The sequence below is a fragment of the Lepidochelys olivacea genome (assembly GCF_965140295.1).
Source record: "Lepidochelys olivacea isolate rLepOli2 genome assembly, chromosome: 6".
NCBI classification, from domain to species: domain Eukaryota; kingdom Metazoa; phylum Chordata; order Testudines; family Cheloniidae; genus Lepidochelys; species Lepidochelys olivacea.
In genome coordinates this window covers 93,848,209-94,136,566 of record NC_140416.1, presented here as the reverse complement: position 1 = coordinate 94,136,566, position 288,358 = coordinate 93,848,209, and the positions used below count along the sequence as shown (strand labels likewise).

The window sequence follows — 288,358 nt, the reverse complement described above, 5'->3', positions numbered from 1 at the left end:
AAGTGAATGGAAAATGCCAAATTCTAAAACCTTAAGGTTTGGTACAGCTTTCACATATGCAAAAGTCAAGCAGTATAGAAACAGGAGGGAGAAAACAAATCTCAAATATTTATGAAAGGATGTGTGACACAGTACAATCTTATACAGTATCTGAGCGCCTTCCACTAGTGCATTAAGCAACCTCACTGACGTCTGTCACATATGGCTCATTCTTTCTTCCTCTCTGACAGGGGAGAATTGTGTGTACAGTTTTGTTTTGATATGCTTTAATTTGGGGGGTTTTCAAATGTCCACGCTGCCCTGTGTTTATTTGTGAGAGGAAGGTGGAAGAAGTATGCTTTGCACTTGCAGTGTAAGGTGGAGATGTTTGTAATGGTACTTCATTCCTCTTGGAGTTTGTTCCACTGTCTGGGATGGTCCATGAGGAGCTATACCCTTACTGTAAAGAGTTCTGTTTTGTATCTGTTCAGCATAACATTCATCCCAGAATGTTAAGTAGTCTTTTAGATATATTGGGCTCAGGTCACTGAGTGCCTTGAAGATAGGGACTGAGACCCTGCACTGGATTAGATATTCTGTGGGAGGCCAGTGTAGAAAGAGGAGGACAGGTTTGATGTGCTCACCATAAGGTTGCTGAGGAGCAGTTCTGCAGTATTCTATACTAGTTGGAAGTTCCTAAGGGCTGATGGCTTCACACTTATACTGGACTAGTAGAATTGCCTTCTTACCTGGAGTCTTCCAGTGCAGGAACAGTCTAGATTTCTTAATAACATGGGAGGAGGCAGTGGAAAGAGATTTCCTCTAATCTGTTGAAAGAATAAGTATATTTTGCAGCTACAGGACAAAGGGGAAAAATGTCACAATATTATGGAGGATTCTTTAACTATAAATGTTCAAGGGATGACAATTCAACTTACAATCAGATGATAGAGATGATAACTGGCATGGGCCTAAAACCCAGTTCAGCAGTTCCAGGGATGATTGAGGTCTTATGAATTCAAGGGACCTGAGGAAACTACTATCAACATTAGCAGAAGGGTCACCAAGATAAGGAGAGAAGGTAAAGAGAAAAGGGGATGTTGGGTGAGGAGAAGGATACAACCAGCAATGACTGGCCTGAAGAGGGTAAGGAGAGAGTTGTATGGGTTAGGAGAGATATTCTGAGTTATTAGCAAAAGGGTGGGGACTGGAAAGGGGATAAATGGAAGTTGTGTAGTAGAGCTCTCACTCTGAATTTGTGCTGGGAGGTCTATCTGACCTTACCAATTGTTCAGTAATGAGTAAGAGGGGTTAATCCTCTAAGGTGCTGAGCATCCATACCTCAGCACCTGAGTGCTGGCATGATGTTTAGCTCAACACAGAAGTGGTCTCACAAAGCCTTATTCTGCCCTCAATTATACACTACAAACCCCTATTGAATGTGAAAGGCTAATAAATAATTAATAAGAAGGATTAATGAAGTATTTTGGTAGCATACACAATGTGTTAGGTGTAGCCCATGCTCACACTCAGGACATGTGGGCATCATGTGAGTGTAGACAAAGCCCCAAAGATATTACACTTGGTGTATTGTGTTATGCTGTGACGCTGCCAGACTTCACACAGCGAAATAGGGTTGAGTTAGGATATGATAAAAAAACAACCTTCCACACAAACTTCCTCGTGGCTGGACTTTACAAAAACTAGACAAGCCATTTACAACACACACTTTGCTTCTCTACAAAAGAAAAAGGACACTAAACAATCTAAAATACTGCATGCCACAAGAGGCCACAGCAATGGTTCACTTAACCCACCCAGCAATATTGTTAATCTATCCAACTATACTCTTAGCCCAGCAGAAGAATCTGTCCTATCTCGGAGCCTCTCTTTCTACCTCTCCACCCCCACGAACATGATACAGTTCTGTGGTGACCTAGAATCCTATTTTCGACGTCTCCGACTCAAGGAATATTTCCAACACACCTCTGAACAACATACTAATCCACAGAGACCTTCCTACCAACACTACAAAAAGAAGGATTCTAGGTGGACTCCTCCTGAAGGTCGAAACAACAGACTGGACTTCTACATAGAGTGCTTCCGCCGATGTGCACGGGCTGAAATTGTGGAAAAGCAGCATCACTTTCCCCATAACCTCAGCCATGCAGAACGCAATGCCATCCACAGCCTCAGAAACAACTCTGACATCACAATCAAAAAGGCTGACAAAGGAGGTGCTGTTGTCATCATGAATAGGTCGGAATATGAACAAGAGGCTGCTTGGCAGCTCTCCAACACCACTTTCTACAAGCCATTACCCTCTGATCCCATTGAGGGTTACCAAAAGAAACTACAGCATTTGCTCAAGAAACTCCCTGAAAAAGCACAAGAACAAATCCACACAGACACACCCCTGGAACCCCGACTTGGGGTATTCTATCTGCTATCCAAAATCCATAAACCTGGAAATCCTGGGTGCCCCATCATCTCAAGCATTGGCACCCTGACAGCAGGACTGTCTGGCTATGTAGACTCCGTCCTCAGGCCCTACGCTACCAGCACGCCCAGCTATCTTTGAGACACCACTGACTTCCTGAGGAAACTATAATCCATCGGTGTTCTTCCATAAAAAAAAACATCCTGGCCACTATGGATGTAGAAGCCCTATACACCAACATTCCACAAAAAGATGGACTATAAGCCGTCAGGAACACTATCCTCGATAATGTCACGGCAAACCTGGTGGCTGAACTTTGTGACTCTGTCCTCACCCATAACTATTTCACATTTGGAGACAATGCATACCTTCAAATCAGCGGCACTGCTATGGGTACCCACATGGCCCCACAGTATGCCAACATTTTTATGGCTGACTTAGAACAACGCTTCCTCAGCTCTCGTCCCCTAACGCCCCTACTCTACTTGCGCTATATTGATGACATCTTCATCATCTGGACCCATGGAAAAGAAGCCCTTGAGGAATTCCACCATGATTTCAACAATTTCCATCCCACCATCAACCTCAGCCTGGACCAGTCCACACAAGAGATCCACTTCCTGGACACTACGGTGCTAATAAGCGATGGTCACATAAACACCACCCTATACCGGAAACCTACTGACCGCTATTCCTACCTACATGCCTCCAGCTTTCATCCAGACCACACCACACGATCCATTGTCTACAGCCAAGCTCTGTGATACAACCGCATTTGCTCCAACCCCTCAGACAGAGACAAACGCCTACAAGATCTCTATCAAGCATTCTTACAACTACAATACCCACCTGCTGAAGTGAAGAAACAGATTGACAGAGCCAGAAGAGTACCCAGAAGTCACCTACTACAGGACAGGCCCAACAAAGAAAATAACAGAACGCCACTAGCCATCACCTTCAACCCGCAACTAAAACCTCTCCAACGCATCATCAAGGATCTACAACCTATCCTGAAGGATGACCCATCGTTCTCACAAATCTTGGGAGACAGGCCAGTCCTTGCCTACAGTCAGCCCCTCAACCTGAAGCAAATACTCACGGGCAACCACACACCACACAACAGAACCACTAACCCAGGAACCTATCCTTGAAACAAAGCCTGTTGCCAACTGTGTCCACATATCTATTCAGGGGACACCATCATAGGACCTAATCACATCAGCCACACTATCAGAGGCTTGTTCACCTGCACATCTACCAATGTGATATATGCCATCATGTGCCAGCAATGCCTCTCTGCCATGTACATTGGTCAAACTGGATAGTCTCTACGTAAAAGAATAAATGGACAGAAATCAGATGTCAAGAATTATAACATTCATAAACCAGTCAGAGAACACTTCAATCACTCTGGTCACTCAATTTCTGACCTAAAAGTGGCTATTGTTCAACAAAAATACTTCAAAAACGTGATCGTCCCCCTCTATTCGACATTGGTGAGGCCTCATCTGGAGTACTGTGTCCAGTTTTGGGCCCCATACTACAAGAAGGATGTGGATAAATTGGAAAGAGTCCAGCGAAGGGCAACAAAAATGATTAGGGGTCTGGAACACATGACTTATGAGGAGAGACTGAGGGAACTGGGGTTGTTTAGTCTGCAGAAGAGAAGAATGAGGGGGGATTTGATAGCTGCTTTCAACTACCTGAGAGGTGGCTCCAGAGAGGATGGTTCTAGACTATTCTCAGTGGTGGAAGAGGACAGGACAAGGAGTAATGGTCTCAAGTTGCAGTGGGGGAGGTTTAGGTTGGATATTAGGAAAAACTTTTTCACTAGGAGGGTGGTGAAACACTGGAATGTGTTGCCTAGGGAGGTGGTGGAATCTCCTTCCTTAGAAGTTTTTAAGGTCAGGCTTGACAAAGCCCTGGCTGGGATGATTTAATTGGGGATGGGTCCTGCTTTTGAGCAGGGGGTTGGACTAGATGACCTCCTGAGGTCCCTTCCAACCCTGATATTCTATGATTCTATGATTCTATTACTCCAACGAGAGACTGCTGAATTGGAATTAATTTGGAAATTGGATACAATTAACTTAGGTTTGAATAGAGACTGGGAGTGCTTGAGTCATTACACAAAGTAAAACTATTTCCCCTTGTTTATTTCGTCCCCTCTCTCCCACTGTTCCTTAGACGTTCTTGTCAACTGCTGGAAATGGTCCACCTTGATTATCACTACAAAAGGTTTTCTTCCCCGCCCCCACTCTCCTGCTGGTAATAGCTCATCTTAAGTGATCATTCTCCTTACAGTGTGCATGATAAACACCCATTTTTCATGTTCCGTGTGTATATAAATCTCCTCACTGTATTTTCCACTGAATCCATCAGATGAAGTGAGCTGTAGCTCACGAAAGCTTATGCTCAAATAAATTGGTTAGTCTCTAAGGTGCCACAAGTCCTCCTTTCCTTTTTGCGATGTGCCTGGGAAGCACCTAAGGAGCAGGGAAGATTTCCAGAAAGTGGCGTTGGTGTCACAGGTGCTGTCACTCTTCCCAACAGAGACACAAAGTTGATGTAAGAGTGTGATGCATATTCAATCTGAGGCGCTTGTATAAGAAACTTTCATCATGTAGAGTTAATTAATCTTGTATGTGAATAATTCATGTTTTCATCTGAGAAGCAGATAAGAAACAGTATGAATGAGAAGTAGGACAAACTGCTGTATCTTCAGTTTATGACTGGAACATGGGACATGCAACCAATCACATCCAAGCGAGAGAAAATAGCAGTCACAAGTAATCATACATTCAGTGCCCCTCACACAGGAAATGTGTAGCTATGAGAGAATGTCAATAAACTAATTGAGCTTGAACAAAAATAGAATGAAATTTTCAATATAAAATGCAGCCAGAACAAGAGAGATTCCAGTGAATGAGATATTAAATGGGAGAGTGAATCTGATCGAATACAATATAACAAATATAAAACATATGAAGTATCAAATAAAACAATCCTCTGAAATTACTCACTGATTGAGAGTCTAGAGGTCAACCAAGGAGAGACTAAGTAAAAAGATCAAGACAATGTAAATTGGAAAGGAAAGAATAAATGGAACATAGAAATCCCCAGATTGGACCAGATCCAAGATCCATCTAGTCCAATATCCTTTCTACGATAATGGACAGTACCAAGTGTTTCAGAATAAACTTTAAAAACCCCACAGTAGGCAAAGGGAAGCTAAACTGCCCCACACATAGGTGTCATCCTGATCTCTGTGAGTTCAAAACTGTTTTAAACCATGAAGTATAACATTTAATATCCTTTCCAATATTTTTGTTATAGTTAGAATAACTCTGTGTATTCTTATTATCCATAAAAATAGCCAATCCCTTTTTGAATCTTGTTAAATTCTTGGCCTCAACAATTTTCTGTGGTAGTCAGTTCTAGAGCTTAACCACACATTGTGTGATAAAGCAGTTCCTTTTCTGAGTTTTGGTTTCCCACCATTTAATTTCATTGAGTGTCCCCTTGTTCTTGTGTTATGGGACAGGGAAAAGGGGAATTCCTTATCAGACTTCTAGAGACCATTCATTAATTTACTGCATATACTTTTATTTGTCTCCTTGCTAAAATAAACAATCTGAATCTTTTCCATCGCTCTTCAAGTATGAGAGTTTTCCATGTCCTTGATCATTTTGTTATTCATCTCTAAACCCCTCCAGTTCTGCAATATCCTTCTTGAGGTGAGGTGACCAGAACTTCACCCAGTATTCCAGGTGCAGGCTGCATCATTGATTTTACAAAAAGGTGTTGTATTATTATTCACCAGACTATCCCTTATGCATCCTAATATCTTGTTAATATCCTATACATCCTAACATCTGGATATATGTCAGCTCTTAGTAAAGTGGTCTTGATAGGGAAAAAGGCTAATGAATCCTCCAGTTTACCTGGTAGAATCATTTTGGAACTGCCAATGAATTTTGAAAGCATTTATAGATTTAGAACAGGTTGATCCCTAAGGATACAGTTGTGCTTGCCAAATATTGTACGATATGTTCCAGAATCACATGAAGCACCACTCAACTACACCCAGTTCTGAGATGCAATATGGAAACTATTTAACAGTGCATAGCAGCACCACATGCTATGGCAGAAATTGGGCAAAGATTGCATGCCTAGATCTTGACCCAGAGAGGAGCCTCCGTACCTAGATGTCCTGCTTAGGCACAGAATGGGGGGAATAACCCCTCTGTCACTCCATCTGCTGCAGCCAACAGAAGCCTCTCTGTGGGGTTCAAAGCTGTAATAGCAGAAGAGGCATGGCATGGGGAAATGAGCAGGCCACTAGTGTGGCTGGCTCAACAAAACCTCTTCTGAGCCCATGGAGTGGAATGGAATGGAATGGAAACCAAGTGGAAGGAGCCTTGCTTCTCCTCACAGAACAACCAGTGGATCCTCCCTGGTTTTCCTTTCCTTAATCTCCTTCCTGCTGCAGATGTTTAGGTGTCTGGTGGGGGTATTTCGGTTACCTCTGAATCTGCCAGTATGTTCATGGACTAAACAGACTTTTGGGAGAGATTTTTTGGTCCTTTCCCATACTCATACTCTAGATCACATAAAGAATGGGCACCTAGTTACTTTCAGTTCTACTCTGTACAAGAAGTTGAAAACTTTAAACAAAATTTGTAATACTTCATGGATTTCATTGCTCCATGACTTATTATTCTGGGATGTGTTAAGCAGCCATGCCACCTTTTGCTGTCATTTTGTCAGATCTCATAAAGTAGTCAGAGTGGGTTTGGGTCTGGGTAGTTGGGTGTGAGACCCCAGGTGGGCAAAAATCTGGTACTCTAGGTAGTTCAGAAAACTCTTGGAGTCAGTATTGAACCAATACTCCAGCATGGTGTTACTGTCTTTACTGTGTTACTCCTATGCTGTCTTTCATATGTGGCATACAGTGAACATCAGAACCCCTTGTAAAATTATTTCCAGGAGCAGGAATTCTTTGTAAGGATAGAGTTTAGCCATAATATCAAGACTAAAGGGTTTATTCCTTGTGTTTTGGCCAAATTCCTAACTGTCATTACAGTCCTTTTATATAAATCCCCCCTGTTGTTGTAACTGGAAAGAGATATTGTTCACATCCTGCCCTAAAATAATTTGGAGTCACTGTTTGCCATTATACAGTTGCTGTGTTTCACTGATGGATGAAGTAATTCCTGTTTATCAATTTGGTAAGCAGTTTGGGAGGAAAGGTAAAGAATAAATATACTATTGTTATCATTATTTTGAAAGGCAGAGTAAAGCAACATCATTGAATCATAGAAATTAGAGATGAATACCTATTAGGTCATCTTCTCCAGGCTAGTTACAAATGACTCAAATGAGTTTTACATTATTTCTATTTTGTCCTTTGGGACATTATTCCGCAGTCTTGTAGATCTCACTTGTAGAGATAATTTCCTGATGGTGAACAAAATTTTCCTTTACTCAGATTCAACTTATTACTCTTAGTTATGTCCCGGGAGCCCCCCTAAATAATGTATCCCATTCTTTGATAAATAAACCCTTCAGTATTATTATTATTATTTATTATTTCGTCCCTGAAGGACCCATGCAGGTTCAGGACTCCATTGTGAGGGGTGCCAGACACATAAAGGAAGACATAGTCCTTATCCCAATAAGCTCACAATCTAATTGAAATGACCCAATAAGTGAGTGTGACACAAGAGGCAGCAGAAAGGTAAACAAACTAAAATCATGCAGTTACAAGTTAGTTATTGCTTGCTTCTGGTGATTTCAAATAATCTGAAAGTCATTTATATATATATTTTAATCAGCTCTACCTGACTGCCCTTCAGCCCAGGTATCACTGGTTCACTGATTTTGGGTAGGCAAAAGTGGACCATGGAGAAGGATTTGAAGGATGATGGAGAAACTCCTGAGTCAACATTTGGCCAGACTTCACATACTCATTTTCATCTTTCCTGCATCTATCTATCAATTGATTGATCTATCTCACCAGTCACCATAGTATCTAAACGCTATTCCAGACATATTTCTGCAATGGAGATCCCAAGAGACCATAGTTGTGGTCTCACCAGTGTTATAGAGAGGATCATCATCTGTGAACCTGTATTATGAGATATGTTGCCTCTATATACAGTCCCAAAAGACCTTTCCCTCTTTTGCCATTGGATAGCATTGCAAGTTAATTTCCATTTTGCAGTCCCCCACTTATCCCCCCTTGATCTCTTTTGACTTTACTGCTTGCAAGTTTTCTCTCTTTCATTGAATATGTGTGTTATGAATTTCCCCCCAAAATGTATTAGCTTACATTTTTCCAGTTTTTCAATTTTTGAATTGTATGCCTGATTCTGCAGCCTTTACTTGCCTTGAGAAGGGCTTACAGGTGTGTAGTGCCTTTGAGGTCAATGGGACTACAAGTATTACTAAGTATTAGCAGCCAAATGTTCAAAAGAGCTCAGTTCCCTTTTAGGCATCTATGTGAAGTGTCCAGATTTCCAAAAATGTTCAGCACCCAGCAGTTCCCAATAATGCTCTCAATGGGATCTGGGCTCTTTCGAAAATCTGGTGCTAAATGGTCACACAGTTTGACGAATAACGTTTTTTATATCCTGCCCATTTTTCCCTCTAGATTCTATGGCATGATTGCTCTGTCCTCAGTGGTGTTTGAAACACCTCAAATGAGTCTTGAATTGTGTGTTACTGTGTTGTTTTGCTTACCCCCCTTTTCCAAACAGTCAATGAAGACATTAAATAAAACTCAACCCAGCACTGATGCCTGCAGCACCTTTAATATCTCTCTCTAACTTGACACATTGCCATTTATTAATAGTGCTGAAGCCTGTTTTTAGTCCATGGCCAGAGCTGCTATCCAAGCCAATTTGGCTGCAAGCCCTTTTTAACTTAAGCCCTTCTGATGCCAACGGCTACCGTAGTTTCCTAAATATCCTAGTCACTGATCAATGCCCAACACGTCTTAAATTAGTAATTATACCAGTTCCTGAAATGGAAGTACTGAGAGCTATTAAAGAGACAGAATCCATCCCAGCTGCGCCTGCCTCTTAATGATATTATTTCATATCAAATAAAGGAATTTGATAAGATAGATCCAGACACAGTCAAATCTCATTTGGTACACATGGTTTCTTACAAAATAATTAAAAGAAGAAATAATGGCCAAATATTGTTCAGAGGAGTACATTAGATTATTTTCTGAGTTTAAAGAAACAGTGCGCTTGGAGGGATGTTAAATGTTAGTGACCATTCACTGTGAGCTTTGTGCTGTGCTAGCATACAAGACATACAAGAAGCAACACAGCTCCTTAATCCAAGGCACAGAGGCTTTATATAATGAGTGCTGTGCAAGAAAAAAATAAATGCTATAACAGTATGGCTCATCAGATAGTCTAGTTCTGCATCTAGTTCTGCCCAGCCTATGCCAAATGTTGTCAGCTTGATTCAGCAGAGCGGCACCATACTTTCTGCTGCTGTGGTGTTTGCACTGCAGTCCTGGGACACTGTCGTGTAACTTCATGAAACAAATATCATGACATAGCCATGGTGAAGGTCAGCTGCCTTCCTGAGGCTAGAAGCAAAAGTACCCTGTGCTCCTGGAGCTCATACCTAGAGCTAAAGGAATTGGAGACCATGTTCTGGCAGCTCATCATTGGAGCACTGGGGATAAAAGAGGGCGGGATATACTGGCCAGAGTAATTCTGTATTGTTGGAATTCAGCCCAGGTGCTGCAAAGTCACTAAATTTGGGGGTGAGTGGATCTGTATCATTCACCCACCCCTTAGAAAGCAACATGTATTCAATAATTCAAATAATTATAATTGTCCTCTGAATAGTGTAGCAATTTGCATCTTCAAAGAGGTGCAATAACTATCAGTCCCATTAATCCCCTCTGAGCTAGGTAACTATGTAATATTATCCATGTTGTCCAGATGAGGAAATTGAAGTGGTGATGGGGACTGGAGTTCAGTGGTTTGCTTAACGTATCACAATGAGTCTGTGAGTTTGAGTTTAGGGGTGCCTGGCTCCCGGGCCCATACTCAGTTCGCTAGATCTTGATGTCTCTAAATCAACATATAATATTTTGTCTGCCAATTGCAGGTTCTCCCCAAATTGCTACACATAAAACCAAATGAGATCACAAAATCAGAATGCCATGGTGTATAGAGCAGGCAAAAAGCAGTTAAATTCAGTTTGTGACATCACTTGATGACAACATTCAGTGACTCAATGGGGAAGGCTTCAGGCTCATAGCACTACTCTTTGGCTGGTATTTATCAGTCTTGTAACCCAATGAGCACTTAAAGAGTTAACCAAGAAAATGAGGTGCCAATCCTTTATTTTGAGGCTAAATAGTCCCGCAGACAAGGATCATGTATGTATCAACATATAATCATGCACTTTTAGAGTGAAATCATTTATTTTACTTTCTAACAGAAGCAATTTCATTTTGACAGGGCAGCCAAGAATCTGAAGAAGAATCGGTGTTGAGGGTAGCCAGCGGAGGCAGTGCCACTTAATTATTCGCCCTCCTCATCTTACTCACGCTGCTTTTCCAATGCAAGATTAGTCTGTGTCGTTTAGCAGGGCTCAGAGCCTTGCACATTTTGCGTGGTGACTTTGAACACAAGGACCCTCTAGTGGTTACATTTTCAACATAGAATTCGCATACTTTTGCTTCTCAGAATGGAGTATTTAAGAGCTAAAAAGATGAAGGAAGCATTTGCTTTCTTCCTTTACCTCTCCATCAGCAAAGGGAAATAACCTTGGCTTTCTCTGATCTATGACAAGTTAATTGCATTCCTTCTCTTACCATTCAAGTAGAACACTGGGAGGCTTTCTAGCCTCTTGGACCCCTTCTGGGCAGATGTGACAAAATTCAACCTTCTGAAATAGATGTGTGGTCGCCTTTTGACCTGCTTTCTACAAATCATTTTTCCCCCTGCATTTCCCTAGATGTCAATAAGGAGTGGATGGGATATAAATTATTGCAGAGACAGTGATGTCTAGCGGTTTAGGCAGAGAACTGCCTCTTAGGACACTGAATTCTGTTCCCAGCTCTATCATTGAATTGTTGTGTAACTTTTGATAAGTCACTTAAGTGTTCCATGCCGCAGTTTGAAATGGATATAAGAAATGCTTACCTCCCTCGTAGGCGTATTGTGAGCCTCAGTTAGACCTTCACGGTCTGTTATGCACAGGCCTGAGTAGGGAGAAGCACCCCACCACCGCACCAGTCTACAGAGACGTAGCACGATGGAGGGCATGGGGCCATTGGCCCACATCCCTTCTGATCCTTTTCAGACTATCTCCATTCTTGGGACTGTGAGAGGGCCTAATTCATCTTTGTGAAAATGCATAGACTAAAGCAAGGAAAGGTGACTTGGCCTCCCCTACCATGGGGCTGCCAGGTGCCTCCCTTAGCATCCAGCAGTGATTAAGGCAGAAACAAAGCTCTTTGTTAAAGATTCAGCAACCCCCCTATCTGCAATGAAGTACACACACACACACTACTCTGGGGGCTCTAGGACCTAGGTGGTGCCTCTCCCTGACTCCTCCCAAACAATAGGGCCCTTAGGGAGAACTGCAGAGAGGAGGAGCCAGCCAGAGATTCTGGTGGCAGGAGCAGAAGCAGCCAAAGCAGGGATATCTTCATGTTCCAACTGTAGAATGTCCTCAGACTTTCTCTATCCTGTGCTGATTGGCTGTTTGCTCCAACCTTCCCCATCCTTCTCCCCTTGCTCCTTCTCAGTGTCTTCACCTCAGCTTCACTCCACACTTGCTCCTCTTAGCCTCTTCTACTCTATCCTGTCCCCCCTTACCTCTTCTTTTGTGTAAACAGAGTCAGGATGAGCTCCACCCTGACATCTGGTGGTGAGATGTGGCAAGTTGTGGAAAAGAACTTCAGGGGCTGATCTCATTTGCATAGGCACACCCACCCCGCCTAGAATGAGGCCATAGCTGCCCAAATGGTCACTTTGGCTGCTGTGGGATCCCCAGTGTCTCTGTTATTAGGGCAGGAAGAATAAATTGTTATTACCCTGATTATGGGAATCAAGGACAGTGGAACTGCACTTGGCCTTTTGTTATGATGGAGGGACTCACCATCAACTAAGTAGCACTCGCTAGGCAAGGGACATGGGTTCCAAAACTCTATGAACTGAGAGAGGCATGGGTCCCCTGGTGAGGGCTTTACATGCTAATTGCACTTCCTCCTCTCTCCACTGTGGAGTATCAGAGCTAATTTTGACTCTATTAGGAGTTTAGTTACAGGCTGCTGAGCTGAATTCACTTTGGGCTAATGGTGCACCAGCACTGAGGCTCCCCTACTACAAGCTGAAATCACAAAAGAGCTAAACTTACTAAGAGCTGAAATCACTGAGTGTTGTGTTAAGTAGTGGGGGAGCCTGAAGATATATGGTGGAGCAGTTTGCGGGACGGCGAGCAGAGCAGCTGGTGGAGCAGAGCAGAGCAGTTTGTCAGATGCCTAGAGCAGCTCATGGGGCGGCTGGCAGAGCAGAGCCCCATGGAGAGGTGGGGCCATCAGCTTTGGACCACGTAAAGGTGCCCCTTAACCACCCCCCCCCCAATCTCCACCCAGGTTGGGAGGTAAAACTCCGCAGATAAACTTTCGAACTCTGGGGCTGCCCTGACCACGGACAGAGACTTTGGGATCGTTGTACTTTTGGGACTTTGGGTGATTTTGGGTTGCTGGACTCAAGAACCAAAGGGAAAGGACACGCTCCAATTTGCTTGGGGTGGGTTTTTTGCTCATGGGTTGTGTTAGGAATCCTGTTGGTGGTGTTTCCCCAACATAGCGTCACATTGTTTCTCTCTGTTATTAAAAGGCTTTTTGCTACACTCAGACTCTGCGCTTGCGAGAGGGGAAATATTGCCTCTTGGAGGCGCCCAGCGGGGGTGGTATACATTTGTCCCAGGTCACTGGGTGGGAGCTCGAGCCGGTTTTGCATTGTGTTATTGGAATGGAACCCTGAGATACTGAACCCAGCCCTTGTTGCTGCCAACTCTGACAGGCAGAAGGGTTACATTTGCTAACCCCCTCCTCTGTAAACCACATTCTAATCCACATCCCTGGGTGGTCCAGGGAAAACCCTCTGGGAAAGAGAGGCGACTTGATATTCCTGATATTTATAAAAGGGGGTAAAAAACAGATGTTGATGATTTTTGGGGGATGGGGAAGTGGCAACTTTCAGGCCTTGCTCTTCATGGGAGCAATATAAATAATATGTAAATTAAGAGCACAAACCCAGTTATTTTTTATCTTTTCAGGTCACTTTTAGCAAAAAGAATAAGGCAAAGAGATCTTGTGGTTAAAGGAAAGGCCTGGGAGTCAGGATTTCTGAGTTCTAATTCAGGCCCTATCATTTATGTATTTGTTTGATCCTGATCATGAGGCAGCCGCTTTGTGCCTCAGTTTACCATTCAGTGAAATAGATATATCATTTCATGGCAGGGATAATTTAAATGCAAGGTATTGCTTCCCTGGAGTGAGTAAGTCCACTTAAAAAATTGTTCTATCACTATAATTAGCTTACTGCATAGACACAAGAATTCAGAAACAAAGTAGGACACTTGATGTGTTTATTCCATAGTGTATCCTAGTGTACCCACAATGCTTCTGCCGGTAATATGTATTTCACACAGGACTGTGCTCAGGATATAAGCATGCAAGGTTTGCACTGGAACTGTACAGGGAAAGGTGTACTAACTGTACTGAGTTCTTCCTACACGCTCTGCAAATTTGAACTGTAGAAGGTAAAGTCACTCTACAATAATATGACAATTACTCTATTTATGACTAGCTTCACCTCTACCTTCATTTCTATTAGTTCAGATTACTGATGAACATTAATAGGGTGAAAGCTGTGTCTACAGTAGCAGACCTGCCCTGGGGAAGCTACTCCACTTTAAAAGATCCTTCGATTCAGGAATTGTGCAAGACAATTTTTTTAAGGTTTATATCAGTGAGAAACTGGACATCTGAAATTTTGTACAACCTCATAGATAGTCTGACTTTTTTGTGTACTTTTGGGTCCATCCTAGGTCATTCCTTGGCCTCTGTTCTGAAACTGTTGACCATGGCAGCAAATCTGATAGAGACATCTGCCCACTAAGTACAAGGTCTAGGAGACCATCCAGTTCATTTCACACAAACCACTATGCAACCATCAGATAATAATTAGTTGAACTGCAGTCACTGCAACCCAAGGACAAGATGCAAAAGTGTGACTTTACAGATGAAAGGCTCCTTAGCTCATTACCTATTCCCAGCCACTTAATCATCCACCAATTCTTTAATGTATTCTGACCTAAACTCTGACATTATTCTCTGCTACATTTCCCCATTTCCTTTTTCTTTTTTAATAGAAGAGCAATACATTTTATTTTACATTGTAGTCATTCAAAACTTTTGACAAAATTGTCCTTTGCAAAAAGTTAATATGTTCTTATACTAAGCCTTTTAAACATGATTCATTTAACAATTGCTGTATTAAGGCTTTGATCAGGTAGTTCAGCGTTGCCGTTGCATGGGAAACATGCTCACTCATTTTACTACCAAGACGTGCCTAGAAAAGAAAACTTTATAAAAATGTAATTAATTACACACTTTAAAGGTCGCCATTAATAAAAATGAATGTGTAGATTATTAAGCCCGTAGAGAAAATCATTAGTGATACATTCAGGTGTTGTTAAAGCGAAATATTCTAAAATGCAAGTATAATGCATTATGTTTGAAGGGTACAGCAGATTCCTTGTCCCTTGTCATATAGGAAAGACCTTCATAACTTATTGTGGCTACATCACTATTTGAGTTATGAGGTCTTTGACAAAAGTTTCTCCATAAATTTTAGTCTTCATAGTTGCTCATAATGTATCCTTCAGTGCTTCATCAGGATAATCCATTTTATCCAGGGTTATTGTGATGCTACTTTTCTTTCTAGATAGAATTATGGGGTTTGGAAAATTCTTCAGTTCTTGCCATTCCTCTTTTTCCTACTAATCACCATAAAGGTGTCATTTGAAGACATTAATATAGCAAGTAATAGTAAAGACATTATTAATAACCCAACTTGTCCATTAGGAAGGAATTCAGAATCACTGATTATTCACAATTAAAAAACTTTGTTCAAAAGGATCCAGGCAGTTTCCCACTGCCAAGACAACTTTAGCAGATCAGAAAAGGAGTACTTGTGGCACCTTAGAGACTAACCAATTTATCTGAGCATAAGCTTTTGTGAGCTACAGCTCACTTCATCGGATGCATACTGTGGAAACTGCAGAAGACATTATATACACAGAGACCATGAAACAATACCTTCCCCCATCCCACTCTCCTGCTGGTAATAGCTTATCTAAAGTGATCACTCTCCTTACAATGTGTATGATAATCAAGTTGGGCCATTTCCAGCACAAATCCAGGTTTTCTCACCCCCACCTCCCCAAACACACACACAAACCCACTATCCTGCTGGTAATAGCTTATCTAAAGTGACCACTCTCCCTACAATGTGCATGATAATCAAGGTGGGCCATTTCCAGCACAAATCCAGATTTTCTCACACACACCCCATGCACACACACAAACTCATGCACGTTGTAGGGAGAGTGGTCCCTTTGGATGAGCTATTACCAGCGGGAGAGTGAGTTTGTGTGTGTATGGGGATAGGGAGGTGAGAAAACCTGGATTTGTGCTGGAAATGGCCCACCTTGATTATCATGCACATTGTAGGGAGAGTGGTCACTTTGGATAAGCTATTACCAGCAGGAGAGTGAGTTTGTGTGTGTGGGTTTTGGAGGTGGGGGGTGAGAAAACCTGGATTTGTGCTGGAAATGGCCCACCTTGATTATTATACACATTGTAAAGAGAGTGGTCACTTTGGATGGGCTATTACCAGCAGGAGAGTGAGTTTGTGTGTGGGGGACGGAGGGTGAGAAAACCTGGATTTGTTCTGGAAATGGCCCAACTTGATTATCATACACATTGTAAGGCGAGTGATCACTTTAGATAAGCTATTACCAGCAGGGGAGTGGGATGGGAGGAGGTATTGTTTCATGGTCTCTGTGTGTATAATGTCTTCTGCAGTTTCCACAGTATGCATCTGATGAAGTGAGCTGTAGCTCACGAAAACTTATGCTCAAATAAATTGGTTAGTCTCTAAGGTGCCACAAGTACTCCTTTTCTTTTTGCGAATACAGACTAACACGGCTGTTACTTTGAAACCTGTCATTTAGCAGATCACTCCACCCAGTTTAGACCACCCATCCAATCTTGACTTTCTTCCCTTATTTGATTCTTTTCTGGAAATAATTTGTTGGATGTCTATTGTTGTTTTCATTTTGGCTGATTCAGGGTCAGATTCTGACATGTTTACCCATATTGGCTGGTTCCTTACTCCATGAGCAGTCCCAGAGAAGTCAAAACGTGAGGCCCGGCATGTGCAGTAAAGATTTCCAAACAAATATAAAATACAGAATTCAGCTATAATAGGTCTGGTTCTCATTTACATAACTCTGGCAGCATACAGGGCCCTAAAATTGGGCAAAAAAATACATTTATATGTGGTCATTAGGGTCCCTTCCCACTGCCAGAGTTGTGTAAAGGGGCCTTTATGTAAGTAAGAATCAACCCCAAAGTATTTTGGGATTATATTTTTTTTTAATCTTTCAACTGTTGCTTTGTACAGATGTAAAAAGAACACTTTGTATCTTCATATTTCTTACACTCATCATTCCAAAAATACTGAGACACTCACAAAGGCCAACAAAATAAATCTGGAGTTTGCAGGCCGAGCCAAAAAAGGAGCCAAAATGAAAACAAAAGTTAGGGTTTTTTAAAAACAAAAAGTCAAAGATAGGGACTTGAAACACCGTTCCTTTCTTATTTTATATCCAGAACTCCAAGAAATTAAGATAGGGAATGTTAAATACCAGGGGAACAGGTTTCACTCAGGGGTGATTTGTAAGTTTACAGACTTGGTGAAAACCCAGCTTGTAATGGGAATGTGTCATCAGTTTTAACTATAGAGTGGCTATGGCCCTGTAATACGAAATAAAAATTATTAAATGAATTTCACAAGTGCAATCCCATGTGATTTATAGAAGTATCTATGTATGAGGACATCTGGTCACCTGTTTTGGATAGGATGTTCTGTGAAGGCAAAATTTTTAAATGCCTTTTTGATTTAGATCTCCTCTAATAGGTCAGGGTTGGAGCTGTGAGACAAGCAGATATGGAGAACCAAACACAATATGGAGTCGCTCTGTTGTGCCTGAAAGGAGAAAATAGCAGAGAAACCATGAAATCTTTACTTGATTAAGGCCCAAAGCCTGGGCAGCAGCACCCAGCCTGAGTTTCACTCTGTGCAGTTTGCTACACTGAGAGAAGGAAATAATTCGCCAAACTTCCTCTTACCAGAAGGTCCTCTGGCCCCATCCTTGTCTCCACATCTTTCTTACATGCCTGTGTGCCAAGGTTCTGAAGGACTCCTGCCCACCCAAAATCATGCTGTTCCTTCTGCCAAATAAGCCTGCAATCATAGAGGTTGGGGCAGGATTTACCCCATAAGGAGAAGTTTCTTTTCTGAATCACGGCTAACTTTGTGACTTTGTCTTTACCCATAACTATTTTACATTTGGGGACAATGTATACCTTCAAATCAGCGGCACTGCTATGGGTACCCGCATGACCCCACAGTATGCCAACATTTTTATGGCTGACTTAGAACAACGCTTCCTCAGCTCTCGTCCCCTAACGCCCCTACTCTACTTGCGCTATATTGATGACATCCTCATCATCTGGACCCATGGAAAAGAAGCCCTTGAGGAATTCCACCATGATTTCAACAATTTCCATCCCACCATCAACCTCAGCCTGGACCAGTCCACACAAGAGATCCACTTCCTGGACACTACAGTGCTAATAAACGATGGTCACATAAACACCACCCTATACCGGAAACCTACTGACCGCTATTCCTACCTACATGCCTCCAGCTTTCATCCAGACCACAACACATGATCCATTGTCTACAGCCAAGCTCTGTGATACAACCGCATTTGCTCCAACCCCTCAGACAGAGACAAACACCTACAAGATCTCTATCAAGCATTCTTACAACTACAATAGCCACCTGCAGAAGTGAAGAAACAGATTGATAGGGCCAGAAGAGTTCCCAGAAGTCACCTACTATGGGACAGGCCTAACAAAGAAAATAAGAGAACGCCACTAGCCGTCACCTTCAGCCCCCAACCAAAACCCCTCCAATGCATTATTAAGGATCTACAACCTATCCTGAAGGATGACCCAACACTCTCACAAATCTTAGGAGACAGGTCAGTCCTTGCCTACAGACAGCCCCCCAACCTGAAGCGAATACTCACCAACAACCACATACCACACAACAGAACCACTAACCCAGGAACCTATCCTTGCAACAAAGCCCGTTACCAACTGTGCCCACATATCTATTCAGGGGATACCATCACAGGGCCTAATAATATCAGCCACACTATCAGAGGCTCGTTCACCTGCACATCTACCAATGTGATATATGCCATCATGTTCCAGCAATGCCCCTCTGCCATGTACATTGGTCAAACTGGACAGTCTCTACGTAAAAGAATAAATGGACACAAATCAGATGTCAAGAATTATAACATTCATAAACCAGTCGGAGAACACTTCAATCTCTCTGGTCATGCGATTACAGACATGAAAGTTGTGATATTATAACAGAAAAACTTCTAAACCAGACTCCAGGGAGAGACTGTTGAATTGGAATTCATTTGCAAATTGGATACAATTAACTTAGGCTTGAATAGAGACTGGGAGTGGCTAAGTCATTATGCAAGGTAACCTATTTCCCCTTGTTTTTTCCTACCCCTTTCCCGTTCCTTAGACGTTCTTGTTAAACCCTGGATTTGTGCTGTAAATGGCCCACCTTGATTATCATACACATTGTAAGGAGAGTGATCACTTTAGATAAGCTGTTACCAGCAGGAGAGTGGGGTGGGGGGAGAGAAAACCTTTTGTAGTAGTAAACACCCATTTTTTCATGGTTTGTATGTATAAAAGCATCTTCTGTATTTTCCACAGTATGCATCCGATGAAGTGAGCTGTAGCTCACAAAAGCTTATGCTCAATTAAATTGGTTAGTCTCTAAGGTGCCACAAGTACTCCTTTTCTTCTCTTTATGAAGTTAGAGTTCAGGTCTGTGATGTGTCCAAACTCTTCCACTCCTGCTGAATAGCTGAAGCCAGTCAGCATCTCACAGGATTGGGTGCTTACTCCATGCTTCCATGTGACCAGACTTGTCTCTTTTTCGGTGCGGGCAGAGATGCATTGGAAACAAAGATGCACTCTTACTTGCTGCCTCAGTTGCAGTGGCAACTGTGGACTGCTGCCAGGGTGAAAAATTGCTGTGGTGCAGCTCTGCACTGACCAGGCTCCCTTTCTCCCTCATATACCACTTTAGCCCCATCCTTGGCTTATATTAAAATGCTCCATCCCCCGGACCCAGTGCTCCTGCAAAGCTGGTACAGAGCTGATGGAGATGGCTCTGCATCAAGCAAAAAGAGTCCTTGTGCCCTCCCCTTGTGGGAGGTTTACATCTGCTTTCCAGCCCCTTTGCACCAGCCTAGGTTGAATGATATACAGAGCCCATGTTTTCCATTCAGACACTGAAGTAGACTACATAGTTCCCTGGACTTAAGTCATTATAATGGAAGTGAGTAGCTGGGTTGGTTAGCATGATGGTGTTTTGTGTTTGTGTGTGTGATCAGCAAAGCTGAAGGCAAAACTTTGATTCTTATTCCCACTATACAGTGCAAAATTCCTTCTGACATTTTTTATAAGGGTTTTGAGGAAATGGATTTGCTCTAAAGGTCTCACAGCAGCGAATGAAAAATAGACGCTGCCTCCCACCATGAAAAGAGCATGGAAGTTTGTCTCTTAATACAGATGATTTTGATCCTCATGGACAGATACTCAAGGGGGGAAAAAAAGTTGAAATGTCTTGGAGGAAATCCAAATGGCAGTCTGGTATTGAGGAGAATGACAAATACGCACACCTAGAACAAAATATTCAGACATAGTTATAAAAACCTGATAGCTTTATGTGTGCATGCAAATCAAGAACATCCAAATGGCAGAAGAGACTTATAGTATTGCATGGAGACTTTACTATCCTTTTTTTCATAGGGCCTATTTCTATTTTTCTCTCTCTTTGTTCTTTTACCCATATGATTTTTGTTTTGTTTGCCCAATTCTTATTGTGATTACATTTTAAGTGCTGGGGTTTGAATAGCAAATGGAATGTCATTAATGCTTATTGCCAGTTTTTAACCTCTGAGACCAGCATGTACACTCTTTCTGGGATAAAGTTCATTATCCACTATGGACCTGATCCTGTACTACTGAAGTGAAGGGAACATTACTATTCACCTCAATGGCAGTAGGATCAAGCTCTATTTGAACAGTTACACATAAAAGATGTTCACTTCCCAAACAGAGTGACAAGTCATTGATTTTTTCTGTATTTAAGACTGTCTCTCTTGTAAAGGATGCATATAAAACATTTATCAGTTAAGTATAAAATGCTACAAATACTCAAATCAAGTTTTAGTTGTGGACTACAGGGATCAGGTATATTTATGATGTGATCAAATCCCATCACATTTTAATCAGAAGTCCAAATCAAGTCCACACTGAAAATTATTACCATCTGGCAGATGTTGGGTGTCCTACATTAAATAAATGAATGGGTCTCAGCCCCATACCTACTAGACAAGTGTCCATAACCCCAAAGTAACCATTAAAATGCACAACCTTATTGGGAGCGTCTGACTAGAGGCCAAGTACTGAATAGGCTAAGGAGACTTGAACCCTATGGCACCATGAGGTGGTTCTAAAGGCTCAGCACCATTAAGATATAGGCGTATTCGAGGGGAAGCCTGTACTGCTGTTGGACTATTTCTGCCCCTGGGACTTCAATTCTCTGGATGGCCAATTCAACAGATTTCTCAAGAACCAATATAATTTATATATATATATAGCCATTTCACAAATAACTTGGTAAAAGATTTATCTAGCTTATCAAACAAATCTGTAAGGCAGGGATCAGCAACCTTTGCGGCACGCCAGGGTAAGGCCCTTGGTGGGCTGGGTCAGTTTGTTTACCTGACGCGTCTGCAGGTTCGGACAACCGCAGCTCCCACTGGCCGTGGAACCTCAGACCGTGGCCAGTGGGAGCTGCGATCAGCTGAACCTGCAGACGTGGCAGGTAAACAAACCGGCCCAGCCTGCCAGGGGGCTTACCCTGGCAGGCCGCAGGCCAAAGGTTGCCAATCCCTGATGTAAGGTCTGCACATAGGGATGCTGTTTAATGTCAATAGCAGATTTTCCATTGATTTCAATCAGTCCAGAATTCGTCTCCCAATAGCACCGAGCTCTTATACTATCAATAGATCTCAAAGTGCTTTATGAAGGAGGAAAGTATCATTATCCTCATTTCACACATGGGAGAATGGTGACACAGAGAGGTTGAAGTGACTTGCCCAGAAACTTCCCCAAAATAGCAGCAGAGATGGAAATAGGACTTCCTCCACCTTCTTAGATTCCAATCTAGTGTTTTATCCATTAGGTAACACTGTCTCTTTTACTACTGTAACTGTAGAAGGGAAGCAGAGACCATTCTAGCATATTGCCAGGCTTGGATCATAACCCCGACAGGGCGGGGGCAACACTGGGAAGAAGGGTCCTACCACTTAGAGTCTGAGAGCATGTGGCCACCACCAGAGCAAGTGTCCAACTCACAGCATCCCTGTAGCACAGCTAGGGCTGGAGAAGAATGCCTGGGACTTACAAGGAACAGACTGTGAACTGCCCTGACATTCCGAGACAGTATTTGTGATGATCCCTGCCATAGGGCAGCCTGATGTGTTTCCTTTAACCTTTCTCATTTTCCCTTATTCTTTTTAAATTTAATTGTTGATTAAATAACTTGCATTTGCTTTAACTTGTGTGTAATGGTCAGTGGGTCAGAGAAGTGCCCAGTGCTGACAGAGTACCCTGGAGTGGGGACACCCTGGCCCCTGCCCTAGGTGACCACAGCAGGGTTGGGGGTTGAGTCCCCCAGGAATTCTGGGCCCAGCCTTGTTGGGGTTATAAGGACTCTGCCAGACAGGAGAGTGGAAGGGGAGTCCTCAAGGGCAGGGGGGCCACTGGGTAAAGGAAGTGGGAGCGAGGACTCAGATCCTTTTGTTAGCCCACTTCACCGGGGTAGTGCAGAAGCCCGGAAAGTTCCCCACAATAGCGAGACTATTCCCCCGCTTACATAAGGATCTTATCCAAGGCACACTAAAGTTGATAGGCCCATTTTGACTTCAGTGGTTTCTGAGCTAGCCTCCAAGATAGCAACTGTAGCAGATTCATATATATCCTCCCTGGGTCAAGCACAGAGAGGGATGCTCAGCACACAATGAACAAAGGTTATGTTTGCACTGTGGAACCCCTATCCTTGGAGTTCATGTGGCAGGAGAAGCACTAGTTGCATAGATAGGTGAGCAGCCACTAGAAAAAAAAACAAAAACACTTGTTTGGGATTCTATGCTTTGTACATGAGGAGGGGGAGAGACTGTTAAGTGAAGGGCCACAATGCTAATCTTTGAACTCAGTCCTCCAAAGTAATGAGTACCTTTTGGTGGCTAGTGAGCACTGTCAATGTTCCGTTTGAAATGGAAGGACTATTAACCCATCTCAGAAGGGTTCATGCAGGACCCAGACCTTTTGTGATCATGAATAGAACTCCAGTATCCCTACTTCTCCTCTGTTTCCTAATATGTTTATCAATTTCCTAAAAGGCCTACTTCCCCTTGTAAAGAGCACATCCCATGCTCCCTGATGAATCACTTCATGTATCCTTGTAAATGTCCCTCTGTCACTGTCTTCCAGGTGTAAGTGTTCACTTGAGTCAATATATCTGACAACATTAATTGAAACAAATCTACAAACATGGAACAGCTGCAGGTTTTTGAAAAATGCTTTATGGACACAGACCCATCATCGCCCCTCTTGCAGTCAAATTTTCACCTGCACACACAAACACACTCATCAAACACAACTCTGTAGCCATTCTCTGCAGCATTTATTCTATGTTAAACCGCCTGTCAAAACAGCCATCTAATTAGTTTAAGCTGTCTGGCTTCGTGAAACCGTTTTACTGTTCTCTGTTGTCTTTGCAACAAAATTAATAGTTTGACTAACTTCTAAGGGAGATGGATTTTTGCACGTCTGAAAGTCAAATTAAAGCCAAACAGGATAAAAAAAAAAGAATTCTCCATGTCTGAAATGTTGAAAGCAGCACTTCATTTATTATAATATATATATATATATATATATATATATATATATATATATATATATATATATATATATATATATATATATATATATATATATATATATATATTTTAGTGCCAAGGTACAAATTATGTAAAGGAGTAAAACTGCAGCTTTGGGGAAGCCAGGATTTTAATGTGTTGCACATACAACCCCTGCATCTGGTAGAACAGGTGAAAGATAATGAGCTGATCAGAAGGCTTGAACTGCCTACTGCACAGCCTAGTTACTAACCAAGGCTCTGAAAGCTCATAGAATCATAGAAATGTAAGACTGCAAGGGACCATGAGAAATCATCTAGTCTATCCACCTGTGCTGAGGCAAAACCAAATACACCTAGACCATCCCTGACAGGTATTTGTCTAACTTGTTCTTAAAAACCTCCAGTGATGGAGATTCCACAACCTCCCTTCATAACATATTCCAGCACTTAACTATTCTAATTGTTAAAAAAAAAAAATCTTAACATCTAACCTAAATCCCCCTTTCTGCAGATTAAACTGATTACTTCTTGTCCTAACTTCTGTAGACATGGAGAACAATTGATCATAATCCTCTTTATAACAGCCGTTAAAATATTTGAAGACTGTTATCAGGTCCCCCTGTCAGTCTTTTTTCCTCAAGACTAAACATGCCTAGTAGTTTTTAAACTTTTCCTCACAGATCATTTTCCTAAACTTTTTGTTGCTCTCCTCTGAACTCTTTCCAATTCATCTATGTCACTTAAAAATGAAGCATCCCAAACTGGACACAATACTCCAGCTCTGAGCAGAGCAGAACAATTACCTCCCATGTCTTACACATGACATTCCTGTTAATATACCCAAGAATGATATTAGCTCTGTTTTGCAACTGAATAACATTGTTGGGTCATATTCAATTTGTGATCCATTAAAAGCTCCAGAACCTTTTCTGCAGAACTACTTCCTAGCCATTTATTCCCCATTTTTTGTTTTTGGATGCGATTTTTCTTTCCCATGTGTAGTACTTGCACCTGTCTTAATTGCATTTTGTTTTGCTGATTTCAGACCAATTATCCAATATATCAAGATCATTTCAAATTCTATTCCTGTCCTCCAAAGCTCTTGTAACCTCTCCCAGCTTGGTGTCATCCATAATTTTTATAAGCATACTCTCCACTCTATTATCCAAGTCATTAATGAAATTATTGAATAGAACCAGACCTAGGAGAGACCTCTGAGGGACCCCACTAGATACATCCTCCTAGTTTAACAGTGAATACCAACTACTCTTTGAATACCATCAGTCTTATAAACTATGCAACCATCTTATAGTAATGTCCTCTAGACCACAAGATGTAGAGTTTTGGCACCTCATTATGATCCCACTTACACCAGGGTAAATCAGAGGTCCAAATCTTGATGCCCTCAAGGTAATTTTGCATTCATCTTTTGGCTTAATATTCCCTTCAGCCAGCTTATCCTGTGACAAAGAATTCTTTGATGGAGTAAGACCACCACAGTGACCTCTCTGCCAACCCTGCAGCCTCCATCATAATGGGGATGTCTGGAGAAAAGGGATCAAGGTCAGAATCGGGCTACATTCTGGCAATTCCTGAGGAACATGTGCAAAGCACTTTGCTAGATAAGCTAATTTTGGTAGCAGTAGAAATTGTAGGGTTCCAAAGATTATTGACTTTATTCTGGTCTGCCTGAAACCTGCACTATGCCAATGAGTTTCTGAACTAGAGTCAGATGAGGGAAGGAAGTTTTCAGTGATTATTATGATGCTTAATATTGATGTTATTATATAACAGTTTTATTACAATAGTGCCTGAGGATTCAGTCAAGATCTAGGCTCCATTGTGCCAGGCTCTATAAAAATATAAACAATGACTTGGTCCTGCTCTGAGCAGCTTTCATCTAACAAGACAAGTGTGTGAATGTGAGGGAGAGAGATTTTATTGATTTATTGTTGTTTTGTAGTAACATACAAATAAGTATTGATTATCCCCAACTGCCGCTCAGGAAGGTCATTAAACATTGACTAATTTGTTTTAAGTGTAATACTACCCTTCTTGCATAATGGTCCATGGGATCTTTAGTGATCATAGGTGGTCAGAAACTTGATTTTGTGTTTCATCTGAATGATGGCACCTCCAATAACAGAGAGGTGGGGCACTGGTTTAGTCCTTCCTCAGGAGAATGGTGCTACCTATTAAATCACCCACCTCATTATTAATAATCACCTTATTATTCCAGCATTACACTGAGTTTTCCTTGATGACACTTTGATGGGTTTGGTCACAGAGACCCCCTTGGGCCTATCACCTGACATGCTGGAATTAAATCAAATCCCGTTTTCCACTGCCAGCTTGGGACTCCAGAAACCTGCCTTGTTGAGCCAGACACGCTTGCCTACTGCAACACAGACTCGGGTCTGGTCCATGCCCCCAAAGCTGAAGACTTTAACCAAAAACTGCTCAGCAAGTCACTTATTTCCAGCACCCAGACATCCAGTTCCCAATGGGATCCAAACCCCAAATAAATCAGTTTTACTCTGTATAAAGTTTATACAGGATAAACTCATAAATTGTTCACCCTCTATAACGCGGATACAGAGATATGCACAGCTGTTTGCTGCCCCAGATATTAATCACTTACTCTGGGTTAATTAAGAAACAAAAGTGATTTTATTAGGTGTAAAAAGTAGGATTTACGTGGTTTCAAGTAATAACAGCAGAACAAAGTAAGTTACCAAGCAAAATAAAAAAAAAACCACGCAAGTCTAAGCGTAATACATTTAAGAAGCTGAATACAGGTAACCCTCGCCCGCAGAGATGTTCCAATTCTCTTCTTTCACAGACTAGACTCCTTCTTAGACTGGGCCCAATCCTTTCCCCGGTACTGTTCTTATTAGTTCCAACAAGCATCTTAGGTGAAAAGCAGGGGATTTCACATGACTGGGCCCCCCTTTGTTCTGTTCCACCCCCTTTTATATCTTTGGCATAAGGCGGGAATCTTTTGTCTCTCTGGGTCCCCACTCTCTGGGTGCTAAATGGAAAAGCACCAGATTTAAGATGAATTTCAATACCATGTAACCTGGTCACATGTCCTGTGAGACCTCATTCTTCATTACCCATTACAGAGGAAGGCTTGAAGGTAAACAGAGCCATTTACAGCCAATTGTCCTAGTCAATGGGTGCCATCAAGATTCTAAACCACCATCAATGTCCCACACCTTGCATAATTACAATAGGATCTCAGAGTTAACTTCATATTTCTCGTTTTAGATACAAGAATGATACATACATAGAAATAGGATGAACACATTCAGTAGATTATAAGCTTTGTAATGATACCTTACAGAGACCTTTTGTATAAAGCATATTCCAGTTACATTATATTCACATTCCAAGCATATATTCATAAAGCATATGGAGTGCAATGTCACAGAGATCTCCTCTTCGCTAGGCTTCATCCTGCTTAATTTATGAGAGTTGGTGTGATCCTAGCCCGAGATGGAGTTGCAGACTGTCATTTGATTTCCCCTGCATAGATATGAGTTTTAGAATGCTGTATGCCCTCTCCTGTTGTCCCAAGCAGACACCGGTACGGGCCTTAACCTTACCCCACAGTCAACAAAAAAATCCTACATAAGATGAGATGATGACTCAAGATCTTCTTCTGACTGTTTTCTTACATTTGATGCTGCTAACGTTTTAATTTTCCACTGACTTGTGGTGTGATTTTTCATGCATTTTCATCATCAGAAGTTGAATAGATGTGCTCTGAAACCTGTCAAAAATCCCAAAGATTTAAAAGGAGTTAATTGGATGCAGGGGCTTCTCTCCACTTGTACCCACTTGGCTACAAATCCAGAGATCTCTCTCTCTCTCTCCTTCTCTCACACACATGCACATGCGTGCACACACACAGAGTCTTCCCACTCAAAATACCAAATAATTATATAACACACAAAGCACTCTGACAGATATGATATTAAATGAGCTATTATTATTGCCATGCAGAAGTTTTGACAACAAAATGTATGTTAAACATCTGTACAGTACTTAATTCATTTGCTAATCATCCTTTTTTAAAACATTGCAAGAGAGAAAGAGAGAGGGATAGAGGTTTCAGACATTTATCTGATAATAAACTCTTTGATTCTAAGAGCACATGACATATAGTTCTGTAATTTAGCAAGTGCAACACAGAAAAAACCCCACATCTCTGTGTGTGTGTGTGTATGAGTCTGTGTGTGTGTGTGTGAGAGAAAGTAAGAGAGAGACAGAGTGCTTATGAATTGGTTGGTTGATCTGCAAATCCTTTTCTCTGACTGTCTATCACATTTCATCAATCTCATTTTCACTTTATAGCTTCACAGGAAAAGAATGTTCAGTTCTTGAAAATCACTTGGCACAATGCTGTATTGATGCTGGTAACTGCTGGTAGATGAAAGGTTTGCCTGAGCATTGAGTCCATAAGAAACTTTTGTGAGTGAACATCCTGAGTTGCTCTACTTTAAAATTACTGATGACAAAGGGCCAAATGCTGACATCCCGGCCTTAGAATCATAGAATAACAGGATTGGAAGGGACCTGAGGAGGTCATCTAGTCCAACTCCCTGCTCAAAACAGAACCAATCCCCAGATAAATCATCCCAGTCAGGGCTTTGTCAAGCCTGACCTTAAAAACCTCAAAGGAAGGAGATTCCACCACCTCCCTAGGTAATCCATTCCAGTGCTTCACCACTCTCCTAGAGAAAAAGTTTTTCCTAATATCCGACCTAAACCTTCCCCACTACAACTTGAAACCATTGCTTCTTGTTTTGTCATCTGCCACCACTGAGAACAGTCTAGATCCATCCTCTTTGGAACCCCCTTTCAGGTAGTTGAAAGCAGCTACCAAATCCCCCCTCATTCTTCTCTTCTGCAGACTAAACAATCCCAGTTCCCTCAGCCTCTCCTCATAAGTCATGTGTTCCAGTCCCCTAATCATGTTTGTTGCCCTCCGCTGGACGCTTTCCAATTTTTCCACATCCTTCTTATAGTGTGAGGCCCAAACTGGACACAATACTCCAGATGAGGCCTCACCAATGTCAAATAAAGGGGAACAATCACGTCCCTCTATCTGCTGGCAATGCCCCTACTTATACAGCCCAAAATGTCGTTAGCCTTCTTGGCAACAAGGGCACACTGTTGACTCATATCCAGCTTCTCATCCACTGTAACCCCTATGTCCTTTTCTGCAGAACTGCTGCCTTGCCATTCAGTCTCTAGTCTGTAGCGGTGCATGGGATTCTTCCGTCCTAAGTGCAGGATTTCATCCGTGCAAACTTCTACTGGTGATGTGCTACTAAGGCTTGGCTATGCTAGCAGATTAAGCTGCTCTGAATGTAAACCCTGCTTTCTGCCAATACATTATGTTCTCATTAGGGATTTGAACCACTGTAACCACATCAACATTGTTACACTGATGCAAATTTCCTTAATTATATAAGGCCTGAAAGTTTAACACATTTAGTCTAGGGGTAAAAGTGACTGGTGTTCTATCCATAAAATAATTTAAAGTATTTTGGAAAGGGAGATAAAAGCATGGCACCTATAAATTGTATAGACCTTGGGCTTGGGTAAGTCACTTGAAACCTTCTGGAGGAAACAAATAATAAAATATATGGGGGAAGCCATTCTCATTTTATTACATATAATTTGCAATTTATGTTAGTAGGAGTTAGTATGTGCATGAATGGAGATGTATAGACCATAATAGCAATAAATAGCACTTATATAGCTTCTCACAGCCAATGCTCTCCAAGCGCTTTACAAATACTTACTAGCTAAAATTTGCAATCCCAATGGGATGCCAGTGCAGTATTGCCTACCTATTTTACAGGAAATGGAGGTGCAAAAAAGTTAGTGACTTGTTCAAGAAAACAGTGGGAGAATGAGGAGTCTGGTCTCTTAGGTCCAGATCCTTAAAGGTACTTAGATGTTGCTCTGCTAAGCATTGGAATGCCTAGCTCCTAAGTGACCTGCCACTTAGTGGTGTCCTCAGCCCCCAAGCTAGGTACCTAAGCTCCCCATACACAGCATAGGGTGACTTAGGCACCTAAGAAAGGGATCCTCACAAGCCAGCAGGCTGAGCAGGAACCTAAGGTACCACATAAACTAGCCAGGAGTGTAATGCAGAGGAGAGGGTCCAGGAGAGGAATGGGGCTTTGTTGCCTAAATGACTAACCAGGTACACCTGACTGACAAGCCAAAGTTAGGAGCCTCCCTCTTTGGGGATCCTCAGCCACAAACCTCCTGCTGGAGTTAGGCACCTGAGTCCAGTCAGCTCCTTAGGGAGCCCATGTGTTGGCATCTGAAACTATCATTCTGTGTGTGTGTGTGTCTCCTGCTCACACTTGATACCTCTATCGTGCTCTCGTTGAATGTCTTTTGTGTGAATACTGTTCTGCCCCCTACCAACAGGTGGCCTGGCTCCAGCCATCCTGCTCTAACTGGGTGTAAATGGTATCAGGTCTTAGGCATGCTCAAAGAATGCTAACAGGATTTGGCCTAGGCAGGCCATTTGTCCAAGTTTAAGACCATCTTGCTTTTCTAAGGTTTTCCCCCGTCCAGTACTGAGACCAAACTGGATTTGGTTTTGTCTAGTATTGAACGGGAGATGCCATTTTGTATTGTGCACTAACTTACCCCCACTGGCATGATCTCACACAGTGCATGCAAGGTCATGTTGGCTGGGAGGGCCCACGCATTTCAAGAAGTATTGAAAGGTCTGGTATTCTGGGGATTCATGAGTGGCCTCCCTAATCGGGTCCCCAGATGAGATAGGCATTCCCCTCCCTGGTTTGAGAATCCTGCTTTGGGGCCTCTGGGTATTCAGCTTGAGCAAGGGCTCTAAGCTGCTCATTAGCGATGGGGCAGTGTCCGGGCTTAGGTGGCTTTGAGGATGCTGATCAGCAGGATGTGCTTATTGGTTTAGGTAGCAGCAGAGTGGTGGTTTTGAAAATGTCACTGAAGCATAAATGCTGGACTTAGTGCCTAAAGAGGTAGATAGGTGCCTAAATACCTTTGAGGATGTCGGCCTCAGTTCCCTGCTGGCAATAAGGCATGCCACAATATGTTTTGAAGAACAAGGAATGTTTCTGCAATCTCAGTGTTGTATATGTTCCTTACACAAGCTGCAGAAGCAGGAGATGATTCCTGCCATCTTCCTCCCACGCTGCATACCCATGCAAGGAATAGATACAAGCTGGATCCAAGTAAATACAGTGTTTGGAGTAATAGACATAGAAGGTCTGACCGCACACTCAAAAGAATAACAATTGTTATATTAAGAAGCTTAGTTCAACTACAAAAAGAAATGTCCTCGCTTATTCCAGAGCTGCACCAACCCAACATTGCCAGTAGGAAACCCTCATCTAAGTAGAGATATACATGATGGAGGTGTTACATTATCTAAAAACTTCTCATAGGTTGAACATACACTGTAGGCATGACACTGCTTCCTCAATCACATGTGAGTGCTGCTCTGTATCTTTTGGGGAGGTGGAGTGGCTGCTCAGTATTTTTGGGGTGGTATAGATGCCACAGTAAAGAAACTTAAGGATACTCTAATAACATATCTTTCCTGTGTAACTGAAAGAACAAATATTATCTCCCACTATTTGTGTAGTAATGACACCAAGGTAGAGCATTGTTTATTGAATAATCAATACCTTGTCCTGAAATATGCTGGGTTTTCCTTGAGGGTCTTTGATTCAAATACCATTGAGGTCTCCCCTGCTTAATTGGGGAGATCTGACAAAATGACAGTCTAAGGTGGCACAGCTAGAAGCCAAAATTAGTTAGTTTTTTTGGGGGTGGGGTTAAGATTATATATTTTGGGGACTGAATTCTTGAGTGATTTTAGTTTTCAAATACTATCTGATTAACCTATAGACTCCCAATGCCCACTTTCAGTTATCCGTGAGGTGTTGTTAACTAGGATTGTTTACAGAGTTCAGGTCACTGTGAAGCTTGCATTAAGTACCACCCCATCACGCCGATGTTCTCAGCCACACCAGGATGGACCGAATGGGCATACCACTCCATTGACACAGGTAATGCTCGCCCAATTAGAGCCCAAACTTACCGGGTGTCTCCTCAAACCAAAACTGCTATAGAACGGAAGATCCAGGATATGCTACAGATGGTGTATGGGCATCTCCAGTGGTTCTAGTTCCCAAACCAGATAGGGGAAATACACTTTTGTATGGACTACCGTAAGCTAAATGCTGTGACTCCCCCAGCCAACTATCCAATGCCACGCACAGATGAGCTATTGGAGAAACTGGGACGTGCCCAGTTCATCTCTACTTAGACTTAACCAAGGGGTACTGGCAAGTACTGCTGGATGAATCCGCCAAGGAAAGGTCAGCCTTCACCACACGTCGGGCTGTATGAATTTAATGTGCTCCCTTTCAGGCTGCGAAATGCACCTGTCATCTTCCAAAAACTTGTAGATGGTCTCCTAGTGGGATTGGGAGAATCTGCAGTCAGCTACCTTGATGTTGTGGCCATCTTTTCTGATTCATGGGCAGAACACCTGGAGCATCTACAAAAAGTCTTTGAGTGCATAAGGGAGGCAGGAGTAACTGTTAAGACTAAAAAGTGTCAAACAGGCCTAAACAGAGTGACTTATCTTGGACACCGGCTGCATCAAGGAACTATCAACCCCCTACAGGCCAAAGTGGATGCTATCCAAAAGTGACCTGTCCCAAAGTCAAAAAAACAGGTCCAATCCTTCTTAGGGTTGGCCAGGTATTACAGGTGATTTGTACCACAATACAGCCAAATCGCCGCCCCACTGACAGAACTAACCAAACAGAAACAGCCAAATGCAGTTCAGTGGACTGAAGAGTGTCAGAAGGCCTTTAACCAGCTTAAAGCGACACTCATGTCTGACCCTGTGCTAAGGGCCCCAGACTTTGACAATCCATTCCTAGTAACGACAGATGCATCCGAGCATGGTGTGGGAGCAGTTTTAATGCAAGAAGGACTGGATCAAGAATTCCATCCTGTTGTGTTTCTCAGCAAGAAACTGTATGAGAGAGAAAACCACTGGTCAACACTGGCTGACACCTGACCAAAAGGACCAATAAGGGGACAAGATACTTTCAAATCTGGAGCGGGGCGAGAGAGGGAAGGTTTTGGTCTGTCTGTTCTGTGTGTTTGCTAGACACAGATCAAGGAAGCAAGCAATCCAACTCCATTAGAAGGGAGAATTTGTGGCTTGGATTAGGTAACACCGCCACCACCAAGTGATTTAGACAAACTCAGGGAAAGGACCACTTGGAGTTCCTACTCCCCACTAATATCCCCCCAAGCTCCCACACCCCCTTTCTTGGGGAGGCTTGAGAATAAACAAGATGAGCACAGACCAACCTTGGGTTTTTTTAGGACACACACAAAAAACCCCAATCAGATTCTAAAAGAAACAGAACTTTATTAGAAAGAAAAAACGTAAAAGAAGCACCTCTGTAAAATTAAAAGGGAAGATAATCTTACAGGGCAATCAGATTCAAAAACACAGAGGATTTCCTTCTGTGCCAAACTTTAAAGTTACAAAAAAGAAAACCAGGAATACACCTTCCTCTCAGCACAGAGTAAAATCACAAGCCAAAACAAAAATAAGCTAACACATTCCCTTGCTAGTACTTACTAATTTTAATGGAGTTGGATTGATTGCTTCCTTGATCTGTGTCCAGCAAACACACAGGACAGACAGACCAAAACCTTCCCCACCTCCCCCCCCACAGATTTGAAAGTATCTTGTCCCCTTATTGGTCCTTTTGGTCATGTGCCAGCCAGCTTACCTGAGCGTCTTAACCCTTTACAGGTAAAAGGATTTTGTGCCTCTGGCCAGGAGGGATTTTATAGTACTGTATACAGGAAGGTTATAACCCTTCCCTTTATATTTATGACAGCTGTATTTTGTAAAAGTCAGAGTTTATGTGAGGTAGATCTTCAGGAAAGGGGGTCTGTAAAATTTGTCAGCATTGTCACTATGTGTGCACACAGGCACTGATTTTGTAAGTCAGCAGTTCTCAAACTGTGGGTCGGGACCCCAAAGTAGGTCACGACCCCCTTTTAAAGGGGTCAGCAGGGCTAGCTTAGACTTGCTGGGGCTTGGGGCTGAAGCCTGAGCCCCACTTCCTGGGGCCAAAGCCGAAGCCCGAGGGATTCAGTCCTGTGTGACGGGGCTCAGGATACAGGACCCCTGACTGTGGCTGAAGCCCTTGGGCTCCGGCTTTGACCCCTACATTGCCCAGGGCAGTGGGGCTCAGGCTTTGGCTCCCCCACCCAAGGCTGTGGAAATCAGGCAGACTCAGGCTTTGGTCCCCCCACTCCTGTGGTCATGTAGTAATTTTTGTTGTCAGAAGGGGGTCACGGTGCAATGAAGTGTGAGAACCCAGGCTGTAAGTCCTTGTGAGGTGCTCAGCAGGGAGCACAAGGCTATTGCGCTCTGACACAAGTGTGAGTAGGAGCTATGTGTGAGTACAAGTAAGGCTAAGCACTAGGTTTGATCCTCCACAAAGCAGTGGTATGTCTCAAGCCCCCTGTGAACACATTTTCAAGAGACCAGGAGAAAAATGGGGCAGAGTGAATGGTGACTGTGTGTATCTGAAGAGACATGGGCTATAGTCATACTAATAAGGTGCTTTGCTCCTTAAGATGTATTCCTGTTACTGGACAGGAGTAACCTGGCATCAACACAGCAGTGCTTTCACTAATGCATGAGCAGCTTCTGTTTCACTTTGCACCCTGTTCACTACTTTTGACTGCATTTATACAGGTAACACTCTGCACCAGTGCTGGGCAGGACCATTCTCAGAGTGTTCAAATGACCTTGTAGTCCTAGAATGCTGCAGCTGGTGACCCAATAATGTTCCTCACCTGGAATAAAATGTGAGCATCTCACTTTGTGTCTATGTGAGCCCTACTTCCTGCAACCAATTGAAGAGCCCTTGCAAGCCAGGGATAATAACATGGTGTGACATTTCAGGAAACTTTGCTGTGCTGGCTTGTACCCTGAGTGGTCCGAGACCAGACTTTCTGTCATTTGTGCATTCTGAGTCACTTTTGTCTGCCTTTGAAACCAGTGTCCATAAAATGAAAGATTAATGAGATCATCTGTAGCCATCCTTCATGCGAATAACATTCATCCCCTCATCACTCTGCCTCTGCAGCCATGACATTTAGCCTGCTTCACACAATGCTGTCAGATATTACAAATCGTGCAGGGTCATTTCCTCTAGCATCCCGCTTCTAAAACAAAAAAATAAGAAGAGTGAGATTTTGCATCAACAGGGATTTCTGAAAATTCATTCCCCTGAACAAGGTGCTCAGCCCAAATGCTCACAGGGATGAGTTTTGAAAGACAGACCAATCACTCTGCTATGGCTCTGCCTCTTTGAAAGAGTTATTTTTTCCTTGCCTGGTAACATACCTTTTTAAACTACCTTTGACTAGCCACCTCACTATGACAAAGTAATCAGTTTAAGCAGACTAGTTCTGCAGGATTATTTACTGATTCTTTCTACTCCCCACTCTGTTTTTGCTGGAAATTGATACTCGACATAACTTCTAAAGCTGGCATTAAGCAAGGTTTTGTAGCAAGAAGGAAAGAAAGAAAGAAGAGGAATTGGCTACTGTAAATAAGTGCATACATAGTGCATTCTTTAATGTACAGTAACTGCTGACTCCTACCACCCCATCAAACTCCTGTGCAAAGTGATTTATACCAAAGGTAGAGTTGCATTTGGCTCTGTGTCCACATAGGCCATTTACTTTGGATAAGGAAGAAACTACAGATCAGCAGCTCAACTCCTTTTTTTTTTTTTTTTTTTGAATTAGCCATTTAACTAAAGACTTGCTGGCTATTGACCATTTTTCAGTTGCTTATTGAAAATCCATTAGTATTTTGATCTTCAAAGGACCCCCCAAAAAAGGAGAAATTAATTAAGTGGTGCAAGGAGGCCACAGTGCAGACAAAAGTCCTCCTTTGGGGAATCTGATGCCAGAGGCTCTGTGTGGTGACTGCAGAGCTGGTTTAATTCCCCTCCCCCCAATTTCGTTGTGGGAAGCCCCAGGCTAAGGAACATTTGAAGATGTGGCATAGGTGTTCAGCAGGTGAATTAGAGAATGCAACTGAGGTGTTCTTAGACCCTGGTGATTCTGTGCTCCTACAAATCCCGTAAGGATCCACTGCAACAGAAGCACAATTTAGGGTCACCCTTAGGGCTGCTCTAATCTACACTAGGGCTGAGCTGCCCAAAACAACTCCAGAATAGAGGTGGCACAAGCTGCCTCACCTCAGTCCCTTGATATAGCCCTCATCAATATAGCATCAATTTTCCACCCAGTCCTGCATCAGAGTAACTCATAATTAATGTATTTTGTCCTAACAACAGCCCACTGAGTCTGGGAAATACAACCCCCATTTTACAGATGAGGCACAGAGTAGACTAAATGATTTTCCCAAGATCTCACAAGATGTCTGTTGCTGAGGTGGAAATTAAATGCAGGTGTTTTGAATCTAAGTCCAGTGCCCTAACCACTAGCCTGCCCTTCCTTCTTTACATGAAGATTTTCTAACAGGAAAAAAAGAACTAGACAGTGGAGCATTTGCCCATATTCTTTGCAGAACACAGGGACTAAATATTCAGCCAATTTGGCAGTTCTGTAGCTCGGCCTCTGTTTTCGTTCTTTCTCATTTATGTTCCTTTGCTCCATATTGCTCATTGTGCATTTGTAACAGCATCCGATATAAAACCCTTAAGAGTCTCATTTGAAGGAAGCAGTTTGACATGCTAAATTAAATGAAGCACTGTAGACAGCCATTCTGGGCACAAGAGATAAATAAGCGAAGCAACAAAACAACCCGCCCAAAAACAAACAAAAACCCTAAAGCCAAGTGTATCGGATTTGAAATCTTATTTCTCCCTCTCTGTGTATGTATTTAACGGACAATAAAGCAAATGTAAAGGAGTCACATGGGGAGCAGTGAAAAAATAAGCTGCAAATTTGAAAGTCAGAGGCTGAATGTTGGAGTAGGTGGAATGCAATGATAAATCAATGGGTGGGGACTGTGTCATCATTAGAGATTCTCATATTTCTTTCATTTCAATCCCAGTTATAAAGTCCAGTGAAATGGATCTTGGTAATTGCAACGGTGATTGCTGAGTGGAGTTGGGGAAAATGAATATTGTTATTACTGCTGTGTGAACTGTCGCTTGCTCTCTTTCTTTCTTGCTCACCCATTGAATCCACTGATAGGAGGCAGGGAAAGCTTTTCTCAGCTAGCATGTGATTTATTTATTTATTTTAACTAGCACTGGCATTTCCCTGGCCTTTGAGCACAGGGCATTTTCTCCTTAAAGTGATACCATCCGCGGATGACAAAACTGGAACTGCAAAACTGGCTCCCTGAACAAAACAAAACAAAACAAACACCCTAACCACAAACTTAGAGTGGGAAAGGAAATGTCTTGAGAGGAAAGCGGTAAGACTAGGTGGCTTGGGGAACTGTATATTGGATTGTGTAGGATATGGCTAATATCCCTTTAAATAGCTTGTGAGCTCTTTCGTGGTCCTCACTGCCTTCTATGTTTCAGAAGCCATCAGAATCCCACTAGCACATTGGTGTATTATATGTGCTTATGCCTTAAAAGTTATGAAAGTTATGAAAATAGTTATTTGGACCCCACTGTGCCCATGGAGGGGTTTTTTTTTCATAGTGTTTGTGTGAAGAGCAACAGACATAGCAACAATGCAATACAGAATCTGTTATCTGTAAGTCACTAGTTCAAACCCAGCCCAGGTTGCTAGGAATGGAAAGTCATTTCCATTTGATGTCTCTGTTAGTTTTTGGTTGTTTCAGTATGCTTAATAGACAGGTAATCACACTGGAAACCACCGCACATTTGACACCCTTATTGGCAGGGTCAGAAGAAAGGCCAAATATTAAGGGTTGATTGTGCCACCGTTATTCATGCTATGCAGCATATTACTTGTCGAGTAGTCTATGGTACTATATGTACAGTAAGGTATACACTGGAAAAGTAGAAAGATAGAAGTTTGTCCTGCTGCTTCCCATGCTAGAATAATTGTGCTTCCAAAACAATGTATAGCCATTAACAGATTTCGTTTCACAGCCCTTGTAAAGTAGGCATCATCACCCTCATTTTACAGATCAGGAAACTGAAGCAGAGACTGTGGTACAAGTCACTGTAGATCTATCACATAACAGGGGGTCAGTATCCACTAACGCCAGACCTTACTGTTACAGAGAAAGATTAAGGACACCTAGAAAGTCTATAACATAATCAGGACATTATCCCAGTGCTCCTGACTCTGGGACCTGTGTCTTCCCCACAAGTCCTCCCCAAGGTAATGGAAAAATGTAAGACTTAATTCTCAAGGGCTGTCAATATGTCATCTTTATTTTGTTCAACATCTTCATTAATGATCTGGATGATGGGATGGATTGCACCCTCAGCAAGTTTGCAGATGACAATAAACTGGGGGAAGAGGTAGATATGCTGGAGGGTAGGGATGGGGTCCAGAGTGACCTAGATAAATTGGAGGTTTGGGCCAAAATATATCTGATGAGCCTCAACAAGGACAAGTGCAGAGTCCTGCACTTAGAATGGAAGAATCCCATGCAGTGCTATAGGCTGGGAACCGACTTGCTAAGCACTTCTGCAGAAAAGGGCACTGGGGATTACAGTGGACAAGAAGCTGGATATGAGTCAACAGTGTGCCCTTGTTACCAAGAAGGCTAACGGCATATTGGGCTGCATTAGTAGGAGCATTGCCAGCAGATCTAGGGAAGTGATTATTCCCCTCTATTCGGCACTGGTGAGGCCACATCTGGAGTATTGCGTCCAGTTTTGGTCCCCCCACTACAGAAAGGATGTGGACAAATTGGAGAGAGTCCAGAGGAGGGCAACAAAAATTATTAGGGGACTGGAGCACATGACTTATGAGGAAAGGCTGAGGAAACTGGGCTTATTTAGTCTGCAGAAGAGAAGAGTGAGGGGGGATTTGACAGCACCTTCAACTACCTGAAGGGGGTTTCTAAAGAGGATGGAGCTAGTCTATTCTCAGTGGTGGCAGATGACAGAACAAGAAGCAATGGTTTCAAGTTGTAGTGGGGGAGGTCTAGGTTGGATATTAGGAAAAAACTTTTTTCACTAGGAGAGTGGTGAAGCACTGGAATGGGTTATCTAGGGAGGTGGTCGAATCTCCAACCTTAGATCTTTTTAAGGCCTGGCTTGACAAAGCCCTGGCTGGGATGATTTAGTTGGGGTTGGTCCTGCTTTGAGCAGGGGATTGACTAGATGACCTCCTGAGGTTGCTTCCAACCCTAATCTTTTATGATTCTGTGATCTTTCACCAACACTGATAGCTTTTAAAAATGGGCAGAGTTTAGTGGGTGAGCACAGGTTTAGATTAGAAAACAATTAGGAAAACCTATGAGAATTAGCTTTTCTGACATTTGTGAACTGGAGTAATTTCTGAACCCAGCAGTATTTATGGAATTAGAAATAACATCTGCTGAAAAACAAACAAACAAACAAAACCAACACTCAACATTCTTCCCAACCATTAAAAAGAGCTTCCAAGCTGTCAGCTGTTGAACTAGACTGGATAGTTTTTAGCCTTGGGGGATGTTAGTTTTGACCTTTCCAACCCTTTGATTTAATAATTTTGCGGTGTAATTGAATTCTGATATTCAGGTACCTAGGGAGGGTAGACTGATTCTGGGTTGGTATTTCTTAGGCTGAGCAGATGGTGAATACTGTGCCTGGGATGAAGTGGTTGATATTTTATGTTAGTTATGTTTTTACTGTGTGTTGCAATTAAATAAATGGAGGAAAAATGCATGCCCTATTTTTTTAAAGAAGAACATTCTTCACCTGTTTGTGAGAGATAAGCTATAATGTATTTTTAATGTATACTTTTTGTCTCTGCTCAGCAATAAAGTTGGTTTACAAATGATATCTCAGCCATAAGGTAAGCAAAGATAATAGATCTGATTTGTAGGTAGACTATGGACCCATGGATTGAATCTATTTCCTTCTTCCTTCTTTTATTTGCCTAAAGCTTCTGTTCTGTGTGTTTGGGGTTTATTCCAGAAATGAGTCTTAAAGACTCCTCTTCATATTGTGCATTTCTCTTATTATTAACAAGGTGTAATTCAGACATCTGTTAAAAAGTCCCTTAATATAGTCTTAACAAGGACAAATCTAATACAGCTCTAGCCAATTATTGCCTTAATTTTACAAGCTGGAATTTGAGCCACCTGTCTTAAATAGAAACATGTTATTAATGGAAATATCAAGCAGTTTAAAACCAGCTCCTGAAATTCAGCCAAGGACCAAGAGAGGAGCACATTTTTGTATATAAATAAATGTCAAGTGTCTCTTTTATATCATCCTTCTTGCATCACTTGCATGGAGAGAAATAGCTCTGTTTCTGTTCAGGTTTCTTTCTAAAGACAGGAGAATAAAATTAAACTGGTGAACATAAAGTCTGATTTGTCTGAACCTAAAATGCCAGGCCTTCCATGATTTTCTTGTTGAAATTCTGGCTCCACTGAAGTCCATAGCAAAACTTTTATTGACTTCAGTTGGTCCAGAATATGACCCCATGTTTCTACAATATCAAACTTTATTACAAGAATACAGAGTTTAGGTTACTTTTATCCCCTCTGTCTTTAATGCAAAATAAAACTGCTCACTCTCTCTACTTCTTGGGCTTGAAATTCTGCCAGCAGTTTATACTGAGGGCACAAGCTATGATTTGTGTTCCTTACCCACATATAAACCAAGGATCCCAAAGGCTGGGATTTATTTTCAGAGCATCAGATCTCGAATGCTGAAATACAAACTACCCCTTTCTCCCAGACCACTATCAGAATCATCAGGCAGTCTTTCTTAATCACATGCAGGAGGGATGGGATCTGGTTTTTATGCCTTGCCCTATAGAAGAAGGTTTAAACTTGCATTTTTATGTTCCAGATGATTGAGTGAAATAAACACCAGAGTTGGTCTCTAAAGGAAACATCATCCATGCTCACAGGCTTTGAAATTTCACTGATTCTGCTGTTGGAAAAGCCGTAACTAAACCACCGGTCTTCACCTTGCATGTCCACTGGTAATGATGCTACGGTGAAGCCAGGTTATGCTAACTCATTAGAGTTAACCCAAAAGGTTTTGGGGGAGATTGTCAAAGGCACAAAGGGTAATTAGGCATCCAATTCTCATTTGTGCCCTTGAAAAACTCTGTCTTAATTCACAATTATACTGACCCTAGTGTAGCTTTTCTGTGGATTTTCTCACAGAAAATGATGCTGAAGAAACTTTGTTGATGACTCAGCAGGTGGTGCTTTCTGGGTCACTTGTAATTAAAACTCCATTATTTGTTAAGGGGCTGTGTGTTGTTAGAAGTCCTATCTTTAGTATGACACATAAAACTGTAGTTCTGGTACTTATGGTAATTACTTATGGTAATTTAAGATTCCATGATGATTTTGTTGTTGCTGTTTGTGATTTTTTGCAAATGTCTAGAGTTTCCTGGCAAAATTTCCATGTTATGAAATTCCATTTTGCTCAGCTAAATTCCCTTTGCAGCTCAGTTCAGCTTTCCTGAAAAGCCCGGTGCTGATTTCATATATACTGATGTTATAATGGTGTGACTAGACCTGGCTGAAAATTTTCTGATGGAGTAGTTTTTCACTGGAAAATGTCAGTTCAGCAAAACCAAAATGTTTTACAGGGGTGTATTGATTCGGTCAAAATTGTCAACAGGAAATTTGGAACATTTTGTTTGGAAAAGGATGGAAAGTTTCATTTTTGACTTTGTCATTTCAATGTTCTATTTTAGTCAAATTAAAACTTTCCCACCATACTGAAACATTTCAATAAGGTCTGATGACATTTTTCAGAATATTTTGTTTCATGAAAAATTCCAAGATTCCTATGTTTTGTTCTGATTCAGAACAAAATAACATTTTGAAATCTCATAATTTCCTGCAGGATGAGAATTTCAGTTTTTGACCAGCTCTAGATGTTACCCTCTTGATTTCAGTGGAGTTATTCCTGATTTATAGTATGCCAGAGAAATCAGTATAAGATCCTGCTCTGGAAGAATGCTGGGATTTCAATGTAGCCAAAATTTATGATTTTATCATGAATCTCATGACACTTGGTATTTTTGTTAAAGCGTCAGCTCTTGGATCAAACAATTGTGTGAGAATCTCAACTTTCATTTAAATGATTTCAGAGAAAAGCACAACATTATGACCTGAGTGTACATAAAATGTTCAAAAACCAAAGGCAAATAAAAAAATACAACATATATATAAAAAAATCTCATGATTTTAATTGATTTAATTGTTATAGGAAGCCTGATCCATGTTTTTTTGAACATCTGGACTGTTGTTTTATTGCAATCTGTTTGCCCAACCACACATCAGGACCTGGCTGTCTCCTGGTCCTCCTCAGAGCTATGCCAAAGAGCAATTATGCTTCCCTGGGGCTTCGGTGCAGTTTTAAAAAATGCTTTGTAATCATTTGCCTGTGAGAGTTTTACTCTAAGTTTCAGGTTTAAATTACCTCAAAGGTTCATAGGAAAACTGAGTTTGAACTATTGAAAATTGCATGAATTTGGGTCAGAAAAAAATGCAAAATTGTTAAGGTTTTTATGGTTTTTCATTTGAATTCTCCAGTTGTGAGTCCCCTCAAACTATGGGCTAGTTTGGATCCACATTTAAATCTGAATTAGTTTGTGCCCATTTCTTTTGTCTAATTTGTCAAGCATAAACTAGACTGTTTCTTTTAAAAAAAACTTAGTGACATTCACTGCTGTGCATAGGGCTAACACAAGAGCTATATGTCACTTAAATCCCACTTAACCCCCTTAAAACAAGAATGAGTTGAGACTTGAGTGCTGCACAGGCTTTTGCACTGAATGAATTTCACCCTCAGTTACTACTTTCCTGATTTTTTCTTTAATAATCTGTAACAATTCCTGAGTGAACACTTTGACTTGAGAAGTATAAGCACGATCAGTGATAAAGACAACTGGATTAAACTGGCAGGTTTTCCCATTATGCTTAGAAAATTTGGCAAATTGGAGAATTGCTCTGAAATCACCAAGATGAAATTCAGTAAAGACAAGTGAAAAGTACTACACTTAGGAATTAAAAATCAGCTCCAAAATGGAGAATAACTTGTTAGGCAGTAGTATTGCTGAAAATGGGGGGAGAGGTTATAATGGAGCACAAACTGAATATGAGGCAGCCGTGCAATATATTTGTGGAAAAAGGTCAATATCATCCTGGGGTGTATTAACAAGAGTGTAATAATTAAGATATGGGAGGTAACTGGCACTGGTGAGGCCTCAGCTGGAGTACTGTGTCCAGTTCTGGACAGCACACTTTAGAGAAAGATGTCGACAATTTGGAGCGAGTCTGTTGGACCGCAACAAAAATAATCAAAGGTCTAGAAAACCTGACCTGTGAGGAAAGGTTAAAAAAAACTAGGCATGTTTTGTCTTGAGAAAAGAAGACTGTGGTGTGCGTGGTGGGGGGGGAGGACCTGATCAGAGTCTTTAGATATATTAGGGTCTGTTATAAAGAGGACAATGATCTACTGTTGTCTGTGTCCATTGAAGGTAGGACAAGAAGTCACAGGCTTAATCTGTAGAAAGGGAGATTTAGGTTAGATACTGGGAAAAACTTCTAACAATAAGGATAGTTAAGAACTGGAATACGCTGTCAAGGGAGATTGTGGAATTCCCATCACTGGAGGTTTTGAAGAACAGGCAGAGGTGAAAGTAAGCTGGTCCGGTCCAGTGTACCAGCAAGAGCCAGTACGCCGTGCCAGACCGGACCGGCTTCCCCGGGCTGGTGCTTTAAAGGGCCGCCCGAGCTCAGCTGCCGGAGCCCCTGGGGTAGTGGCGGCAAGGCTCCAGCAGCGCTTTAAACGGCCCAGGGCTCCGCTGCAGTAGCGGCTGCTGGAGTCCGGAGCCCTTTAAATCGCCCCTGAGCCCCGGGGCTCCCAACCGCCTCTGCAGCTGGTAGTTTTGGGGGTGATTTAAAGGCACCAGGGCTCCTAGCCACAGCCAGAGCCCTGGGGCCTTAAATCTTGATTTAAAGGACCCAGCCTCGCCTCTTCTGGTTGAGGCCACACACCCCTGCTCAGGACTCTGGAGTACTGGTAAGTCCTTTAAGTTATTTTCACCCCTGAGAACAGATTAGACAAACACCTGTCAGGGATGGTCTAGGTATATCTGTCTCTGTACAGATGGCTGGACCAGATGTCCTTTTGAGGTTCCTTCCAGATACAAAAATTATGATTCTCTGATTATTTTTTCCTCCTCTGTTTTTTCTCCATCCTTCTGAATTTACCATTTTTTGTTGTTGGAATGGATAGCTGGGAGCTTGCACACTTCAGGGTTTCATCATGCCATGGTGTATTCTGGGATGGAATTCTGGTACTTGGTCAACAAAAGACGTTAAGAAATGTGAAGTCCTTTAGAAGAAAACAGATGATCTAATATGGTAAATGAAGCTGTGTAGTGTATTATTATTGTAACTAGACTGCATTCTTCTGCTAGATAAAAACAGAATATTCCAAGTTTTTAAAAAAAATATTTTTTGGTATCATAAAGTCACATTCAAGGATAAAAGGGGGGAAAAAAGCATAAGGAGGCCACCCAGCTGATCAGTGATCAGAAGCAAAACCCAGAGCATATTAATGAGTTTGTTTTTGCTCTGCTAAATTCTGTTTGGTAAACAAGTTCAAATAATTTCACTTAATGATATAATGAAGGAGAGAAACAGCCACTCTTATAGAAAAAGCCCACAAAATTTGACAGACAATCCTTTTAAAATTCAGCTTGTGGAATTTTATAGCAGAGATATAATTATGTAGCACATTCTATCAGTTGGTTTGGAAATTCTACAGGAAGGATCTCATTCTTTATTAAATTCTATAGGCTGCGTAGAGTGATTTCTATAGACGCCTATTTGTTTCATCATTATTAACTTCATTAGGATTTTTTTTTCATTAGGGCAGAAAATCTTTAGTTTTTAATGAGGTTAATAATAGACTTGAGGTTCCTTTATTTTGAATCTGTGGGTTTTTCATCCTTGCACATTACTTTAATATGTGAAATGTGTATTCTTTGTTGTTCATCACCTGATAATACTTAATTAGATCAAAACAAAAGACCTTTAACCTACTGTGAATTTACAAATACACTGTGTGTCTATGAGATAGAAAAAACAAAAGAACAGTTCATTATGATATGCCTATGAAAACTGAAAAAGAGAGAGAGATTTCAAAGCCTCAAACTTACAGTCTTTGAGAATGTCCTTGATTTAAAGACTGGGAACTAGACCTGTTTTATCAAAGAAACTAAGAATTTTGTTTAATTAATAAAATTGGTCAGTGCATCCTATAAAGCTTTTGTGAGAAAGTGAAGATGCACTGATGACCTTATATAAACATAATATAACTTCCTATTATATATATACTTCTTACTGCATTCAGCCTGCAACTGGCCAGATAGTTCCTATGCCTTTGTGAAGGAGTGGGGAGTTGGCATATAAAATGTAACAGTAGGAGGCAACATCTCTGTTAAAATCAGAAAAAGTAAAGAAGGCAGTGGCCTAGAGAGTCTATCTATGTATCTATTCTCTTAGGAATAAGCAATGATTTACCACACTTTTGTTACTTACAGGTGACTATCTCAATATTAATCTTAATCTAAAATACCTACAACCTCAGAATAGCAATGATTTAGTTATTTATTTTTAATTAAGCGAAGAAAATTCCAGCCAAAATGTGCCTGGGAATAACACATCGGCAAAATCTTATGAGAAATTTTTCCTTGATGGAGCAGAAAAGTATCATAGAGCAGAAGACACCACTTCTAAAAGGGAAATTCAACAACTTGTAGCAGCTCAGTGAGAAAAGAGGAGACTAATGGGAAAAAGCTGTTTCCTGCCCCGCCTGAGATAGCAGAATCTCTAACGCCAAGCTTTAATAGTCTGGGATCTAATGACACTAGTACAACAAAGGCTTAGGTCCGCTAGGAACTTTTCTTTTAAAAGGGTTTATATGGAGTTCCTCAATCACATATCTTCACTTGGAGCTAGATACCAGTGCAAAATAGAAATAATCCATTTGACCATTTCTAAAATTGGTAGAAAAGTTTCTTTCACCCTGTTTAGGCCACTTTGTATGTGTTCAACTGTGGTATCATTTGGGGGTTTTTAAGCAGGCCGTCGTTTGTTTGTTTGATTTCTAACAGCAAAATTATTACAGTTGAACTGTATTTGGTGAGCATGCCCAGTGACTTTTTCTTTTGCATAAAATTTTTAATACACATACATGATCTTTACTGATATTGTGACATCATAACTCCATTCCATGAGAGGGAACACTAGGGGTATCATGGCTGAGGTCCTTTTGGAGCCTATCTGTTGGATCAAAGAAATTTACTTTGTTAAATCAGTAGCCAAGTCTTAATTACACCAGCATGTATCTGGGTGAATCCCATGGATTTCAGTTGAGTTCATCTACGTTTATGCTGGTGTAGTAATAATAATAATAATAATGCCTAGTTCTTATATGCCACTTACATATCAGCTCAAAAGTACTTTATACAGGGAAGTCAATACTGTTATCTCCATTTTACAGAGGGGGAAACTGAGGCACAAGAAGGGGAGGTGATTTGCCCTGGTCACTCAGCAGGCTGGTGACATAACCAGGAGCAGAACCCTGGTCTCTTGAGTCCCAGTCCAGTGCTATATTCACTAGGAAACACTGCTCATCAGAACCTACTCCAGCCCCTAAATATGGATTTACAGAAGAGCTCATAACTGATCTAACTGTATAAGTACTGCATCCTTCAAATTACAAGAAAAACATCCAGAGGATCAGAATGTCTCCAAAATGGTGTTGTAATCAGGTGATCAAGATAAGCTTTTGTCTAAAGTTGAATTTCTCAGTTAGGGCTCAATCCGAACCCCATTGAAGTAAATACAAAAACTGCCATTGACCCCAATGTTTTTGGAGCAGGCCCTTACACAATATTCCTTTTGCTCTTTTAAACTCTCATGTGAATTATGTATTTGATGGTACTATTAAAAAATGAAATCTCAAACACCACAGATACATTCCAATAATCTTGAAGGATCTCGATTTGCCTTAAAAAAAAAAAAAGCAAGAATAGTCAAAGCAAGGTTCAAATCCTCTTGTTTGCTTTAAATGCTGTTGCTTTCGTGAATTTAAGTTAGGCCCTTAACAGAATTTGAACAACACAATTTGTGGTTAATGAATAAAAAGTGGAATATATGGAGCCAGATTCCCAAACCAGTTTATAGAGTTCCCTGTGCACCATTCAGATTGTGCAAACGGGACAACATTTCACTGCAAAGACCCAGCAGAAGATGCTCAAACTGTAGGAGAACTGCCTGCTGGTGCATCAGTGCCATCTCCAAGACTGGGTGTAGGAAGCAGGAAGAAGGGTATCAAATGGGGTGTGTTAGGGCATGTCTGTGGTGGGGAGAGCGTTTGACACAGCTCCACTTCACTACTCTAATCCTCCACAGAACCCTATATCTGTGGTGTAATGTAGGCAAGTTGTGTCGAGCCTGGGAAAGCCCTTAGATTCAGGCAACCAGAACTGGCTTTCACATTCCCCCCGCACCCTTCCTGTCTTGAGCGGAGCTCCGGCATATGGCAAAAAGGGTCCAATACAGTCTTCCTATATGAGCTGCTTCCACAACAAGAGCAAAACTGAAATAATAATAATAACCCAGCAAGATTAAAGAAAGTTTGGACAAGGACAAAGAGAAAATCAGCATGTTTGATACATTTTACTGAAGTGTATGAATGATAGAACCAAGTATATTGCGCTACTTAAATAATTAGCGTATATATCCCATGAATAAAATTGCAAGGGTCACTATAGTCGTTAGATAATGTAATTGGCTAGCAAAGTAGCAAATTCTGACATAAAGGAAATTCAGTTATTTCTGCTATATAAACCAAATGTAAGAGCAAAGCAATATTATAATGTATATTGCTCATAACTTTTTTATCTCTTATGGTCATTTCAATCACATTCTTGCAGCATTTGTCAAAAGTCAGATCCATCCGTGTGCACTTAAGGACAATGCAGTTAAGGACCACATCTGACAATACATTTCTGTGCAATTTCAAATTAAGTTAGGCCTTTGAAACCCACAGATCCATTGCATCCCCCGATCAAACTCCTTTTTGTGGATTATTGGAGCATGCAACAATTTTTCTCCGAAAGACAAATATCCATCGTAAAGGAAGAACAATTCCTGCTATATGGATTATCTATGTAATTGTTTGTTTATTTTTACCTGCATGAGCCTAGTTTTCCAAATTTGCTATAAACGGATTCAAAATATTACCAGGAAGAGGACACTTATATTGTCTGAAGAAAATGAAAAATGTACTTTCAATGAAGACAAATAAAAACTAGACACTTGTCAAATATAAGTATTAAGTATTAGACCATTTCTTTGATTCCATACAGATACCACAGCAATGGGTTTGATGGAAACATCTAGATAGGGACAGAGGTGGTTATTTGTATTATTTCATTAGTGAACAAGTATATTGCTCTAGTATCTGGAAAACAAGGACAAAGGAGCTCACTAAAGATTTCTGAGGTTAATATGCATGTTGTGTGCTGGAGAGTTTATACTTCTTCAATTAATACATATGGTATATCCAGCAGCATATACACATTACTACATACAGAAAACCTGCATTAAAAAAAACCAGTACTTAGGTTGCAAAGTTAATCACTCAAAAGGGATGAAATGAAATGAAATTTACTCTTGCCTTGCAACTTTAATTATTCCCTGTTGTTCCTCCAACCTGAGCACTGAATGAGGCAAGGCTCCTGTGGAAAAAAAATAGTAGATGATCATGTAATTAATGGAAGTTTCAGAATGCCTATGCACAAGGGGGATGAACTGAGGTTTCTTGGCAAATAATAAATCCTAACTTTCAAATGCTTGATTTTACAATTTTCATGTTCTTTTAATGCATTTCCTAGTTTTATTTTTAAGGGGAAAATAATTTATATTACATGCAACTGTACCAATCTCTCCATAATGCATCAACAGCAAAATCTGCAGCCTGAACTTTTATCATGGCAACAGACATTATTTTACCCCTTCAACTACAAGGCTAATCTCATTAACTGGCAGCAGGAGAAAGCTGTTCTGCCAGAGGGAGGATGGATTACAGGTCCAAGAGGGTGGTTGGCAGTGCGGGCACAGATTGGCTCTCTTCTTCCCCACCAGGAGTTGGGAGAGCTCCAGCACCATGTGGTACCCAAAGAGGGAAGGGATGGGTTGCTGGAAGGATTTGAAGGGGATGTGTCTAACCTATTTCTTGCCCCAGGCAGTGCCCCCAGAGTGGTGCATAAGTCACTGAAGGTATGTGCTGAGTCAATGAAGCCTGGCTATCACCCTACCCCACTATGACCCTAGTATACCTGTTCTGGCAGCTCCTGTCCCCAGTATAGTGTGTGCTGCTACTTTGGCATCAACATGGGCTTGGCCTTAGATTGTTTGTGTTCAGTTATTATTTTGGCATGCGGACAACATATTCCTGCTGAACAAATGTAAGTGAAGGGAGATGGGCGCATCTAACAGCTTATATATCAGCAAAAGGTGAAGGGAATTTCATGGGACAAAGAAAAGCCACTTCTGTAACCTGAGGCTTATCCCCTTGTGGCACATCAGAGCAGTACTGCAAACAAGGGAGAAGTGAAGATGTCTGAAATAAAAGGTTGGGAAAATTCTTCATAAATGGAAATTGTTAGGCAACTTTAAGACATGATCACTACCTGTTCCCCATAGAATAATGCACAGTATGTTTATCCATGTTACTCTATCTCTGTTCAATGTTATTTCAACCATTATGCAAATAAATTGAGGAGGAGATGGGATTCATGAACAGAAGAGGGACTTATTTGGACCAACTGAACTACAGTAGGTAAGTGAGCTGAAGAGCTGGAGCATGAGTGAGAGGTGACTTAATTCAGGTATCACAGTACCATTAATTAACAAGAAGCTCTTTGTAAGCAGTAACATAAGGAGAAGAAAGAGCTGGAAGAAAAGAGAAGGATAAGAGAAAAAATGTGTGAAAAGGAAGGAGGGAAGAGTTATGTGGGAAGGGGAAAATGGGGTTTAAGAGCTACCTTTGATGTCACAATTATCCTCTGAATTTCCCCAGTACAAGCTTTGTGTTTATGGTTGACAGGTTGTGCATTACCACTGCTGAAAACAAACATCTTTCCAAACTTGAAAAAAAAAAGAGTAATTTTTAGAAAACACTGTTATAATGTGCTAAATCTAAATGGTGCATAAATCATGAGCATAGATTCTGTAGAGGGGTAAATCTCACCCTATAGGTATATGTAGTGTGAACTAGCACATATATTTAATATGTGGGCAAAAGACCAATGATGGAGTGGAGGCCATATAGCAAATTACTACTACAGTACAGCCAAACATTTAGTCTGTCAGAACCCAGCTTTCTTTCTTTCTTTCTTTCTTTCTTTCTTTCTTTCTTTCTTTCTTTCTTTCTTTCTTTCTTTCTTTCTTTCTTTCTTTCTTTCTTTCTTTCTTTCTTTCTTTCTTTCTTTCTTTTTCAATAAATTTGTCTCTTAATAGCTAAATCAATTAGAGATCTGTTTTCTAAGCCTATCATACTGAAGGAGCTTGATAATGAGTGAGAATGCAACTGTCATGCATCCTACTTCACCAATGTCTAACTTATAAAAAGGTTAAATTTACAACATCCATGTGGTATAATAGAAGTAATAAGACTGCAAGAGAAAATAGTGAGATGATCAGTGTCATAGTTTGGATATTAAAAATGCCTTGACTTCACCTCTGAACTGAGGTCACAGTAGCAGACCATTACTCTGTGACAATTGTTTGATTTCATTGAGAGTGTCTAGTTTAGCTTAAGTATCAGAGGAGTAGCCGTGTTAGTCTGTATCCACAAAAACAACGAGGAATCCAGTGGCACCTTAAAGACTAACAGATTTATTTGGGCCTAAGCTTTCGTGGGTAAAAAAACCACAAAAGCTTATGCCCAAATTGTTTTTTTACCCACGAAAGCTTATATTCAAATAAATCTGTTAGTCTTTAAGGTGCCACCAGACTTCTCATTGTTTTTTTTTAGTTTAACTTAGCTGATGCTGGCTCTGGGTGTTGGGCTTTACTTGCTTCCAGGGTGCTTATTCCTTGCCTTGTGACTGTAATGGGTATTAAACGTTTATTTAATAATGTTGCCAAAAACAGCTTTAAAATCAAACCACAGAGCGGTGGAGACAAGAAATCTTAGCAGGTATATATTTAGGGCCTGATCCAAAGCCCATTGAAGTCAATGGGAGTCTTTCTATTACTTCAAGAGGCCTTACAGCAGACCTCTGATTTGTAACATTGTATATGGTATCTACTGTGATTTGCAACTACTTAATTAGATATGGAGAGAGAGAAGGTGGGGGAGGTAATATCGTTTATTGGACTAAATTATGTTGGTGAGAGAGACAAGCTTTCAACCTATACAGAGCTCTTTCTCGGATCTGGGAAAGGAACTCATGTTGTTACAGCTAAATACAAGGTTGAACAGATAGTTTAGCATAAGTAGTTAGCACATATTATAAGGAACCATTCAGGGTGTTATGGCTTATTAACACCTCTGATTACTAAGATTTTATCAATAAAAGTAGACTGGGACACTAAAAATTTCACCTGAATTCTATCAGATTAACAAATCTATTCTTTTCTGCTACCATTTTCCAGGCCTGATTCTAATCTCAGTTACAGTGGTGTAAATCAGGAATAACTGCAGTTAAGTCAATGCAGTTTTATCCCTGAAATCTACTGTAAAATCAGACTGACACCTCCACTCCCTTTGGTATTTTCCTTTTTGTTGCACTGAAATTGTCTTCATTTTTCATGTATTTTCCTTTGTCAAATATTTATTTAAAGGAATATTGTCAAGGCAGAAAATGAATACATGCCCCCCCTTTACTAATGACAGCTGAAATTATTCCAGCTAGAAGAATTGTGCAATCTGGAAGACTTTTCACCATTTATAATGTCCATTTATTATGGCACTTCACTCTTTTTGAATAATTCAGCTTGATTTACAGACACAATTTTTTGTTCTTGAGCAACAATGCAGCATGGCTGTGTCTGGAATTTTTTCACTCCAGGAAAATATTTGAATATTCAAGACACTCCCCTCCACCAAAAAAACCCAACAAAAAACAAAATGAAACAAACAAACCTTTGCCCCACCCCTCCTTGCCCTGCTTCTATAAGGCCGGATTGTCTTTTTGACACATCTCTTGTAAACAGAAGGATTTAGGCATACCACCCCAGTGAGGAGCAGCGGGAAGCATTGTGCCTCAGAGACTGCCAACACAGAGTTCCCATTTTTCACTGAGATGGTAATTTCCTACATCCTTTTACTGTGTGCAGTTTGTTGCTCCTCCCTCCCCCGCCACATACACATCTACGAGCCCCATTGGTTGGCAAATAGGGGCTGGAGATATGGCTCCACCTATTCTCCCTCTCTTTGACACCCCATTTGTTTGAGGGAATGTATGGTGCAGTTGTTGTTCTCCAGTGCTGGAAGCCATGATGTAGGCCATCCTAATACTCCTCAGTAAAGGGAAAGGAATCATTTATCCCCCTCGTTTCCTTGTGCACTTGTGCTAGAACTATTAACATCCTCACCCATAGAAGTACAGGCCATGACTCTGCAAGCCCTCAGTCACCCACAGCAATGATTTACTGTAAACATTTGTACTCTTATGAAGTGTTAACAAATGTAGAACTGAAATTGGGTAGAAAAGGGCTTTCTTGCCATTGTGGTCGTCTTGAATAAATCTTTAATTGGGGAATTCATAGGAAATATATTTCTGACCATTCCTATTTCCTTAACAGGTGCTGGTTTAAATTGGCTCTCCTGACTCCATTTTCTTTATATTGTTTTCAATGCTAATTGATAAAGGATACAGACATAACAAAACAAAAAATAAGAATGAAGTACCAGAAATACAAATCTGTCAAGGAGGCGAGTAGACAAATTATAAAATAACTTCTCCTTCAGAGGGCTCCTGGATGGTCATGTAAAAATGCATGCAGAGTAACTTCCAGATGCACATCATTACCCACCTGGCAGATGATAAGGTACCATGGGTCTGATGCTATCCTCTTTGCTCAGGCATAAATACCATTGCCTTCAGGACTGGGCCTACATATGAAAGGAGGTGAACAGACCCCCCCACACACACACACACACAAGTGTGCCTAGATGCAATACTTATAAAATGAAAGTAGTTGGAATGCGTGTTCAGTCACATTCTTTCAATATCCAATGCTTCAGTGCTTCTGTGGGATTTCTTTAAATGCCCAAAGTACTCAGTAGATACTATTAGATTCACTCAGTGTGTCCTCCAGATTTCCATTTCTTTTCTCTTTTCTTGCCAGTCCAGATAAGTGTAAATTGAATATGCATTGTACATCCTACTCCTATGAGTACCTATGGTGGGAATGGTGAGCTCCTATGAATGGGATAGGTAGGTAATATCTTCTAATGTTTTTAGAGAAGTAATATAAACCTGTCATGAGGAACAGTACAATACAGTCCTATTTACAGTCAAGTGTAATATCAGGTGTGATACTTGTCAGAAAAGTAGCTGTTTTAAAATGGCACATAGTTACTCTATATGGACTTGCTCCTGAAATCCTTACTCTACACAAGCCACTCTTAAATCTAACTAAAATACATGGGACTGCCTATATTAACATATGTTGCAGTATTGGACACTATGTCACCTCATGTTTGTTTTTTCCAATTCTTAACCGCAGTGGCAGTCAAAAACCCTAACCAAATGATAGGAACAATTAGGAAAGGGATAGATAATAAGACAGATAATATATAATGACACTATATAAATCCATGGTACGCCCAACCCTTGAATACTGAGTGCAGTTCTAGACTCCATCTCAAAAAAATATATTAGAATTGGAAAAACTACAGAAAATGGCAAGAAAAATGATCACGGGTATGGAATAGGTTCTGTATGAGGAGAGATTAAGAAGATCAGGACATTTCATCTTGGAAAAGAGAAGACTAAGAGGGGATAAGACAGAGGTCTATAAAATCATGAATTGTGTGGTGAAAGTGAATAAGGAATAAGAAAAGGAGTACTTGTGGCACCTTAGAGACTAACAAATTTAATCTGATGAAGTGAGCAGTAGCTTACAAAAGTTTATGCTCAAATAAATTTGTTAGTCTCTAAGGTGCCACAAGTACTCCTTTTCTTTTTGCAGATACAGACTAACACGGCTGCTATTCTGAAACCTGAATAAGGAATGTTATTTACTCCTTCACATAACACAAGAACCAGGGGTGACCCAATGAAATAAATGGACAGCAGGTTTAAAACAAATGAAAGGAAGTACTTTTTCACACAATGCACAGTCAATCTGTGGAACTCATAGCCAGGGGACGATGTAAAGGCCAAAACTGTAACCAGATTCAAAAAAAGAACTATATAAATTCATGGAGGATACGTCCAGCCATGGCTATTAGCCAAGATGGGCAGGGATGCAACCCCTTGTTCTGAGTGTCTCTAGCCTCTGATCACCAGAAGCTGGGAGTGGATGATAGGGAATGGACCACTCAATGATTGCCTGTTCACTCTGAAGCACCTGTGATTGATCACAGTTGGAAGACAGGATACTGGGCTGGATGGACCATTAATCTGATCCAGTATGTCCATTCTTATGTAACTTTATTTTAATGGAGAAAAAATTCCTCTCGTCAGTATCGCAAAGCAGAGAGAACTGTATGCTATATCATTCCTTGCATCACAAAACATTTGCCAGGTGATTCCAGAGTTTTTATTGTTAACAAATGAAACTGTGGATATATGAATCAGTTTATGATGATGAGACAAGGTCGAGCTTATAGCACTGCCACTGAGAATGGAATCCTGGTTTGACTTAAAAGCAATTTAGATATGTTGAAGGAGCAATAGAAAGAATAATATTGGAATGAAGAGGTTTCATTTTACTGTCTCTTTTTTAACCACACACTTTTTTTTTCTTAATTTTTTTCAAGTGTTTGAGAAAGTACTTTGCATTTTCGGAGACTATTTTATCATTTCATTTCCATGGTTGTAGTCAAGCAAATAATCACTTATATCTTATAGGAACGCAATTCATTTTAATTGTCCCTATGAAAACTTCATGAACCAGAGTTCACAGTTTGGAATGTCCTATATGTACCATAAGTGGATCTGATCTGAACACCGCAGAAACTGGGATGGGGGTGGGGAGGAGGGAGATTTGAATCAAACCAGACCTATCTCTAATATATATATACATTTCCACAGTACGTATCTGTATATTTCATCCATGTGGCATGATTTGTATATTCATTCAATAAAAATGCACTATGAACTCTGCCCATGATAACTGTATTTCATCTTCATAGGAAAATATAACTGTCATTTTTCACTGAGATCTCATCATTCACAGCACACAAATCATAACACTGTTTCTTTGGAGACATTCACCTGGTCCCATTTCACAGTGACACCTCATGTGACCATTGGCTCATTATCTAGTGATGTGGACTTACTTACATTGTACAAGAAATATGCCTTTTTGAGGGAATCATTGTGGCAAATGTCCCCTACCAACCAGATTTGTATCTAATTTAGCACCCGGGCTGGTATCTATCATTGAGAAGTCTAACACAAGCACCGAGATTGTCAGCGTTGTAGACGCATAAGACACTTGGGTTGAAACTTCATCTAGATTCTGTACTGTGTTCATTCTTCAAGACACTCCACACTTATGGAATAGAAAACAGGGTGTTGAGCCCGATTTTTGTTTTCACTGGTTATAGCAAACATTTCAATCACAATGTTCACAACAACTTGTGAAAATAAAATGAGTATATCAGTTCTTTAGTGTATGAATTCTTTCTCTACAGAGTGAGAAAAATAATTTATACCTTGATGCACATTGTCAAATCCTATACTCCTTCTTCAGGGTGAGAAGCCCTAAAGTAATATATAAGACTTGTATAAGTCAAACAGCATGTGGCCTGTATGATATGCACATCAAACGTCTAACATTTATCTGAGTTGTGTTCAGAAAACATGGGTGGATCCGTGCAACTAGGGAATACTTGGGCAAGTTATGAAGATACAAGCATACACTGTGTGCTTGTGTGTGTTCATAAAACTGCATCTTCTGTGCACTCATTGACTGTTTCCACTCACACATGCCCCCATTTTATGTGTGCAGCTTTAAATTTGAAAACGTGGATCAAGCTATTTGTTTTTTTCTGTACAAATTTTTAGTGTTGCATTTAATTCTTCCTGAAACCCAAGGAAGATAACCAAAATTACAAGGCGGCATATTGACAAAGTGTTCTGTCTAGCTCAAAAGCTTGTCTCTTTCACCGACAGATGTTGGTCCAATTAAAAGATATTACATCACCCACATTGTCTCTTTATAATGCAGTATATGGTCATATTGCCTTATTTAGTAATCTTATTTATTTTCATATGGGAATTCACTGGCCTGTGTTATGCAGGTCGTCAGACTAGGTTATTTTAATAATCCCTTCAGACCTCAAAATCTATGAGTGAGATCAATGGGGCCAGGATTATACCTTATGAGTATATATATATATTTCACTAATGGAAACTTTTTTAATGTGTGTGTGTGTGCGAGAGAGAGAGAGAGACTATATATATATATGCGTGTGTACGGTGTATAATGGAGCCATCAACAGTGACTCCATATTTAAGATCTTATTGAGAGTTGCACATCCATCCATGTTTCATACCTGGTTGAACACAGACTCCAAATCTCACAGAATAATTCTTCCTAGGACAACTGAACTTTTATATACTTTTTAAAGGAACACATTCACTAATTTTTGCTGAGGAAACATTGAGAAGTGTTCCCTGTATTAAAATTTGCTCTGTTTTCTTGTTTCTTTGGGTTCCTCTTGTTAGGCAACCACAGTTGTCATAAACTAGAAACACTACACACAGGCAAATATACATATCACATTCTGATAACATGTCAGATACCAGCCACTTTTGAAATATTCAAACTGAACATTTAAAGGATTGTTTCCCTTATTCAGATTAACAGTTTTTGGCTACACAAAGATTAGCTCATGAAAGTAACAGTGCCCATCCATCAACTACTTCCATTCTGACAGACAACAAAAATAAACTTTGAAAATGTTTCTATTTTATTTCTGGGTTTTTTTTCATAAACCTCTATCCTGCTGTCTATCCCATCTCTCTGTATTCTCATCTACCCCTGGTGAGACAGGTTGCTTAGAAAAGAGAATAGGAGTTGCTTCTGTAGGAGACAGACTGGGGAATCCTGGTGGGTGAGCAGCAATGTGTGTGTTAAGTCACACACATCCTTATACCGTGACTTGAACTTTGCAGGGCTTACAGAGAAAAAAAGAACTCATCAGTGAAGTGCAAAACTCTTGAAAAGAAACTTTTTTCTCAACATAAAAAATGACACAATTATAGGTTTGATATCGCAGGCCCTTCCAGGGCCAGAAGTGAGTGCTGTGTATATCATTGGAAGTTGGGAATCTTCTCAAATGTATAAATTTCCTTTCTGCAGTGTAGTTGTAGCTGTGTCAGTCCTAGGACATTAAAGAGACAAGGTGCGAGAAGTAATATATTTTACTGGACCACCTTCGGTTGTGAAAGAGACAAGCTTCTGAGCCACACAGAGCTCTTTTTCAGGTCTGGGAAAGGTAATCCCAGCATGACATGCTAAACAATCTGTTTCACCTTGCATTTTGTTAAGTAGTTAGCACATATTGTAAAGGACCATTCTAAACTCAGGCAGAAAAATGATAAAAAGACAAAAACACCCTATCACCTCTGGGTGAACACTTTTCACAAAGCAATCACTCTACATGTGACAATCTCAGTCCATATCCTCGAAGGAAAGGTATATAACACTTTCAAAAGACGAGGCTGGGCTTCAAAAAACGAGCTTAAATACTTTACTTTGCTAGACATTAAAAATCATGAACTTAACAGAGACACTGGATTTATGGCTTATTACAACAATCTGTAACCCACTAACCCCCTCTTTTTGTCCTATGATTGCACAGGTGTTAATGGGTCACTCCACCTTAAATGGTCCCTTACAATATGTGCTAACCACTCATCCTAAACAAACTATTCCACCTTGCATTTTGCTGTGACACTGGGAGTACATTTCCCAAACCTGAAGAAGAGCTCTGTGTGGCTCGAAAGTTTGTCTCCCTCAACAACAGAAGTTGGTCCAATAAAAGGCATTACCTCACCCACCTTGCCTCTCTAAACCTCCTGTATACACATATACTAGGTACTAGGTGTAGAAAAGCTGCCAACTATCCTATAGCTGAATCCTGTTCTTCTTGGGTCTCAACCAGAACTGAATTTTCTGGGAGAAACTGGAGGAGGAGGAATATTTCATTCCTGGAAAATAGATTAATGGGTAAAAGGGCAGGTTAGGCATTTCTCCTGTGGCTCTACAATTTCTCACATGGATTGGATATTACCTCTGCATACATACTTAGCATTTATGTATATACACATACTCTCTCTCACACACACACTATATGCAAACATTGTTACATTCTTGTCTTCTTGAACAGTGATTTCGTAAATACATATCAAGATGAGAATGTGTCTATAGCTAAAATAATCTTTCAGAAAATGACGCAAACAAGTAGTTCTCATTATAGGGGCAAAACTGCTTTGAATACAAAGAGATAAAACAAACAAGTCAGTTGGTTAGAATTTAAAGAGAGAGCAGAGTACAGCAAAACACTTTTTAAAAAATAAGCAAAAATGAAAATTTGGAATCCTGACCATATTTTTTTTACTTCATTCCCTTTTGGATGAAGTTTTGGACAAGATGAGATGTCTGAATTTTAATGCAGGTACTCATATAAACACAGCAGGGTTTTGTGGTGGTTTTTCTTTCCAATAAGTCTTTACCGATTAAGCCAACAAGATACTATATAATGTAGAATGGAGTTTTGACATGGCAGGTCTCAAAGATGGATAATGCAGGCTTCAAACCACTTGTACTCTCTTGTTATAGATAAAATATACCAAACACAAAGAACGAAATTTGCATATGTCTCAATTAATAACAATGTTTTATGATTATTTTTCAATTAATATCTGGGACTCAGTATTCATGACAATTTGTTCCATGCCTTGTGTGTATTCAAGAGGATCAGAATTTAACTCTAATGGGTTGTGTTTCTTCAGAGTCCCCAATATAGTCAATGTTTGCTGCATCCCGTTTGTGCTAGACTGCTGGGTGTGCTACTAGAAAGAACTGTCTTATTGAAGAAAAAATACAGTACCATGCTTGTGCAAAAACTTCACAAATAAATCTTTTACAAGCATCCCCTAGTGTCTTCTGTGGTCCAAACTGACCTCTCCTGTAGATCTTAGGGAAGGATGTCAGCTTCAGCTTCCTAGAATTATCCTTTGTGTAAAAAGGAGAGCATCAGACAGGATTTGATGAAGTTTAGAGCTAGCTACTTTTGGTTTTGGCACTAATTTCTGTTTTGTTTTTTCATGCAGCTGGAAAGATAAGTCATGAGTAAAACCATTATTCTTATATTCTAAAGTAAAACTTTAATGTCCCTGTTATAAGTTAGAGCAAAGAAATGCTATAAACTAAGGACTCAATGAAAATTAACCACTTCACTGTCAAAAGCTGAGACTGAAACTGCTATTTAGTGTCACTAAAAAAGTGTCTTACTTAGTTCCCTGAAGACTACACCAATTATACATTAAGAATTGGATTTCTTTGCTTGCAATTTTAGGCAGGATTCTTTCCTCAGACGGAGGATTTTTCTCACTCTGATAAAGATATAAAATGATTGAAAAAAAAAAAAGAAAAGAAAAAGTGAGCTGGTCCAGTAGCAAATGGAACTGTAGCATTAGCTACTTCATTGTCATATTTGATATCAGGTTCATTTTATGTATTTATTGTCCCATGAAGAAAACTCCTAATGTATTTTCAGCCAGGGGAAGCGAGGAATACAGAACATAAATATTCTTACAAAGGAGTCCATGGACAGCCTCTTCAATGCAAACCATACAGTTTAAAGATGTGTGACCTCCAGCTGTTTGTTTCTGCTTTTAAGCTACATGCTGTGAATGTTTGTCACATTGACAGAGTATATGAAAATTGAGACTAGTCTGTAAAGAAAAAAGTCTTTGGAAAACCAATGCAGTGACTACAAATAACAGCTGTTGTGATGTTTTCATGATATTTAATTTACATCATTTCATTTCAACCCTTTTTTATTCCCCACAGTGATCTGTTCTATATATTCACATGAGGTGAATGGGTCTATTATAAAAAAATGGATCAGATTTTCATTCATGCGCAAGTCCAACTCCTGAGCACATAGACCCTAATAAATGTGTACAACCCAGATCTATGGAAATCAGGATTAGCAAATGCACATTTCAGAGGTTCTGCTTGGGTTTTGTGTGTACACATTTGAAACTTTTCTCCATGGTGTATGCTAGCTAATGTAAGTATGCAGATCTTACGCTAATTGAGGCAGATCCCATAATCTGCAGCATTAATGAAGCCTGTTTGGAATATACTGTGTACAAGATGAAAGCTTGTGATATTATTTTAATATTAAATGTCCAATCACAAAAAATATCTTTGTCAACATTTATTTTTAGCTGAGAGGTTCCCAATCTTTTCAGGCATTTTACCAGACTCAGACTTCAGCTAGTGCCTATCACCTGCTTAGAATCATAGAATCGAAGGGAACACAAGGGTCATCTAGTCTAACCCCCTGCCAAGATGCAGGATTTGTGGTGTCTAAACCATCCAAGACAGATGGTGATCCAGCCTCTTTTGAAAACCTCCACCAAATGAAGCTTTGTCAACTATGTACTAAAATGGAGTTTGAGCTGTTTGTATAACTGTGGAACCGAATTGGAAACAATCCAAACTTTGTTGTGTGTTGGAGAGTGCTCAAATGGAGGAGAGGTGGGTAACAGTTAGAGGTAACAAAAATACTTCCAAAACATATATCTAAACATTTGTTTAGCTAGTACTCCCAGTTCTTTCAATTTGTTTTTCAGGGAAATCTGGTACAGATTTTTTTTTTTCAACATAACGTTCATGTAAAATGAGTCCAATGAACACTCCATGCCAATATGTTTGCACAAGGGTTCACTACCCGAAGCCCAAACTCTGTCATTTTTAAAATTTCTTGGATTTCCCTCCTGCTGTTTATAAAAGTTCCCATCATCAGACAGGGAGCAGAATTAATGACATGTGATTTAGCAGGCCCAGTCACGCACCATGAATAATCCAAGAGGTAGTCAAACTGAACAGTTTGTGAACAACCCCTAGTCTGGATCACATTCACATGAGTATTCATCAAACAATTTTTAAATAGCAAGCACAATCATATCAATCAATCTGTGCATAGATAATTCACAATGGGAAATAAAGGGCTAAACTCACTGAAGAAGTAATTTGGTGTGAATAATTCACCTAGCTCTAGTAACTATGATATACTAAGCTGTATGATATACTACAGTACAGCTGATTATAATTACAGAAGAGAAAAGTATTTACGGCATCAGACATCGAAGCATGAAGTACCAGTACTGGTATACATACCAATGATTGGGAACCATTATTAAATATGTGAGATGGCTTTTTCAAACCAAACATATAACTAGCTAGTTCAGTGAAATTAAAAACTACATCCATGCCCAGAATGAATTCACTAACTCTACTTAATCTAAAATAAACGTTCATGTATACCGCATGCCACAGGTGTGTGCACATGCACATGTCCTACTGCTCGTCGTGTGGGGCCTTGGCAGCTAAAACATATTAAACAAAACAAACAAAAAAATACAGCCTGCTCTCAGTTATCTTGAGTAAATAGGTCACATACTAGGAAAAAACACTTTGCATAGACTTTTCTAGCTAAAATTACACAATTTGAGATCATATGGCAGCCTTTTATTCAGCAAAATTTCAGTGACTTTACTATTACAGTAGCCACACAGGTTGCCTAAAATACCGGTTATAGCCTGACAAAATAGCAAATATACAGAATATAGAATGGAATTCCAAAATGGGATTATAAAAGGTGTCGGCGGGGAGGGCGTAGTTCCTCAGATAATGATTGTACTCTGCCATCTACAACTAAAGATCAGATTAATCTCTTCAGTGCAGAAGAGAAATGTTTTTATGGCATTTTAGAAGTTGCACGCTTAAAGACTGCTGGGATTCAGGGATGGGCATGGTGAAATTCATGGAGGAAGGGACCACAGCTCTCTCTCCCAACATAAGAAGCCACCAATGATCATATAATCCTAAATTTTTCAGAGTGATTTTGTTAAATCTCTAATTAATGAGCCATTTTTAGTGGAATACCAACTTTTGCTGGACCTTTCTGTGCTCTCTGTGGCAAGCATGCATGCATGCATTCCCTTCTCCCTTGGAAAACATTTAGAAAACAAGCCCTGTGAGCTTTTTGTATGAGGGGCTTACTGATATTTGTGTGGCCTTCTTCCTCTTTGTTGTGAACGTGTGTGTGTTCCCTACGCTCAGGAGACAGAGTGAGCCAAAGTGTTAAAAAATAGAATTAAAAAAAAATCAAATCCATCACTGAGCTGGCAAGAGAACCAGAGCTTTTGGCAAGCACAGGAGTCAGGAGTTGCTGGAACGTTATGTAACTTTCAGAGAAACATCATGATTTTAGTAGAAGCACGATGTTCCATATAGCATGTGTCAAGCTCAGGGATGCAGAATTGATTCCAACTGAAGAGCTGAGGGCAAAAGTGAGCAAAATCTAGGCCCAAATGCTACTTTTAAAGCACAGATCATTGTTGAAAAAGTGGCCAACAGACTAAGGATTGAAGAAGGGAGAGTAAAAGGGGTAGCGTGGACTAGTATCCATGCAAATCCCTCAACTCACCAAATGTTTAGTTAGTGCCTATCTTCATTCACTTAAAGCAACAGGACTTTGATGTGATTATTTCACTGAAGTTAATTCAGTTCATAGTAGGTCTGAGAGCCTTTCAAAAAACAAACACACAAACAAACAAACAAAAGCTTTCTCGCTTGCCAGGTGGTTTCTTCCTAGTTCTCTGTACTGAACTTTATTCAAGCCACTAAATCACTCAGGGCCTAATCCAAAATCCACAGAAGCCAGTGGAAGACTTTCTATGGATCTCCTTGGATTTTTGCATGAGGTTTTCAGTGATTTGGAAGGGTATATTGCCACTAAGTCATGGCAAATACCATAGGATTTGGACTTTTCATGTCAATAGGAGTTGACGGCACTTAGCAAGTCATAGGTGCAGGCCTTATCTGAACATGCTAGTTCTGCGAAAGTTGCTCTCTCAGAAGGTGATGTGATATGATGAGAGCCACCTGATAGCTGGTGAGCACCCTCATTTCCCATTGAAATTGGTTAGAAAATGTGTAAAACTTCTTAATTTTAATGAAAAATTGGGAAAAAAATTCTCATGAAAATGTATCTGATATTTTGGGACCATTTTCTGACTAGCTCTTATGAATAGAAATACAGGGAACTCTGAATCTTGCAGAAAGTGTTTGATACTTTGTTTCCATCCATATTAAAAAAAAAAATACACCACTGAAACAGCCTCTCTGGTAGCACTTCAGAACTCCCACTTCTAGGTGGAACCAGGAAATACAGAGGCAGGTGAAAGTGACAGATAAGGAACAGAGTTACTCCAACTTGTTTGAACCCCAGAAGAAGTTCATTATGAGTTTGGGTGAGAGGGTTGTACTCATTTTATTAGAACTGGCTTTGCCCATCCCTAGTGACCCTGTTTTAATGAACACTTATGTCCTGTACCAGGGGACTACCTAGGGACCTACATCCTTCAGACAGCTTCGACAGCAAAGTGGTTAATGTTTGAAGAATGAGTTTTTCTATCCTTTGCCATGGCATTGGGTTCTTATTGTACAACCCTGTACAGTACTTCAGCAATATTTTTTAAAGATTTAAAAAGCAAAGAGTTACAAAACTATTTGCAATTAACTTGAAATAGAAAAGATAGCACTTTTTTTTTAAATCCCATTATATAGTACACCGTATAAATTACAGAGTATTCAAATGCACAAATGCATCTGTGTAACATTTATCAAATGTAATTTGTTGTGTGTGGATTTTTTTTTCTCCAGAGTTTTTGCTCATAGTTCTATGCATCTCGCTTTCCCCTCACTATCACGTATGACAGTGGTCCAGATCTGAGACACTGCTGTTGCAGTACCGCATGCTGTTGGGGATGTGGCAGTCTGTGTAGTTAATTCCCCCGTTTGGGGTATAAATGGGCTGCAGTCTGAAATCTCCTTTAAGGAGCTGATCGTTATTTAAGGAGACAATCTGGAAGCTGGTTTCCGTCATCTCCAGGATGGAGTTGTCCTTCTTGGTCCCCGCCTCGCAATAGTCATCTTTCCGCCGGCCCCGGTTGTATTTCCACTTCTGGGAGGTGTAGCGCCCCTTTTTATGCATGTGCCAGCAAAAGATGCTGAGCAGGACCACGAGCACAAATATCACTGCACCCCCAATCAAGCCTGCCAGCAAAAAGGGGGAGCCCATATTCTGAGAAGTCGTCTGCTCATGGCTGGAGGCTGTGTTGCTGCCATTGTTTAAGTGGGAAGCCTTGGTTGTGGCTTCTGAACAGACAGTGTCTTCTCCAGCTCGGTAATTATTAAAAGCATCCAGTGGAACCAAACAAATCCGATAAGTGGATTTGGGTTCGAGATTCACCAAGCTTACATGTTGTTTCTCACCACTTACTATCCGTTCTTGAACAATGCCCCCTACCAGGCTGTGGCCCATTTTAACCCATGTGAGTTTGTACGCCATCACAGTAAAAAGGGACAGCCAGTTGACCTGGATGCAAGTGTCATTCACAAAATGGATGGAGAGTTGGATCCGTTCGGAAATGGGAGGGGTCACCATTTCTCCACCCTCCCTGTCAGGCACAGTGGGGAGTGTGGATGTGGTGGGCGGGAGAGGACTGTATTTATCACTTGGAGTTGGAACTGATGAAGTGGGAACCAGTGTAGTTGGCAAGGTGGCAGCAGGGGCTGGGGTGATAAGTGGCAGACCAGGAGTGGTGGTGGGGCATGACAACATATTCATGTTGAGCTCCCTGACAGCCATACCTCGGACCTGTTCTGGTCCCTGACACATAAAACCCCGGACATTGATGGATGAGGGAATAAATTTGAGCCATTCAGTGACCCATTTAATACTGCAGTCACATAACCAGGGATTATTCCGCGCAGTGAGCTGCTTCAGGTTGTGGAGGTTATCAAAGACCCCTTTCACCAGCATCCGGAGCTGATTGTTGGAAATATCAAGCCGCTCCAGCTTGTGGAGGTTTGAAAAGGCTGAAAGTGGTATGTGGGTTATCTGGTTGTCCTGCAGATAGAGCCTCAGCAGATGTGTACCTGGAAGATCAGGGGGAGGATAGGATAGTGAATTCCGTACTATTGAGAATTCCTTGAGCTTGGTCAGATGGCTGAAGGTACCCTCAGCTATACCTTTATTTGTAAGGAGATTGCCATCCACAATAAGACGTTCCAAGCTCGTGAGATTCTGGAAGGCCATGTCTGAAATTATGGCAATTCGGTTTTCATCAACTCGTAATTCTTGTAAGTCCACTGGAAGGCCAACAGGTACACTGCTCAAGTGATTCTTAGACAAGAACAGAAGCTTGAGGCTGACAGCTTCCCGAAATGCTCCATCCTCAACCCCTACAGTAGAGATGGAGTTGTCATCTAGGTGCAGCTCTTCCAGCTTCAGTAGCTGGGCCAGGGCAGCCCGAGAAATGGTTTGAATGTTGTTTTCCTGCAGGTGGAGAACCCTGACATTCTTGGGCAGGTTCATGGGAAACTCATCCAATTGGTTACCATACAGGTAGACCGTGTGCACAGACTGGACATTGTGCAGCTCTGCAGGGAAGCCAGCATTATTAATTTGGTTATTGTGGAGGTAGAGTACGGTTACACCCTCCGGTATCCCAAGAGGCACTGAGGTCAAGCTTCGCTCATTACAGTAGACAAAGTTTCGGTCACAGCGGCACACATTTGGACAGGCCAAAGTTTTGGAGACCTGCATGCAGAGCCCCAGGAAAATTATTAGCCAGGATTTCAGGAAAGCAGCCCAATCTTTGGACCACATTCTCGTCCACGGGCCCATTTTGAACTTAAAGAAATGGAATACCAAAGAAAAAGAAATTAAAACAATGATAAAGAACAGGTAGTGAAAACTCAGGTTACTGGAATTGCCTTGTATTTGTGTCCAGTGATCAGGTCAGAGGTAAAGTCTTGGAGGCTAACTGTGAAATAATCCTTTTATGATTGGCCTGCCTTCTGCTCTTCATAGGAAAGCCACAGTCTTATTAGCCAGGGTTACACACTTTGCTGCCTTCCTCCATGTGTACTGAAAGAAGCAGTAGCTGTGTCTTTCAAGGTAGGCAACCGTCAATTTAAAGCTACCAAAAGTCGTCAGGAGAAAGGTTGACTGGACCGTAGTTCCTTTCTCTGAAGCAAGGTAGTGGTGCACTCAGCTTTCTTCAGCCTCCAAGGTCTTCATTTCAGCTTGATGATGGATATGAAAAGCCTGTTAAAGAAAAGCAAGAGAGGAAATTAAATAACATGATATGTTTAGTAGAGAAGAACATCAATGGAAGAATATTCTGTTCACACAACATATAACTCTTTGGAGTTTTGGAAATAGCTATGCTATTAAACAGTGAGTTAATATTACTTCAGAAATATTCTAATAATATATTAGATCCAAACTCCTTTGCAGTGATGGAAGCTCAATGAAAATTAACCACTTCACTGTCAAAAGCTGAGATTGAAAGTGCTAGTTAGCGTCACTAATAAAGCACATTATTCAGTCCCCTGAAGGCTACACGAAAAACACATTAAGAATTGGATTTCTTTGCTTGCAATATTAGGAGCGATTCTTTCCCCAGATGAATGAATTTTCTCACTCTGATAAAGACATAAAATGATTGGGGGGAAAAGTGAGCTGATCCAGTAGCAAATGGAACTGTGGCATTAGCTACTTTCTTATCATATTTGATATCGGATTTGTTTTATCCATTTATTGTCCCACAAGGAAAACTCCTAATCTATTTTCAGCCAGGGGGAACAGGGGAGTACAGAACATAAATATTCTTACAAAGGAGTCCATGGATGGCCTTCTAAATACAAGCCATACAGCTTAAAGATGTGCAACCACCAGGTGTTCGTTTTAAGCTACATGCTGCGAATGTTTGTTACGTTGACAGAGTATATGAAAATTGGGACTAGTTTGTAAAGAAAAAAGTCTTTGGAAAACCAATGCAGTGAGTACAAATCATAGATGTTGTGATTTTTCATATTTAATTTACATCATTTCATTTCAACCCTTTTTATTCCCCGCAGTGATCTGTTCTATATATTCACATGAGGTGAATGGGTTTATTGTAAAAAATGGTTCAGACATTCATTTGTGCACAAGTCCAACTCCTGAGCGCACAGACCCTAATGAATATGTACAATCCATGATTTCAGTGAGGTTTGGATCAGTTCCTTATGTTTGCATATAACATTCTCATATTAAAACTCATACATTTTAATTTAAAAAGGCTTAAGTATTTTCTCGTTTTGAAAAAAAAGAAAAAGAAATTGACTCTGCCCCTGTGAGTCAATAAGAGTTATGTCATTGACATCAATGGGAAGAGGATCAAGCCCTAATTAATGAATCACACTGTATACTTTTTCTTTTCATTTAATCTCCTTTTCTGATCTGTTCTGTTCAGATCTCTCCATGTTCCCATGTATTTCCTTCTCTGCCCCAGTACACTCTAAGGGCTTGGCTACACTTGCAAGTTAGAGTGCATTAAATCAGCCCCAGGTGCCCTAACTCTTGAGGTGTCCACACTGGTAAGGCTGGTAGAGAGTTTGAACTCTGCAGCTGGAGCGCTCCTGTTAATCCACCTCCATGAGAAGCATAAAGATTGCTGCACCCCGGCTGAAGCACCTGGGTGTCAGTGTGGATGACATGTTGCATTACTGCGCTGTGATTGGCCTCTGGAAATGTCCCATAATCCCCTGAAGTCAAGTGGCTACTCTTCTCATTGTTTTGAACTCGGTTGCAGGCATGCACATATCCCCCTTCAAAGCTCCATTTCTGACAGCCGGCATGTTTATCTGCTCCAGGACAAAGCAAACCATTACTGTGGAATGCTGCTGCGGTGAGTGTGTTTGAGAGAGAGAGAGGCAGGGGAGCGGAGGGGGGTCTGCTGCTGTCTGAACTTACAAGACAGCATGCTGATACACTCTCTGTCCCCCAAAACACACTGTCTCTCCCCCCACATGCACACAATACGCTCCCTGTCACACTCCCTCCTGCATTTGAACAGCACGCTGCAGCCACTTGTACACTGGGATAGCTACCGCAATGCACTGCTGTTTGTGGCATGTTGCAAGAGCTGCTAACGTGGCCACACCAGTGCACTTGCAGCTGACAGTGTAAACACACGGCAGCGTTTTCCCTGCTGAGGTCTCTGAAGGCTGGTTTAACTCCCAGCGCTCTACATCTGCAAGTGTAGCCAAGCCCTAAGTATCTACCACTTCACCTTAATGGATTATCAGCAGATCATCTGAGTATTTTTACTAAACCTATCAGCAGCGAAATAGTTAATAATGCTGGCACTCACACTGACATCATTAGACTTAAGAACTAATATTCCATTGAGAGGAACAAGGTAGTTTACACATGTCAAAGTTATTATTTTATGATATCAGCACAGATTCAGAAATGAAACACTGTAGCAGTTCATATTTGGAGGGTTTTCTTTGCAACCATGAAAGTTAGACACTTATTTTATTTAAAATGAAGCTTAGATTCTGCTACATAGGTCTATGATAGTGGGTGGATTCTGCAGAAAATTCCTTTGCACTAGAATACATGAGATTTTGAACATATGTTTTTCTCCCTGGCTTGTGCCTCTTAATTTCTCTCTCCTTATGGTATTATTTATTGTTCAACTTTATAACTGAATTTTTTAACTCTGTAAAGCAATTTGAGCAGGGGATTGGACTAGATGACCTCCTGAGGTCTTTTCCAACCCTAATATCTATGATTCTATGATTTGGAATACAGTAGCTATGACAGATACTTCATGAGTAGGGTCCTTCATTTTCAGTTTTTATTTTATTTAATTTTTCCTGGGAATTTATCAGTGTTTATTACGACAAAAACAGGTGAAAATCAGTGCAAAAAACTATTAATAATTGTTCTGGGTAAATATCAGGGTTTATTTTGGTGGATGGAAAGACGGGAAAAAGTATTTAGTAGATTAACACTTTGAATTCCGATGATCAATGTAATTTGCTGCAGAACAAAAACAGAACTCAAAACACTAGGCCACCTCTGAGTTTAAGAAAACAATATAGCTCTAATCCCCAAATAAAACTTTTCATTTGAATAAACAGTTTATTGTTGTCGACTTAGAACTATTAGCCTATAAATATTTAATAATTGGTCCACACCATTAGCAGCACATTCACTCAACTTCAGCCTTTTCTCCTGTTTTTGTCTTTTTAAAACTTTCATGTACTTCCTTGTGTTCTGAATCGTATTCTGATACAGACTTTTGTTTTCTTCCCATTTTAGTGTGTCAGATCTTTAAACTGTTATCTGTTAACAGCTTGAAATGTGTATGTGATGGGAGTGAGATTCATCAGTACATTCAGATGCTCACACACTTCGAAGCTTGTGTGCGTGCCTGTTTGTTTATTGTGTGCATCTTCTAAACTAACACATAGCCTTACTTCAACAGGCAGCTTTGCATATACACACAGACTAATGTATTATTGTAATACATATATCTCATGCAAAATGTATTGTATTTTCCTAATAAAACAAGTACATTTTATATATTTGAATTATACAAAAGTAGGGTGAAAATCAGATAAAAATGAATAATACTTTTTGTAAAACCCAGTAATTTTTCAGTAAAAATCTGTGTAAACTGAAAACAAAGGAGCTTATACATAAGGTAGTGTTGCCTTGTTAAAGCTACCCTGTCCCTAATACTTAAGCCTCAGTACAGATGTCTTAAATAATTGCATTACCCTACCACACCTTGCTTAATGCAATCTGAAATTCATGAGCCAAATACTGAGGTGATGATCATCCATTGATCTCAGCTGAAATTGCGGGTACTCAGTTCTTTTCAGGATTTGGACCAAAAGACAACTGTTGAAAGAATAGGAGTACTTGTGGCACCTTAGAGACTAAGGGCTATCACCAGCAGGAGAGTGAATTTGTGGGGTGGGGTGGAGGGTGAGAAAACCTGGATTTATGCTGGAAATGGCCCAATCTGATGATCACTTTAGATAAGCTATTACCAGCAGGACAGTGGGGTGGGAGGAGGTATTGTTTCATATTCTCTGTGTGTATATAAAGTCTGCTGCAGTTTCCACGGTATGCATCCGATGAAGTGAGCTGTAGCTCACGAAAGCTTATGCTCTAATAAATTGGTTAGTCTCTAAGGTGCCACAAGTACTCCTTTTCTTTTTGCGAATACAGACTAACACGGCTGTTACTCTGAAACCTGTTGAAAGAATGTCTCTTCAAAAAGAAATATGAGTAATTACAACAGGCACTCAGTATGGTATTGAGGGGGACAGGAAAACCTAGCTGAATAAGGATATCCTCTTTAAAAACTCTTGTCTCTTTTCAAATAGCATAGTGGCATTCATCTCTAAATGTAGTGCAAGAACTTTAATTCAGGAGCAAACAGCATCTTAAAGCTTATACCTGTACTACTGCCATAGAACGCACAGTGTGTCTCAAATGCTGCCCTTGGGAACGCTACGGTTTGGGAGTTTAGTAACTGTGTTTCGGAGCCGAGATATTATAGCCTTACAACAGGAAACTTTGTACTTGAAGATTATTGTGGTTATTTGGAAGGCTCATCAGGTGTCAGCCCCTAGGCTAAAACAGTTAGAGCTAAAAAGCAAGCACCAGAATAGTCTCCTAGCTTCTTATTATGCATCCAAATGATAAATTTACCACATACCTTTACTGTATGCCATGCTCCTATAGAAACAGAAAGATTAGCTAACCTGCTGCTCAAGGCTTTGCTTTCTTGCAGGCCTATTTCCATCAAGAGCGGTTGCTTTTCAATTATGTAAGATGACGTGATGCTGTAGAGAAACTCTAACAGGATTACATTCTAACATGAGTCTGAGTGTGACAGTTTATCCTCCTTTAATATGGCCAGGCTCCCATCTAGATCATGCTGTCCTAATCAGTCAGGACAATTTCTACATAAAATGATGAAGGGCTCACAGAGTCTTTTTCGAGATGCTTGGGACCACACAGCGTGACAGTGGCTCCCACAAGCCTATTCTGTGATTGGAAGTAGCCTGTGTGTGTCAGCAGAGTCTAAAGGAGAAATCACAGGGTACTGTGGTTTTTCCTCCACTTGCTAAAGAAATTGGGTTTAATTCAGCCCTGGAATATGTTGGAGAACCCACCTGTAGAGGGATTGACAGTCAATCGTACTGTCTGCCTTCACAAGAAGCCCACAGGGGGTCACAGTCACACTGAAAGTAAGTGTAACTGGTATATAGGCCTTGTATTGGCCCCAAGCAATGGGATGAATTTCACCCTCACAGAGGAAGCACACGAAAAAAGATATTATAATTCCTACCTATTAAAGAAAAGCAACACACGCAATGCTGCTCATTAGGTAATACACTTAGAAGACCTTTGATTGACCAGTCATTTAAGAATACCAGCACTGGCTGTGCTCACAAGAAGCTGGTGCTTTGGGGTTTATCTCTTGTTGTGGTTATACAGGTTTTGCCTTCATAAATCTTTGAAAAGTTTCCTGCAACATGTTTTCTCCCCTTTTAACTGCTGTGGAAATGACTCTGTTTTATTAAATCCAGGATACTAAACTCCAGCCAGTGGTGGTTAATAAACTGAGACTATAAAACTCATAGTACAGAAAATAGGCATTGTCACTCAGTCAGTAACCACGGCTGATTGTATTAAGCAACAGCACAAGGACAAATCTAATCAGACATTTATGACTTCAGTGTTGACTGTGGTGTGACAGACGAAAAGAATAGGAGAAAAGGTGCAAATGAAAGTGTTTAATGGAATTCTAAGGGAAATAGTTTATCCCATTATCATGCTGCAATTGTTATTATTAGTGTTAGATATGTATTTTACAGTAGAACTCAGAGGCCTCAATCCAAATGGAAGCTCCTTTATGGTAGGAACTGTACTATAGGTCTCTACCCCAAATTGCTGAAAATGTAAGTTGAGGCTTTCAGGTTAAAGAATAGGCAGTCTGCTTGGTTAAACAAAATAACACTGCAGGGGTTACAGTCATAGTTCAATCCAGGCCTAAGCAAACTCCAAGGAATTGGAAAAGCTGAAGCAGTTGATCTGTGGCTAATTTTCAACACTGAAGGCAGGTAGAATACTAACAAATACTCACACGTTCTCCCATTGCTGTGCTGTACTCAGGAAGGCAACTATTGTTTCCTCATTCAGATCTGTCCATCCCAAAGACCTTCTTTCATGAGGTGTACAAGAAACTAGCTTACCATCTGCTAGTAAACTTCTCATTTGTGGAGGTCAAATGTTGGGAGGGAGGAAAATCGAGGCACTCTGCATGGCCAAAGCTCAGCACTTTATTTTAGCCAGTTTCATTATTTGGGGGCAAATGATTCATGAATTACAAATGCTTGTGGTTGGAAAAACTCAGACACTGGATCTGAAGCTGAGATTTGCTGCTGGAGGGAACTGTGGAGAAAGGGTAGGGAGAGGGGATCTAGGGTGTTTAGGTTAAAATAGAACCATCAATAACTAAATAAATACATATGCCTGTCATCATCCTAATCACTGCTGTATACCTCCACAACCTTTATCTTTCACGGCAGGGACTGTTTCTTCTACTCTGGAAAGGGTCCAGCACGTTTCAGACCCTAGTGCAGTAGAAATAATAAACACTCAGAAGATACAAAGGGTCAAATAATAGGGATGAATGAACTGGTTTGGAATAAATAAGAACACACATACACACACTTTATGCACCCATGTTTGAAAATTGCAGCATAAGGGCCTGATCCTGCAACCACTGAAGTCAATAGCAAAGCTGCCATTCGCTTCTTGGGGGGAGCGCACCTTAAACATCCTCAAAGCTACCTTATTGTCCTCCTTCATTTCCAGACAAGATGGCTACAGGTTAATAGTTAGGCACCTTTTGTGCAGAGATCAAAGCTTGTCATCCTGCCCAATATTATCTTATTGTTTCCTTCTGCTCCCCCATCTATCTGCATCCACCTGTTATCTTATACTTCGCTTGTCTTATACTTCACTTGTAAGCTCTTTGCGGCAAGGACTGTTTCTTTGTTCTGCATTTATACAGTGCCTAGCACAATAGGGTCCAGGTCCATGACTAGGGCTCCTAGGTGCCATCACAGTACTATAACTGCTACTACTCTTTCAGTGGTACAGAATCAGGCCCCCAAATGACTTATCCACTCCCCCCAAAAATCTATATGAGAACTTAGAAATCCTGACTCCTTGTCCAATATTCCAATCACCCAGCACCAATTTGCCTGGAGATGCTTACATTTTTCTAAACCTATCCTGACTGTCTCTGTACCTTGCACATTATAGGTGACAATGCCAGCAGCAACCAAAAAGTTCAATGATAAATCCACCCTCGTTTAGAATTATTACAAGTGAATCAATCCTATTCAGCATAAATCTATTCTGAATACATCTATTGTATCCTAGAGTAGAATAAGGTCATAATCAAGTCATGATCTCACCTCAAACCTTTATCATGTACAGTATGTTCAGACTATTATGTACAGAACTGAATAACAGCAAGAAGAAAAAAACCTAATTACATTCCTTTGGAGCCTAGAATAGTCTCTGTTACAGTAACTTGGACCTGTTTTTATACCATCTGATAACAAAAGATAATTATGGAATAATACATGCTACAGCCCTCTGTCTATATAAATCCTGTATATGCTCATTCTCAATGCACATCTACAAATGAATGGACATTATGTTCTCCTAAATTGATTAAGAGCCTAAGAAGACGATTTATTGCACGTCTTTCCATATGAGTTATTTGGTTTTGAAACTGGAATTGGAAAATTCATGGCATAAGATCTATGCATCAAAGGAGTTGATTAGAATATAAATGGACACATTATCAAAGAACCAGCGTGCCTTTGTAATAAGCCTTATCACATGTATCCATGGATAGTCTCTCTCTCTCTCTCTCTCTCTCTCTCTCTCTAAATGTAGAGGAGAGGAGGAGAAAGGCAGGAGTGGAAAGATGTTCCATCCTTGATCTCCCCTTATCCTAAAGGAGACAACCCTTGTCATGACCATCTTCTGGGGAAAGGAAAACATAAGGTATCTCCTTGCAGCTGCTGTAGAGCAGACACAGTGAAGTCAATGGAGGCAGATTTTCTGTAAGCAAGGTATCAGTCCCATAGCAATACTGAGGCTGTTATCAAAATGACTCAGCAGAGATAAGTAGATATTTCTACCCCCAAATCTCCGTCTTTTCACACCTGTTTAATTGCTGAGGACATTTCTTATTCAACTTATTCATAAATGATCTGGAGAAAGGGATAAACAGTGAGGTGACAAAGTTTGAAGATGATACTAAACTGCTCAAGATAGTTAAGACCAAAGCAGATTGTGAAGAACTTCAAAAAGATCTCACAAAACTAACTGATGGGCAACAAAATGGCAAATGAAATTTAATGTGGATAAATGTAAAGTAATGCACATTGAAAAAAATATACATTTTTTTCTGTACAACTATACATACAAGATGATGGGGGCTAATTTAGCTACAACTTATCAGGAGAAAGATCTTGGAGTCATCGTGGATAGTTCTCTGAAGACGTCCACACAGTGTGCAGCAGCAATCAAAAAAGCAAACAGGATGTTAGGAATCATTAAAAAAGGGATAGAGAATAAGATGAAGAATATCTTATTGCCGTTATATAAATCCATGGTACACCCACATCTTGAATACTGCATACAGATATGGTCCCCTCATCTCAAAAAAGATATACTGGCATTAGAAAAAGATCAGAAAAGGGCAACTAAAATGATTAGGGATTTGGAACGGGTCCCATATGAGGAGAGATTAAAGAGGCTAGGACTTTTCAGCTTGGAAAAGAGGAGACTAAGGGGGGATATGATAGAGGTATATAAAATCATGAGTGGTGTGGAGAAAGTGAATAAGGAAAAGTTATTTACTTGCTCCCATAATAAAACGACTAGGGGCCACGAAATGAAATTAATGAGTAGCAGGTTTAAAACAAATAAAAGGAAGTTCTTCTTCACTCACCGCACAGTCAACCTGTGGAACTCCTTGCCTGAGGAGGTTGTGAAGGCTAGGACTATAACAGGGTTTAAAAGAGAACTGGATAAATTCATGGAGGTTAAGTCCATTAATGGCTATTAGCCAAGATGGGTAAGGAATGGTGTCCCTAGCCTCTGTTTGTCAGAGGGTAGAGATGGATGGCAGGAGAGAGATCACTTTGTCATTACCTGTTAGGTTCACTCCCTCTGGGGCACCTGGCATCGGCCACTGTCGGTAGACAGGATACTGGGCTGGATGGACCCTTGGTCTGACCCAGTATGGCCATTCTTATGTTCTTATGTTTATGTTCTGCTTTTGCTTGCCAACCAGCACTGGCAATTTTTCTCATAAACACTGATGCAGCACCTGGCTGGAGGAAATTTAAATGGATTTGGGCTGGCATTGTTGTGGAAACGTCAGCATATTCTTGGAGACAATTTAAGAAATGGTGCTAATGATAAAATATATTTAAGGAGACTTCAGACAGAGCATCTTTCTACTCCTTTTATCTCTATCAAACTATAGCCATACAATTTTTTTTAAAAGAGAAATTTCTTATAAAGACACAAGCTTCAGGAAATCCCTTCATTAAAAACAAAACAAAGCATGATGTTATCATTGACAAAAGCTTTATCTTTTGAAATTCAGGCCATGTTCAGATTCCCTAAAATTGCCAAACGACAGCAACCCACTATCTTTGTAGCTGCCACTAGGGGGACCTATTACAGCAGCAAACTTTTTTTTACTCCACCAAAACAAAATAAAACAAAACACATCCTAAAATACTTTGGGAAAAGGGGAGGCTATACAGGAAGGATGGGCTCCACCTAAACCAAAATTGAATCAGTTTGCTGGCTCTTAAAATTAAAAAGGTCATAGAACAGTTTTCAAACTAAGGGCTGGGGGAAGCCAACAGGTGCGGAGGAGCAGGTAGAGACATCCCTTATGGGAGGATCTATTAATGGAGATTCTCTATGTTCTAGTAAGGCGGAGAGGAATCATTAAGAAAGAGATAGATAATAAGACAGAAAATATCATGTTGCTGCTATATAAATCCATGGCACGCCCACATCTTTAATAAGGCATGCAGATATGGTCACCCCATCTCAAAAAGTTATATTAGAATTGGAAAAGGTTCAGAAAGGGGCAACAAAAATGATTAGGGATCTGGAAAGGCTTTCCTATGAGGAGAGATTAATAAAACTGCATCTTTTCAGCTTGGAAAAGAGACGATTAAGGGGGGATATGATAGAAGTCTATAAAATCATGACTGGTGTGGAGAAAGTAAATAAGGAATTGTTATTTACTCCTTCTCATAACTCAAAAACTAGGGGTCACTAAATGAAATTAATAGGCAGCAGGTTTAAAACAAACAAAAGTAAGTATTTCTTCACACAATGCACAGTCAACCTGTGGAACTCCTTGCCAGAGGATGTTGGGAAGGCCAAGATTATAACAGGGTTCAAAAAAGAACTAGATAAATTCATGGATGATAAGTCCATCCATGGCTATTAGCCAGGATGGGCAGGGATGGTGTCCCTAGCCTCCGTGTGCCAGAAGTGGGAATGGGCAACAAGGGGTGGATCACTTGATGATTACCTATTCTGTTCATTCCCTCTGGAACATCTGGCATTGGCCACTGTCGGAAGACAGGATACTGGGCTAGATGGACCTTTGGTCTGACCCAGTATGGCCGTTCTTATGCACATCTATGGATATTTTACTTCCCCCTCTCTCTTGTTTCTCCCCTCCAACCGCCTACTTACTGATTGATCGCAAAAAATATCTTGGAATGTTAGCTTTGAGAAATTGCTCTCAACCAAGTTATCTGGTGTAAGCTACATGATGGACTATTAGAGCTACTCAGAAAAAAAATGTTGAAACAGTTTTCCATTGGAAAAAGCTGTTTCAATAAAACCTTTCTTCATAAAATGGTATTGATTTCAATGAACATTAGTTTTGAAAAAAAAACAAAAAATGGAAAACAAGTGCCCAAAATGTCAAAATATCTTGTTTTAATTTTTCATTTTGAAATAACTTTATTTTGAAATGTATTTTATTTGATTTTTTTTTAAAAATAAAGAGATTGCAATTGAAGAATTGTAAGGGGAAAGGGGGCTTGATTTATTTTTTTTACTTCTATTTAGCAAAAAGTTTTGATTGAGGGAGTATTTTTTCTTTGAAATCTCAAAAATTTTCATGAGATAGAAAATCCATTTTCTGACCAGCTCTATAGACAACCCATTTAATCAATAAAAATGAATCTTTCTACTGTTATTATATAATAAATATATTTTGCTTTTATTTATTTATGCTGTCCCATCCTCCATGTCAATGAGGGCATTTTCTGCATAAAAAAAAATTATATTTCCACTGTGTAGTTTGTGTGTCTGTCTCTCTGTGTGTTTGGGGTTGTGTGTATGGGGGAGAGGGGGAAGTAGGAAGATGCTGGATTTGGGGGCCTTGTGCAAGTGGTTTGCATTCCTAATGGAGCCCAGATACATCAGGATTTTCATTTCCCTGGTAGAAAATGATGGCAAGCCAACAGAGAGGAGACCAGTGAATCCATAGCTATGTGGTTCCATTGGTCATTACACCTCACAGAGCAGGATGAAGCAGAAGCAGGAGCAGAAGCTGTGCTATAAAGGGTTAAGATAAAACAGGAAGTTCAAAGTTGACAAAAATACTGTAGACTCTATGCAGTGCCACTCTTTCTATTGACTCTCTCTCTCTCACACACAAACACAAACACACAAACACACACTTTGAATTTCAAAAATAGGAGTCCACTGCACAAGCCTCTGAACACCTTTACATAGTAAAAAAAATCATTAAATATCAAAGACACAACATATGGCCTACCATAAGCACCATTAATGGACATTGACCTATTGTCCATCCCAATTTATCTTTTAAATCTCCTTCAGATCTTACCCACTCTCAGATAAATGACTGGATACACAAACAAACCTTACACCATGCTTTAAAGATTTACAGTTTGAGGCCCTAGAAGAGCCAGAAGGGGAGTGAGTTCTAAATCTGAAAATACTGTACCCAGAAGTTCCTGCCTGTAGTATCCAGAGTTCAAATCTAGGGACCGTCAACAGGAGCTACCTCAGCTGATCTCAATTGTCAGAGCAGAGAGAGATCCAGTGAGGCCACAGATAATAATATATCACGTTTTAAATTAAAACCACTTATAAGCACATATGAAGTCAATGTAGCATACCAAGCACAGGCAGACCAAATAGGCTGCCACGTTTTGCACTAGCAGAAATTTCTGCATGGTATTCAGTGACAGCCCCAAGTCTGTGATGACCCAAGCACCATTGTATAAGGAAATATCTATATTTTCACTATAAAACTGCTGAGTGCTGCGCCCTTTGCCAGTCTTACTCCAGATGGTCACTTCCATGCTATTTTCACTCCAGCATGCAGAGAGGAACTCCATGACTGATATTAAATGGAGATCCACATCTCATAGGATAATGCTACTCAACAGACCAGTTGGTGTCTCTATTAACCTTTCCCCAAGGCCAAGTTTGTCAGACTCTTCATCACTTTAACCCTTTACAGCTTCAAACTTTGTAAATGTGTGTGTGTTGAGCAGATTAAGTTGGTGATTTATTATACAAATCTTTCACTCAGAAGATTTGATTTCTTATCTGGATTCCAAAATAGATTAAATGGGTTTGATAGGTCTCACCTTAGCTTCTTGCCTGATACTTTCCACCCAGTTGAAACTGAAAATTAGACTATCAAGAGGGTATGATGATGGATCTCTGGAATGAGAGTGTGTGGAAGTGGGAGTTGGAGAAAAAATGAAGCTGTCGTGCAGAACTGGTTGAATATTTTCAGTGAAATGTATGTTCATTGAAATATGCTGTTACATCAAACTGAAATGTTTCACAAAGACATATCTACTTTATCAAAATTTTGAGTGGAAAGTTTTCTCAGATCCAAGACTCCCTGGTCACTTCTGACCAGAAAGAGAGAGAAATCAAAAAACCTGTCCTTTTTTATTTGAAAATGGGTATTTTGACACAATTCCATTTCATGGAAACATTCAAAAGGTTTTGTTTACATTCCAATGTGGAACAACAACAATTTAGAAACTCAAAAGTTGTTGCAAAATGTAGTTGTCATCTTCTAGCCAGCTCTATTTGCATGGCAAGAGAGTAAAAGTGAGTCCTTTTGTTTGCTTTCTTGATCCTTCTCCAGAGAGCTTAGATCTTTCTATGACAAAAACTTGGCATGTCTGTTTGGTAAAACGAATAACACCAAATTAATTAAAAGAATCCCCCTCTCTGAACACAAACACTCTGTACTGAATTTAGCATAATGAATTTTGTACTGAGAAAAAAGAAGACAACCTGCTGTTTCTTTGCAAGCAAATTGGTCTCTACCTATAAATTATTCTACACAGTGAAGCAAACAATTTGCTTTTATCTAGAGATATGTGGGAAGCCTGGCAAAAAAAAAATCTGTGGATAATTTGAAAAAGCTACTTTTAGTGACCTAAACGACGAAACATTGCTTCTGTGGAGGCAACATCTTGACACATTTTAAAAGTGTTGCATGGTGTGTTACATCATTGATGAGATTCTGCACTGTATCACATTAACCTAGGTGAGGGTATCGTTCAGTCAGGGTCTGTGGAAAATATACCAGAAACCTACTGACCGCTATACTTATCTACGTGCCTCCAGGTTCCATCCAGGACACACCACATGATCCATTGTCTACAGCCAAGCTCTAAGATACAACCTCATTTGCTCCAATCCCTCAGAGACAAACACCTACAAGATTTCTATCAAGCATTCTTAAAACTACGATACCCACCTGCTGAAGTGAGCTAAAAGAGTACCCAGAAGTCACCTACTACAGGACAGGCCCCAAAAAGAAAATAACAGAACGCCACTAGCTGTCACCTTCAGCCCCCAACTAAAACCTCTCCAGTGCATCATCAAAGATCTACAACCTATCCTAAAAAATGATCCCTAACTCTCACAGATCTTGGGAGACAGACCTGTCCTCACTTACAGACAGCCCCCCAACCTGAAGCAAATACTCTCCAGCAACCACACACCACTAAACAAAAACCCTAACCCAGGAACCTATCCTTGCAACAAAGCCCAATGCCAACTCTGTCCACATATCTATTCAAGGGTCACCATCATAGGACCGGTTTCAGAGTAGCAGCCGTGTTAGTCTGTATTCACAAAAAGAAAAGGAGTACTTGTGGCACCTTAGAGACTAACAAATTTATTTGAGCATAAGCTTTTGTGAGCTACAGCTTACTTCATCGGATCCACTGAATGTATCCGATGAAGTGAGCTATAGCTCACGAAAGCTTATGCTCAAATAAATTGGTTAGTCTCTAAGGTGCCACAAATACTCCTTTTCTTTTTGCATCATAGGACCTAATCACATCAGCCACATCATCAGGGGCTCGTTCACCTGCACATCACCAATGTGATATATGCCATCATGTGCCAGCAATGCCCCTCTGTCATGTACATTGGCCAAACCGGACAGTCTCTACGCAAAAGAATAAATGGACACAAATTTGACATCAGGAATCATAACGTTCAAAAACCGGTAGGAGAACACTTCAACCTCTCTGGCCACTCAGTAAAAGACTTAAGGGTGGCAATTTTGCAACAGAAAAGCTTCAGAAACAGACTCCAACGAGAAACTGCTGAGCTTGAATTAAGATGCAAACTAGTTACCATTAACTTGGGTTTGAATAGAGACTGGGAGTGACCGGGTCATTACACATATTGAATCTATTTTCCTATGTTAAGTATCCTCACACCTTCTTGTCAACTGTCTAAATGGGCCATCTTGATTATCACTACAAAAGTTTTTTTTTCTCCTGATGCTAATAGCTCATCTTAATTAATTAGCCTCTTACAGTTTGTATGGCAACTTTCACCTTCTCTGTATGTATATATATATATCTTCTTACCATATGTTCCATTCTATGCATCCAATCAAGTGGGCTGTAACCCATGAAAGCTTATGCTCTAACAAATTTGGTAGTCTCTAAGGTGCCACAAGTCCTCCTGTTCTTTTTGTGGAAAATGAGTGTGGCTGCCTCTTTCTTATCTTCCTTATGACATGGGGCAAAGGGTGTACTCCAACCACACTCCAACCTGTGGGACAGTGTTTCTCCACTGCCATTATCTGAATTCTCCCTGACACAGTTTAGGAAGGCAGCAAGCCGGTCCCTGGTATCAGAAAGGTTGAGAAACACTGGACTAGGACACCTTGATATAAATAAGCTCCACAGCTACACATATCTCATACCATCCCAGTCAAATGGAGCCCATCACTTCCCCCTTCCATGTTGCTTGGCACACAGCTCCTTCCCAGCTTTCAGCACCACTCCATAAGCACTGCTGAGGAATTATTAAGAAAAAATAATATTTCCTGCACCCTAACGGAGAGGAGCCCATCACTGATGCTCTAAACATTTATGGGCCTACTGAAGAGAAGGTGTTCCCCAGGTAAAGCCTGAATCCTCCTGTACATTACACTGCCTCTGGAACAGGCAAAGGTGACGTTCTTGAAAGAAAGAAATTGAGGGTTTTTTTTAAAATGATTATAATTAGATAATCTGTTTAGCAGAAAAGGGAAAGTATTAAAAAGGTGGATGAAGAATGTACAAAAAGTCTTTGCAACCCCAGCTAGCCTCTGAGTAACTGAATTATTCATGAGCTGTACAGTAGCTCTGCACCAACTGTGGCTAGAAATGGTTTGGTTTTGTAATGTTTTCCTAGAGACTCTACAAAAATTCTTCACACCCACATGGTGAAAAGTGCAATTCTTCCACTGTCCCAATACCAAGCACAATGGAGTCCTGCTCCATGACTGCGGCTTCTAGGTGCTATCACAACACAAGTCAGAAATAACAAACCTCGTTTCCAAGCCCATTTTACAGACTGACTGTTACCTCACACATTCGGTGGCATTCTCATAAAACCTTCTGTTTGTGGACTCTCCTACCAGCGATGACATTCTCTAGAATATTTGTGGTAAGGAAACACCAAAGAGACAGCTGAAGTGAATCACTTTAGAAATTTCGATGAATAGTCACCATTTTAAAGAGGATTCTTGTAGCTCTACTGATAACTTTTTATGTGTTTTTTTTTAAATGATACAGTTAATTTTGTTGGTATAGTAATTTCCCTCCTTGTTTTTTATCTGTGCTTAAAACACTTGTTGGGTATTCAGATAAGGATCTTTACAAATCTGGCCCCGTTTGACTTGCCCAACATCACAAAGAAAATCTCTGGCAGGACTAGGAACTGAACCAAGTTCTCCTAACTGCCATTGATTTGTATGGATGTTAGGTGCCTAATACCTTCACAGATCTGGTCTTTAATCTTACTGTGCCTCAGTTCTCCATTGGTCAAATTACACTTCATTTCCCCCAACGTTTGCTCTGCATTGTCTATTTTACTGGTAAGGTCTTTGGGCAGAAACTGTCTCGCTTTCTGTGTGCACATACAGTGCTTAGCACCATGGGGCCCTGATCTCAGCTACAAGTACAATTAATAGCAGTACACATAATAAAGTTGAAGAAGAAGAAAGTACAAGAAGGCCAGTACAAGTTTATTCTCTACAGTACATTCTTCATTGCTTTGCCAAATCTAGTTTCTAATTTTGTAAACAGTACAGTAAAATGAGTTTCTGGCCATGAGTAGAGAAGAGAGGATATAGTAACAGCAACAGGTAAATATCTAGCCTGTGGGTATGTCTATGCTGCCATTGGGGTTGTGATTGCAGCACATGTAGACATCCCCAAGCTAGCTCTAATTTAGCTCGCTCAGGTACCATTAGCATTGAAGCTGTGGCAGTAGAGTTTTCAGCATGGGCTAGCTGCCTGAGTACACATCCAGGGTTCTGGGCAGCTGTGTACAGCTGCAGTAGCTTTAGTGCTATTGGTACTCAAGCTATCTAGATTAAATCTAGTGCAGTGTCTGCACATGCTGCGATCCCCACCACACGCCCCAATTGCAGTGTAGACATATTCTGTAAGGCTGCCGGCTGCATTCAGCGATAGAAAGGTCTCTGCTGTCCATGCATGTTTACACATACGCATCTAGCACCAAAATTAGCCCTTGCTATTCAATTCTAGACTTTTAAACTATCCTTATGTTTGCCCAATAACAATTCTGAAACTGCTTGCTAAAAAGCCTTGCTAGGCTCATCTCAACTCACGGTCTTCTCACTGAATGAAGCCTGACAGAGACAGAAGGAAGCAGAAAGGAATTCAGCTTTGTTTTTCAGCTTCTCTCCCCACCCTAGGAAGCTGTGTTTGGTTGCATTAGTGAGATCCAAATTGCCGATGGTCCCACAAATGGCACCGTACAGCAGCAGAGTGGGACTGCTCTGCAGCTAGTCCTGAACAATGGAGGCCTGTATACCATTTACACTCTCTTAGTGGCTTTTATGTGAGAGTTAAATGGTGCCTAGGGCTTATGTTGGCCTTCTGCTCAAGAGTCAATTGCAGTCTGAATATGCCAAAGCATTCCAGGCAAATGGACTGGTTGCAAAAGTTCTGCCCTATGTTATTTAAAATAATGGTGATTATTTTAGGGCATCATAATAATAATTAATATTTTGTGCAGCACTGGACATCCATGGAGCTCCAAGCACTTAATAAAGCTGGGTAGACACCACACCATAAAACCTGATCACGTCAAGTAGGGAGACATTTGTACCGTATAGAAGAAAATGGGAGGTGGTGAGTTTAAAGAGATCCCTCTGGCCTCAGAATAGTATTTGCTGTGAATATCATACATGTCTTCCTGCCTGTCTGCAAAACACCCAGCATCCTGCGGCCATTATATTAATCATTAATAAAAAGGTCACAAGTTCTGGTTGCTCCTGTGGACCTCTTGGATCTGTCAAATGGGGATGGCAATCTCATGAGAAGAAGCTTTAGTGAGAGATTTCTTACACTTCCTTCTTGTGGTTGGACCGGAAAAGAGATATAGTCCCTAGCACTGGGAACCCCACGTTGTTGAAAGTTTGGATCTGGATCCAGTTCTACATCCAAATGGTGTAGCTTACAGTCAGTCATAGGACTTGATTCTGAACTTACACTGGTGTAAATCAGGAACAACTCCACGGTAGCTAGTGGAAGTATCCTGATGTAAAACCAATAGACCAGACTCAGGTCCATGATATTTTACCACTTCTACTTCTGACCCTGCCCAGTTCTGGTCTCTGCCCAGTCTCTATACCCCACTCCAGCAGCATATAGAGGCTTTAAACAAGCCATAGGGGGCGAAGGCAGAATTTCCCCAGCACAGGAACAGCATAGGGCTAATGTAAGCAATCCTATGCTGACCCTCCCCTTGCAAGCCCTGGGGTAGATGCATGATAAATTGTGCATGGGAGGGAGCGTGCACACTGGAGGTGGAAGGGAGTGGAGATTCTTGGCTGCATTACAATCCATAGGCAGCCTGGGAAAGGCAGCTGTAAGTTAGAACTGCCATTCATGCTGCTGTAGATTATACCAGGGACTGTTTTGTTCCCAACAGCAGCCTGGAATCCCTGCAAAGCTAATGTGGTATAAAGCCACTTTTACTCCTCCCCTCTCTCTGGGCTACTCCTCCTTTGCTGTGTCTCTTAGATCAATGGTTCTCAAAGCCGGTCTGCTGGTTGTTCAGGGAAAACCCCTGGCGGGCCGGACGGGTTTGTTTACCTGCCGCGTCCGCACGTTCGGCTGATTGCGGCTCCCACTGGCTGCAGTTCGCTGCTCCAGGCCAATGGGGGTTACAGGAAGCGACGCGGGCCAAGGGACGTGCTGGCTGCCCTTCCTGCAGCCCCCATTGGCCTGGAGTGGCGAACCACAGCCCGTGGGAGCCGCGATCAGCCAAAGGTCGTGGCAGGTAAACAAACCCGTCAGGCCCGCCAGGGGTCGGCAGTCCGGCTTTGAGAACCACTGTCTTAGATGACACAGCCTGGAGGGTGACCTTATCTGGAATATTGTGTGCAGTTCTGGTATCCATGTTTAAAAAAGATGAATTCAAACTGGAACAGGTGCAGAGAAGGGCTACTAGGCTGATTGGAGAATCTACCTTATGTGTGGAGACTTAGGGAGCTTGGCTGGGTTAGCCTAACAAAACAAAGGCTGAGGGGAGGTATGATTGCTCTCTATAAATACATCAGAGGGATAAAATATTTTAAACACCAGGGAGGGGAAGGAGTTATTTAAGTTAAGAGCCAACGTTGGCACAGGAACACATGGATATACACGGGTCATCAATAAGTTTAGGTATGAAATTAGACAAAGCTTTCTAGCCATCAGGGAAGGGAAATTTTGGAACAGCCTGTCAAGGGGAGTAGTGGGGTAAAAAACCTAACTTGTTTCAAGACCAAGCTTGAAAAATTCATGGAGGGGAGATTGAGATTGCCTGCACTGGCACCCATCCGTGATGGCTATTAGCAAATATCTCCAATGACTAGAGATGGGACACTAGATGGGGAGGGCTCTTAGTTACTACAGGGAATTCCTTCCGAGGTGTCTCACTGGTGGGTCTCGACACATGCTTAGGGTTTAACTGATTGCCGTGTTTTGGGTTGGGAGGGAATTTCCCCCCAGATCAGATTGACAGAGACTCTGGGAAGGTTTTGCCTTCCTCTGCTGGTGTGGGGCCTGGGTCATGTGCAGGTTTGAACTAAACTAAATGGTGGAGTCTCTGTAGCTTGAAGTCTTTAAATCAAAATTTGAGGACTTCAGTAACTCAGCCAGAGGTTTAGGGTCTATTACTGTAGTGGGAGGGTGAGGTTCTGTGGCCTGTGATGTGCAAGAGATCAGACTAGATGATCATGATTGTCCCTTCTAACCTTAAACCTACGAGTACAGAAACGAAAAATACAAGGCGAAAAGTTATCTGAATGTACATTCTCTCTCTCTCTCTCTCTCTCTCTCTCTCTCTCTCTCCCACCTCTCCCCCCCCCCACACTTACTTCAGTTTGGATTTGGTACAAATATGAGTCAGAAGTTCCATTTCCGTTTTATCTGGACTCATTTGTATCTGCATTCAGCTCAGAGGGTAGTAGTAAAATAACAAAGGACAAAAAGTAAATCATTGCAAGCATTCAACACAGTAATAAATTCCCTGGCTCCAAAGAATTTGAATCAGTGCTATCCGGTGCAATTGGGTTTGTTTACTGTATAGTATTATCATAAAAATCCTTTCCTTGCTTGCTGAATCAAAATGAACTGTATTTCCTAATTCTATGCTTCCTGAGAGATACTGCTCTATCCAAACACAAGCTAAAACTAACCCACCCTTGCAGCAATTATCTTCAAGGTTTTCAAGCCTCTGGGGAGATGTTGCCCTCCTATTTGCCATTGAAGCAGAAAAACACCTTGTATCCAAGAGGAAAAAACTCTGTCTTCATATTCAATGCAAATATTTTAAACATTTTTTAAAACAATCCATTTTACTCAAATCCTCTACTGAGAGATTATAGTAGGGAGGAATCAAACAGTTTTTTTCCATAGATGTAGGTGCATACAGAAAAATATTTTCAGTGAATAATCACCGTATTTTAATGAATTCCTTTGGCTGTGCTAATCCCCTTTTTAGAATCCCTTTCCATGAACATTGGAGTGATAGAGTTATGCTGCTATGAGAAAGCTAATTTTAGAGTGGCTTGTGCATGTATCCATAGAAAGTGAATTCTAAATTTGCAAGGCACAAATTTTCTCATGAGATGTTCATGTGTAATGCTGCTATTTTGACTAACACCAAAGACTGAACATGGGGCCCTCCAGAGCTAATATGGTTAAGTTCTATCACTTGAGTTAACGAAGCAGGCTGTGTAGTTAGGGGCTGTAATAGACACACCTCCTCTGTGGATTGGGCACCGTGGTGGAAACATAACACCCATTGACCAGAAGGTTACACTTCTTCCAGTGAAGGACAAGATACAACAGCATGTGGCTTATCTGATGAATCACAGCTAACTGGCACAGCTTGAATTCTGAATATAGAAGGTCTCAGGTAACTGCTAATGAACATAGACACAAAATTAACCCAAACATTATTCAAATGAAGAATAAATCTGAGGTGCGGGTGGGAGGTTACCTTTAGGGGAGAGTTTATTGCTTCTGAGGCCATGTGTTTCTGAAGAAAAAAATAAATAAAATAAAATGGTGAAGCAAAGATCTTACAGATGCTTACTAGTGCTACTTTGAGTTCTGATTCCATAAATAGCTACTTCTCAGTTTAGCTCTGGTGGATTAGAAACCTTGTAGAATGAAGCATTGACCACAGGAGGAACTGAAACTTTATCATCATGGTCTGGAGTCATGTCTTCAATGACCCTTTTAGTATGGGATCTGAACTCTCTTGAAGTTAAGAAGGCTTTCAATTTGGGGGTTGGGTTTGAACACATGTATAATTTTCAGTCTCTCAAATCTTTGCTAAAGCAGTATTAAACTCTTCCTCCACCCCCCAATTCAGTTTCCGATATGGAAGGGAGCCCTTTTCTTTCAGTTTCCTTCTCAAACTTTGGAGAGAGGAATCACTGGCTCCGTCACCAAATGCAGTTTCTGCCTCTGAATGGGTTAACTTATGTGTTTCATTTTTCAACTGGGCTAAAGTTCTTAAAGGATGGAACCTTTTGTAAGAACAACTACTTGCTCATTTTCCCTAAGCTTAGGTTTCTTAAAGAAGCCTCATTTCTTACTAAAGTGTGGAGTCTGCAACTGTTTTCCTGGCACATGGCTTGTTGTGCAGAGAAAGGCTAGAGAAAAGGTTAATTCTCTCTAACTTTGATTATTTTGCCAGACCAACATTCAGAGGAATTGGAATGAGGAGGAACGCCCCCCCCCCCCCAAAAAAAGAAAAAAACAGACCGGAAGCGGTCCTGCTCCCACTGATCCAATATTCAATTACATGTAATTACGTCTAGTCATACCCTGTGGACCACTCTAATAATTCTTCTCCTTCCTGGGTGACTAAACCCTTCAAATATGAATACACCTCTGTCATTTTTTTATCCAAGCTATACCTACTTCATTCTTTTAAATCTCTCCTCCCAGCTCAATCTCACCACCCCCTTAAATCATTTTTGTTGCTCTTTTTTGAATTACTTCCAATTAATCACTATATTTCTGCTATTGAGGTCTCCAGAATGAATATAGTATTCTAGACATGGTCTCTTGACACCTCTGGCTCTGCCAATCAATAAATGGAGAGCAAAAAGGCTTGTGAGCGACCTCCCTACACACACACACACACACACACACACAAAGTCTGGGCTCAGAAATGTGAATTTCCCTCTCTTCTACTTCAAATTCCTTTCAGTAAGAACAAACCCAGCCTTTGCTTCAATGACTGCAACACACTTCAAAGATGATCTCATTGATAATGGTAACCAAACCACAGTGCCTTATAAACTGCCTTATCACTAAAGAATAAGTGCATTTGGGGACATGATGGTCAAGGGTAATTGGGAATAGGTCATTGTCTTTCCCCTGTAGATCTCCTTTTAAAATCTAGTCTGGGTCAGTAGTGTCCAACCAGAATTCATTAGAAATGGTGATTTGAGGCTAGTGGTTTCAGTGCATTTATTAGTAAAAGTACAGCATGGAGGTAGGATGGTCTAGTGGGTAGGGCACTGGCCTGAAAAAAAAATGGGTTCCATTTTTGCTATTGCCTTGTTGGGTAACCATGGGTGAGTCTCTGTGCCTCAGTTTCCCCACTTGCAAAATAGGGCTAATAATATTGATCTTTCTAAAGACTGCTGAGATCTATTGATGAGGAGCACTATATAAAGGGTAGTGTTGTTATTCACAAGGAGACTGAGAGTCAGAAGATCAGACTTCTCTTGCTGAATCTACCACAGACTGTGTGATACTGAGCAAGTAACTTTGGGGCAGATTGTGGTTGTCCCCCTGTGCAGATACACAAAGGGGGTAGGGAAGGCAGGAGGAGCTCTTCCCCTTAACACTCCTCAGAGATAAAACACAATTTCAGCCTCCACATTCTAATGATTGCAATTATGGCTTTCCTCTTACAGCTCCTGGGATAGAAGTCACCATCTACTGGGCTTAAACAGTGGAAGGAGGTGACTGGATTCAAAGAAAAGCAAATCCTGCTAAGAGGCGGTGCAAGGAGCACATTACCCCTGAACATCAGGGAGCTCCAAGTGGCATTTTGTTAAGTATTCATTTCACTTTCTGAGGGACAGTTAAGTGGATAGAGACCTGAGTTCTGTTTATATTGTAACTGGCTCTTCAGGCAGGGCAGTAAGACAGTCTCTTCCTGTGTTATGCACAGTGTGGTCCAGTCTTAGCTGGAGCCTCTAGCTATTGGGGGAGGAGAGAGAGCTCAGGGGTTTGAGCATTGGCCTGCTAAACCCAGGGTTATGAGTTCAATCCTTGAGGGGGCCATTTAGGGATCTGGGGCAAAAAATGGGGATTGGTCCTGCTTTGAGCAGGGGGTTAGACTAGATGACCTCCTGAGGTCCCTTCCAACCCTGATATTCTATGATTGTAATACAAATAGTAAATAATAGGGTTCACATTTTAAAGCTTTTGTTTGCAACCATATGGGCTAGAAAGTTATATTTTAGTTAAAAACATAGAAAGCTGAAATTCTCCCTGTATCGCATGATTCCAGGAACTGGAGCTTTAATAAAAGTGCCAAATATTACAAGATTCACAATAAAATCATGAAGATTGGCAACACTGCAAGGAAGAAATTGTAATCAGCCATAAAACCAGTGACGTTTCTTAAGCTCAATGTGAACATTAAGTAAATGTGACTGATCAATCCAATTATCCCACTTGGCTCCTCACTGGAATATTTATGAAAACTCTATCCCCCCGAGCATAATAGAAGGTAAAATGAAGCCAAGCACCTAAAAACATCCCCTATTAAACTACATGGGCAGCCTGTCCCAGATATTTCACTACAAGGGTGACGAAAACAAACAAGATAAAGTATCCTTTGCTGGCTAGTGTTCAACAAGGCAAAGCCTGCATTGAAAAGGACCATGCTTATGTTAGTATCACCATCCAAATGGAGCTCATGTGTTTTCGGGTGAATTTCTTCATGTTTCTCTCTCTTCTTGGGATTGAATTATAAAAACTGGGAGCCTAAGTTGAACCCTCCCAAAACTGGCATATGCACCCCACTGCACAGGCATTCACAGGAAATGGTTTGAGATTTAACATAAAGTTGTCAGTTTTACTTAAGTAAATGCCCAGCTGTATGTACAAATTCAGGATTCATGGGCTCAGTATTTGGAGCTGCAACACTGAGATACTTCTACTGGGTTTATAACTAGATGGCTGTCACCAGAGGACTGACTAATTCCTTTAGTGGTTGGGAGCCATTAAAGGGTGCTACATTAGTTCGTAGATGATGGGTGATAAATTTTTCCTGCAGTGAATGCCAACTGGCCCTTCCATTCTTCTGCTGGGGACAAAGCCCCGGGCTTCAGTGGGATTTTTGTCCTAAGACTTAACTGTTCCTCACAAAACCATGGTGTGATGTTATTAACTTCATTTTGCAGCCAGAGAAGCCGATTGCATGGTTGTAGACAGGGAGTGTGATTGTGGGTCCCACTACAACCGCCACACCTTGCTGTGGCAACATATAGGGGCTGTAAAAACCCCCAGAGCCTACCATGGAGAACAGTCAGACAGTCTTGGCTACACTACAAGCCCTTCTTCTGTAAACCCCGGGATATAGGCTGTACTGCTTGTGGGGCCACGGGTTATAGGGGGTGAGGCAGCAGTGACACATCCTACAGCTGTTCTGAGTAGGGTTGCCCGTAGGCTGCTTAAATTGGACTGTCTCCGGGTCTCTTTCACTCCTGGAGCGGCCCATAATCAGGAGGGCTCAAAAAGTGGCTTAAAGCCACCTTTCCCCACATAAGGTTTGTGCTGTGCTTCTCAGAGGCACAGCCCAAAATCGACCTGAGATTATTAAAGGGGCTTGCTCAAGGTCACAGAATGAGTCACTGGCAGAACTGGCGGGGGCTGAGGGGGGGAGGATGGCTGGACTAGAGGAGAACTAGGATTAAAAGTCACAAGTTCCCATCTTCTAGCCCCATGTTAAATCAACTAAACCACATTTCCTCTCTACTTAGTCATTACCCTTTGAAAACTTGGTTCTTAATGGACTGAGCTGTGAATGCTCCAGCTTTGCTGCTTTTCTTCCTTCAGTCTCTAGTTCCAACCTCAGACAGAGCCATTTAATGCAAGTGTAGGGCAGAGGCTTGGAGTTGCAGTGGGGAATTCAACTTAATGAAAGCACTTGCAGAAATTCTTCTGGTTATAGAAAGCACAAAAATGGACAGTATGACTTACAAGGTTAGAGTGAAACGAGTGCACAACTTCCTCTGAGTTGTGGTTAAGATAGCCTGGAAATTACTGTATGGTGTGATGGAACAATGCATGCACACACACCTCCGAGAGTCAGTGTCTAACTACTTCTTTGTTTTAAGTACCTGTTTTTGGAGTTATCACAATGCTTTCACCTTGTTCTATCTGACAGTGTGAGCCAAAAACACGCTGAAATGTTGAAAATTTGCACCTGTCACTTCTCTGACATACAGGAAGAACCTGTATTTGTGGGATTTTGAATGGAATTGTGAAACCAAAGCCAAACAGAGAACTTCCTCATACTATGGTAAAATGGGCAGAGGTTGGAAAGCTTAGCTCTTGGATATTGAGGTCACATGGATTATATCAGAGGTCTAGATGCTCAAAGATATTTATGCACTTCATGCCCATTGAAACCAATGGGAGTTAGGGACCTAAATGTTTGAGGTTCTGAGGCAAAGTTCCTAATCTTCCTACTGCAGTCAGACTTCAGTGCAGCCAGAAACTGAAGATGCTATAACATGTAGCAGTTGATTCAACATGCAGACATTGTATTATAGTAACAACATGCCTTGTGCGCAGAGTAAGTAATGCCAGGATATCAGAACATGAGTTTAGTTCAGATGTCCAGGTAACTTTCCAAATCTTGCTCCAATCTCTTGAAAAAAAAATGGCTGGAAACATTGTGTCAAGAACAAATGTTGTTTTAAGATCTCTAGAAATTCCTGATTCTAGTATGGCCAGAAATATCAAAACAAAAGTCTTCCTTACCATCAGATGTGAACAAATAAACTGTAACAGCTTACTGACAAATTGCCCTTCTTTTTCTGTTCATGGAATGCTCATGATTCAACATATGATCTTCTGAAAAGTATTAATCATTTAAAGTTATTCCATTACATCTTCCGTGAATTACTTATTACTAAACATCTGATTGTGCTAAATGGTGTTGCTTAGTTGTGATTGGTCATAGTAGTCATGTGGAAGAGTTCTGTTCACACTCCAACAGCTTTTGCAAAACTCAGTCACACAAATATACGTAGAGATCAAGAAGAAAAGAGGTGTGAGTACATCCAAAGTGACTTTGTGAGAAAATTCAAACAAATATTCATAGCAATTTCTTGGCAGTTTACATACACTTATGGCCACAGGGCCAAATACCCAGTTGGCATAGGTGGTACAATTAATTGTGCACTGATTAACACAAGCCTAGAACTTGACCCACAATGTTTTGGGATTTTCATTTATAATTGTGTCCAGACTCAGGAAATAAAGAGGTAGATCAAAATGGAGAACAGACATCCCTATACTTTTTAGAACCTTCCAAAAAGTTCATTTCAGGCTCAATTCTAAAACCGTCTAACATGCATGGTGAAGGATTTGTTATTCTTTCTGAAGCTATTGGCACAATTCTGGTTGTGAGGTATGAGGCTGAAAACTAAGTAACAAATTCTTATCTCAGTTACAGTGGTATATGGTAACTTTTGAGTAATTTAGATTAGAATCTAGTCCTAAATCCTTCCAGAATCTAAGTGTTGTTATTAGAGCATAAAGCAAATGCCTATTGATTTGTTGTTCATCATAGGTATTTAATTGTTTAGCTTTCAAAAGATATTAGGTTTTCTTACATTATTTATTTCATGTTGTTTTTACTTGTACTGGGCTTTGAAGAAATTTCGGCCACATCCCAAGTGCCTCAGAAGATGAGTGGAGTGGGTTGGAAGAGGAGCTTTACAAATAAAAGTATTATTGTGTGCCGATATAAGTCAGCAGTCATGGATTCCTTCCCCTGTGGCCAGGTTTGAAGCTCCCATAGCTTTGGGTCCTATGCTGCTCCCACTGAATCAATGGAAAAAAATCCAATCAATTTCAGTTGGAGCTGAGTGCCCCCTGTTTTATTTTTGAAATACCTTGTTGAGTGTTTCCCTTACAAATCGGCCTCTGTGTATTGCACAGGCTATCACCTAAGGCCTGTTCTTGAAAGAATCTTTATGCACATAAGTAGACCCACTGAAGACACTGAGACTATTTGTATCAGTAAGGATTGCTCACGTTAGTCAGGACTGCAGCATTGGATCCCAGGTTCCCACTCATCTTGTTACATTCCGTTAACTGCATGGGAGGCCAGTCACATCACTTGATTTCCCCAGTCCACTTTATAATTCAAAGTATATAACCCAGCAGCCTATGCAATAAATATATTGTGAACAGTGGCAGTTCTTGAAAACACAGTTAATAAGTTGTGTCACCCCCATAAAATGACAAGGAAATACAACTATAACAGAGCACTTTTGATACATTAGAAAGCAAACAAAAAGGCAATTTCCTCCAACTTTCTGGGACTGATCTGAATTATGTTAGGCATAATAGGTTTAAGAACAATATTTTGAAGAAAACATCTAAAACTTTGGTTCCATAAAGTCAGTTGATTCTGGCAGGCAATTACTGCTGCATCAAGGGATTCTTAAAGACTTGAATAATAAAACAAAGTAATGGGCTCCGTCAGTTACTCAGAATACTTAAGTGTTTAATTCACTGTTCGAAATGAAAATTTACCCTGAAGTTTCAGCGAGTGATGCAGTACACCATCACACACTGTATAAAATCTAACAGCCATGGTTTGATGTAGTTTGAAGTGAGGATAAAACAGGGCTGCATGTTAAAGTGACTTTCTCAGTGTTCGTGAGCCCAAATTTTAACCTGCTGGTGGCTTTTTATTCTTTCTTTTTTTTTGTCCTTGAATCTTTTTTCAAAGTCAATGTCTTTTTTTTTTTAATGTGCAGTCAGTTCCATTTTCTAAACAAAGAACTTGAATGTTCTTTTCCTCTCTGAAAAATAAATCAATAATAGCAAAGCAGCCAGGAAGACCCCAATCGTCACAGAAATAAATGATTATCTGAATAATCCCTTGTCCCCAACCCATGATCCTGTGTCCCCTAAATGAAGAGGAGCAGTTTTTTCCATGTTCCCATCTGTTCCTTTCCTCACTGTTCTCATCCCCTTTTCCCTCTTCTCTTCCTCAACAAAAAATCCAAATACAGTCCATATAAATACTCTCACTTATTTCAGTGGGAGCTGGTCATTGCTCTCTCCCTCCCTGTGACTGGTACAAATCAAAGTGGTACCCTGTTTCTCAGAGAGAAATAATCACTTTGTGTGGCTGGCAATGAAATATTTCTTTGATGCACAATGTTTCAAAACAGCACTTGTACATCTTTTCCTTCTTTTGAACATTAAAGAGACTGAGAGACTCTATTAGCTTTAACTAAGCTCCACTTAGTCTTGTGAACTGTTTTCTTTAGCATATAGATATTTCTCCAAGATGGCAGGATAAAGGCATAGAAAATATCCCCCATCTCCCTAAAACTGATCCTCTGTACTAAATAAATGGCTGTAAGGACAACCTGACTCTCCCCCTCTCAGATAATAACAATACTTAGCACTTACAGTAATTGTACAGGGCTTTCTGTCTTTCAAGCACTTTATAACTAATGAAGCTATAGTCCAATAGGAAAACAAGAAAGAGAGAATTAAGACAACAATAAAAATTAGAAAACCTATCCAAACCCAGATGTGCAGGTAAGCCAGTTCATTCAATTCAGACTAACTTCAAACTACTCTGAACCATAATATCCAACAGACACCCACCTGCTGGGAGCTGAATGTGCGTGGAATCTCTTGACCTTCTACTGATTTTAATCAAATGCTTGTTTAAAATGTTACTTTTTAAATGTTCTAATGTCTGTTTCTCAGCATCCCAGACAGTAGAGTAAAATAAGTGGAAGATAGTGATGTTGAGATTTAGGCAACATCAGTCATTGATAATATGTTGGTAAAAGGGTATAAGAGGAGAGTCGTGGAGCTAAGGAATGAAAGATCCTCACAAGACTCAAAACAAAAGGAAAAAATATACTATTAAAACAGCCCATATAGTAAAAGATTAAATGCATTCAAATAGACTTCCCTTCATGACAAAGATTAATAGACCACCACAGAAATATAAAAACCAGAGAAAAGGAAATGTACTTAGAAAAAGAAATGTATCATAGAAAGGAAGAGAGAAGACAAGTGTAGGAAGGCTTCATGGAAGACATGAGTTTCAAAGATGATAGATCAGATTCAGTGCTTAGGCCTGGTCTACATTGGTGGGGAGGGGGGGTGATCGATTTAAGTTACTCAACTTCAGCTACGTGAATAACTTACTGTGATGTCTTCACTGTGGTTAGTCAATGGCTGATGCTCTCCCGTCCACTCCGCCTGTGCCTCTTGCCCTGGTGGAGTATCGGAGTTGACAGGAGAGTGCTCAGCGGTCGATTTATCGCATCCAGACTAGACATGATAAATCGACCCCCGCTGGATTGATCGCTGCCCGTCGATGGAGCAGGTAATGTAGACAAGCCCTTAGTCTCCACTGGGAGTACTAGGAGTGCACAAAGGAGTTGGATGCAGCTTCCTGATTCTCAGGATGGCACTATGGATGCCCCAACACCTTTTCTTTAAGGCAGCAATAGGTCAAGCATAGTTTAGAGGAACCTCAGGGCTGCTGTAAACTCAGCCAGCTGGTAACAGCCTTCAAGTGACCATCTACCATCTGAGACTAGTTGGAACACTCTGGCCCAGCTGCCCTCAGTGATCCTCAGCATGCCCCACTATTCGGTGGTGGTAGAGAAATTAGTAGTTGGGAAGATCCAACCCTTTTAAACTCATTTGTGCCACCAGAGTAAGGCTGGATTGTAAAAGAGGACCTGACCTTATACCTATATTATACCTAGTATATTACATACTAAAAGCTATGTTAAAATAACTTTATTTAGGTTGTAATGTCAAGCACTCAAAAGTTGGGAAATGAACAATTTATGGTTGGTTGCTCATTCAATCTTGTGTGTCAAACCTGTGCACTGAACAAGGATGGTCAGGAGGATCCCTGACATGGCTTTTTCTCTTCCTCACCCCAGATGGTGGTGAGCTTATGCCCCATGTGGAGCTCCCAGATGGGAGGATGGGCTGCTGGGACCCTGGACTTTATGTGGGGAGCCTAGCTCAGCTCTCTGTCCCCAACTTTGGAGTTGGGAGAGCTCTTGCCCCATTTGGTGTCCCCAGGGAAAAGGAAGGGAAGGATGGGAAGTTGGGGCCATATGCTAGGTCTGGGGAGGGGAAGTTGTGAGCAAGGGAGCCCAACTTGTTTCTTTCTCTTCCCCTTCCCTCAAAGTCAGAGTTCATGCTCCATCTGGTACCTGCTGGGTAGGAGAGGACACTGGGGGTACATGCCACATCTGGAGGAAGGAGGAGGCGAGCTTGTGGGTGCAGGAAGCCTGGCTCTCCCAACTCCTCTTAAAACTGTTGCTCTGGAAGCTCACAGCTGTTCTCAGTGCAGTATCTGCTGCTGCTGCCACCTTGGCTTTGGTGGCACCATTAGCCTGGCCTTGGCCCTGGAGTGTTCACTGATTTGGGTACTCTGTCAATTTTTCCCCTTGGGAACACAAGCGAGAGAAGGGAAATGATCATTTTGAACACTTTATAACTCAACTACACGTGAAAGGAATTTCATGGGACACAGAAAAGGCACTTGGCTACCCCCCTGCAAAATACCAAGTCTTTCTGAAAAAAAATGAAGAGAGAGCTTCCGAAAGAAAAGATCACAAGAATTGTTTATAATGGAAATTGTTCGGCAACTTATATATAGGGCTTAGGACAACCAGCTCCCCATGTAATCACTGTATTGTTACCAAGAGCAGAATTCTGGAGATGGAAAAGCAAATCCTTAGTTCTGTTTAACAATAGAGGCAAGTAATATTGTGCATGTGTCCCAGAGGAAAGTGTCTGAAGATTTTAATAAAGTTCCTAGTTTTCAGTCGTATAATTATAACAATGCTAATGCTTTAGCACTTTCTAAATGCCAAATCATTATTTCTGCCATTTAGAAGTTGTGGCTGTGTTAGGAAAATAAGACGTTTCTGATCTCCAGAATGAAAGTCAAAATTAATGAAAGTTAGAGCTACAGGAATCAGACCTTGAGTGAGGTCATAAGGTTTTTCAGGCTCTGAGCTGTTCAACAAAATATATATTATAACAATACTTAGATTATGTAGCATGTTATATCACAAAGCATGTTATTGTTAACTAGGCATCACAGCATCTGTAAGATGGGTAAGTGTTATCATTGCCTTTTGGAGATAATTAGGCAAATTGAGACAGAAATTTTCAGAGGTGCTGAGCACTCATAGCTTCCAGTAACTTCTGCTGGAATTCTGGGTGCTTAGTACTACAGCTGGTCAGAAATTTGCCCATTGGAAAATGCTGGTTTGACAAAACTGAAATGTTTGGGGGGAATGTATTGATTTTGTCAGAAAATATAGGAAATTATCATAATGTAGTAATAGCAATAATTGTTTTCCTCTTGATTCATTCTTAGATTCCTTTTATAAATGTCTAGAATGGAGCTTTTGATCTGATAAGAACATAGGATGCAGCTGTGGTATTAGAATAATAAAATTGTGAGGGATTAGCTGACTAAAGGTCTTGAAAATGGTCCCTTTAACATTTGTTTTATTAGTTCCAATCCAGTTCAGATTAATACTAACCATCCTAATGTCATTACAATCTGATGGCAATTCATTGCCCTGTATGAAATGAGTAGGTGAATCTCAGGACAGCTCTTTTTGGATAGGTGCGCAAAGCACAAAATCAGAGTCCCCATTTGCAATAACTGGTTCCTTGTGAGGCCAAAAATTTAATAGGCATGAAGACTGAATTACCCACTCATTCCTAAAAATGGTTGCTCTGGGTCAAGGTTGAGGCACATGGTGGATGTGGATGTGATGGGTTTACACCTCTTCTATGGATAAATAGAGGTTTTCAATTTTTCTGGGCAGTCATTCTGGCTCCTTTTACTAGCACTGGAATCACTAAACATTGCAAAGGAGTAAATAAAATATATCTTTCTTTTTCAGGAAAGGGGGTAAATACAAACTACAGTGCAAGCACTTCAATAAACTTTCTTCTTCTGTACTAAAATGTGAATCTATTTACTAGTCTTTATTTTTTTTCTTAATAAGGTTTCCAAAAAATCTGTGTCATGATTCTTCATGAGAAAACCATAAAATCATGGGGTAAGATTTCTTTATGTTGCACAGGGATTTAGCTTCTATTAGCAATAATGGAAGCCATGTGGCTAAAACCTTACTCCCTATATAATTTAGGTAAGAACTGTGAAGATGGTGCCAACCAGTAACAACACACCAGAAGCAATATAGTTACCAGAATTGTGATCAAGAGAGTGCCAGTGAAAATCCACTGGAGCAGTTTGCTGTTTGCAAAGGAAGAACATTCTTCTGAGACTCCAAAGCACATGATTTCCCCCTGCCTCCCACCGATACACACACACACACACACACACAAAAAGCAAAGCTTGTATAAAAGAGGGATTCTAGTAGTGACACATACTGGGACCTTAGCAGCTGCAGAAGGCTGGCAGCCTGGCAAGCCCCTCCTCCCCTCCCCACAAAGTAGTTGCAGAGCCCTTCTGTGATAGTCTTCAATGAAAGACCTTCTGGTATTTTCCTGGGCTGAACTGAGGTGATAACCTTACATCTGCACCCTGTGTTACATCAATGCATAACTGCCTAGCTGGAATGCAATGTATCTGTCCCTGTTTGAGCAAATGAAATATTAAATACACACACACACACACACAATTACTCTTGTATCAGGAATCAGGGTTTTTTTCTGGCAAACAACATGAAAAAATATGGTGAAACAGACAAGATCTAATTACTGCTGACTGTACATCAAATACTGTTCTACTCTGCAATAGCCATTTGATATTTTTACATTTCCTTTATTCCTGTTATCACCAGATGAATTCCTTTCTCCACAGTAAATGGGCTTTGAAAGAAAATGAGATAAATTCAGGGAAGTATTTAAGTGAGTCTTAGGTAGTCTAAGCTGATATATTTTACATCAACTTTTACCTCCCCATCTTCAGTCCAATATCTTGAAGGTATGTCAACTTAGACTCCCTACATACCATAAGAATTTTAGGGAGACTAAACCAGGGATCAATTCAGTGGTGCAAGTAGGGTGGTCTGCTCTGGGACATGACAGCAGTAAGCTATTTATAGCTGGTACTGCATACCGGAGAGCCACAGAGGAGCAGACCGTGGGGCTGCTGGGCGCCCCACACTGGCAGCTCCTCCAGGGCGGCTGTATGCCCCCCCCCCCGACTTTCCACGCAGCTGCATGCCTGCGTCTCCTGTCCGGGGTCTGTACAGCAGCCACGCCAGAGGACAGGGCAGGGGGCAGGACAGCCAAGCCAGAGGAGCTGCTGGCATGGGGCTGCCCAGCAGCCCCACATTCTGCTCCTTTTGCCGCTGTAGTTCCGGAGAGCCCTGCGGTTGAGAAGTCTTCGGCGCAGTGGGAGGAGGACAGAGGCTCCCCGCCAGGTAATGTGGGATGTATCATGGGGGCGGGAATGGGAGAGTGCAGGGCCCAGGCTGGGGTGGGGTGGGGTCATGTGAGGGGTCACGTGAGGAAGTCTGTTAGCTCCCTCCCTGTTAGCTGCTGCAGCGTGCCGGTAAGAAATGAATTATACTTGCATCACTGGATCAATTTGGCCCAAACTGAGTACAATGGAAATCTATATGGGAAAGGTGGGGTGGATAATCTAATTTATATCAGTTTACACGTAATCACCTTTGAATTTAGCTAAAGCCAAACTAAATCTAAAGGAGTCTAAGATGGCATAATTTACAGGAATACAAGAGGTATAACAGGAAAAACAACTGTGTGGAGGGTATAGGTAGGTGTAGGTTAAAGCAGTCCAACTACACACTTTGTGATGCAGTATTCCCAACCTTTTATATACCTGTGACAGAATGTAAGGGTCCTGCCATGTCCCTGGCAAATGAGGCATGAATAGAACTCAGGTTCAAACAGGTGCTCCAAGGAAGGGGCATCAAAGCAGCTTGTACAGGAGAAGGAAGGGGGAGCCTGTTTGGGAGAATGGTATTCTCTGAGCCTAGAGCTGTGAGCCTATGCTGAAAAATCCAGAGATGGGGAATACTTTTGTGCTGCATTTTGAGATTTGTTATCTGATTTTCTGTGACCAATAGATGAGTTGTCACTGGAAAACAGAGGCCCTGAGTGGCTTATCCTGTTTTGTTTTCTTTTTCTTCTTCTTTTTTTCTTACTTCACTAGCTGGTAGTACCATTCTATATTTATTCAAACTCATCTTCCACTCGTCATTGAGCCATAAGTTTACCCCAACTTCTGTAATCAGGCTCAGTTACCTCCAGCTGGCTCTTCTCATAAACCATCATTCTGGCTCCACTCTAACCCTCTTCACACATATGTACAGGTAGCTATTTTATTTTATGACTCAAGCGTCGGTAGAGTTGTTTGAGCCTGGGTGGTGGTGGATGACATTATAAGAACATTAGATAGGTAGAAAAAACTGGGGTCTGAGGACACCATTGAAAAGAGCATTGCAGTAGTCAAGGTGGGAGAGGTTTGCCCTGGAACAGTTGAACAGTACATTAACTGGTACTCCCTACTCTGTATCAGTTGGTGCTTGTAAGTTCAGCTGTTTTTGAAGGCAACACTGATCTTCAGCTGTGTAACTGGCAGGTAGTGAAGAAGGAACTGATTTTTAAATACATGGTGTCTGATTCTCCTTTCACTTACCTCAGCGTAGATAAAGCATAATTACACTAATATGCTCAGTGTGAGCGGACAATCAGACAATCTCAGGCATTTCACTGTAGTATTGAAATCTATGCATTTATTCTATTGTTGATTTGGACCAGTCCGCTCCTCCCCTCTTAAAGTCTTTTGCACTCACCTTTAACATAGACACAAACTTAGCCAGGGCTCCAACACAAAATGGGTTAAGGACATAATGCTTATACTACAGCACATCCATCAGCAATCTATGAAGGTATGGTGGGTTTTAGTGCCAGAAGCTATGGTACAGGAGAGGCTGTTGTTACAACAGCATGATTCTGTATGAAAGCCTGTTCTTGAGCCTTTGCTAATGCACAAACACAATGTGCCCAGACAGAAAAGGAGTGCTTTTCAACTGTTATGTGGTGGCTATTAATGTAGATACTGTACTATCATACAATAAATATGCTGCTACTGTTAACCATCACCCTTAATTTCAGTGGAAATAAGAATATTTTGTGATACTATTGTTTCTATGAGGCTAAATCCCGCAATCCTTCCTCAGGCAAAACCCTCCTTGAACTAAATCATTAGGAGTTTCCCTGAGAAAAAGAATAGCAAGCCCTTGTGAATACCCTGGGGCAAAATCTATGTACCTCACCTATGTATACCTCACACAGTATCATTAGGCTCAGGGAGGTAGCATGGGGTGTGATTTAACACAGACCATTGCTCACTTTTGTGTGATTGTGCTCTCAGACTAGTTTTATGTTCTTGTAACTCCTTTGACATCACTGAAGTTACTACTGATTTACATCATTGTAAGGGAGAGCAGAATCCAGCACACATGTTCGGTAGTGGAAAGATGAAGATGAGCACTTTTACTAGTGGGTTTATCATCACCACTGACAACATAGAGTGGGTGGACATAGGATTTGGCATTTCTCTAGCCCACCACCCCCAGCACTCTCTTCTCTTCCTCCCACCTAGGTCTGCAATCCACGCATCAGTGTCAATTCTTCGCCCCAAAAGTTCTCTCTATTTCTGCCCAGTTGTTTGCAAATGTGAGAAAGTATCAGGTGAAAAGAAGCTCTTCAAGTGATGAAGAGGGATTTGAGACTGGCTTTTACCAGGTGTGGGCCCTTCTGCACATAGTGCTATTATGTTTGGTGACCTCCGACATAGTCTTTACCAAAGGAATTTCCAGGTTACTCTTGTGCATAAGTCAGTGATACTGAACTTGTTGCTCTACTAAAAGAAACTCCTTAGGGCCCTGTGGATAGCTTTATTATTATTTGAAGTAGTTGAAGTAGGAGTACAATAGCATGCACAATGTTCTGGGGGCTGTCTATACCTTAAGGGAGAGACAGTCTCCAGTCATAAGAGTTTACAATCTAGGTCTCGTGAAACCCAATGCTTTCAGTAGGGCTCCCTTTGTTTTGCCTAAAACACATGAACCAGCTCTGAGTACATGTGATGAACAGGATCATTATCCTCTTTATTCCATACCTTAAAACCAAAAAGGAAGGGTCATGAGAGGAAGAGAGGAAAAACCAACATCGCCTCCCTGCCTGTGTCAGAGCTGGAACCAAGAACTGAGGAAAGAGTAGATAGTGTTGAATGGATTCTCAGCAGAAAATAACCAACTAATCATAGAGACATGTCTTGCTGTGTAGTCATCAGTGTCATCAGTGCATGAATTTTAATCCTGGGTCTGACACTGAATTATTCAGCCTGGAAATAAGGTGCAATTTTTAACAGTGAGCGTAATTAACCATTGGAACATTTTATCGAGGATTGTGATGGATTCTCCATCACTGGTGATTTTAAAATCAAGATTGAAAGTTTGTCTAAAAAGGTGTTTTTCTAGTTCAAACAGGAATTAATCCAGGGAAATCCTCTGGCCTGTGTTATACAGAAGGCCAGATTAGATTATAACAATGGTTCCTTCTGGCCTTTTAATCTATGAATCTATGCATCTATGAAGTGACTTGGCAGGAGGTCACACAAACCTTTCTGTTCTTTAGTTTCCCCATAGGTAAATCAGGAATAGTGGTAATTACCCACTCACAATGGTATTGTGAGTTTCAATGTGTTCGTGTTTGTCAAGTTTTGAGTATGAAAAACATTAAGAACAGTATCACCTTATAAGTGATGTAGCAGCATCATAATCCTAACATAATCCCACTCTGAGACTGTGTCTGTCAGAGACTCAGTAGGATGTAATGCCTGTCACTTATTTAAATATTTACTAGTTATAAGAATAGCTGGTAACACTACAGTGCCTTTTTGCTACTGCATACCACTATAAAATATCCTGATGTTACCTGTGAACCAGTGACTAATGCCATAGTGTTAAAAATGACTATCATTTTGCTACTATTGATTCATAATTGATTAAAACAGGTGAAAAGGAAGGACCGCTATAATATTGGCTCAAGTTTGGTCAAAATCCAAACATGAAGGAACTAGTTTGTATAGCATTATAGATGTATAAACATCTCTGCAAGAGATAACTGCATGTAATACAAAGCAGCAGCTCAAATAAAGGAGCTTTAATCAATGCTAAACCTGATAAGTAGGCACTGGAAAAGGCTACATGGTATTAGACTGAATGAGAGGATTAGTGCTAAAAATATATGAAAAAGAAGCTAATATAAAGTTTTAAATAATGCAGTTGCCAAGTTTCAGCACCTGGATACAAAAATCTATTCTTTAATATCAGAGATATATGGAGTAATGCTGGAATATAGGAACAAAAATTGTAGCATGTTGGTTCAGAAAAGAGGTCTATCTAGTTCAGTATCCTGTCACTGCATTGTGGAAGGTGCAAGAAACCTCTAATGGAATACCACGTATATAAGCTATCCGTAGGGGAAATTTCATCTTAATTCCTGAGCAGTTAGTTATTCATAAGGCTATATATATACACATACTAAACATATATGTCTTTGTAGTACTGTTTGTTTACCTTAATGAGTTTGGGAGAAATACCTTTGCATTTTTTATCTTACCTACGTAACTGTGGAAAATCTCATTATCCACATAAATGCCTTGTCCTTTTTTTTAATCATAAGCTCTTGGCTTCAATACTATCTTGTGCCAGTAAGCGCCATAGTTTAATTCCCCATTGTGTAAAAGGTATTTTAGGTATTTTCAAAATGTGCTGCCTTTTGGTTTCATTTGATTGTTTTTTGTTCTTGTATAATGAAAAAGGTAAATTGAAATATTCAGTTTATACTCTCTGGACCATTCATTATATTATATATTTCTGTTATATCTCCTCTCTTTAAACTCCTTTCTAAAACTAAATAGGCCTAACCTTTTAAATTTCTCCTCATATCTAAACTCAATGTGGATGCTTGAAATATAAACCAAGCCTTATTTGATCCATAGGTTTCCTTATAAAAATGAGATTAATAGAAACTTTATCTTTTTGCTACTGAGTTAAATTTTGTGTGAACTTGTAGAAATGTATATCTATAAATGACAATTGATAATACACTTACAGCATCTTTAATACAAGGATCTCAAAGCTTCTTACAAACATGAATCAATTAGGCCCCACAATGCCACTCTGTTGTAGGCTGGTGTTATTAACCATAATTCACAGAAGGGTAAAGAGAGATAGCAAAAGGTTAAATGTCTTGTCCAAGTAAACTCAATGAGTCAGTGCCACAGGGAGGAATAAAAACCAAGGGTGAAATCCTGGCCACTGAAAGTAAATGGCAAAACTCCCATTGACTTCAGCGGAGCCAGGATTTCACCTGAGTAATCCCAATCCTGTCCCTGGTGTAATCACGAGAGCACAATCTGTTTAAGTGAATATAAGTTTAAATGTCTATCCCTTCCACCCTCCCCCATTGTATTTTCAATATGATTTCACAGAAGTGCTCATCACACACTATTACAACTATATGAACTTTAGGCTAGTAGCTTGGTCAAAATATGCCAGCACTATAATCCATTAAATAATTCCATTGTAATATCAGTTTACTAAAGGGAATGAAAATGACAGTATAGAAACAAAATAAAACCAAGTAAACTATAAATAAAATCTGAGGAGAAAGCCAGACCTCATTACAGCTATTTGAACCAAAGAGCATGATGATAGTGTACACAATTGCTGTACCTCACTAAGCAGTGTTTTGACAGGTTTTGTTTGCGTTGTAAAAGATTTAAACTAATATAATCTGTCCTATATTCTGGCAAATTTTAAAATAAACAAACAAACAAATATGGTGTGAAGGTATTTCATTTCTGTTCCATCACCAGAAACTCAAATCTACCAGGAGATCTATATCTTCCTTCTTCAAGTAGCAACAAAGTTATCTAGGTTCTCCTTTATCATAACTTTTTCACTTGAGTTTTTCTTCTTTTTTTAAAAACTTACTCATTTTAGAACAAATACCATTCACAAGCTCCAAACGTCTCAGCCCTCCCCCCCCCCCCAATGTTTTAGAACATATATAAATCACTGACTGCTCCACCTGGATGCTGGCTCCTTGATGCCCTTAAGACTTTTATGATAGTACTAATGATATTCTTCTAATCATATGCCTTTGCTTTTATAGCATTTCCACTGAGTTGCTTTTCTTTCCTCCAAATACCCTACAAGTATTTCAAACAACAATAGCGATTTTTTTTATTTAACACATATATTTTTAAACCAAAAATGCAAGAGTTGGTAACACTGACAGGTATATTTCCGCGGTACATTTTTGATACTGCCACTGACATTAAATCTAACTAAGGTGCTTACATTACTAAGATAATGTTATTGCTATTAATAGTCTTGAAGAACTGCTGCATTTGGAGCCACTGCATAAAGTCATGGATGGCTGTAGAACATTAAAAAGAACAGGAAACTCCACACATGACTTTGTACTACTGTACATTTACCTTCAAAGGGCCAGAAATGAATTTGACAGGAAGAGTACTTGTGAGAAATATAATACTATATAAATGACACTACGGAGCAAGCTAAGTTTATGACTATATAAATATTGATGTTATTAATGCCATCTAGAGTATGCAAGTACAAAATATACCACCACATATTGTATGTAGTGTAGCAGTTTATGTCAGTGAGGCATTACTTCTGTTGCAATAAGATCTGTTTTAAAATGATTTATTGCATTTAAACTCCATGAGAGAAAAAGAGAGGGAGAGAGGTGTATATGGGGGTATGTGTGCAGAACTTGATAACAAAAAAGACCATCACATTTCCCCTTAAGTTTATTGCTACACAATTCTGCATGGCAATCTAATAATGGTGGATTTGGCATATCTACAACAGAAGCACAATCATCTCTTTACTTACATATACCTGGCCTCATTAAAGTGAATGGGAGCTTGGGTGCTCATAAATGGTGGGTTGTTTGGACCCCATGGATATTGGATCTGGAATATATACATAACAGATCATATCAGCTGGAGTTTGGAGAAGAACTCTGTCAAAGGACAATGATCTCCTTGGCTCCATTATTCTCTCAATTACTCATACATAGCTCTCATTGGAGACAAAGACACTGAAGGTCGGGCATGGCTTTTTGAAGCAGGAGATCTGAATCCTGTGAAAACCATCTATCCTACAGACTTCATTACCGCTACGCCAAATGACCAACATAGATTTAATCATTTTTATCATAAAATCATAGAAATTAGACTTTGTATGCCAACTACATCAACCTCTGCCATTCCAGGCTTGTTTCCAACACTGTTTGCCAGTGCTTTGCCATGTCTAAATCTAATTGTGTCCAGCAATAGGGCTTTCACAAGTTCCCTTTAGAGACTGTTCCACAGATCTCACCATTAAGAAAATTATCCTGATATTCAGCTTAGTTGAAAACAGTTACAAAGGAAGGAAATCAGAGATACTGTAGTGAAAAAAAGTCCAGATTTTCAAAGCTGCTGAATACTCAGCAGCTCCCTTTCATTTCAATGTGATCTTCTGGAGACCTAACGCTTTTGAAAATTAGGTTATATAGGGTCCCAATTATTTCAAGGGGATGACTTACATGCTTAATCAGGGCTTATCTATGGTGAAACATGTGCTTAGGAGCCTACTTTTAGGCACCCATTTGTGAAACTCTTGGCCAACATCTGTTAAGTTCCAAATTATTGTTACTTATGGTATGTTGATGGTTGCTGAGAAAAACCCGGCATTGACACTCTGAAAAATGTACAATAACGTTGTACACCAGTCAAGATTACATCTACCTTTTATACCTTTTTTTCATTCTGACTTTGGGGTATCTTCTCGTCTCAGCATGTATATATGTGCCATTAATGTAATGGTTATCAAGGAGTGAATAACGTATACCTTGTTAGACGGCTGGTGGAACTTTGCAGTGGACTTACAATCTTACTGATACAAAGCAGCCAGATGAATACTCTTTTGCATATGAGAAAAAAAATGTAAAGAACTCAATGTCTTAACCTTTATAATAAATTACTAATAAAAGAAAGAGTTCAAATATTTCTGCTGCTTGGATTTTATACTTTTAGTGCATTTCATGAATGATGTGGAAGGTGACAAGGTTACAATTAAAACTGGGAGAATAATATAGTAATAGGGGTTTTACAATTTTCACAGTGGAGAAGCCAAAGTAAAAGTGCCTCTCATTTTATAATTCCCTATAGAAGTCATAGTCAGCCATCCCACACACAGGATAAGAACTCAAGGTGTGAAATCCTGGCCCCATTGCACCATTGAAGTCCATGTGAGTTGGTCCATTGACCTTATTGGATATGTTTACACAGCCCACAGCAGTGAGCCTCCCAATCAGAGCCAATAAATTCGGGCTTTGCAGGGCTCACTCTAGCACACTAAAAATAGTTGTGTAGATAGTCCTTTGAAGTAGCAGCTTGGGCTAGAGCTGGGCTCTGAAGCCTAGGAAGGGAAATTGGTTTCAGAGCCTGAGCTGGAACTTAAAGCACTGTCTACACTACTTTTAGAATATTATCATGAGCCCTGCTAGCTCAAGCCTGTTGACCTGGGCTAGAAGGCATACTTTTGTGGGCTGTGTAGACATACCCATTGGGGCCATTATTTCACTCAGGGCCTTTGACTCCAGAAACACAGATTATTGTCACTTGTGTTAAATAATGAATTTAAAGTTCACACTTAGATATTATAGTTCTGGTGGTCAGATATGTGCCCAGACAGACAGACACTAATTATTGAAAAAGACTGAATGTTATATATGATTATAATGCATAATTAGTGCGGTGCAGGAACTGGAAATTCCATTTCACAGAAAATTCCCCAATTTCAGAAAAAAAATTCATTCCAAATCAGAAGAAAAATAAATAATTTTGAAATCAAAATATTTCAATTGTCTTTTGACTTAAAAAGAAAAAGGAAAGAAATATTAAATGAAAAGTAATTTCACAATGAAAAATCAAAATGTTCCATTCTGAAATTGTCCTTATTGAAGCACTTTTAAAAAAAATTGTTTCAAAATAAAATTTCAACAAAAGTGATACATTCCTATGGGAAGTTTTGATTTTGACAAAATGGCATTTTCCCACAGAAAAATGTTCTTTCACAAAATTTTCAGCCAGCTGTACTCATTATGCTAAAACCATAGGTCAAATTGATGACCTTATGGTAAATCTAAAGGTTTGTCTACACTGGCACGCTAAATCAGTGCCACTGCAATCGGTCGTATCAGTGTTGATTTAGCGAGTGTGGTGAAGACACAATAAGTCAATGGCAGAGCACTCTCCTGTCAACTTCAGTACTCCACCTTTCCAAGAGGCGGAAGCTAAATCAGCAGGAGAGTATTTCCTTAAGCAGCAGCGTAGACCAGGCCTAAAAGAATTACCTAACTAGTGTTATATGCTTTTTTCTTCTACCCCGAATAATCTAGGAGGATTTTGCAGCTGACTAGTCATACATTCATAGTGCCAGATTCTGCACTGGTGTGAATCAACATAGCTCCAGAAAGCCAACAGACGTATGCCAATATACACCAGCTAAGAATCTGACTTAACATGTGTAAATTACACAGTCCATATGCTAATATCAGATTAGTTGGAAATGGGTATTGGAACATCCACTTCTCCTGAGTGTACTCAGGCATACTCTAATTATTTGATTTACCAAGAGATAAATCAGTAGCTGGCTGCTATATTTTTATGCCACTCATGAAATTACTGACTCAGTAAGGCAATGGCAGATACTGCAGTGCAATCTCTCAGGTCTTACTTTTAGAGATAGAATATCCAGCACTGATATAACTACTCAACAGGATGCACCAGGGCATTGGGTCTGAGGTGCATCAGCTGGCAAAAGCCCTCAGAGAAATACTTCAATATTCATTTGGGAAATTATCTGTGGCCCTTCTCTTGTCCGGTGACCTGGTTTCATGCTGAAAGCTTTAGGCTAGGGAAAGAGTAACAATGTAATTTTGCTTCAAACGAACAAAAAACAAAGCTCTTGTAGGAACATAGAAAGGCTTATCCTTTGAAAATATATTGCAATGCCTCCCATGTTTCTGGAAGGAAAACATTTTGGTAGTCTATATTTTACCACTGTTTCATTTAATAATGCAGATCAACATTCATCCAGGGAGATCTTTCTGTGCTTTAATTCACATTGTATGTCTGCCAACTTACTTTCTCTTCTTATGACTCCTATTGTTTGCCAGTTATTTTGTGGACCATGCCAGTAATGCCACTACAATTAAAGAGCGAACTGGCATTTTCATGAGAAACCTGGATTTTTAGCAGGGGGGATGAAGTGGTTTCTCCCCATTTCAAACAGGCTTAGATTTAAAATTTAGCATATCTGAATGAATGCTTTTCAGTGAGATCTATCTCAGAGAGAACCTGGCATCATTATGTGTAATGTTACCTTTTGTACATGATAAAGACAATTGCAAATAATGTGCGGTGGCTGCAATTTAAAATACATCAAAAAGGCCAGATCCTGTGAGCTGCTTAACATGTTCAAAACCGATTGACTTTAACTGGAGTTAAAGGTGCTCAGCATCCTGCATGACTGGGGCTCAGTTGTGGACAAAGGATTGTTTCTTCTGGTGGCTCTGAAAAATGAGTGTAGGTGCACCATTCTCAAGGCTTATGGGAAATAAATTCAGTCTCTGGTGTAAGCAAAATCAGCTCAGGCTTATGGACAATAAATTCAGTCCCTGGCATAAGCAAACTAAGTTTGGATTAAATTCTCACATACAGTATTCTACGTACACTGCAATCAATGGAATTACTCTAATATAACTGCGAACAGAATCTGGCCTTGAGAAAACAGCAGTGACAACTTTAGGTACACTGAAACTCATTCTAGCTCCACTAATTATTTTATGCTGATAAAGTGCTCTCACAATGCAAAATGCTACGTAAGTGTTAAGGTTTATTATTATTATTCCTCTTTTAAGGTCTCCCCAGGTCTTTGCTGTGGCTGCTGGTCCGTTACACAAAGTCCTGCTCCCATATGCCACCAGCCCTCTTTTTGCTTGTGCACTGCAAACTCCAGGGCAGTGAAGCAGCAGTTTCCCAGACATAGACCCTTCCCGAGGAAGAGTAATTCTGTTAAGTTACCAGCTGTGAATGGTGCCTGGAAGACATCTATGTATAACACTTCCCTGGATTTCAATGAGAATTCTGTACAGAGAGGGCATGCAGTATCTGCTTTCATTGTATAATAGGAACGACACCCATTCATATTTTCTGAGTCTTTACAATTTTCATCCTCTATCTCAAACCACAGAGGGCCCATAGTCTATGTGCTGAGATATTTAGGTCCTGTACACAGTTTAATGTGTTTGTGAAGGCCTTTCTTGGCCTCGTTTGTGTCTCAGCTTTAGCATGATTTTAAATTAGTTTTGTTGAACTGAATATTCTGGGCTAGATCGTTTCTTTAAGGCGCAGCCTTGTGCTCGCTACTGGTGATGCTGAACGACTTTGCCCCAAGGGAAGCTCCTGAAAGTATTATGTGACAGGGCAGAACTGAGCACCCTGGTTAACTCAGGTTTGTTCATCTTGCTCCTTTGTTTTCCTGGCCTGCTCTGTGACCCACTGCAGCAGAGGGGAAGGGGATGGGACACAGGGATATATCCTTGCTTCCTCTCAGCCCCCATTGCAGTGCATGGAGGGAGCAGTTCATCTTTTCTTCCCAGAGCACAGAGACTCCTGTTGCTCAGGCAAGGGATGGACCCATGTGCACCCATGTAAGATCCCAATTATAATATTGTCCATTGTTAGCAAATGTGCCTTTGGCTACACCCCTTCATTTTAAAATACTGGTCACTCTGCCACTGAATTTTAAAAGTTACCACTGAATAAGCAAATAGAAAGAAAATTATGTGTAGGTCCTATATATAAATAAAGCTTGCAAATGACTGATGCATTGCATGATCACACGGCATCTGCAAGCCCATTGATTAGTTTAATATATGGAGCATATAAGCATCTCTCCTGTCACCTCTCTTTATGCCCCACAGTATTTCCATTGGCACCTGCTATTCCAGTTCAGGGCTTTCCCATAGCTCTGCTACTGCACTGCAGTCCTAGTCTCCAGTAGTGCTGAATCTTTCCTGGAGTCAGACTGCTAATTTTTCTGTATTATACAATATTTTTCTGATATAGATACATATCCACCATCAACACGGATGAGATCCCTAAGCTCCTTTTTATCTATTCTTTAAGCAAAGATTTGAAACTAGGGGCCAGAGTCTTCCCTCAATTATAGCTGTGTAAATTTTGAAGTAATTGCACAGGCTTTGATGAAGTTAATCTAGATTTGCATCATTGTAAATAAGAGAAGATTTTAAGTATTGTTAGCAAAACTCTGGTTTTCACTCCTCTACCTTCATGTCTGCACTTATTGGCCTTTTGCCTTTATCAGGACCTGAAGTCTCATAGGATTTAAATTATATTGAGAGAATAATTTTCAGCTGTGTCAGGTAAGTATTACGAGATAATGAGAAAAGTGATTAATACGCACCATTGCATTCTCTGTGTTGCAGCAAATATAAATATAAAAAAAAAATTTAAAAAATGCACTTGTACACACATACTCGCAAAAACTCACACTCTGAGGCAAAGCATGTTGGTGGAAATAGCCTGCAAAGCAAGGAATTAACTGCATGCAAAACAATTAATTAGATTTTTAGAGATAAGAAAAAAAGATTTTCCTCTTGCCAGATCAACCCAGAGCTTTTCTTAACAGCGTACATTAAGCCAGTTTTGTCCATATATCTATAAGTGATCCTGGATATTCTTTCCTGGTTCAGTTCTCACACATGAGAAATGGTGGGATAGACAAAATCACAAGTCCATGTAAGCAGATCTCTTGTATGTTGTCAAGAAGACCAGTATATTTATGGCTATGAATGCAATGATTTTGATAGTCAGGAGGTGCTGTGAATTTGGGAGGGTGGGGGAAGATAAAAATACTGTTCATTCTAGTTTTAAAAGATTAACAGTAGGAATTTGGAGCACTAATAATTACAGCTGTAATTTGATGTCTAACTAATCAGTCTATTATTAGGTCACTAGGTGTCTGAATATTATCCATTGCTCCCACAAATAATTGTCGGCAATAAAAATACTAATAGATTTATTTCGGCACAAGGTTTCATGGGTAAAAAGCCCGCACTTCCTCAGATGCCACAAAAGCTTATGCCCCAATAAATCTGTTAGTCTTTAAGGTGCCACTGGACTCCTCGTTATTTTTGTGGATACAGACTAACACGGCTACCCGTCTTATACTTGTCAGTACTAACTTGCAAGTGCAGGGAAGGGATTCTTGACCTTAAAACTCTGCCTATGTCCATAGGTTTCCCATTGCATATATAGATGACACTCGGGATGAAAAAAATATTCTTTCAGCACATAAAAAATACTCCAGTATTCTACTCTTTTGGTCCATGCACTTCAATTTTACAAAGTGGCATCAGGATACTACAGTAATGAGTATGATATAAGAAGCTAATAGAATAGAATAGAATAGAATAGAATAGAGCAGGATTTGCCTAATTTAGCTACAATGATTTTAGCCCTGACTAAGAAAATAGTAGTTTTTATACAATCAATATTGAATCAAAATGTCCTAATCTTCACTCTCCTACGTTATCTACACCTTGGATATCATTTGAGTCTGTGATGGCAATGGCCAACCAGTTTTTACCTACTAAGCCCTCTCCCCAGTTACCAGTTAGCAAACCACCCATGCTTTGCTTCCCACTGCTGTTTCACAGCTATGATACAAAGTCTTGCCCTAAATTCTAAAGTTAAACATTCTCTCACAAAGTAGCAGAGTTGCTTTTGTGTGTTATTGACAGATGGATTATCTTTAGCATCATAACAGCAAGTTGCTCACATGATTAATATCTCACTTAGACAACTCTATATCAGAATACAGACACTTCCAGTTTTAATTGAACTAAAAGGAAGTAGCAAATGAGTAGAGGACATCTGCTATCTTCCTCTCCCCGCCACTCCCAATAGTGTTCCTATGGCAAGACAAAGTATTTAATTCACTAAAACCGATCAGTTACAATTTAATACAAGTGCCAAATGTCTAGAGCTGCATCGATAAAATCATTATGTCTGCAGTCTTCTGACACAAGGAGATGAAGGTTAGGCCAGTAAATTTTTCAAAGGCTTATTATATGCCCATGCTGATCAAACGCACATGAGAAGCAAGACTCAATAGATGTAGCAACTAAAGGAGAGCCTAAAAATGTCACAGAAAATCCATGAATTGCAAAGGATCTAGCAATTGTTATACAACTGATATAAGAAACATGAATTAAAAGATACAAAGATTCCTCAGTAAATTAAATTACTAAATTTCTACATTTCTTTCTGAAGTCTGCAAGCTACCCAGAGAAAACTATTAGGACAATGTTAAAATTGATCTTAAATGATCTCCAGGTGAAAAGTCCCAGCATCTACTTGAGTCCATGGCCTTTAAAAGAGGAAAAGGGTTTGTCTTCACAAAACAGACAAATAACCACTGTGTTTAGAGTGAAAGAATGATGCTATATTCACAGCCCTGAAGCCTAAAGTCCTCTGTTTATTTAAAGGACAAAAAGGGCAGAAATACTTGCAGTGGAAGCTTCCAGAATACATCTCCTCTCCAATGCAAATACACCTCACTAAGGACGAAGGAAGGATGGTCTTGTGGATGAAACATTGGAACTGAACACAAAGTTCAGTTATGATACTTTTCTTGAACTAAAGAAAAACATACTGACAGAAAATATATAGAAAATTTATATTGTTCTATTTTTTATTCATGCCTGGTTTTATGGAACACAGAAGAGAAGACTTCTGAAAATCTGCCAGAATGCAGGTTTCTTACAAACACATGAAAATATTTTAAAAAAAAAACTATTCTAGGTGCATTTTAGTGTTTTGAAAATGGGAGACACATAATAATGAATCAGGCATAGTATGGCCAGGTACACAAGTTTCCTGAGGCACTGCCAATGCAGCTCAGTCACACACCTGTCTTGAAACCGTTCAATGGTTCTAATTTGTGAAGTGCTTTTCCCATGTAGGAAAATATCCACTACAGGCTTAGCTGAGATGAGCCAAACTCTTTTCATTTGTAATTTAAATCATCCTGGAACATGGATCTCATAGTATGAAGGGCTAGTGTATTAACCCACACAGTGACACCTTTCCATTGGCCTTTTCCCCCTACCTCTTTTAGGGCTGTAGTAACTGGATCCTGGTCACACTCTACAAGATTGCCTGGCACCAAGTACACATGCATATTGTCCCAGATACTACTGACAGTCCCTGGAGAACACACAAATCGTATAAGTGACAAAGCCTCATACGCACAACAGGTACATCCATCAATAGGATATCCTTACTCCTGAAGGGTCGGTTCCCTTCTCCTTATGAACCCATAACTGGCATTGACATAAGAGGGAATTTGTACTGCATAAAGAAAGAGATCCCTACACACAATGTAGATTTAATCCATTGTATGCACTACTTTTCATCACTTCACTGTGTTCAGAATGCAATGTCAGGTTCTACCTCACCTTCAACTGAGAGGGCGGAAAGAGAGATCTCATAACATCCTTATAGATTTTGATCAACATTTGACCTACCAGGGGTTTAATCAACAGGACAGCACGAAACAGGAAATAACATGACAATGCTATATGTTTAAGTGCATGATGATAACTTCTTTTAGCAATTTACTTATAAAGAAGAAGCAGTAACTACAAATTTTAGCATTGTTTTCATCCTTTGCGGCCCCAGTGTATTATCTCCAGCTTTCTTCTGATTTAAATGGAATTCTTTTCAATGTCAAATGAGAGGCTTAATGACACTAGAAATCTACCTGGCTCCAGGAAAGTAGGTGACATATATCAAAATCATCAAAAGTCTGAAATCAATTGACAAGAAATGTTGTTAGGTTATAAATTATGTATTTTAAATAACATATTTATTTAATTAGTATGAGTCATATCATGCCCCTTTGATCCACATATGTGGGGTGGACTTTCTGTACACAGATCTCCCATGTTTTCAAGAAAAGGTAGGGATCAGCTATATCTCTGCCATTATCCCCCCTACGTCCCAGATACTACAGAGACCTTTCAAGGAAGTATGCCTAGGAAGGGAGAATGAGGAGGTAGAATAGGGTTAGGGATGGGGACACAGAATAACCCACCAACCTGGTAAGGAGTCACATCTGAAGTTAATAGAACCTGATACTATGTGCTCATTCCTCAAGAGAATGATTTGGGGGAATCTCACAGACTTTTCCTCCTCTCTTGACTCCAACCTTTTTTCTTTTACTTTTTTTGGGGGGAGGGGTGGGGCGAATGGATTATTAGTAACAGCTTACATTATTAAAACTGTGGACATTATGAAACTCAGATGTACTTGTTGCTTTGAACGCTGATTGTTTACCTCTTCATTTCACTGGGCTTGGCCAGTCATTACAGATTACTCACTTTCATCCTGTTTTCCCTGGTCATTTTCTAGCCACTTTCCCCTGCTGGCTCTCATCCTATACAGGTACAATGCTGCAGTGTTTGAGTTACAAACACAACATGGGCAATATTTAAATCCAAATAAAAAGATTGTTTAATTGGAATTTAAAATAAAAAATGAAATATTTATTTTTATCTTAGCTTTTGTAAAAAACTTGGCTTTACAAAACCTAATTGAGGGTTCTAATTTGCCTAAAGAACTGGCAGCTTTATTCACCAGATCCTTTCTGGCTGGATGTCTATACACAACTAACTAAATACTTCCAAAGTCCTGTCTCAGACTGTGTTGTGTAGAATAAGAGAGAGTCATACTATCTAAATATGAACATGCAACAATAAATTAACCCCAGTTAGTGCAAAGGAACATAAATTCCACCCCTTTAATGGTAAGGGCTGCTAAGCCTATCATTTGTTTCCTTCCATGGCACAATAGCTCTTCTTTCTGCCTGCCATGAGATGGGTTCACAAAGGTAATCTCTTGCCAATCATGGTCATCATTCAACCCAAACCAATACATAGATTATACTTACACAACTCCTTAAAATCCCTGACTGTTTTCTCACCAGATATAACACAAAGCAGCCTATGAACTCAGACCGATATTTTTGAAATTCGGTTATGTTTGTTTTCTTACTAATATTCAGGGAGTAGGTTAGGGTGTGGGACATCTTCTCTTGGTCGGTACATGTATAACCAAATCATCATCCTGCAACTTGTAAAATATGATTGCATAGGAGATATTGGTAGTCTGCCCTAAGGGAAGTTCTGGATAATAGAGACTCATAATTAGAATTCCCATGTATTTGATTTAATACAGTTTCCATCAGTGTCACAGAAATATGAGTGGCTGTGAAATTCAGAGTCATCATTGCCCCTAGAAACTTATTTATACACTTCCAACTTTGAAAAGGGCAAAGAACTCATACCAAAAAATTCCAATCCGACTACTCCTTATCCTTAGGGTGGCTGCTGAAACTTATAGTAGTTCAAGATCTAGAGGTTTCAGCTGGTAGCGCATGATCTACTTATGCTGATGCCCAATCCATCTACTTTTAATCAAACAGCCCCTTTATCTGTAAATCCCCAATCACAGCATGAAGGATGTGTGGATCTGCTGATAAGAAATTTTTGCAGGAAAAGAGCATCTGGACAGATAACAGTTTTATTTCCAGGGCTGCTGGCAGGAACTCTAACACCTCATTTATTCCAGATGTATAAAGGTCCACTGTGTAGATCTGAGAGTAGAGCTGAGCATTTAACAGCTATGGTAACAGAATGTATACCCACACACCATATGTGATGGTAAATATCAAGTTAAAAGGATATTGATCATACTATCCCAATTTGGAATTAAAGCTTGTTAGCATTTAGTTTTCCATGGGGCCCAATTCTCTACTCTGTTACACTGGTTTTACATCTATGTAATGTGATATGATTTCAGTGGAAATATACCAATCTGACATTGGTATATCAGGGAGGCGACTCAGATCCATAGTCTTCCAAAGGAAATGATAATAACCCAGCTGCATGAGTCATTTAAAACTGTACTGGACTAAGTACTACTTTTGGGAGCACTCCTGTATTGGCTATCACAGCAAAGTAGAGCAAAAAGGAGAATAGACAAAACTGAAGGCATCTTTTCCATCTCTAAATTCTGTGATAACACCTATGTAACCTAGTCCAATAAACAGTTATGTGGAAGGTCTGAACTAATTAGTCTCCAAAATCAGAAGGAAATGAACTTGCCAAATGAGCCTCTGTAATTCAAATTTGCTTAAAGGGTATTCTTTCTGCCCTAAATATAATTCTGTACACACAATATCATATACATGGAAGATTTTGTTAAAACAGTTCATGGATAAAGCAATTAAAGCAATAGTACGTTAGCTGGTCTGCTACAGAGATTATGAAAAGTGTGTGTATATGGTGATGGGAGATCCAACACTGTTCACGGCCTTCAGAGTACAAATTTGACAAAGAGAGATATACCTTATATTCTTTTATTGCCTATTTTCAAAGCTATAATAGTAGACACTTTTCTCTGAGTAAAGACTGTTATTGTGTTATACCCCACTGCTAAAGCTAGTGGTTCTGAAATTAATTTTGTCAAAAGGTGAAAGTAATTTCTCAGACAAAAAGTGTGTGCTACTGGCAGGATGCATTTTACAGTTTTCCGCTGAACTGCAGATCAACTAAAAAACAATAACAAAACAAAACAAAAGTGTCCTCCCTAAGCACTGTGGTGTAGAGCCAGAGCCAGATATTTCAAAGGTCACTGTTGGGCATATACCAATTTGATACAAAGAGTTAAATGACACAGTTTGAAAGGGCTTTTATTTATTCATTTATTCATGTAAGTGTGCTGCTACATTCATGCAGTGTTACATGTATACACATCTGCAGCATTAGACAACTTTGTTTTTAGACTGGCTTTGTTAATTTCATTTTAAAGCTACTGAAATGTATGCTGGACAATAACCCTTTTCAAATACATAATTGTACATAAATTTAAAAAGTGCAATTCATTTTCTGTGGGAACTTGAGAGGGGAAAGTGTCTCAAGTGACATTTGAGACATTTAAAACAAGACTGGATGATTTACAGAGGACAATCCTAAGCTAGACAAGATGACCTAATAGGTCTTCTCCATCTCTCTCTTTTATGATTCAGTGAATAATATGGGGCTAACAGTAGTAAATCAGTAAAGAGAGATGCAATATGCAACTGGAACATTACTATATTTGGTTGGAGTCTTCTAACTGTGATCCAGAGCAAACATTGGAAGTACTGATTTCACACCGCCTTAAGCATTTTTTCTATGCTTATTATTTGTAATAAAGCAATCATTAACTTTCTCAACTGATAGGACTTAAGAAAGAAAATTCAGCCTGATGGAGCTTGTAAATAGCCCTGAAGGGATAAGGGATAAGACCAAAAGCTATCACAGGCCAAATCCAGCTTGGCCATTGTTTTCTAGGGGATTGCTCATGAAAATGAGGCAAACTAGATTTGGCCCAGGAAGCTAGTCACATAGACTGGCATAACTTAGCCCTGCAGAAACCTTTCAGTGCTGGTGCAACTATCGCTCACACTCAGGGACGCCTTCACTCCCAAAAACAAAATTACGATGAGATGCTAAAATACTGCTGACAAATATTCCCACTTTTACAGATACTCCAGCTCTTTAACTAACATAATTTCATATACAAAATAGTTCACTACATCCAGCTTGCCAATAAAAAAATAACCCAAAGAGAGCTTTGCAAACCTAAAGCCTGGCCTACACACAGCTTGTGTACAGGTATAACTCTGTTGGTTAGGGGGTGTGGGATTTCACTGAAATACTTGTATAACCCCAAGTGTGGACACAGTTATATCAGTATAAATGTGCCGTGAGCCAGTGTAGATTACTCCCCTGTCGGTGTGGGCACGTTTATATTGGTATTACTGTAACCACACTAGGGGAATTGTATTGCTTTAGCTATCCCAGTATAAAATCAACTTGCATATATCAGGGTAGCAGGATGGGGCCCACAGTCAAAAAAAATTACGACATCGTTTTTCATCCATAGAGTTTTGTTTAGCAGTTGTATGTATCATTTTCTAGAGAGTCTACCAAATAAATCACCAAAAGCAAGGCACATAAATCCAGATGGAATGTTCATAGTGCTGACCTGACTCCCAATTCGACTGATATTAATGAGAGCTGAGAGCGTTCAGCACCTAGAAGACTCAACACCATGTTCTAGAAACTTACAGTAAAGAAAAAAAAATGTTTCTAAATTATCTTTTTCTTGGGGTTGCGTTTGTACTGACAAAATCAATTTAATATTTTTTTTTTAACTGACAGTAACTTTACTCAATCATGAGAGGTTTTGTAGAACAGTTCAGAGGAGACATTCTTGAAAAAAAAAACATATCTTCACTGTAGGGTTGCACTTTCATTGTTACTGCAGTTGCTTTTCTTCTATGTGAAGAAAGTACAGGAGAGTAAAAGTGAGGGAAATGTTTGTAATTTTTAACCGAGGGGGCATTTTACCTTATGATTGCTAAGTTGTGATCAAGTTGCAATCTATGACCCTGAGGATTGGTGTCTGTGTATCTACATCTTGAATATCTATATAAAATACTAGAACACATGCAATCAATTCTACATCTCACACAAGTAACCCTTATGCATTAGAGAAGTCTCATTTACTTCTATGGAACTACCCAAACAGCTAAGAACTATTTGTGTCACTAAATGGTGTAAGACTGTGCCTTTGGTTAAGAAGTGAAAAATTCTCTTTGCTCTAATTTAAACTTTCCCTGTTGTTTTTTGATTAAGCAGTGATATGAGCTGCCAACTTCAGTAGGGAAAGACACAATCTTACAGTATGAGCCTATTTCAGTCCTGATAAGGTGCTGTTAATGCTTTCCATGCAGGGATCTGACCTTTTCTGGCTTTAATGGATCATGTAATATTTGTGTACAGTTTTTAATAGCTGCTGTGGGAGAAGTGCCTAACACCAGCTTGCACAAGTATTACTCTAGGCAGAAATCATTGCGAGTAGAGGCCCAATAGCTTTACCTGGAATTTTTTGATGGGAGGGGGTGATATTTTAAAATCATGTGGCCTAATCCCGCACTTCTCACTCAAATTCATTGATATTAACAGGAATATTGCCTGAGCAAAAAGTGCAGAACAGGGCCATTGGCTTATTTCATTATTTCAAAAAGCAACTGATTGGATGTCTGCCAGTCTGGGAGCTGTTTTATTTTTAGAGAATCCCAATTAAATTATACATAAAACAGCCTTTTGAACAAAGGAGAAATCATCCCTCTCTCCGCCCCCCGGCCCGCCACACACCTTCTGGCCCCCTCAATCCAAGTAGTTCTAATATGGTACCATTTGAGAAGAAGAGTGATAAAAGGAACAAAGGGTCCTCTCCTGCTTAACTCTTAGTCAGGATCTGGCCCCACATGAGTAAGGACTTGCAGGATCAGATTATCATGGGTATTTAAAGGTTATCGCTCCAAATATATTTCAGAATTATTCTTTTTGTTTTAATTTCTGTGACTGTGGTCTTTAACCCATAACTGTCACAGAGAATTACAATATTAATCAGTTGAATAGCTGGCCCATGATTAATAATTACGAAGGTGACCTTTTGACTTGAAAGCCATGTCAGAAAATTTTCTTTGACCTTTCGGTACTCATGCTCTGTAAGGGCCAGATCCTCCAATGTGCCAATCAGCTCCTGTGACATGCAGCATACCCTTTGCCTTGCATGAACTTCAATGGGGGCTGAAGAGCGCTCAGCACCTTGCAGGATTGAGCAGGATGGACCTGATCCTGCATTATTGGAAGTTTCTGGGAGTTTTACCTGAACAAGGTCTGCGAGGTCAATTTCAATGACATTGGTCTCTTGAATGAACCACAAGGTCTGCACACTTATATAAATACATCCTCATGTTAAACTAAGTCAAAGAAAGTTTCTTTTAAAATACATTAATAACATTTGAGGTAAAACATACCGAAGACTTTTAAGCAATAGAACTACGAGCACAAGATTTCTTTTTCTTTTTTAAAAATGATGTTTGCAGAACTCTTTATGCATCATTAAGGTTTCTGGAATCCTAACCACAGCATGATGGATTTGTTTTAAAAGGTTCTAGTATTTAGTTTAGATTCACTTCAAAGTGCCATGTCAGAAAGAAGAAAATAAAGGCAGTTAGTTGCGTAAATCACAAGTAAAAATGAGAGGGAACATGAAGGTTCCAACAACTTTGCCATCAACTGAAAATAAAAAAGTTTATTGTACTAAAACAAGATTTTACTGTTTGATGCAACTAGAATATATTTGTTGAAGGGAGAATAGTTTTTATTTAAAATATTTTTCATAGGGTTAGTGGTGGCGGTTCTGCTGGGTTTTTTAAATCAGTTTGTTTTAATAAAACAGCTCAAAAAAGGAATAGGGTTTAATAATGATGCTTAATGGTCATTTTTCTTTGTCAGTTAATTGAAAGGACAAAGTAAAACATTGCTCGAGGAGAAATAAACCTAGTGTCTTCAATATAAGCTAATTTAGCCTTCTTTAAAATAGTAACTTTACTGTTGTATCTTTCTGCTCCATTTAAATAAAGAACAGAAATATTTTCCACAAGTAAATGCAGATCTGTATATTTCTACTGCAAATATAAGCTCTTTTAATTTCTTTAGCAAATAAATAAATAAAAAAAAAAAACATAAAAGCTCCTGAGTAAAGACTGCCCAAGGGGAGGGAGGAAAAAAAAAAACTCCTAAAACCACCATATTACCAAGCATTAATGCACCAAATACAATCCGGAACATGTCAAACAATGGTATCCACCCACCTAAGAAATGTGCTAATCTAAATCCTCAGTTGCTGTTAACAATAATTAACTAAAACATGAAATATGAATATGGATCCAAGCAAGAGACAAATTAGTATTGAGAAACTGTGTTTAACAATCACCTAAAAGAGACCATCTGTTTATAAAGACCCTTTTTTCCTTGATCTCTGACATGTATTCATAATATAGACACAGCTGGATTTTTTTTTCCTTTTATAAATACCCTGATACTATAAAGTCCTACCTACAGTATATCTGGTATGAATGTTTGTCTCAAGTTTCAGTTGTTATGTCAGCACTCTGGGGCAATAAAATTTCACTTACAATCATCAGGCTTTGGAGTAAGTATTAAAACATCAGATGGACGGCACTGCTTTCTTTATTCACATAGGGCAGTACTTGATTAATTTTTTTAACGCTGATCGTATTCTCAGTGCTCTCTGGAATAGGTGTCTAGATGTCTCCTGTTCTTTAAATTACTAGTACAGTCCTGACTGGGACTTGGGTTTGTTTTGTTTGCTTAAATAGTTGTTATATTACATTACCAACAGAGGACACTACTTTGGGAAGATTGAAGGAAAGTTAGATGACTTCTAGGTATCAAAAAGCAAAGCAATTCATATACCATGTTTTCAATCTACTTTAGAGAAGAAAAGAGAGGGAAAAAACACACACCATTGATCCTACACTTCTCACAGATAGAGGTCACTAATGGACTGAATTTGAATCAATGTGGTAGAAACCGCAAAGTTATATGGAAGTAATCTAGGGAAAAATGAACTCATTTTGAGATTAAAGAAGAGGTAGCAGAGATGATTAAGAAAAGCCCTCACCTTCACAGAAACAATGTTATCCTAAAGCCACCCTCTTTCCAGTCTGTTAAACAGACAGTGCCATAATGGGAAAGCCTGATAGAGTTGGACATTTGAACCCCTGCTTGTTTTTGAGTTTGTAAACCTCAGTTTACCTTTTTCTTCTGTTAAAAAGTATGGAAAAATCAAACCTGATAAGATGCTACACTTTGGAGATCTGCTATTTTAAGCAATTCAAGACTAGCACATTCTTGATTCTGGATTGAAACCATACCCCATGTAATGCAGATTCCAACTGGGAGGGTGTAGAGTTGCTATAGGGTGATATGCCTAAATCCTAAATCAAGCAATCCAACAGGCCAGGATATAAATGTGACCTGTAACAGTGACTCAGATTAGATCCAGACAGAGGCAAACCAGGATAAAATATCAACATAAGAAATATAGGGTGTATGTGTGTGTGTCAGGAGGGAATCTTTTTAGAATACCATGTGCATTCCAACACAATTCCTCTTTGTTACAGCCTTGGACTTTGAAAAGTGTGAGGAGTGTTCTAATCACAGATAATTTTACAAGCACTGCATTAGCACGGGGATTAGAATTGCTTCATTTACACAGTTTCTGGCCTGCATGATCATTCTTTTAACTGCCTGGTTACCCAGTCAGGAGGGAGAACAGCAATTTAGACAGAAATTCCTCTACAAATAGAGAAGTTCAAGGTGCATATGCAATGCCCCATCATAGCCCACATATATATTTTGCAATGTTTCATTCTGGATTCATTTTCAAGAGCAACATCAACCTGGAATAAATCAGTATTGTATTTATTTTTTTTTCTACAAGTCACTTTTTAAATTTAGTAATCCTGGCTTTTAGACGCATCTGTTGTATCACGGTGCTGCAGAGCCATGCCTCAATGACAGCCATGCACATTACGACTCTTTATTTCAAAGAGAGAGAGAAAAGATTTATTGGTGCGGTACCTTTAAATTAATTTGGAAAAATGACAGAAGGCTAGTGCTGTTCCCCCCCCCCCCCCCCCGCCGCCATGCACACTTTCATTTCCATATAGATATAAAGACTTCTCAGTGACTTTTCTCTGAATTCATGATTGAATAAAAGGTGCCTTTGGGTAAAAATCACATTATTCAATGAAGCCATGAATGAGGTGCATGGGAGGTTTAGGGGTTGTTGGGGTTTTTTTCTGAGTAAAGACTGCAGGATTCGGCTCCACACGTTAACTCAAGCTTGAGATCTATTAGATTCTATTAGTTTGCAAGCTTTGAGAAGTTAGATGCAGTAGATAAAAGTGTGTGTGTGAGAGAGAGAGAAAGAGAGAGAGAGAGAGAGAGAGAGAGCGCTCTGACTGGGTTTAGTATCTCTCCCGCTTCCCAGAAAATGCAACCAGACTCTTCTTTGCTGTTTAGCAGTGGCTTTGCATGACCAAAAAGCAGCATCTGCTTTACAGCCGGTGTTTTGTTTTTGTTTTTATCCTCACACGATGGAGAGGTGGGTTTTTTTTTGTTTTTTGTTTTGTTTTTGTTTTTTTAAATCATCATGATTTGACTATTTACATTCGAGGCTGCTGTCTATTTGGAAGACTTGATGCATTTTTTTTTCTTTCTTGCTCTTACTCATGCACCCACCCCTGGTCAAGTCGCCTTAGGGATCTGATGAATTCTGATGCTTGTACAGTTAGTTCCCTTTTCTCCCCTTGGCTGTTCATTTGGATTTCTTAATGCTTGTCAGCAGTGAGCAATCTGCTATCTCCTCCGAACCTAGCTCATCTGTTAAAATTCCAGTTGCCAAAAAGATCCCCCCCCGCTGCCCCCCAAAATAATCAAACACCACTCCCACCCCTCGAGATTATAACTCAGAGGTTCGTTTCTACTGATCTTCTAGGTGTTTCCGTTGAAAGCTGGAGCCTTGTTTCTCGATCATGGAGAGGTTGGGGTGCACATACGTGCCCGGGGAGGGGGGTTGTTTTTTGTATGGATTCTAAAATGGTAGCGGACAATCTATGGTCATCAAAAGGATTTGCGATGATGGGGATGAAAGCTTTGAGATCTACTCAAAATACACTCTGATTGAAACAAACCAAGGCCAGGAAACTTACACTGCAATTCACTAACAGGCGTAAAATAACCGAGCATCCCTCCTGACACTTGTCACATACCATTCATAAATGTGTGTGTGTGTGTGTGTGTCACACACACACACACACACGGTCTCTAATGAGATGGAGGGTGATATGTCTAGTATAGAACCCGATCCTGGATCATTAACTTCTTACCTCCTTCTGTTGAGGTGGGGGGTAGCTGCAAACTACTGGGGAACTGGAATTAGCAGGGAGGAAAGGGGAGAAATGAAATCTCATCCGTACCTGGCAGGGCTGGGAGTCCTTCTCCGGCACCGATCATAATCCCCCTCTGCGCCTTTTGCCCCCCACACCAAAACTTTTGCAGCAGCTGACGGCGCTTCTCCGTGGTGGTGGCCGGGCCGGTCGCCTCTGGCAGTATCCAATGCAGTGCGGGCGAAAAGCTGCCGGAGCCCGAGCCCGCCCTGCAGGCTCCGCTTCCCCGCAGGCTGGCGCTTGCCTGTGCCTCCTCCCCGGAGCGCTCCGTTCCCCTTCTCTCTCCTTCCTCCCTTAGGAGGCAGCGGCATCATCCTCCCCCTTTCTCCTCCACCTCCTCCTCCAACGCGCAGCCCAGGGCGCGGGCATCCCCAGCACGCTTGCTCTCCGCGCTTCTCTCCCTGCCCTCCCGCTGCCCCCCAATAAATAAATGAAGGGAGGAAGGAAGGGAAGGAGAAGCCGAAGGAACCGGATCAAGCCTGGTCTTTTCTCCGCTGGAGACGCGTGGATCGCATGAGGAGGAGCCACAGAGACCCAGGACCCCGTGCAGCCTCCGGAGGGACCGGACACCTATGTATGAATATACGCGGGTCCGTCTGTCTCCTTCTCGCTCCTCGTCCTGGGCTTGCTTTCAGCCGGGCTTGCAGGCTGACCTTAGCCGTTATGATGCCCCAGATCTGACTATTCCCTGCTAATGTAAGTCGTGCTTTTTCCTCTCTCTTTCCCTCTCCCCCCCCCCCCGCCTGACACCCCAGGGAGATGTTTACAGTAATGAATTCAGTTGATAGCCATCTCTCTCTCCCCCTCTCCTGGAGTCCCTCCCACATTGCTAGTTTAAAGAATGCTTGGAAGGCAGCGCAGGGCTGCAACTTAGAGCTTTCCAAGAGGCAAAGTCAGGCTCTGAGGGTTGGGTGTTTTTTTTGTTTTGTTTTGTTTTGTTTTTTAACCCACCCCTTGCCGAAAGCGGTGTCTGCCCCATCAGATTAGTGCCTACGCGCAGCTCACTATATGGAGCGTTGGCATTGCGAAGCGCGCTAGAAGGGTTACAGTCTAGATCCGGGCCGATGTGCGTGCTTTAGTTGTTTTAATGGCAAAGAGGGGCTCTCCTTGCAGCCCTCTCGCCAAATAGCTGTGCCAAAGAAGGTAACACTGGCAACATAGCGCTATTCTTGCATAATGAATCCCCCTCCTCCCCCCGTTAGGAATAAGGCCACCGTGTGATCTGCGACTGTTCCTGTCTCCTGTCTGAGGGCTATTGGATCCTATCAATGGGGATTGGTTTAAATAAAAGAAACTCCCGGGGCCAGTGATCCAAAAGGAGAGGTTCCCCACAAATTATAATAATCCTCTCCGCCAACATGGCGTTATTTCACTTGCAGGCAACCTCTGACGATTTCTTTCTCTCTCTTTCTCTTTTCCCCTCTCTAAGAACTTTTATCTGGGAAATAACAACAAAACAATACAATCATATCCTTGGGGAAAGAGACGGATCTTTTTAAATACTCTGTCTGATTGCCCTGATCAGCCAGCCAGACTTTAAAACTGCTGGAGAAACCTGGGGATGTATTTTATGGCCAACTATGTCTTGTCATGCATATCAAATAAACCCCATACTGATGTCTTGGACGGAGCCAAGAACCCCTTTAGTTTTGGGTTTGTTTTTTTTTTTGCACACGTTCCAGATTGTCTGCATTTCTTTCAGTGGGAAAGAAGAAGAAAAAAAAAACCAAACCCTTCCTAGTTCACTAGTAAGTGCCTGCCATGTTCTAACAAGTAAAGATAAAAGCTGTGTTATTTAATTTTGAAGAGCAAGTTACAATATAGACTTTCGGGGGCGGGCAGCGGGGGGACGGCTACCTGGAAAGTGCAGGACACAGATTGTGTTTTAAGTTATTACAGGGGAGGGTAGAGAGGAAAAGAGAGGGGAGAATAGGCGAATTCGATCCATTCCATGTGTCTATTAGCCGGGAAAGGCAATTGAAGTGTCTCGGGATGTATTTATTCGTTGCTTTTGACTGCATGATTAACTTGAAATGTCTGTTCATCTGTAGTTTAAAAGTGGAGCCATTTGACAACGGTTTCTGAATCTTATTCTAAATTAATTTGGGGGTCTAAATTATTCCCCCCCTTTTCAAGGGCATACCTCATCCTGAGGCCCCTTGATGGGGGAAACTCTATTTGATGCACTAAACAGAGATGGCCAATGTTTAGAGAATGGACTTGTGCGCCTTACTCTGTGCCCCTCTCTCCTTTATAAACCCTGTCACACACCACCACCACTTGGACCTTCCCTTCCACCCGCCAACCTTTCCCCACAGTGTAGGGCCCTTAAAGGTGGGTAGAGAAAGGTTACAATTATAGCGCCCTGGAGTAGACCGCAGCCCAGACAGATTGTATTGCAGAAGTGCGCTCTAAAGAATGCCAAGGGGCAAATCAGGGGCGAAGGGCAGCCTGCCTGCCTGTGCCATCTTGCCAGGAACTTCCCTCCGCGGATGCCACATCAAAGCTTTGCTGCTCACTGCACTGCCCAGTGCCGGAGCTTTGTTTTCCGGAGCACAGCAGAAGCCGCCTGTTACCGCCACCCTCCTCCCCCCGACCTTGATCTTGCTTCCAGATGACACATTTCTCTACACCGGTGCAGTGCCGCGACCGGGGAGGGGGGAGACGAGAATATCCTGCCCTTCTGTAGGGGCTTGGGGGTGACAAGAGTTGTCTGCATGATGGCAAACGCCTAGCGGCTTTATTACCTTTGCAGCACAGGGGTGGCAGCAGGTGTCTTCTCCAGAGTCCCACAGGGATCAGTAGGATTCTGGTCACAAACCATGGCCAAGGCGCTTGTGCCGCGAGTTCGCCCGGGCTCAGACAGGAGTACTGTGCAAGCCAGGGAAAGCTGAAGCGCAGAGCTGGCCCCGTTCAAGGCAGGGTGGAAATAATCACTAATGAGGAGAAGGGCTGCCGCCATCAAACCTACTCTCTGCGTGCAGCTTCATGCTGGCCCCGAGGAATGAAAGTAGCGCCAGCCCTAAGGGGTTAAATGGGACCCAAACATTCCAGAGAATGGACAGAGTCTTTCAAAGCTCGATTCGGAGTCTTTTTTAAAGGACCAGGAGCCCTGTTAGGGCGATGGGGGGCTTTTAAAGGTAATTATTTTAAAGTTAGTTTTACTGAAGCTGAGTGACTGATACAAGGTGAGAGACATTTTCTCCTTGCCAGCCCTTACAAATAGCCTCTTTTAAAAAGCTATCAGTGGGACTAATTGCAAGGGAGGTTTGCTGCACTATCTCCACCCCCGCGCCCCCCACCCCAGGATAGAGCCGCTCTTCACAAATGCCTGGCTGTAGGTGCTGGAACTATAGATGCTGAAGCAGCTCCAGGCTTGAAGCGGTTTCCTTTCTAGACAGGGTTTGCAGTTTGGTTCAATGGCTCTCAGCCACCCCCACTACACAAATTGTTCCAACACCCCCGCCTGACTTGGTGAGATCTGCTTTGCGTAGCAATGTTGGAGCTTGCTGCTCTGACTTGTAGGCACAGAGAGTAGCCATAGAGTTATGTCTGGTTCCCCCATCTCAAGTTAAGGTCAAAGAGAGAGAGAGAGAGAGAGAGAGAAGTATATAGACCAACACAGTCGTCAATTCTAGCTCATCCCATCCCAGAAGGAAAGATGCAACTGACCCAGCTGTTACCTGCTGTAGCGGAGGTTCCTCCTAGGGAATCTCCCCCAAACCCCACTGGGTCAGGAAGGTTGAAAAGAGAGAAACTTACAGAAGAGAGGGACTCCTGCATGGTATTGTTTTAAGGATCACCACCAAGGTCTCCTTTTTTTCATAGCTGGCAATGGTCACCATCACCCTAGCTTCCTCTTAAGGAAAGGGAGGACGGAAAGGAGCTTCCGGAGCTGCTGTCCAGCCGGTCACTGAACCCTGACACCCCACTGGCTGGGCACGGACGAGCTCACGGCTGAAGTGGTTAAAACGCCCTTTTTAATTTTTTTATTTATTTATTTTCTTCCCCCTTCCCCCAGCGCTTCCAGCTCAACGAGGCTGAGCGATCTTATCGATGTGTGATCATTACTCACTGGTGACAAGCAGAGCCGCAGAACTCCTAAGTGAGTGTGACAGCGTTGCAACGTATGGCTGCGGCGCACCCAGCCTTAGACATAGTCTTCCTCAAACTGTGTCTAGCGGTTTAACCCTTTGCAGCCTCACAGAAGAGCAGTCGCACAGGTCACTGGGAAACCCCAACCCAGCTGGGATTGCCTATTGAAGGTCAACAGCAAAGATGCTTGGCTTATGTCTTTTTATAGCGTGTCCGTTTCTACTCTTAGTTTGCTTTAAACAGACAGTGTAACTCCGTTCTAGCTTGGGAGACAAATATTTCTTCTCTGTGTTTAGGGACTTACTGGATCCTCTAGTTAAAAACAGACCCCTGTGGGGACCACATCTTTTGTCCCTGGCTTGGGAGAGGTCTCGAATCTAGCATGCAAAACTTCAGACAAGTCCTCCCTCTTTGCTATTTCTCCCTCTGTCCCACCTCTGGCACTTTCCCCATCGAGGAGAGTGATGGAGCCGAAAGTACGTATTTGGAAATAGTACTCCATTCAAGCTCCATTCAAGGTTATTTATAGTAGCTTCAACTGGGACAAGTAAAAGTACCCAGAAGAAAAAAGTGAGAGTCCCACGTAGGCAATTCGCCAGTGTTCAAAGGAAAGCTTTACCACCACCATTAAACTTGAACATGTGGGGACACGTTGCCTTCGGGGGGGGGGGGGGAGGGTATTTTGAAATGGGAGAGCTAAGTCTTGTGTAAGTCACAAAGACAATCGCGGGGGCAGGCGAATCTTTCAAAACTAGATCCCACCGGGCTCGATTCTGCTCCGGGACACTTCCACTGCTTTGTAAAGCTTTAAACACGGAGGAAAAAGAGAGAGAAAGAAACCGACAGGCAGAGGCATTATCAACGCTCCACCGATTTTTAATGTGCATTTTAAAAACAACTTCCCAATAACGGATCGTGTCCCCCTTTAAAGAGCTAACATCAGTTGAACGAAACCCATCGATTAAAAGGAGTAAAGATTCTGCTAGAAAGTCTTTTCCAGAACTCCAAACTGATAGTCAGGTCAATACATCTAATCTGCTTTTTCTTTTCATTAAGACTTTAAAACAAGACTGGACAAAACACAGAAGGGAATCATGCTGTACTTGCCAAGGGATAGATCAAGTTTATCCCCCCATCTCTTTAATGTCTTTGATGTATACACAAAATCAAACAAGCCTCCTTGAAAGACTTTATAAAACGCATGAAATATTCCGGAGACAGTTATAAAAAAAAAAACGGATGGCATAAATACTGTGATTATGCCAGAATGAGTCAAGTCTCACAAATATGATTATCATTTCTATCATCCCACTTATGTACAAACAGGAAGCTTTCTAAAAGGGAAAAATTACACATCAATGCCCAGAGAAGCATTAAACAGCAAGACAAGCACTATGCTGTTGTGGAATTGCTTGTAAGTCTCTTTGCTTTGCCAAGGTGGCAGCATAGCACAGGGTTAGGCTCCTTGGAGGAACACAAGAAACATCAACATTCAAGAACACATTGTGGGATAGCTGAGGAGTGCTTTAACCTACCAGCTTTTAAAACCTCCCCCCACCTATTTTAGGCTGATTTATTTATTTATTTATTTATTTATTTCCCTCCTTTGAATGATTAATCTTGGTTATAGCCTGATTGCTTAGACCTTAAACAGTGTCTTTTTCTAAAATTGTTTTTCTTTTCTTTATATGGTTGTAAAGGAAATCACCTGAAAGGAGAACACAGAAATATATACTTCTTAAATGATCTGTGATTATAAGTGGGGCTAGCCTAGAGTGATGTGCCAGTGATCCATACTAAAGGCCCGCTGATGCAATTACTTTTAAGAGTGACAGAAACGATATAACATAAAAAAACAAAACAAAAGAGCTTATTTTGAAGAGGTGGCATTAGAGTGATATTTGTACATTATAAGTGGAAGAAAGGGTAAAGGGAGCTCCAGATATTTCTCTTGATTCAAATAAATGAATCTGTCACAGAATGCCTTCCCTCACCCTGGATTTCTCTTTGCAAACATTCTTCACACACTCTTTGTAAGTTCACCGCAGTGTACTTCATTTATAATACCTCATTCAACTTCATGTCCCAGCCCCACAAGGCTTTTCCCAAGCACAGGCTGAAAGAGTGGGAAGAAAAGTCTCACTACTGAGATCCTGGGCTTCTTTACCCTTCCTTACAGCTTCCCTTCCTGTCTACCCTTTAACAGTGCCCACTGGATATATTGAATCCCCTTGTTAACTAGTTAAGAACCCCACCCTTACTCAAGTATCTCCCCAATTTGGCTCCTGCAGAGTGGAAGCTTGCAGAGTGTGAGTCACCCTTAGGCTTACTCCATTCTGTCACAGAATCTGATAAAAAATCCACTGAAGTGTACTCATTTACTTCAATGGGCTTTGGATCCTGAATTCACAGGAGACAGAAGGGGAAATTGGGACTGTAGTCAGTTTCTGGCAAATAAAATATGTGCTTTTTACTTAGGAACATTTTTTACTTTTATCACTGTGGTTTGAAAAGAAAGAAAGAAAGAAAGAAAGAAAGAAAGAAAGAAAGAAAGAAAGAAAGAAAGAAAGAAAGAAAGAAAGAAAGAAAAAGAATTCAGTAATTTCCCCAGATACCTAAAAGAAGAAAAATCTGTGCAGTGACAGGCCATTATGTTTTTTAATCATTACTATATTGTATTTTGAATTCTGGGAAAGAATGACAGTATAAAACTGTTTGTCTGCAAATTAATAAAACAATTAAGAACATAACGGTGGCCATATTGGGACAGATCAATGGTCCACCGAGCCCAGTATCTTTCTTCCAGCAGTGGCCAGTGCCACATGCTTCAGAAGGAATGAACAGAATAGGACAATTATTGAATGATCGTTCCCCTGTTGTCCAGTCCCATATCTACCAGTTGAGGCTTAGGGACACACAGAGCATAGGGTTGCATCCCTGATCATGTTGGCTAATAGCCATTGATGGACCTATCCTCCATTAAAACAGTTTGGTTAGAGTTATATAAACTTGGAAGGCTGCATTGGATTACCAGGTTTTCTCTGAGCTCTTAATTTTAGAGTGAATTAATGTAATGTAAAAGTACCATTTGTGTTCTGAACTTGGGTCATTTATGTGAACAAGGACAGGATCTGATACTGAACCTGTAAACTATTACTGACCTGCAGGATAAGGTCCTGCAATTTCCAAATATAAAATTTATCTATTTTGGAGGCTTTTATTTCTTTCTTTTCTTAATTGCCTTCCCAATTCATAGTTATCTGCTATATATTGACTGGAAGGGTCACTTTGGTATCACCAAGTAATAGTGTGCACACTGCATTAGGGTGCTGCACTTCACTTCACGGGTTTGCCCTAGCAGAGATCCTCCGTTCTTTCCTCTTGGAGGTTTCTGCAATTAGCTTTTGACAAAATCATGACAACCTGTTTCTGAGAATTGCCTTCAGGCCATTCCTCACCATCTATTTCCAATAGACACAGGCATCTGGGGAGTTCCGTGGATGTCCTCTTGTCTAAGCATGACAATGTTTCAATGTTTCAATGTTTTCGGTTTGCAATGTCTTTGTTAGTCTTGTTCTTCCAATAAAACCAGGAAATAAGCTGGGCAAAGTCATTCTAAGATCAAAGTCTCCTGAAAATATTTGCTTTTATTTATATATGTATTTAATTGTATTTATTTAGTGATAGTTGTTGTGGACACCTTAGAGACACCTTGTCAAAGACTGTTAAAGCCTGAAGAGATGTAGCTAGATAGTATGTGAAGAGAGATACACTAGAAATTAGACAGATACCCAGACAGATAAAACTAGACTACAATGCAAAATGTTATTATGTTCAAAAGGAGGCTGGATAGCCATCTGTCTTGGATGGTTTAGACACAACAAATCCTACATCTTGGCAGGTGGTTAGACTCGATGACCCTTGCGGTTACCCTATGATTCTATGTTTGAGGAGAGGCCCTTTACCCATTATTAGCTGGCATGATTTGTGCCCAGTGTAACTCAGGACAAATTGTAGTCAGAGAATCACTGATGTCCACTTTTGTGCAACAAATAGCGTATTCAAATAATCACAGGTTCAGTTTTGGCCAATAATTTGCACCTGAAATTCAGGTCACTTAGTTATCTAAATAACTGGCTTGTGAGGACAAGAAGCTGGCTAAGAATCAACAGGCATATGAATTGCTCCTGCGTGTTATTTGTGTGCCCAAAATCTCAAGTGAAAATGGAAGACTGATAAACAAGATGGCCCCTACCTGAGATGAGAGAGAAAGAGAGCTTATTTGTTACTTCACTACCTAGCATGGTAGAAGCTGGAAGTGTAAGAAAAGCCCTTTCTCCATGATGAAAAATGGCCCTTGTGGGTTGTTCCTGAAACAGCATAGAAACTCTTATATCTATTAAAACAAGCCATTGAATTAAGTAGGGAAGTTGTCCATCTCTGGCTCTGTGAGGGAATCTTTATCCATTCACCAAGCCACCCAGCACATGCCTATCAGAGAGACACTCTGCTGGCCATGTACAGAACTGAAAAAGTGAACTACAATAAAAGTCACTCCATCAAATTCATTATGTTGTCTCCTGTGCCTTCATCTCTCCTCTTTCACTTTAAGGGGAGAAGGGCTAGAAGACAGACAATCAGTACAGATCTAGAAACAACACCAGCTTTTGATCAACAAGGCCATCTGCCCTACTTCCCAAATAATCTCAAAAGCCTATTGATTCTAATTTTCTACTGATTAAAAAGTCATGTTCATTTTTATTTGCATATTCATAGATTAAAGAGGCAGAAATCCTTCCTTCTTTTCTGTATCATTCAGTCTGTTTTCAGCTGATCTCAATGAACTTTAGTATTTCCAAGGGGCCATTGTTATGAAAGGGACATTTCAAATGATTTAACAGGATCCACTATGCTTACAGCTCAGTAAACAAAGCAAAAGAGAGAAGTTCAATCCCCTTTTGAAAGTATATATATCTCTGCTTATGAGTCAAATATTGTAACTGTGCTACAAGCATTGATAAAAGCTGTACTACTAGATTTGAGGAATAATGATTTTGATTCCTCTATGAGGTTGGAAAAGTCACATGACACACTGAAGTCTTAATGGTCTGGGGTATTTTGAATGTTCATTGTACTTTTGAAATATTTTGAACCAGTGTGACTCAGATATCACTTTCTGAAGACTCAGATAATACAATGAAGGTAATGGTTGGGATTGTCAGTGGAGCTAAGCACGCAAATCCCATTTAAATTCAGTGGAAATTGAGCACTTAACTCCCATAGGTTTCTCTGAAAACTCCATCTGATAATTCCAGAGGAGTACCATACTGAATCACATTGAAATCCTGAAATAAAGAAGAAACAAAACTATCCCTTAGCATCAGAACATCTTAGGAGCAATGGATAGTTTGAAGGGAAATGACTGTTGACCAAACACCAGGTATTCTAATAAAAACTCTTACTTACACCCATTTTACACTCCATTGACATCGCGGAATAATGTATGATTTATATCAGTGTAAGCAAAAGGAAATGGCCTTATATGTACACAAAAGGATTAATTCCCATCTTCTCCCTGGGAAGCTGAGGGGGAGATTCCTTTATGTGAGCTGGGAGATTGAGACAGGAAGACTGTCTCAGAGTCAAGAGAATGTCTTGAGAATGTCAGAAAGAGACTCCATTTTGAGGGCAGAACATAGACTGCAGAAGATCACAGTAGGCAGGGGACTATGGGTTCCACAAGACTAATTCATAGTTTAAATCTTTAAATGCCTTAAATAATAGGTCTTGTCCATTTTGAAACTAGAATAGTTTCCCGAAACCTATCAGATGCTTAGAGTTGTTAAAAGTTTAACTTTACAAAAACCAACAACCCTAAACTGGACCTTTAATAGCAAGTAGGTTACAGAAGAGAATTTTTTAAAGTGTTTGCTGTAGTTAATTTAGTTGGGGCAAGGTATTGATATGTCTAAGACTATATCACTCCTCTCTCTTGGCCAGAGGTAGGTAAAATTGGTCAGTACTCATCGTTATTGGTTAAGGGTAAAGAAGGAGTGAGGTCTCTACTTATTAAAAGACCAGTTAGGAAGTGTGAGGATTCAGAGAGGACACAGAAGAACAACAACTGACCTCAAAATACCAGTATGGCCAAAGTCCCCCTTGGAATGTTAAAGGTCTTCTTCAAAGTGGTACCGTCAACAGAAATGTGTTATAGATACAGTATAGAGCCCTGTCCTGCTAGCATTACTCATGTGAATAATCCTAATTTCCATGGACCTACTGACATAAGACAAGCAGGGTTTTCCCATAGCTTTGAGAGATTTCTGAAATATTGAGCTCTTTCCACTAGCTGGTGGCAAACCAGTATTCAGTGCCAGAGATAGTTAATCTTATGTAGCAGTGTCTGCAGGGGAAAAAATATAGCTTTCATGTTGAAATCCATTCTGAAGGAGTCTTTTCTGGAACACTGCCTATTTATGACAGAACACAGATGACATTTTGTGAAGATGGTGGACATTTTATATTTGGTTTTGTTTTTTAAAGAAAAATGTTACTGCAAAACAGGTGAAAAAGAAAATCAGACACAATGTCAGCTTCCTTAAGAAGAAAACATAAAGAAAATAACTTGAGCATCAGAGAGCACATACCAAGAATCTTTCCCTTCTGAGGGTATGTCTATACAGCCGATGTTTTAATGTGGCTGTGTAGTCACGGTTCCAGTGCTGGGAGAGAGTTCTCCCCACACTGTAATAAAACCACCTCCATGGGGGGAATAGCTACCAGTGCTGGGATCGTGGATCCCAGCACTGTAGCACTGTCTAAACTGCCTCTTTACAGCATTGAAACTTGCATCGCTCAGGAGGTATTTGATGCCAGTACAGAGCAGAGCACAGAGATAAATAAACAAGAATCACATTATGCTGCTTCTCCAGAAGGTCCCTGTTCCAATGTCTATTACTTGAGGGCAGAAAAGTATGTCATTCTGCTGCAGACTGATCACCTGAAAGAAAAGCTAAAAAGCAAGCAAAATTACCTAGCAGATGGTATCTATTTGGCATCCTGATAAATTGACACTAAATTTTCAGATCTTTGAGAGGATTCTGAGGTAATGAAAACGTCTTGTGAAACAATTTGTTTAGCTTTTCAGCAGTACAAAGCACCCATGTTACAAATTTGTAGATAGTGAGAGATAGAAAGGTAGTCAGAGTAGTCAGCACCTTTTCAATCTGCATTAAAACAAATGACCTGGCTGATGCACTGGTTTCATTTCTCTCAATCCCAAACTTGTTTTCAAGATCTGGTAAAAGAACGTTTATGCCACTTTAATAGTCTCTTTATAGCCAGGAAAATTTTGCATTTTAGACTTAGGGAACTGTTGATAGAATGAAGGAGGTTAGAACTCTGACTAGTTCTACTTAACCAGTGAAACATTCATCATGCATTCAGGAAAATGTTCCTTTATGGCTGAAAGATGGAAGGGATGTAGTTTAATGAGGTATGAGTACTATATGGAAGTGGAAATACACTGCTGAAAGGTATGAGGCTACTTGTGTTGATATTATGAAGAATATTTTTGTCATTGATATGAATCACATTTCTCATAATGTCATTCCCTTTCTTTAGAAGGGACTGGGAAAGATGCTGTATTTTATTTGGCCTTTGGGATACTGAGAGAATCTGTCTGGTGAGCAAACTCATTTACAAAAGCTTACCGGGACTGCAAGCTTAGAGTGAGCTTAATTAAGCTTCGGGAAGGCATCAAATGATAATTTTGTCTCTCTTGTTTCTTCTTCTCTCAGCCTCTGCAGTTCCCAAACCCACAAGTCTCTGGGGAACAGCCTATTCCCACTGTACATTTTATACATTGGTGCAATATGTGATAGAGAGAGGATCATTATATTCAAAGAAACCAGTTCTATGTGTAGTGTTCACATGGATCACAAACCATTATTTTTTCCCCATCACCTTGACCAGTGAAACACTGTACTTATTTCAATCTGATTTCTTGCGTTTAACTCAAAAGGCATCTTCCTCAAATCACAGTAAGTTTTTTTTTTTTTTTTTGTCTTCAGTTAGTGCTGCTTCTTTGGTAGCTATTAATGTTACCAGGAGTGAATTACAGTGGGCTCATTTAGTCAAACACTACATAGACACTGTGTCACAAGCCGAGTAGTTATTAGGAACAGTCATGAGAATATCCTCAGGATAAGTTGAGCTTCTCATTTGAATCATAAAATCTTCTTCCTTTCTTTGTCTCAGGCAGAAAGAATACTAAGAACTTAATATTTTTTTTTTTTTTGTGGGTCAGGAGGAGGCAATAAAGTCCTTTCTGAAGAAAACTGAGCGGCTTGAGTATTTAATAGTTTATTGGAACTTTGCGTGAGGCAAAATGATGGGAGGGAGGGAGGGAGAGAGGGAAAGGTTTCATTTATTTTATTACTATACTTTACACTCAGAGTTCTAAGAGGCACTGGTGCCAACTTTCACAATTTTATCATGAATTTCATGATATTTAATGTTTATTTTAAAGCCCTAGTTTCTGGAGTCAGCTGATTATATGAGAATCACAGCTCTTGTTTTTAAAGAATAAGTTTCTGTTGCTCAGAAAAGCTTGAAAATGTGAACCCTAGAGGCTCAAAACCCAGATGGCAAGTAAAAAGAACTCAGACAATGTTATTTTTAATATCTCATTATTTTAAATCCAGTCTCATGATTTATGGAGATGTGAGTTGTAAATGCTTGGATTTGGCAGTTCTGCTGTTATCTCTATCCCAGGTATTTCTCAGTTATCCATCACCATGGTACATAATCTGTCCCTGATTCTCAATTATTTTTCAGTAGCCAGTGTGCAAATCCATGCACGCTGCTTCACTACTATCTTTAGCATTTTCTATCACTTCACCCACAAGGAACAGGGCCACCTTGACATTTTAATCCAGATGCCCCAAGATGAAAATCTTCTCATTATAAATCAACTATATCCACAAATATTTCATCATTAGACAGTTCAGTATAATGATAATTACCTGAAGATGCTGTTATGTTTCAAGGAACAGGGGAACTTCTTAGTTCAAGGCACTGAGGATAAAAAATGAGATACGTGAACCATAGACTGCTTAAATCATGCCTTCGCTATATGAGTTTTCACATAGCACTGCCTAAACTCTCATGGTCTGGTTTTTGCTCTTCCTTACACAGCTTTTACATTGATGGAACTCAACTGACTTGACTTGACTTATTCTTGATGAGGGTAGATGATTACTGAATCTGGGCCTCAAAATCTTGTCCCAGACACTGGGATGGATTCTCTGGGAAAGTTTCTTCTTTAATTGTTCCAAAGTCCTAATCAGGAATCTCGGGGGGGGGGGGGATGTCCTTACAGTTATTCCCTGTCAACTTAGTAATGACCATCTATATGGATTTATACATATGTGAGTGCAGATAAATGGGGAAAATTTCTCTACTGGGGTAAGTAGGTGAAACTCTATTGAAGTCAGTGGAGCTGTGCCCATTTATACCAGCAGAGAACGTAGCTTTTGCTGTGATGGATCAGGCCTCTAGTACACCTAGGACAGCATCCTGCTACTTCTGAAAATGGCCAGTATCTGAAGTTTAAGAGCAATGTGCACTAATCTGTAAAGAACCTGGCTAATTGTACAAGCTACAGTTCTGGATTAAACAATAAAATAATAATAAAAAGCTAAGAGTGAAGAAACAGAAGTCAAAGATATTGATGATCTTATTCCGGTTGAGTAGCCAGCAAGGCACATTGTATTAATTGGACATGGAGGAGTTCTCTTTTGTTTTGAACTGTTTTTTTAAATGCTCATATTTTGTGAAGCATGTGCGTGCACACACATGAACACACACAATTGGGCTATTAAGACTCAATAGATGCATTGTTTTGTCTTTCTTCTTTCTTTTTCTCATCATTCATTAAAGGATACACAATGACTTGCCTCCCCACATTATTTAAAAATCTATTTCTTTACTCCTCATGTTTCATTGTGAACAAAAAGTAGTCTTGTGCGGCAAAGGCTCATCAAAGTCATAATTATATTTCTTTTGTCTGCATTGAACTGTCTGTCATATGTTAGCATTTGAATGTGCTATATGTCTTTCTGCATTTGTCTGCATTCTTCCTCATTATTTACTGCTCCTCCATCATCCACTACCGATTGTTAACTTCTTTCTGCTCTCTCTGCCTTTAATTTTTTTGACCTGTTATTAACACTGTGTTTAACCTTCTAGCTGTTCCAAACCAGAAACATGGTGATGCTTTTTTGTATTTTAATTTTGCAAATGTACTAAAATATATTGTTTATACTAATAGCACTGATGTTTATCTACATGACCAGTCTGCTAACATAATCTGCCAAAAGAAGGGAGGAAGTTTTGTTAAGCAACACAAGTCGGAATCATGCGATCCCAGACCAAACAAACACCTTCCCATTTTTTCCCCCAAGCTTCCCTTTACGCATGGAGCACCCTCTCTGAAGTAACTGGTGAAGTCAAAACCTCTTCCAAATCCTTCCTCAAAACTCTCTTCTACTGTGATGCCTATGATAAATTATCAACTAACAATGGTTAGAGAGGTGGCCAGTAAGGATTAAGGACTGCTGATATAATTTCTGATTTGGGTTTATTTTTAGAATTCGTAATTCTGGTTTATAATATAGTTAATTATAAATATGTCATCTGCTAATTGTCCCATAGCTGATAAAAGGTGTTCATAGTAATGTTACAGTTGTCCTCCCTCCCTCTGATGCCCCTCCCTCCAAGTGTTGGTTACAGCATTTGCTATGTCTTGACTTAATTCAGATGGCAAATGTTGTGTGACAGTGGGTCATTGAACATGTGTTTGTACAGCACCTAGCACAATGGAGCCTTTGAAAGCTACTGTAAAGCAAATAGTAGATACGTACCTCCTGCCCCCACTGAAGTCAATGTGGGTTTTCCCATTTACTTCTCTGAGAGCAGGCCCTTAATCTTTGGGGTCATCATCTGTAAAATGAAAATAATGATGCTCACTTATTTCCCAGGAGTATTCTGAGACTTTTTGGAAAGAAGCTTGAGATAATCAGATAAAACACACAAAAGGGGGGCAAAATATTCTAAATTGTGGTCCAGAAACTTAGATGATGTAAATTGGAATTAGTAGAGCTACGCTGATTTACACATACTGAGGATATGGTCTTGAATGTCTTATTTTAACATAGATTTAAGCAAATTTGTCACAAGTCAATAAGGCTGACTTCAAAAACCTTGGAATTTCACTTTAATTGATAATAACAATACCTAGTTCTTATATAGCATTTTACATCAGTAGATCCCAAAGTGTTTTAAAAAGCAGGAGAGCGTCATTGTTTGGGTTCAGAGGAACACCACAATATTCTCATGTTTCTCCAGCTAGAAGGTTACTAACCCCTTGGGACTGAAATATTCAGCTAGAAATCTGACTAGGACAAGTTTTCTTTCACATTCAATTGCTATTTATTTTTTCTTCTGTTGTTATATGGAGTTGACCTTTCTCATAGTATTCGGGGCACTTCTACCTGGCATCAAGGAGAGCAGAGGCGATCACAAAAGTGAAGTAAAACTTAACTGGACATTTTCCCTACTTTGCAAAAGCTTTGGTTTCCGTCTATTTTGACTTATGGGCAAATGTTTGTATTGGTTCTTATTTTATCCAAACAAGATTCCTAGATTTTATTGCCAGAAAGGGACTATTATTATAATCTAATTTGCTCTTCAGCATAACCCAGGCAATAAAATTTCAACCAGCAATACTTTAATTATCTCAATAAAATGTGGTTGACCTACAGAATATCTTTCAAAAAGACATCTGCTCCTTTGATAAGCTGTTCCAATGATTAATTTTCCTCAGGGTTAAAAAATATGTGCCTTATTTCCAGTTTATGTTTGTCTAGCTTCAAATTCCAGCCATTAAAACCTGTCATGTCTTTTTTATTTCCTAGAATAAAGAGTCTTCTCGCATCTTTCCCCTATGTAGTTACTTATAGACTGTGATCAAGTGATCTTCCAACCTTCTCTTCAATAAGTAAAGGAGATGGAACTCTACAAGTCTTTCAAGGTTTTACCCATCCCTAGAATGCAATTTAATAAAACATCACACATTCGTTTCTTTCTCTCTCTTTGTTCTTTCCTTTTTCAAATTTTGTTGGCCACCAGTTCCCTGTCAACTAGCACTTCACCCACCCACGCTCCCCAGCTGCCACTGGTTTTCATTTTACATTCAAACGAACAGAATGCATCACCTGCTATCAACACTGCCATTCTTCCCTCTGTGCTGGGAGGTGATGAGTCATCCCCGAACTAGAGTCTAGTCAATCCACAAACCAGGAGCTGGTCTGGTGACTCTGAGAGCAGGTTTATAAGCCTCAGAAGATAGACAGCAGTTGCTTTGTGGCCTGGAACTCTCTGCTGCTTAAGAGTGGTGATGGACTCTTTATCCTACTCCAGTCTTGTTCCTAATCCTGCGGCAGCCCTGCTCTCGCAGCAGCCTAATTCCAGCCTCTACTTTTACTTTGTTCCAATCTTGATTTTTATGCCTGATTCTGGCTCTGACCCTCGGCCTGACTGCCACTGGTCCAACTACCAGGTGTGACTATCTTCAATTCAGTTTTATACATGCAAAGTATCAAGAAAAGGTACTTGTACAGATCTTCATTGGCCTAGGATGGGATACTTCTGAATCTTAGAGATCAGTACAGAATTCTGCTACCCAAACTAATCTTTTGTTTCATTTATTTCACAGCCAATTTGTATGTCTCCTGTAGCAGGAAGAGTCCTGAGGGTATGGATACCTGGGGGGATTGGGTGGGGGGGTCTGTCAGGTGTCACGTTTTCCTGCAGGAAGGAAATTTGGAAAATCCCTAGAAATGGAAAGCAGTACTTCGACTATGTCCACGCCACCTAGCCTTCACCATAGGAAGCCAAGGTTGCCTCTGTATATGTTGGTGATTTAGATAATGGAAAGGTTCAATGCTTCAAAACCACACCCTGAGATCCTTTGCACTGGCTGAAATACTACTTCAGAGGAGGTGCTGCAGGAGCCAGTGCAGAAGATTTCATGGCTCTGGGCTGTACAGGAGGCGGAGGGTATCTCACAGTTGGGTACAAATTAGGTACCCTTAAATAGCCTAATATTGGTTCAAACAGTTTTCTAATTGGAAGAATTAGCCATGTGTCCCCTTAGATATAGCATCTTGGACAGGCCTCTCTATTGTTTATGCCTAATGCCAGAGACGGGAGAAGGTGGAGAGCAAGGCTATTCTTCCACCACCTACCCTCTACTTCTTCTCCCACCTCAGTGGAGGGTGGGGAATGAATATGCATTGACAGCCTTGTTATTTTTTTAGGTGCAATTTTTATCTTGAGATGTCTTGTGGAGGCATGGTGATTCACAGGGGTGTTGTGAGGAATCCTTAGTTAATGCTTGTACAGTACTTTGGGGATGGAACATGCTAGCTAAGTACTATGCGTTTAGTCTTTTCCCATCAAGCCTATGCTCCCTCGTGTAGAATTTGGTGCCATTCTTCTTCAAATATGAAGGGATCTCACCACAGAATTTCAGCCCATCTTGTTGCAGAGTTCACAAAGCCAATAAGAAGGTATCACTGTGTTATACTAGCATATAAGAGTAACGAGCTACTGCTTTCCAGCTCTGCATGACTGGGTGAGTGAATTAGATCCACTGATCACTCCCCTACCCTCCCACCAGGAAGAGGGTATGGGGATGGGAACAGCCCCGCGAGCACTGCTGGGCAGGCTATAAGAACCCCCAGTTTCAACTGCACCAGATGGAAGGATCTTCATTGCCTCCTGCCCGTGTCACAGCTGGCACTTTGGCCTCAGCCATCTTCACACACAGCACTGATGCTGCCATGGCTTGAACGTTACCCGTTTTTTTTCATCCAGTCCTTTCATTCCCTGCTTGTTGCTGCCATTTAATTACCCTTATAAGCTTTTGCCTCCTTCCTGCCAATGGCTCAACTGCTCCATTGCTACTGCTTGGGTAACTAAGCCTGGCAATTGTGTCATCTCTATCGTTGAATTAACTCTCTGCCTTATTATTAGTTTTAACTTTGCCCTTTGACTTACTCATTGCTCCAAATGATCGTATTCTGCCCCCGGGGTCTCATCATGCCACCTTCTTCTCTCTCCTCACCCGTTCTCCTCTATTATCCTCCTTTCTACTGCCCTTTTCTCCACTCCTAATCCCATACCCAGCTCTTTTCATATAACCAGTGCAATAGAACAGGGTGCCCTGTTTAAACACCACGCAGATATATGCTACAAAGTAAACAACAGAGGGAGAGGGCACCCAGTTCTCCTCTTCTCTACCTTGGGACATTATTGATACCTGTGCAAAGTGAATGTAAAATGTTGCCAGATCAGCTTGTATATCCATGTTGCTCTCACCTTGCTGGGGTGTGGATGATAGCCCAAGGTGCAACAGAACGAAGAGTCAGGCCGAGCACATGCACATGTCCAAGAAATCACATTTTCTTCTTTTATCTGTGTCCTCCCCTCCCTTTAAACTTCCCCTTTGTGCATTATCACCTGTGCTGTTGGTTCTAAACATAGAACATAAGATCATGGGGCCCTCAGGCTTAACCCTCAGCTATGCCCAGTAACTGCTAGGTTTAGGAGAAGGAGGAAATCCTAATCCAGCTGCTAGCATAGTTCAGAGCAGCTCTGTCTGTCTGGCTGTTGCTGCAAGACTTGATCCGCCCAAAAGGAATTGCTGGAGTGCAGTGCATTCTTGGCATGTCCCCTCCCATCCCTGGCACACCATGTACACTGAACGTTTGCAAGGGGTATATCATCGGAACTGGCTATACAAGTTCCCCACTATAATGAAGTAATACCCAGCAAGGAGAATCTGGTGGCTTTCTGGCCCCTGTGTGCCACGAGAGACGTATAAAAGGGCTGAGAGGGGCTGAACTCCACCTCTTTCACAAGTCTGTGAAGCACCATGCAAAGGTTTGGTGCTACTCTGTAAATAATATGAATAAGGTAAATATTCCCAAGGAAAAGAAAAGGCGCAAGGTGTAAATGACAATGATTCACATATCCTTAAGAGCAGTGTTTCTCAAATTTTTGTATTGGTGGCCCCTTTCACACAGCAAACCTATGAGTGTGACCCCCCCTTATACACTTTTTTTTATATTTAACACTATTATAAATGCTGGAGGCAAAGCGGGGTTTGCAGGTGGAGGCTGACAGCTCGCGACCCCCCATGTAATAACCTTGTGACCCCCCCCAAGGGGTCACTACCCCCAGTTTGAGAACCCCTGCTTAAGAGGAAATATGAGGAAGGAAACATGAAAGGAAACTCAAAGGTATGAAAACCAGAATGTATGGGGGAGGAAGGGGAACTGTTTCATGTTCATTTTGTACCTGAAAAGAAAAGGAGTACTTGTGGCACCTTAGAGACTAACCAATTTATTTGAGCATAAGCTTTCGTGAGCTACAGCTCACTTCATCGGATGCATTCAGTGGAAAATACAGTGAGGAGATTTATATACACACAGAACATGAAAAAATGGGTGTTATCAAACACACTGTAAGGAGAGTCATGATAACACACATTTTTTCATGTTCTGTGTGTATATGAATCTCCTCACTGTATTTTCCACGGTATGCATCCGATGAAGTGAGCTGTAGCTCATGAAAGCTTATGCTCAAATAAATTGGTTAGTCTCTAAGGTGCCACAAGTCCTCCTTTTCTTTTTGCGGATACAGACTAACACGGCTGCTACTCTGAAACCTGCCATTTTGTACCTGGACATTGTTTTACCAGTGGCCTGTCATTGTTGTTCTTCAAAAAGCACAATGGGACAAACAAACCCTTTACTTTTCAGAGTTATGCAAGCCTAGGTTGTTACAGCTCCTCCTTTTGTAAAGCAGGAGTTCATGAAAATAATCTTTTATTCCTTTGTGCCAGCAAAGACACTCACCAGCATGCACACCCAGACCTGCACATATACAAGCACATTGAATACACTCATGAGAGCTTAATACACACGGCCAGCTTCAACCCATAACTAATACTGTCCCTTTGCCATTCTAATGCAACCGGAGTGAGCTAGACCTGTAAAATCAGGAGCTGGTTTATGAAAGGTCAGACAGTCTTCTGCACTCCAAAGCCCAGTGGAGAGTGAAAAAATCCCCAGAACAGTGGATCTGGGCAGACAAGGTTAGGATCACAAAAGGAAAGGGTGCTGGCTCCTTGGCATGTTCCCCCCACCCCCACACTGTCCCAGCAGAAGGCAATCCATGAGTGCTCATGGAGGAGGTCCAGTGGCTACAGCATTGTCTCCCATTCAATCTATGTTAGCACTTACCATTGCAGTATTAACTTACTGTGTTTCCTCTGCTACCAAGTAAACTGCCTTCTCCTAACTTCTGAGAGTGAGTCTGGCAGTGCTGGAAGGTGGGATAGCACTGGTGCTCTCATGGAGGCCAGCAGGAGCTTGGAGATGGCGTATAGGCACAGAATCCACGCAGAGTCCAGTCTTAGGAGATCTACATGCTCAGTGGAGAGAAGCCCCTGTCATTCTCAGAAGGGAAATACCCTCTCTCCCTAACCTGCCCACATGGAAATGATTAGTTGGAAACTCTGAAAGTAAATAATCAGGGATTTTTTTAGTCCTCCTGTGTGGGAATAACCCACATTGATCTGGTATCTCACAAGCCACTGGGCCTAGCAGTAAATTCCCCTCTGTATTGAAACATTGAAAACCCTAGGCTTCCTGGCAAGGTCTGAGCTATCAGGTCATAAAATTACATCACTCTCATGACCAGCTCAGCTTTTCCCCTGTGTTTGGTTTCTGATACTATTGTAATGGCCAGTTTCTTAACAATTAATGATGTCAGCCACTTGAAAGCTGGAGTTTACAAATGGTGTAATAAAACTGGTTTCTCAGTAGAGCTGGTCAAAGTGTTGTGTTTTTTTTTTAAATTCTACAGACCATGCTGCATGAATTATAAGATCCTCTTCACCCAAAGTCCCAGCAATACCTGATACAGAAGGTGGGTGTGGGTACCCCCATCCTCCCAGGAAAAAGTTTTTATACTTCATGGTGACATTGTTTTTCAGATCCTCATATGAAGTGAGCTTAGTATGGCAAAGCTGTTGGTACTGGAAAGCATAAAGTTATGTTTTGAATAAGTCACTGGTGTGTAAATACTGTATCCGCAGCTGACCTAACTGCGGTCTGTTTAATTGTGTCAGTACTGAATGGTGTATATACCTTTCATGGGGATTGAAGTAATATTCATTGTAAACATTACTTGTTGTAGATATAGTCAATTGCATCTGGTGAATATATAAAATTTAAAACTATAGGGGTATAAAATGTATAGTATATAGAAAGACTAATGGTACTATGTGACCATATATATATATATATATACACAATGAAGAATAATGGCCATTGGGTAAATAAGATAAAATTTCTAAATTGCATAAACAACTCCTTGCTGTGTTAGCAGGGAAAATGGGTTAATTATCAGTAAGGTTGCTTAAATGAGTTTCCTGTGCATATTTACCTGAGACACTCATACAGCTTCACAGGAGATTACAGCAATTACTGTCTGACCTCTTAAAACAATGCCCCCTTTAATTTCTAACAAGAAGAAAGAGAAGAATTGAAAAACCATAAACAAGGTTTTACCTTCATTTCATTTGTGTGTTTAATTAAAGAGAAACTAGCACTCAGTGCAGTTCACAGTTACAAGACAATGCAGCAAGCCCAAAGAGTAAGAGATCCTGTTAACTGAAATCCACTCAGATTGAATGAAACTCCATGTATGGAGAAGCAGAATGTCAGCTTTCAATCTTCAATGCACAACACAATTCTGCTTCAAGTGAACATCTGCTTCTCCTGAGGCTGCTGGAGCAGTGGGGGAACTTCCCTGTGAGATGGCTCCACTTCATGTTATGACCTCAAGGGATTGATGCTTGTTGGGCTGAGGCAGGAAAGGAAATTCTGCAGGGGACTGTGTCTTCTCCTGCTCTGGAGCACACAGTCAAAGTCTGGATTTTGCACCATCCCTTTCCATGTCATAACTGTGGGTTCCCCATGTGTAACTCTTATTAACTGGCTCTATGAGCCAGTGGAAGAGCCTAGCCCTGCTTCCTCACCCAGAATCTCAGCCTCCTATGGGTTAATTCGCATGCTGGGATGGTAGCAAAGAGCATTCTTTCTCCAGGTGCAAGTAGTATAATTGTGCGGTGCCTTTGCTCAGGAAGCACAAATAGCAGAGGGGTTGCTCGCTCCCTCATCCACTTCCTGTGTGAGCCTGCAGTAGAACCCTGCACATTTTATTCTCTGGCCTGTTATGCAGGAGGTCAGACTAGACTATCATCATGGTCTTCAAAATCTATTAATCTATCTGGCCCTATATATATATATATATATATATATATATATTAAACAAGACAGGTGGATCTTCTGTGGTGTTAATATCACTATCGTCCCCACAGCCACATTGATGTCAGTGGGTGTTCTTTCTGCACAAGGATCAAAGGTAGTATGTAGCTTTTATAGATCAAATAAGTATGGAACACCCATGTTTCAAAGATAGCACGGGTAGCTTATTCCATCTCTTCGGGGCTGAAATCCCCAAAGCCTGCCTCTCATAGCTACATTTAGCTCTGAGCCCTTTAATATTACTGGACTGGTTTGAATTAAGGACATATTTACAGAGTGCATTGGAAAAAGAATTGATTGTACTTGATTGGGAGTTTTGCCTGATTAAGGACTGGAGATTCTGTCTCAGTATATGGTTCATAACATCAGGCAGGGTTTCAATAAAAGGATTTCAAGACAACCTTGGTTCAGCAAATGCACAAAAGTAAAGATTTTGATTTTCCAAGGCATGCACTGAAGTGCTGCCAGGGTGAATTTGGTGCATAATTGTAATGTCTAAGAATGAATTCAATTAAAACAGAAACAAAATCTTTGCAAGGAATATGGACTTTAAAATGTAAATTTCACATGCTAAGGATTATTTTAAGCCCTTTTTAGAAACATGAAATAAATGTTTTTTGAGACATGAACACAGTCCATTCAGATGACAAACTCCTTTGTTTCATTAAGTGTCCCTTTGAATGCTTTGGATGCAGTATTTATCACTTGGCACCTAATTAAGTAATTATCCAGGATGGAGTCACAGAGTGATGCCTGTCCCCTTTCTCCAGAGAATTAGAATCTGATGCTAAATCTGATTGTGGGGCACATCCCTGTTAAATGGCAGATCTGTATGATTAAAAACTTGGGACCCTATTTCCCTCCCAAACCCACATCATTCCTTAAAAAAAAAGCTAAATATCACTGTGAATCAAAATACAGGCCTCACTTTTCCATGCTTAAAAATAACCCCCTCCCCATTTTATCCCACTCTGATAAATCTATTTCTCAGTCTGTTTTAAAATTAATGGAGATAATATTCTGGGGGAAGATGGACAAGGGAGTTTGTGTATCTTCTAAAAACAAGACTTTCAAAGGACCAATTAAATTTCAGCTAGAATGACAGCAAAGCAGTTCTGTGGTGTTCACCTTCTCGGTGTATGGAGCAGGGCCTTTGCCCCCCCACTCAGTGGGTTCATGAAATTTACATCCCCATTTAATTAAATGTTTGCAACAATAATTGACCTTAGGAGTAAGTCATCTGGTAATAAATAGATTCCATTGTTTCTAAATAGTTGTTTACTGGCTCTGAGGAGCTATTTATAATCTGGTAGGTTTGCTACTACTCATCAACAATTTGCTTAAATACATATCCCATTGTATAATTGACAGTGAATCAGAGAACAGATTAGCCAAAGTTTCAACGTGTGCCACATCAGAAGATAATGTAGGGTTATTTTTTTAAGTCCTTTTGTTTTGATTCTCAGGTGACAATTAGACAGATGGGATAGAGACAGATTTTTAAATCACATTAAATTTCTCTGGCTTTTTGAGCTGTCCCACGTCCAAAAACATTACATGTACATCTCCATTTTAGTTCACTATTTCAAGTCAACAAGCAAGAGAGTTTTGGTTGGTTGGTTTGATGGAGTACAGCAATAATGGCACTTGGTGATGCAAAACCAATATGGATATACAAACTGGTACATACATTTCATATCCTCCTCCCCAACAAAAGATCATTTTTATATTCTGCTTTTGTTTAAAACCTAACAGCCAAATTCAGAGGTGATGTGTAAAGCCGTGTAATTTAGATTCCTTTATGCTCAGCTAAATACTCTTAGACCTATTTACTCACTTGGTGTAATTTATATGATGTGGAGCGAGAAGAAAGTGTAAGAAATATACTAGGTAAAGTAGGGGGTGGCCTCCTTTAATGTCTACTTCCTAACATGTAGTTGCTTTTCTTGCTCTGCTTCTAGCCCTCAGAGTAAATTACGTCGGTGTACACCTCTCTAGACTCCCTTACACTTAGCTAGACTCACAGTGCCAAATGCACAGTGATATGTAAGAAGGGGCCCAGAAGTTGCATGTTGATAAGTAGGTGTGAGTCTAAGAAATAAGGAGATCAGTCTAAGAGCGTCTAAGTAAGGCCTAATCTACATACAAAAATTCATCATAATCTTTTGTTTTCAATTCCAGGTAGTGTCAATTTCTGCTAGTTTCGTTATCTAGACTGCCACCAACCTCACCTCTAGGCCAGTTGTACAGATGGGTAACGGAGGCACAAAGATGCTAAGTGACTTGCCCAAGATTACACAGAAAGTCCATGGCAGAGTTGTAACTTGAACCCAAGTCTCCTATGTGCTAAGTCAGTGCCTTAACTATCAAACCATCCCTCTTTACAGAGAAGCATTGTACTGCTTTAATTTTATTGGTATAATTAAAGCAGTACAGCTCCTCCTCCCAAGCATGGACATTGGTATATCACTTTCTTTCTTTCTTTCTTTCTTTCTTTCTTTCTTTCTTTCTTTCTTTCTTTCTTTCTCCTCCCACACCCTCAGGTGCATAGGGTGTCCACCAGTTTCTGTAATTTACTTCAGTCTTGTGGGGGTCTGTTCAGGCTTCTGATGGATATGGCTTCTTTTGCTGTTGTTCTGTGTAACGTTTCTCTAGGTCATCCTACTTTTCTTTTTCCCAAGGGATGTCCATATTATCAGTTTACATAGAAGTCATGTTGGTGGCATCTTTAAAGCATGTCTTACATATGTCCTTTGCTGTTTCTTTCCATATTTGATGCTTTATAACTATATCAGTTTAATTCACACTTTAGGTTATACCAACACTCCCCTCCCCCTAAAAAAATACTTTTCTGTGTATAGAAGGCCAAAGGCTTTGACTAAGATTTAAGGGTGTGTTGTTGGACCATGTTGTTATCTAGCTCAATCCAGTTAACACTTTCTAAAACTTTAGTCAAGACAAAGCAGGTTGTACTTTAGCACATGGTCCAATAAAGACTATACCCCCACATAGGCTTTGATTCAACCATCTTAGCATGTCTAAAGTACAATTTTCTTTGGCTAGGTCTACACTAGAGACTTTTAATGGTTTAGTAATGTCACTAGGTGGTGTATTTATTTATTATTATTATTTATTATTTACCACATATAGACAGTTATACGGCACAACACTGCTTTTGCTGCTACAGCTTATTTCATTCAGCTATATGGGGAAAATAACTCTTTTGCCAGTATAAGCTGCTCCTACACTAGGAGGACTTGCTATAGCTAGATCCTTTCTAGTATAGACAAGTCTTTTGTCTTGACTAGAATTTTAGAAGGTATTAATAAGATTGTGATAGATAAAATCAGCTAACATGATGAAAGAATATACTTTTAACCTTAGTCTAAGATAAAGCCTTAGAATCCCCTCTGTATTTGGCCTTATGCATTTCCCAGGAACCTAACAATAATAGTATCTCTATTTATTTATTTTGGTTTTAAAAATACATATTACGATTGCCCATCCCATGTACTGAGTCACCCTTCGAATAATAAAAACATAGTAATCAACAATTACACCAAATGGATGGCCACAATCATAATCCATTCACACCCCATTGATCCCATTATATTATAACTCCGAAATAACTAAATACCCATCCTACTCCCATTGCCATTTTCTGTTGTCCCCACACATTACCAAAAACCATTGCAGCAAAGCAAGAAATTCTTTTGTTTTGAAGGTGGTTCCTAAAAAGAAAGCAAACAAAACCACTACTGAGACTTTAAAATGAGACATTAATGGGAGGGAGGAGGAGTTGGGAGAACTTGACCTAAAGTGACAATGGGTGTTTATCATACTGGTCACATTTGGTTTGAAAATAGAAGAAAAGAGATTCCCCATATTGTGCTATCTCCCTTGTTCCCAAAACCAACTCAAGCCTAAAAGGATAAATTGCTGAGTTCATGTGAGTGAAGGTTCCTTTATTTGAAATGAGACTGACTCAGCAAAATGCTGAGTTCTAGCATAGGCCAGTGAGGTAGTGTTCTGTGAAGCAGCCAGGCATCAGAAAAGCCTGGACCCAGTGAAGCTGAGGATCCAGAGAGCAATCCCCATAGAAGGTCCTTTCCTCCGCTGTGGTCAGAAAGACATTGGCTGTTGCGACACTGGGGAGATCATCAGTTCCACAGCAGTGGCACCCCTAGATGCTCCCTGCTGGAACCAATAACACAGAACTTTTGCCCCAAAAGTGTTGATTTATTGTCATCGTGTTGAAAAAAGAAAGTCCAAGGCAAACATCATTACCTATGTATGTATTCATACAACACCAGTTACTGTAGTATCTTGATGTCAGTATTAAAGCTAGTATAACATGGTTGTCCGAAGGAGACCCTGCTCTTGCCATGCTAAGGTTTATCTGCAGAGGTTCATTTTCCTTTCTTCTTCCTCCTCCTTTCATTTCTCCCATCTTTTCGTTTTACAGGATGTGTAAGGGCAGTAGCTTCTTATTAATTAGAATTAGCATAATAAATGCTGCAAAGAATCACTGTGTGGTGCTGGGTTTACTCCATACACACCGTGGAGTCTATTCATCTCTCCAGTTTCCCAAATAAAGTATAAGAGCAAGCGAGTTTGAATGGTATTCTCTTTCATGAGACAGCCCAGTGAATCCTGAGCTCGGAACAGCTTCCTCAGCCCACATCTTCACTCCATTCTGCTTTCTCATTCACTGTCCTTTCACACTTGATCACTTTTCTTTGGATACCATGGGATAAATTCTCAAAAACGACTTCTAATTTTGTATGCTTCCATTTCTGCATGTCCAGTTTTGAATAGCTGGGAAATGAGGTCTGGATGCCCAAAAGCTGAGGCAACCAAGAGTAGAGCTCACTTATGAAGATTTAGGCCTGTATCCCTCAGTTACCTCCTGCATTTTGGCCAAAATTTATAAATATTGGTGTGCTGGTAGAGGTGGATCTGGGGGAAGGGCAGACTTGTACAACTGTCTTTAATTGTTACCACTACCATGGACATTAAAGACTGTTTTAGAGTGTACTAATTTGTTTTCTCCTTTGTAGAAGCATTAAAAGCCTCTGCATGGCTAAACCAGGTGTGTGCTTCTTCCATTTCCCCTATATCCATGGCATTCCCGTACACTAATCACTGGTGAAGATTTGCCCTTTGTGGAAGTATACTATGTGAAGTGCGCAACATTAGTCAAATCCTCATTGCAAGGATTTATTTGGTTATGTATGTCAAATCTGCATGTTTTGCTTATAGTATATGATCCTGTAAAGACTTCACCTGTGATCAGATTGTTAAAGGTATTAAGGTGGCTAAAGATTCATATAAGCACCTAGTGGGATTTTCAAAGCAGCTAAACTCTTTAAGCACTTCTGCAACTTTAAGCACCTACGTATTTTTTGAAAATCTGGCCTGTGATGTTTATAGATTGACTTAATCTAACCCCTTTATCTGGCAGAATACAGAGCAAAGTGTATGCCTGTCTTCTTATGGAAAGGATTCATGAGTTTGGGGTGAAGAAAAATATATACAGCATAAGTCCACAGAGCCAAACTCTTTCATACAGTTGTAAATCTAGAAATATCTCTGCTGAAGTCAGTGGAGTTACGCCAGATTTGGAACAGTTTAAAATGAGAACAGAATTTGTTCCTAGCATGTATTGCTTTAAATTTTAACACCATACATTTGTCCAAAATCTAAATGGATCCATGTCTATATTTGACTTTGGAAGCATATGACATTTGAGAGAGTGGTTCTCTCTGCCAAAAAGAATTAAAAATAGCACATAAAGGTATTTAATGAAGAGTAAAATCAGATATAAATGGTGTATGAGTGCATCACTGAACAACTCAGGCTGCAACCTCTTCGACAGATTCATGAATAGCTTGTCCTCTCCTAATTTCTGCATTAAGCAAAGTTATTCTTAATTTTATGATGCTAATTAGATCTTTGGTCATTGACAGATCTTGGATGAGTCAGATTCGTTTGATTGTGTTTTTACTTTTCAAGGAAACAAATCTTCTCTGAATGTTATAAAATGTGAATAAATAATCAGCAAGAATAATACTATTTTGCACTTTTGTGGCACTTGTCATCCACAAATCTCAGGGAACTCTAGAAAACTGGCTATTTAATATTCCCATATTTATAAATATATTCCCAATATTTATAAATAGGTAAACTGAAACAGAGAGATAAGTGACTTGCTCAAGATCAAAGCAATTCAGTGATAGAGTCAGGAATTGAGTCCATGTTTCCTGATTCCCAGCCCACAGATCTAGTCACAAAGGGGTGGATTGTCTCCTCTCTTGAGAAAACCCATGGACGTTGCTCAGGGGAGGAAATCTCCATGAGGTTCCCGTCACAGAAATTCCCTCACATTGTTCTTTTCGGTTCACAGGGTTTTCCCTCAATGCAACTGAAATCTTCTAGAGATCTGTATCTATGGGTACTATTTACCCCTGCATGCTCCTTCCATCTGTAAGGTTCTGAGGATATAATGGGGGACTGGCCCATATTACTCCCAAACTATCTGAATCTCAAGGAGGCTGTCCCAATGGAACTTTGTGCCCCAGATGCACTCCACTCCCCTGTCTTTAAATCCCTGGCAGCATGACTTCATCTGAGGGCATTTGTAAAACTCAAGAGGGGTAGCTGGTGGTAAGAGCAAGGCTCTGTCCCTTCCGCAATAGTCAGCAATGCTGAACCAGAATGGGGAAAACTCTACATCTGGTAAATAATGCCATCAGTGTCAGCTGCTGTGTGCATTCCCAGCATGCTGTGTACCCTCTCCTCCACCCGCATCTAACAGTCTATATGGGCTTATAAGTCAGAATGTGGTCCTTAGGAAAGACACATACCACACATGTTACTGAGCCTGCTCAGATCCTTAGGGAAGACTCATCTCTTGTACAGTAGCAATTTTTCATAGCTTAATACCTCATCTGTGCCTCTTTAAATGCAAAATGCCAAAGACAATCAGACCCTACTGCAGTGTTTTTGGCAGTAGACCACAGACATAAATAGAGGCATCAACAATTTCTCTTTCCAGATCAGTTACTTGTTTCTAATAGGATCCAACACACTGGGTTAATGACAAACAGAGTATGCTGCTGGATTACAATTCTCCCAGGATCAGGAAACCGCCTTTAGCTAAAGCAGCATTTCCCAGAGATCAGCCTTAACTTAGGCCCAGATTATGCCCTTGAAACCAATGGTTTCAAACCAATGCCCTTGAAACTCATCCTGCTCCTGGAAAAGTGTGTCAGCCACTTCCCCAGCAACATCCTTCAGCTGACCCCACAAAGGGCACTCCATAGATCTGGAAATCCGTCTGAGGTTCCTGCATGAGACAGGGGAGGAGTAGGCGGGGCTGCAAGAGGAAACACATAGAAGCTATAATAGATTTCCATTGGAATTCAGCCCCTGTGGTGGGGCTTAGAGGGGATCTTCAGGGTAGCCACAGCTATTGGAGTTTCTGGTATTGGTGAACAGCCACAGAAAATCCAGAGCACAGGGTAAGCGTGGAGATTCTGTGCACATGGTCCTGTAAAGCCCCAATATCCACGTGGGAGCTATATATTTTGCGGGCCAGGGACTACCTTTTTTCACAGTGGATGGACGCTTTGTCCTGATAGAAGCATTCAGAAGAAATACTGCCCTATTGTATAGTTTGCCAGTGTGCCAGGACAGTATATCCCTGGTATGCTGTTTAGGGAGTACTGCATGTTGTCTGCCGAGCGGCTGGTCTTCTAAGCATCCTTCCTTGCTCCCTTGGTGGTGCTTGTATTCTGGAGGAAGGAAGGGAGGGGGACCTTACCAGGAAGTGCATAGGCTGAAATGGGCTGGGCGGTGTGCAGAGTCATGAGGTGGGGGGAAGATCCTTGTACGCTCCCCCTCCTTTGCCCATCCAGTTGGGGCCCAGTCATGATGTGGCCTGAAATGAAAGTGGAGGGAGGGAATTCAGCTTTTGCACAATGTCCCCTGTTGTGCTGACTCAAAAGGACCATGGAGCAGGTGGAAGCTTCCCCTCCCAGGGACTGCCCTGGCACAAGGAGCCCCAGGAGAGGAGGCGCTGGCTATTCTGGGGCAGAATGGAAGAGGGACTGTGGAAAGAGGAGTGGCAAGAGAGGTTCCATTCTCCTGCAATGGACTATGGTAGTGATGCAAGCTACATATGCCACCTGCATCCAACATGGAACAGAAAGACAAGGCATGCATTGCAGGGAACAGTTGCAGATTTGTCCATAATTAAGTTGCCCTGTTTCCTCTATGGTTTTTTACAAATCTGTTATTCAGAATGTTTTGAAGAATAATATTCACATACAGAGGTGAGCCTTGGGCTGTTTACAAACTCTGTGTAGGAGCATTTGATTGACTATATACAATATTCAGAAATCATGGTTTGAGATTTGTGTCTGTTTTTCTATGTCAGATGGTGGTGTTTTGGTTTCCTCACTGGAGATGACCTAGCCTTCTTTATAAATCACTGTATTTCAGGGTGAAGTTAATGTTGTTTCTTTATTTAAATCAATCATGGTTACAAACTTGAAATTTGCTGTTCCCCAGCATGTGTGTGTTCAGTGCCAAGCAAACCAGGGTCCCAGGCCATGACATGACCAGGGCTCCTAGGCTCTATAATAATAATTAATAAATATTAATTATTATTACTAATATAGATCATGTATAATGACTAATGAAGGGGTTAGAGTTACAAGATACACATCTCTCTGCACTGTTACAACTGGTATGAGGATTAACATAGAAGATGACTGGCATGGCAAAAATCTGCCAGTGCACAGACAGGTTACTGATCAATGAGCTGCGTTCATTGAATCTTCCGAACTGTGATAACCCACCCCATTGAATGCTCCAGATGACCAAGCTAATTTCTAATATGGCCAGGGTGAAAAATTGCTTCGTACCCCAACATCCGGAGATTGTTTAACGATTTAATCAAACACATGTCACTGTAACTGTAGTAGGTTCTTTGTCTCAAAGCTGAGCTCTTAGGAATGTTCCCTTCCCAGCTTATGAACCTCCTTACTTGTCAAGCTCTTAAAAATGAAGAGTGAGCATTAAGAGGAAGAAATCAGTTGGAACTTTCACTGTGGGAAAAGCAATATCTAGAAAATTGCTTTGTTCTCTTGGGCAAGTAGAAGAGCTGATGGTGCTACTGTCTGTTGCCAAACTCAGAAAGTAACATCAGAGAGTGATCTCTAAAATCCCTTCTTTGGAAGAGGACGATTTTCATGGTGTGAGTGTGTGAGAACAGCTGGAGTTTGAACATCACTTTTAAACAAAGACAGTCTAGGAATCAAATATCTTACTTGTCCAGATACCCCTGGGTACAGAACAGAAACTGCCTTTATTTTGTTCTTATTCTGCAAAAGTACCACCACTGAAGTCCTCAGATACTATAGTGCTGGGTTTTCTATAAAGGTCAGATAGACTGGGTTTGATATAAAGGTTAGGTAGGAAGTACAAATCTATTTAGGAACCCTATCGGAAAGAGAGATTTATCCAAGAATGGACAGAGAGGACATCAGTGTTCCAATCCATCTCTGACACTAGCCCCTTTTTATAGCATGGGCAGATCACTTCACCTCTGCTTCAGTTTCCCCATCTCTAAAATGGGTGCAATTATTTTTACCTACTTCAAAGGGGTATTGTAAAGGTTAGGACTATATGCATCATGAAGATTAAAAAAAACTAAACTGTATTATAATTTGAGTCTCATCCAGGTGGTTAGTAATTGGAAGTCATTGCCATTCACAGATGGGTCAAGTTCCAATAGAGTTTTCTTGAATGTTTTTCCCGTGTGTCTTCCAACACAGATTTCTTCTTTTTTTATTGCTGCTGAATCAACCCATATTTTATCTGCCAAATGCCTGATTCTGATCTCAAAATAGGTGTAAAACCAGATTAACTCCATATATGGAGTTACAATTTGTGTAAAACTGGTGTGAGATCAGGCCCAAAGCATTTTTCCACATGATTCTGCACCACTACAGAAAGAACTGTCCTGTGAGCAAGAAGTGTCTGTGTGATCAGAAAGCCACTGATGATGAGAAATTGTAAAACAGTAGTTATTGACTAATGTTCACTAAGAGACCTCCTCCCATCTTCTGAGGATTCAGGTAGCCTGACCTTCATCCTAGGGTGTGTCTATTAATTGATTGTATTAGGTTGACTGCATTGGGTTTAGCTGATATAATTTTGTTTCTTTGGTTGTTTTAAATAAAGAGGGAAAAGGAAAATTTTGGAGACAGGGGCTACTGTCACCTGCTGTGTGACCATGGTATTAATCTTCTGTCATGTTGACCCATGTATGGTGACTGGAGCCAGGAAATAAAAAACAGTCTCTTATCACCACTTCTCCATTTCACATCTTTCTTCCCTTGCTCTTGTAATAGCTGGGCACACAGATTATCTACCTTCACTTACATGTCTCAGTCACACTCCTGTCCCTGCAGAGAAGCATGTTACTATCCCTTTACCCAAAGGCTGCAAGAGCAGGACCAGGCACTTAATATCTCTTCAAGGGAAAACACCTTTATTCTTATTATATCTTCAATGATGTGTTTGCTCATTCTTCTTTATGTTGACCTTTGCCTTTTTGAATATTGCTGCAATGCTGCGGGAAAAAAATCCTTAGTTGAATTGTACTTGGTAAACAGAGTGGGAGAGAGAATTTCTGTGACGTGCCTAATAGTCATGCCTTTGGTGACAGAAGTTTTAACAGTTGGGTACACTGGACCCATGAAATTGAAACAAGTCGTCCCATTGATTATTAATGAGACTACCTAGCTGAATTTTCATCGATCATTCAATGTTAGGGCTCCGGTGACACTGTAAAATAAGGCACCCCAGCTGCCTTTTAGAGTTTTCTGCAGAACTCTTCTAATGATTTACAGCCATGTAATCTGCCGTGTGCTGCATATCTTTCTATAAGCAATGTAAAATATGTTTGGTTAAACACAAAAGTGTGATACATTCCACTGTGGTGTTTCAGTTACCCTTGCTTCCTGTTTCCAACTTTCAGATTTACAGCCCTTTCCTGACAGAGCCATCAAGGTTCTTTTCTCTGCAGAAAACCAAATTTTACATATCAGGTTTTCTTTAAGGGTGAGGATTAAAAATAATATCACACTGAAGCTATGCTTAGCTATGACTCTGAGCCTGGCTGTCCTCTCACTCTGCTGTTATACTGGTACAACTCCATTGACTTTACTGGAGTTATTGCTGGTGTCAGTGAGAAAAGAATCATCCCGAGTGCTTCTGATTTTCATGAGCATTCCCACAATGTGCTGTGTTTTAGTTTAGCTGTTGTGGGGGGAAGCGGGAAATGCTTGTGGGAGATTTACTGTAACTGAAGTACTTATCACTTCCCACTGTGTGATGAGGGTTCCTCTCCCCACACCTCGCTACAAATACATCACACCGATTGGTCACAGACAATAACATATGACTGCTGGTTGCTGTTTTACTTTTGGTAAATCAGATGCAGCAATTTTATGTAGTCAGATTTTGATAGTTTTCACTCACCCTTAACTTCCCTAGGGCTCTTGATATATTGTTTGCATGTTTCTTTATTACTTATTATTATTATTTATTATTATTACCATGGTGCCTAGAAACCCTAGTCCTGGACCAGGATCCCATTGTGCTAGGTGCTGTACCAACACAGAACAAAGAGACAGTCCCTGCCCAAGGAGTTTACAACCTAAGTATAAGACAATAGAAAACAAATGGCTAAACACAAATGGGGAAGTATATGGAAATATTGAGACTATATTGACCAGGAAGTAATCTTAGCACATCAATAGTACTATGTCATCAAACCCAAACTTTGGAGACATCATCTCACGCTCTGGATAAGCAAATCATATAGAATTATGGGACAAATCCTCAGTTCCTTACTCAGAAAAACTCTCATCTACTTCAACATCTTCATTAATGACTGAGCAAGGAATTCTGGATCTGGGACCAGTACATCAGAGATAGAAAAGATCCATTGGTTCTTTAGCAAGATTGTTCTGTGCAGTGAAATTTCTAATGCTTTGTCCAGTGTCGTTTCCATTGTTTAAAGTGATGGGACTTCCACCACTTCCCTTGGGAGACCGATCAACAAGTTATTGAACTTCACCACAAAGAAGTATTTTATGCTATTTATCCTAAACTTTCCTTTTCTTAATTTCATCCCACTAATTGTACCCATCCCCCATGTATAGTGCCTCTCGTTGCCTGGAGTTTATACACCAAATACTTGTAGAGTGAAAACAGGTTAGAGAGCTTTGGAGTACTGTAGCTTTCATTCCAACACTCCCTCACAGGGAGATAATTTGAATAGCAGTGTCATACACTCTTGTCAATTCATTCTGCCTAAGTGTCAATTGATTCTGGCCAAACATTTCCACACAGCCAAGAGGAGCAGGTGCTGAGGAGACTTTCAGCTGACAGTGAGTTGAAAGATAATAATACTTTGCACTTATTAAAACAAGATTCCTCTCAAAGCACTTTGTGAACACTAGACCTGCTTCTCATTTACATGCAGGGTATATCTACACTGCAATAAAAGCCAGAGCACCAAATCTCGGAGCCTGCAGCAATTGACTTGGGCTTGTAGGGATCCAGGACTTGTAGGGAGCGGGGATCCAGCACCCCCAGGGAAATCCCAAAGTTGGTGCCTCTGGAGCCTCCCAACCTCAGTGGGGGCTCAGGGATTCGCAGAGTGTCCCAACTTGCGGGAGGAGCACACCCACAGCAGTATCCCTCAGGATGATGCATGCAAGCACTCCCTTCCACAGCTGGTGAGCTCCATGGGTTAATACAAAGTGGGTTGGGCCATGGGCCTGCTTCTTGCCCATTTAAGGTAGTTAATAGCTACAAAGGCACAAGCTAAAAATGGCCTCTGTGTTCTGGAGAGGGCAGGTAAAGCAATTGTGCCTGGCACCTCTGCTGGGGGATGGTGCAAGGCTGGGGAGAAGAAACACTGCATTATCCACCTCTGTTGCACACCCATGCAAGGGCCAGCCAAAACCTAGCTTTCACAATACTCTCTTGATATATATACAAATATATGGATATTACAGTCTTTGGTCAAAGGGCTGATTGGAGCACTGACTTTCCCAAGTTCAGAGATGGCATAAGTGGCAAAGCTCAAAATACAACCCAGAAACCCTGACTGCTGGGTCTCCTGCTCCCACTGATAGACCACATTCCATAGCAATGAGTAATGGGGATATATGTGCTGTGGAATTTACTTTGCTAAAAAATAAAAAAAAAAAGCTTTCTACAGCTCATTGAGGATCTGAAAACTCTAAAGTGTAATCTAACTGGATTTCAATTTCTTTTTAATCGAAGAATCATTTTTTTCTTCATCCAAGTATATGGTTCAAATGAATTTGGAAAGGCCATTTATAATTATATTCAAATATGATTCACATGAACAAGCTGTATTTGAAGTCACTGAGTCTCAGCAATATTCTTAAGTAGAATTTGAAAGGAAAATAGCAAAAATACCCATCACTCCAAAAATATGTATTTCATGTCATTGCGATTAGAGGGCCAAAATCTCCTCAATTTCAGGTGTGGAGGGGACAAAAGGGGAACAAGCACTAACCATGGGGGACTAGTAAGAATATAAGATGACGAAAGAAGTCTAAGTGGCATCATCATGCCGTCCCTTTACTGAATCTGTGGAAATCTCTCTGTGAAACATCAAGTGTCCCTATGGGTTTTGGTGAAAGTTACCAGGTGGGAAGGAGCAGGGCTCAAAACAATTACTAGAATGCTGGGCACTGTAAAAAATCTTAAAATAGAGAGATAAATTGATAGCTTCTCCAACAGCAACTCACAGGGAAATACCAGCAGGAGGTAAAGCTGATTCTGGGCATTTACCCAGAAAATGTTTATCATAGGGGGAGTTAAAGACATTCAGAACTCCACAGGAGACACTGAGCACCTGTACTAGACTGTCCTGGTCTACCTTGTCAATATCTTTTGGTAGCTCAGGGCTTGTTTAGATGGAAAGGCAAAGACTGCATTGGCCCTATAGTCAGATAAACCTACACTCATTACAGGCACCAATATACTTCCATGATGGGCATTAATCAAATACAGATATTAGTGGGATAGGTAGATAAGATAATTAAACAGTCTAAAAGAAAAGGGACACATTTTAATGGAATTTGATTTTTTATTGCTGGCTCTCTTAAGGTCGATGAGTGCCCCATTATTTTTATCTGTGAAGGTTTACTTTAGCCCCCAAGTTTGCCATGCTGTGGCTTATTCAGCTTTGCCACCCACAATCACCAGCTAGAGCTTATCTTTCTAATCACAATAACGCCACTGCATCTTGGATGAAGCTATGTTCCTGCTTTCCCAGTCTCTAGCGGTGACATGAATTCCACAGCCCTCATTTTTCTCTTAGAGTTACCAGCAAATTATTGTTACAATTTTATTATTAGATTCTTCAGATGGTGTAAATCAACCTTGCTCTCACCATAGCAATGGAGCTATTTGAATTACATCAGCTGATTATCTAACCAACATCTCAAAAGAAAGAAAGACAGTGAATAACACATCAGGATTCATCTCACCTGAAAATAATATAAAAAGCTGTGTTAGTACCCTTTGATTTATTAAATTAGGATCCTCTCCGTTAGTATTAACCTGGTTTATGTCACTATCACCATCTTTAATTCAAGGAACCTTGACAAGCTGTAAAAATACAGAAACACATCCTGAAAGAGGGCAGACTGAAGGGTGACTAAAGAAGAGGTCAGAGCCACTGCTATTTGCTTAGGAATAGATATCCTTCTGTAACTGCTATGGAGAGGAAATGATGACCGTGCAAGGTCAAAACCAGCTCAGTTTGCACCAGGCAGCTGGGAGATCATAGGTTAAACATGTGCTATCTTGTGCTATGCTGCATGCTAGAACAACACAGAGCATCATGGGACTGATGGATAGCTGTGATTAGTCAAACTGGTCCTGCTTCAGTACAGATTATGTCTGGGTCTGTCTGCGTTTACTCAGTGTTTGAGATAAGGAAAGATTATGAACCTCTCAACAAACCCTGGAGAAACCAGACACCTGGACTAAAAACACATGACATTAGCAGTAGTGGTCAATAATTTAAGAGCTTATCGTGCTCCAATGAAATTCAATGGATATTTTAACATTGATTTCCATGGGATCAGGTTTGGACAATTGGTCTCTAAGTACATTTTTAAACAGTGTGTATAAAAAATACTGAATTAAATTGTGTTTGCGATATTCTATGCCTCTCACTCATCTGCACCCACCCTCACCCTATAGGCCTCACTTCCACAGCCCCCTCAGTTCCCATGTGCTACAAACCCTTTCAATCTGAAGCACCACACCCAGCCACTCATAACATAGCTCAAAGGATTGTGGTATATGGTGTGTCACAGGATGACTTGTTTGAGCCTCACAGACTGAAACAAGCATTGAGAAATACTGTGTTTTGTTTTTAAGTAACTCCTCACCTTTTCCCTTCCCCCCACAACAACTGTGACAATGGGACAGTCCTTTGGCTGTTCCATTAATGAGGGCTAAAAAGATGTTAGACTGATTATTGAATCTAGTTATCTGATCAGTTGCACAGTTGTTGCAGATTATAACAAGAAATTAACTCTTTGATTTTCTGGTAGGGAAAAAGTCAGCACTTCATTCTAAACACTGTGTTATAGTAAACTCCTACCCAAAGTTCATATCCATTAGTTATTGACATTGGTTTAGGTTGTGACTTGAGCTAGTGAGTGACAAATTTGTTTTGCCAATGAGATGATCACTTCACACTCAGTTTCCTTTCCTGAATAGACAGCAACAATCACAGAAACTTAGAGCAAACTGAAAGTTCATGAATGTTTGTGATGCTTGAACTAGTGCCAGGCAAAGTTTTGGAGTGTGAAGTTCTGTCAGCCTATTGTTTTGGATTTGCAATACTGGTTAGAGTTTGCAGACTTATTTTTCTTTTAATTAAGCTATTTTTAAAAATATATATATATGATTCAGTGTTGAAGAACAAAAATGGACTTTATTTTATTTACACAAACAATATTTTACTCAGCTCTGGCAGTGTGAAGGGATCTTAAAATGGGAGTACATTTGGTTTTCAATACTGAATCATATTTTAAAAATGAGGTTTAAACACAAGAAAAAGTGTTTTGGGTTTTTTGGGGGCGTTTTTTGAGCAGCGGTATTTTTTAGCTAATGGGAAGAGTGTGGTATATATCAGAGAAATAACAACTACGCTCAACATGTTTAGCTGGGTTTGTACATTAATATATTTCCACCCATTTTGAAACTTAACCTGTACAAGTGGTAAATTCTTTCACCTATGCATGAAGGTGATCATATATACACAGTGTGTTGTACATCTGCGCATAAACACAATTGTGCATGCAGAAGTATAAGCAGCTTTTTGAGGAAAAAAACAAGCAAAGCAAACATAGCTTGTCATAGCTTCAAAGGAGAAAGGATTATTTCAAATTTGCTAAATCACTATCAACCAGTGTCATATTTGTTTTATTTTATTTGGGCACGCAAGCTGTCAAGGTTCCTTCCCCATTCTGTACTCTAGGGTACAGATGTGGGGACCTGCATGAAAGACCCCCTAAGATTATTCTTATCAGCCTAGGTTAAAAAAACTTCCTCAACGTACAAACTTTGCCTTGTCCTTGAACCCTATGCTGCCACCACCAAGCGTGTTAAACAAAGAACAGGGAAAGATCCCACTTGGAGACATCTTCCCCCCAAAAGATCCCCCTAAGCCCTACACCCCCTTTCCTGGGGAAGGCTTGATAAAAATCCTCACCAATTTGTACAGGTGAACACAGACCCAAACTCTTGGATCTTAAGAACAATGAAAAAGCAATCAGGTTCTTAAAAGAAGACTTTTAATTAAAGAAAAAGTAAAAGAATCACCTCTGTAAAAACCAGGATGGTAAATACCTTACAGGGTAATTAGATTCAAAACATAGAGAATCCCACTAGGCTAAAGCTTAAGTTACAAAAAGACACAAAAACAGGAATATACATTCCATTCAGCACAGCTATTTTACCAGCCATTAAACAAAAGAAATCTAACGCATTTCTAGCTAGATTACGTACTAACTTTTTACAGGAGTTCTGAGCTGCATTCCTGATCTGTTCCTGGCAAAAAGCATCACACAGACAGACAGACCCTTTGTTCCCCCTGCCCCCTCCAGCTTTGAAAGTATCTTGTCTTCTCACTGGTCATTTTGGTCAGGTGCCAGCGAGGTTATCTTAGCTTCTTAACCCTTTACAGGTGAAAGGGTTTTGCCTTTGGCCAGGAGGGATTTTATAGTTCTGTATACAGAAAGATGGTTACCCTTCCCTTTATATTTATGACATACAAGCTGAAGCAGGCATTTTCCTAGTAGCGCTCTCTGTAAACAAATTCCCATGTCTTTTCCACCAGAGATGTTAAGATCTGAAGAATCAACTTGAAATGCCTGATGAAGAAATGGTGTATTTCTAATTCTCTCTTTCATCTCCCCTTCCCTCTTTTAATTGCCCTGGCACAGAAGCAGTCTCTAGTTTGAATTCCATGTGGAGATGTGGAATTAAATTCCTGCAAAAACTAAGAAATAGAACTGCGCAGAGAAATTTCAACGGAGCGTTGGAGTATGTGGTTCCTTTGAAATCAAAATGCTTTGCAAAGTCGGGTTGATTTCACCAGCATTTTGTTTCAGAAGAAAACCATCCCATTTTGACATTTTCAGCACAAACATTCTGATTTTTCATTTTGAAACAACTTTTCATTTTCAATGTTTTTAACTTTTCTTTCTTTATCTATCTATCTAAAAAATGCTTGAAATTAATGTAGTGAAGCCCAGCTTAAGCATCCACTCAAAAGACCAACAAAATCAGTTGGTTAAGGGAGGTGGAGCAGAATTTGTTCTCAGTAGTCCAAATTCTAATTTACACCAAGGATCACTTACATTACTATGCCAGGTTCCTTTAAGGCCCATTTACAATGCCAGAATGTCATAAAGGGGCCTTAGTATAAATATGGCTCTGGCCAAGTTTGAGGATACTTTGGGGTGGACACTTAAAACAAGAGTCTTGCCTAATAAGGTCATTCTCATGTTCAGATCTTATAGTATGTATTTTTTGGAATGGAAATTAGTTAGTGAATTTTAATTACTGAACAAATTTGAACATGTAAAGCCCTGTTGGCTTGCTTTTCAAAGGTTCTGTGCACCTACAGTTCCCATTGACTTCAAGTGCTATATATAGTTGTCAGTGCTAAGTGCTCATTAATTATTATTATTATTATCATCAGATTATTGCATTAGTCATACAGTCACATTGCTTTTTGTCTATATATACTTTCTTCCTTCAAGGAACAAGCATACATTTCATGGACTCCTGTATCTCTGTTTTGACTGAGGAATGTTATTGTATATTCCTTACAACAGAGTGAGGCATTTGCAAAGGTTCACATCTATCTCATTTCCAGCATCTGAACAAAACTCTCAGGATTAGGGCTTGAATTGCATGTACTTCTTCTAGGCCAGCTGAATAATGAAAACACTCTTAATTATTTCCAGGCTCTATAGTGGTGTACAGTGTAATTAACTATGATGTGCATTTCACAGCCAATTAGAGAATATTGTAACACCAAACTAATTGGACGCAATAGCACTTCTGAAGGGCAATAAAACAAGTTTATCACCTCTTGTGATTGACACAAGTGCATTGTGAATACAGCATGTAGTCAGAAAAGTTGTGAAGATGTTCTTGACAATATTAATTCTTCCCTATTCCAGTCACTTCAGGTCAAGTATGTCTTTGTCATATTCCATTCATTGTTTTTAAATCATATCTGCCTAGAAGCCTATTTTATAGGCCCCATCTCTGTCTACCCCCAACTTCCCTCCGTTAATTAAGTACCAACCTCATATGTGTACCTCACTGCATTGTCACCATTGTGGTGGTGTCAATGCTCAAGATTTTATAACAAGTCTCACGATAAAAGGTGATTTCCCTAAAGCCCCCCTGCCTGGATTCATGTGAATATGTGAGAATTTCAACTTTCATTTTAGATAAAGGATATGTCTTCACTAGCAATGCTAAAGCGCTGCTGTGTAGTCGTGGCATAGCACTGGGAGAGAGCTCTCCCAGCGCTATAAAAACCCCACCCCCACGAGGGGTGTAGCTTCCAGCATTGGGAGCGGGGCTCCCAGCGCTGGTGCACTGTCTACACCGCCACTTTACAGCGCTGCAACTTGCAGCGCTCAGGGGTGTGTTTTTCACACCCTGAGCGAGAAAGTTGCAGTGCTCTAAAGTGGCAGTGTAGACAAGGCCCAAGTATATTTCTAGCCCTCATGGTTGCAGAGAAAAGCATAAAAAGGGACCCCAGTGTATTTTTAAAAGCTCTATGACTGGAAGTCAGATGGAAAGAATACAATACAGATAGCATTCTTTTCATTTGACTTCCATTCATTTACACCCCTTAGGTGTTTGTGCATAATTATAATTTAAATCTCATGCTTTTTAATGAACCCTTGATTTTGGTGGGAGGGGAACTGACTCATGATTTTTGAACATCTGAGGTTGGTAATGTTGCCATTATTAGTACCATAGCGTCCTCCTCTGAAGATTCTACCATCTGGAGAAACCTCCCTGACTTCTCCCCCTCATGAACCCTCCAGCTTTAATTCAAATCTTAAGTGAAAAACAAATCTTTCCTACTTTGTTTCTACCATTAAGTTACTCTCTCCCTTTTTATTGAGACAGGGTGGGTGAGGCAATATCTTTTACTAGACCAACTTCTGTTGGTGAACGTGTATGGGCTTGTCTACACATACAGTGTTGTATGGCATTTTAGTGACGACGCTACCATAGGTGCTGATTCTGTGGGTGCACCAGGGCTGGAGCACCCATGGAAAAAAATAGTGGGTGCTCAGCACTCACTGGCAGTCCCCGATCAGCTGCTCCCTCCCGCCCACTGGCAGCCCTGCCAATCAGCTCTTCCCCATCCCTCCCAGTGCCTCCTGCCAGCCGCAGATCAGCTCTTCAGCAGCAGGCAGGAGGCACTGTGGGGTGCGGGAGAGGAAGGAGCGAGGGCTGGGCACACTCGGGGGAGGAGGCAGGAAGGGGCGGGGGTGAAGTCTTGGGGGAAGGAGTGGAGTGGGAGCAGGGCCTTGGGCAGAGCGGGGGTCGAGCACCCCCTGGCAACTCATAAAGATGGTCCCTGTGGGCGCTACTACTCCAATGGGAGAGCTTCTCCCACCAGCATAGTTGATCCATCTCCCCGAGAGCTGGTAGCTATGTCGGCAGGAGAAACTCACCCACTGACATAGCGCTGTCTACACCGGGGTATAACTACATCACTCAGGAATGTGAAAAATCCACACCCCTGAGCCCCATAGATATATCAACGTAAGTTTGTAGTGTAGACCTGGCCTCAATCTACACTCCGAACACTACAGAAGCTGTAGCACTTCCCTATAAGTGGTGCCTACACTGACGGGAGGGGTTCTTTTATCTGTGTAAGTCATCCACCTCCCCAAGAGGCAGCAGCTGGGTCAAAAGAAGAATTTTTCACACCTCTGAGAGATGTAAATTCCTAGTGTAAATCAGGCTAAAGAGACAAGCTTTCGAGCTACACAGAGCTCCTCTTCAATACTGTTAATCAGATTGTCCCAGCTAACTTACAAAATGGAACAGATTGTTAAACATAAGGAGTTAACCCATGTTGCAAGAGACCATTCAAGATGAAGTGTGCAATTAACACCTCTCCAGTCATAGGACAGAGGGTTAGTGGGTTACAGATTGTTGTAATGAGACATAAAATCAACATTCCTATTAAGTCCATGATTTTTAGTGTCTAGCAATGTTATGAATTTAAGCTTTCAGCACTACTGAACAGTACAAACAATTATTAGCCAGACACTAAAGATGACATACCCAGTCAGCTGGAATCTCTGCTACTTTATCTGAGGCATGTGGTTTGTTGGCAGCAACTCTATGACATGAAGTAAGTGAAAAGGGATCTTCTTACTGAATGAGCTCCCTTTGATGGGGAGGATATGTCCAGATTTTGGGACATGTGCACATTGAAGGAGAAACAAAATGGTTTCACATGATACAGTTCCAGTCTCCTAGTTAATAAGATCTATGGACAGCAAGAGAAAGTTTGTACTAGGGCTGGTCAAAATTTTTTCATTGAAAATTAGTTTTGATGGGAAACTGGGTTTTTAATAAAATGCTTTTTCCCACAAAATCTGTCTCCTTTCCACAGCAAATTTTATTTTCTTGCTGAAAGATTTCAGCCAAAAACAAAAAATATTTTGGCCAGAAGTGTGAGCTGTAATGTATGCTAATACTTGTAGTTTGCTCCTCATGTCCTTATTCTTCTCTAGGAGCCAGGATCTCCAGCTGGAATTCATTTCCCATAATGCACCATGGACAGGGACAGGCTGTTGCATGCTTCCCTCACCAAAAGGAGATACTAGGATGCATTATCGGAGAGGTAGTCCATTTGGAGACCCTAGCTCATAGAAGAGAACAAACTTCAACTCCCACGGGTCATTACACGCCCCATTTTTGGCCAAAATATTTCAGTTTTCAAAATGTCTGTGGAAAATTTAGACCAAAATGCAAATTTCTGGTGGGGAGGGGCAAAAAAATTGGAACAGCTCTATTGGTACAAGACAATGTGGGACAGAAATGAACTTCAAACTCTGAACCAAATGAGGTATGTTATAGGTGTAGTTAAGGTACAATTGTGATGTGTGGGGATCCAATATACCAGAGCGGCTTGCTGGCTCTATAAAGATTCAGTGTAGCTTATATAATATATCTCATCCTTTTTTTTAAAATGACCATTGTAGCTGTGTCTGTGATTGAAGGTATGTGATGTACTACGCTGCTATTGCTTGCTTTGGTCTTGTAAGAGTGCAAGACAATTACATGTGCAAAGCATATTGAAACTAAATTGCTGAAAAGTTCTTCTTTTAGACCTTAACACCCTTGATAATGTCCTGTTAATTTTAAGTGAAAACGTGAGATATGTTCTCAAAACCCCATCTATAACCTTGAGGGGTGATCTCATACAATATCACCTGTAGCAATGAAGTCACTGGGAGATTGGACATTTCTTTAAATTACCAGTGGCCTTATCTGCATTAGGATTGTTTGGACCTTTACTTCTAAATGAGTGCAGTTCTACTGGTGGTTGTAGCAATGAAAACTGTAGTGCAGAGACAACTCAGATGTGCCTTGACTACAGTAAAGCTGTATTTAGTGGAAATTAATTGTTCAAAACAATTCATAGTGTAGGGGGAAAAAAAACATTGTGAGTGCAATTGTTCAGTATAAATGAAGAAAGGCTGGAAACGTCACACAACACTTTCCCCCTATAGCCCAGTAGTTCCTCTGCACTTGTGTTGATTAAATATGAAATGTTATGACATTTTGGGACTTGTTCTTAAAAATGGCTCATTGCTCACAAAAGAAGAGCCTGTTAATTCTTTTAAACTTTGATACAGAGCTGTTTAAATAAACTAAGCTTTAAGGAGATGACCTTCAGGGGAACATTTGCACTTGAGCTTTCTTCCCCAAAGGGAGAAGTCTGAATTTTGCTTTTAATGTCATATGAACGGGCCGGGGCTGTACTTCCTCAGCAAAGAGAAGATACAAAAGCCTTGAAACATAACTATAGGACAAGACAGACAGGACTGAGATTTCTCAATTGCCTTCTGTGACTCCTGAAATCACAGGACATTGATTGTGTAGTTAGCAAATTGTATGCCCACTTTAATGCTAATGGTTGAGTCCCACTCAGTGCTCTAGAAGAAGGTGATAGTTTCAGGATCTCTGCTTTGTGCCGCAGGAGAAAATTACTTTCTGACCATTAATTTGAAAATTAAGGCAAATCAACACTTAAAATGCTGCCATAGCACTTTAATGAAGACTGTCAATGTCGTCCACGTACTTAATATACCTACCCGAGAGAGGGTAGTTATGTCGGCAGGAGAAGCTCTCCCATTGACATAGAACGGGGATTAGGTCAGTATAGCTATGTTGCTCAGGGATGTGTGGATTTTTCACACCTCTGTGCAATGTAGTTATACCAATATAAGTCTGTAATGTAGACCAGATCTTAGTTTTGTCCTGCGCAGGAGAGCAAGAATTGTCACCAATAGGTAAATACTAATCCTGCTGCTCCTATTGAATTTGTGGATGTTCAGTACTTCTGAATATCAAGACACTAGAGTAAGGAGAGCCTGATTCTGCTCTCCTTGACACTGGTTGAAATGAGGAGAAACTCCCTTGAAGTCAATGGAGTTACCAAGTTAACATTGGTGTAAGTAAGAAAACGATTATTTCTTGTTAATACAGTGAAAATGGAGGACATATAAAACCACAGCACCCAACCGTAATTCTTGAGCATATACTCAAAAGGTTGTATAGGTCCCATGCAGTCACTGCATTACAAAGGCCAGATTTTCCTATGCGCTGGAGCTGCATTTGGTACATCTGTGAATGGGGAACATACATGAGAGAAGTAGCTGGAATATTTTTGATGAAATATATTTCTGTCAAAATAAGTTGTTTTGTCAAAGACGAAATATTTTGTAGAGATATATCAATTCTGACAATGTTTTTCACTGAGAAGGTTCCTGCAATCCAGAGCTGTCTGAGGTCCAGGACACTTCTGATATGAAAGAGTGTGTCAGAGCGAAAGAAATTGAAAATCCTGACCATTCTGATTTGAAAACAGAAATTTTGATACAATTCAATTTAGTGAAAGGTTTGGTTTCATTCTGCAGCAGAACCACAATCATTTTTTGAAATTTCAAGTCTTGGCAAAATGGAATTTTTGGTCTCCAACTAGCTTTAATAAAAGGTTTATTGCCATTTATTGCCTTTTCATTACCACTACCCACTAAACTTGGGAGTAGCTGCGGGCTGATTCAGCTCCTGGATAAGTTAGAACAGCCTCATGGCTGCTCTTCAATAATGTCCCCAAGGGACTGTGCCACTGGTCCAGACTTACTGAAGAGCAACACAGTCTGGCCTGGCTCTAAGGATTCCTAGTATACTAGGGTCAAGCAACAAATGGCATAGAGGTGGCTACACTAGCTTTACACCACTCAAGCATCCCTCCATACAAGGGAAATCTTCAGCTGGTTGTGTATGATAGCTTTCTATCCCATCTGCACTTCCTGAGTAACGGGAAGGAGACGGAGAGGGACTGAGGAGCTGGGCCCCATTATCAGACATACAGAATAAATTAACAACTTCATTCCAAAAAGTGCTGTGCCTGTAACTAATACCAAAGTTAAAAGAAAATTGAAATCAGCTACAGGCATATACCATGCTAGTGCTTGTTCAGCTAGAGAATGGAATGAATCATCCTTTGTACTTGTCTGTAGTAGAATGAATGGAAAGACAAAACAGAAAGGAGATTAACCAGAAATATTTACTTGTTACTCTTGTTTGAAGTAAAACAGTTTATAAAAGGACAATGTAGGCTTCTGAGACAAGCAGTTAATGATAAGCCTTTAGGCCCAAACTGAAAGATCATAGGCAGATGTTCTTACTAATCACCTCATAGAAATGAAGAATGTAGGATATGAGATCTCTATATGATGCAATATTTTTTTTAAAACACTGACATTTCCATGGTTTTTTGTTTTGTTTTGTTTTACAAAGATTACTATAATTTGGAAGCAAAAAATATGGCATGTTTTCTGATAAAATGGATTGAAAATTTCCTTCTGGTTGGAATGGGATTGTGGGAAGCACTTCCATGATTAAGAGGATACAGGGGCTTTCAATTCTAGGCTGCCAGCTCAAATTCAGCCTAGGTTAGAAATGCCTAACAGTCCTTATCTGATGCCTGCATAGCAATCTATGCATAATAACTTAGAGTCCTCGGTCCAGATCCTACACAAATTGTCTCCACACAAAATCAAATATCCATTTGGCACAAGTGGGGACTTTTTTTTGGTAGTTCCAACAAAAAGGCCAAGGCTTACATGAACTATTTCCTCACCCATAATGATGGACACTCTAGGTCAGGGTAGAAACATATCATCAATGGGTAATGTGGACAACAAACCTTAATAAAGATATGCAACCATGATATTATATTATATAGTAAACTTGTATTATTAATCCATAAACAATAAAGAAGTATCTTATTGTTAAATTTGCCTTTTCTTTTGTACCATACACCTGTAAATATGTTGGCCTAAAACCTGGGCTACACTGTGGCAAGTTTATGCCACATGAATGGAGTCGCTAGCCAGAGGAAGATACCATAGCGTAGGTCGACACTGTGATGCACTGAGTCTGAACAGAGTATCCTACATGACATCCTTTCTGCCTGTGGCTGGAGTAAGGGTTGTGGCCAGGAAAAAAAGCAGTGTCACCGAGCATCCCTATTCCCTGATGATTGCTAGCTGCCACCTGGCCCATACTGGCTTTTAACATATGGTACAAACTACAGCAGCTTTCAGGTTGCTCTAAGTTACTCTATAGAACACACCTGGCACCTGGATGGCCCAGGATTGGATAAGTCAAAAGCAGCTTTAAGCCCCTTTTCCTTCTTGGCTCCCCACCCTTCCCCCTGGAGTTACATTGTGCACTGCTCTGAGACAATCACTCTGACTAGCTCACTGAACCATGCTTAATTGTTCAAGTGAAAGCAAAAGGACTCATCTCAGAAAATAATATTAATTAAGCCCATGTTTGCTTTTGTAATACAAAAGGGTTACTTAGTAGATGAAGGATGGTAATGAACTTAGATTTCACCTGAAGCCTTCCTGTATAGATATATAATTAGAAGGAAATGATGGTTTGAATATAAAAGTAAGAAGCAAATCTAAGAGTTAAGCAATCTCTAGAAATTTTGCAGTTCTGGTATGTTCTTCTCTGAGCTTCAGGAAATGTTTATGCAAATAATGATGTGATTTGATGAGTTAACAAGGTGCATACAAAGCAATTGTCTGGAAGTATCTGTCACATACTGTAGTTACCTGTAGTCATGTTCCTTAAAAGAGACTTTTCAAATTCTTGAAGTGTATTGATTAATGACAGAACTAGATGGGCCATCAGCCATTACACCTCCTTAATGACAAACACACTCTTGCTCGCCACAGCAACACAAGTCTCTAAACTAAAATTAATTTTGAAAGCTACAAGCTTGGAGGCTTTCCTATCTTTTGCATCATAATCAGTATGAAGTTATATCTGAAATCTATACCTCATATTTCTGTTAATTTATCATAATAAAGTGTGAAATTGTATGTTCATTATGAATTACTTATCCCAGATCAAGAATCCAGGGAAGTTATTCTAAGGATTTTGAATTCTGTAGTCTGGATATTTTAATAAGAATGCTTATTACAACCAAAGCTAAGTTATGGTTTTGACGCTGGTAGATCAGGTCATGCCAGAGGGTATTTGGGCCAATTCACGTGTGTATTAGTATAGCTCAAAGTGATTGTTGAATGTAGAAAAGTATCTTTGTCGTTTAGATTTCATAAAACTAATGGGATATTTCTTGTATTGTTTTCACTTATCTGTATCCTGTTATAATGCAGTAGCACACATTTATATTGTGTATACCCCTGTAATTAAATAACCCATCAAAGAAGTTTTGTGGAATGCCAATGAAGGACTTTAACAGAAAAGTGCTAATTTCAAAGCAAGTGGCCATCATGTGTGATGACCAGAGGTCAAAGATTCTAAGTGCATTCCTTACTCACCGTCATCAAAGGAAAAGCCTACGTGAGAAGAGACACTGTCAGCTTGTTTTCTGTCAGAAGAAGATATAAATATGGACTCAAGGAAAGATCCTTCATTTCTGAAGATTTTGGACTCTTACAGGCAAGTGTACCAGATGCAAAGCAGAGATCCCAAGAGACAATCTGAGTACCCAAAAAAGACTTTTGGGAAATTGGCAGTTCATTACATCACAGCCACCATTTGGAATTACAAACTATGACTCACTTGTTAATATATTTTACCAGCTTTAACCTCTCAGTAACTCCAATTTCCTTTTCTTAGCTAATAAACCTTTATTTAGTTTACTATAGAATTGGCTGCCAGCATTGTATTTGGTGTGAGATCTGTAATACCAGTTGATCTGGTGTAAGTGACTGGTCTCTTGGGACTGAAGAGCAACCTGGTATGGTGTGATTTTTGGTTTAAGTGACCTTTTATCACAAAGTCCAGTTTGTCTGGGTTGCAAGATAGTCTAAGGCGACTGACTGTGCCTCCATGGTGAGATGGTTATAGTGATCCAGGAGTTCACATTTGTCACTGGCTTGGTGAAATCTAATTATAGAACACCACTAGCTTTGGGTGTCTGCCCTGTTTTCTGACAGTCTGCCCGGAGGTAGGTACTCACACACAGTAGAGAGCCACGGCAGACAGCATGACAATGGTAAGCACTGGTAAGAGGAAAAGTTCAAAAGAGGTACAAGATATTCCAGAGAAAAAAAGTCATGCTTATCCAAGAACATTACAATTAGCTATTATAGCAAAGAACTTCTAAAGGAAGCCACATAGAATCATAGAAGATTAGAGTTGGAAGAGACCTCAGGAGGTCATCTAGTCCAACCCCCTGCTCAAACTAGGACCAATCCAACATGGTCTAGTTAAAAAGAGATGCCCAGATCCACATAGGTAATTAGGTATTCCTCCACTTACTGCTGCAATACCTAGCCCCTAGGTGCCCTGATTTAGGCACCCAGGCTCCCCATACAATGCATGGGGAGAGTTCTATGTCCAAGGAAGGGATCCTCAGATGAGCAGGGAGCTGTCCAGGCCATCCAGGAGTGAAATGTAGAAGTAGGGTTGGGGGCCTGAGTATTTAGGCCCTTCACTCCCATTGATCTGGACCTCTGGGTTCCTGACTAACAGACAAAGTGGTGGGTACCTGTCAAGGTTCCTTCCCCACTCTGAACTCTAGGGTACAGATGTGGGGACCTGCATGAAAACCTCCTAAGCTTACTTTTACCAGCTCAGGTTAAAACTTCCCCACGGTACAAACTATTTTACCTTTTGCCCTTGGACTTCCACTGCCATCACCAAATGTTTATCTGGGTTTATTTGATTAGGAAAGCATTGTTTGGAAACGTCTTTCCCCAAAAAATCCTCCCAACCCTTGCACCCCACTTCCTGGGGAAGGTTTGGTAAAAATCCTCACCAATTTGCATAGGTGACCACAGACCCAAACCCTTGGATCTTAAGAACAATGAAAAAAGCATTCAGGTCTTACAAGAAGAATTTTAATAGAAGAAACAGTAAAAAAGGAGTAACAATAAAAAGAATCACCTCTGTAAAATCAGGATGGTAAATACCTTACAGGGTAATTAGATTCAAAACATAGAGAATCCTTCTAGGCAAAACCTTAAGTTACAAAAAGACACACAGACAGGAATATCCATTCTATTCAGCACAGCTTAATTTCTCAGCCATTTAAAGAAATCATAATCTAACACATATCTAGCTAGATTACTTACTAAATTCTAAGACTCCATTCCTGTTCTGTCCCCAGCAAAAGCACCACATAGACAGAACCTTTGTTTTTCCCTCCCCCCAGCTTTTGAAAGTATCTTGTCTCCTCATTGGTCATTTTGATCAGGTGCCAGCGAGGTTATCCTAGCTTCTTAACCCTTTACAGGTGAGAGGATTTTTCCTCTGGCCAGGAGCGATTTTAAAGGGGTTTACCCTTCCCTTTATATTTATGACAGCACCTCTCTCTGCTCAGGATCTTCAGCCATGAACTGCGTCCTGGAGTTAAGCACCCAAGCCAGGACAGCTGCATAGGTAACCTGTATCCTAGCAACTGAAATCCTCACCTTCAAAGAAGCTGGTAGTTAGACCACTAAGGTGGGATATAAGAGCTGCAGATTCAAAACCCAGCTCTGCCTGAGTCTGAGCAGTAACTTGAACCCACAGCCTATTGAGTGCCCTAACCAGTATTCTGGGGTGAGTCTTTCCTGTCGGAGTTGTTCCACTTTATCTATATCTATCCATCTATATATGTAAACACTCACTGTAGTAGGGATTTGAACCTAGGTCTCCTACATTGCAGATAAATGCCCTAATTACTGGGGTATAGTATCAGTGTCTTCCTTGTGTTCTGCCCAAATGACTAAATATCGTTGTGGGGAGAAAATATGGGATACTAAAGGTCTTTTCAGTCTAGCACACAGAAAGGCATAATAAGAACTATAGGCTGGATTTTAAAGACATACAATTTCATAGTGAAGTAAGGCACATTTTTTAACAGTGAGGGTGATAAACCATTGGAACAAACTACTAAGGGAAGTGGTGGATTATCCATCTCTTGATGTTTTCAAATCATGGCTGGATGCCTTTCTGGAAGATCTGCTTTTGTCCAACACAAGCTATTGGAGACAATACAGGGGGTCACTAGGTGAAAGTCTGTGGCCTTTGTTATACAGTGGGTCAGACTGGATGATCTCATCCATTCTAGCCTTAATATCTATGAGTTTATGAATCTATGAATTGCAGGTAAAATTCTGCTTGAAATCAATGGGAGTTTTGCCATTGATTTAAATGGGGACAGAATTTTGCCCTTTTTATTTTGATCCATCTTAAATCTCCTCATTGAAAGCAAAGAAAAGGCACATTGTGTTACCTAACCTGCATCTAATTGTTCTCTTAATCGTGGATTTGATTATTCCACAACTGATGGAACTATTTTTGAGAATATACCAAAGACTTAGTGTCAGGTTCAGATTATTTTCATGTATTGATAGCATGTCTGACATAATTATTAGAAAATAAATCTGTTTTTTCAACCTTTGTCTTACTTTCAATGCTTTTTTTTATTGATCTGTTTATTTAAAATAGAATAAAATCTATAAATTAGTAAATAGTGGGGTAATTCCCTGAACTTTATGACTCTTAATAATTTGACCTACCAGATTTTTGTTGTCTTGTGGTATTTATATGTTATTAGCATACTTTTTCCTTCCTACTGCGGTGTAGGGGAAGATTACCCTGCTGCTCACCCTCTCTTTATCTCACTGGTCTTTAAATACATAGAAGATATAGTTAGAGCTAAGGAAATCATTTACTTTTCAGGTCAGCCAGCAAACTGAAAACAAAACATTGAGTTCTCAATTTGTCAGCAAAGGCTGGTCATCATCAGAAAACTACAGGGGTCGGTTTCCCTTATAATCTTTAGTCCACTGATTAAGACATTTTCCCAGAGAGGCCCATGTCTGAATCCCCAGTCTGGACCAGGGACTTAAGACCTTCCTTGTCCCTGGTATGCATCCTGACACTAGGGTATTCTGGGGAGGGTTGCTCTCAAATGTTCCTGTTGAAGTTGTTGTAACAATATTTCAATGTTCATTAGAGTAGGGACTCAAACTCAGAACCTCCCCCTACCAATGGAGCTTCATACCCACCAGGTTATTCTGCTTGTAATCTCTCCTGTTGAAAACTGTTCCGCTGTGTACAAATACATAAATATTCATTGGAAAAGCAAGACTCAAAGGCACTCTATAGTCCTATGATTCAGGCACCTGGCAGGTTGGCGATATGGATTCCAATCCCTCCTCTGAATCAGGCAGAAATAACATTTGAATCCATATCTCCTACATTTTAGGAGACAATAGAGTTAGTCTCACTCGCTCTTTCTTTGGCCTAATGAATTTTTAAGTATGTATACAAAGTGGAACAGCAACAGGAAAGACTGAGATAAGAATATTCTATAGCCTTGTGGTCTGCCTGCTTACCAAAGAGAGTGGGAATCTGAATTCAAGTCCCTGTTCCAGAGTAGGGGTTCAAAAGTGTATTTCCCACATCCTAGGTAAGTGCCCAAACCACTGACCTAAAGGTTATCAGGAACACACACAGTTTTCTGAAACTAGCCTCTAAAACTTTTTCCAAAACCAAACTAATCAGGTCAAACTGGCAAATTGTTTGGGGTTCCCTGAAACTACATTTTTTTTTTCTGAATAAACTATTTGTCTGAAAACTTTTGGCCATCGCTAGTTATAGTTGAATTTGTACAGTCCCAATCTTGCAACCAGTTCCATGTGGGCATAGATGCTGGACCATGTAGAACCAGTTGCAGGATCAGGGCCTTAGTGAGAGAAGCAGATAAGATCCTGATGCCAATCTGGCTTCTTTACACTGAGTAAAGGCTCTGGAGAAAAGTAAAGGGCTTCTCAGAAAACGAGGTCCAGCTGAGGAAGGATTACCCCCATCATAAGCACTGTAGAGACAGACTCTAGCCAAGGAAGTGTGTCCAGTGTGGTGATAGAGCTAGGAAGGTCATGGGAGAGACAGGGCTATAGAAAGCAATGCTGTGGGGGTTCTGGGCAGTGCAGCAACCCGTAGAGCAGACTGAGGAGGTTGCCATAGCTAGGCCACCAGGGCTGTTTAAGTTACACTGGTGATCATTCCAGCCCTCATGGTAGCACAAGAGGGGAGGGCTTTAAAATATCGTAGAGCCCTATTCCCCTTGGGCTGTGAATTCTGTTATACATCGTTTAGGCACAGCAAAGAATCTCACCCTGTGTGTCTTAATTTTACAAGTGATTCCTCTGAAAGCAAAATATGCTTCTTTAAAAAAAATATTTGGTAGAATTTCTAGGAACCTGTTCTCCCCCAACCCCTAGCCTTCCTTTAGTTTCAGTTTCTTATGACACTCCAAACCAGTCTGGCTTTTGATCCACTATCTTGGAGTGTGATATTGTGTCAAGCCAAGAATTTGCAAACCCCAGAAGAAAATGCTACTCTTGAAAGTATTTTTGCAGCTTTTGTCTTTGTTGCAGTCCCCTTTTCACCTCACACTATTTTAAATTACTTTTCCCACCCAATCTGCTCCTTTTCATGTTTTATTTTTCCAAGGCTTTCCCACCCCCTGGCCCTAACCTACACACACTTTTTCCAGATGTGTGGTAAACATTGTCATTTCAGAGCACATCTCTGAAAACAAAAACATTCCACAGGCTAATTTGTCTCAGATCATGGGGGTCTTTGTGTGTGCAGACACCAGATGAGCTCAGAAGCTTGAGGAAGCTTTTACTCCAAAGCTTTCCTTAAAGATCTGGTAACGTTAGTACAAAGCTTGTGTACACAGCAGGGATGAGAAACCAGTTTGCTCAAATTCAGGGCAGGACAGAAAAAGAGCTAAATGTTAATTTTTGTTTGTTAGTTTTGTTCTAGAATTTGTAGGAACCATTTGGTCACAATCTCTAGATGTTTATTCCTATAAGTGGGAGCAAGGTCCCTAAAGCTGCCTTAGTGACAGCTGTGCAAATTTGAACTCAGAATTGGGTCATGTGTTGTGGTTCCTTGATTGGATGATCTAATCTTTATAAAGAAGAGCATGGCTTTAAAAAGTCATTGAATTCAGTAATGTTACATAGGAGTAGATAGAACTTAGTACTGCCAGTATTACAAAGCTTTGCTGACTTTTCTTTATGAGTAGGGTAAATTGTGGGACAATCAGAACAATGAAGATAAATGTGTCTGACAGTTTCTTGTACCAGATTCAGAGAGCAGCAGAAGTTGACTTTTAGGGGCCTATGCATGTAAAGACCAGAAGATTAAGAAGGCTTCAAATTGCTGGGAATGAAATTAGGAAGAGAAGATAAGTCATGTGAATGATATCCATCAGAGAAATGAGAGCTTTGCGTGGGAGTTACCTTGCATGTAATGAGTTTTAGTCATTAGGTAGCCGGAAGAAGTTTCAGTCCCCATAACTGGCCTAGTTTGTATACTGAAAGTGCTGACTTTCAGTATACATAGAGAAGGGGAAATTTAAATAAAATTGTGCTTCAGGTTTTTTTTTTGTTTTAACTTTCAATTAGTCAGTTGATTTTCCTACTCCATTTACATGAATTGTCTGGAACAAACAAAAGATGTCATTAGTCCTGATTATGTTTTCAAGCTATTTCCCTGAGTGAGAAGAGCCCTGCAATGTTATTCTTGGCTTTGTTAACCAATAATCATAAATTCCATGAAACATGCAATGGCACAGAAGCAGGAGAAAACACATTCATATTCTTGAGCGTGTCCAGGCAATGTGTGTTGTATTAGTGGAGCCTGATGACAATCTAAAAATCAGGGCTGTTCCCATCTCTGTCATTGGTTCGGATGGCAGAGACTCAGGGCCAGTTGAATAATATCAAAAACGATTTGTAAATAATGAATGTGATAGTTGAAACAAACTCTTTGAATAGAATGTGGCCAGCTCTAGTGGAGATATGGATTGTGAGGGGAAAATACCATACCTCATGCTTAGTATCCTTTAAAAAGGGTTCCTCTAAGTGCAGGTGAAAATAATCGGACTGATACCAGAGTCCTTTACTGATATATAGGGCAAACACAGTCCAGCATAGGCAGCAACACAGACACATCCATACTGCCTGTGCGAAAGGAGCTGCTCTAGGGGTAAAAGCATAATTCCTTCTCCCTGCCCATTCATCCCTTGCTTACTCTGCTGAGACAGCCAACAAGGACAGTGGTTTCTGTGATCTGGACACCCGGAGTGAAATCCTGGCTCTACTGAAATCAATGGCAAAACTCCCATTGCATTCAGGATTTCACCCATCTCCTTTAGGGACTGAATTGACATCCAGGGACTCATTTCCTTTAGGTTGCCAACTGTGATGCTTTGAGGTGTACCCAGGGTTGTGAGGCACCTCGCTACCACCTGCCTGTAACATGAGGGAGCCTTGTCTGTGCCTGCCAAGGGTCAGCTCCCCGACTCCACCAGCCATGAGCAACACAAGCACTCCCATCTCAGCCCACAAGCTATAGGCACACTGCAACCCCGAGTGTCTCCCGGGAGTGTCCAGCCCCTGTTCCACTGGACACTCACAGAATTCAGAGTCACTGTTCCCAAAAGATCAGTACACCGCAGCTTACCAGTTATACCTCAGATCACTGCTTCACTGAACACTCAGCACTTACATAAATTTGTAGTGGAAACAGGTAAAAGTTTATTTAATAAAGTCTAGAGGATCAAGTGATAGAAAGTAGGAATAGTGGAAACAAATGGTTACATATACAATAAAAACCTAATACACATTCCAGAACCTAGACTTACTTAATGAGTTATTGTTATGTCTTATAGGGCAAGACATATTATATTTCAGGGTATTATAGCCAGACTTGGCTGCGATCTTCCATTCAGGAGACAAGCCACGCCATCAGTTTGCCTCAACCTGGATCTTTTCCACAGAGATCTCCCTGTTCCCCCGGTTTACCTGCTTCCTTCCCCCCACCCCAAACATTCTTACTCATAAACGATGCTACCTGCTGGTTGTTTTTTTTCCTGTGTGTCTCTTTCTTGTCAACTTCACAGTCTCTTGATTAACATTCAGTTTAGACTGTAGGCAGGCCTCCTTTGTGAAGCGCACAATACACAGTAAACACATGACCAGCCAGAGAGAGCTAAATGTCTCTTCCCTCTGACTTGACAGGAGTATGTTTACTACCTTCTAGTGACCTGCCTGAACTCACATACCTTAACAACATAATTTTCAGTATCAACATATAATTCCTTAAACATGATCTGTGCATACATTTGCAATGATTATGATGACCAGAGGACTCTTGGCATAGACCTCACACACACACCCTTTGCAAACTTAATATGCATACATCTGAAGAAAGGGGATCCCTATAAAACTCTTTGCACCCCTTGTGCCCTCTGCCAACTGGCATCAAAAAGTTTCTGAGTAACACCAACCATCCGTCCTGTGGTAATGATTTTCAGTCACTATGAAATTGGGTCAGAGATCTAGAGGAGAAAGGCAACGTATCCCATTATCAGTCCCCTGAACCATCTAGCCTTCCTCTCGGCCAAGATTTATCTAGCATGAAAATTAGGGTTTTTTTTTAGTAATTGAATATGTTTTAATATATTTTAATACTCTGTTCTATTTTAATATGTGTAGTACATTAGATCAGACACAGAACACATGTACAACAGCCATATCTCTTTTCCCAAGGGTGTGCAATTACACTACATTCCACAGATTGCAGTGTGAACTTCTATGCCACACTGCTAGTTTTAGGGAAAATGAATAGGTGGTTTAGTCTTACAGTTGTAGATAGAGCATTTATATGCTGTTAACCATAAAACTGTATAAAGAGCTTAATCTCAGCCATATATACATAGTGCTACTGTATTAAATGTCTGTTTTACTTATGCTAATCAGTCCATGGCAGTCTTCATCTTATCTGTGTTACAGACGGTAGATTTTTATATCCAAAGTATTAGTTTATCTTGGCCTTTGTGCTGAAGCAGTATGCTCCTTGAGTTGAACTCAGATTAAACTTTTCTCCCTACATTATTAAAGGCACACATTTAATTAATCAGGCAATTCCATGTTTTCAAGAGTTAATATCATGCACATAACTTCATGCAAGTTGTTAGAAAGATTAGCGTGGAAGTCCAGAGCTTCTAATAAGATGTCCTGGTACTGAATCTCCTCTTTATGGTATAATGTGGTTCTGGAACAGCCTTCCAAGGGGAGCAGTAGGGGCACAAAGCCTAACTGGACTCAAGATTGATCCTGATAAATTTATAGAGGTATAGTGAGATTGCCTATAATGGCATGTGACCCGTGCATGGCTACTAATAACAAATATCTCCAATGGCTGGAGACGGGACACTAGGTAGGGAGAGCTCTGAGTTACTACAGAGAATTCTTTCCCAAGTGTCTGGCTGGTGGTTCTTGCCAACATGCTCAGGATCTAACTGATTGCCATATTTGGGGTGGGGAAGGATTTCCCCCCCAGATCAGGGTGGCAGAGACCCTGTGAAGGGTGTGTGTGGGGGTTCACCTTCATCTGCAGCATGGGGCACGGGTTACTTGCTGCTTTGAACTAGAACAGGGATTGGCAACCTTTGGCATGCGGCTCATCAGGGAAATCTGCTGGCGGACTGGGACAGTTTGTTTACGTAACTACAACATCTACAGGTTTGACAGATCGCAGCTGCCACTGGCTGCGGTTCGCTGTTCCAGGCTAATGGGGGCTGCGGGAGGTGGCGACTAAAACATCTCTCGGCCTGCACCACTTCCCTCAGTCCCTATAGGCCTGGAACGGTGAACCGTGGCCAGTGGCAGCTGCAATCAGTCCTTTAACCTCTTTGTGACATAGTTTATCTGTCTCTAAAATGTGTCTAATAATGCTTACCTGCCTCATTGGGACAGTGTGATGTTTAATTAATTAGCCAGATTTTGGCGTTCTTTTGGCTTATTGCAGTGATAGGGTCTTAATTTCCATACCTTGAGAGGGGTTGTTCAAAGTCTTGGGTCATGGCTAACTCTTACAGAGTGGTTTGGGTGATGTCACCAGGCTTTATGTATTTAATGCAGCTGGGGCTGAAGCAATTTGACTGAAAGAGTGTGAGTGGCATTGCATTAGATAGATTAGGCTAAACTGATCAAATTTCTCTCTGGTCATCTTTAATAGCTGTTTCATTTTCTCTCTGCTTGCGCGGGGCAGATTTACACAGTGTATTCAGTCAGATCAATGTGAATTAAAGGCAATCAGTTAGGGCAAACAGTGAAAAAAGACCATGTATCATACTCTGCTCGCTAAGGACTACAGATAAAGTTATGGCAGCGTCTGGTTGCAATGATGTAAATTATTCACCATGTTATTGATTATTAAACAAAACTGGAGAGATAGTTTGATGGCACTGGGAAGCTGTTGGCAGGATTTAATCTTGCTTTTCTAAAAGGAGCTTCTTTGTTTTCTGTCTATTGTTTGAAACATTTTTCAATAGTTGCTTATTCATTAAAAATATCAGACTGACTCATAGATGGAAGCAACACTTAGGGATGTTTTAATATTTAGTTTGTGATTTCCTGCCTACATAATTCAAATTGTATTCTCTCCTCAGCCAGTCAGGCTATTTTGAAGTCCTCTATTGGAGGTTTTGTTTTAGAGGTTTTGTTTTAATGTACAGTTCTTTATACTTATCTCTCAACTTACAAGCTTTGTTCTATTTCACAAAGTTTCAAATGCTCTCATGAAGGTTCACTCACCCTTCAAGGACAACATCAGAGGAATTACATCATCTTCTTATTTAGTTTGTCTTTACTTTAAAAGAAAACTAATTTAACCTGAAGTGAAGGTATCAAATGTTGAGAGGGATGGACATATCTCAGAACTGATGCTGGTGATTGTTTGAGCAGAATGAATAGTGATTGGAAAATAGAAGGAGGGGAGTTTAATCAGCTAGATTTTCTCCAGATCTGAATTTTGCTTAGGATGGGCAGGTGGGAGATCATCCTAGAGCCAAATCTGACTCCCTGATTCCATGGGCCATTCCCAATCCCAACTCAATGTAAAGCAGCTACAAGGCAGCTTTAAATTCTGCCATTGCTTTATTGTCCTTAAGGATTGCTAGGGTGGAGCTCCTTCCTCATCCTGACATGCCCTATAAGATAAGGAGAAGAGGGGGATGGAGATGCAAGTTCCAGCTGCACCACAGATGGGCCACCAAGGATCTGACAGGAGAATTCTCTGCTGGCCATTTACAAGTGGGTTATGGCTCCTTTGTGTTACCTGAATGGTACAAAGGGACCATAACTCAGCTCATAAATCTGTCCCCGTATACGTTACCATAAAAATTATAATCCCATGATAGCAACAGTCAACTCAGCAACTAAAATAGATGTCTATCATCACTGTGATCACTCTGTGTGTGTGTGTGTTTACACCACCCTATCTTTTTAGACGGTAAGCACGTTGTGGGGCAGAGACTGCATGAGCCACCTACCACATCCCAGGACATCCCTATCTATTCTGTACCCTTGCAGGCTGTGATCTTATTCTATAGAATCAGCTAAGCTGGGTTGGGCTTGGTTAATAACTGAGTGGGAGATCTCCAGGGGAAAATAAGGTACTACAGGAAGTGGCGTGCATGATTCAACAGGTAATGTTCTTCCTTCTGAGTCAGAAGTGAATCAGTGTCCCAGCCTGGTGATAGGGAAAGCATATTGTTATAAAGCTACGGGCTTTCCAGTGAGACATAAAATTGAACCCCTGGCTTTGTCTGATAATTAAAGAACCCATGGAACTTGACCTAGGAGTAGGAGAGTCTTCCACAGTCTGCTACATTCTACCTATTAAAAATCCTCCTCTTGCTTTAATTGAGTGTTATATTCTTCTTTATTTTCTTTCCCAAACTGCATTGTGTTACTTTGAACTGTTATAAAGAGTACTGTGTTCTCCCCACAGATGTGTGATTAAACCAAGTCTGCTCCCTTAACCTGTGATCGTGTCAGGTTTCAAATCCCAAGCTAAGAAGAGCCAGGCCTGGTCAGTACTTGATTTTAGAGAGGGCACAAAACAAAAGACAGTGCAAGAGAATATATTGTTGATAAGTCAGCACATAGCTCAGAATCTCTCAGAACCAATACTTCAGCAGGGTGTTCAGAGGTTCTGTGTTAATAGCGGTGCCTGAGTTCTAAAATGAGGATCCTGACCACTATGGTTATTAAAGATCCCCTGCATTTATAGGTATTTCTATACTGCAGATGGGATCGAGCCTCACAGCCTGAGTAGAGAGACTTGCACTAGCGGGTCTTGATGAATCGCTAATGGGGCTCAAGCTGCTGAGATAAAAACATCAGTATATGGATGTTGTGGCCCAGGCTGGAGCTCAGGTTCTCAAGGACACCTCCCTCCCGTAAGTCATGACAGCATGAACTGCAATTTTTATTTTTAGCAGAATGCTCATTCCCTGCTAGCGTGAATCTGACTTCCCAGGCTGGGAGGTTCACTCCCTGCTGCAGTGTAGACAGTCCTTATTTTGCAAGACAAGAGGCGGTATTAGTACTAAAAAGGCATTGAGCCAAATTGTTTGTTACATTAGTGTAAATCTCTTGCCTTCACTGAAATCAGTGGAAGAAACTCTGGATTTTACAGGGCTGTAATTAAGATTTGAATTTGGCTCCTCCTCTAAGGACATAATTGGTAACCTAAAACTCTACCCTGAGTTTAGTTTGTTCTGGTTCATTGGGAAAATTACTTCATTACTCTAGTCGTAGAAATGAGACATGTAAGGCTGGAAGAGACCTTGAGTAGTCATCAAGTTCAGCCCTTTGCACTGTGGCTGGACACAGTAAACATAGACCTGCCTGGTGTTTGTCCAACCTTTTTGTAAAAACCTCCAATGATGGGGATTCCACAACCAACCTTGGAAGCCTGTTCCAGACCTTAGCAACACTTATACTCAGAAAGATTTTCCTGATATCTAACCTAAATCTCTCTTGCTGCAGATTAAGCCCATTACTGTTTGTCCTACCTTCTGTGGCCATGGAGAAGAATTGATCACCATCCTCTTTTATAACAGCCCTGAATATATCTGAAGACGGTTATCAGGTCCATCCGCCCTGGTCTTCATTGTCTCAGTCTGAAACATGAGGTTAATAATTCTCATTGGTCTACCTCAGAGGAGTGTTGTGAGGATTAATTATAGAGATGATTGCTGATGAAAAAAATTGCTGATGAAAAGTTTCTTTGCTGGAAAATGTTGAGTCTACAAAAATCAAAAAGTTTTGCAGGAATGCATTGATTTCATCAATATTTTGACAAGAAATTATCTCATCATTTTGTTCTGATAAAGTCAAAAGTTTCATTTAGGCTTATAGTATAACAATAATTGAAATATGTTGACATTTATATTATATTAATATATTATAATTGAAGTTATACAAATAAATATTATGGAACATTTCAAGAAAAAATTCTGAGATTTCTACTTTTTTTCAGAAGAGAATGGGATTTCCATTTTTTGATCAGCTCTAATTAATGGCTGGTCTTTATAAGTGTGCTAATTATTATTATTATTATCAATACATGTAACTTCTCATGTAATTGTGATTAGAACAGTCTCTTAGACAGCCCTGCCTCTCTCATTTGAATGTCTTTTGGCTGCATAACAGCCCAGGTGAACTTTGGGCAACTTCAGAAATTATACAAAAGATGGAGTGTCTCAAGCAAGAGGGAGAAACAGATATGTTTTAGCTAAACAAAGCTGCATATCCCATAATTTCTTTTTACGTTTACTATATAAATAATATTGCAATTGGATATGTTGTACCAGGATAATTCTGTGATCAATGACATTTGCAGTTATATATGTCTAAAACAAAGCTAATCAATTTTCCAGCTTCACAGTATCAGCTGATCATTTCAGATATCAGGATGGAATCTTTTTTGTCCCGGTTTCCCGTAAAATATTGCATTACTATCAGAGATAGACTGAGGGACTCAGTAGATTAGTGGAATGGGAAATCCTATGTTCCCAAATAGCTATGGTATGCCTGTGTACTTTGCTGGGTTATCAATGGAGTCAGGTCGAGTATTCTCCAGAAAACCCTGTCATACAGCCAAGAACAAATAAACATACACCATGTGTCCGGCAATCTTTGTTTGAAAGAGACACAATATCTAAGTTGCAGGGCTGTTCTGTTGATCAGAGAGACCAAGGTGCATTGGCAGAACTAAAGATGTGGAGGATAGTCTTATTCCTGGTCCAAACCATTGCTAAGAGTCCTTCCTTTTAATGGGCATCATATTCACACAAAGTAAAAAGCAACATGTATATCATGAAACCTCTAGGAAAACCTCTAGGAATTCTTGCATTAGCAGCAAAGTGACTCCTACTCAGAATTCTAAATTAAGGGCAGAAAGATGGCCTACAGAACATAAACTGAGGAATCATGTGAGATTATTGCACTGGCCAAGTCAACACTCTACAGAATATCCCATTGGTCATGAAAGCATGATGCACATTGTGATAGGGTGTGCTTCCCACACTTTCCCTAAAGGCGTTAATGTAGGCCAGATGGGGCAATTAACCTATCATGCTGCAAACTGGGGGAAGATATTTAGGCTGAAAGGAAAGCCCTATATAAAGGAAACTCATCTGTGCAGGAACAGGTGGGATTTCTATAAAACCAGGGAGCTGGTAGCAGAAAGGGGGTTGCAGTTACTCTCTGGAAGCAGAGAGAAGGGAGATGAAAACTCAAGCAGGAGAATAAGCCCTGGGGTTCTAGCCCTACAAGAAGAGTCAACCCCAGAAGAGTTGTGGGGAAAGGAAACCTGAGAGTGCTAGGTAGGAATAAGCCAAGGGAAACAGCAGCCTGGTGTAGGACTGCACAGACCTTGGCTATTTGTTATAGGATCCGTGAGCTAGAACCCAGTGTCAACGGTTGGCCTGGGTTCCACTACCATCAACTAAGAAGTGGAACGGGAGCACTGGAGACACCAGATGGACAACTGGTCCAGAGAGATTTTATTACCCCGGAAGGGGAGGACTATTGTGAGTTGTCCAGAGCCGTAAGCCACAAAGGCAGGGTGCTGCAGCTCCCGAGGAGCAAGAAGAGGGTTTCCAGCTGGCAGAGCTAATCCCCAGGCACAGCCTGAAAGAGGTGCTCTGGCAATGAGGAGGGGCTCCTGTGATATACATGTTTAGAATCATAACAATTTTATTCTGACTATAAAATTACTTTGTTTATGATGTCAATTAATATTTCATGCAATATTAATAAATTCTCTTTGTGTAAAATTAGCACTAAACTAGAAAGTGTGTGAAAGACCCTATAATGTTGAATTATTATTAACACCTTATAACCATTCATTTCACATCAGATTTTCATCCAGATCACGTTACAAGTGATCACAACCCATCTCTTTGCCAGAATGAACTCCATAAAAGTTTTAGTAGTGTAAGAACTACCTTAGTGGAAGAGTCAATCCCGGCACCATATTTCCTAATATGGACAGTGCTGGAAATGTTAGGGGAAGCGTAACACCCTCCCACTTCTGTTTCCATAATGCAACTAATTATGCAATACTTCATTATGGCAAGGTATTTCTTCCTGCTCTCAGTTCATGCTCTGAAGCCCAATTATTGACAAGCCTTGTAATTTATACTAGCAGGGTAGCCATGGGAGCTGTTACATACTGGTAAACATGTAATCCTTTTCAAGGATGTCTGAGCACCATCATTGCCAGGAGGCGTTGGAGTTGGATCGGTCATGTGCTTCGGATGGAAACTGATTCCATCACCAGAGTGGCAATAAGATGGACACCTGAAGGCAAGAAAAAACAAGGCCACCCGAAAACAACATGGCAAAGAGCTGTGGAAGCCTATCTGAAAAACCTGGGGCACAGCTGGGGAGCCATTGAAAAACTTGCCAGAAAGAGACAGGAGTGGAGGAGCTGTGTTGCTGCCCTAAATGCCAGAGGCGTAATGGGAACATGATGACAATGATGACTAGAGAGTGTGCCTCGGTAATATTGTGTGACGATGAGTTCCACAGGTAAATTACACATTGTGTTAATTATATGTTGCCTTTGATCACTCATGATCCTCTCTCTTTCCAGAGTTCTGTTATATTTAGGGGAATATCAGTGACAGGAAGAAAGTCTTAGGACTTGGCTACACTTGCAAGTTAGAGCACTTTAAAGCAACCCCAGGCACCCTAACTCCCGATGTGTCCACACTGGCAGAGCATGAAGAGTGCCTGGACTCCGCAGCTGGAGAGCTCCTGGTAATCCATCTCCACAAGAAGCATAGAGATTACTGCACCCTGGCTCAAACACCCGGGCGTCAGTGTGAATGAGGTGTTGCATTACTGCACTGTGATTGGCCTCCAGAAATGTCCCATAATCCCCTGAAGTCAAGTGGCCACTCTTCTCATTGTTTTGAAATCGGCTACAGAAATGCAGATATCCCCTTTCAAAGCTCCTTTTCTGACATTCGGCATGCTTATCTGCTCCCGGACAAAGCAACCATTAGTGTGGAATTCTGCTGTTGTGAGTGTGTGGGGCGGGGGGAGGGAGGTCTGCTGCTGTCTGATCTTACAAGACAGCATGCTGACATGCTCTCAGCCCCCCAAAACACACTCCTTGTCACACTCCATTCCCCCACATTTGAAAAGCACATTGCAGACACTTGTACACTGGGATAGCTACCACAATGCACTGCTGTTTGTGGCTTTGCAAGAGCTGCTAACGTGGCCACGCCAGTGCGCTTGCAGCTGACAGGGTAAACACACGGCAGCGTTTTCCCTGCTACGGTCTCTGAAGTCTGGTTTAACTCCCAGCGCTCTACATCTGCAAGTGTAGCCATGTCTTTAGGTCCTGTACATCCTCCAGCATAATAAGGTCTCCTAGAACAACTGGAGGCATAAGAAGAAAGCTAGAAGGAAGCCAAAGATGAGAGAGACTAAACCTGTCTATGTGAGATGGTTGAGTGAGGGTTGAATGGTATGCATCATTTACTGGGATCTTCGAGCTGTAATTGTTTTCTAGGGTTTGTCTTGTGGCTAATTCCTTGCACTAGTATGTGGGGAATTAAATGATTTTTAAAGCCAGAAGTGACCATTAAATCTTCTTGTCAGAGGTCGTGTATAACACAAGCCACACAATTTCTTCCTGTTACTCTTGTATTGGTCCCAATAACTTTTGTTTGACTAAAGCAGGGACCAGCAGCCTTTGGCATGTGGCCCGCCAGGGTAAGCCCCCTGGCAGGCCGAGCTAGCTTGTTTACCTGCGGGAAGTGGCACAGGTCGAGGGAGGTGCGCTGGCTGCCGCTTCCCACAGCCCCCATTGGCCTGGAGCGGTGAACCACAGCCAGTGGGAGCTGCGATCAGCCAAACCTGCGGACGTGGCAGGTAAACAAACTGTCCCAGCCTGCCAGGGGGCTCACCCTGGAGGGCCACGTGCCAAAGGTTGCCGATCCCTGGACTAAAGCATATCTTCCAGAAAGGTATCCAGTCTTGATCTGAAGATAACAAGAGGTGGAGAATCCACGACATCCTTCGGTAATCTGTTCCAGTGGTTACTCAAACTCACTGCTAAAAATTTGTGCCTTACTTGAATGTATCTCTTTAACTTCCATTGTTTCTTTATGCCTTTCTCCCCTAGACTAAAGAGCTCATTACTACCTGTTATTTTCTCCTTGTGAAAATATGCATACTCCATAATGAAGGTATTTTTTTCAGGCCTCAACTGTTTTTCTGAGGCTCTTTTCTGCATCCTCTTCAGTTTTTCAAAATCCTTTATAAAATGTGGACATAAAACTGGACGCAGGATTCCAGTATTTGTCTCACAAATGCTGTACACAGAGGGAAAATCACCTCTGTACTTCTATTCCCTGCTTTCCTGTTTATACATCCAAAGATTGCATTAGCTCCCTTTGCCACAGTATCGCACCAGGAGTTCATGTTGACTTGTTTGTCCCCTATGATCCTTAAATCCTCTTCAGAATCACTGCTTCCCAATTCTCACTCAATTTTCAGCTCTGGTGGGTTGTTTTAATATCTCTGTCCCTTATTTCCCCATTTCTAAATATTGCCAATTTTTTCTACCTACTCTGTAGTTGTCTTGTCTTAAAATGTAACCCCTTCAGTGCAGGGACTGTATCCTACCTTTTATTTGAACAGTGTTTAGCACAATGGGGTCCTAAATTTGGCTGGCTGCTACTGTAATACAAATTATATTGACTAGGGTTCAAATTATTCTCAGTCTTCTTCAGTTTTGCAACAACAACATCAAATTCCTTCTTTGGTACCTTCCCATTTAGAAAGCCTTCCTCCAACCCTTTGAATTAATTTTATAGCACATGTTAGCATAATTTCTCTAGCTTTGACTTTCAATGAATGTCAACGTTTTGCTTTTATGTTCCCAACCACAATTTAACATTAAGTATTGAAGTTATGACCTGTTTTCTTCAGATCTTTCTCTTATTATTTTTGACAGAAAAGAGGGGAATTTAAGCATTGCCTTTTGTTCTGTACTGTTATACGATTGATAAGCACAAACTATTCAAGAAAATTGCCTGGAGCTTCCAAGCATTTCAGCAGACACCTAAGCAATGTACAAGTGTTAGTGACTCAGATGTCTGTCTGTATCCTTCAAAGAGATTAAAAGAAAAGAGGCTGACTAACCAGTAGGTGTAGCTTAGTCACACTAAATCCCACACATAGGAATAATATAGTTTTACACTATTGTTCCCCTGACTATTTTCATTAGGCTCTGCACTCCTCTGCGGCGTTGGATTCAAGTAGTACATGTTTCGTGGGAATTGGATCAAAGTCTTCCCTACATATTTTGATTAAAAAATATTTTACATTCATGGAGCATTTCATCTGTAGATTCTGGCATGAAAGAATGGTGCTCTTTGGTGATCATTGATATTGAATCTGGGTCTGTCACTAGCATGGTGTTCTGTACTAGAAATGAGGGTTGATAGTTCATCCTAGGGAATTGTGACATACCTAAAGGTAATTTTATAAAGATGAGGAACCATTATTCTCCACATTTTACAAACAGTATAACTGAGGCTCAGATATTGTCTAAGGTCAACCAAAAAGCCAATGGGAGAATGAGGAATAGAACATACCTTTCCTACTTCCTGGCCTGGTACTCAGTCCACAGGAATACAGCTGTTCCCAATATAACATTCAAAGGCCATCTACCTGCCCTTCCAGATGCCCTCTCCCTAGTCTCACAGACACTTTCCTTTGATGCCTTCCCCCCACACTTTCCATTGATACCCTCTTCCACTGCCACCTGGGTTCCTCCCCCTGCAAAATGGGAGTGTTGGCTGGTCACTCAATATTCTGTAGTGGGTTGAAGGTACCATATAGCACTATGGAATTTGAAATTCTAAGGTGGGACAGGAAGTGGTGGTGGGACAGGAAGTGGCCTAATTCCAACCATAACTTGAGGACTCTGACAGTATTAGAACAATGATATTTTGATCTATATTGACCCTTCCATCCAACAAACTCAAAGTGGTTTATACTCATTAATGAACTTGCTGTTCAGTTTCACGTTATCCTTGTGCGACTGGAATTATCATCTCTGTTTGCAGATGAGGGAAACTGAAGCACAAAAGGAATTATTGGTCTGCTTCTTTGACTTCATAACTACACTGAACTCATGTGGACTTTAATGGGAGTTAAGAATGGTGGGTATCTCACTGGAAGAACTTGACATTTTTCAGGATTGTGTCATAAATGAATTGTTCATTGTCATGGAGAAAGTCTGTGTGATAGCCAGGGACAGACTTTAAGACTTGTAATCTTGTACCTTAACCACAAGATCATCATTTCACTCCAGTGTACATTCCTGAATTTCATTTTCATGAATTCAAAGGATGATGTGGTACTTTGTTGGTGTAAATGAGAGATTTAACACCATACTTGGTGAGTGAGCTAAAGTAAAGAATCAAACGGTGCAGATAAAAAAAGAAGAAAAACAAAATTTTGATAATGTTAAATAGAAAAGGCAATCCAACAGAGACCTACAGACCACATGATGTGACTGGCCTGAACACAATCAAACAAGCTTGGGTTTTCAGTAAAATTCAAATAATATCTAATACCATTAGAGTTGTTTAAGATTATCACAGGACCATTTAGCACATGCCTGTTTGGATTAAAGAGCAAGTCAGAAAGCACAAATAAATCCCATAGCTGAGCCGATTGTGCAACAGAAGTCATTTTTATATATAGAATGGGTCAATAGAAATTAGGGATAGGCAGAAAATTTTCAGCAAATGTAGCCAGTGTGAACCACTGATCCAATATTACAAATAATTCTAACAAATTTAAAGTCAAAAGTGGGTATAACTTAAAAAAAGACAGACAAAATTAATTCAAGAAAATGCAGTGATAAGTTGTGAGTCGTTTCACTTAAGTTATGAAGGGCTTGAGGAGTTGGTCATAGGGTACAGGAAATTAATACTGGGCTACAAAAGAGCTCTGAGGATTTGTGATGGGTTGTAAAATGCTTTCCCCAGAAATTGTGAGATGAAATCCAGCCCATGACAGTAGTGACAGAACATCATTACCATCTGGTGGCTGTTTGGTGGCCCAATGTGTGTAAAATTAATTTGTGGCTTTTGATTCAGTACCTAGTGAATGGATAGGTGTCCTTGTCACAACTGGTCCGTAGAAACTTCTGAAGGCTGGAAACTTTTTTCTCTACTCTTGGATCATATATAACAGGGATAGGCAACCTTTGCCCCTGGCAGGCCGGGTTGGTTTGTTTACCTGCAGCGTCTTCAGGTTCGGCTGATTGTGGCTCCCACTGGCCACAGTTCGCCACTCCAGGCCAATGGGGGTTGCGGGGAGCGGCGCGGGCCGAGGGATGTGCTGGCCCCCGCTTCCCGCAGCCCCCATTGGCCTGGAACAGTGAACTGTGGCCAGTGGAAGCTGCGATCGGCTGAACACGGGGACTCAGCAGGTAAACAAACCAGCCCGGCCCACCAGGGGGCTTGCCCTGGCACGCCACACGCCAAAGATTCCTGATCCCTGATATACAATATATTTAATCACAACGATGTTAGTTCTGACCACACCTGTGCATGTCGTACCCAGTTAGATATTCCTCCCCTACAGGAGAATTGGCATGAATTAGAACCTTTTTTGGCAAACCTGTGATTGAAGCCGGGAACTGAGTGGGTCATGAGACTGCATTGTATTTTCGCCCTTAGGCAGGGTAAAGCTACACTGGTAGGAACTAGTGGACTAAAAAAGTGTATTTTGCTGCTGCCTGAGCTGGTTGGAAAACTTTTTTTTAGTTTATTTTTTTCTGGGATTTTTGGAATTATTTTTAATCAGACATTTTCGTTTTGTTGAAATTAGAATAAAAATATTTCATTTACATTTTCAGAACCCTGAATTTAAGCAAGCTGACAATTTCTTATTAAAATTTAAATCAAATATTTTCCTATTCATTTTTTATTTTGAAATTTCTTGTAAAAAATAGAGTTGAAAATGACATTTCCCCCCAAAAACCATTTTTTTCCCAACCAGCCCTTGCTAGACCCCTGCCATGGGCAAACAGAGAACTACAGCAATTGGATATCAAACACTAATTTCCTCTAGAGCTCTAGTCACTCAAATTGATAAAGAGTGAAACAAAGAAAGAGAAGCTTTTAAAAGTCATTGTGGACTGATTTTGAAATTTGTGATGGTAACCTCCTTGAATGAAAAACACAGATGATTGGGGAAATCAGACTGTGAACTCCTTACTCACCTTGATGATCATTCACTCACATAAGTAGTCTGACTGGGAAGGGGACTTCATTCACATTCTGATCCATGCTTTTGCTTTTTAAAGCTATGGCAGTATCCCAACAACCTGGTACACCTGGAATGAAAACAGAGGTGATTATTTAATGGGGCATATATTTGTATATATGGCTCTATCTTTCACTATACACATTTCCAACTACAAGCTCTTTCTTTTGTTATCCTACATGTTATGATTATAGATTATGGTCTTGAAGTAATGTAATACTTTGCAGGTATATAGTGACTTTCATTCTTAAGACTTCAAATGCACCTTTCTTGGTTGATGATAGCAGTGTTTCAGAACTGCCATTGCTTAGAGCTTCCATCACGTCTGCCTAGAATGATAAAGCAAGTACTATCTTTTCCCCACCCCCAACTCTTTTACTAGAGATATTTTTACCCCTTCAAGATTACTCTTAAAATGTAAATGGAGTCATCGTCAACCTCAGAAACGAGTAGCACTGATGTTATCAGTTCAATGTATGTTGGCCTATCATAGTGACTGGGATGTAAGGTCTCATTACTTCTGTCAGGATTCCCTCCCCACTCTGAACTCTAGGGTACAGATGTGGGGACCTGCATGAAAGACCCCCTAAGCTTATTTCTACCAGCTTAGGGTAAAACTTCCCCAAGGCACAAACTCTTTGCCCTTGGAGGGTACTCTGCCACCACCAAGTGATTTAACAAAGAATCAGGGAAAGGACCACTTAGAGTTCCTATTCTCCCAAAATATCCCCCCAAGCCCTTACACTCCCTTTCCGGGGGAGGCTTCAGAATAATATCCTAACCAATTGGTTACAAAGTGATCACAGACCCAAACCCCTGGGTCTTAGGACAATAGAGAAATCAATCAGGCTCTTAAAATAAATAGAACTTTATTAGAAAGAAAAAAAGTAAAAGAAGCACCTCTGTAAAATTAGAAGGGAAGCTAATCTCACAGGGCAATCAGATTTAAAACACAGAGGATTTCCCTCTGGGCAAAAACTTTAAAGTTACAACAAGAAAACCAGGAATACACCTTCCTCTCAGCACAGAGAAAATCACAAGCCAAAACAAAAGTAAACTAACACATTTCCTTGCTAGTACTTACTAATTCTAATGGAGTTGGATTGCTTGCTTTCTTGATCTCTCTCCAGCAAGCACACAGAACAGACAGACAAAAGCCTCTCCCCACCCCCACCCCCGATTTGAAAGTAACTCCCCACCCCGTATTGGTCCTTTTGGTCAGGTGCCAGCCAGGTTACCTGAGCTTCTTAACCCTTTACAGATAAAAGGATATTGTGCTTCTGGCCAGGAGGGATTTTATAGTACTGTATACAGGAAGGTTGTTACCCTTCTCTTTATATTTATGACAACTTCCTTCTTTGAACTGTATATCCAAGATTTTCCAAAACAAGATTCTAAGTTTAGATCCCATAAATTACCTCTCCTTGGCCAACTAGGTGCTCAGCATTTTTGAAAATGAGTCCAGAGCCTTAAATATGAAGTTAGAAGCCTACATTGGTACTCCTACTTTTGGAAAAATCTTGGCCATTATATGTATTGAAAGCCTGCCCTGCATGGACCTGATTCATCACTGCTTTGCATCTCATATAGCCACTTACACCTGTGCAAATCCAGTGTGAAATATCACCATTCTTTTCTGTTTGCATTTTACACCCAGCCTGTACAGGTATAAGTGTACAAGTATACAGTCCAGTGCAGGGGAGAGTTTGACATATACCTGTTTAGGTCCTGCTCATATAATGAAGTTTCTTTGCCGAGAACGTGTTGGATATTTCTGTAGTTCCTTAAGCCTCTGCACTTCAAACAGAAGTTCTGTAGGCTGAGTGGGGGCAGAAACTACCGAAGAATGTCACACATTGATTTTGCATCCAGCACAGAACAGGAATGAGTAATTGTTAGGTGAGAAGTTGATATAACTTTGCTAGCAGTTCTGAGCAATCTGCAAGATGTTATACAAGACTTAGTGGAGGCTTGACTAGGTGTCTTAGAGAAATAGTAATGACTTGCAGAGCTTTTCATTTCTAGGTCACCGATTTGTGTATCATATTTTGTCAGTGCAAGCTATCACTAGCCAATGACTCCTATGTGGGCTATGTGACATTAGCTGGTGGTCTGAATTCAATCCTATTGAACAGGTTATCTAAAATCACCCGGCACTGGCACTAATGGGCATGGTGGTTGATGATCGCAGCAGAGAAACCAAACACTAAGGCTATGTCTACACTTACGTCGATATAACTTATGTTGCTCAGGGGTGTGAATAAGCCACCCCCCCAAGTGACGTAAGTTACACTGACCTAAGTGCCGGTGTAGCCAAAGTTATATCAGCGGGAGAGCTAACATTCACGGGGGCTGGAGTAATTAGGCTTAGAATGTCTGCTACAGAAGTGCAGTTGCATCAGTGCAATTCTGCTGCTGTAAGCTCTCTAGTGTAGCCATAGCCTAAACGGGGATTGACAGTGAAATTACTCTCTCAGCCCTTGAGGTGGTTCCTTTCACAGCAGTTCTGAGACAGATTTGCAGAGTAGTATGAAGAACACACATAGATTTTGAGGCCAAAAGAGACCGTTAGATTATCTAATCTGATTTACAGTATAACACAGGCTATAGAATTTCACCCAAGTACCTTATACTGTGTCCAATAACTTGAGTTTAACAAAAGCCTGTGTTCTAGAAAAGAATCCAATCTTGATTTGAAGACATCAAGAGGTGGAGAATCTGCCACTTCCCTTGATAATTTCTTCCAATGGTTAATGAACCTCACTGTTAAAAATTTGAGTCTTTCTTCTAATTTGAATGTCTCTGTCCTTAACCTCCAGCCATTGTTTTTTTGTTATGCTTTCTCCACTACATTAAAGGACCCTTTACCACCTGGTATTTTCTGCCCATGAAGGTACTTACATACAATCATCAAATGAGGTTAAACAGAATGAGCAATGAAGCTAGCATCACAATTAAGCTTGCCTTTTAGCTGTGCTTGTTTAACCTCTCCACTAGAAATATAGGAGTCAGGCACCTCTTATTTTTGGTACTAATCATCGCTTTCAATTCGAGTGCAAGTCAAACGGAAACTTTCCACTGAATTCAGTGAGAGTTGGATCTGGCCCCAAAGTAATTAAGATTTAAACCAATACAAGTTAAAGACTGTATGTACAAATCCCAACACTGCTAAAAGTACCAAGGGACGTGTGCTTGCAATCATTCCTATACTTTACATGATGAGGGACGTGAACTCAATATTGTTCAAACATTGTAGAAATAAAGGTAAACAACAATTCAAAATCATGTATTCTATTCTAGCATTCGATTTCTGGCTCTGCTAATGTACATTACTATGCTACATTCAACAGTAAAGGTTTGGATCAATTTGATGCTCTTGGTGAGAGTTTACTGAACAAGAAGCTGTTGGAAGATTGTCGGATTTCCACTGAACTCAGGAAGTTCTTTGGTGTATTACTTTATTTTGCCACTTATTTTCTCTCTTTGCTCCTGCTGTTCAAAGTACATTTAGCTTTGTGTTTACTTGTTGCAAATCTTCTAGAAAACAAGTTTATTGGCAAGAAATAATGAATTTTAAATTCATATTGGAAAATCTTAAAGGAATGAAAGTTAAAAAAATCACTGAAGAGAATATTGTACAAAAAATATTATTCTAAGGGTTACCTCCTCCAATCAAAGAAAACAATATCATATGTTCAACATTTGATTTTTGTAAACACTGAATACTTTCATTAATCTTCTCACAAACAAGCCACCGATGAAAAATTATTCACTGAAATTATCTGGTAAATAATTTGGAATAATATCTCAATGTGAGAATGTTAGAAGCTGCTCATGGAGAAATCTCTCACACACAAAAAGTAACATTCACTGAATGACTGAATTGCTATTAATTTTTATCAATTTCTGTTGTGGGTTCTCAAAATAATTGGTCATATATTACTATTACTTTGTGATAGAAACAGATTACTGATATAGTTATTATATGAATTCCATGAGGCACAGGTTCTGTGAGTATGCTGATACTCTAACATAGGAAAAGAACAACAGCTTGCTAAGAAGAGTAACCAACTCTGAAAGGTAATTGAGTATGTTTGGGCAAGAAATAGCTTTCCTGTCCTGCAAAAAAAAGTCATCTCAAATTGGGACAAAAAGTTGAAATCTCAAAATGTTTATAAACCAAAAATCTGGGGGGAAATTATTTGAGTAATTTGAAATCTTTTTGTTTTTTATAATTTTAAATTATTCATTTTGATTTTGATCTTTTAAAACCTTTTTATCACAGTTATAGAGTAAGGCTGGAAGGGACCAACAGATTGTATAGCACAAGACACTAAACATCACCTAATCACCACCCAATCAAACCCAACATTCAGAATTAGCGTAGAGTATTACAGCTCTCAGGAAACTCAACTATTGTGTGCCACGGGCAGAGAACAGGAGGGGCACCAATACCAGAGGCCCCTTCAATGGCAGGGAATTAATTTAGTGAGATAGGCCAGATGAGCAAGTGGTCTGCACCCACTACTGCAGAGGAAACTGAACCACCCTCAAAGTGCCTGTCAGTCTGAACTGGTGAAAATTCCTTCCTGACTCTAACATGGCAATCAGTTTGACCTTGAGCATGTGAGCAAGACCCACCAGTCAAGCACCTGAGAAAGAAAATTCTTGGTAAGACATTAGAATACCAGCCCAACCAGTCCATCGTCCCATTTCCAGACAGTCCAAACTTATGAAAATTTCAAAACAAAAAGTAGTTTTGTCTAAAACTTCTTTTTTTTTCAAAAATGTTAAAATGGAATATTTCAACAATTTTGAAACTTTTTTCCACTGATGGTGGGTTTCTTTTCTTGTTGTTTTTGTTTTGTTTTGTTTTTGAATCAAGAGATTCATCAAAACTGACCCTGTTTGCAAAAAAAGGTTATTTGAATTTTTCCAACAAGCTCTATAAATGAGGTCATTTCTTTGGACCCCATTTTTAAAGGTGATCTGTGGCTGTAATACCTGACTCTAAAAAAATTAAAGAACTATATGTTGGGATGGCTAAACCAGCTCCGATAAAATAATGAAGTTACCAAACCTTAACCCAAAACCACACACCAAGCTTTTACTGATGATTGTAAAAATTAGTATAACTTTATTTGTAAAATATTACTTTTCATTTGCACCTACCTGTGCTTTCCCTTATGGTAGCCAGAGAAACAGCAGTGCCAAGTTATGGTAAAAATGGCAAATCTGGCTGATTGGAATCAGGCATCACCAGACATCTTGAGAGAAAATCTGTTCTTGTGAGATTTCCGGCTTAGTGGTGTTTTCTGGGTTGGTTTTGTTTTTGTCTTTTTTTTTCAAATCCAAGTTTTTTTGATTGTGTCAGAAAAGAATCCAATGTTTTGGGTGTCTATCCAGATCAAACCTCTGAACTTTCTGAGGCACACACTTCACACATTATATGTCACAACTCATTGGAATCAGTTGCTTTAACAAATGTGTACTTGATTCTCATTTACGGTAAGGCCTAGGGTGACCAGATGTCCCGATTTTGTAGGGACTGTCCTGATTTTGGAGTCTTTTTCTTATATAGGCTCCTATTACCCGCCACCCCCATCCCAATTTTTCACATTTGCTATCTGGTCACCCTAGTAAGGCCCCTTTATACTGCCACAGCAATGAAAAGGGCCTTAGTGAAAATAAGAATGAGGTTTGCGCTTCTCTGACAGTGTAAAAGGACCTTAGCATAAATGAGAATCACATTATGTGTCTCCACAACACTTGGCTATTTTCATGCTTCTTCCACTTGTGTGAAGGGCCTGATCCAACGCCCTCTGAAGGCAAAGGGGATATTTTCATTAACTTATAAGGGCATTAAATCAGGTCAAAAGTCTGTTCAGTCCTAGCATGGCTGAAGGGAATTTGTCATTCACTTTCCTTAACTCAGTTTCCACATAGTCCCTGAAATGGAGGAGTTCTTTGGCATTTCAGTGTGGCTGAGATGATACCTGCACAACTGCATTAGTCTGCTCTATCTTCCAAATCATTAATACCGAACATGTGTCAGAAACTGGCAGCAGTCTTTCAAACATTGCTCTCTCCCTTTTTGCAGTTTGAGGCAATGTGTACTGCTCCCTTAGAAATTACCTGTAGACAAGACCCCAAAGGCCAGATCTGTACAATTTAAAAGAACAAATATGTTCCAAATTTCTAAAGCTTGCTATATGGAGCATCAAAAGGGTACAAGGATCCTTCCTACCTCCCGCAATCCCTACCCACCTTATTCCCCCCTTCTTTTCTGCCAGATGATTCTTTTGTTCTGTTCCCTATCTCCTCAAGATTAAAGTGCTGATCCCCCTTTGAAAATGATGTCATTTTCTTGCCTTGGCAGGGAGAGAGTTCATTACAAAGCTGCAGTGTGACTGATGGCTTTGAACAGATATAGGTGGAGAGGAAAAAATGCATTCAGGGAAAGGTATGAAACTCAAAAGAGACAGGTTGACAGTTCAGCTGGCAGAAAGAGAGATGGAAAGAATGAGGGAAAATAGTTGTTTGGTGTGAATCTCACTCTCATATTCTCATTTACAACCATTGAAGATCTGCTTTTATTTCCTTGATGGTTTCATTCTGAATTGAAGCTATGAATTTGGATTAATTTTAACTCTCGCCTTAGAAGTACCAAGCACCTCCAAGTATATTATACCATGCAGATCAGTATGAATACGGATTCTTTTCATTACTAGGTTTTGGAAAATAATTTGCTGTTGAATCAGGTTACCTCTACATGCTGATGCTTGTTGTGGAGACTGATGTTTGTAGGATTTGAAGAAGCAAAATCAGGTTTGAAAATTTTAAATCTCATAAAGACAATTTAATCTTAGTGAAAGATTCAGCACTTATGACAGCTCTGAGACTTAATTGTTCTCTTTATTCACAGAATAGATAACACATGGGGAATAACCCTGATCTGAATGACAACTGCTAGGGGTGGCAGGGTAATTCCTCTGCTGTGACCATTCAGCCCTTCTCTTTGGGCAATTCTGACAGTCGTTTCTATGACATGGACTTGGTGCTTAATTTGTGCCATGGCTGAGCCCTAGCACCTCTAGGCTTAGCAGTTCATAGCCCTGGGCTTGCTGCATCAATTATGAATGCAGAAACAGTCCTTTAGTCCTGGCACCTAATTGCTTCAGCCCCGACACCTCTTTTACTAAAAAATTAAGCACTATGATGGATTATTATTCTGGCCCCTTGTTCAAGAGTGAGTTTTGTCCACTGAACAGCACCTTACTCCATTAGCTTCACTGGGATTTACTGTGGTGAAAGGTGTTCAGCATGAGCAAGAGTAATAGAATCTGGCCTGTACCTTGTACAATGCTCAGAACATTGGACCTTTAGGAACTACAACAATAGGAATAGTTCCTGATTCAGAGGATTGCTTAAGCATCTGGACTTCAGTGAAACTTAAGCATCTATTTAACTTTTAAACATGTGTTTTAAATGCTTTCCTGAAAAAGGATGCTTTCCTTAATTGGGGCTGTGATGAAAAATAATAAATAATTTGTTTGAAAAACATCACAACATTCATACAACTATTCAGTGGGGTTTCTTTTCCCTTATTCATTGAGCTTTCATAGCAGGAGTTCTAGTCCAGCTCCCTGCTAGAGTGAGATTTTCCTCTACTCTACATTCTAATATTTTGTTCAGCCTTGTTTAAAAAACTCCCAGTGGATGGACTTCTACCACTTCTTTTCATAAACTATTCCATAGCCTAATAGAGTTGACTACGAGGAAGTTTTTTGCTGGTATTCTTTTTGTCTCCCTTCATCACATCCTCTTACTCTTAATTATACCCTATCTACTACACTAGGACCTAGATCCTGCAAATACTTGCACACAGGCTTAACTGCATACACCTGAGTTGTTCCTTTGTAGGATTGAGTTATTTTGCTTCTTTGTTTACAACTTCCATGTAACTGTGGATAGTCTCTATGAGAGAGGCAACCTTCTTTTATTGGACCAACTTCTGTTGGTGACAGAGACAAGCTTTTGAGTTCCACAGAGCTCCTCTTTAGATCACTGCTCCTAAAGTTCCGCTTAGTCATTGCTTAGCCAAGGTGTACACAGGGACAATAAGCTTAGTGGCAGGGATCGTCTTTTTGTTCTGTGTTTGTGCAGCGTCAAGCACAATTGGGCACATGATGGTTCTCCTGGACACTGCCACTATAATAATGATGATTAATATATAAAGTGCTATAGAGGTTCTAAGTATTATTATTAGTTTCTGTACCTCTTTGCCTAAACTTTTGTATAACATTACTGAGTACTAGTAAACAACTGCCACATTACATCCCAGAGTTGGCTGTATTACCACTTGTGGGTAATGTGAATCATGGAGGCAGTGTAGCCCAGTGGATAGAGGACTCAGGAGATATGGATTCTCCGGGACTCAGGAGATATGGATTCTATTCCCAGTTGTGCTGCAAGCCTGCTAGATGACCTTGGCCAAGTCACTTCCCTGCTCTCTGCCTCAGTTTCCCCAACTGTCAAATTAGGATAATGATACTGATCTCCTTTGTAAAGCACTTTGAAATCTAATGATAAAAGTGTGATATAAGAGCTAGGTGGTATTTATTTATTTGTAAAATGCTTTGAGATCCTTCAGAGTCAAAGGGCATCATTTACAATGCAATATATACAGTGTTATCTATCTATAGTGTATGTGTTTATACACATACGCACAAACACACACACACACACAAAGAGTGAGTGAGAGATTTGAAAGTTAATATCTTCGGAAAGCAATCTCACGCACACCTGGACATACGCACACATATGCTGAGGAATATTTACAGCAGTCAAAATTCTCAGACCTAATTTACACTCCATATGAAAACAACAAACAAATTAGCAGACAGGAAGCTCTTACCCTGCTGTCATGTGAAAGCATCACTAACACATCTTCATTTAGACAGATCCTTTGCCCAGAGGCAAAAAAACAGCTTGCGCAGAACTATTAGGCAGACATTCAAGTTTAATAAATATTAATCAAAATATTATTTGGCTTCTGATTATGCAGCTATTAGATCCTTTAAAAAATCCTTAAATTTACTACATTTGTGGAATGATACAGTTAGCACAATAGGTGGCTGTCAGTGCTATATAGGCACTGGTGAAATATATTCACAAGGCTCCTCTTCTGTTTATTTATTTTTTTCTTTTCCACAGGCAGTGAAATGATTCTGGTTTGTAAAGGCCTCACTACCTGTTTTGCAAAGCTAAATTTGACTTGCCACTTTGACTTTTTTTATGAAGCAGGTAGCCTGTTTGAAGCTTAGCCTCCTCTAATTTGTGGCAGTGACGCACTTTTCATGAAATGGCCCATTTAATATTAGCTATGCAGGTGTGACTTCTTTATCTCCTTAAGAAATACTTTCCCCCTCTCTCATTCCTCCCAAGCTCCAAAGTTTAATGTCCATTTACAGAAATAAATACAATTTCTATCTATCTATCTACCTATCTATCTATCGGCTTCTTTGAAAAGTTTTTTTAAAACACACTCTCTCTCTCTTTTGGAGGAAAAAAGCCTGCCAGTTGCAAATGGAAGCTGACTCTCATTTAGATAGTGATTGATTTTACTCCAGGTGCAGTCCATCTGAATCTTTCCCTACTAGTGAGATAAAACATCAGCCATGTTGATGTTTCTTCAGGCAAATGAAGGTTAGAAAGAAGCTGTTTTCTTTGTTGTTTTTATTTTTGACCCTCATTCCTGTTTGCCAAAATGTTCAAGACTTGCTCACTGCTTAAATGAATAATGAAGAGCAGAGGACATAAGCCCCAAAATATCAACAAACACTTTTGGGCAGATTATCATCTTGGGTCTTATTGTGAGGATGGTGATTGTGGGATGCTCCCCACCTCTCAATGAAGTGTGCAAATATGACCTTTGCTTAAACTAGTGAGTTAAAGTGATTAAAGGGTAAACTGACCCCTTGGAAAACAAAGTGTTGATGTTGCAGCCCCCCAAAAGCTAAAATGGCACCTGTCCCAACAGGCACCTAGTTAGTCCACCATTAAGAAACCTTTAATCCTTTATTTTAAATTGCAAAGCGTTAAAGAAGTTAGTGTGTCATCTATGTGCCATTCACTTCTCCTCTTCTGATTTTATTTTTAAAATGTGCTACCCAGTCCTAACTCAGGCAAAATTCTGTTGACTCCAGCAGGAGTTTTGCCTTAGAGGATAAGACTCTAAGGACATCAGGATCTGACATCTCTCTCTTTAGGCAGGACTTTGTCAAATCTTCAGAGGACCCTGAATAGTGCCATCTCAGCTTGAGGCTGACATCGGACCTGCAGCTCTTACAGTTAGTGGCTGGGGAATGGGATGGTGAGTGCAACTCTATGCCAAAAAGAGTGAGGTTAGTAACTAATATCCCTGATATTTCTCTGGTCCAATCTTGCAGTCCTTACTCAGCCAAAATCCCCACTAAAGACATGACAGTCAAACTCATTATTGCTTAATATTTAAAGTATAATAAGCCTTAGCACTTGCATAGCATTTACATCTTCAGACCCTGTACCAACCGTTAACTAGCAGTAATAAAGCATCCTTCATGAGTAAAGCAGTGCTCTACGCAAAAACCCTTCAAGTTTTAGCTGATCAGCATGTAAATAGCTCTAGCTGTTTTCATCTCTACTTCAGCTCCTGTCAGTCACTAAGGTTTATGGTCCAGATTCTGCATATCCTTGCACTTCTAAAACTACCAGCAAGGTTAATCTCCCTGAAGGCAATGGAAGTTTGGAGTGTGTTAGTGAGGCAGGAATGAAAATAAGATCTGTGATGCCATTGCTGCATGTTATAGCTTCACAATGGAATTTTGTTTTCTCTAAATCATGAATGCAAAATAATGGCAACACAGTGAGTCGTTCATCTCCATTTCTGGGTAATTCTGGATTGTGTTCACCTCAGAAATGTCTTCACAGAATCTCTTCAAGTAGGTTGCTTTGTTCTACATCTGCTTTTGATATGGAGAGAAGGGGCAGAGAATGAGTGTGATTCTCTGGATCATGATTAATTGAAGGGACAAAGTGGGGTTAAATGTTAGTCTCCATAAAAGAAAACACCAGATGTAGTTCAAATGAAAAGAATAGCTTCCAACCACAAATGCACACACCTTTTTGTGCTTCACTCCCCGAGATTGTGCAGAGCAGATAAGAGGCATTCATAGTCACACAGAGATCAATATCCTCTGGATTATATCTTCTCTTTAAAGATGCACTGATGGCATTTAAGAAATGAGATAAGTCAGCATATTCTATGCTCACTGTCTCCATTTGTTAGACTGAGATTTGGAAATGTCACAAAAATTTCCATTTACTATACCTATTTCTCATATTATTATCATCACTTGTAGGAAATCATTAGTACCACGGGAAAGTGGCCTCTGGAGATCTCAGTGTGGGGAAAACTCTGGATTTGCTATCTAATAGCCTCATGTGAGGAATCAGAGGCGTTCATAGAGAGAACTCCTGCCTGAGAACTTCTTAATTTGGTAAGAGTTGTCTGACTTTGGAAAAAGTGGGGTATTTAGTTAACTATAATGTTCTACAAAATTAAATCTAAACTCTTGATCTGACATTCAGACTGAACCTAAACGTCCAAAAAACGAAATACACATGACAGTCACGTTCCTTAATTCAGTACTGGAATGCTCTCAGGTACCACCGTGATGAGTACACTATAAGAAACTATATGGAATAGGACAGAAATTCTTAGAAGAAAGGTGTCTCCATTTTTCTTCTTGCTTTCTGTATGCCCTAAATTTCCTGTAGCAAAATTAATACTAAAATCTTTCCGAGCTATTTTACTACTCATATATTCACATCAGTGTTGCTGGACATAATAACAGACATGTGCCAGGTACATTTTCAGCTATTGTGATATAGTCTCTGTGTGTGTGGATGTGTGTGCATGTGTTTTAATGTCAACATTATAAACTGTTCCAGTATCACAATGTAATTTCAAATATATTCTAAATCTAAATCTGATCCTTCCATGCTCATTCCTTGAATTAATTTAGTAAATTTCTGTATTTAATTTTTTATATTCAATAATATCTCTATGTGTATAAAGAGAGAGGGACAAAATGGGTGAAGTGATATATTTTATTGGATCAACTTCTGTTGGTGAAAGAGACAAGCGTTTGAGCTTCACAGAGCTCTTCTTTAGGTCTGGGCTCTGCATAGCTCAAAAGCTTGTCTCTGTCACTGACAGAAGTTGGTCCAATAAATGATATTATCTCCCCCACCTTGTTTCTCTGATATTCTGGGACTAACATGGCTACAGCAACACTGCAAACACCAATAGAAGTGATGTATGTGTATATATTGTGTGTATATATAATTTGTAAAAATATAAACACATTGACTACGGCAACCTAAATGACTCCCTCCTCCTACACTTAAAGCTAATTACACACACTGTCAATATTTCCACACCATCCAGATACGGTCTGAGAGAATGGATAGGTCTTGCACAATCAACAGACTTGGACTACTTCAGACCTGTGGGAGAAGTAAATTTCACAGCTGAGGACCCTTCACTAAGAAGGCTCAGTTACAGAATACAAATTCAGGTCTAGAGACTGTTAGAGTGTCTCCATTGATCTTAGCTGTCATGGCAACATGGGGGTAGCTAGGAACAGGAACAAAATGGAACCTTGTAGAAGCCCACAAGAGAGGTGACTTGTGGTAACTGAACAATTGCCCATCATCACATTCTTGGGTTTTTGAATGGCACTACTCAGGAAGACTCTCCCAACAAAATCTAATTCCTGTCATATCCATTAGTGCACCGTGCCATGCACAAATTCTTTCTCATCCAGTAGACCTGTTAAGTTGGTGCAGAAAGAACTGATCAGCACATTGATAGCTTAAATATAGTAGCCACATAGTTTTCAGTCAATAATGGGAAATCTTCAGCAGACAAAACAGAATTGAGATTTGGAATGTTTGGTACATATAGCATTCCAACCAAAGGAGGCTGAACATAATCAAACATCCAGCTACATTGCTATGAGAGGAAGAAAGCTGAAATATATTTTTATGCGATGCTCATTTTTAGCTAGAACAGATAAATCAGTGTGTGGGGGTGGGAGAGGTTCCTCAGTGAAATTATAGTACCGTTAACAAAGATTTTCTTATTTATTTGTATTGTGGTAGAGTCTAGGAACCCTAATCATGGACCAGGACCCTACTGTGCTAAGCAATATAGAAACACACAACAAAAAGAGTTAAAAACCTAATATAAGAAAGAAAAGAGACCACAGATGAACAGCTCAAGCAAACAATTTAGTAACTTCTAAGCCTAAAACAATTGCCCAGCCTATAGTAACTAAAAGCCAATCCTGAAAACATTGCCTTCCAACTTTCCACAGGAAATTAATTAAAATGGCCTGGTTATAATCTGAAAAGAGGGTTTCTACTACTGGATGCAATGACTGACCCTCAACTACAGCCTCTGAATTGCAGGCACTTTTAAAATCCCACTCACTTAATTATGCAAAGTAGGATGATATCTTTGGGAATGATAATAAAGTGAAAAAGAAATCAAGAAATGTTAAGGACACTTTAATTATTAATTAGGTTAAAACTGATGCTCTCATGGCACGCACACTCTCACTTGACACCTGCAGAGCACTGCTGGTCTGCTGATAATGGGCAGCTGCAGTTCATATTGAGACTCCATTTACCAGCTGAAGGGGGGAAAAGGCCCCCTGCATCACCCAAAAAGAGTAAAAGCAGGTCAATAATAATAAGACTGTGATCTACTATGTCTCTTATAGGAAGCACTAAAGAAAGAAAATTAATTGTTCTCCTGTTCTTTGTTCTATAGGCAATTAATTCACCTGCTAACAGGAAATTATTTACTTGATTACATTCTGAAGCTGTAGTTTAGCTTACAGCCATTTGTATTACAGTGAGAATGGTCAGACATACAGTACGTCTAAGATGGCTAAAAAGCCCAATCTGTGGGTGTTGGATAGTGCCCTAGATGAGTTGCTCATGCTATAAAGACAGGTTTCAGATTAGGAGCCGTATTAGTCTTTATCCGCAAAAAGAAAAGTGGACTTGTGGCACCTTAGAGACTAACCAATTTATTTGAGCATAAGTTTTCGTGAGCTACAGCTCACTTCATTGGACACACTTCATCTCCCCACTGTATTTTCCACTGAATGCATCCGATGAAGTGAGCTGTAGCTCACGGAAGCTTATGCTCAAATAAACTGGTTAGTCTCTAAAGTGCCACAAGTACTCCTTTTCTTCATGTTATAAAGTGGACAAGTGATGCAAACCACTGCAATGCAGATTTCACTCCTCCACTACAGCACAGCAACTCATTTAACCAGTCATAGTGGGGACCTGGATTTCAGTGTCTTTATAGATAGGTCAAGCTGAGCCAAACCAATCTCAACCTCTTTGGGTGTTTAACCAATAATAGTAAATATTTTTTTAAGCATTACAGGCCTGATTATCCTCTGACACTGACAACAGTTTTCCACTGGTGTTAACTCCATAGTCTTAACTGGAGTGATGTGAATTGGGCCCAATATATGTTATTGGCGGAATCCTTCCCACCTAAGTCACTTATTAATTAAAAGGTCCAGTGTGGCTAGAGTGCATATAAAGTTAACCATTGTTCACAATGAGGGGTATAGCATTCAACTAAGCTTCTTTTGCAAACGGCACTAGCAAACAGGAGCCTATTATGCCTCTAGCATTTATTTATGTGAAGATATGTATGGATCATATGAATGATCATAACAGTAATTGTCTTTAATGAAGAAAAGGACTTTTTTTTTAATCTGATGGTTGAAGTTCCTCCAGTTCTAGCAAAAGGAGTCACACATGATAAAATATATCGACTCCCTTTCCCAAGACATCTGTCAGTTTTTCTATTGAAAGTATGTCCCATTACATTTATTCTGAGGTATCTGGTATAGTCTAATATTTCTTCCTTCATCTCTACCCCCCAAAAACAACAACATAAAAACAAACCACCCCCACCACCCCCGCCCTGTCAGGGAATGTATGTTTGGCTACCACTAGAACATGTTTGTAAATTAGAGTTTTTTAATGGATACATAATCTTGAATGAGAAACCCAATAAAATCAACAAAGGATAAGGAGGCAATTTAAATCCTGTGATTTTCTAAATTAGAGAAAGAACACTGATCCAGGGTTGTGGAGTTTTAGGATAATCCCATCACATTTGGGAAAAGGTGCCAAACACCCCTTAATTCCTTCAGTGATGATTAGGGGTGCCCTAATTTAAAAACAAATGTTTTCAGTCTAGATAGGGGCAGGTACTAATAGGACAAATCATGTAGTGGTTTTCTTTGATGAAGGTAGTGAATGAAGTAGCCTTCCTCCATGTGTGTTACGAGAATTCCCAAGTAAACCCTGTTTTTTAGAGTCCTCTCAGTTTTCTATATATAAGCTGTTCTACATTTCTGATTTAAAGACACCTAAGTGCATTGCAGGAGGGTAGCCCAGATGTCCTGGACATGTCTGCTCATTTCTCTCTGCTCAAGTGGCATAAAAGGAGAGGAGATAAACTCTGTATAAGGGAGTCCCCAGAGGGTGCAAGCTGGCTTGCTCAGGCCCCTTCCTGTAGACAATGGTGTAGGAGACATACCAGGGAAAGGGAAGGGTGTGTGCCACAGGAATGGCAAGACCATGGCCAGGATGGAAAACCAGGATGCCCAAAACTTCTCTAACACTGTAGATTGATTGACTTTCTTTCTTTCTTTCTTTCTTTCTTTCTTTCTTTCTTTCTTTCTTTCTTTCTTTCTTTCTTTCTTTCTTTCACCAAATCCTGCTATTTCCCCCGAATTCTGAGAATAATGCTTAAGTCACAGATAATTAAAGGTGGTGATTTCTAAAAGAGCAAACATTTTTCTCTGTCTCCTCTATTCCCAGGAGCTGCTTCTTCCTGAAGTCTGTCAGTGTGCTCATTTCTTTCCTCTTTATGAAGTATTTGTTGTTCATCACCCCAAATTATGTCCTATTTGATAAAATGCAATGCAAAAAGTAGTTTTGTTAATGCTACCACTCGCTAAAGTCATGGTCCATTTTAAGAAAATGCACTGTACACCATGGCAAATGGGAGGAGGCGGAGTGGGGGAGGGGTCATTCAGGCTTGTCCAAACCTTAGTAATGGAAAAGATTTCATGCTCTTTGAACAATCATATGCTAATCCAAATTTTAATTCTCCAATGCTTCTATACACACAGAAAACTAAGCTATTTTAGACATGGGTAACCAAGCAGAATCATCTTCTCATCTCTCTGTAAAAAGTCTGTAAAATTAATTAAATGAATATAGATTCATAGATATTTAGGTCAGAAGGGACCCTTAAGATCATCTAGTCTGACCTCCTGCACAATGCGGGCCACAGAATTTCACCCATCACTCCTGCAAAAAACCTCTCACCTATGTCTGTGCTATTGAAGTCCTCAAATCGTGGTTAAAGACTTCAAGGAGCAGAGAATCCTCCAGCAAGTGACCCGTGCCCCATGCTACAGAGGAAGGCGAAAAACCTCCAGGGCCTCTTCCAATCTGCCCTGGAGGAAAATTCCTTCCTGACCCCAAATATGGCGATCAGCTAAACTCTGAGCATATGGGCAAGATTCATCAGCGAGATACTACAGAAAATTCTTTCCTGGGTAACTCAGATCCCACCCCATCTAATATCCCATATATAATCAAAACTACCTCTAACCCTCCTTTCCTTCCCCTCTTTTGGACTGTGTAATGATTTTGGACTGAGTGAATAACTTTGTTTTTATTTTGGATCTTTATCAAAAAGGGTTGGTAAGAAAGATAATAATTCCACATGTTTCAGGATCTAAAAAGATTGCCTACAGGAGAAAGGAAGTACTTGTAGTTTTCATTCATGTATAGTGTTGTATAACTGACTTCCTCTAAAGAATCAGTTACTGCCCACTTCTGGAGATGATGGCCTAGATTAGTGGTTTTCAACCTTTGTTCTTTTGCAGACCCCTAAAAAGTTTCAAATGGAGGTACAGACTTCTTTGGAAATCTTAGACATAGTCTGCAGACCCCTGGGGTCCACGGACCAGTGGTTGAAAACTACTGGCCTAAGTAATGGACTAGAAAGGCCAGTGATGTGATTCAGTGTGGCAAATCCTATTTGCTTCTTTGTTGTCCTGCTCACAGTGGCCCAAATCCTGAAGCCCTTACACAGTCCTTACTCAGGCAAAAGTCAGTTATTGTAAATCAGTATGAATGTTCCAGTAACCTCTTTGGCCAGCTCTTTTAAAACTCTTGGGTGCAAGTTATCTGGACCTGCTGATTTAAAAAAGTCTAATTTTGATAGCTGCTGTTCATCCTCATTCTCATCAGTTTTCACTGAGTGAGAACTTTAAAGACACAAGGGGGGTGAGGTAATATCTTTTATTGGACCAACTTCTGTTGGTGAGAGAGACAAGTGTTTGAGCCACACACAGCTTCTTCAGGTCTGGGAAAGTTATTCCTAGTGTCACAGATAAATGAAAGGTGGAACAGATTGTTTAGCATAAGTAGTTAGCACATATTCTAGAAGTTGGTCCAGTAAAAGATATTACCTCACCCATATTGTCTCTCTAATATCCTAGGACCAACACACCTACAACTACACTGCATGAGAACTTTAAGTCCTCTGAAAAAAAAATACCTTTAAAAAGGAAGCAGAAAAAAAGTTATAATTTTTAAGGGATTTATTTGTTTTTTTAAACAGGACTCATTAATTAAAGGGTTCTCTATCCAAAAAACATTTCCCCCACCCCCAATTTTGTCAATTTAAAATGTCAGGTTGACAGTGTACCTTTATTTAAGATGCATGCAAGGACAGAAATCACAACAAAATTAGGGGAGACTTCAAAGAGCTAAGAGACATTGCATAATGACCATCACGTTGGTCATGTTTGGGAACTGAAGATATTGCCTACAGATCTAAAACATCCATTTATTCTGAATCCAAAAGGGACCATTGTGATCATCTAGTCTGATCTCTTGTGTGAAATAGGGCACAGGACTTCCCTCTATTAATTCCTAATTCAAGTCCAACAGCTGTGCTTGAACTAGAACATATCTTTTAGAAAAAAATATTCAATCTTGATTTAAAACTCTACAATCATATAGAATTCAGCACTGCCCTTGGTAAATTGTTCCAATGATTAATTACACTCACTGATAATTTGTACCTTATTTCTAATCTTGTCTTGATTTCCAGCAATTGGTTCTTGTTATAGTTTTGTCTGGTAGCTTAGAGAATCCACTATTATCAAATTTCTGTTACCCATAAATGTACTTATGCATTGTTACCAAGTCATTCCTTAAATTTCTCTTTGATAAGCTAAAGGTGGAGCTCCTTGAGACTTTCAATATAAAGCATGTTTTCCAATCATTTAATCATTCTCATGGCTGTTCTCTGAACACTCTCAACATCCTTCTTGTAGTTTGAACACCATAACTTGATATTGTCTTTAACTCTGCTGGCCAAAAAGTCTCCTTGTGTACTTTTGGTTCCCTTATCAATTTTCCGTACTTTCTACCTTATAATTTACATTTGTGGTTGTCAACTTTCCTTTTTTTCTATTTTTTTAATAGCTGATTTCATTTTCTCTCTATGACAGCCTGTTTTTTTTTGTTAGTTTGTTTTTTAACCAGCATAGCCTTCTTTTGCAGCTTTGAGATTACTGCTTTTTGAACAACTAATTAAATGTTCTTAAACAGTTCCCTGGTATCAGTCATAGCATCATCACTACAGTTTGAACTAAAGAACTAAGTATCCTGACTAGGAGTTATCACACCCTCTGTGAGTCTTATAGAGGGGAAATGTGTAAATCATACTGAAGAGTGTGTGCCTCCAATTTTTTTTTTTTTTACTGTTACTAGCCTAAGTCTAAAAGATCAAGCCTATAAGGGGTGCAGGAACTATTAACACCTATTTCCCATATTTCCTTACAATAATCCTGAGGTTTACCTCTATGTAATGCCTTCTGAAAAGTCCTGAAAAGTCAGAGCTCTGGCTTGTGCTTCATCAGAGAGTTGTGCTGAGGTGCAGAAAGGAGGGGGGGGTGGGATAATAGTTATACGTATTTCCTCAGCACCCCTTAAACCAGTACATGCACTTTTTTTTTAACAAACTGGCCAATTGGGACTAAATGAGTTTAAACCAGTGACACTTACAAACTGAGGGAATGGAAGAAGGTGTAGATTACACCAACTTAGACTCCAATACACTTATTTTCCCATCAGCTCTGAATTTGAACCAGGGTCTAATTTATCAGATAAAATCTATTGTCACAACGTAGGTGGGCTACCACCACAAATGTTATCATATGTTTTCTTTTAGAAGCTCTGTGGATTATTATGTTATAAATACGATTGTTCCCTTCTGTTAAGCCACTTTGGAAGATGATACTGTATAATGCTTAACATGAGATAATCATACGGGACAAAGGAAAGTACTTAATGACACGTATTGGAAATAGCAAGGAGAAGCCTGGTTTACATGCTGTATTGAATGCCTCAAAAGAACAAATTCAGGCAGAAGTAGCAAATGTCATAAAGTATATGACATCCCAATAACTCCAAAATTATGCACACTATCGGTTATAAATGATGTGGCAATAAAGCAAAGAGGACGTGGCTAGATGTCAATTTAACTGCAGCTATATACAGTGTGGTTTAAAATGAAGAAGGAAGCATTATTCTTTCCACATGTGTGAATGTCTAGCCCTTCTTTTCTCAGTACTCAACTGATCACAGGGAAGGCTCATATAGTGGTATACATGCTATCTTTATAAGTCTGAAAACACATCTGTAATAACAGGTCTGTTTCGGAAAAGATTTTTTTAACCACCTTACCTATACTCGAGCTGAACAGAAATGTTTCCCTGCCTTGGATTTGGTTTTGGCTTCATTTTAGATATGCTGATTCCATCATTATCCATTTCTAATGAAGGTTTGAAGGAAATATTTATCACAGCAAGCAATTTCCTGTAGTGTGTTTTCCGAAGTTTTATGGATGAGTGAACCAGTTCAGGAGATAGCGGGAGGGGAAGAAAAAGAAGCAGCGGCAGATACTTTCAGTGCTTATTCTGTTTTTAGTCTCTGCTGGGACTGTCAAGATGGGGACCAATTAATAATTATTGTGAAGCTAGTTATTGTGGTGGAGACTACTGTCCACCGGAAAAATGGGTTAAGGTAGTTAACTAGAGAAGTGTGACAGCTCACTCACAGATGGGCAGCCTTCTTTACAAAGATGTGGTTATGGAAATATCTAAAACAAATGGCTTTGCCGTCTCAAAGGAACTAAGTGGCTTCATTTATTTGCAAGTTTCTACCAATTTAGCTTAAAAATAACAAATAAACCAATTATAAGTCTATTTACAGAACTTATTTCCAGTAAAACCTGCATATAAGTGGAATTACACTAATGTCTAGATGAACATAAGAACAGCCATACTGGGTCAGAACAATGGTCCATCTAGCCCAGTATCCTAGCCCAACAGAACAGGCAATCATCAGGTGATCCACCCCCAGATGTGTCTTTGACAGAAGCAGAACAGACACAAGCAATAGAGCTCCTGGGATCTGTAGGCAAAAGAGTAACCATTAGCGTAACTTGGAGTCCTATAAATATTCTGTTAGACTAAGCTGTTCCACAATATTGTGAGCCCTGGGAATGAAATAAAGATAGAAGTGAACTAATTATGCACAGGAATTGCTGTGCTGCAAACCCAGGAAGTGAAGACCAAAAGATAAATCCCTTTCCTCTTTCTTACAATACCTGGGTAAGTGTAATAAAGAAACATTGGACCTGATTTTCCTTTCACTAAATTGCTGTAAAGTAGGACTAGCGTAATGGGTGCTGATGGAGTTACGTGAGTGTAAAACTGGGGTAGGTGAGAAGAGAATCAGGTCCATTCAGCTGATAAAAGCATATGCAGTTCATTACTTATTCTGACTAGTTAAGAGTTTGGGCTGGAGGATACAGACCTGGATATAGACTGGGTCTCTCTCTCTCACTTGCATTTCCTCTGTGTCTCAGACATCAAGCCCAATCCTGAGAGCTGCTGAAAACCAAAATTCCCACACTGACACTAGTAGGAGTTGTGAATGGTCAGCACTCCTTAGGATTAATTCAAACGATTAGTGTAACATCAGGGATGAAGTCCTGTCCCCATTTAAATCAACGGAAGCTATGCCACTGACTTCTGTAGAGCCTGTATTTCACCCAAGGTGTCTAGTCATGGAGAGCTTACTCACACAACTCAGACAAGTAGTCCCATCACAAAAAATTACTGTTGTACTTTGCCTTTGTGATCATTAGTATAATAATATTTGCTAAGCCTTATAAAGCCCCATTAGGATAGAGACCATTATTGGAACGGGCTGGAAAATAAGAATTCTGTTTCATGAAAAAAATTGAGTTTTCAAAATTTGTTTTCATTCTGCACTGGAATGAAAACACGCTTTGGTGACAAAACCCCAGAAAGAGTGGGAGACGTCCTCTTGTTTTGATCAGAAATTCCATCTTGGACCTGCAACACCTTTTTGATGAAAATTTTATCAAACCTGATATGTTTCCATGAAAGGTTTTTGTTTTGACAAATTGGCTTTATGGAAAAAAATGCTAGGTTGAAAATTTTCAACCAGCTCTAATTGCTATACAGATCAGAGATGTTGGCCCAGGAAGCCCCTAATAGCCATAAGGAAACAGCACCACTATTTTATTCCATAGGAGAATCTCTCTCTAGATGTCTGATAAACAGATGAAATAAATAAAGTACCTTTTCAAAATGTCACACAACAAGTAAAATGACTATTTTGGTTAATGTATAATGGGATTTATGCGCTCATGAAATGCCAATGGAAAATATACTCCTTGGCTTTTAACCAGATCTCATGGTGAGAAAAATTTCTCCTCCAATTCATTTTTATGTCTAGTTCTTTCCTGTTCTTTTCCCTCTGTTTCTGTGTATGTGTTGCTAAAAATTGATGAGAGCACGTGCCACTGTCAGCTGAGAATTAACTATGATTCTGTAACAGCAGAGGCAAGAGTGACAAATTGGTTGGGGGTATTTTGCTCCGCTTCCCTAGAAAGCTTCAGTTCCAAAAAGTTACCCGATCAGATTGATTGCATGAATGGACTATAAGACGGACAGAGAGCTGGCTAGATCGTCAAACTCAATGGGTAGTAATCAATGGCTCAATGTCTAGTTGGCAGCTGGTATCAAGCGGAGTGTCCCAGGGGTCGGTCCTGGGGCTGGTTTTGTTTAATATCTTCATTAATGATCTGGATGATGAGATGGATTGTACCCTCAGCAACTTTGCAGATGACACTAAGCTGGGTGGAGAGGTAGATACTCTGGAGGGTAGGGACAGGGTCCAGAATGACCTAGACAAATTGGAGGATTGGGCCAAAAGAAATCTGATGAGGTTCAACAAGGACAAGTGCAGAGTCCTGAACTTAGAATGGAAGACTCCCATGCACTGCTACAGGCTGGGGACTGACTGGCTAAGGGGCAGTTCTGCAGAAAAGGACCTGGGGATTACAGTGGACAAGAAGCTGGATATGAGTCAACAGTGTGCCCTTGTTGCCAAGAAGGCTAATGGCATATGGGTATGCATTAGTAAGAGCATTGTCATCAGATTGAGGGAAGTGATTATTACCCTCTGTTAGGCACTGGTGAGGCCACATCTGGAGTATTGCAACCAGTTATGGTCCCCCCACTACAGAAAGGATGTGGACATATTGGAGACAGTCCAGCAGAGGGAAACAAAAATGATTAGGGGGCTGGGGAACATGACTTACTAGGATAAGATGAGGGAACTGGGCTTATTTAGTCTTCAGAAGAGAAGAGTGAGGGGGGATTTGATAGTCTTCAGCTACCTGAAGGGGGATTCCAAGAATCATAGAATATTAGGGTTGGAAGAAACCTCAGGAGGTCCTCTAGTCCTATCCCCTGCTCAAAGCAGGACCTACACCAACTAAACCATCCCAGCCAAGGCTAGAGCCATCCCAGATTGAGCTTGACTGTTCTCAGTGGTGGCAGATGACGGAACAAGAACCAGTGGTCTCAAGTTTCAGTGGGGAAGGTCCAGGTTGGATATTAGGAAAAACTATTTCACTAGGAGGGTAATGAAACACTGGAATGGGTTACCTAGGGAGGTGGTGGAATTTCCATCCTTAGAGGTTTTTAAGGCCCAGCCTGACAAAGCCCTGGCTGGGATGATTTACTTGGGGTTGGTCCTGCTTTGAGCAGGGGATTGGACTTGATGACCTCCTGAGGTCTCTTCCAACCCTAATATTCTAGGATTCTATGACTGGATGGAGTAGAGTAGTCATGAGGATGGACAAAGAGATCCCTTCCTTCTCTAATATATTTTATTCCTATCCTTGGGGATAAATAACTCTCCTAGGAAATATGAATAGGTCTTTGTGTGCCCATCAGTGGGAGACTGGAGAATAAGGTCCAGTCACGCAAACCCTTTACTCATGCCTTCAGAATTAAATGGAGAAAAATGTTCACTATAACTGTAGGTCTGAATGGAAGTTAGGTCTGAATGAAAGAACCCAATTTGCAGACTTCAAACACATTCAGATGCTACTCCCCCTGACATCTTCTTCAAAATTCCCATTGAGCCCCTTATTCTGGATGCAGCACATGGCTACATCACCCATAGAATCAAGGAATCATAGATTTTAAGGTCAGAAGGGACCATTATGATCGTCTAGTCTGACCTCCTGCAAAACGCAGGCCACAGAATCTCACGCACCCACTCCTGTAACAAACCCCCAACTTATGTCTAAGCTATTGAAGTCCTCAAATCGTGGTTTAAAGCCTTCAAGGTGCACAGAATCCTCCAGCAAGTGACCCGTGCCCAACACTGCAGAGGAAGGAGAAAAACCCCCATGGCCTCTGCCAATCTGCCCTGGAGGAAAATTCGTTCCCAACCCCAAATATGGCAATCAGCTAAAGCCTGAGCATGTGGGCAAGACTCATCAGCCAGGCACCCAGGAATTAATTCTCTGTAGTAACTCAGATCCCACCCCATCTAACATCTCTTCAAAGGCCATTGGGCATATCTACCACTAATAGTCAAAGATCTATTAATTGCCAAAATTAGGCTATCCCATCATATCATTTCTTCCATAAACTTATCAAGCTTAGTTTTGAAGTCAGATATGTCTTTTGCCCCTGCTTCTTCCCTTGGAAGGCTGTTCCAGAACTTCACTCCTCTGATGGTTAGAAACCTTTGTCTAATTTCAAGTCTAAACTTCCTGATGGCCAGTTTATATCCATTTGTTCTTGTGTCCACATTGGTACTGAGCTTAAATAATTCTTCTCTCTCTGTGGATTTATCCCTCTAATATATTTATAGATAGCAGTGATATCTCCTCTCAGCCTTCTTTTGGTTAGGCTAAAAAAGCCAAGCTCCTTGAGTCTCCTTTCATAAGACAGGTTTTCCATTCCTCAGATCATCCTAGTAGCCCTTCTCTGTACCTGTTCCAGTTTGAATTCATCCTTCTTAAACATGGGAGACTAGAACTGCACACAATATTCCAAATGAGGTCTCACCAGTGCCTTGTATAACGGTACTAACACCTCCTTATCTCTACTGGAAATACCTCACCTGATGCATCCCAAGATCGCATTAGCTTTTTTCATGGCCATATCACATTGGTGGCTCATAGTCATCCTGTGATCAACCAATACTCTGAAGTCCTTCTTCTCCTCTGTTACTTCGAAGCGATGTGTCCCCAGTTTATAACAGAAATTCTTGTTATTAACCCCTAAATGCATGACTTTGCACTTTTCACTATTAAATTTCATCCTATTACTATTACTCCAGTTTACAAGGTCATCCAGATCTTCCTGTATGATATCCCAGTCCTTCTCTGTATTGGCAATACCTCCCAGCTTTGTGTCATCCACAAACTTTATTAGCACATTCCCACTTTTTGTGCCAAGGTCAGTAATAAAAAGATTAAATAAGACTGATCCCAAAACCGATCCTTGAGGAACTCCACTAGTAACCTCCTTCCAGCCTGACAGTTAACTTTTCAGTGTGACCTACTGTAGTCTCCCTTTTAACCAGTTCCTTATCCACCTTTCAATTTTCATGTTGATCCCCATCTTTTCCAATTCAGCTAATAATTCTCCATGTGGAACTGTATCAAACGCCTTATTGAAATCGAGGTAAATTAGATCCACTGCGCTCCCTTTGTCTAAAAAATCTGTTACCTTCTCAAAGAAGGAGAAGGCTTTTCTAAAGCCATGCTGTATTTTGTCCCAGTTACCATTGACCTCAATGTCCTTAACTACTTTCTCCTTCAAAATTTTTCCCAAGACCTTGCATACTACAGATGTCAAACTAACAGGCCTGTAGTTACCCGGATCACTTTTTTTACCTTTCTTAAAAATAGGAACTATGTTCGCAATTTTCCAGTCATACGGTACAGTCCCTGAGTTTACAGATTCATTAAAAATTCTTGCTAATGGGCTTGCAATTTCATGTGCCAGTTCCTTTAATATTCTTGGATGAAGATTATCTGGGCCCCCTGATTTAGTCCTATTAAGCTTTTCTAGTTTGGCTTCTACCTCGGATGTGGTAATATCCTCCATATCCTCATTCCCATTTGTCATGCTACCATTAGCCCTAAGATCCTCATTAGCCTCGTTAAAGACTGAGGAAAAGTATTTGTTTAGATATTGGGCCATGCCTAGATTATCCTTAACCTCCACTCCATCCTCAGTGTTAAGTGGTCCCATTTCTTCTTTCTTTGTTTTCTTCTTATTTATATGGCTGTAGAACCTTTTACTATTGCTTTTAATTCCCTTTGCAAGGTCCAACTCTACATGGCTTTTGGCCTTTCTCACTTTATCTCTACATGTTTTGACCTCAGTAAGGTAGCTTTCCTTGCTAATCCCTCCCATCTTCCATTCCTTGTAGGCTTTCTGCTTTTTATTAATCACCTCTCCGAGATGCTTGCTCATCCAGCTTGGTCTACAACTCCTGCCTATGATTTTTTCCCCCTTTCTTGGGATGCAGGCTTCTGATAGTTTCTGCAACTTTGACTTGAAGTTTCTGCAACTTTGACTTGGGATGCAGGCTTCTGATAGTTTCTGCAACTTTGACTTCTGATAGTTTCTGCAACTTTGACTCCTCCGCCTTTAGATCCACAAGTTTTTCAGTCCAATCCACTTCCTGAACTAATTTTCTTAATTTTTTAGTTAGCCTTTTTGAAATCAAAAGCCCTAGTCACAGATCTATTTTTGTTTATCCTTCCATTTAGTTTGAACTGAATTAGCTCATGATCACTCGAACCAAGGTTTTCCCCTACAACCATTTCTTCTATGAGGTCCTCACTGCTCACCAAAAACAAATCTAAAATGCATCCCCTCTTGTCGGTTCAGCAACTACTTGGTAAAGGAATCCATCAGCCATCGTATCCAAGAAGCCGCGATCGACCGAACCTGCGGATGCGGTAGGTAAACAAACCGGCCTGGCCCGCCAGGGGCTTTCCCTGCACAAGCGGCAGAACAAGTTTGGGAATCACTGGTGTACAAACATCTTAATTTTTGCTGTTTGGCTTTGCTCACATTCTTTACCCGATTGGGCACAGACATTCTACTGCCAGTATTACCTATTAGGTTGGTATATACACTGCCCTTCTGCCTTATGTCCATTCTCCTACCCACGGCTGTATCCTTTCTTACTTCATTTTCTTCCCCCTCAAAGAGAAAATCTGGTGTGGAGATTACCTGGACATCTCCCAAACATCTCCGCTGAATTCCTAGTTTAAAGCTTTCTTGATCAGTTGTGCCATCCTCCGTCCTAGAAGTCTATTTCCCTCCTTACTCAGATGAAGTCCATCCTGAGAGAACAGTCCTCTGTCCATGAATGCTTCCCAGTGGCCATACATCCCAAAGCCCTCCTTATAGCACCATTGCCTGAGCCATCTTTTGAGCATCATAATCTTGTCACACCTTTGTTGCCCTTCTCTAGGAACAGGCAGAATCCCACTGAAGATCACCTGAGCCTTGATTTCCTTAAGCGTCTTCCCCAGCCTGGCATAGTCTCCCTTGATATGTTCCAGTGAGAATCTGGCCATACCATTTGTTCCCCCATGAAGGATAATCAATGGATTCTTTCCTGCTCCTGTTAGGATCCTCTTCAGCCTCAAGTCCACATCTCATATCTTAGGACCTGACAGACCAACACATCCTTCTGTTCTCTGGATCAGCTCTTGTTACAGGCCTGTCTATTCTTCTCAGTAATTAGTCCCCAATCACGTAGACCTGCCTTTTCCTGGCGATGGTGCGATTCTCCAATCTATCCCCTGTTCCATCTGGCTGCAAGTCCTTTCCATCTGGCTGCAAGTCCTCTCTATTCCTATTGTCCCTTGCAATCCTCTGCAACCTATCCCGTATCCTTCTGGGGCTCATATTTGGTGTTATCTCCATTGACTTTTGCCCTCTTCCTATAGGACTATCTGCTCTTCTCTTCTTCCTTGCCCTCTCACCTTCAGTGACCACCTGCTGTGCCCCGTCTTCATTTTCCAACTCCGCAAACCTGTTCCTGAGCTCTATTTCTCTTTCACTGGCCCGTCTTTTCCTCTGCCTGGTTCTCTTAGTCACATGCTTCCATTGTTCACTTTCCTTACCCAGCAGTATCTCCTCAGAGTTCTTTGGTCCTGCCTCCATCTGCAAGTCTGAGCTTTTCCCTTCATCCTCCTCATGTCTTTGCTTCACCATCCACTCAAACCCCCTTCGAAACTCAACCAGAGTCTCCACCTGCATCTCCAATCCTCGGATCTTCTCTTCCATCAGCTCTGTCACGCGGAACTTCATGCGGACAAATGCCCTTTTCATTTTAGGAAAGTTGATATTTAATAATGTTTAATATTTAAACATCACCTTGATTTTATGGATCAGTTAATTACTGTCCTGTGTTAGGAAGTTTGTGCTACATAGGGAGCTCTGACATTTGCATCATTCCTTGGGGGTGGGGAGCAGATACATTTGCCTCTACAACTTGTCAGCTCTGCAGTCTGTGTGTGCGCATGGCCCCATTACTTCCCTGGCCCGTGATGGATGGCCTATCTGTCAATCACAGGTACTTACATGGCCCCCATTACCATTGTATCTGAGTGCCTCACAATCTTTTATATATTTATCCACAAGCACTTGGTGAGATTGGGAAGTGCCATTATTCCCATGTTTCAGATGAGGAACTAAGGTGCACAGAGAAGCTAAGTGACTTCCTCAAGGTCACACAGGAAGCTTATAGCACAGAAGAGAATTTTACCCAGCTCTCCCACATTCTACGCTAGGGCACTAAACACTGGACCATCCTTCTTCTCTGGCACTCCAGAAGATATTTTCAGGGGGCACTTCCTGTGCTTGGGGAAGTATTTGCACTGCATTTGTGGCTAGCACAATGGGGGCGAAAAGGCCAACAACAATCCACCCATAAATATATTCTTCATGTCCCTTTAAAAAGCTAAGGAAATCCTTTAAAGACCCTGTTTGGATGTCTGCAATAAAATGTTTACTTCTGGGAATTGTCTTTGATTCGGTGCAAGGTGAGTCTACCTTTCAAATAATGAAACATTATCGTCTTTCTTGTTTACTTGCATAGTTTGTTCTGCTTATTTAACGAAGAAGAAATTACTGAAAGGCAAACAGCATCCCTACAGCTCAGTGAGGCAGCTTTATCCATGCCTTACTGAACTCTGAAGTCACTGAGCTGTATGCACACATACAGCGCTATAAATGCGCTCATTGTAACATGAAATAAATATTGTCTATAAGCACTGGGCTCTGAAAAACATGCGCTCTTAAAAAGGTTCAAAGACTTACTGTACTTTAAAATCTAGTAATATCAATGTTGCTTGACTTCAACATCTGTTCAGAACATTCCTTTAGTCAGCACTGCTCCATTTTACAAGGAAAAATCTGAGGAAAATGTCAAACCATTACCATTACATCATGTTACTGACTTTTCACACCTCTATAAGGTACAAGTTTATACAAGCTTTAAAAAAAAATCAATAAGCTTGAAGTGAAAGCTTTCCCCCATTTTGTGCACAGCGGCATTCCTGCACTGATAGGCAAAGGATTTCTTGGCTAGACAAAGGCTTTTAAATGGCATTTGTAAATAAAGTGTTTTTAATAGAAATCAGCATTTTGTAACAAGCTGCTGGACAGCTTCCATCTTGCTGAGAAAGCAACATCATATGAAACTCTATCAGAATATCTGTTGTCAGAGACCATATTGTGGCATCAGCAGGGGGAAGTTCATAGCCATTTAAAATATAACTGAAGAAGAGAGGCAATATGTAGCCTGTGGGATTCAGACCTGCACATAGTAACCCAAATGGATACCTAGTGTGTCACCTTAACTTCTCAGGCAGAACTACAGGATTATTTGTGTGTGTGTGTCCTGCTTTAGCGAGGCTTTAAGGATAATCGGTTCTGATGCTACAGAGCATGAGCTTGTCAGCAGTGTAGCAGGGATAGAGAAGAGATTTCCCCCAACACAGAACTGGCTGGTGTTGGGACTTACCTTCTTCTGAATCGATAGGTAGACTGATATTAAGCTATAGTACCAAAGAAAAATGTCATGTATCTCACTGTTTTATAGTGATTCTTTTTTATTCTTGTTCAGTGTCACTAGATCATTTCTATCTATAGGAGTCTAAACTGCCTATCATCACAATGTCTGGGCACATGTTATGGATGGCTTCTTGGATCATCTCATACCTGGGCATCTCTTTTTTCCCCTCTATGTATCTATTTTATTTTGTATTTCTATACACATATTTCACAAGCCAATAAAGCTTCTAAACAAAAACATTATACATGTCTCTGTGGTTCCCAGTTCCAGCTGGGACCAGAAGAGACAGAAGAACACCCAGAGAAAGTCTGTTCTTTTGGTACTTTATACATGACCAGTAAGTACTAAGATCTCACAAAGGAGATTGTTCCCTGTGCATTTAGCCTGATTTTATAGGGTCAAGAGTTGTGACTAGTTCAGCTAAAGTTTAGATAAACAGCCAAACTATGGCTTACTTATTTGCTCCACATTGAACCTTTGAAACATTTGTGGTTCATTCATCACTAATGTATTTTTTACACTCATCAGTTCTGATTTTTTATATATACATGTTTGCTCTTCTGGTAAAACATGAAGTTGTCATCATTGTCATCATTCATAAAATAATAAATTTTGAGGCCAAAAGGGACCATAATAATCAGCTATTCTGCCCTCCTGCACCATGAAGGCAGGTTTTAGCCTAAACTGTCCCATTTCTTTACAATATGGCAAGATATTTGTCCATTAAAGGAAAAAGTATGAACAGAAATCTTGCCATTCACTTGGAATGGAGCAAGACTCACCTTCTGCTGGGCAGATGTAGGACTAGATCCTTAGCCAGTGTAAATCATCTTAGATCCATTGAAGTCAAAGGAGTAAAGCTAGCTTACATGGGCTGAAAGTCTAGTCTATAGACATTTTTTTTTCCAGTTTTACCCTTTCTAGCATTTGAGGGCAAATTTCTCTCCACCCATGTAAAGCCCTAGTATTTCACAGGTGAAGTGTGAGGGAAAAGGCCTGGCCAGAATGTGGGTGTAGTGTGCTTCATAATAAAGAAGGAAAGATGTGGTTAGACTAAATACAAAGAAGAAACGTTTATTCAAGCTGCTAGATGCTGATAGACCCTTGTTTAAAACCTGGGAAGGGATTATGTAGTGGATAAATAGTCCCAGCCCACGTATACCACTAGCACAGGATGTTACTATGTACCTGTAAGTCCCGTTGCTCTGTCCGCTCTCTCTATTATTCAGGACTCATGCAGAGAACAGTAGTAGAGGCCCCACTATGCAAGCAGTCCAGCAGTGCCCCCTCCACAGTCCCATTGCAGTGATAAAGAGATTTGTCGTTATTATTTACTTTCTTTTTTTTATTATTGCTATGTTATATTTGCTCATCTCTGAGTTTTTTCATTAAATCCCATCTTGAAAGAAGGGACTATATGCTACTTTAAAATCCTTCCTAATAAGGATATTCTGTTTGATTCCTAGAGTATTTGCCCTTATTTGTTTGTGCCTCTAAAAGCTTTCTCCAGTATTCAGCTGAACACTTGTGTTATTCATTTATGAATGGAGGTTTCCTTCTGTTAATATTTTAATATTTACTTTACAAAACTGCTGACCTTCTGTTTCTTCTTAGTCTTTTTCTTCTCAAACACCATCTTTGGTGCTTGAGAGGAAATAGAAAAGCCCTGGCCATTCAACAGGAAAAAAAATAAATCCTCCAGAATAAATCTTCCAGTCAGCAGAGCATGTTTAGTGTCTGGACTGTTTATAAAAAGTTTCAAAGTGATAAAGGGTCAAATTTAAGACAATAACCATCTAATATAGTTGAGAGGATGGATATTTGCATGGTCTTTTGCAGGCAAACATTGCAAAAAATATTCAAATAAGGTTCAGTCCATTTTTTTTTATTGCTTCAACTATTTTAACACCAGTTTGATGTTTGCTTTTAGTGAATATTTTATTGAACAAGTTAACTGGCAAGAATGTTCATGAAAACAACACACTTTAAGTGAATATTGCAGTAAGTACATTGTTAATTCATAATTGAAAAAAATTGGACCAATAATCTGAATCTAAGAATTAATTTATCCTGTCAGGAAACAGAAAAACACCATGCACCTAATCTAACACTTGAGCTGTGATCTTCAGTCTCAATGCAAAAATAGTAATTTCTTAAATTTCATGCAAAAGTAAAATTAAAGAAGGGCAAATTTCTCCTAAATTAAATGGCAAAGTTGTTTGTGGTGGATTTTGTAGAGAAATTTACATAAATCACCCACAGTTCTAATTGGAAATTTGGTGATCTCTAATCTGGTTTTTAAAATCCTTTTTATGTTCTTGACACAACAGTGAACAAAATGAGACTAAATTTAATTATATACTTACATTACTGGAACAATTTGTATAGTGGGGGTGCTGAGAACCATTGAACCAAACTGTAAACCCTGTCTATGATGGAAATCACTTCGAGCCAGGGGGTACAGCAGCACCCCCAGCACCCCTAGTTCCAGCACCTCTAGTTGGAATCCAGGTCTAATGATCCATTTGGGGCCCTTTTGGTTGCTGTATAAAGATCCTTATAGGTAGATCCATGGAAAGAGTGCCATCCCCAAAGTTGGACATGTAAAATGTCCAATGCATCATTAGATATGAGGCTGGATGAAAGCACCAGATTTAGACTTCCACAGACTTGGAGAAAGTCTGGGTCTAGGTCCAGATCTGAAGCCAAGCAACACAACTGGCCTCAATACTTATAATGGACCCAATTAGAACACAAGCCCAAATCCCTAAAATACAGGAAGGCTGTCCTAGGGCTTGGGAGACATGGAATTGAAATTCCTTGCTCTGCCACAGACTTCCTGTGTGACAAAAGGCAAGTCACTTAGCTCATCTGTGCCTGTTTCCCATCTGTAAAATGGGTATCATAGTACTTCAGTGCAACACAGGGTGTTTTGAGGTTAATTATCTTAAAGATTATGCTGTGCTCAAATACTACAATAATGAAGGCCAAATAAGAAACTAAGATAGAAATTTGGGGAATTTGAACAAAGATTCAGTTCTGAACCCCACACTTTGGGCCATCTATCACTGTAATAGTTATCTGAGTATCAAGGCAAATCAGTCACATTGGTCAGCCACATTATAATTGGCTTCAGCTAACATTCCAAAAACTGTAATATTTTTGCCTGCAGATTAGTGGCACAACAAAAGGTTTTAAATTCTTTCCTGCCTTTAAAACATCAAAGAAAACACTTCCAGCCTCACCCTTAAAAGCAATAGCCCTTTGGTCAGTATAAGTAGATGCAGACATATCCTGAGCCATGGGAGCTAGCATTTGGATTTGGTCCATGCTCAGTAGTCAAATGATCACGATACACGTGGGTATGTGGAAAGTAAAAGAAACACCAGAAATAATGAGTTTCAAATAGCAAGAAGGTTACTGTGATTAAGTCCTTGACTATGTTGTTGAAACCTTCAGTAGTATAACTGCATCTTTGGTACTGTCTATGTGGACACTAAGATTTACTAACGTGTTCCTCAGCATATGTATAGGGTTTTTTTTTTATTTTTTTTGTTTTTAAAGAGAGGCACTGCTTATAATCAATGAAGACTACCCCTTACAGGGGAAATGGGCCTTCTTTTGCTGTCCTATGAATTCAAGATCCTACACTGAAGGAGCAGTTGGCTAAAAAAAAATAATTTACAATACACCTATCAATTTTACTATTCAACATCCAATACCATCTCTCTGTGGCGATGGAGCTGCTGTACAGTCACAATAATTAATAGTTCTGTATAGTTGTCACCCTGTACACCCTAAGGAAATGGTGAGCATGTTTAGCTAAAGGCAGTCCGATGAGTTCAGAGACATCAGTTAAACAGGATGCAGTTATTCAATTTCCATTTCTTTTGGGACTACATAAAATTAGATTTAAGGTTGAGCTGTGAAATTTGGGTATAACTAGAGACTACTGAAAAAGCCAAAGAGTTGTTCTGATGCAGATTTGGAGTAAGAGCCCTTTAAAATAAAATTCAGATCAGTATCTAAAACAGGATTAGAGCTGGTCAGCGTTTTACATTCAAACCATTTATTTAAATGAAAAATTAATTTTTTGGTGTCAAACTGGAAATTTTTTGGAAAATCCATTTTCAATTAAGAGTTCTGTGTTTTCTGTCAAAAAAACTCAAAATCATGAAAACTGATTTTTTTTCCATTTTATTTTATTTTATTGGTTACAGCAACCAAAAAAAAAAAAAAAAAAAAAAGCTTAGGTGGCTAAAATGTCTCAGTATAACATTTTATTTTATTTATTTATTTTTGCCCAGCCGGCTGAATTTTTATTTATTTATTTATTTTATTTTTGGTTTTTCAACAAATGCTTATTTAATATGTTTATTTACTTATTTATTTAATGGGGGAGCAAAATATTTCCCAACTGGCTCTAAAATAGACTATCAACCCAAACACTCCATTGGGGTTGAGGTGTGGTATTTTTATTTGGATCTGTGCACTCGCATCTCAGCACAGGAAGGGCCTTACAAGTGAAACATCACGGTTTATAGAAAATTTATTTCAGGTCAGTTTTAGAGATTTCCAAAATGTAATACTATTTTTTTCCTCTTTCTCTGTGGACTCTACTGTTCGCTTTGGGTACTATGAGATTCTAGATTTATAGTGGACGGAACAGGAAAAATAGCACCAATAACATTTTTTGTTAGAACTCTCCAAAGCTTTTCTAAAATACATTTTTTGGGGGTAAAATATGGCCTTGTATGGGCTATAGTATGGTGTATTATAGTATAAAGGGTATATTGAATCACTTAATTAGGGCCTTGCCACTGGTGAGTAATTCGTCCATCCCAAATGGATACAGATACAATATTTACTCCCTACTACACTGTCCCAGTGGAGATGGGTAATATTATGCAGACTGTTATAGGTGAGGATGAGGATCTTGAATGTGATGCTGGTAGAATCATAAATCACATTCTTTGCCTCTCAAATACGTAAACACATATATTATAATACACCCATTTAACTGAAAAATGTGATGGACTCTTAACTATGGCCTTGGCCTTGCTGCCTTTCACTATTATATCACCACATATAGCAGTGGTGTCCAATTATTTTAGCCTGAGAGCTGAACATATTTTTAGAAAGGTCAAGAGGTCACAATCAGTACACTCAGGCAGCACAAATGGAGTAGAAACAACCCACAAGTCCCTTATTTGGGATTTTGGAGGCCTTATGATTGGCTGAAGATCCAATGTAACCAACTCCTACATTTTCTTTCCTGAAGTCCCTGCTGTAGTTAAGTGTGTCACACCATCTGGAATGGCTGACGACCATGAGTGCCAACCTCAGGTCCAACACCCCAAAGCGGTGGTATGTTCTGTAATTACATTTCACCAACCCAGTAACCAATGTGAACTCCTGAAGTACCACAACAATCTTACCATAGAGTCACAGACAGTCCCCTGAGGCACTCCAGTCTATCTTGCCACTCAGGCAAATTGGACTTAGTGATAAATGGTCATTTACACCAAAGATCAAAAAATATTGAGGTTGCTCCGAGTGGCAAGAGACCAGTCACTTATCCCAGGTCAATTTGTACTTTAGATCTCACACCAAAGACAACATTTGTAGCCAATGCTATAGTCAACTAAGTTAAGGATTAATTAACTAGGAAAAAGAAATAAGACATTATTTACAGGTTAAAGCAGGCTACATCTCTGTCACTTTTTGGAACCACAGATTGTAACTCATTATATATATAATGAGTTACAATATATATAAATATATATAAATTATGAGTTACAATATATATAAATTAGTTATGGTCTGTGGTTCCAAAAGGTCACAGATGTACTGATCTGTCAAAATTAAATGTCTTTTAGGGCTAACCCAGGTTGACTCTGGGGATCTCTGCTTTTGTTTCCTGTCTCCAGCTCTGTGAGAGTCCAAACAACAAAGAGAGAAAAAAAAGTTCATGTCAGCTATCTTTATTTCCCTTTTTCAGAATACATACTGATAGGATGAGCCCTTCTGCACGTAATATGTGTAAGGGCAGATAGCAAACTGTTTTTATCATGGTGTTTCACAATAGCCTATTTAGTTTTGATAGTCCTCCTTGATGGGTGGGGGAACCACTCCTGCCTGAGTTCACAAGTTCAAAGCAGGGATTTTTACAGTAAAGCAAAATTTACATATTACCTCATAGCATGGGTACGGACGTGACAAGTCAGATGAATGCATGTAGCAACTTACCAGCATTTTATAGAGTATAAACACTAAACATATCCTTACAAGTCTAACACCTATCTTGAGCAATACCATCATACTAGATGAGCTAGTCTGGTTTCCAGCTATCAATTTGTAGGTGCTTAGCTGACACCTACAGCATTAGGTAGGCACCGAAGAGCTGGCACCTAGTTTACCAACATCACAGAGTGGCTGGAATGTGCTGTGCTCTGGCAATTCCCCGCTGGCCTGTGGTCAGTTAGGCCAAGTAACAGAAGACCTTTACATACATTTTTTTTCGTAACACAGTCACCCTTAAAAGCCATAGATTGGACACCACAGCTACATAATTATACTATATTAAATTATTATTATAAATCACTTATACGGCACCAGTTAAGATGGATGCTTGGAGTTAGAAGGATATACCATGTTCAGAACAAATGAATTAGGGGAAGTATGAAGGTGGTCCTAATTGCAGAAAAGCTGAGGAAATCCATGATTAGGTGGTTAGGGTATGTGAAAAGAAGACAATAAGAATACATAGGAAACATGGTGTTACACTTAGAAGTGGAGGGTTAGAGAAAGGTTGAAAGATCCAAAACTAGATGAGTGATTGTCATACCTTTTCGATCTGATGAGCTGCAGAGGGTCTGAGGAACCCTGCATGATGGCTGGAGTATGTGTGAGAGAAAGCTGTTGAGAGAGGAAGGAGTAGTTATTTAAATGATCTATTTTACAACTGGCCAAAATTTTCTGAAATTAGGTTTTTGACCGATTTTAGCTAAGATTTTGACTTTCAATGAGGGTGGGGGGAATCAGCTAATATTCTGGGGAGCTATTCGTCCAACCAGAGAGCTGGTTGGGATTTTTATTTATTAATTTTTGAAGAAGTAAAAAAAAATTGAAAAAAGTTATTTTTTTGCCAGTTTTTCCAACCAGCTCCATTCTATCATAATATGGACTATAAAACTAGATAGTCTGTTTCCTAAAGCCCCAGGCCTGGAAGGGCACCATCAGATAAGAGGAAAACAAGGGGGGGGAATCTTTAATGCTCTGGAGGAACTGGAGATGCCTCTGTAGATCACAAGGAGCTGATGGAGGTGTCATTGCTAATAAGTGAAGGCTGATTTTTTGCCAATGGTTTGAAACTTTGATATCTCAAAAAATAAGATGGATGTGAATCAAAAACAAGCCTGAACACAGGCAGTTTCTAGAGAGGTGCTAGGATGAGTCTTAACAAAATACCAAGTGCCATCCTTTAAGACAATTTCAAACATAAGGTCCCTTTATACATTAACTACAGCATCAGTCTCTGCACAGTGCACCTAGAAAAAGAGGCCCTTTATATATATTAAGATGCCACACGGGAGCTGTTTATTTGCTTACCCCTCCTCCCCCCCGAGCCACCCAGCTGTTCCTTCCATTTGTGGTTTTAGCATTAATTACATGATGTCCTTAATTTATACCCACTGGTAAATCAGATCAGAGCATTACCTGGAGGGCAAGATTTAATTAGAGGAATTTCAGAACAAATTGCCTAAAACCCTTGTTTAGTGTGATTAAATGCAAGTGATTCTCCCCCCCCCCCCAAAAAAAAAACATGAATATTTACTTTGCACTAAAACCCGGCAGATTAAAAAAATAAAAAATAAAAACATCAGTTCAAAAGAAAAGACTATAAAGTGAGTAGTAGAATCACCAAAATAGCAAACTGGGTTTTCTTATCTGCAAGTGAACATCTATACAGTCGAATGCTGCACACTGTCTGGGCATCTCTGTCAGAAATAACAAAGTGAAACACTAACTGCATCGTCAAGGGGGCAGGGAAGAGGAAGGAAAGGGCAGGGAAACCAGTGCACCTCCAAATATGTACGCCTGTCAACAACATGTTTTTTGGGGGAGGACGCAAAAAGATTAAAAGCAGCACCTTTCCTCTGAGGCTCAACTATTGTTTTGCAAAAAATTAATCAAGTCCCACACACCCCTATGGGGCAGTGTTTCCTTATTCTGATGGGTAAACTTAGGTGCAGAGTGGTTAATGGCCATATTGTTACTCTGCTGCACAGCCCAATAAGGGCTGTAAGTGGGAATAACCGCCCTCTTGCCTCAGCTGTGAGAGAAAGGGCTGAGCTAATTGTATAAGCAGGTGGGGAGTTCTGGCTCCCCTCACCCCACCTCACTGACCAGAGTAGCTGGTTGGGTGCATAGGAAGGTGGAAGGGCCTTCATGGAAATATGTGAAGGAACTCTTTTCTATACAGCAAGGATAAGGAACCAGGGAAGGATTGTGAGGCCATGTGTACGCTATAAAATTGTAGACTTAAGTTGCGTCGATATACAGCTGCCACAGTAATTACATCAGCAGTGCACATCCTCACCAGGGGCGCTTGCACCCATTGAACTGTTAGTGTGGGGCACTGTGGGATGACTTCTGAAAGCCAGCTACAGTCAATATAAGCAATATAAGGCTTGTTTTCTCTACCAGGGTAAGTCGACTTAAGTTACGCTACTCCAGCTATGTGAATAACGTAGCAGGAGTTGACGTAGCTTAGGTCGACATACCCCCGTGTTTTCACTGTGCTGCATCGATGGGAGATGCTCTCTGGTCGACTTCCCTTACTCATCTCAGAGAACTGGAGTACCGGGGTCAACCAGAGAGTGCTTTGCCATTGATTCAGCAGGTCTTCACTAGACTTTTGAGATCAGTGATTTTAGTGCACATAGGCATGTATAGCACTGTAAGTGCTGAACTTACAGTCCTAGATTTATATCAGTTAGTGACTTTTGACTTCAAGAAGAGTTATGCCTCAGTAAAGCTAGATTAAGGAGTCCAGGATTGGGTCCATACCGATTAAACTGCTACTTAGCAGCATAAGCTGTGGACAGTATTTGATTCAAGTGCCCTGCTCCTAACTCTAGCTCCATGACCACTCTTGACAACTGTGTTTCACTGGAACTGTGGAACAACTATCACCCACAAGAGTGAGACCAGTGAGTTCTGAGGCAGAGCTGTCTTGGCCCTTGACTCATGACTATGGAGCTGTGTCCTGGATCCCATCAGAACGAGCGTGGATGGACCTCAGTGCCTTCAGAACAGAATGCAAATCATGCCTGTGGAACAGCTACAGAAGCAAAGATTACATTTGCTCAATCTGACTTTCCCTCAGTAATCACACAATTAAACAAATACACAAAAGATTTCCCTCTCTGAGACTAGTGATGGGGACAAAATAGGATCTTGTGTGTTTAGGATAAAATGTGCAAGGTACTGAAATATTTGTACATGGTGATCAGAGGAAGGTTGGCACTGGTTGGGGAATTAGAAGATCTAGGTTTAATGCCAAGCTCTGCCAGAGACTTATATGTGACTTTGGTCAAGTCATATAGTCTCTGTGCCTTGGTTTTTCATCCATGAAATAGAGATAACAATCACACCTTTCTCCCACACTTTATCTGACTTATGTATGTAAATATTTTTGGTGCAGGGAATATATTTTATTCAGTACTTATATAACATCTTACGTGATAGGGCCCTGATCTTGTTTGACACCTCTAGGCAGAATTGTAAAAAATAAAATAAAAAATGTATTGATACATTTTTGAGGAGTGCAATACATAAAACAACACTGCTTAGATAGATTCACATAGACAGAACTGAAGTGTAAAAAATGAATTGTGACACTGTCTACAAAGCCAAGAATATACAGACATTGAAAAGTATACTTTAAGCGTGAGATTTTCCATGGAACAAATTGGTGTTAGGCACCGAACTCCCACTTACACTCAGTGAGAGTTAGCCACTTAACTGTCATTTGTGTCTTTGAAAATATCCCTTTAAATTAATACAGAAAAGGAATAGATATTCAGCAATAACATAGCAAACTTTAATTTCCGAACTATGCTTAGGGGCCATATCAACCTTGTGTTGCTCCATTACACAAATGATTTTATGTTTGAGGTGCATATACCTTTGATGCAACAAACTACCAAAAACATTACTGAATAATAACATGGAGTTCACATATAAGGTTCACAATCAGGACAAGTAATCAGGGTTACTTAAGATAGTAGGCAACAAAATGTGTGCAACCGAAGCTCAGTTTCACATGCCTAGGTGAATCTGTTTGAATTAGTGAGGGTGTCAGGAAGGAATGCCTAACTTTATAAACTTGATTCACATCCTTCCTGCTAACTACTCTATCAGGACAGTGATGTTTATATTGCTTGATTGGAAGTTTATTTTATTTGTCCAGACATGAAGGAAAGATTGTACTTTTGCTTGACTGTGGCTATAAAATGGTCGTATCTTGGTGTTGGTACCCAATAAAATAAAACAAACTGACTAACTTTTCACTGGTATCCAATCAATACTCTGTTTCAGAGTAGCAGCCGTGTTAGTCTATATCTGCAAAAAGAAGAGGAGGACTTGTGGCATCTTAGAGACTAACACATTTATTTACTCTGTAAATACTCTGTAACCTGAAAAAGAGCTAGAAGTGCAGGATTATGAGGATTTTTTAAAATCTCTCTGTCTGTAAAGAGGCAAAAGGGAAAAATAGATTTGTGTGTGGAGGGGGTGGACTTAAGATCCTTGAACCTGACATTCAGAGGTGTTGAGCATCCATAACTCCAAGTGAAATTAATAGAATCTATGAATACTGATAGATTTATATAGTCAAAGGCCAGAAGGGACCATGGTGATCATCTGGTCTGGTATCCTATATAACACAGGCCACAGACTTCTCCAAAACAATTCCTAGAGCAGATCTTTTAGAACAGGGATCGGCAAAGTTTGGCCCGTGGCCCACCAGGGTAAGCCCCCTGGCAGGCCGAGCCAGTTTGTTTACCTGCCGCATTCACAGGTTCGGCCAATTGCAGCTCCCACTGGCCACAGCTTGCTGCTCCAGGCCAATGGGGGCTGCTGAAAGCAGTGGACAGCACATCCCTCAGCCCGCGCTGCTTCCCGCAGCCCCCATTGGCCCGGAGCAGCGAACAATGGCCAGTGGGAGCTGTGATCGGCCGAACCTGCAGATGCAGCAGGTAAACAAACCAGCCTGGCCCACCGGGGGCTTACCCTGGCGGGCTGCATGCCAAACGTTGCCGATCCCTGTTTTAGAAGAATATCCAATCTTGATTTAAAAATTGTCAGTGATGGAAAATCCACAAAAATCGTTGCTAAATTGTTCCAATGGTTAATTACTATGACTGAGGGCAGGGAGAAGCCCTTATTTCCACTCGGAGGGTGCCTAGCCTCAACTTCCAGCCATTGGATCCTTTTATCTGCCAGATTGAAGAGCCCATTATTAAATATCTGTTCCCCAGGTACATATTTATATAGTGTGATCAAGTCACCCCTTAACCATCTTTGTTAAGATAAATAGATTGAGCTCCTTGAGTCTATCACTAATTCTTTACTCATTCTCGTGGCTCTTCTCTAGACCCTCTACAATTTATCAACATCCTTCTTAAATTGTGGACACCAGAACTAGACACAGAATTCCAGCAGTTGTCACACCAGTGCCAAATACAGATATAAAATAACCTCTCAACTCCTATTTAAGATTCCCCCTTTTATGTATTCAAGGATCACATTAGTCATTTTGGCCAGTGTCACACTGGAGCTCCTGTTCAACTTATTATCCATCATGACCCACACATCTTTTTTCAGTCACTACTTTTCAGGCTAGTGTCCTCCATTATGTAAGTATGACCTATATTTTTTGTTCCTAGATGTATACATTTATATTTAGCCATATTAAAGCACGTTTTGTTTGTTTGCACCCAGTTTTTCAAGCAATCCAGATAACTCTGAATCAGTGATCTGCCCGCTTCATTATTTATCACACTCCCCCACCCTTTTTTTTGTGTGTGTCAACTGCAAACTTTATCAGTGGTAATTTTGTGTTTTCTTCCAGGTCATTATTTACAAAAGATTAAATAGTGCACGGTCGAGAAGCAATCCCTGTGGGACCCCACTAGAGAAACACCCACATTTTGATGATTCAATTTGTTGTACAATTACATTTTGAGATCTATCAGTCAACCAGCTTTTAATCCATTTAATGTGTACCATGTTAACTTTATATCTTACTTAGTTTTTAATCAAAATACCAAGTGGTACCAAGTCAAATGCCTTACAGAAGCCTAAGTATATTGTATCAGAAATATCAAGTTAGTTTGACAGGATCTATTTTCCATAAACCCATGCTGATTGGCATTAATTGTATTACCCTCCTTTACAAATCGGAGTTAAAGTGTTTCATGTTGGGCACCCAAAACAGTGAGAGACCCAACATCACTGGCCACTTTTGAAATGTTGGCCCTAATTTCTGCAAGGTTGAGCTTTGCATTGATGGTACTCATGACTTTACAGAAAGAGCTCAGCATCACACATGATTGGACTTTGAATCCAAATTCACTTAATCTGTAAAACTGGTGGGAAAATCTCATTAAAATAGACTTTCTGATTGCTTTGCTGCACTATTTTTTCTAAGTATGGGAAGAATCATGGAATGTAGAAGGAAAATGAAATTTGTTTCCATTATTATTGTTATTCAATAACAGTAACAAGGTGTTTGACACTTTGTGATCAAATAATAATACTTAACACTTCTATAGATCCTCCCATCCAAGGATAGCAATCACTTTACAGCTGCTTATGAATAAACTTCACAACACATGATAGTATCATATTTTTAGATATCTGGAAGTTGAGGCACAGAAAAGATAAGGCCAAACTTTTCAAAAATAGCCACTAAATAAGGGTTCCTTAATTTTGGGGCCTCATGGAAGCTAGTCAGGACATTAATAGTTGCATTGTCAAGCATCCACAAGGTACAGTAAAAGATGAGTTCAACTTCATTAGAAACATATTTGTTGAGAATCTGAATAATTTAGTTAAATTTTCTTTGTTCATATTCATGAATCTTCACAAGTGCTGGTTCTGGAAAGAACTTGTTGAAGAATTGCAGAAATACTTTGAGGGACTGATCTTCGAATATTTTCACAAATCTTTTTCTTATTAGACTTCTAGATCCATTGCAAAGGAGTTCTGGAAAACCACCATAACTTTTGGATTCTTTCCTTGACCCTGGGGTTCTGCAGAGTCTTCTTTCTTATTCTGAACCCAAAACAACAGCAACAAAAAGGGGGAAAAGAAAGAGGGTCAGGTGAGAAAGGAACAGAAGGAGTTTTTACATATCTTGGATGAAATCACTGAAGTGATGACTTCAATGGAGTCATGGATTTCTCCTTGTTAACTATGGTGTTCTGCTCTCTGATGAACATACTGGTTCAAAAGCATATCTGTTCTCATTCCTCTGAGCTATAGAATATGGTTGATCTTTTTGGTTTTAATAACAAATGGCATTGATTTCACATGCAATTTTATACTACTAAATATAAATGGTAGATTTGTTAGGATAGCCACTCAACATTACTTTAAATATTAATTGATTATTAAAGACATTTTCATTTCATTATCATTGAGTACTCATAACTCTTTTACTGTTAATCTTCTGCAATATGGTTAATCAGTTTAAATTAAGTTGTTATATAGTCAATAACTGTGTCAATGTATGATAAGAGAAAGAGGAAAGGTCCAGGAAAAGGGCAACATAAAATAATTAGTTTCAGAGTAGCAGCCATGTGAGTCTGTATCTGTAAAAAGAAAAGGAGTACTTGTGGCACCTTAGAGACTAACAAATTTATTAGAGTGTAAGTTTTCATGAGCTACAGCTCACTTCATTGGCTGCATACAGTGGAAAATGTAGTGGGGAGATTTTATATACACAGAGAAAATGAAACAATGGGTGTTACCATACACACTGTAACTAAGGTGCCACAAATACTCCTTTTCTTTTTATAAAATGATTAGGTGCATTTGGGATGGGAAAGGAAGGAAAAGGTATTTTACAAAGTGATGCAGATTAGGGCTATTTAGTTTGGAAAAGTTAAGGGTAAAAATGTGTAGTGTATGAGATGCTTAGTTAATAGTACAGGGAAGACCACTTAAGCTCTCCCATTTACCCTTTTCCATAATTCAAGAAAAGAAACACTTGAATACATTTATAGGAATATTATTTTTAAAAGGAAATTTATACAAAGAATAATCCACCTGTGGATTTCTCTGCCATGGGAAAATATTGAGGGAAATGTTTCAGTAAGATTCAGATAAGTATTAGACTTTTATTTGAATAACAGTGACATCTGGATTTACCATAGCTAGGATAAAAAACTACAAAGGCTATTTCAGTCCTAATTATTCTGGGCATAAACCAAACACAAGCTGGAGTGAGTGTGGGGGGAAAAATCCACCAGTGCTGTCATAATGCCCAAGTAGGTGCATTGTGCAGCTGTTTCATCTTTCTCTGATGCAACCAACTTCCTAGTTGTTGGAGCATAATACTGAAATAGAAGGACCACAAGTCTTTTCTGATAATTACAATTTCTATGGGCTCATCTTGTTGCCTTCCTCTACACAAAACACCCATTGACTTCAACTGGAGTTCTGCACATGTAATACATTTAGAAGATTGGACCCTTTGTTCTTTGCCAAATACACTTTTAATTTAGGCTAATCAGTAAGACCTGATCCTGTGAGGTGCTCCTCTGAGGTGCAACCATTAAAATTCTAACTCCTTCAGCTCCTTTCAGGACCTCAGCCCTGTGTCACAACTGATGCACAAATGGTCCTTTTGTAATAATCTGTTATTGCAGAGCAGTAAGTGCATGGATATGTTCCAGGTGCCCTTTACGTCATTCAGTCACCTTTCTGTCCCCTTGTCCTTACCTGACCTCAATGTGCCAATCATTTATAACTACAGATCATGTTGTCATGATAGGAACGTTTATAAAAAATGAACAACCTGCAGACTCTGACAAGAGGGCCATATTTTATATCTTATGTGAGCATAGCTGGACACTGCATCAAAAGCAAAAGGTTGAATTATCAAAATAAATGTTATTAACTAAAGCACTCTTAATTTAGAAGAAACCAAATATGCACAATCACCGACTGGTCATCCACTTTCCTCCCTTCTGCTTGGTGCAATGCAGAGTTTGGAATAATCTGATGTTCAAATGAAAGCCACTTCATACGTGGTTTCAGTTAACTCAGGCATGCTATAGTAAGGAGAAATGCTTTCATGCCATAGACTTCCAGTCCGGATGTAGATTTCAAACATTTCAGGTCTGTGGATTTGGCGGGTTGGTTTGGCTCATTATAACGATATGGGCTGATTGTGAAATTCAGAATAGGATCTGGGTTTGAAATTGCAGATATCGCCATGGTTTAAGGATGGCTGGATTTGAGATTTTGGTTCAGGCACATCTTTTCGTAAAAAGTCCTTTCTGGCAACCAGGGGAACCTGTAGGGATTTTATTAAAAAGGCAACAGTCTGATAGTCGAAAATTTCCATGAATAAGAATGTATTCATACCATTTGTTCAAATACATTGTTTTGTAAGTTACACCCGAATCTGATTCTGCAGGCTCATTGTACAGGAAGGTAAAGTGTGGCCAAACCAAAGTGAGTTTATATTTGGGGAAGAAGGTGTTATTTTTCTCTTTGTTTTGGGAAAGTTTTTAGTTGTTTGAGAGAGACATGATCCATGTACAGAACACTTGTTTTCTCTAACGCTGTTCCTATAAGTTCCTAAATCATTAAAGTCCTGAGCTCCCATAACTAGTGGGGAGATAGTGGTACATAGTGATAATGTCTCATGGTTACAAGAGGGCCTAGAGTCATAAAACTCAGTGATTTAAGTTCAAAGTTGTTCCGGATTTTTTTTTTAAAACCCTTTTGTTTTGTAGTAATAATTATAAGAGTTCTCCCTACCTCAGATTTGTTTTGAACTTCAGGCTCAAATGAACTTGAAAAATGCAAAGCAGAATGGAGTTGAAACAGTCATTTTTTTTTCTGGATTTGGGTCAAAAGTATATGAACTACCCCAAATCACGAATCCTTCTTTGGCACGTGAAACTTGGCCCAGGTTTTAGAAACTTGCGGAGCATATTGAAAAACTAGGGCCAACATTTAGTTTTGTAGGGGAAGTTTGTCACACAGCTCTACCCCAGGGTTCTTTTCCTTGCTTCAGTGACTCACTGTGGACTTTGGGCAAGTTAGTTAGGGTATGTCTACACTGCAATTAGACACCCATGGCTGGCCTGTGCCAACTGATTCAGTCTTGCAGGACATGGGCTAAAAGGCTGTTTAATTGTGGTGCAGACGTTCAGATTCAAGCTCTGGCTGCAGCTTGAGCTCTGGGACCCTCCGACCTCCCAGGGTCATAGAGCCCAGGCTCCATCCAGAGACCAAATATCTACATTGCAGTTAAACAGACCATTAGCCCAAGTCCCAGGAGCCCAAGTCAGTTGGCCCATGCCAGCTTTTTTGGGGGGGAGGGAGGGGACGGAGGGGTAATTGCAGCATAGACATCTGGTCTCTGGATGGAGTCTGGGCTCTATTTCCAATTAGCTTCTTTACCTCAGTTTCCTCATATGTACGATGGGAATAATAAATATTCCCTACTGTACTCCCCTATGGTGTTCTGAATTGTAATTCATGAAGGATCATCATGAGCTTTGAATTCCTTGGAAGGAAAGTGTTTTATACAATACATGTAAAGTATTATAACTGCAGTGATTTTATAGTAAGAATTAGAGGTGTATGAATACTTCTATAAATATTCTTTCACGTGTTTAAAAAATTGGCCTTGCATGTGCCCCATTTGTTTTCATTCCCCACACCATTTTTTACGAATGGGTTTTGCTGGCTTGAATGATTGCAGAAACAAAATTTCACGTTTACACATAGAATCATAGAAGATTAGGGATGAAAGAGACCTCAGGAGGTCATCTAGTCTGACCCCCTGATCAAAGCAGGACCAATACCCACTAAATCATCCCAGCCAGGGCTTTGTCAAGCTGGGCCTTAAAAACCTCTAAGAATGGAGATTCCACCACCTCCCTAAGTAACCCATTCCAGTGCTTCACCACCCTCCTAGTGAAATAGTGTTTCCTAATATCCAACCTAGACCTCTCCCACTGCAACTTGAGACCACCATTACTTCTTGTTCTGTCATCTGCCACCACTGAGAACAGCCTAGCTCCATTGTCTTTGGAACCCCCCTTCAGGTAGTTGAAGGCTGCTATCAAATCCCCCTTCACTCTTCTCTTCTGCAGACTAATCAAGCCAAGTTCCCTCAGCCTCTCTGTGCAGAGAGAGCTCTGTTCGTAGCATTGTGGAGAGAGGGGCCTGCTAGCCAGAGCAGCCACTGGGGAGGAGAAGTTAGAACCCCAGGAGCAGGTGACATACGAGTAAGAGACTGTTTGCAACTGAGCCCGAAGGAAAGGCCGGGGTGCCTCATGGGAAGATTGGTGGGCAGCCAAGTATTGAACTGTTTGCTTTATGTTTAGAACATTTTGGGGCTAGGTTCCTCCAACCCCCTTCCCACCCCCTGATAGAGATAGGACTAAATGGACAATTAGCTGGTGGGCTGGAGCGCACCTCAGCACACACGTGAAGCAGAGATTTCTTCACCCCAGGGGGATGTGTGGGTGTGTTGGGACACGTTGTAAATCTATTAGAGGGTGCTGCTTCAGACAAGCTATTACAAACCCCACCATGAGAAATGCAACTGAAACACAGAGCACTTATAAATTCAAATGCTCCTATCCAAATAAGAAGACTATACAATTTCTATTTACTATAATCTACTTGATAGACAATGCTTACCTAAGGGCTAACCAGGTGGGGTACTTGAAAAAGAGTGATCACACATTCAAGTAAGGATGGGTTATTTTCCATCCTTTTAAAGAATATGCTCCATTTATTCACATTTACAACAAGAGCCAGTGAAACCGCTAATAGAGACGCTACATTGTAAAGGAGAGTTCGGTGCTGAAAGTGAAGGGTTCTATTCATGGATTCAGTCTAGCCTTGATTATGATTAATATTAATGTAAACCTAACAGAAAAATGTGATCTCAAACATCTCAAGAGTTTACCTAATGCATGAAAAATGCCCAGAAAGCTTGTACTACAGAAAGATTGTACCTCAGGCACAAAAGCTGGATGCAAAGATTGAATCCCATGCTGATTTAATGTACAGTAACTTGTTCTGGACTGTATTTTATTTTGTATTATGTTATTAGAAGGGTGAACTGGTTCTGGTTCAGATAAAACGTGAACTGACCCCAAACTTTCATCCAGATCTCAAACCAAACTGAACCCAAACTATCCATAATATGAAGTTTAGTTGAATGCTCCCCAGAAAACTGTGCATGCTCTTTCTATTTCTTTCCAAAGGACACTCCTCCCTTTGGGTGATATTCTTCCTGTAGATTCCTGCAGGGAAATCACACAAATATGACTAGCAGCATTTGGCCCTTTGCTTTTTATGTTAGTAAGTTTACAATCAACGCTGCAAAACAGGTTACTTACAAAGGTCACCATAGTGCAGAATTTCCTATTTTTATGAAGGAAGGGTCTGTTGAACTGTCCTATATCAGTCTGTGTCAGTGGTTCTCAACCTGCGGCCCAATCAGCACAGCTCTGTGGCACATGTGACTTCCTCAGGGCCATACACATAGTATTGGATGCCGCCCACAATGATAAATAGGTTGAGGACCACTGGTCTGTATCATTCCTACAAGTGAGTGAATAATTCACAATGAATAATTTTCTACTGATCTTTCCCTCTTTTTCTGCTCATGAAACATCTCTGATCAGACTGATATTTCTTTAAATGTATGTGTACTTGAAAATTTTCAATTAACATTTTTTTTACTGGTTAGATTGACAATGAAGAGTTCGCCACATGTATGCAGTGTGATCCAGATTGATACACTCATTTATAGCGTAGTAGCTTGCACTGTGAGATCCCATTGAAGCCAACTGGACTACTCATGGAGTATTATACTATTCAGTTGTGAGTGATGGTGGAAAACTCTCCCCTATGTGATATTTGCTATGTGAGATGTTGGTTATGATGTGTCAGGTAAGCCATATGAACTACTACAATACGATGGATGACTAAGAAAGTCCTCTAGGCACAGATACTCCATAGTCAGGAAAAGTGTGGGATCCTTATTGAATGGAGGAGGCAGCCTAGTGACAGATGATGTGGAAAAAGGTGAACTACTCAATGTTTTTTTTAGCCTTAATCTTCACAGACAAGGTCAACTCCCAGACTACTGCACTGGGCAGCACAGTATGGGGAGGAGGTGAGCAACCCCCAGTGGTAACAGAACAGGTTTAGGACTATTTAGAAAAGCTGGACAAGCACAAGTCCTTGGGGCTGGATGTAATGTATCCAAGTGTGCTGGCTGATGTGATTGCAGAGCCATTGGCCATTATCTTTGAAATATCATGGCAATCGGGGGAGCTCCCGGCTAATGGGAAAAAGGCAAATGTAGTGCCCATCTTTTAAAAAGGGAAGAAGGAGAACCCAGGGAACTACAGACTGGTCAGCCTCACCTCAGTCCCCGTAAAAATCATGGAGCAGATCCTAAAGAAATCCATTTTGAAGCACTTGGAGGAGAGGAAGGTGATTAGGTACAGTCAACATGGATTCACCAAGGGCAAGTCATGCCTGACCAACCTGATTGCCTTCTAGGACGAGATTACTGGCTCTGTGGACATGGGGAAAGTGGTGGATGTGATATATCTTGACTTTAGCAAAGCTTTTGATACAGTCTCCCACAGTACTCTTTCCAGCAAGTTAAAGACATATGGATTGGATGAATGGACTACAAGGTGGATAGAAAGCTGGCTAGATTGTTGGGCTCAACAGGTAATGATCACCGGCTCAATGTCTAGTTGGCAGCCGGTATCAAGCAGAGTGCCCCAGGGGTTGGCCTTAGGGCCAGTTTTGTTCAGCATCTTCATTGACGATCTGGATGATGGGATAGAATGCACCCTCAGCAAGTTCGCGAATGGCACTAAGTTGGAGGGTAGGGATAGGGTCCAGAGTGACCTAGACAAATTGGAGGATTGGGCCAAAAGAAATCTGATGAGGTTCAACAAGTGCAGAGTCTTGAATTTAGGAAGGAAGAATACCAGGCACCACTACAGGCTGGGGACCGACTGGCTAAGTGGCAGTTCTGCAGAAGAGGACCTGGGGATTACAATGGACAAGAAGCTGGATATGAGTCAACAGTGAGCCTTTGTCGCTAAGAAGCCTAATGGCATATTGGATTGCATTAGTAGGAGCATTGCCATCAGATTGAGGGAAGTGATTATTCCCCTCTATTCAGCACTGGTGAGGCCACATCTGGAGTATTGTGTCCAATTTTGGGCCCCCCATTACAGAAAGGATGTGGACAATTTAGAGAGAGTCCAGAGGAGGGCAACAGAAATTATTAGGGGCACATGACTTATGAGGAGTAGCTGAGGGAACTGGGCTTATTTAGTCTGCAGAAGAGAAGAGAAGAGAAGAGAAGAGAAGAGAAGAGAAGAGAAGAGAAGAGAAGAGAAGAGAAGAGAAGAGAAGAGAAGAGAAGAGTGAGGGGGGATTTGATAGCAGTCTTCAACTCCCTGAAGGGGGTTTCCAAAGAGGATAGTGCTAGCCTGCTCTCAGTGGTGGCAGATGACAGAACAAGAGGCAATGGTCTCAAGTTGCAGTGGGGGAGGTCTAGGTTGGATATTAGGAAACACTATTTCACTAGGAGGGTGGTGAAGCTCTGGAAGGAGTTACCGAGGAAGGTGGTGGAATCTTCATCCTTAGAGGTTTTTAAGGCCCGGCTTGACAAAGCCCTGGCTGGGATGATTTAGTTGGGGTTGCTCCTGCTTTGAGCAGGGGGTTGGACTAGATGACCTCCTAAGGTCTAAAATCCTTTGGCACCTAAATTTCCACTGTACAAGTCCCTTAGGTGCATATATTTCTGCCACTGAGTATGTGGACAATGCCTGAGTGTAGGTGTCTAGGAGCAAAAAGAAAAGGAGTACTTGCGGCACCTTAGAGACTAACCAATTTATTTGAGCATAAGCTTTCGTGAGCTACAGCTCACTTCACTGTAGCTCACGAAAGCTTATGCTCAAATAAATTGGTTAGTCTCTAAGGTGCCGCAAGTACTCCTTTTCTTTTTGCGAATACAGACTAACAAGGCTGTTACTCTGAAACGTGTCTAGGTGCCTATCTCTTGCTGAAGCCACAGCAGGATCCTCAAACCAGGTGAAGATAAACTTTGCGCTGCTTATCTTGCCTGTGGGGCTTAATCCATTAGCATGCCGAACTCAACACAAAATATCCAAGGGGAAGTGGGGCCTTGGTAAATTACTTGAACTACTTAGTCCTTTGGATTATTACTTGACCTACTTGGAAATCATTAAATTGAAATCCTTACAGGAAGTGATGCTGGATGTGTCATATATATATATGATTATTTATTGTTTTTGATAGTGACCACAACGTGCTAGGTGCCTTCCAGACACAATAAAAAGGTATAGTCCCTTACTGTGACTGAGGAACTCACAATCACCCTGACAATTTCTTTCACATCAGACTGCCATTGGGAGTGGTTATTAATTATTATTTTATTATTATATTAATGACAGCTTGTTTACATAGCACCCAAAATCTACTGGGTTCTTTACAGACAAGCCTTGCAGAGAAGAATCTTATTCCAAAGATCTTGTAGGCTGTGACTACGATCTTGCAAAAAACATATGTATATATTTAGCTTTACACACCAGGAACAGTCTTATTGGGTAGTCAGCTGCTTAGATGCTAAAGTAATATACAATTCAGCTGCAAAAGAACTCTGTGGTTCCTTTGAAAATCAGGAGCCTAGTTCCAAGAATTACAAGAATCCACTTTCCACATGCATTGCATGTGGAAAGTTGTTTGCACCCTGAATAATGGAACAGGAGGCAAGACTGGGTGTGCACATGTAGCCATAGCGTCCTACCATCACCTTTGGATGGTGATAAAAATTCCTCCCTGTACATGTTCTTTCACACTTAGTAATTTAGAACATTCCTCCTAACCCAAACATATTGAGCCACAATGAAACTTCATTCTGAATGCTGATTAGCGTTGACCTTTCCTTTTGCGTTCAGGAAGGTACACATGTCTTCTACTTTATCTCGCAAAATTGTAATTAAAAAGGGTGCGGGGGAGAGTTACATGTGTGAAATTTTAATAGAGGTTCCCAGTGCAGCAATTGTACAGTATGTCATCTTGGATGCATTTTGACTGAATTTGCTTTACAAAATACCCACCAGACCTGCTTCTAGAGGCTGTTTTGCCATCTGCCCTATTAAAGCATCTCCATTAAGTGTGCCTGGGGTCTAATCTTTCATAATTGATTACAAATTGTCCATAACACAGAGGCTGAAATAGAATTACAGGAATTCATTTTCAAAATTTAAAGGTGCAAATTCATTAAATAGAAAACAAAAGGATATCTCTACTATAATCATTTTCATCTGGATTGGATGCTGATTAGGATGATAAACAGGCACCAGTAATAAAGCTCAGATGTTAATACTAACATTTGCCTCGTTGATGATCATGAAAGTTTTAATGTGTTCGTAGTGTAAACTTTGCAGCAGCTCTTCCTTTTTTCTTGTCTGCCTGAGAGAATCCCTCTACAAAAGAGTCTATGCCCCACCAGTACAGTTACATGCTGTACATTCTTTCCTAATGAGAATTAACCATGCCAAAAATGTAACCACACACCAGACATCTGCTAAGTTTGTTTTATTTTGTTCTTCTGTATCCCCTCAGCAACTCTCTGCCCATTGAACAATCTTCCTCTGTTATGCCTTTGGAAAAGGACACAGATCAAGCAAGAAGCTGATAGGAATTATTACCTAGTGCTGAGAACACAGAACTGAAAATAAGAATTTTGGGATTCAATTCCTGGCTATATTGCTGACACTTTCTTTGTCTTTGGGCAAATCACCTACTTCTCTGTGTCTGTTTCCCTATCTGTAAAATGGAAATAATATTAAGCTACCTCACTTAAGGCTTGGTTGTACTTTAAGACACACTGGAACTGGTGTGGAGTCTGACTGTGCTACACTATTTCAACATGGCCAGCACACTATACACTGTGCCCTTGGCCAGTGTATGAAGGTCTTTCCCTGCCCCTTTCGGTTATCTTATGCCCCAGCGTACACAGAAAGGGTAGTCTCTTTGCTGCAATTATGGAGTTAAGTACCACCCAATGTTGTAGAATCATAGAAATGTAGGGCTGGAAGGGACCTCGAGAGGTCATCAAGTCTAGCTCCCTGCACTGAAGCAGGATCGAGTATATCTAGACTATCATTACATGCAGTTTGTTGTAGACATGTCACTCCCAGGATATTAGAGAGATAAGGTGGGTGAGGTGATATCTTTTATTGGACCAACTTCTGTTGGTGAGAGAGACAAACTTTCAAGCTACAAAAAGCTCTTCTACAGGTGAGAGAAACATATTCAGCATGTCACAGCTAAATACGAGGTAGAACAGATTGTTTAGCTTAAGTAATTACAACATATTTCAAGTGACCATCCCAGGTGAAGTGGCGCAGTAACAGCCCTCCATGGGAGGGAAAAAGGAAATTGGGACAGTGGGATTGCTAGTGAGTTATAGATTGTTGTAACAAGCCATAGATCCAGTGTTTCTGTTCAGTGCATGATTTTTAATGTTTAGCAAAGTCATGAATTTAAGCTCCTGGGCCCATCTTTTGAAAGTGTTGTGCAAGTTTCCTTTGAGAATGAAGACTGATAGGTCAGATAGAGAGTGACCACTTTTTGAAAAGTATTCACCCACAGGTGATACAGTGTTTTTGTCATTTATCATTTTCCTTGTGTGAGTTCATTTGAGAGTGTAGTGATTGTCTGGTGTCACCCACATAGTTATTGTTGGGGAATTTAGTGCACTGGATGAGGTACACCACATGTTGAGAGCTGTTTGTCTAATTTGTCCTTAAAAACCTCAAATGAGGGGGATTCCAGTACTTAACTATCTTTATAGTTAAACAGTTTTTTTCTGATATCTAACCTAAATCTCCCTTGCTGAAGATGAAACTGATTACTTGTCCTACCTTCAGTGGACATGGAGAATAACTGATCACTGTCCTCTTTATTACAACCCTAAACATATTTGAAGACTGTTGTTAGGTCCCCCCTCAGTCTTCTTTTCTCAAGACTAAACATGCCCAGTTCTTTCTATCTTTCCTCAGAAATCAGGATTTCTGAACTTTTTAACATTTTTGTTGCGCTCCTCTGGACTCTTTCGAAATTGTCCAATCTTTCCTGAAATGTGGCACCCAGATTTGGACATTACTTCAGCTGAGGCCTCACCAGTGCTGAGAAGAGTGGGACAATTACATCCCATGTCTTACATATAATGCTCCTGTTAATACACTCCAGAATATTAGCCTTTTTTTGCAACATATTCAATTTGTGATCCACCATAACCCCCTTTTCAGCAGTACTACTGCCTAACCAGTTAGTCTCCATTTTGTAGTTTTGCATTTGTTTTTGTTTTTCTTCCTAAGTTTAGTACTTTCCACTTGTCTTTACTGAATTTTGTCATGTTGATTTCAGACCAATTCTTCAATTTGTCAAGGTTGATTACCATTCTAAACCTGTCCTTCAGTGTTAGCAACCCCTCCCAGCTTGGAGTCATCAAAAAAAAATTAAGCATACTCTCCACTCCATTATCCAAGTCATTAATAAGAATGTTGAATAGTATCAGAGCCAGGACAGACCCTTGTGGGACTGCACTAGAAACTTCCTCCCAGTTTGGCAGCAAGCAGTTGAAGCCTGCTCTTTGAGTATGGTCTTTCAGCAAGTTTTGCACCACCTTATATTTATTTCATCTAGACCACATTTCCCTAGTTTGCTAATGAGAATGTTATATGGGACTGTGTCAAAAATCTTACAAGAAATCAAGATATATCATGTCTACTACTTCCCCATCCCCATCCATTAGGCCAGTAACTCTGTCGTTTAAAGTGAAAAAAGTGCAGTTGAAGCCAAAAAGACTAATGAAAACATTACAAGATGGTGCTAATGGATATTTAAAATAATATGCATTGGAAATAAAAGTATAGTGACCCTGGCACAAATAATAATATTTAGCACCTATAAAGAATCTTTCATCTTCAACATGCTTAACAAACTTAAAGCCATTAATCCTCACAACCCCATTGTTAGGTAATTAATTATTAGCCCCATTTTACACATGAGACAAATGTTATAGACAAGTTATAACTCAGGCATTCCTGCTCTCAGTCCAGTGCTCCTGCCTGTTGTCCCTATTTCACACCACCCCTTCCTGACAACCCTGGGTCATCTCTAATGGATGCTAGCTAGTGTAAATGCCAAGTTTCAGCCAAAGGCTTGTGGGTCATTTTGGAACTTGTTAAATGTCTAAGCCTACATTTGAGCAAGTCGACTGGTTACAGCAAGCCTCATATGAGTAGAAGAAGGGCACTGAAAACCACAAGTTAGCACACTGGTGTTAGGTGGATCACTGCCTGCAAAAATGTCATGTCCATCCCCTAGTAAGTAGCTAACATATACATGGTATTCACTAAAGGAAGAATGAGGTTGCCGGCTTGGAAATTTTATGACAGTCTGACTTAAACATGTCTGTATTTCAAATCTCATAGAGTGTAGGAGTGGGTTCTGTCATGGGTTAGACCAAATGCCAAGACAAGTCCCTTTGGAACTTCTGATGAGGATATGGATTTTGAACCCTCCCAAAATTAAATGGTATTCGAGTCTGGGCCCATCTCTGTTAACAAAGAACAGGAAAAGTGAAAGAGGGAGGAGGCAAAGGGAGAAGATATATTGAAAGCTGATCAAAGAAAAGGGGGGAAGGGCCATCTGAATAGAATTTTCCCAAACTATCAACTTTGAGGCATGCTCTCAATGCAATTATTTTATATATATATATATATATATATATATATATATATATATATATATATAATGACTCCATGCAGATTTGCCTTTAGGGGCACAAGAAATAAGCAGCCTCCTGGGATCTGAGGGTGGTAGTCATGCTTGGGAGTGGCCATCCCAACATTCGCATATGGAGCAGTATTCTATATTTTGGTGGGGTACATAAAAGGTGCTCTGTCTTTCTCTGTCTTTCTGAATGTTTCAACATATCTCAAGATCCACTGCTTCAGTCATGAAGACACAGTCCCAGTCAGAAGGTGTTTTAAGCCTAAAGTAACAGACTAGAAATTTGAGCCTCCCGTGTGATAGGTGTGGTGAAGATGCAGGGAACTCCCAGTCCTATTCTAGCTCACCTGTGCAGGAGGAAGGCAGAATATAGACTCAGTGCTCTCTTAATGGCTAGACCATTGGACCAGCAACATGCTCATGACTAAAGTGTTCCTAATGCTCAAGTGAGCCAGGCCAACTCCTCTCCACCTCCTTGCTAGCACACACAGAAGCAGGCTGTATTGGGAGTTTGAAGGGGTAGGTTAGTGCACACTAATTGTCTGCAGCTGGTGTAGAGTGTGCTGATCAGCCTGCACCCTCATCCCTCATGTGCTTCTGAGTCATTGCACTGCCTGGATGCTACTTTCCCTGCCCTCTGACACAGTGCACACCACAGAATGGCAATATCAAGAAGAAACAAGACCTAAACAGCTCAAAGGGCATGCCAAAAGCTCTCTCAGCAATGGGGAAATGACTCAATAGGGAAATGACACAAAGAGAGACTTTGACACATGTCTCTTTAGACAGATGCAGACAGATATCTATTCATTCAGAAACACTAGGTGTGTCAGCCCTCCCCCTGTGATCTTGAATCCAATCAAAACAGCAGCTTCTTGTAATGTTACCAAATAAGGTAACACAGTGAAGAAGCCCAAATAAACAGACGCATCATGCAGCCACCTTTTTTTTCAACAGCATCAGTATGTCAGGGTGGAGGGCAGATTACTCAATATCAAACACTCTTTGAGATCACTTTGCTCTAACAGTTTGAACAACAGTTAATTGGGTAGAGCAAGAAGTCTGTTCAGTCCTAATACCCCTAATGGGCCAGACAGACTACCCCCCTACACACCCTCTTTAAAATGTATCTAGTTTCATCCTGCAGAATCTCAGTTTACAAGGCAAAAAGGACATACATATTCCAAACTGTACACAGCAAAGGTTCTCACAGCCCAGCTGGAAAGGATGGGGGGAATCAGGAAGGTGGAATTTCGGGGCAGGGGAGGAGTATGAACAAATGTGGAGGATAAGTGGCCTCTCTGGATGTACTGACACCAGATATCTGCTGTGGAGTGAACATGCCTCGGAAGAGGTTTGTTCCCCCCCTATTATAATCAATATGCAGAATGCCAATAGGAGAAAACAATGCAGAGAGAACCGAACAAGCAGACGCCATGACATGCTGATTCACACTTTAAAAAAAATCCGTAGTGACTCTGGTAAATCAATCTGCAGCCGCAGGGATTTGCTGTGAGTTCTGCTGAGGGAGGAGAAATGAAGTCTTGTTTTGAGGCTGCAGCCTGGACACGCCTCGAAGTTGGCCCTTCCTCCGGGCTGTTGAAAGCTTTCTAATTCTGGCTTCCACCTGCTTGAACATATCACAATTCACGTATATGCTAGAGTCTATCTTTAGCTTCTCCACAGTGGATATTTTAGGGAATGGCAGATTAAGACAAGGCAGTACAGTTTTTAGTACTGCCTATACCATCAGCAACTAGCTCTCAGTATTGACAAGAACATAAAAAAAAGTGATTGTTGCTTTGCAGTGTTTGTGATTAATTGGCTTTTGTTAAGGGATGAGGGAAGAGTGTTTCCAGCTAAATAATAGAAATGCTCTTCTCTATAAAATTTCATTGTGCCATGTCAGAATACTTTAGCATTTGTATGAGCAAGAGGATCTAAGCATCACAAAGAAACATGGGAAAAGATGGTTTGAGTGACGTAAATGTGCTGTACTTAATATTGCTACTGCACACAAAGTCCAAGTACAGCTGGTGCGGAAATGCTTGTGTGAACCAAAGATAGGCTAAAGAGACTGCTTTCAGATCTGGATTAGTTTCATGTTAGGGTTCAAGGCAGAAGGCAAGGATTTGGGTTTAGATTTAATGGCTATAAAATTTAAAAGATGTTCTCAGGCCATTGTGTGCCTAAAACATGAACTTTTTTGTGAGCTCAGCATTCCTTTAAGATTTCTGCTATTCTGGGGCACAGCCACCACTGAAGTAGAGCTGTATCTTGTTTTATATCTGCCCTGAAATCCGAACCTTTTGGGATGTATTTGAGTTTAGGAATTCAGTCTGGAAAACCTGACCTTCCATGGGTTAGACTTGAAGATCTATTATCATTATCACTAGGTTGGATTACTCATCTGCACGCCCCTTTACCTCTGAGTAGAGGAGACTCTTAATGCATGGATGTCCCTACCTTTGATATGGAAGCAGGATCTGCCTGCCCTTTCAACCTGTATTTGGCAGAGCATCTCCATGAATCTGGGATCCATACTTGAGGAGAAGTGTGAGGAGGTTGGTTGGGTCAAAGGGAAGAGTGGCTAGGCTAGAGGAGGAGTCAGCAAGCTGTGGCCAAGGGTTACAGGAACCCATAAGTGCAAAATCTTCAATGAAGCTTAGTTGTGGCTGGTGCTAGAAATGAGAAGATTTAGGGGCAATTTTTTTCTGAGTAATTCCACACATATCCATGTTAGTAACCCTATTGATTAGGTGGAGATGGTCACTGTGGTCTATTTAGACCAAACTCTTATCTCATTTACACTGCTGCTGCAAATCCAAAGTGACTCAATTGATTTACACCAGTGTAAATCTGGAATACCTCAATAAGAGAGATCTGAGCCCGGTATAATATTGTCTTTCTTTTTCAAACTTCCAAGAGGGAAAACAATTTACCATTTAGGATGCCATATCTCATTAACTTTCTCATGTCATGATGGAGGTGAGTTTTTTGTAAAGTTTAAAGATAATCCATTCATCTGCTTTTCAGCTGTCAGGGAGAGGAGAAATTATGTTTTATGCTCTGAAAAATTTTCACAGCATAGTGTGCTTAGATAACTCAAAAACAGCTTTGATTTAAATAAGGTCTTTGTCCATAATGAGAAGAGTGCTTTGCCTTGTCTGAAGAAATAATGGATGTGTGCCCATTTGAAAATCAGATATTAATCGTTTACAGTACACTGTTCTCCTGATTTATTTAAAGATGTACCACAAAGTGGATTACTCTCACAGTGCACCAGTGGTCTATAGTTCAGAGGAGCAATCAAAATTTCCATACTGATCTTAACTTTTTCTGAACTATCCAAACCTTGTGGGAACTTGGGACTCTTGCACAAAGCAAGCTTACTCATCAGACTGCCTTTATCTCCTACCTCCAGTCAAGTTAAAAAAGAAGTATGTGCATCATAACTAAGGAGAAAAAAATGGACTTAATAGAGAGGTAACTGGGTGACATTGTATGGCCTCTGTTTTACAAGAAGACAGAATAGATGATGCAGTGCTCCCTTCTCACCTTAAAATCTATGAACCTTGAGATGTACTGAATGTGCAGTAACTTCCCACTTAATGTCCTCTCGCTTAACGTTGTTTCGATGTTACGTCCCTGGTCAGTTAGAGAACATGCTCCATTTAAAGTTGTGCAATGCTTTACTATAATGTCGTTTGGCTGCATGCTTTGTTCACAGCTGGCAGCCCCCTATCAGCTCCCCTACGACTCCCCCACAGACCCCACCCGCCAGCTGACCCTGCAGATCAGCGCCTTCCCCCACTTTCCTGTGCCTCCTGCCCGCAGCAATCAGCTGGCTTGCGGTGTTCAGGAGGCAGGAGAGGGAGGGGGAGCCTGAGCACCGTGTCCTCGCTCCTCCCTCCTGCCTCCTGGACACGCAAGCCAGCTGATTGCTGAGGGCCGGAGGCAGGAGAGGGACAGGGGAGGAGCAAGGATGCGGTGTGCAGAGTAAAGGAGGAGGAGGGGGAAGAAGAGGCAGGTTAAGGGTGGGGGCTTGGGGGAAGGGGTGGAGTGGGCGGGCCAAGGGTTGAGCCCCCTGCCCCTGGTGCTTGAAGAGTAGGAGAAGCTGCCGCTGCTGCTGCACAACGTGCTTCTCCTAGCCTACAACACCTTCAGCCTCCTTGCCTGCCTCGTTGTCTCCAGTGCCAGTGGGCTGTGCCAGTGTGGGGTAAGGCGGGGGCACCTCCCAACTATAGTATTGTACTGTATGGCAAAAAAAAAATTCCCTGAAACCTAACACCCCCATTTACATTCATTCTTATGGGGAAACTGGACTCGCTTAACATCGTTTCACTTAAAGTCGCAATTTTCAGGAATATAGCTACAACGTTAAGTGAGGAGTTACTGTATTCACTATCGCAAGTTCCATCAGAATGAGCTTAATTTTTATAATTAAGTGGACATAGCTGTACAAATGATGTGCAGGTGCAGTTATCACCACTGAGGACATGATCTGGGAAACTTCATATGCAAATTGTCCCCCCAGCTAAAGATGAACAGGAATGATGCTTGTGAGAGTTGATGTAACTGTGGAAAAAAAATGTACATTTGGAACAGCTAACACTGATCTAGCATCATCTCTACCAGTGAGAGCACTGAGGGTAGGAAATCAGGGTGTGACTCCAACTATTTGGTTACCATATGCATATTTTATAGCTTAACCTTCATGAATAAGAACTCATGTGCATGATTTAAACATCATAATTTTTTTACAAGTTACTCCAAGCAGTACTGGGACCTTATGGACAAACAACATGTTGTCTCTTCTGTTCTTGCAATTGTAGAGCACAGGGATTCAGCTGGTTCTGTCTTTTGGTCCTGGATAGTTTTCCATCCCTGGGCAACACTTTGTGAATGTCATGTGCATCATGTGTGTTTCATGTTTTACATATGTATGGAAGATATATTAAAAAAAAACAACTCAACAACACAACAACACAACATTCCAGCCCCTGCCTACAACCCACACTGACAGCGCCGTCTGAATTGTCTGTTTTGTCCATTGTCAGCTTGACTTGCAACCATTCCTCCTCTGAGAATGATTTTTTTTCATTCTGGCAATAGTGGTTATTACTTAGGGAAACAGAGCAGGATTCTGGAGATCTGGAATACATGTAACAGGAGACCTATTTTATCAACTTGTGAAACATTGAACCATAATTTATCTAGTTATGTATAATGACATATTAATTAGTGTCAATTCAAATAACATAACTAGATATTCTCTAGAAACAGCATTTTTTATTGTATTAATCATTTTTGAATCCATCTCTGATGGGTTTAGACCTGTTTCAGATATATTAGATACCTTAGCAAATTGTGGCACTCTGCCTAGCCATATGGAGTTTTGTTTACTGTTTTAGCAAGAACACTTTCCATAAATTTGAGTTAAATTTCCAAGTTCTGGACCACTTTATTTGAATCAGTGAAATATTAAAGTTGAAACCAAACAAACTGAGCCAATGGATATTGACTTTAGCATCATGAAAAGAGAACAGGAGTACTTGTGGCACCTTAGAGACTAACAAATTTATTTGAGCATAAGCTTTCACGGGCTACAGCTCACTTCATCGGATGCATAGAATGGAACATAGAGTGAGAAGATATATATATATATATATACATACAAAGAATATGAAAAGGAGGCTAATTATTTAAGATGAGCTATTATCAGCAGGAGAAAAAAAACTTTTGTAGTGATAATCAAGATGGCCCATTTAGACAGGTGACAAGAAGGTGTGAGGATACTTAATGTTGACGCTTCTCTTCCTAAAATTGTAGGGGACAGGGATTCAGCTCGTTCTGTCTTTGGATCCTGGGTAGTTTTCCTCCCCTGGGTAGCAGCCGCTCCCCCTCTGAACACAAGTGTCGCCTTTTTAATTTATAGGAGCCTTTTAAAATTTTTGCTCACCCGGCAGTGCCCCGGGTCTCCAGCAGCAGGGGCCATCATGCGCTCCGGCTCCTCGGCGGTGGGGACCTTCATGCACTCCAGCTCGGCAGGGGCCTTCACTCGCTCTGGGTCCTCGGCGGCATTTCAGTGGCAGGGGCCTTCAGTGCCACCAAGGACCCAGAGAGCTGCCCAGTGAGTACAAGCGAGTGGCACCTTTTTTTATGTCCGCTGCCCCGTTCGCTCCACCTAGCTACACCACTGGCACTGTGTAAATGTCAAGTGCATCATGCGTGTTTCATGTTTTGTGTTTGAGGGGATATACTTAATTTTCCTATAATGAAGTAGGTGTTTCATATTTTTACATGTTCCCTTCTTAGAGGCGGGATGAGGAGAAAAGACGAATACTAAAGAAACTCTGCAGGGCTTTTCTCATGGTCCCACCGGCATGTGCTCGATGCTCCCCTCCAGATCTACCATGGATTCAGATATGGAGTAAGGCTTGGAAACCCTCCAGACCCTTAAGTTCAGTGCAGAAACCAGACTCTTCACAGCTCCTTGGACAGATGACTAGGAGGTCTGGTTGTTCCAGGCTAACCACTGACCTCCTCCTGGCAAAGAGCCATACTGTCATTGGCTGTCCCCGCTTTTCACCACTTTACCTCCCCAGCAGAAGGTGCACAAGAGAATTAACACTTGTCCAACTAGCACAAACTACTTGTAAATTTACACTAGGAAATCTACAAGTATCTCAGGAGAATGTTCAATGTACGTGCACTAACTGTTCCCTGGATTTTTTTCCTTCTTTCCCTAACATGACTCTGCATCCCTGAGCTGTAAATTGTAATATGTTGCCTGGGGGATAAAAGGGATGGGAAGCTCACATGATGTCTAAAAAGGCCCACATTCTCCCATTAGCTACACCCATTCATCTGGGGGACATTATCAACTTTATTTTGTTTAATCTGATTTATATATATATATATATATATATATATATATATATATATATATATATTTCTGTTTATATGATGTTTACAAGGATCTTTTCAGCAAGGAAGGAACTGGATATACAGGGGAGAGAATGAAACAGAATACACACACGCTGTTGCCAATTGTACAAAAAAAAATGGAAAAAATAGTTATGGGAATCTTAGCTGTTCATTTAAACTGTAGTAGCCACAAACCGAGAGATATGTGATTTTTCCTTTTAAGGTAGTAAGGGACTGTGCGCACATATTCTTCGAGGCAGTATTTGGCCCTAATTCTTGATACTACAGACAAAAGCAGAATAATTTGTGTATTAGCCTCTGGCCTTCTGGACACAAATTTGCAAGAAATTAGTTGGGAAGTTCAAAGCTTTTGCTGAGGATATGTTCTTGGGTGGCTGGTGCTGAGAATATATATAGGGAAAAAGCATATGTTAAGGATTTATTTTATTAGAGTAGAATGATTTTTTTTTATTGAGGCTCTTTCATAGTCATAGAAATATTTTAAGAATAGAAGTAGAAAAAGCATACAAGCAAGTAGATTAAACTTTGTTACTACGCTGGTCAAAATAAATAGATAATGATTTCTCAGTTTGTGGCACATATGAAATCGTCTCACACACTGAGAGCTAAACTATATGGAAACATCTAAAAATACAGCTTTATTTTGCCATATATCAGAGAACAGACTGCTGTGCCTCTTTCTTTTTTTTTCTTTTTTTTTTAAAGACATGTTCTTCAACTGGCATAAACAGTCATTGATAGTAATAGAGCTATGTCAGTTTACACAGGCTGAAAATCTGGAACTTTTTAAGATCTCAGATCAGTAAGGAAACCATTCATGAAAGCATTCCTATTTAGGAAAGCACTTATGCACATATTCAGTTCACACTGAAGTCAATAACACATAAGGACTTGCTGAATTGGGGCCTATCAGAACATCGGTGCAGTCTTGGCAGTTGTAATATATTATATTTTTTAAAGAAAATAGGAACAAAGGTAACAAGTTAAACTGTTAATTATCATAGCCCCCAAAGTGCTAAATTTGTGATTATGCATTTTCACAGCAAAAGTTGAGGAAAGCATAGACAGCTAAACTAAAGTAAATAATTGACTAATGTTCTATGGATCACCACTGCCTTGGTACAGGAAATAATCATTATGGATCTATATATGGATCTACAAGGAGTTGTTCAATGGAGCTTCTCATGGGTTGGACTCCCCAAGGAGCCCTATTGAAGTCCAAGGAGCTGGGGCTGTCCATGTGGAGTTCTCTGCACGATCAAGACCTATACTGATAACAGCTAATGGAGAGTGTCCTTTAAATGGAATAGTAAGGACATGTGGCTTTAGAACAGTAATCAATTATATTATTTATTAGCATCTTTATACAGCACCCTGCACCATGGTGCCAAACTTTTCTCATGGAAAATTATGATTTTTCAGACTTCCTCTCCCATGATTCACCCCAGTCTTGCCTCTTGGTGAGGGGAGGTTGTATATCATTAGGGTCCCTGATCATTGTGTATCATGGGATACGTGTTGTACATTTGGGGATCCCAGCCCATAGAGGAGAATTGGAACACAAGGAAACCACCTAAAACTCCCAAGAAGCACCGCAGCAAGCTATCCAAATGGAAGTATTTTGTTTTTAGCTGAAGTATTTCTAGTTTGGGATGCTTAGTTCTTCAATGAAAAGTCAAAATTTTCCACAGAAAATTGACATTTTTAAGGGAAAAATCACTTGGGAAAACTCAGTTTTCTTTTGAAAAACAATTTTGACAGAAATTTTTCAACCAGTCCTATTCTATCCCAGTTCTTGCTGTGAAGTTCTGAGTGTCCTTTGTGAGCAGCAAAGTGTGACAACTACGAAGTCCTAGATAACTAGTTTATTACAATAACAAGGATGAATGCCTTACTCTGCTTTCTATGTTAGTGGTCTGATCATAGCACTACACACAACCCTGAACTCATAGAATCATAGAATCAGCTCTTTTCAGGAATGTATGAAAGACCTTTTTATTTTGAATTCCTTTGCTATAAGCTAAAGTTATGTGTCACTCCTATCTTCACTTGTACCCTCTGATGATCTTATATCACTTTATTATTATTATTATTATTATTATTACTATTACTATTAGTATTATTACTAATTGTTGCAATTCACCTTCAAATCTTTAAACAAGTAGCAATGACTTACATACATTAAAAACGTGTACAGTTATCTACCATATAATAAAAATTGATTACTTTAGTGTATAAAATAAACAAGTAAGTACTTGCGTGACATAAAACCCCCAGATCTTGCTGGAATCTGGTGTCTGAGATTACGAGTGGTTTATTTTTCATACCTCTCTCTTCTTACTATTGTATATTCCAGTTACGGAGCTTGATATTAAATTGCACACAGTTTTAAACACATAGCTCTGTGGGCTGCAATGTTCTCCCACCACATTGCAAATGCTGCAGTAAACACCATACATGTGGTACTCATTTCACGTATATTTCAGTTGCTGATCTGTGGTTACTGTCATTCGTTCAAGATAACAAACACAAAATTATGGAGCGCAATGTGGTGCAAAGTAGCCTGGGAGTTTTCCGCAGAGCACGTCTTTTATATCTGGAGTTGTAATCCAGCTCACAGGAATGCCTTTCATGTATGAAAAAAGAGGTTATTATCCTATCAGCATACAATCTGTTAATAACAAACATCAGGAGAGAACAATTCATTTAGCCTGACAGCTTTGTTGAACAGGCTTAGTAACTGTTGTGAGCAATAGAATACACTAAGAAAAATATTATTTATTTCAGAAGACAGAGAGTATGTTTTCCTTTCTGGAATGGGGAATTGTTTTTTTTAGCCAAAACATAGCAAATTTCCCAAATTATTGTTTTACCTAGATTAAATTAAAGACTGGCCTCCTTATTTCTACCTGAAATGTGATGGCAAAATTTGTGTCGTTTGGGCACCTTTGTACCTGATTTATGTGCACAATATTTGAATGATCCCAATTATGCCCACATATATTTCTCCTGCAACATTGTGGGTACAAAAATGAGGCAGAGTTAAGGCCCAGATGAAAATCTGCCGCTTAAAGTCCTACTTTTGCCCTCTGTGTGGGGTTTTTTGCCACATGAATGTCTCCTTTCACACAATCTGTGCCTCTCCTGGATTCTGTGGCCCCACCCTACCCACTTTCTTAACTGCTAAGGTTAGTCCTAGATTCCTTGATGGAATGGGAGTTTCAGGAGGTTTGCACTCCTATGCCCCAAGGGCTCACACCCCAGCTTCTGTCGACAGAAATAAATCATCAACATGGATATGTGTGTTTACTGTAACACACAGTGTTTCGACTTTGTTGAATTTCCATATATTGGACAGCCTCTTTCTTGCCATTTACTATTCTGTTTATCTCTAATAAAATATAATTAGTATCACAAAGAAAAAAGGGTGTGTGTGTGTTTTATTCACAGCCTGAGTGACATAAGTTATACTGACATAATTGGTAGTGTAGGCATAGCCTTAACTGACAAAGAGCAGGAGGAGGAAAAGGGGCTAAGTGAAGTGACTTATCCCTGGTGATACAATGGGTCAATAGCAGAAATGGGACTAAATCCCAACTCGCCTGAATTACTGTCTACTGCCTTAACCACTGGACCATGCTGTCTCTCAAAGCTTTTACACCTAAAAGGTCATGAGGTAATATATCTAATGTGAAAACTGCAATGACTTAAAACTTTCATTGTTGTGTGTGTGTTTGATGTGAGTCAGAACCACATTTTTCTTTTAAAATCTGTCTATCCTCCCCCAATGCTTGTGAATGAGTTCTTATAGTTGTTCCATAAATAAGTCCTTCCCACCTATTATTTTACTAGTGTGACTAGCTCATGCAATGAGCCCTTGTGAATTGGGGCCTAGAAAACTTTATTATTTTTTCACTACTATATTGTAAAATACATAATAGGTTTCTGTCCATGTTCTTTATGCTTTCAAATTCGATGTAATATTTTCAAAGAAGTTAGGTGAAAGATTTAAGAAGGGCCAGATATAACAAGCTCAGTGTTCCATTTATGAAATACACGCCGGTGTCCTGTGGCAATGCAGGAGTTCAGCAACACAATTAAAGCTGTATTGATCTCTTACGGTCATTACAATGTAGACAGACTGACTATAAGTTATTTTCATTACAAACATTTACCCGCACCTCATTATTATTACTGTTTTTTAACTGAACTGAGTGCTGGTGAAAGATGCTGGGTTGGCAGGCTGAAGTCCTTTGTTTATCCAAAAGACAAGTACAGCAGCAGCAGCCAGCAATCTAAGTTTCCCCAAACTGCCTCATGAACGTTGCCTCAACCATTAGCTGAAAGGGATAGGGATAAGAGATTAGTGCTTCATAGCTGAGACTGAGACATAGTATTGCTCTGAGACCACCCGTTGTGGGGGTGACTTGGTGATGTCTGCTGCAAACCAGACAGACACCACCACATAGTTTCACAAAAAGACCACTGTAGAGTCATCAGATATAGTAACAAATTTAATTACTGTTGGATCTGAGTCAGTTTTGAATCAGTCATCCAGAGGTGAGACATTCTATCCCAATGGCAATTCTCGATCAGATTTCCATCTCCAGTATTACCACTTTACAGAGATTACACACACACATGCACTATGGTCCACATTTTTTACAAGACTCCGTTGACTCTTCCACAGAACTAGTGGGTGAATCCAGGTGTGAATTGGTGAATCACACACCTACCTCCCCAAGGTGCATGCCTAAACTGGGGTGAGGATAGGGAGTCATCAAACACAAACAGCTGCATCTGCACATTTTGTGCATGCATATGGGAAGGCCCACTGAAAATAATAGTATTTATTCAGATGCTCAGGTAATTAGGAAGAATACGGGAAGAGTTCCCCTACTCTGAGAAAACCACTACCATCAAACCCACCCATAAATATATTTGTCTTCTTGTTAAGTAATCTGTTAGGTGGCTTTCTACAATGGCCCTCTGTGACATTTATGAAAAAGAGAAAAAAACAACAGCCCTTCTTACAAGTTCACACAGAGGCAGATGGGTGGGCTTCAGCTGAGACATCCCACATTAGTCCAAAATCAAATATGCTTTCAAAGGGAAACTCCCTTTTTTACTGAGCCTACTGTGATTATACTATAGGTTTTCAGTTGGATTTGATCCCAGGCCTTACTTGCTGAGGCATCTGCAGCAAACATTTCTGCTGCTCGCTGACATGTTAGCACTGTGGAGAATTGCCAAATCATACACTCCCACGCTTATGCTTAGGTCTTTGTATTTGCAAACTAACTTCCCCTTTTAAATGCTATATAAATGGAAAGCTCTGATACTGACAGAGCTCTGAACAGAGGGGTCTGCAGAGGTTGGGAAAAAAACAGTTTAGAAAATGACTCAGAGATATGGTTTTGATTCAGGAAGACTAGCATTAGTGGCACTTGAATCAAGAGGCTGCATGGAGCACAAAAGTGGAAGAGGGACTCAGATAAAGTTGGCAAGCTTTTCCATACTTATGAAATACTTTGTTTTCAAAGTACTCTAAAGACATGAGCTAATCTTCACTCCACCACTGTGAGACGGATCCCCATTGTAGATTTGCAGTGGGAGAGGTTTAGATTGGATATTAGGAAAAACTTTTTCACTAAGAGGGTGGTGAAACACTGGAATGCGTTACCTAGGGAGGTGGTAGAATCTCCTTCCTTAGAGGTTTTTAAGGTCAGGCTTGACAAAGCCCTGGCTGGGATGATTTAACTGGGAATTGGTCCTGCTTCGAGCAGGGGGTTGGACTAGATGACCTTCTGGGGTCCCTTCCAACCCTGATATTCTATGATTCTATGATTCTATGGGCAACCCAAGTCTATGGGAGATTAAGTGATTTATCCAAAACCACACAGTGATTCAATAGCAAAGTTAGGATTATAAAACAGTTCTCGGATCCTACTGTGCTACACCACACCGCATCTTCAGACACTTATTTTCATTCTATTAAACATAGTCAGAAAAAGGAGTGGAGAAAAAAATCTTCAGAATGGATAGCTTTTCCAGACAATTATTCACATTAGGGAGAGGCAGGCAGTTGCATGTATATATATGCACAAGCACAGAGACACAGCCCCACACCCACTATATTAAAATGTTTTGGAACTGAGTAATATTTTACATTTCTCTACTGTCTTTCCTCTGAAAACCCAAAGTGTCATGTATACATGCGGTATCACTGAAATACAGAGACCTCACGGAGGGGGGCAGTGGTTGACAATTAACTGAAACCCAGTACCTTGAACACCAGTGGGGAAGGTGGATATTTTATTCAAAGACACTAGGACAAATATCCTACATTTACAAAAGGATCTTTAATGTTCAGGAAGGATTTAATGTGCCAAAGGATCTTTAATGTTCAGGAAGAACAGAATGGACCTTCTCTGTGTCTTAAAGTCTCATCAGGAAAGTGCATGGTGCTCAATTCATATGCCTCAGCAAGCCTGGGATTTGAACAGAGGGTTCCAGGGACTGCAGATTTAAACCGAGTGCTTAATCCACCAAGGGTATGTCTACATTTCACTTAGTTGCCTGCAGCTGGCCTGTGTCAGTTGACATGCTCATGGGGCTTGGGTTGTACAGATGTTTAAGTGTGTGTAGACATTCAGACTTGGGCTGCAGCCCAAGCTCTGGTATCCTCCCACCTCACAGAGTCCTGGAACCTGGGGCCAAACAACTATACCTCAGTTAAACAGGCCCTTAGCCCATCCCACATGAGCATGAGTTGGCTGGCACGGGCCAGCCATGAGTGTCTAATTGCAATGTAGACATACCCCAAGAAACTCCAGCAGCTAAAAATGTTATGAGGCACTTTACCCCGTGATAAAGTCTGAGGTTCTCACTTAGTACTTACTGTGTCCTAAGTCTAGTTGACATATGTGGAAATTTGTGAGGACTGAGTAAAAACTGAATAAAGACTTCAGGAGTTGGCCCGCTAATTGAATAATGGTCTCATGAATTATTCGCTTTACATTCATTATATTTTTGTTATGGTAAATTAATTGAGAAATATCTCTTCCCTGGTGTATATCCAGTATTGATATCATCGTTCTGGAGGACCCTACTAAGACCAGAAGTATTTTCCAATAGTTGGGGAAATAGGCTAACATTTGGGAGACCCAACTCAATTATCTGCTCTAACATTGACTTCCTGTGTGATGCTGGGCAAGTCACTTAGTTCACTGTGTCTCAGTTCCCCATCTGTAAAATGGGGGTAATATCACTTCCTTACCCCATCAGGGAGTGGTAAGGATATGTATATTAAAGATTATAAAACACTGTGAGATATACTGACTAAAAACTGCGATATATGAGTTAGATATTACTATTCCATTTTTTACTTAGTCTTTATTCAAACAAAACTCCTGTGGAAAATAGAAATTTGCCTGAGAAAGAGATAAATTAAAATTGAGTAAGGACTAGAGCTGGATAAATCCTGTGTATTTACTCTGATGTTATTTGTAAACTATTTCTTTCACTTTCCACTGACAGTTGTGCAGGTAGATTTTTGTTTTCAGAAAACATTTGTAAAGAAAGCGAAAGCATTGCAAATATGTCTTCACACAAATGTCTGAGCTGGAAATCTTTGTGTGGCCACCTTAAAACCTCTTTTCAGGTTTGTGTGTCATCCAGTTAGGAAGCAGGAAAAAAAACAACTTAAGTGACCAACCATGCAACAAGTATAGCAAAATATCAATAAGCGACCACACTCAACAATATCCATGATGAGTAGTATATAATCAATTCATAGATTAGGCTGAAATAGATTTACCTCATACAGTTGAGGCTCATCTGAAGCCCACTGAAGTACATAGGAGTATTTAGGCTTTGGATCAAGCTCTTGTTAATTAATTTTGAATTAGGAACACATTAGTCAAAATTGAAATCTGTTCACTAATTTAAAGGGGAAAAATGTTTGCAGCAAATAATTTGACTAGTGTTATTAAAGACCTCAGGATTTGGCTCATTATTATTTATATAGTGTCGGCATTGTGTTAGATGTTTCATGTGATTTGGCCTTTGGAGTGTCTTGTTAATTTAGAATGTCTTTTAAATGAAAACCATTGTGTTTCTTTTGGTAGCTTGTCTGAAATGTTTTTGTTTGTTTGTTTGTTTTGTTTTCCCCAAGGACCTTTTGCTGCAGCTTAGCATGCAGTGGTATTTCTTTCACGAATGTAGGCCAATTTTAAAAGTTCGTAACACTTGACATTTTATTTTCATCTCTCATTTTCAGTATAAACAACAACATGTCTGCTATTTAGATGATTGTCACTTGTAGTAATTATGCCATTATCTTTTAGTTTATCAGGCTTTCACAAGGCATTCATTATGGCACTAGTGGGGCAGGTGACCAAGTGAGGATAAAATAACAAATGACCCAAACCTTGGCCAAAAATTCTTGTGAAGATGGCATTATTGAAAGAAAGAAAGAAAGAAAGAAAGAAAGAAAGAAAGAAAGAAAGAAAGAAAGAAAGAAAGAAAGAAAGAAAGAAAGGTATCTCTTTTCCCTACCCAGAACCAGAACCATAAGTATCAAAATATTATGATGAAGACTATTGATAACAGGATGAAGACTATTGAAAACAGTGGCTCCATTGAAGTCAATGTCAAAACTCCCAATGACTTCAAAAGAGCCAGGATTTCACCATGACCTTTACTGGGAGTATATAAACTACAAAATATTGGATGAGGTAATAATGGTTACATTTCCCTTTTCTCTGTACTGGACATTTATGTTATTGTCTGCTGGAGTAGCTAGCTCACATTACGTGAGTCAGAGTTGATGCAGCATGTTACAGAGAAGCACACATTATACTCTCTAATGCAGTTTTACAATTGCTATTTGTTCTGTTGCTTCCCTTAATCTAAAATAAATAATTCAGATTGAAAGCATATGTTTGGTTTTTTTTATATCCACAAAAAAGGCTCAGAACAAACTGCGTAAATAGGCTTCCCTTCCATAACCTGCCAGTGGGCTTCATCTGCGACCACTATTTCCCGCTCTGTGATATATTTAGTCTTCAGCTAGTATAATGAGGATCTAGGAATCATGCTACTAATGCATCATTTAAATATTATTGTTACACAATTTGTTTCTGGGGGTGCACACAGTGTGCTAAGGCACTGTGAAAATTCAAAAGAAGGTAAGACCATGCCCTGAGGACCTTGCGGTATTTAATAGTTAATAATAGTTTATGTAGCTGTGTTTTTTCTTAGTTTGTTTGAGCACTACTTTTTTGTCTCCACAGTTTATTAAAACTCCAAGATTAGAAAAAAAATTACTTTAAAATATGTCAGTTTTGCCTACCACATTGTTGTCTCTCCATATACCTAGACTCATGCATCACGCCTCCTACCACCTCCATACACAAATCTAAACACAGTCTTTAAAATAAATAAATGAATTCCTTAGCACATAACAACAGTGGCAGCCTTACCAAATCATTTGGTTTAGCATGAATAACGTAGACTAGAATCCATTTTTGTTGAATCTCTCTTTAAAATTAGCATTAATAAGACCATAGCCTCTGCAGTGGATTTCTTACTATAAACTTATATTCAATGGTCCTGATTCTCTTAACATTGGTTTTATAACAGCGTTAACAGAGTTTGAGTTCACCAACTTTGTGATAAATCAAGATCATGAAGCTTTGCAGACCAAATGTGCTAATCTGCTCTGGAATGTTGCCTCCTCCCATTTCAAACATCTGTATTTGTATTTAAGGTATAATAGTAATAACAAACTAGGGCAACTTTTGCTTCCAAGGCTCACTGAAGACATTTTAAAGCCTCATCATGCTAGAGGCCTCATTTTTCATCATAACATTCAGGTATCAATCAATTCTACAAATGTACACTATGTATATCACTTAGGTGTCAGAGATTTTCATCTCAGCCTTCTCCACGCATGGAATTAAACCAACAAAACCATTTTTTTCCCTCTCTTGCAGGGCTAAGATCCCTAATCTTAAAAACTGGAAGCCTGAGTGGGCTGAGATCCATTGCCCAGGACAAGGATAGTGCTTTTAAAACTCAGAGCAAGTCAAGCCGTGCATTTTCTTGTTTATAAAAGGCAACAAAGATAAGGGTGTACAGACAAATTACACTTCCATAATGATAATGTAATTAAAGGCATGTCTACACAGCCCCTGGCAATAAGGTTCCCAGCCCGAGTTGATAGACTCAGGCTAGCAGGGCTTATGCGAGCGCTCTAAAAATAACTGTGAAGACAGTGCTTTGAAGTCGCGCCTTGGGCTGGAGCTCAGGCTCTGAAGCTCAGGGAGTGGGATGGGCTTCAGAGACTGAGCCACAACTTCGGAGTGCTCTCTACAAAGAGTGCTGGTGTGAACCCCACTAGCCCGAGTTTGCCAATCCAGGCTGGGCTGCTTGCTGCCATGAACTGTGTAGACTTATGATCCCCTATATATATATTTATGAACTGCAATTCGATTGTATGTGACATTGGCCTGTGCTTTCTTGCAATGCATTAAAAGAAACGTCTTACAACGTTTAGAGAAGTTAAAGTGCTTTTCATATTCTTGCTCTTAACAAAACAAATGCATCTTGCTGGGCATATTCCTTAATGGAACTTGCATCTAATTGCTTACTTCAACAGGCTCTTCTCAATAATGAAATTTGAACACAGTCATTAACAGGTTACATTACTAAAACTGACAGAAGCATTGCATAGTTCATAATGTATATGTGTATACATGCACACACACACATAATATCACACGTAAAAAGCTATGTTAACATACCACAAGGCACGGGAGGCAAACTGCAGCCCAGGTGCTGTGCCCACGAGCTGCCGTTCTACAAAGACCTGGACGTGATACTCGGTGATGACCCCACCTCCACTGTGGATATTTGGAAGGCCACTGTGGATACTTTGTTGGCTTGCCTGCTAGGTGAGAGTGGACTGAGCTAGGAAGAGGAAATCTTGGACGAGGATGTGGAGTGGGAGGGGGACCCAGAGGCAGAGAATTATTTGGAGGTAAGAGATGCATGCAGCTAGGAGCTCTTCTCTACCCTGGAGGCGGCTAGCCAGTCACAGCTGTCGGAGCTTGACGAAGCGCAAATAATAGAGGAGGCCCCTGGTAAGTGGCTTTGATTTTGGGAATTGCTGATGCAAGTTGTTGGGGGCAGGAGGGTTGCAGAAACCAGGCTTGTGTCTGTCTGATGGGCGTACCACCACATGCCTAGTCTGAGTGGCGGAATAGGGTGTTGATTGACTCCCTCTCTTCTTTGGCAGAGCTTCTTTGTTCCTTGCCCCACTAAGGGCAACTTTCCCGGACCACTCTGCCATCACAGGGGGGTGTGAGGGGTTGGTTTGAAATCAATTTTTATTCCATTAATTGAAAGCAAACAGAGCCCTGCAAAGCAACAGGCAATTTTCCTAAACCTTCACAGTGCATCATCTGCACCAATCACAATCACCTCCTAGCATGACAAGCACTGGACTCCCAAGCATAGCAACAAATATTAGTGGCTTTCAGCTTCAAATTGCTGCCTTAAGGCATCCCTGATCCTTATAGCCCCATGCTGTGCCCCCTAATAGCCCTGGTCTCTGGCTGTTCAAATTCAGCCTCCAGGTGCTGGGCCTCAGCGGTCCATCCCTGAGTGAAGCTTTCACCCTTCCCTTCCCAAATATTATGGTGCGTACAGCACACGGCTATAAGCATAGGAATATTGTAATCAGCCAGGTCCAGCTTCCCATAGAGGCAGTGCCAGTAAGTCTTTAAATGGCCAAAAGCACACTCCACAGTCATTTTGCACTTGCTCAGACCGTTGTTGAACCGCTCCTTGCTGCTGTCAAGATGCCCAGTGTATGGCTTCATAAACCACTTCATTAAGGGGTAGGCAGGGACTCCCAGGATCACAATGGGCATTTTGACTTCCCCTATGGTGATCTTCTGGTCCATGAAGAAAGTCCCTGCTTGCAGCTTCCTGAACAGGCCAGTGTTCCAAAAGATGCTTGCATCATGCACCTTTCCAGACCATCCTGCGTTAATGTCTGTGAAGCACCCATGGTGATCCACAAGTGTCTGGAGAACCATAGAGAAATAACCCTTGCTATTAATGTACTCGGTGGCTAGGTGGTCTGGTGCCAGGATTGGAATATGCATGCCATCTATCGCCCCTTTGCAGTTAAGGAAGCCCATTTGTGCAAAGCCATCCACAATGTCATGGTCTGCTGGACCAGGATGTGATTAAAGGCCCTGCACACTTCCGTCAACACGAGTCCAACGGTCAACTTTCCCACTCTGAACTGGTTAGTGACCGAACGGTTGCAGTCTGGAATAGCCAGCTTCCATAATGCAATCACCAAGAGCTTCTCCAGCGACAAGGTAGCTCTCATTCTTGTGTCCTTGCACTGCATCACACAGTCCCATGAATGTGGCTTTCCACATCCGAAAGTTCTGCAGCCATGACTCATCGTCCCAGACATGCATCACGATGTGATCCCACCACTCAGTGCTTGTTTCCCAAGCTCAAAAGCAGCGTTCCACTGTGGTCAGCACCTCCGTGAATGCCACAAGCAATCTCATGTTGTAGCTACTACACATGGTGAGATCAATGTCAAACTCCTTCTGCCTTTGTAGTTTCAGGACTAATTCCATGGCCACTCATGATGTGTTAGTGAGAGTGAGCAGCATAGCGGTCAACAGTGCAGGATCCATTCCTGCAGACCGAAGAGGCAGAGCGCCCAGTACACAAACCGTTGAAAGATGGTGCCAAATGTAGACGGAAGCACAGGGATTGCTGGGATGCGAAGCAATGCATCACGGGACACTGGAACAGGAACCAGGATGCCCCGCGATCCCCTCCGCCTTCCCACAACTCTTAGCGGCATAAGAGGAAGAGATGCTCTGTGGGATAGCTGCTCAGAGCTCCGAATACTGCTGCTAGTGCCCCAAGTGTAAACACACTATTGTGCAGGCAGCTGACAGTGTGAACACACAACAGCGGTTTCCCTTCAGCGCTCTCTGAGCGGCACTGTACCTGCTGGTGCTGTAACTCTGCCAGTGTAAACATACCTTCATTCTCCAGGCAAAGTTGAGCAATTCCCCTCAATTCCCCCTGCGTGAGGCCTGGTGTGGCCTCATGCAGATGAGTCACTGAATTGTAGTTCCCTTGTTGGACAATAGCTGTTGATGGGTTGTTTGACACCCTGCCCGGGCGCTGGTTACTTTCTTTGCTGTTGCCTCTGGGGAGCTAATGTCTGCCTGATTCCCCAATTTACAGCATATTTTAGTGACAACCATACAACACAATTCTCATAACTTCATATGCATTAATGATATACATATATGGATAGAGAAATGAATTTAAACCGATCATAATCTTTCCGATGACACCTTAAAAGGCATGCTCTATATGTAAGATAACGATTATATAAAAATGAGGAATATGGGGGTTACAGGATGCTCCCCCAAGGTATAGAATGTCACAATCATTACATATTATTTTTTCTTCAGGACCCCTTCCTCATTTAGAGCACAGAATGGATGGAACTCACTTAAGGAGTTCATTATTTTGTTTTCTCTTCATTGTTCAATGTGTGGCCCTAGGCCCTATTCCTATTTACGGCAAGCTATTCAAAGCTTGCTCTGAAGACATATTTATTAATTTCCTCATGGGTTCTTCCATGGTGTTCATCATTATAGGATTTGAGTGCTTCACAAATATTTATGAATTTATTTTAACAGCTGTGTGAGATGAGGGGTTATCATTGTCCAAGTTTTACATATGGGAAACTGAAGTACAGAGAGATTAGGGTCAAAAGTATCCACTAATTTTGAGTACCACATTTAAGACACCTAGGACCTGATGTTTCAGAGTACTTAGCATTATACAGCACTTTTTATGTCCAAGCCACGGCTCCCATTGACTTCAGTGGCAGGTGTCAGTGCTCACTCCTTCTGTAAATCAGACCCCCAGAAAGTGAAGAACACACGATCAGTGACCACCTTTGGAAAGTTTCATGTAAGTGGCTTGTCCAGCATCATATAGGAATTCTATGGCAGAGGCTTCTCCAGGCCCAAGTTAACCAATGTGCACGTGGGCACAGGGCCCCTGTTTCATATTCAGCCTGAGGCAGGCGTCTGACATGGAAAATTTCAGCCCAAGCTGTTGAAGTTTGACGAAATTATAAGCAACTGAAAACAGTTTGGTGTAATAGGAAGTGTCAGGCCATCTTAATAATAAGCAGCGCTACCAGCTCTGCCTATAATATATAATAAGTAACATTTTTCACTCTCAGAGACTTCTGACATTTTAAATCTTTAAATAATGCTGCATTTGTTGTCTAGTTAGAAAGGAAGAAAGACTAAAACTCCCTGGTTAAAGTAAGGTAAAAGCCAGGCCAGGCTAATGAGTTAAAAGTTGGAGTGAAAATGCTTTAGAGTGTTAATGATGACCAGATGAATCCAGGTACTACAGACAACAGATACAGTTATTATGTTACTATAATCTAGACAAATAAATAAACATACACACACCCTTCAAGAACTGGGAACTTCAACCTTCATCTGTCAGATCCAAAAGCACAGGTTGTTGCCATTTGAGATAAATCAAAATGCCTTTAAAAAACAATGGCTCAGATTTTGGTTAAGATTTTATGATCATTCAAGGTAGCAAAATGGCGGAAGACACTTCCTTACTACCTTGCACTGGCTACCCTTACTGCCGCTCAAAGTTTTAGTTTTTAATTTTAGGGGGTTCTTTTGTTTGTTTTCTTCCTCCCTTCACCCCCAACTTCTTTCTGTTATTTTTTTACATGACAATTTTTCCATCTGTCAAAACATGTTTCTTGAAAAAAAGGTTTTTGACGAAAATTTCTAGACTAAAGTCTACCCTTCATAAACAACCCTAACCAGGGCTTTCTTTGTGAATCAAGTGTCCTCAAAAATACAACCCCCTGACTTAATTACAGTCTATAAGTGCCTATACGGGGAACAAACATTTGATAACACGATCCAATAGCTGAAAATTGAAGCTAGACAACTTCAGACAGAAAATAAGGCATCATTAATCATTCGTAAACATTGACTAAGTGTAGTGGTGGATTCTTCATCCCTGGTAATTTTTAAATCAAGATTGGAAGTTTTGTTTCTAAAAGATCTGCTCTAGGAATTATTTTGGGGAAATTCTTCTGCCTGTGTTATGCATGAGGTCAGACTAGATGATTGCAATGGTCCCTTCCGTCCTGGGAATTTATAAATCTATGAATCTTTCCCCCACCCACAAAAAGACAACAAAAATCCAACCACTATATTGCAGTGCTTGTTACACTGCCTCCACCCCCCAATGCTAAAACTATGGACTAGAATTCTCTCCCCCATTCCAGCCCCTGCTCAATGCTCTGGTAATGCAAAGGGGAGGTAAAGCCACCAGATCTCCCCAGTGGGAATGTCTCCAGCAAAAGAATATCCCCAAACTAGCACAGAGCTGTCATAGCCAGATTCTACACAGCCCTCTTATTTAATCCTTTGTATGGGTGGCACATCAGGAATGGGAAAGTGGCCCTCTGGCTGCTTGATAGCGCCTGGGAGGTCACGCCAGCTGGCATACTTTAAGAAGCCTCAAGGCCACAGGGCCAGTACAGAACCAACAAGCTCTTTTGGGCTCCCCACTGTTGCGCTTAGTATCTGGCCCTATCACCCTAACTGAGAGAAACCAGTCTGGCAAAGGTTCTATAGGTGAAATCCTGGCCCCACTGAAGTCAATGGCAAAACTCCCATTAATCCAAATAGGACCAATATTGCACCCTGTTTTTTTTGTTTGTTTGGTGTTTGTTTTTTTTTAATAAACCCTCTCCACCATGAATATGACTTATGTGATAATATGAATATTATCACCAGATTGATTAAGTTGTGAGGGTGTAGATACCCCTAAGCAGAAAATAGACTGAGATCACAGGCTCCCTTCACATAATGTAGGCCACTAAACAGCCATAACTTAAGACTCAGGGCTAGTATCTTCACAAAGTTGTCCCAGTTTAACTATTTCAGTTAGAGGGCTTTTATTTGTTTATTTTTTTTTTACCAATATAGCCTCCTAATGTGGACACAGTTATGCTTTATACCTTCTACCTTATACCAGCATAGTTTATTCCCCTTTCCGAGGAAACTCAATCTTCTGAGTTTTTAATTACATTTTAAATCTTTCCAGAATCATTTGTCATATGAAATGTGGACTTTTTTCCACAGCAGCAATCCTACCCTCTTTGTGAATTATAAGCAGTATATAGAAGCAGGATTATACCACATGAAATGAATACCGTAGTGTCTAATCTTCTACAATGTGTAACCTTGACCAATGGAGTTTGAATAATAACACTACTGTAGAGAAAAAAATTCAATCTGTTTTGGGTGGAGACAAAAAAATCACTTCTAATTTTAAAAGTAAACAGTTTTGATCCATTTAATGAGTTTAAAATGGGTTCTTTCCCCGTAAGTGATTGTAGCAAATATATGTTTATCACAGTTTGACAGCAATAATAAACTGAAAGTTATGAAAAGAAAAAGAGAGAGAAAAAAGAAGCAAACCTTTTTTCCATCCAATATGTGTGATTGGAGCCCATATGAACTTCTAACAGCTTCTTTTCAGTGACAGACCTGATTAACTCAGGGAAAGGCGGGGGGGGGGGGGAGTTGCGGGGGAGGGGAGAATGTATCCTACCCCCTCACTCTCAAGGGGAGAGGTGGGTGCTTTGTCAAAAGAGCTTCCTTGCTGTCTGGAGGGCATATGAGTAAACAAGACAGCAGTCACACAATTCGTGGGAAAGAAAACACAAAATGTTTGAAAACCTGGCACTCGGCAGTGTGAGATCCATCCTCACTACCGGAGGTTCAGGACACAGGGGTCGGGAAATGGGGAGTTCTAAGCCCCCCCACATGTAAAGAGAGATCATGACTTCAGGAAAAAGACAAATAAATTCAAAGTAGTCATTTAGGCTCTTCACTTCCTGAGTTGTCGTCATTTGTGTGTGTGTGTGTGTGTACGTACCAGAAAGTCTTTCACTCATAGAAAACTTGGCATGAAATGGAAAGGTCTTGGGCCAACTGCATAATTGTACTGTAACTCCAGACCTTAAAAAAAGGTTTTATATAATTATTTTGGAAGGTGTTTTTATTAGGGCATCATAATCTCCCACCTAAAAGAAGCCACTTCTCTGGCACTCAGGATTAATGTCATCATTTAATACTCTGGTTTCAATACTGACAATATTTTACTACAGATTTCTTAGAAAACCAAAGTGGAGAATGTTTTGCTTTCCAAAACAAGACTGAGCTGCTTGGTATAATTTCATATATAAGCAAGCTAAGAAACAACATATACCAACATTTCCAATGTGCTATACTTTGTGCCAAATCTTGCTGTCCTTACTCATGTAAAACACTCAGGCAGGATCAGGCCTGGTAGTTTCCTACTGCAGAAAGATTTAGAAATTTACTAGAAAAAACAGTGGCCTTCTGAAGAGGTTTACATATATGATTCCATTAATTTCCTCAGGAGAATAGGGATTAAATCGACTGTTGGAAAGGTAAAAAGCAAATACTTGTACTTAATGGGTGAAATCCTGGCCCCATTAAAGTCAATAGCTAAACTCCCATTAGGTTCAATGGCTCCAGAATTTCAACCAATATGGTCAAAGTCCTGAAGTTACTAATTACCCTTTACTCTCTCTTAACTAAACGAAACTCTTACTGACTTCAAAGGAATTGTATCCACCTTACCGTTGACCCCAGATGCCAAATTAAGACCATGATATCTATTTCAGTGACTAATGAACTTGACAAATTGGTCTACAATCAGCAAAATGAAATTCAATAAAGACAAATGCAAAGAACTACATTTGGGAAGGAAAAATCAAATGCACTAATAAAATGTGGAATAACTGACTAGACAATAGTACTGCTGAAAAGGATCTGGGGTTATAGTGAATCACAAATTGAATACGAGCCAGCAATGTGATGTAATTTCAAAAAAATGGTTAATATCACTCTGGGGTGTATTAACAGGACTGTCATATGTAAAATATGACAGGTAATTTTCCCACTCTACTTGACACAAGTGAGTTCTCAGCTGAGGTATTGTGTCCAGTTTTGGGTGCCACATTTTAAGAAAGATATGGACAAATTGGAGAGTCCAGAGGAGAGCAACAAAAATGATAAAAATGTTTAGAAATCCTGACTGATGAACAGAGCTTAAAAAAAGTTGGATATATGTAGTCTTGAGAAAAGAAGATTCTGTTGGGCCCTGATAACATGTTAAGGGTTCCTAATATGTTAAGGGCTGTGAAAAAGAGGACAGTTCAATTGCTCTCCATGTCCACTGAAGATAGGACAAAAAATAATTATCTGAATCTGCAGCAAGGAAGATTTAGGTTAGATCTTAGGAAAAATCTTCCTAACTGTAAAGATAATTAAGAACTGACAGGCTTCCAAGGGAGGTTTTTGAATCCCTATCACCGGAGGTTTTATGAACAGGTTAGACAAATACCTGCCAGCGATGGTCTAGGTATGCTTGATCCTGCTTCAGCATGGTGGGCTGGACTAGATGACCTCTTGAGGTCCCTTCCAGCCCTGCATTGCTATGAATCAGTAGAGTGAGCTCTTCCTATAGTAAACTAATAAGATAGATTCATGGGACATATATAAACTGCAGCTGGGAGAATACTTCCCTGTGTAGGTAAACAGAGGTGCTATCTCTTGCTTGAGCCAGCATGCTAAAAATAGCAGTGTAGCAGTAGCTGGGGATAGCACAGGCTGGCCACCTGAGTACAAACCCACCCAGACTTCCTGGCTCCACTGCTATTTTTAGCATGCTAGCTTGAGCAGAGTTAGCATGTGTCTGTCAGTCTGACCTGGGAAGACAGGAACCATATTCCTCACTGCTGTTTAACTTTACAACTTTCACTGTGTTGCATGGTAAATGACAGATACTTTTTCATTACATTGTTCAATTTCATTAGCCATGCATCTTGTCTGCAGATATGACTATATGCACATTTATGTATCTTATTGCATTTGTGGTTATGTACATACTCATCTGCTCTGCTCCAGGTTTTGGGGTTTTTTTGGGGGGGGGGCGGGGCTGGGTTTTTGTTGTTGCTGTTTTGTATTTTTGGGTTTTTTACATATAGATGTCCACCACAGAAATAATGTTAATTAAAAACTAACACACATTAAGACCACTTTCAAAAATGGGGTCTCTCATTTTATTTTGGGGAGTGTAGTGTAAAGACAACCCAAGTTATCTCAGGTTGAGAACCCCAATATTGAGCCAAAATCAATGGTCATTTTTAAAACACTTCTCATTAATTTAACAAACTGCCTGGCAGATGAACCTACGGAAGTTAAGAAAATTGGTTAGTCAAAGTAAGACACAAATTCAGCTAAAATTCATAATTTTTTTTTATTCACAGTCTCCCTAAGTCTTAAAGAAACATCTCTCCCACAGCCTAGACCCTCAGATCAATGAGTAAGTGGACTTAGCCCAGTTCCTCAAGGGCAATTGCCCCCAGTATAAAAAACATAATGACCATTACCACTAGTTGCATCTTTGCTCGCAACCTCAGCTGACAGCATGGAGGATTGCCCATGGAGAATAAACTATGCTCTCATCCCTAATAAAGATTAGGGCTGTTAACAAAATCACTCCCCTAAATGACAACGCTGTATCAGCAAAAACTTTAGCATATATGCAGTTATGCCAGCAAAAATTCCTTCTGCCAGTAGAGCTTATTTAGTTTTGGGAACTGATATAACCTACACCAGCAAAAAAAAACAAAACAAAACTGTTTTGTGGGTATAAGCTGCCTTTCCACAAGAAGAGTTTGCCAGTATTATTATAACCATACCGGCAAACCCTTTCAATGCCAGGTCTACACTACAGGTTTTCGTCCATACAGGTGTGTCAGAAGTGTGAAGAGGTTTGATCTCTGATAGGTATAGCTGTGCTGGCAGAAGTCCCTAGTGGAGACATGGCTATATTGCAAAGGATGCATTTCACGCATGGGGGGTGGTTTCACTATACTGGTGTAAACACAGACCTAGACAGCTACATCCACCCTAGGAGCCTTTGCTAGAACCAGTAATAAAGCTGATAAAGTGCTCCTAATGCTGCTGTGGCCCAAGTGAATACAAGACCATCTTAAGGGTGCTTACATTGCCATTGCTATACTTACTCGGTGGGTAAACAGAAGACATTAGTTGCCAATATTTTCCATCTAGCTTATTTTATCAGCACTAAATCCACTTTAAAATAGCACTCTAAGGTTGTTAAGAGTTGACTGACTACAACCCTGGGGATTGTAAGCACTTGACTTGCTTCATGCCTCAAAGGCCTCCACGGAAATGACTATGCTATGACACACACAACCACACCCATCATGCCACATTGCTTACAGATGGCAATTTTTTTTTTAATTTCTCAATATCGTATGAAATGGAAGAGCACAGAGTGGAAAGCAATAGTTTTATCCAACCACCCAGACATGCACAAAAAATTGAGCTAAAATCGTTAGTGAGTCTATTTCCAAATTATTGGGTTAATGAGAAATACACATAACAGAAATGTCCCATAAACTAACCCTTCAACAAAGACATCACCAGGTGAAAAAGAAGATTCTAATAAAGCTCCTAAATACAATGCAGGTGTTATCAAAAGTGGCATTACCTGTACAGTAATTAGTGTACTTAATTTGTTCAATACACTTTGAGATTTGCAGGTAGGACTAATATCTTTCTTACAATGGAACCCCAGAGGCAAAATGAAATAATAAGAGGCTAAAAAAATAATTGTTATGCAAGGAAATGTTAAAAACTTCTCAGATAATAGGCATGACATGTTCTAGTAGGAGATTAGAGTTCAATGTTCTTCTTGTTCTCTCCAGACAGCCCTAATTTGTTTCCAATTAGCAGAAAATGTATTGCAACTGACTTAACAGACCAAAGTGGTCACAGGAATATGGGCCCTGTGTGTGATCTTGCCACAGAAATCTGTTCTCTGTTGTGTTACCTTGTCATGAAAATTTGTCCCTTCTCAGTTGTCGGCCCTGTCTTTTTTTTTCTGTAGGATATCATTTGTGAAAGCACATATTGACTCAAACATCCCCTCAACCACATTAGATCCCACTACAGAAGAGAGGATTTGTAGTTGCTCTGGTGGAAATAATAATGGAGTAATTGAAACCAATTATCATACTGTACTTAAGCCACTTGTAACAGGCTGCAAGGATCTTGCATGAGAATTACACAATGTTCAAAGATTAATGAACTTCCATTCTCAATGTGTTTTTTTCCATGCTGTTGTTAATGCCCCTAATCTTTAATATGAAAATGTTTTCTGCGCTGTTGTAGGAGCGGGTAATTGTTTCCTTATGAGTCTAATCTTTCTGATGCCTGTGCAGTGTGGTGTGGGTCACTGTGGGCACTGCAGAGAACAGCAAAGCTGAGAAAGGGAAGAGCACAGTCTCAAAGATACTTGCTTTGATGTGACCCCTTCCCCCCCTCCATTTAAAAGTTGGGAAATTCTTTTCATTCTCCCCTACTTCCCCCCGCTGCCCCGCTTGCTAAATTGTGTTTAAAAGATCAGGAAACTGAAGAAATGCAGATGTTAATATCTCAAAAGGGAAACCGCTTCAAGAAATGAATGAAAAAAATACCAAGCTCACACTAAGAGAGTCCATTCAATTCCCCATGTGGGTGTGACACTCCCACCAGCAAAGTGTGTTAACCCTTTCATTGCAGAGAACATATCTGCAGTAATATGGGCATTCATCTGATTAGAATGGAATACAGATCTATTCACCTATTGATCACATGCATGATTCTAGTTCCAGTGGATAGTGACCCACGTTACTGCTGTCCAATGGTGACCTGTGTGAAATTAGTTGGTGAGTTCACAGTTGACAAATGTCCATACAACACAAAAACCCAGCCATACTAAGCAATGCCAGTTGTTATGCTTGTAGGCAGTTTTAGGGAATTTAATGCTTGTGAAATATATCAGATTAACAGCATCATATATAGTTTGTTTCCATTGCTGCTAATCTGGCATATGTCACCAGCACTAAAAATTCACTATTAAAAAGAATTTATTTGTTTAGCAGCTTCAAAAATGCCAGGAAGTTACCAGGACTTATGGGAATGTATCCATGTGACAGCACATCAGGTTGTAGAATAGCTGTGAAATTATTCTTTTGTTTATGTTGCTCTTCATTTTCATTCCTTTTCATTCTCTCAAATCATCTGTAGAATTGGTATTGTGATCTCCCCTGGGTATATCCCTTCCACCAGTTCAACTGAGCAACTGATTCCCAATTTACAAATATATATATATCAGGGATCGGCAACGTTTGGCAAGTGGCCCGCCAGGCTGGTTTGTTTACCTGCCGCGTCCGCAGGTTTGGCCGATTGCAGCTCCCACTGGCCTCAGTTCACTGCTCCAGGCCGATGTGGATTGCGGGAAATGGCAGCCAGCACATCCATCAGCCCACGCCACTTCCCGCAGCCCCCATTGGCCTGGAGCGGTGAGATCCCTTTGTAACTTCTTCCAGTGTGCTTTGGCCTTCACTATCTTGAGTAATTTTGTATTGTCTGCAAACTTTGCCACCTCATTGTTTACCTCTTTTTTCAGATAATTTATGAATATATTGAACAGCACTGGTCCCAGTACAGATCCTTGGGGGACCCTGTGATTTACCTCTTTCCACTGTGAAAACTGACCAGTTATTCTGACACTTTGTTTCCTATCTTTTAACCCTTTACTGATCCATGAGAAGAGGACCTTCCATTTTATCCCATGACTGTTTCCTTTGCTTAAGAGCTTTTGGTATGGGACTTTGTCAAAGGGTTTCTGAAAGTCCTAGTACCTTATATCCACTGGATTGTCCTTGTCCATGTGTATATTAGAATTCTTTAAAGGGGTCTACAGATTGGTAAAGCATGATTTCCTTTTACAAAAGCCATGTTGACTCTTCCCCCCAAAATTGTGTTCATCTATGTGTCTGATAATTTGTTCTTTACTATAGTTTCAATCAGTATGCCTGGCACTGAAGTTAAGCTTACCAGCCTGTAACTGCCAGGATCACCTCTGGATCCCTTTAAAAAAAAAAAAAGAAATCTGCATTATATTAGCTAGCTTCCAGTCATCTGGTACAGAGGCTGATTTAAGTGATAGGTTACATACCACAGTTAGTAGTTCTGCAATTTCATACCTGAGTTTATTCAGAATTCTTGGGTGAATTCCAAATCCTCCTCTTCTGATGCCTCAACCTGGGACAGTTCCTCAGATATGTCACCTAAAAAGAATGTCTCAGGTATGGGAATCTCCCTTACATCCTCTACAGTGAAAAACAATGCAAATAATTCACTTAGCTTCTCCGCAATGGCCTTGTCTTCCCTGAGTGCTCCTTTAGTACCTCAGTCATCCAGTGGCCCTTCTCATGGCTTGACAGGATTCCTGTTTCTGATGTACTTAAAAAAATGCTGTCAGTTTTTGTGGGTTTTGCTCATTGTTCTTCAAATTCTTTTTTGGCTCCCAATTGTACTTTAACACTTGACTTACCAGAGTTTATGCTCCCTTTCTATTTTCCTAGGTAGGATTTGACTTCTAATTTTTAAAGGATGCCTTTTTGCCTCTAACCACTTTGCTTACTCTGTTCTTTAGCTGTGGTGGCATTTTTTTGGTTCTCTTACTGCTTTGTTTTTATTTTGGTATACATTTAGTTTGAGCCTCTGTTATGATGTCTTTGAACAGCTTACATGCAGCTTGCAGGCATTTCATTCTTGTGTCTGGTCCTTTTAATTTCCATTTCACTAGCTTTCTCATTTTTGTATAGTTCCCCTTCTTGAAGTTAAATGCTACTGTGGTGGATTTCTTTTGTATTTCACGCCCAACAAGTTTAATTACACTGTGATTATTATTCCTGGGTGGTTCAGCTATACTCGCCTCTCGGACCACATGCTATGCACAATTTAGGACTGTCAAGGTTCCTCCCCCACTCTGAACTCTAGGGTACAGATGTGGGGACCTGCATGAAAAACCTCCTAAGCTTATCTTTACCAGCTTAGGTCAAAACTTCCCCAAGGTACAAAATATTACCCCCGTTATCCTTGGAATGGCCGCTACCACCACCAAACTAATACTGGTTACTGGGGAAGAGCTGTTTGGACGCATCCTTCCCCCCAAAATACTTCCCAAAACCTTGCACCCCACTTCCTGGACAAGGTTTGGTAAAAAGCCTCACCAATTTGCCTAGGTGACTACAGACCCAGACCCTTGGATCTTAAGAACAATGAACAATCCTCCCAACACTTGCACTCCCCCTTTCCTGGGAAATGTTGGATAAAAAGCCTCACCAATTTGCATAGGTGACCACAGACCCAAACCCTTGGATCTGAGAACAATGAAAAAGCATTCAGTGTTTTACAAGAAGACTTTTAATAAAAAATAGAAGTAAATAGAAATAAAGAAATCCCCCCTGTAAAATCAGGATGGTATATATCTTACAGGGTAATTAGATTCAAAAACATAGAGAACCCCTCTAGGCAAAACCTTAAGTTACAAAAAAGATACACAGACAGAAATAGTTATTCTATTCAGCACAATTCTTTTCTCAGCCATTTAAAGAAATCATAATCTAACACATACCTAGCTAGATTACTTACTAAAAGTTCTAAGACTCCATTCCTGTTCTGTCCCTGGCAAGCGCAGCATACAGACAGACACAGACCCTTTGTTTCTCTCCCTCCTCCCAGCTTTTGAAAGTATCTTGTCTCCTCATTGGTCATTTTGGTCAGGTGCCAGCGAGGTTACCTTTAGCTTCTTAACCCTTTACAGGTGAGAGGAGCTTTCCCCTGGCCAGGAGGGATTTCAAAGGGGTTTACCCTTCCCTTTATATTTATGACACGCCCCCCAAATCTCAGCTAGGGTGAAACACTGGCTGGGATTTCTTCCTGGAGCTCTAGGAAAACAGAGTTAATAAGACACATGCATCTCTAAATATACTACCAAGTACATAAAGACTAACAATATTTTCCACATCTCAAGGACGATTTTAACCAGTTGATTCTGGGAAACTTTCACGGGAGAGTGCATCAGCCACTTTGTTAGAAGCTCCTGAGATGTGTTGGATGTCGAAATCAAAATCTTGGAGAGCTAAACTCCACCGAAGAAGTTTTCTGTTAGTTTCTTTGACGGTGTGAAGCCACTTTAGTGCAGCATGGTCGGTTTGCAGGTGGAAACGCCGTCCCCAAACATATGGGCGTAGCTTTTCCAGAGCGTAGACAATGGCATAACATTCTTTTTCAGTGACTGACCAGTTGCTTTCCCTCTCAGACAGTTTTTTGCTGAGAAACACTACAGGGTGGAATTCTTGATCAGGTCCTTTCTGCATTAAAACTGCTCCCACACCACGCTCGGATGCATCTGTGGTTACTAGGAACGGTTTGTCAAAGTCTGGGGCCCTTAGTACAGGGTCAGACATGAGTGTCGCTTTAAGCTTGTTAAAGGCCTTCTGACACTTTCCGGTCCACTGAACAGCATTTGGCTGTTTCTTTTTGGTTAGGTCTGTCAGTGGGGCAGCGATTTGGCTGTAGTGCGGTACAAATCGTCTGTAATAACCGGCCAAGCCTAAGAAGGATTGAACCTGTTTCTTTGACTTTGGGACAGGCCACTTTTGGATAGCATCCACTTTGGCCTGTAGGGGGCTGATAGTTCCTTGACCCACCTGGTGTCCAAGGTAAGTCACTCTGTTTAGGCCTATTTGACACTTCTTAGCCTTAACAGTTAGTCCTGCCTCCCTTATGTGCTCAAGGACTTTTTGTAGATGTTCCAGGTGGTCTGCCCAGGAATCCGAAAATATGGCCACATCGTCAAGGTAGGCGACTGCATATTCTCCTAATCCCGCTAGGAGACCATCTACAAGTCTTTGGAAAGTGGCGGGTGCATTTCGCAGCCCGAAAGGGAGTACATTAAATTCATACAGCCCGAGATGTGTGATGAAGGCTGACCTTTCCTTGGCAGATTCATCTAGCGGTACCTGCCAGTACCCCTTGGTTAAGTCCAAGGTAGAGATGAACTGGGCCCTTCCCAGTTTCTCTAATAGTTCATCTGTGCGTGGCATGGGATAGTTGTCTGGGCGAGTTACAGCATTTAGCTTACGGTAGTCCACGCAAAAACGTATTTCCCCATCTGGTTTGGGAACTAGAACCACTGGAGATGCCCATGCACTTTCAGAGGGGCGGATTACACCCATCTGTAACATATCCTGGATCTCCCGTTCTATAGCAGTTTTAGCTTGAGGAGACACCCGGTAAGGTTGGACCCTAATTGGGTGAGCATTACCTGTGTCAATGGAGTGGTATGCCCGTTCAGTCAGTCCTGGGGTGGCTGAGAACGTTGGCGCGTAGCTAGTGCACAGCTCCTGGATCTGCTGTCGCTGCATACGCCCAAGGGTCATGGAGAGGTTCACCTCTTCCACACCACCAGCACATTTCCCTTCGTAGTAGACACCTTCAGGCCACTCAGCGTCGTCTCCTCCCTGGGCTGTAAACTGACAAACCTTTAATTCTCTGGAATAAAAGGGCTTTAGAGAATTAATATGATACACCTTAGGCTTTCGGTTGGAGGTGGGGAATGCTATGAGATAATTAACAGCTCCCAGGCGCTCCTGGACCACGAATGGCCCTTCCCACGATGCTTCCATTTTATGGGCCTGGAGCGCCTTTAAGACCATGACCTGGTCTCCTACTTTGAAGGAACGCTCTCTGGCATGTTTATCATACCAGGCTTTTTGCTCTTTTTGAGCATCCTGTAAGTTTTCTCTAGCAAGGGCTAAAGAGGTTCGGAGGGTGTTTTGTAGGTTGGTTACAAAGTCCAGAATGTTAGTTCCTGGAGAAGGTGTAAATCCCTCCCATTGCTGCTTCACCAACTGCAATGGCCCCTTAACCTCACGGCCATATACAAGTTCAAATGGGGAAAACCCTAAACTGGGATGTGGTACAGCTCTGTAGGCAAAGAGCAACTGCTGCAATACTAGGTCCCAATCACTGGAGCGCTCATTTACGAATTTACGTATCATGGCCCCCAAAGTTCCATTAAACTTCTCCACCATGCCATTTGTTTGATGATGGTAAGGAGTGGCAACCAAGTGATTTACCCCATGAGCTTCCCAAAGGTTTTTCATAGTTCCTGCCAGGAAATTAGTCCCTGCATCTGTGAGGATGTCGGAGGGCCAACCTACCCTGGCAAAAATGTCTGCTAGTGCCTGGCACGCACTTTTAGCCCTGGTGTTGCTTAGAGCTACTGTTTCCGGCCATCGGGTGGCAAAATCCATGAAAGTTAGTATGTACTGCTTTCCTCTGGGTGTCTTTTTCGGAAAAGGACCCAGAATATCCACAGCTACTCGCTGAAATGGAACTTCAATGATGGGGAGTGGCTGGAGAGGAGCTTTGACCTGGTCTTGGGGTTTTCCCACTCTTTGGCACACCTCACAAGACTGGACATAGGTAGAAACATCCTTGCCCATTCCCTCCCAGTGGAATGACCCCCCCAAACGGTCTTTGGTCCTGTTCACCCCAGCATGGCCACTAGGGTGATCATGGGCTAAGCTCAAGAGCTTGGCCCGGTATTTAGTTGGAACTACCAACTGTCTCTGAGGATGCCAGTCTTCCTGGTGTCCCCCAGAAAGAGTTTCCTTGTATAAAAGTCCTCTTTCTACAACAAACCTGGATCGATTAGAAGAGCTGAGAGGCGGTGGGTTGCTCCGTGCCGCCGTCCAAGCTCTCTGGAGGCTTTCATCTGCTTCCTGTTCAGTCTGGAACTGTTCCCTTGATGCTGGAGACATCAGTTCCTCATGGGATTGTGGACCTAGGCTTGGTCCCTCTGGAAGCGATATAGGGGATGGAGCTGTTTCTGTTGACTGTGAACCGCTCTCCGCTGGTGCACTATGTTGGGATTCAGGCTCCGGCTGAGCCTCTTGTGTAGGGTTATCGGCTGCTGCCAGTTCAGGTTCGGTGGGGCCCTCTGGTGTTGAGGTTGCAAGTACTGGATTCAGTGCTGGCACGGGGTCTGGTGTTGGTTGTTTGGCTGGTTCCGGTTCTGGGACTGGTTCCGTCTGGGTCTCTGGGACTGGATCCACTACTGCTGTTGCAGACATTGGCCTGGGGTCCAGGTCCATCACCTCTGACTGGGTCCTGATAGAAGTTTCCGGAACAGAGCTAGGCCTCACGGCTTGTTTAGCCTGGTTGCGGGTGACCATTCCCACCCTCTTGGCCTGCTTCACATGATTGGCCAAGTCTTCCCCCAACAGCATGGGGATGGGATAATCATCATAGACTGCAAAAGTCCACATTCCTGACCAGCCCTTGTACTGGACAGGCAACTTGGCTGTAGGCAAATTGAAAGAGTTGGACTTGAAGGGTTGAATCGTCACTTGGATCTCTGGGTTGATTAAATTGGGGTCCACTAAGGAAGCATGGATAGCTGACACTTGTGCTCCGGTGTCCCTCCACGCGGTGACCTTCTTCCCACCCACACTCACAGTTTCCCTCCGCTCCAAGGGTATCTGGGAGGTATCTGGGCCTGTGGACCTCTGGTGTGATTCCGGTGCAATGAACTGTAATCTGTTGGGGTTCTTGGGGCAGTTGGCCTTTACATGCCCCAGCTCGTTACACTTAAAACATCGTCCAGCTGACGGGTCACTGGGGCGAGGAGGGTTGCTGGAGAACGGGGTGGTGG

At 40.5% G+C, this 288,358-nt stretch overlaps 1 protein-coding gene and 1 long non-coding RNA gene across 6 annotated transcripts; one reads left to right on the top strand and one right to left on the bottom strand.

Moving 5' to 3' along the window:
• Positions 1–59,187: 59,187 nt before the first annotated feature.
• On the bottom strand, positions 59,188–128,922 carry FLRT2 (fibronectin leucine rich transmembrane protein 2). 2 transcript variants are annotated; one of them, XM_084631254.1, is made up of 2 exons: positions 128,817–128,922; positions 59,188–66,722 (listed from the first exon to the last, which is right to left on the bottom strand). In XM_084631254.1, the coding sequence occupies exon 2, from the start codon at positions 66,297–66,299 to the stop codon at positions 64,314–64,316; it is 1,986 nt and encodes a 661-aa protein (XP_084487380.1). In that variant the 5' UTR covers positions 66,300–66,722; positions 128,817–128,922; the 3' UTR covers positions 59,188–64,313. The 2 variants fall into 2 exon arrangements, with proteins under 2 accessions (XP_084487380.1, XP_084487379.1); XM_084631253.1 differs by lacking the exon at positions 128,817–128,922 and adding an exon at positions 126,100–126,756.
• On the top strand, positions 126,673–267,990 carry LOC311522198. Of its 4 annotated transcripts, XR_014712073.1 has the most exons (5): positions 126,673–126,765; positions 186,912–186,992; positions 187,955–188,100; positions 190,673–191,005; positions 258,923–259,486. It is a non-coding gene; the product is annotated as an uncharacterized lncRNA (long non-coding RNA). The 4 variants fall into 4 exon arrangements; XR_014712072.1 differs by lacking the exons at positions 186,912–186,992; positions 258,923–259,486 and adding an exon at positions 267,904–267,990 and having other exon boundaries at positions 126,686–126,765; XR_014712074.1 differs by lacking the exon at positions 186,912–186,992 and having other exon boundaries at positions 126,686–126,765.
• Positions 267,991–288,358: the final 20,368 nt, after the last annotated feature.

Excerpts from the sequence above, each read along its gene's own strand:
- FLRT2 (XM_084631254.1), bottom strand. The coding sequence starts at position 66,299 with ATGGGCCCGTGGACGAGAATGTGGTCCAAAGATTGGGCTGCTTTCCTG.